The sequence below is a fragment of the Dendrobates tinctorius genome, unplaced genomic scaffold (genome assembly GCF_039654945.1).
Source record: "Dendrobates tinctorius isolate UK_male_01 unplaced genomic scaffold, ASM3965494v1 ptg000103l, whole genome shotgun sequence".
NCBI lineage: Eukaryota > Metazoa > Chordata > Amphibia > Anura > Dendrobatidae > Dendrobates > Dendrobates tinctorius.
In genome coordinates, this window is record NW_027361771.1 from 13,031,916 (window position 1) to 13,312,190 (window position 280,275).

Here is a 280,275-nt window from a genome sequence, read left to right on the forward strand (position 1 = left end):
CCATCCACATCTAGGGAGGTTAGCCACAGTGCCATGGGCTTTAAACTTCTTGATGACACTGCGCACGGTAGACACAGGAACATTCAGGTCTTTGGAGATGGACTTGTAGCCTTGAGATTGCTCATGCTTCCTCACAATTTGGTTTCTCAAGTCCTCAGACAGTTCTTTGGTCTTCTTTCTTTTCTCCATGCTCAATGTGGTACACACAAGGACACAGGACAAAGGTTGAGTCAACTTTAATCCATGTCAACTGGCTGCAAGTGTGATTTAGTTATTGCCAACACCTGTTAAGTGCCACAGGTAAGTTACAGGTGCTGTTAATTACACAAATTAGAGAAGCATCACATGATTTTTCGAACAGTGCCAATACTTTTGTCCACCCTCTTTTTTATGTTTGGTGTGGAATTATATCCAATTTGGCTTTAGGACAATTCTTTTTGTGTTTTTTCATTTAAGACAAATTAAATGAAGATAATAATACCAAAGAATTTGTGTTTGCAATCATTTTCAGGAAGAAACTGAGTATTATCTGACAGAATTGCAGGGGTGTCAATACTTTTGGCCACAACTGTATGTATACTTTAATGAAATATAGGCGGGCACCACAGAATACAACAAACAATATTGATGCTGGGTGCAACTCTGTACCAAAAGAACGGAAAATCAAAAGTAGAAAAGAAGTACAGAAAAACGTGCACTCACAGCATGAGTCAGTATCAAAAAAGGCTTTTATTAGACGTACATATACCAAACAGGCAAATGTGCACAATAAAACATCATTAAAAACAAGTGAAAAGACTTGCAGACTAGTGAATACATTGTCATGATGAAATGTAAATTTATGCTCAAATGAATAAAGGGTAATACGTGAAAGTGATAAATCACTGCTCAGCAGGAGAAGAAAACATGTGCAATGGGCGCACTCACAAAGATGGAAATATATCAGAGCTGAATAGTACTAGCAGCTAATAATAAAAGAATGCTCCTTATTGGACTAAGTAGGGTTAATCCATAATACCCAGATAATAGGTGCACTCACAAAAAATAGCAGTGTATCAAAGCTGAAAAATACTGACAGCTAGTAATAAAGGAGTGCTCCCTATTGGACTAAATAGGGTTAATCCATAATACCCAGATAATAGGCGCACTCACAAATAATAGCAGTGTATCAAAGTTGAAAAATACTGACCGCTAATAGTAAAGGAATGCTCCCCATTCCAGTGTATAGGGTTAATCCATAATGCCCAAGTTTTGCTCTCTTGCTGTTCAGATGGAAAGAAAAAACATGCCATATACGATCACATATAATTACCCAGAGATCACACTGTCCACAACGCCCAACGCGTGTCGCTGCGTCCAGCAGCTTCGTCACGGGAAGTTCCTGTGAGTGCACGTTTTTCTGTACTTCTTTTCTACTTTTGAGTATGCATACTTAATATACCGCACACACTTTACTGGGGTGTTGTGATGTAAACAAAAAGAAACATTTTTGAGTGTTTGGAAATATTTCTTCTTGACCTTGTTTTGGTCTAGTAAGAGAAAACATATTGTTGGTGAAATATGCACAGAACTGATAAAGAAGTGTGAATTGTTAATAATGCTCAAATATTTAAGAATTACAATTTAAGTCTTTATAAAAAAATTCAATAAAAATTCATGGAATCAATGGTGCTCTAATAATAATAATAATAATAATAATAATAATACAAATAATAATAAATCAGGGTGTCAAACAATTTATTTATATTCGTTTGTTCAGCACCTTCTGCCCCATGACATTTTGTGGCAAAAGTGATCTTCTGTCTAATGTGACAGATTCCCTTTACAAAATAACACTACACCGAAAAAGTGAAAGGGGATGTGATGGAATATTGTATTAATTAAATTATTATACTGCTACATGCATAGTTATAGCAATCATAAATCAGAATTCATGTGTAGTACTGTCACATAGGAAACAGAGCAACTTAAGAGAAATGTCCAGTGGTAACACTTCTAGAACATCCAACCCTATGTGTGTTTCATCAATGGCTTTGCCAACATGAGAAAGTGCATCAAACAATTATTTGAATGATAAAGAAGTATTAGGATAGAAGAAAATGATGGAATTAAATAAATGATGGGTGTGAAAAAGAAAGCATAGTAATTTAATAGCTATTTAGCATTTATTATGCATATTACTTACTGAATTTACATAGTGGGATTATAGTGGGTGGAGAAAATAAATGTCCCATATGCATGGTGCCTAATGTAGTATATTATTATTGGAATGAGATTCACAAAGTTTTTGAAGATTCTATTTGAAGTGTTAAACATTATACTGAGTGTATATAAATGGGAATATAGGGCAATAGTTTAGACTGGGTTAATTGTTGACTTAGGCTGTCTAAGGATTTGGGATTGAAATTAAATAAAAAGATTAAAAGAATCATGAAGAGGAGACCAACGCGAACCCAAGAAATAGAGGAACTGGAGTAGCATGGGATTCAAGGTATGAGTATAATTTATTTATTTTTTACTCATTTTGCTACTTTTTATCCCATTCCAATTACAGATTTTGAGTTATACAATATAATGTATCTGCTAATACTTCTTGCAGCCTGGACATATATATATACTGTCTTGATTTTCATGCAAAAAATGAAATAAATCATAGCTTCCTAGTAAAAATGAAATAAATGTACAAATGCAGGTTGCCGAGACAGCATTGCACTAGAATACAAACAAACACAACTTTAAGCTAAGCACACTACAGTAAAGTTTGTGAAAATTGAATATATAATTTCTACATTGCATTGTTGCTATATATATATATATATATATATATATATATATATATATATACCATATATATATATATATATATATATATACACACATATTGTGATGCAGTGACCACTGTGACAGCTAGGGGGCGCTGTCTGGGTCATGCACACAGGCATCTCCATTATTGTGATGGAGATAGGATGAACGGCAGGATGGTAAATGACTTATGTTTCCCAGGGTGGGTGGCCCTGGGATGGACACTGAAATATGTGGTAATCAGCAGAGGCAATGCTGAGTGTTTTTTACTATGTATCAGGGAAGGCTTTCAGGTGGCTTGGTGAGATGGGCGGAACCTGTCACCTACAAACCGACCCAGGGGCATGGGTCTGAACACCCAGGATAAAGCCTGTGTGTGGCTGTGTCAAATAGGACCTGCGATGAGGTCATAGCCATGTTATACGTATCTCACCGGTGGGCGTTGCTACGGACCATATAAGGTGACCTGGATCTGATTCGTCCATGTGGAAGGTCCTGGAAGGCCGACGTGCTGGAAGGTGTGTTGCCTTCCTAAAGCATACATGCGGATGCCGCTGACCCGGTGAGGCCTGTGTATAATGGCCTATGTGTATCAGACAGTCACCTGGAGGGAAAGGACGTCCGGAGTGAGAAGCAACTAAGAGGTAACCCCGGACAGGGGGAATTAACTATGAGACTGTAGAGCCTGATTGCTGGACAAAGCACAGCCTGTGTGAACACAGGGCTAAGGAGCGGAACTCCACTATGAACATTTGTTTGGTCTGATGTAAGACTGTTACCCCTTCTTCGTGCTGCTATGGTTTATGCCGTGCACAATAAACCGTATGGACTATGCTATGTGAAAATCCTGTGTCGGACCTGGTTTATCTGCAGCCAAGTGAGTATCCCCCAATACACTCAGTGAGCGCTACCTTACATATGGTGGAGAATACTAAGGGCACTGCTGTAGGGTTAATAAACTTTTTGAATGTGATTTTGAGAACTTTCAGTATGCAGTTTTTAAATTAGAGTCACTTTTGGGTATTTTCTGTCACATAAGCCCCTCAAAGTCAATTCAAATGTGATATGGCCCTTAAAAAAATGTTTTCCTAAATTTTGATGGAAAAATTAGAAATTGCTGATAAACTTTTAACCTTTCTAACTTCCTAAAAAAATGATGTTTACAAAATGATGCTGATGTAACGTAGACATGTGGTAACTGTTATTTTTCAATTATTTAGTGTTATTAAAATCTGGTTTAAAGATGTAAAAATTAAAACTTTTTACCAAAATGTATGTATTTTCACAAAGAAACACAAAAAATATCAACCTAAATTTACTATTAACATGAGGCACAATATGTCATGTAGAGATGAGCGACTTTACCTTTTTTAGGGTCGAGTCGGGTTTCATTAAACCTGACTTTCTCAAAAGTCGAGTCGAACGAAATCGGCCGACTATAGTGAAAAGTCGGGGGTCCGACTGAAACACGAAACCCAATGCTAGTCAATGGGGAAGCAAAGTCGGCAGGGAGTGGAGGACAGTAAACACACCTACAGTGCCCATTACAAGGCCAACAACATAAATTCTTATTACTTAAGCTTGTCAACCTTAATGTACTTTATAATAATAGTTAAGCATTGAAAACTGGGGGTTATTTGGCTAAAGTTGTGGGGGGGGGGTAGGGCTGTCTCCAGGTTTTCGTGTGCCCCGGGCCAAAGAGTGTCATTGTGCCCCTTTAACACATACCACAATTCATGATGCTCCGATACGGAACAGAAATATGGGTATAGTACAATGAAAAATACTTCACTTCTTACATGACGTGACTGATATCTATTTTAAATTCTACAATAGCTCAAAAAAGGGACAGTATATAACTCCATACAGTATTATGGCCACCACATGGTGCGCCATACAGAATAATGAGCCCCATATATTTCTCCATACAGAATAATTGGTCCCATATAATGTTCCATACAGTATATGATGAGCTCCACATAATGCTACAGTATATGATGGTCTCCATGGATGATGCTCCAGTGTGTTATGGGCCCAAATAATGCTCCATATATAATGGGCCCCATTTCAAATGCTCCATTGTATAATGGGCCCCTTAAGTGCTGCTCCAGTGCCTGATGTCCCCATTTGGAATGCTCCAGCATATGATGGGCCTCATGGATGATGCTCCAGTGTATGATGGGCCCAAATAATGCTCCATATGTAAAGTGGCGCATTTAGAATGAACCCAGGCATGGTATGGGAAAAGAGCTCCATGGAGTAATCTGAAGTGTGGGATGGCGCATCCTTCACTTGGTGTGGGTGAAGGACCCAAGAAAAGGGGTTGCTCCTGACCAGAAGCCTGCACTGACGACTCAGTGCTTGCATTTTTTGAAACTTCAGAAGAGGAGGCGATAGAGCTGGAGGCTGTTTCAGTAATGTAAGGCAAAACCAGTTCCTGATGCTCTGGCTTTAAAAGCGGTTTACCTATTCCCAGAAAAGGGAGCCTTACAGGCCTTCCGGAGCCAGACCATGATGCAGGCTCAACACCTCTTGCCTTAGCTGCTATTGTGCTTTAGGCACTACCAGCAGATGCACCACCATCACCATCAGTACCAGCTGGCCCCCCACGCCCACGTCCGCGGCCTCTTCCACCATACTTACTAATTTTGGTGAAAATGTGCCCAAAATACCAGCTGATATATGGTACTGTATCAGAAGCATACAGCTCTATACAGTCTAGGGATAATTGTAAATCTCCGTGTATATTTCATGAGTCATACACAGACGCTCACAGGCTCAGTATGGATTACACAATAGTATAAAAAGTTGAAAAAGGGTACAGTATCACTAGATACAAGGTATATATAGTATAGTTTAAACATTCTGAATCTCCGTATATATTTCAGGAGGCAGACACAAACGCTCTCAGGCCCAGTATGCATTAGACAAGAATATAAAAAGCAGTAAATGGGTAATGTATCACAAACGTACAGCTGTATATAGTGTTGGTGTAATCTTAAATCTCCAACTATATGTCCGGAGTAACAGACAGACCTTCAGAGGCTTATTATGGATTACACCAGAATCAAAATAGCAAAAAAGGTTACTGTATCAGAAGCGTAGAGCTGTATACAGTGTTGGGCAAATGTGAAATCTCAGTATATCTTTCCAGAGTCACCCTCAGATGCTCACTCAGTCTGGATTTGACTATAATATAAAATAATACAAAATGTTGAAAAAAGGTACTGGATAACAAGATAGCAAGTATACATATTATAGGGTACAATTTAAATCTCTGTATAGATATTCCCGTAGTCACCCTCAGACGCTCACGCAGTATGGATTTGACCGTAATACTAAATGTCGAACAAAGGTACTGTATAACAAGATAGAAGCTGTATATAGTACTAGCTGAAGAGCCCGGTGCTGCCTGGGCATAGTAACTAACTGTGGTTAGTTATAACAAATTATAATTATCCTCCATTCCATAGTCCCGTGCCCATATACACATCATACATATCCACGATCCCATAGGCCCGTGCCCATATACCCATCATACATATCCTCCATCCCATAGTCGAGTGCCCATATACCCATCACACATCCTCCATCCCATAGTCCCATGCCCATATACCCATCATACATATTCTCCATCTCATAGTCCCATGCCCATATACCCATCATACATATTCGACATCCCATAGTCGAGTGCCCATATACCCATCACACATCCTTCATCTCATAGTCCCATGCCCATATACCCATCATACATATCCTCCATCCCATAGTCCCGTGCCCATATACCCATCATACATATCCGCCATCCCATAGTCCCATGCCCATATACCCGTCATACATATCCTCCATCCCATAGTCCAGTGCCCATATACCCATCACACATCCTCCATCCCATAGTCTACCATTATGACATCATAATGAGCGGCAGGGCTTGCAACCTATGATGACATCAGCGTCGCCATGGCAACCATTATGACATCATAATGAGGGGTGGGGCTTGATACACACACACTTTTTCCTCATTATGTAGATAGGACACTCTCGGGGTCCAGACGTGTGACTGTGCCAAATTTTGTGGCTGTAGCTGCGACGGTGTGGATGCCAATCCCGGACATACACAAACACATACACACACACATACATACATACACACACTTGAGCTTTATATATTAGATAGGGTCAAATTTTTATCTCCGTATATATAGAAGGAGGAAACCACACATGCTCACTCAGTATGGATTATACCGTAACAAAAAATTTAGAACAAAGGTACTCTATCTGCAGATCCCTGGTGTATCCAGTCTAGGGGTAATTGTAAATTTCTATCTATATTTCCGGAGTCAGACACAGACACTCACAGGCTCAGTATGGATTACACCAGAATATAAAAAGTAGAAAAAGGGAAATGTATTCGAAGCGTACACCAGTATACATTGTTGGGGTACTTTTAAATCTTCGCATATATTTCAGTCTCAGTAAGCCAGTCCAGACTCTCCGCTACTGGAAACTAGATGGATACAAGTACAGACGGAAAGTTGGGAATTACTGATCACGGGAAAACCTCCCGGTAGATTTCGCAGAGGGAATGCTGACCCTCAATTACTTTGTCTGTGGAGACAGCGAAAACGGTTATTTGTGAAGAAAGGATTGCTGTATCGCAGTAACGTGGATCCCATCACCGTTACTCATCTCCATCAAATTGTGATCACAGAGAGAGATGTAGACATGGTCCTCACTGCCTATCATGATGTGTCTGGTCACTTTGGAGTGCAAAAGACAGAAGCCACAGGCCGTAGGTGATTCTATTGGATTGGCATGAGAGAAGACATTGAAAAATGGTGGCAGGAATGTCACACGTCTGTGACTGGGAAAACTGTGAAAACTGATCATAAAGCACCACTGCATCCGATTGTGAGTTGACGTCCATTACAAATGGTAGCCATTGATCATCTGAAGGTAGAGGCCAGCAGGACAGGCCATAGCTACATCTTAACCATCATCGATCAGTTCACCAAATTTGTAGTGGCCGTCCCTGTGAAGGATTTAAACTGCCCGGACTACACAGCGGTGGAGCAGGGAGAGGTAAGTATTGCAACTTGCAAGTGCTGTGGCCATGAGCAAGCAGGGGGGCCCACTAGTGGGCGACGGTACTGGCACAGGGCCCCTCATAGTACGCCAATGTGTCTGACGGCGAGTGGGCCCCCTCGTATTGTACTATGAGCGGTCCTGTGCCAGTGCTGTTGGCCAATAGTGGGCCCACCCACCTGTTCAGAGCAACGGCACGAATTTGACGAGGAAGGGGAGGACAAAAGCGAGCCAAATTTCAGGCAACCTATGTGTCATCAGGGGAAGGTGGGACAAAATCCTTTGAAACCCATGCATGGTTCATTTTAATAAATGTTAGATCATCAACATTTTGGGTCGACAGACGGGTCCTTTTTTCTGTCAGGATTGATCCAGCAGCACTGAAGACTCTTCAGATAGCACACTAGCAGCAGGGCAAGCGAGCTCCTGTAAGGCATATTGTGCCAATTCAGGCCAGGCGTCCAGTTTAGAGGCCCAATAGTCAAAGGGGAATGACCTGTGAGGGAGAACATCGATATGGGTGGAGAAGTAGTTTGTTACCATAGTTGACAACTGCTGTCTCCTGTCACTTGCAATCGATGCAGTCTTACCAGTCGTGTGAGCGGTACTTGAGAAATCAGTCCACAAAATTGTCATAAAACCCCTGTCTCCAACGCCACTTTGGCTGTGTGCACCACGAACACCTCTTCCATGTTGCCCACTTCGGCTCATGGGAGAACCAGCACCGCTGCTGTGTGCTGGGAATGCTTCAAACAAACGGTTCACCAGAGTTGCTTGTTTGTTAGCCAATATTATCTCTAGGTTCTCCTGTGGCATGATGTTGTGTAATTTGTCTTTATAGAGTGGATCGAGGATGCTGGCTAACCAGTAGTCGTCATCCTTCAGCATTTTGGCAATGCGTGGGTCCCTTTTTAGGATCCGCAAGGCATAATCACACATGTGGGCCAATGTTCCAGGTGTCAATGATGCACTGCCAGTGGTGGGTGGAGGAGCACTTTCTGGCAAATCTACATCCCTCCTGTCACACATAAACCCTGTGCCTGACCTTGCCACGCCAACATTTTCTCTTGCCCCCAGAGAAGCATCCTCCTCCTCAAAATAATCATCCCCCTCATCCTCCTCCTCTTCCTCTTCTTCCTCCACCTCGTCCAGGACAGTTCCCTGACCAGACAATGGCTGACTGTCAGCAAGGCTTCCCTCCTCCTCCTGTTCCTCCTCCGCTGCAGACACCTGATCCTTAATGTGCGTCAAACTTTGCATGAGCAGACGCATAAGTGGGATGCTCATGCTTATGATGGCGTTGTCTGCACTTACCATCTGTGTGCATTCCTCAAAACACTGAAGGACTTTACAGAGGTCTTTCAGCTTTGACCACTGTACATCCAACAACTCCATGTCTGCCCTCAAACTACCTGCTCGTGTATCCCCCCCACAAATGCATTATAGCCTGCCTCTGTTTGCACATCCTCTCAACCATGTGCAGGGTGGAGTTCCACCTTGTTGCAATGTCTATGATTAGGCAGTGCTTGGGGAGGTGGAGCAATCGCTGCAGCTTCTGCATACGACTGGAGTGTACAGGCGAGTGACGGATGTGTGAGCACATTCTTCGCACCTTTTGGAGCAGGGCTGTTAACTCCGGATAATTATTTAGGAAGCACTGCACCACCAGGTTCAAAGTGTGAGCCAGGCAAGGTATGTGTGTGAGTTTTGCAAGGGCTATGGCTGCCACAAAATTCCGGCCGTTATCACTGACTACCTAGCCTGGCTCAAGATGTAGACTGCCCAGCCATGACTCAGTTTGTCGCTGCAAGTAGTCGGCATTACTGCCGCGGTGTGTCTGTTGTCGCCCAAAGACATCATCTTTAAAACAGCCTGCTGCCGCTTACCACTAGCTGTTTGATAGTGGGACACCTCGTGTGCAACACTGGCAGCTACACATGGAGTGCTAGTGCGACTGTGCTCTGTGGACGAGGTTTCGCTTCTGGAGGAGGAGAAGGAGGGTCGAACGCCTACAGCCAACTGTTTCCTATACCGTGGGCTAGGCAGCACTGTTCCACCGCCACTGTCCCCTGTGGAGCCTGCATCCACCACATTAACTCAGTGCGCAGTGATGGACACGTAACGGCCCTGGCCATGCCTACTGGACCATGCATCTGTTGTGAGGTGCACCTTTCCACTCACTGATTGTTTGAGTGCATGGACAATGCGGTCTTTCACATGCAGGTGTAGGGCAGGGATGGCTTTTCGAGAAAAGAAGTGCCAACTGGGTAGGTCATAGCGTGGGACAGTGTAGGCCATGAGCTCTCGGAAAGCTTCGCTTTCAACCAATTGGAAGGGCATCATCTCTAATGAGATCAGTTTGGCAATGTAGGCATTCAAAGGCAGTGTACATGGATGAGAGGATGAGTACTTTCTTGGCCTACTCAGAGTGTCTGCTAGGGTGAGTTGGACTTGAGAGCTGCATAGGGGGGAACTAGCGGTGGACAGGACGGACTGAGAGGGGGTTGGTGATGGTGATGGTGTTGGTGATGGCCTAGATTCAATGTTTCATTGCAAAACCATTGTGATTCCCTGACTGCTTTGGCCTTGCGATGACACCTCAACATTTATTGCTGGTGGTGTGCTTACCGGTGGCGGTGGTCTTACAGTGGGGGAAGCGATGGAGCATTGCTGGCTACCTTCAGTCGGAGCAGGTGCACATGTTGTACCTGAGGTTTTGTAGTCCGTCCACGCTTGCAAGTGCCATGAGGTTAAATGTCTAAGCATGCAACTGGTATTCAAATTTCTGAGATTTTTCCCTCGGCTAAAGGTCCTTCAGCACTTCTTACAGATAACCTTTGCCTCATCAGTAAGATTTTGGACAAAGAAGTGCCACACTGCACTCTTCCTACTATGGTATACATTTTCAGGACTTGCACGCTGTGATAATTTGACCGTGTGGCCAAGCTGTCCTGCACCTCTTTTGGTTTTTGTTCCACGTTTTTGGACAGCTACGGGCCTGCCAGATAATCGCTGCTGCGATGTCGATGCCTGCTGTGGATCCTTCTCCTCATCTGAGCTATTGCCAGCGGCACCCTCTTCCCCAATGGAAGCCAATCCGGGTCAACAACTGGGTCATCCATCACCTCCTCTTCAATTTCATCTGCACCTTCCTCTGTGTCACCGTGTAAGGTGGTATAGTATGCGGGAAGTGGCACCTGAGTTTCATCAGGGTCAAATTCTGGCTCAGTAGACTGCGAGGGCAATGTAGTGATGTGAGTCAATGTAGCAGCAGAATCATCTAGCAGTGGCTGTGCATCAGTACACTCCATGTCAGATTCATCTTGGACTGGGAAATTCAGGATTTGACTGAATAACCCAGGCATGGTATGTGAAAAGAGCTCCATGGAGTAATCTGAAGTGTGGGCTGCCGCATCCTTCACTTTTGGTGGGGTGAAGGACACAAGGAAAGGTGTTTTTCCTTACCAGAACCCTGCACTGATGACTTAGTGCTTGCAGGTTTTGAAAGTTCAGAAGAGGAGGCAATAGAGCTGGTGGCTGTTTCGGCAATGTAAGCCAAAACCTGTTCCTGATGCTCTGGCTTTAAAAGCGTTTTTCCTACTCCCAGAAAAGGGAACCTTACAGGCCTTCTTGTACCAGACGATGATGCAGGCTCAACACTTCCTGCCTTAGCTGCTATTGTGCTTTTGGCATAACCAGCAGATGCACCACCACCACCATCAGTACCAGCTGCCCCCCCTGCCCACATTCGCGGCTTCTTCCACCATACTTCCTCATGTTTGTGAAAATGTAACAAAAATACCAGCAGGTATATGGTACTGTATGAGGAGCGTACAGCTGTATAAGGTGTAGGTAAAAATTTAAATCTCCGTATATATTTACTTAGTCACAGACGCTTTCCCAGTATGTATTTGACCGTAATCCAACCAGCAGATATACTGTACTGTATCAGAAGCGGACAGCTCTATACGGTGTATGTATGGAAAAATGAAAATTTCCGTCTATTTTTTACGGAGTCAACAGCAGATATACGATACTGTTAGAGAAGTGGACAGCTCTATACGTTGTGTGGAAAAATGGAAATGTCCGTCTATGTATTTACGCACTCATTCACACACGTGCTGTCTCTGTATAGATTGGACCGTTATCCAAACAGCAGATATACGATACTGTTTGAGAAGCAGACAGCTCTATCCGGTGTATGTATGGAGAATTTTAAATCTATGTCTGTTTTTTTACGGAGTCACACACACACTGTCTCTGTATAGATTTGACCGTCATCAAACAGCAGATATATACGATACTGTTCGACAAGCGGACAGCTCTGTACGGTGTATGTATGGAAAATGTTAAATCTCCGTCTATTTTTTTACGGAGTCACACACAGATAGCATGTATTTGTCTGTGATACCAGCCGGTACACGGTAGTGTGTGAGGAGCGTACAGCTCTATACGGTGTATGTATGTAAAATTTTAAATCTCTGTCTATTTTTTTTTACGGAGTCACACATACACGCTGTCTCTGTATAGATTTGATCATAATCAAACAGCAGATATACGATACTGTTTGACAAGCGGACAGCTCTATCCGGTGTATTTATGGAAAATTTTAAATCTCCGTCTATTTTTTTACAGAGTCACACACAGATAGCATGTATTTGTCCGTTATACCAGCTGGTACACGGTAGTGTGTGAGGAGCGTACAGCTCTATGCGGTGTATGTATGGAAAATTTTAAATCTCCGCCTATTTTTATACGGATTCACACACGCTGTCTCTGTATAGATTTGACTGTAATCAAACAGCAGATATACGATACTGTTTGACAAGTGGACAGCTCTATATGGTGTATGGAAAAATTGAAATGTCCACATATGTATTTATGGAGTCTCACACACACGCTGTCTCTGTATAGATTTGACCGCAATACAAACAGCAGATATACGATACTGTTTGCGAAGCGGACAGCTCTGTACAGTGTTTGTATGGAAAATTTAAAATCTCTGTCTATTTTTTTACGAAGTCACACACAGATAGCATGTATATGTCCGTGATACCAGCCGGTACATGGGCACATGGTAGTGTGTGAGGAGCGTACACCTCTGCACGGTGTGTGAAAAAATGAATGCTCTGTAACTGTGCAGAAAATCAGAACAAAAGTTTTTTTGCTTTTAAAAAAGCAGTGTGCACACAGCAATGCAGCTATCAGGTAGTCTTATAAGGCAGCCTAATAACCACCAGCGCTGCTGCACACACAAAAATCCTCCCCTGTCACTGCACACTAACTGTACAGTTGAAATCGCTATCAGAAGAAGCACAGTTTTTTTTCTTTGTTGCCTAACGCTCTCCCTATTGAGAATCAGCAGCAGCAACGTCTCCCTATGCTAAGATTGGCAGAAGTAACATGGTGGTTGGCGGTCAGGGCTTTTATAGCCACTGTGATGCCACACAAAGCAAGCCAATCACACGAATGCCCTTCTCTAAGATGGTGGTGGCCGCTGCCGATGTCATCATGTTGCCCACAGTGTGCATCCTTGATGATTGGCTGAGAAAAGGCGCTGGAAGCATCATGGGAAAGGTGACTTTGGCGCGCGGGTCGGCGACCTCATGGCCGACTTCACGCTATGGTCGGGTTTCGATCGGCGAAACCCGACTTTAGCGAAAGTCGGCAACTTATCAATTTGACCGACCCGTTTCGCTCCACTCTAATGTCATGAAAACACAGTCTCAGAATCACTGGGATACATTGAAGTGTTCCAGAGTTATTACCACATAAAGTGACATTGTTCAGAATTTAAAAAATTTGCCTGGTCAAAAAGGTAAAAACAGGCTCTTATGCAAAAGGGTTTATATCTTCCTATATGCTGCACAGTGTTGTGTCTAATTAGAATGGGTATATCGATTAGGCCTAATTCAACAAAGCCTTGCTCATGCCTTAAAAGAGGCAGGGAACATTGTAAGATCTATACCATAGCAATTTCCAAAGCTCATCATTTTGGTAAAGCTTGGAGAAACTGGCATGAAAACACCAAAAGTTGCAAAATTTTTGCAGAACTTTTCAAAGCAATTTATGCCACATGAATCAGAACCAAGGTGTTGTACTAGTATACATTTTGTAATATATACTGTATATAAATATTTATATTTATATACAGTGGGGCAAAAAAGTATTTAGTCAGTCAGCAATAGTGCAAATTCCACCACTTAAAAAGATGAGAGGCGTCTGTAATTTACATCATAGGTAGACCTCAACTATGGGAGACAAACTGAGAAAAAAAAAAATCAAGAAAATCACATTGTCTGTTTTTTTTTCATTTTATTTGCATATTATGGTGGAAAATAAGTATTTGGTCAGAAACAAGCAATCAAGATTTCTGGCTCTCACAGACCTGTAACTTCTTCTTTAAGAGTCTCCTCTTTCCTCCACTCATTACCTGTAGTAATGGCACCTGTTTAAACTTGTTATCAGTATAAAAAGACACCTGTGCACACCCTCAAACAGTCTGACTCCAAACTCCACTATGGTGAAGACCAAAGAGCTGTCAAAGGACACCAGAAACAAAATTGTAGCCCTGCACCAGGCTGGGAAGACTGAATCTGCAATAGCCAACCAGCTTGGAGTGAAGAAATCAACTGTGGGAGCAATAATTAGAAAATGGAAGACATACAAGACCACTGATAATCTCCCTCGATCTGGTGCTCCACGCAAAATCCCACCCCGTGGGGTCAGAATGATCACAAGAACGGTGAGCAAAAATCCCAGAACCACGCGGGGGGACCTAGTGAATGAACTGCAGAGAGCATTTGGATGATCCAGAGGAGTTTTGGGAGAATGTCCTATGGTCTGATGAAACCAAACTGGAACTGTTTGGTAGAAACACAACTTGTCGTGTTTGGAGGAAAAAGAATACTGAGTTGCATCCATCAAACACCATACCTACTGTAAAGCATGGTGGTAGAAACATCATGCTTTGGGGCTGTTTCTCTGCAAAGGGGCCAGGACGACTGATCCGGGTACATGAAAGAATGAATGGGGCCATGTATCGTGAGATTTTGAGTGCAAACCTCCTTCCATCAGCAAGGGCATTGAAAACGAAACGTGGCTGGGTCTTTCAACATGACAATGATCCAAAGCACACCGCCAGGGCAACGAAGGAGTGGCTTCGTAAGAAGCATTTCAAGGTCCTGGAGTGGCCTAGCCAGTCTCCAGATCTCAACCATATAGAAAACCTTTGGAGGGAGTTGAAAGTCCGTGTTGCCAAGCGAAAAGCCAAAAACATCACTGCTCTAGAGGAGATCTGCATGGAGGAATGGGCCAACATACCAACAACAGTGTGTGGCAACCTTGTGAAGACTTACAGAAAACGTTTGACCTCTGTCATTGCCAACAAAGGACATATCACAAAGTATTGAGATGAAATTTTGTTTCTGACCAAATACTTATTTTCCACCATAATATGCAAATAAAATGAAAAAAAAAACAGACAATGTGATTTTCTGGATTTTTTTTTCTCAGTTTGTCTCCCATAGTTGAGGTCTACCTATGATGTAAATTACAGACGCCTCTCATCTTTTTAAGTGGTGGAACTTGCACTATTGCCGACTGACTAAATACTTTTTTGCCCCACTGTATATATATATATATATATATATACACTCACTGGCCACTTTATTAGGTACACCTGTCCAACTGTGTGTTAAGACTTAATTTCTAATCAGCCAATCACATGGCGGCAACTCAGTGCATTTAGGCATGTAGACATGGTCAAGACAATCTCCTGCAGTTCAAACCGAGCATCAGTATGGGGAAGAAAGGTGATTTGAGTGCCTTTGAACGTGGCATGATTGTTGGTGCCAGAAGGGCTGGTCTGAGAATTTCAGAAACTGCTGATCTACTGGGATTTTCACACACAACCATCTCTAGGGTTTACAGAGAATGGTCCGAAAAAGAAAAAAAAACCAGTGAGCGGCAGTTCTGTGGCCGGAAATGCCTTGTTGATGCCAGAGGTCAGAGGAGAATGGGCAGACTGGTTCGAGCTGATAGAAAGGCAACAGTGACTCAAATTGCCACCCGTTACAACCAAGGTAGGCAGAAGAGCATCTCTGAACGCACAGTGCGTCGAACTTTGAGGCAGATGGGCTACAGCAGCAGAAGACCACACTGGGTACCACTCCTCTCAGCTAAGAACAGGAAACTGAGGCTACAATTTGCACAAGCTCATCGAAATTGGACAGGAGAAGATTGGAAAAACGTTGCCTGGTCTGATGAGTCTCGATTTCTGCTGCGACATTCGGATGGTAGGGTCAGAATTTGGCGTAAACAACATGAAAGCATGGATCCATCCTGCCTTGTATCAACGGTTCAGGCTGGTGGTGGTGGTGTCATGGTGTGGGGAATTTTTTCTTGGCACTCTTTGGGCCCCTTGGTACCAATTGAGCATCGTTGCAACGCCACAGCCTACCTGAGTATTGTTGCTGACCATGTCCATCCCTTTATGACCACAATGTACCCAACATCTGATGGCTACTTTCAGCAGGATAATGCGCCATGTCATAAAGCTCGAATCATCTCAGATTGGTTTCTTGAACATGACAATGAGTTCACTGTACTCAAATGGCCTCCTCAGTCACCAGATCTCAATCCAATAGAGCATCTTTGGGATGAGGTGGAACGGGAGATTCGCATCAGGGATGTGCAGCCGACAAATCTGCGCCAACTGTGTGATGCCATCATGTCAATATGGTCCAAAATCTCTGAGGAATGCTTCCAGCACCTTGTTGAATCTCTGCCACGAAGAATTGAGGCAGTTCTGAAGGCAAAAGGGGGTCCAACCCCTTACTAGCATGGTGTACCTAATAAAGTGGCCAGTGAGTGTATATATATATATATATATATATATACACACACACAGTACAGACCAAAAGTTTGGACACACCTTCTCATGCAAACGGTTTTTATTTTCATGACTATGAAAATTGTAGATTCACTCTGAAGGCATCAAAACTATGAATTAACATGTGGAATTATATAATTAACAAGTAAGTGTGAAACAACTGAAAATACTGTATGTCTTATATTCTAGGTTCTTCAATGTAGCCACCTTTTGCTTTGATTACTGCTTTGCACTCTCTTGGCATTCTCTTGATGAGCTTCAAGAGGTAGTCAACGGAAATGGTTTTCACTTCACAGGTGTGCCCTGTCAGGTTTAATAAGTCGGATTTCTTGCCTTATAAATGGGGTTGGAACCATCAGTTGTGTTGTGCAGAAGTCTGGTGGATACACAGCTGATAGTCCTACTGAATAGACTGTTAGAATTTGTATTATGGCAAGAAAAAAGCAGCTAAGTAAAGAAAAATGAGTGGCCATCATTACTTTAAGAAATGAAGGTCAGTCAGTCTGAAAAATTGGAAAAACTTTGAAAGTGTCCCCAAGTGCAGTGGCAAAAACCGTCAAGCGCTACAAAGAAACTGGCTCACATGAGGACTGCCCCAGGAAAGGAAGACCAAGAGTCACGTCTGCTGCAGAGGATAAGTTCATCCGAGTCACCAGCCTCAGAAATCGCAGGTTAAGAGCAGCTCAGATTAGAGACCAGGTCAATGCCACACAGAGTTCTAGCAGCAGACACATCTCTACAACAACTGTTAAGAGGAGACTTTGTGCAGCAGGCCTTCCTGGTAAAATAGCTGCTAGGAAACCACTGCTAAGGAGAGGCAACAAGCAGAAGAGACTTATTTGGGCTAAAGAACACAAGGAATGGACATTAGACCAGTGGAAATCTGTGCTTTGGTCTGATGAGTCCAAATTTGAGATCTTTGGTTCCATCCACCGTGTCTTTGTGCGACGCAGTAAAGGTGAGCGGATGGACTCTACATGCCTGGTTCCCACCATGAATCATGGAGGAGGAGGTGTGATGGTGTGGGGGTGCTTTGCTGGTGACACTGTTGGGGATTTATTCAAAACTAGCTGAAGAGCGCGGCGCTGCCCGGGCATAGTAACTAACTGTGGTTAGTTATAACAAATTCTAATTATCCTCCATCCCATAGTCCTGTGCCCATATACCCATCATACATATCCACGATCCCATAGGCCCGTGCCCATATACCCATCATACATATCCTCCATACCATAGTCCCATGCCCATATACCCATCATACATATTCTCCATCCCATAGTCCCATGCCCATATACCCATCATACATATTCTCCATCCCATAGTCCCATGCCCATATACCCATCATACATATCCTCCATCCCACAGTCCCGTGCCCATATACATATCCGCCATCCCGTAGTACCGTGCCCATATACCCATCACACATCCTCCATCCCATAGTCCCGTGCCCATATACATATCCGCCATCCCGTAGTACCGTGCCCATATACCCATCACATATCCTCCATCCCATAGGCCCGTGCCCATATACCCATCATACATATCCTCCATCCCATAGTCCCATGCCCATATACCCATCATACATATCCTCCATCCCACAGTTCCGTGCCCATATACCGATCATACATATCCGCCATCCCATAGTCCCGTGCCCATATACCCATCATACATATCCGCCATCCCATAGTCGAGTGCCCATATACCCATCATACATATCCGCCATCCCATAGTCCCGTGCCCATATATCCGTCATACATATCCTCCATCCCATAGTCCAGTGCCCATACACCCATCACACATCCTCCATCCCATAGTCCCGTACCCATATACATATCCGCCATCCCATAGTACCGTGCCCATATACCCATCACAAATCCTCCATCCCATAGGCCCGTGCCCATATACCCATCATACATATCCTCCATCCCATAGTCCCATGCCCATATACCCATCATACATATACTCCATCTCATAGTCCCGTGCCCATATATCCATCATACATATCCGCCATCCCATAGTCGAGTGCCCATATACCCATCACACATCCTTCATCTCATAGTCCCATGCCCATATACCTATCATACATATCCTCCATCCCATAGTCCCGTGCCCATATACCCATCATACATATCCTCCATCCCATAGTCCCGTGCCCATATACCCATCACACATCCTCCATCCCATAGTCCCGTGCCCATATACATATCCGCCATCCCATAGTCCCATGCCCATATACCCATCACACATCCTCCATCCCATAGGCCCGTGCCCATATACCCATCATACATATCCTCCATCCCATAGTCCCATGCCCATATACCCATCATACATATCTTCCATCCCATAGTCCTGTGCCCATATACCCATCATACATATCCTCCATCCCATAGTCCCGTGCCCATATACCCGTCATACATATCCGCCATCCCATAGTCCCGTGCCCATATACCCATCCCACATCCTTCATCTCTAGTCCCATGCCCATATACCATCATACATATCCTCCATCCCATAGTCCCTTGCCCATATACCCATCATACATATCCGCCATCCCATAGTCCAGTGCCCATATACCCATCACACATCCTCCATCCCATAGTCAACCATTATGACATCATAATGAGTGGCGGGGCTTGATACGCACACACTGCTTTCCCATTATGCAAATAGGGGCATTATGACATCATAATGAGGGCGGGGCTTGACGCGCACACACTTTTTCCCCAGTATGTAGATAGGGGCAAAATTGTTTGGTGAATTGGAATGCGCGGGGTTAAAATTTCGACTCACAACATAGCTTAGGACGCTCTCAGGGTCCAGACGTGTGACTGTGCCCAATTTTGTGGCTGTAGCTGCGACGGTGCGGATGCCTATCCCGGACATACACACATACACACATACATACACACTTTGAGCTTTATATATTAGATTGAAGGCATACTGAACCAGCATGGCTACCACAGCATCTTGCAGTGGCTTGCTATTCCATCTGGTTTGCGTTTAGTTGGACCATCATTTATCTTTCAACAGGACAATGACCTCAAACACACCTCCAGGCTGTATAAGGGCTATTTGACCAAGAAGGAGAGTGATGGGGTGCTACGCCAGATGACCTGGCCTCCACAGTCACCAGACCTGAGCCCAATCGAGATGGTTTGGGGTGAGCTGTACCGCAGAGTGAAGACAAAAGGGCCAACAAGTGCTAAGCATCTCTGGGAACTCCTTTAAGACTGTTGGAAGACCATTTCCAGTGACTACCTCTTGAAGCTTATCAAGAGAATGCCACGAGTAGTGTTGAGCATTCCGATACCGCAAGTATCGGGTATCGGCCGATACTTGCTGTATCGGAATTCCGATACCGACTTCCGATATTTTTTCAATATCGGAATTCGGCATCGGAATCGGAAGTTCAGTTGATTGACGGCCTGACGTCATCATGATGCGCGGTGTGTGCGCATCATGATGCGCCGTCATTTCGGGCCTTCCGGGGGTCTCTGCCGGCCTGCCGGGGGGCTGTGCCGGCCTGCCGGGGGGCTGTGTGGACTGCCCGGGGTCTGTACCGGTCTGCCGGGGGGCTGTGCCGGCCTGCCGGTGGTCTGTGCACCCTGTGGGGGTCTGTACCGGCCTGCCGGGGGGCTGTGCCGGCCTGCCGGGGGGCTGTGCTGATGTCCGGGGGTCTGTGCAAGCATCGTCCGATGGGACTACAAGTCCCATCGGGCGATGCCTGCTACCATGACAGTGATTGACACATTAGCCAATGATGGGACAGTAGTAGTCCCATCATCCGGCTAATGTGTTAAATGTTAAAAAAAAAAAAAAAAAAAAAAAAAAAAAAATACTACATACATACTACATGCATGCTACATACATACTACATGCTACATACATACTACATATATACTACATACATACTACATACATACTACATACATACTACATATATACTACATACATACTACATACATACTGCATACCACATACATACTACATGCTACATACATACTACATGCTACATACATACTACATGCTACATACATACTACATATATACTACATGCATGCTACATACATACTACATATATACTACATATATACTACATGCATGCTACATACATACTACATGCTACATACATGCTACATACATACTACATATATACTACATATATACTACATGCATGCTACATACATACTACATACCACATACATACCACATACATACTACATACATACTACATACATACTACATGCTACATACATACTACATGCTACATACATACTACATATATACTACATGCATGCTACATACATACTACATGCTACATGCATGCTACATACATACTACATACATACTACATGCTACATACATACCACATATATACTACATACATACAATACATTCATACAATACATACATAGACATACAGTACATATAACATAGAGTAACATACTTACCAATACTTGTCACATTGTTCCCCGAAGCCATTGTCGTCTACGGAATAAATATTAACATAACAAACCACAAAAATACTCACCCACGATCCGAAGCAGTCCACGAGTGTGTCCCACGACGATCTTGGGTAGAGAACTGCAGCATCAGATGATGCTGCCGTTCTCTACGGGCTGCAGGAATCCAATGACGGAAGGTAGGTATCCTTCCGCACTGTATTCCTCCGCCACTTAAAAAAAAAAAAGTCCCTAGTCTCACTTTATGCCATTGCTGCGTGGGAATTTCCCACACAGCAATGGCATAAAGTGAGACTAGGGACTTTTTTTTTTTAAGTGGCGGAGGAATACAGTGCGGAAGGATACCTACCTTCCGTCATTAGATTCCTGCAGCCCGTAGAGAACGGCAGCATCATCTGATGCTGCAGTTCTCTACCCAAGATCGTCGTGGGACACACTCGTGGACTGCTTCGGATCGTGGGTGAGTATTTTTGTGGTTTGTTATGTTAATATTTATTCCGTAGACGACAATGGCTTCGGGGAACAATGTGACAAGTATTGGTAAGTATGTTACTCTATGTTATATGTACTGTATGTCTATGTATGTATTGTATGAATGTATTGTATGTATGTAGTATATATGTGGTATGTATGTAGCATGTAGTATGTATGTAGTATGTATGTAGCATGCATGTAGCATGTAGTATGTATGTAGCATGCATGTAGTATATATGTAGTATGTATGTAGCATGCATGTAGTATATATGTAGTATGTATGTAGCATGTAGTATGTATGTAGCATGTAGTATGTATGTAGTATGTATGTGGTATGTAGTATGTATGTAGCATGCATGTAGTATATATGTAGTATGTATGTAGCATGTAGTATGTATGTAGCATGTAGTATGTATGTAGTATGTATGTAGTATGTATGTGGTATGTATGTGGTATGTAGTATGTATGTAGCATGCATGTAGTATATATGTAGTATGTATGTAGCATGCAGTATATATGTAGTATGTATGTAGTATATATGTGGTATGTATGTAGCATGTAGTATGTATGTAGCATGCATGTAGTATATATGTAGTATGTATGTGGTATGTATGTAGCATGTAGTATGTATGTAGCATGCATGTAGTATATATGTAGTATGTATGTAGCATGTAGTATGTATGTAGCATGCAGTATATATGTAGTATGTATGTAGTATATATGTGGTATGTATGTAGCATGTAGTATGTATGTAGCATGCATGTAGTATATATGTAGTATGTATGTGGTATGTATGTAGCATGTAGTATGTATGTAGCATGCATGTAGTATATATGTAGTATGTATGTAGCATGTAGTATGTATGTAGCATGCAGTATGTATGTAGCATGCATGTAGTATATATGTAGTATGTATGTAGCATGTATGTAGTATGTAGTATGAATGTAGCATGTATGTAGTATGCATGTTGTATGTATGTAGCATGTAATTTTTTTTTTTTTTTACATTTAACACATTAGCCGGATGATGGGACTACTACTGTCCCATCATTGGCTAATGTGTCAATCACTGTCATGGTAGCAGGCATCGCCCGATGGGACTTGTAGTCCCATCGGACGATGCCTGCACAGCCCCCCGGAGCCTGCACAGACCACCGGCAGGCCGGCACAGCCCCCCGGAGCCTGCACAGACCACCGGCAGGCCGGCACAGACCACCGGAGCCTGCACAGACCACCGGCAGGCCGGCACAGCCCCCCGGCAGGCCGGCATAGACCACCGGAGCCTGCACAGACCCCCTGGCAGGCCGGCACAGCCCCCCGAAAGGCCCGTACAGACCCCAGAGAGGCTGTACAAGGGCAGGAAAGGGTTTTTCTTATTCCGATACCGGAAGTCCCATAGACTTGAATGGGACTTCCGGTATCGGAATCGGCGATACCGATACTTTTTTTAAAGATCGGCCGATACCATCCGATACGATACTTTGAAGTATCGGACGGTATCGCTCAACTCTAGCCACGAGTGTGCAAAGCAGTAATCAAAGCAAAAGGTGGCTACTTTGAAGAACCTAGAATATAAGACATATTTTCAGTTGTTTCACCCTTTTTTGTTAATTATATAATTCCACATGTGTTAATTCATAGTTTTTATGCCTTCAGCGTGAATGTACAATTTTCATAGTCATTAAAATAAAGAAAACTCTTTGAATGAGAAGGTGTGTCCAAACTTTTGGTCAGTACTGTGTATATCTATACCGTACATACTCGAATATAAGCTGAGATTTTCAGCCCATTTTTTGGGGCTGAAAGTCCCCTCTCTTGGCTTATATTCGACTCATATACCAGGGGGTCGGAGGGGGAGGGGGGGCGGGGGTGTCAGGTCATACTTACCCATTCTGGCACGGTCTCTGCAGCCCCCAGCTTCTCCGCGATCTCCCTTCCTTCCTTCAGCGGTCACATGGTACCAATCATTAAACTCATGAATATGCGCATATTCATTAGTTTAATGAGCGGTACCACGTGACCGCTGAAGGCAGGAAGGGAGATTGCGGAGAAGCTGGGAGCTGCAGAGACCATGCCAGGACAGGTAAGTATAGCGATATTCACCTGTCCCCCCGGTCCATCGCTGCTTGCTGCTGTCTGGCACGTCATCTATTAGTGACGTTCAGACAGCAGAGGGCACGGTGACGTGGTTAGTGCATGCCACGCCCCCTGCAGTCTGAACGTCACTGACAGATGACGTGCCAGACAGCAGCAAGCAGCGATGGACCGGGGGACAGGAGAATATCTCAGGTGCCAGCAGTGATACCGGCCCCTGACACCCAGCGACTGAGAGGTGAGTATGTTATTTTTTTATTTTTAAATGCAACAGCGCGGCAGCACATGGGGGCATAATCTATGGAGCATCTTATGAGGGCAGCATATAGGGCCATAATCTATGGAGCATCTTATGGGGCAGCATATAGAGGCATAATCTATGGAGCTTCTTATGGGGGCAGCATATAGGGGCATAATCTATGGCACATCTTATGGGGGCAGCATATAGGGGCATAATCTGTGGAGCATCTTATGGGGGCAGTATATAGGGGCATAATCTATGGAGCATCTTATGGGGGCAGCATATAGGGGAATAATCTGTGGAGCATCTTATGGGGGCAGCATATGGTGACATAATCTATGGAGCATCTTATGGGGCATAATCTATGGAGCATCTTATGGGGGCAGCATATAGGGGCATAATCTATGGAACATCTTATGGGGGCAGTATATAGGGGCATAATCTATGGAGCATCTTATGGGGGCAGCATATAGGGGAATAATCTGTGGAGCATCTTATGGGGGCAGCATATGGTGGCATAATCTATGGAGCATCTTATGGGGGCAGCATATAGGGCATAATCTATGGAGCATCTTATGGGGGCAGCATATAGGGGCATAATCTATGGAGCATCTTATGGGGGCAGCATATAGGGGCATAATCTATGGAGCATCTTATGGGGGCAGCATATAGGGGCATAATCTATGGAGCATCTTATGGGGCAGCATATGGGGGCATAATCTATGTAGCATCTTATGGGGGCAGCATATGGGGGCATAATCTATGGAGCATCTTTGGGGGCAGCATATGGGGGCATAATCTATGGAGCATCTTATGGGGACAGCATATGGGGGCATAATCTATGGAGCATCTTATGGGGGCAGCATATGGGGGCATAATCTATGGAGCATCTTATGGGGGCAGCATATGAGGGCATAATCTATGGAGCATCTTATGGAGGCAGCATCTGGGGGCATAATCTATGAAGCATCTTATTGGGGGCATAATCTATGGAACATCTTATGGGGCCATAACCTTTATGGAGCAGCATATGGGGCATATTATTCTATGGAACATCTTATGGGCCATTATTAACCTTTATGGAGCATTATATGGTGTGTATTTTGTATGGATCACCTTATGGGGCCATCATGAACTGTATGGAGCATTATGTGGGGCTCCTGATTCAATATGGATGTTCAAAAACATTTACCCTACTGATGTCTCAATTAATTTTACTTTTATTGGTATCTATTTTTATTTTTAAAATTTACCAGTAGCTGCTGCATTTTCCACCCTGGGCTTATACTCGAGTCAATAAGTTTTCCCAGTTTTTTGTGGCAAAATTAGGGGGGTCGGCTTATACTCGGGTCAGCTTATACTCGAGTATATACGGTATATATATATATATATATATACACACACACATACATACACACGCACACATCCAAAGTGGGCAAAATAAGTATTTCATACACTGACAATTTTGCAAGCTTTCCCACCCACAAAAAAAATGGAGAGGTCAGTAATTTTTATCATAGCCACACTTCAACCTGAGAGGCAGAATCTAAAAATGAAAATCAGAAATTCATATTGTATGATTTTTAAATCATTAGATTGCATTTTATTGCATGAAATTAATTGCACAATCAATCAATCACACTCACAAGAGGACTGTGGCTCGGCTCCATGCAAGATTTCGACTCGTGCGGTAAGGTTGATTCTGAGAAAAGTCAGGAATCAATCCAGAACTACATGGAATAACCTTGTCAATGACCAGAAGATAGCTGAGACTACAGTGCAAAACTTTGCCATTAGTAACATAATACGCCACCATGAATTAAAATCCTGTAGGGCAAGCAAGGTCCCCCTGCTCATGCAACATGTCCAGGCCTGTTTGAAGTTCACTAATGACCATTTAGACAATCCACAGGAGGTATGGAAGAAGGTCAAGTGGTCAGAGGAGACCAAAATAGAACTTTTTGGTATCAACTTCACTCACCGTACCTGTAGGAAGAAGAAGAACACCGTCCCAACCATGAAGCATGGTGGGGGAAACGTCAAACCTTGGGGGTGGTTTTCTGCAAAGGGGACAGAACGATGTATCATATTGAAGGGAGGATGGATGGGGTCATGTATTGTGAGATTTTGGCCAATAACCTCCTCCCCTCAGTAAGAGCGTTGATGATGGGTCGGGGCTGGGTCTCTCAGCATGTCAATGACCCAAAATACACAGCCAAAGCAACTCCGTAAGAAGCATTTCAAAGTCCTAGAGTGGCCTAATCAGTCTCCAGACCTGAATCCAATCGAAAATCTTTGGAGGGAGCTGAAACTCAATGTTGCCCAGCGACAGCCCCTAAATCTGAAAGATCTGGAGAAGATCTGTATGGAGGAGTGGGCCAATATTCCTGCTGCAATGTGTGCCAACTTGGCCAAGAACTACAGGAAATGTTTGACTTCTGTAATTGCAAACAAAAGTTTCTGTACCAAATATTAACCCCTCTCCGACATATGACATACTATCCTGTTCATGTGCCCCGGGCCTTAATGACCATGGACGGGATAGTTCGTCATATGCGATCAGCCACGCACTAAGTGTCAGGAATGGTCACGGACCGCTCCCGGCACTTTAACCCCTGGAACTACGATCAAACATGATCGCAGCATTCCGGGAGCAGGCAGAGGGGCTGTCAGCTGTGACATCCCCTCTGCCTTTGGACTGGAGATCCTGCGGCATGACACGGGGTCCCGATTGCTCCCATGGTAATCCGATGTCGTCATGATGACATCCGGGTTACCAGAGCTCAGAGACTTCCTGTCATGCACAGTGCATGTCAGGAAGTCTCTGAAGTCAGTGTGCACAGAATGCAGTGCTGACAGCTTATATGGCATGCAGATCTGAATGCCATATAAGTGATCATCCTGCACAAAATGATTGTCCCATAGTGGGACACAGTGTAAAAATAAGAATGATATACATTTTTTTAAAATAATTGTAAAAATATTACAAAATAATAATAAAAAAAATCAATATTTATTCCATCATTAAATTAATATTTGAATAAAAAAATCTAAACAATTAAAGTACAGATATTTAGTATCGCCACGTCCGTAATGATCCGACCTATAAAACTGGTTAACCCTTTTAGTGAACACCATTAAAAAAACAAGGCAAATAAACAATGCTTTATCATCATACCACCGAACAAAAAGTGGAATAACACGTGATCAAAAAGATAAACGTGGAACCGCTGAAAACATTGAATGTCCAGCAAAAAACAAGCCGCCACATAGCTCCATCACCGGAAAAATAAAAAAGTTATAGCTCTTAGAATAAAGCAATGCAAAAATAATAATTTTTTATACAAAATAGTTTTTATTGTATAAAAGCGCCTAAACATAAAAAAAGATCTAAATAAAAATGATATAAATGAGGTATCGCTGTCATCGTACTGAACTGAATAATAAAACTGTTTTATCAATTGTACAACACGCAGAATGGTATAAATGCCCCCCCAAAGAAATTCAATAATTGCTGTTTTTTTGTTCATTCTGGCTCCCAAAAATTGGAATAAAAAGCGGTCAAAAAATGTAATGTGCCCAAAAATGTTATCAATAAAAATGTCAACTCGTCCTGCAAAAAACAAGACCTCACATGATTCTGTGGGCCAAAATATAGACAAATTATAGCTCTCAAAATGTGGTGATGCAAAAACTATTGTTTTGCAGTAAAAAACATTTTTTAGTGTGTGACAGCAGCCAAACATAAAAACACGCTATAAATAGTAAATCAAACCCCCCTTTATCACCCGCTTAGTTAGGAAAAAATAATAAAATACAAAAAATGTATTTATTTCCATTTTCCCATTAGGGTTAGGATTAAAGTTAGGATTAGGGTTGGGGCTAAAGTTAGGATTAGAGTTAGGGCTGGGATTAGGGTTAGGGTTATGCTTAGGGCTTGTTAGGCATCGGGTTACTGTCGCTGCACAGCAGGCATCCCGAGCCTTGCACTCGGCAGTCTCCCATTCCTCTCCGGCCATAGGGGAGGCTGCTCAGCAGACTCGTCGATCCCGGTGCTCTGCTCAGAGAAGCTGTGTGGGTTTGGTTGCTGCTGCCACCTCTGGTCAAGCTATAGCAACGCATTCTGGTCAGCAGCGAGCTACTCCAGGGACTAAGTCCTCCTTTCGGTCTACTGAGCATGCCGTGGGACAATCTCTCATTGGAGATCGGAGGTCACATGCTCAGGTCCTTCTTCAGCTCAGAGTGAGTGTTGCATGCATGTATGAATGTTTCTGGTGAATGACTCATTGGAAATCCCTACTCTTGGTACGCATGTGTTGTGTAACCTAGCCTGCTAGTGCCCAGGCTGAGGTCCAGGTAGAGGTAGAGTCAGAGACTGGCATAAACATCCACCGGTGGCTTTGTCTGCACTCCTCTGTGGTCAGCATTCATTAGAGGCATCCGCAGGTGTGACCCCGCACACTCAGTAGGTCTAGATGGACTCAGACCTCATGCCCTTGGGGCTGAGTTCTGTGATCACATACTGAGCGCTGTCTTGCCGAGTGCTGTGAGTTTAACAGCTCCAGCATTTATGCTCAGTGGTAGTGTGGCTCTGTGTCGTAACAGAGTTCGCTTCTGTTCACACCGGGTGATGTTAACCCACGTGTGACCATTTGTATACCACTTTATAATTCCGCCATTACTAAGCAGCTGTTTACCACCCCTGCACGGTGGACCCTGGGCTGTGAACGCACCTTACTATTATTTTATTATTTGGTGCATTCCACCAGCCCTAACAGGTCTGGGATTAGGGTTAGGCTGGGTTCATACTGCATTCAGGCAGTCTGTTTAATGGATTTCGTTACACTGCGGCATAACGCGATGTAGCGCAATCCGTTAACGCTGCCATTAACCCCCATTATCGGGCGCATCGCCAACGTATGCCATAATTGGCATGCGCTAGCAATGTGCCGTCATTCTGTGACAGACTCTCCGACACAGGCTGCAGCGTCCGAGGGTCCGTCACCGCTAGCGCAGATGAAGCATCTGCGCTAGCGGTATAGAATAAGGCAATCACGTTCTGCTATAGCGATAACGCAGTCAGTCAACGCTGTGCATTGAACGGACTGCTTTAACGCAGTATGAACCTGGCCTTAGGGGTGTGTTGGAGTTAGGATTGGAGTTAGAATTGGGGGGTTTCCACTGTTTAGGCACATCGGGGTCTCTCCAAACGAGACATGCATCTGATCCCAATTCCAGCCAATTCTGCGTTGAAAAAGTCAAACTCCTGCTCCTTCCCTTCCAAGCTCTGCCATGCGCACAAACAGTGGTTTACCCCAACATTTGGGGTATCGACATACTCAGGACAAATTGCACAACAAATTTTGGGGTCCAATTTCTGCTGTTACCCTTGGGAAAATAAAAAATGGTTGTGAAAAATTCAGTTTTGTGAAAAAAATAAGATTTTTTTATTTTTACGATTCTACATTATAAACTTCTGTGAAGCACTTGGGGTCAAAGTGCTCACCACACATCTAGATACGTTCCTTAGGGGGTCTAGTTTCCAATATGGTGTCACTTGTGGGGGGTTTCCACTGTTTAGGCACATCAGAGGCTCTCCAAACGCGACATGGCGTCCGATCTCAATTCCAGCCAATTTTGCATTGAAAAGTCAAACGGCGCTCCTTTCCTTCTGAGCTCTGCCATATGCCCAAACAGTGGTTTACCTGCATATATGGGGTCTCAGCATACTCAGGACAAATTGTACACCAACTTTTGGGGTCCAGTTTTTCCCTTTACCTTTGGTACAATAAAACAAATTGGATCTGAAGTAAATGTTTTTGTGAAAAAAAGTTAAATGTTCATTTTTTTTAATCATTCCAAAAATTCCTGTGAAGCACCTGAAGGATTAATAAACTTCTTGAATGTGGTTTTGAGCACCTTCAGGGGTGCAGTTTTTAGAATGGTGTCACTTTTGGGTATTTTCTATCATATAGACCACTCAAAGTGACTTCAGATGTGCTGTGGTCACTAAAAAAAAAATGGTGTTGTAAAAATGAGAAATCGCTGATCAACTTTTAACCCTTATAACGTCCTAAAAAAAAAATTTTGGTTACAAAATTGTGCTGATGTAAAGTAGACATATGGGAAATGTTATTTATTAACTATTTTGTGTGACACATTTCTCTGTTTTAAGGGCATGAAAATGTGAAGTTGGAAAATTGCAAAATTTTCAAAATTTTCACCAAATTTCCATTTTTTTCCACAAATAAATGCAAGTCATATCAAATAAATTGTACCACTATCATGAAGTACAATATGTCACAAGAAAACAGTGTCAGAATCACGGGGATCCATGGATGCGTTCCAGAGTTACTACTCATAAAGGGACAGTGGTCAGAATTGTAAAAATTGGCTTGGTCATTAACATGCAAACCACCCTCGGGGGTAAAGAGGTTCAATTTTATCTTTCTATTTTATGAAATACTTATTTCATGCTATAAAATGCAAATTAATTTTAAAATCATACAATATGATTTTCTGGATTTTTTTTTTTAAGATGCTGTCTCTCACAGTTGAAGTGTACAATAATTACAGACCTCCCCATTCTTTATAGGTGGGAAAACTTGCAAAGTCGGCAGTGTATCAAATACTTATTTTCCTCACTGTATATAATATATATATATATATATATATATATATAATTTTGTCCTTATTGACAACATATTTTAATATCTTGTATGCTTTGTCTTTGCATATAATGGTTGACAATATGGTATGGTAATTTGTAATCTTTTTGCCTTTGCCAATACATTAACTATATTAATTCACTTGGTGATAATGTGTGAATGTTTCTCGCAATTTTGATACATCCAAAAGCAAGGTAAATTTTAGGTGAAGCTATAAGTACAAACATTCATTGTCAAGTTGCAAAACTGATACATTGATCTTGAAAGATTTAATTACTCCTTAAGTCGCATGTCTGATCAGAACAGATAATATGTTTGTATGCTTATTGCTCTTCCGTGGTGCTCTATGCCCTAGCTTCATTACTTTTTTGCTATATCACCACTTTTGCCAGGGTAGTCACCTGATCTACTACTATTAAAGGAACTGCTTTAATAGTAAGCAGATGGCAGAAAAGGTGAAGACTGGATTGGTATGTAGATGCAAAATCTTAATACACCTTTGTATAAGTCTATAATTTGTTCTAAATTGATGCCTTTTATTTTTTAGAAACTATTAGGGACAGTATAAGATATATTTGTATAATATAAAGTAAAAACTGCTTGCAAATAGTCTTTAGTGAATGATTTTCATTAGTATATGGAGAACAAGAGTAAGAATATTGTTGTACTGCTCAAAAGGTAATGCAGACTTTCATTAATGTTTATGTTGCTTTCGTGCAACGCCAACTTCTTCTGGAGCGCGGAATAGGAGTTGTCATCATTCACATGCGTACATTAAAAGTTATTATGTAACTTTTCTAGAATGAAGAACCAAAAACACTAATTTATAATGATGACCTAACTAATCGGTCATTACAAATTTACAAAGGTCAATGCATTTGAAATGTTTCAAACTTTTAATTATTAATTGAATAAGTGATGTAAGAGAAGAGGTTTTGTACTTTAAACCTTTTGGGAAGCAGGGTTAGAAAACTGCCTTACCTACAATCCTTTTAGAAGCCAATGATAGCGAAAAAAAAAAGAGAGGGAGCAATAAGGAGGAGTGTCATTGTCACAGGCAGCTGACTATCCACTATCCAACCTCCGCTGCGCACACACTCCTACAGTATTATCACCAGTCATCCCTAAGCAGCGCAGCACTGTGGTCAGTCTGTCATAGAGAGGTGAATTTCAAGCTGAGCCTGTGAAAGTGAAGTGTCTTGGTGTCCTAACAGGCTCCGGTCCAGGCCTCTCAAGATTCCCACCGGTGTTATTTACACTTCCAAACTGCTCTGAAAAACTACAGACTTCAGAATGTAGCTCCCATTTCCTGTCAGGGAGCAGATAGGACTGATTGTGCCCAATCTTTTTCTGTAGGAGGAGAGGAAGGGGGAGGAGGTCAGAAGGACACTATGTTTATCATAATATATAACTATTAAATTCAGATCAGATTCAGACAGCCCAGGGCACACAGGTTGGGTAGCATCTAGTCTAGAAGCATCACAAAGAAGGTCTTCTTAACTCCAGGTACACATGCCATGTGTCAAAGAAACAGACTCCATTTTACCTTGTGGTCCACACCCAGGCGTGGAGATAAGGTGAGCAGCCTACATGCCCTAATGCCCTAACTCATCAGCTGCTCACAATTAGAGCTGGGTCTAACATGGCTGATTAATCCCTCTTTAACTATATGCATTCCTCACAGTTTATATCACAGAGGACAAGTGCCTCTGTGATACATATCTCCCATCCATTATGCCATTATGTGTCCAGCGGTCACCTTGCAAAATATATATATATATATATATATATATATATATATATATATATAGTAGCTGAAGAGCCCGTCGTTGCCCAAGCATAGTAACTAACAGTGGTTAGTTAAAACAAATTATACTGATTATCCTCTATCCCATAGCCCCGTTCCCATATACCCATATACCCATCATACATATCCTCCATCCCATAGTCCTGTGCCCATATACCCATCATACATATCCGCCATCCAATAGTCCAGTGCCCATATACCTATCATACAGATCCTCCATCCTATAGTCCCATGCCCATATACCCATCATACATATCCTCCATCCCATAGTTCTGTGCCTATATACCCATCATACATATCCTCCATCCCATAGTCCCATGCCATGATGATTATGATGTCGTAATAGGTTGCAACCATTCTGACATCATCATCACAATGGCAACCTATTATGACATAATCACCATGGCAACCTATTATGACATCATCGTCACCATGGCAACCATTATGACATCTTCACCATGGCAACCTTTATGACATCATCATTGCTATGGCAACCTATTATGGCATCATAGTAACCATTGTCACCATGGCATCCTATTATGACATCATCATCGCCATGGCAACCATTATGACATCATCGTCGATACGCATACACATACACACACATACACACACTCGTTTTTATATATATATAGATATGTATTGTGGTACAGTAAAGGGTGTTTTACTGGATGGAAGATATGTTTCTCCCAGCAGATTAATGTTTGGCCAGGTTTTTCCCTAAAGACGGGACCTGCGATGATGTCAGGGTCACGTGATCAGCCCATGTGGTGTCTACCTCACTGGTGGGAGGGGTTAGGCCCTATGTAATGGAGGTTGGTAATTACCACAGTGTGAGTGTGTTTCTGGAAGCTAGAGGAACTTGTGTGGACTCAGCCTGAAACTTGTATACTGGATTCCCGTGCTGCAGGACTATCGCAGCAAGACTCGGAAGAACCCCGGGAATGGCACCTGGCAGATGCTGCAGGACCTGGCAGTCACTTAGTTACACCCGTCCCATGCAAGGGGTGAGTCTGGGACCAGTGGTTCTCCAAGCTGGAGTATGTTTTTGGTTTTCCCTATGTTTGGTTAAGCTGCTGGTTACTGAGTGACTTTAAAACCACTGGAATTGGACTTTATGCCTGTGTGTTGCCTCGTTACTGCCGCTCGGCTATTGCCTACCAGAGCGAACCCCAACAACCTGGGGCAGATATGGTGTGGCCGCGCTTTGAGTTGAACCAGGATTTGTTGTACCGAGTGGAGAAAATACGTGGGGAAATGGTAGAACAATTACTGGTACCTCAGACGTATCGCAGGCTGGTAATGGATTTAGCGCAAGCGCATGTACTTGGGGGGCATTTGGGCCAAAAGAAGACCCTCGACCGAATTCTGCAGCGATTTTACTGGCCAGGGGTTCATGAAGAAGTTAAACGGTACTGTAGCTCCTGTCCAGTATGCCAGGTAACCAGTCCCCAGCCTCACTTTCGGAGCCCTTTGGTGCCTTTGCCAATTATAGAGGTACCCTTCGAGAGAGTGGCCATGGACCTGGTGGGGCCTTTCAATAAGTCGGCAAGGGGACACCAACACATTCTTGTAGTTCTAGATTATGCTACCCGATATCCTGAGGCCATTCCGCTGCGCCACACATCAGCTAAGCTTATAGCAAAGGAACTCATGGGTATGTTTTCACGGGTGGGAATTCCGCAAGATATTTTAACAGACCAGGGAACCCCCTTTATGTCAAAAATTATGAAGGAACTCTGCCGGTTGTTAAATGTTAAACAGTTGCGCACATCGGTCTATCATGCCCAAACAGATGGTTTGGTAGAAAGGTTCAATTTGACGCTGACGAGCATGTTAAAAAAGGCAGTTTCCAAAGATGGGAAGGACTGGGATCTCTTATTGCCATATTTGCTGTTTGCAGTATGGGAGGTGCCTCAGGCATCTACGGGGTTCTCGCCCTTTGAACTATTGTACGGCAGACATCCGCAGGGCTTACTAGATATAGCCAAAGAGGCCTGGGAGAACCAACCTACCCACCACAAAAGTGTGATAGAACATGTTGCAAAAATGCAAGAGAGAATGGAGACAGTCCTACCCTTGGTCCGGGAACATATGGAGGCAGCACAACGCTCACAGAGTCGGGTCTATAACCGGGAGGCTCGGGTAAGAACCTTTAGCCCTGGGGATCCGGTTTTGGTGCTTGTGCCTACCGTAGATAGCAAATTTCTCGCAAAGTGGCAGGGACCCTACAAGATCATGCAGAAGGTGGGGCCAGTAGACTACAAGGTACACCAGCCAGGACGGAGAAAGCCAGAACAGGTTTACCATATTAATTTGCTTAAACCCTGGAAAGAGAGGGCACCTTGTTGGGGATAGTCCGCTGCCTGCGTTTCAGATGGAAAAGGCTCCGTTACCTCGGGGCGAGGCAGGAGAAGCCCAACTCGGGGTCAAAATTGCAGATACTTTTTCTCCTAGACAGGTTCAGGAGGTCCGGGAGTTCATTAGCCGAAATACAGATGTTTGTTCGGACCTCCCTGGACGCACCTCCCTAATCTAACATGACATTGTCACAGAGCCACAGGCCAAGGTCCGACTAAAGCCTTATCGGGTGCCTGAGGCCCGGCGACAAGCCATCTCGGAAGAGGTGAAAGCTATGCTACAGTTAGGGGTCATAGAAGAGTCTCAAAGTGAGTGGGCCAGCCCAATAGTTCTAATACCCAAGCCTGATGGGTCTCTAAGATTCTGTAATGATTTTAGTAAACTCAAGGACATTTCAAAATTTGGCGCCTACCCCATGCCCCGGGTTGACGAGTTGATAGAGCACTTTGGGCAAGCACTGTATTTTACAACTCTAGACCTCACAAAAGGTTATTGGCAGGTACCCCTAACAGAGGCGGCGAAGGAAAAAACGGCTTTTGTAACACCTGAGGGGCTGTTCCAGTATAAGGTATTACCCTTTGGGTTGCATGGCACACCAGCAACGTTCCAGCGGTTAATGGATATTGTGCTCCGTCCCCATCGCCGCTATGCCTCAGCCTATCTAGACGATATTGTGTACAGCACCGACTGGGAAAGCCACTTAGCAAAAGTACAGGCAGTGATAGACTCTCTGCGACAAGCAGGGCTAACTGCCAACCCAAAGAAGTTTTCCATAGGGTTGGAAGAAGCCCGGTGCTTGGGGTATGTCATTGGGAGAGGAGTTCTCAAGCCCCAAGTAAACAAAGTAGAGGCAATTCAGAACTGGCCCCACCCCCTCACAACAAAACAGGTAAAAGCCTTTTTGGGTTTAGTGGGATATTACAGGCGATTCATTCCCAACTTTGCAACCCTGTCTACGCCTTTAACAGATTGTTTAAAAGGGAAAAAATCTGAGATGGTCCACTGGAATGATCAGTTAGAGGAGGCCTTTACAAAATTAAAAGGGGTACTGTGTGGTTCACCAGTCCTGATCACTCCAAATTTCAAAAAAGAGTTTGTGGTGCAGACTGATGCCTCGGAGATAGGCCTCGCTGCTGTGCTGTCTCAGGAAGTTAACAGGGAAGAGCATCCCGTTAGCTTCCTAAGCCGGAAGCTTACCCCGTCTGAAACCCGATACAGTATTGTGGAGAGAGAATGCCTGGCCATCAAGTGGGCACTGGAATCATTGCGCTACTATTTGCTGGGGAGAACATTTCGGTTGGTGACAGATCATTCCCCTCTTATGTGGAAGAGTCAAGCTAAGGAGAGGAATGCCCGAGTCACCAGGTGGTTCCTGTTATGATGAGTCACCGAAGGAGGAAAAAACAAAATACCAGCTAAGTCCAGAAAAACCAGAGAGGTTGGCAGCTATCGGATTGCAGACCCCTGGACCTATCCACAACAACTAGCAGTAGCCGTGGGGGGTTCCTACGGTGCCCTAGACCCCTCGATCACAGCCGGAGAACTACATAGCCTAAAGACAGAAAGGGGAAAAACTAAACTGCCCCAGAGCAGACCCCAAAGCAATAGGCAGCCCCCAACATATAATGACGGTGAAGCAAGATGAAAACACTAACACAGATAGAAAGATAGGTTGAGCAAATGATGGGGCCCAAGCTAACTACATAGGACAGGACAGGAAAGCTGCTGTCTGCCATCCGCAAAAATCCTATCAAAATGAGCCAACCGACTGATAGGAAAAACAGGCCCTGAAGTCGCTAGGCTTCAAAAGACTATATCAGCACTCAGGTATATTCTGAAGACAGAGCAAAAGATCAACAGATCAGAGACAAAAATGGGATTTAGCTCACCCCTGGCCGGGGATGGCAGAACTCCCAAAAAACAAGGCAAAACAAAAACAAAACTGAAGAGTACAAAGCAGAGCAGAAAAACTTAGCTTTGAGATGCAGGAATCAGACTGGTCTCCAAGAATCCAGCAGGAAAATCACCAGCCAGGAAGAAGGGCGTCGGCAGCCTTATATCCAGTCCTCAATTCCAGCCACCCAGTCATCATCTAGCTGCCCAGGTGTTTGGTAATCAGCCTCACTACCTTCCTTCACCAGAGGAGGGAGTTCATCAGACCTCAATGGTGAAGGGAAAAATGAACTCACAACAGGTGCCTGTCCCAACAAAATGTTACATTTTCAGTGGAACATCATGCAGGCAGACTACAGGGGAATGCAGATGCCCTGTCCAGAGTTCACTGTATGTCATGTGTCCACCCCCTTGGGGTTGAACATAGGAGGGAGGTATGTGGTACAGTAAAGGGTGTTTTACTGGATGGAAGATATGTTTCTCCAAACAGATTAATGTTTGGCCGGGTTTTTCCCTAAAGACGGGACCTGCGATGATGTCAGGGTCACGTGATCAGCCCATGTGGTGTCTACCTCATTGGTGGGAGGGGTTAGGCCCTATGTAATGGAGGTTGGTAATTACCACAGTGTGAGTGTGTTTCTGGAAGCTACAGGAACTTGTGTGGACTCAGCCTGAAACTTTTATACTGGATTCCCGTGCTGCAGGACTATCGCAGCAAGACTCGGAAGAACCCCGGGAATGGCACCTGGTGGATGCTGCAGGACCTGAAAGCTGCTTAGTTACGCCCGTCCCGTGCAAGGGGTGAGTCTTGGACCAGTGGTTCTCCAAGCTGGAGTATGTTTTTGGTTTTCCCTATGTTTGGTTAAGCTGCTGGTTACTGAGTGACATTAAAACCACTGGAATTGGACTTTATGCCTGTGTGTTGCCTCGATACTGCCGCCCGGCTATTGCCTACCAGAGCGAATCCCTACAGTATATATAAGTATACTGTATAATGTGTGTGCATACATATCACAAGCACAGTACCGCAGTACAATGGCATGTAAAAGTTTGGACACCCCTGGTCAAAATTACTGTTGTTGTGAACAGCTAAGCAAGTTGAAGATGAAATCATCTCTAAAAGCTTAAAGTTAATAATTACACATTTCCTTTGTATTTTGGGAAAAAAAATATATATTTTCATCTTTTATATTTGAAAAATTACAAAAAGGATAATGAGCAGATGAAAAATTTTAGACATCCTTGGAGATTTATGTGCTCAGATAACTTTGACCAAGGATTGAGACCTTAATTAGCCTTATGGCAAGATCACTATCATTGTTAGGAAAGGCCAGGTGATGCAAATTTCCCAGCATTATAAAAACCCAGCCTCCTCTAACCTTGTGTCAAAAAACAGTAGCCATGAGTTCTTCTAAGCAGCTACCTAGCACACTGAAAATGAAAATGGTGGCAGCCCACAAATCAGGAGAATGCTATAATAAGATAGCAAACCGTTTTTAAGATGCCCTTTCCTCAATTCAAAATGTAATTAAGAAATGGCAGTCAACAGGAACAGTGGTGGCCAAGATTAGGTCTGGAAGACCAAGCAAAATTCTAGTGTGAGCTGCTTGTAGAATTGCTAGAGAGGCAAAACAGACAGAAAAAGACCGTTGAAAGATTTAGCAGACTCTGGAGCTGTTGTACATTGTTCTACTTTTCAGAGACACCTGCACAAATATGGCCTTCATGGAAGAATCATCATAAGTATGCAAAAGAATATTTAAACAAGCCTGATGCATTTTGTAAACAAGTCCTGTGGACCGATGAGGTTAAAATAGAACTCTCTGGCCACAATGATCAAAGGTATGGGTGGAGAAAAAAGGGCACAGAATTTCAGGAAAAGAACATCTTGTTAACTATTAAGCATGGGGGTGGATCAATCATGCTTTGGGGTTGTGTTATAGCCAATGGTATGGGGAACATTTCACGGGTAGAGAGAATAAGGGATTCAATGAAACTTGGATCACAATCAGACACCTCTTACACAGCCAAACCAGATCTCACACTTTGCACTCACGAGGGGCAGTACCCCGAAACACAGTGCCTGCAAGTTGAGATTCTGGTTTGGCTTTTATCCTAAGTCATATTATTATTATTATTATTTATTGTTATAGCGCCATTTATTCCATGGCGCTTTACATGTAAGGAGGGGTATACATATAAACAAGTACAATAATGTTAAACAATAAAAGTCATAACTGGTACAGGAGGAGAGAGGACCCTGCCCGCGAAGGCTCACAATCTACAAGGGATGGGTGAAAATACAGTAGACGAGGGTAGAGCTGGTCATGCAGCGGTTTGGTCGATCGGTGGTTACTGCAAGTTATAGGCTTGTCGGAAGAGGTGGGTCTTCAGGCTCTTTTTGAAGGTTCCGATGGTAGGTGAGAGTCTGATATGTTGTAGTAGAGAGTTCCAGAGTAGGGGTGATGCGCGAGAGAAATCTTGTATGCGATTGTGGGAAGAGGAGATAAGAGGGGAGTAGAGAAGGAGATCTTGTGAGGATCGGAGGTTGCGTGCAGGAAAGTACCGGGAGACGAGGTCGCAGATGTATGGAGGAGCCAGGTTGTGGATGGTTTTGTATGTCATGATTAGGGTTTTGTACTGGAGTCTCTGGGCAATGGGGAGCCAGTGAAGGGATTGACAGAGGGGAGAAGCTGGGGAATAGCGGGGGGACAGGTGGATTAGTCGGGCAGCAGAGTTTAGAATAGATTGGAGGGGTACGAGAGTGTTTGAGGGGAGGCCACAGAGCAGGAGGTTGCAGTAGTCAAGGCGAGAGATTATGAGGGCATGGACTAGGGTTTTTGCAGATTTTTGGTTGAGGAATGAATGGATTCGTGAAATATTTTTGAATTGAAGTCGGCAGGAAGTGGAAAGGGCTTGGATATGCGGTTTGAAGGAGAGATAAGCATCAAGGATTACCCCGAGGCAGCGAGCTTGTGGGACTGGGGAGAGTGGGCAGCCATTTACTGTAATGGATAGGTTGGTTGGGGGGGGTCACGTGAGATGGGGGAAAGATGATGAATTCTGTTTTGTCCATGTTAAGTTTCAGAAATCTAGCAGAGAAGAAGGATGAAATAGTGGACAGACATTGAGGGATTCTGGTTAGTAGGGAGGTGATATCTGGTCCAGAGGTGTAGATCTGTGTGTCATCAGCATAGAGGTGATACTGAAATCCATGAGATTCTATGAGCTGTCCCAGGCCAAAGGTGTAAATGGAGAAGAGCAGGGGTCCTAGGACTGAACCTTGTGGGACTCCGACAGATAGGGGGCGAGGTGAGGAGGTGGTGTGTGAGTGGGAGACGCTGAATGTCCGGTCTGTTAGGTATGATGAGATCCAGGATAGGGCCAAGTCTGTGATGCCAAGGGATGAGAGGGTCTGTAATAATAGGGAATGGTCCACTGTGTCAAAGGCAGCCGACAGGTCCAGGTGGAGGAGGACAGAGTAGTGTCGCTTGCTCTTGGCGGTTAAGAGGTCATTGGTGACCTTAGTAAGGGCAGTTTCAGTGGAATGGTGTGACCGGAAGCCAGATTGTAAGCGGTCGAAGAGGGAGCAAGAAGAGAGATGGGAGGACAGTTCAAGGTAGACGTGTTGTTCCAGTAGCTTGGAGGCATAGGGGAGAAGTGATATAGGGCGATAGCTAGATACAGAGGATGGGTCAAGAGAGGGCTTTTTGAGGATAGGTGTGATGGAGGCATGTTTAAAGCTTGAGGGGAAAACACCAGTTGTTAGTGATAGGTTGAAGAGATGGGTTAGGGTTGGGATGAAGACTGTGGTGAAAAACCTCGATAAAGGTTTGACATTGACTTTTAGGATTGCTACTTCCAATAGGTGGCACTAGAGTTCTAGGCCTCTTCCTCTCTGAAGAGACAATTTGCTTATTTCCCAGAGGAGCATTGCGGCTTTAAGTCTCCTCATCTCGGCATGCTTAGCATGTCAATCTCCGCAAGGAGAAATGATACTTCTTAGATACAAATACAAATTGTAACAAATCAATTATATTGCAATGAATTCAGCATCAATATACATTCTAGGTGCACAGTAATGACATATACATCAAAGAAATGATGGTAAGTCATATTCTGTATTCAGTCCTTTAGGAGCGAGCGTTTCCAGAGTGTGAATCCAGTACGCCTCACGTTTTTTAAAAAGAGAAACCCTGTCACCTCCCCGTCTTAACGGGGGTACAGATTCAATTACCTGGAATTTAAGTTGAGTGATTGAATGTCCCTGTGAGTGAAAATGGTTGGGAATTGGAAGAAGTTAATTTTTTACAGCGGATTGTGGATTTATGTTTTGAGATTCTGTCACATATGGGCTGGGGAGTTTCTCCGATGTCAAGTAGGCTGCACGGACACTTTATCAGATAAATGACAAAAGATGTGTCACAGGTGTAGAAGTCCTTAACCCCCAAGGGTGGTTTGCACGTTAATGACCGGGCCAATTTTTACAATTCTGACCACTGTCCATTTATGAGGTAATAACTCTGAAACGCTTCCATGGATCCCGGTGATTCTGACATTGTTTTCTAGTGACATATTGTACTTCATGTTAGTGGTAAAATTTCATTCAAATAACTTGCGTTTATTTGTGAAAAAAACGGAAATTTGGCAAAAATTTTGAAAATTTCGCAATTTTCCAACTTTGAATTTTTATGCCCTTAAATCACAGAGATACGGTACACAAAAAACTTGATAAGTAACATTTCCCACATGTTTACTTTACATCAGCACAATTTTGGAACCAAGATTTTTTTTTGTTAGGCAGTTATAAGGGTTATAAGCAATTTCTCATTTTTGCAACACCATTTTATTTTTACGGACCACATCACATTTGAAGCCACTTTGAGGGGTCTATATGATAGAAAATACCCAAAAGTGACACCATTCTAAAAACTGCACCCCTTAAGGTGCTCAAAACCACATTCAAGAAGTTTATTAACCCTTTAGGTGCGTCACAGGAATTTTTTGAATATTTAAAAAAAAAAATGAACATTTAACTTTTTTTCACTAAAAAAATACTTCAGGTTCAATTTTTTTTATTTTACCAAGGGTAACAGGAGAAATTGGATTGCAAAAATATTGTGCAATTTGTCCTGAGTACGCTGATACCTGATATGTGGGGGGGGAACCACTATTTCGGCGCATGGCAGACCTCAGCAGGGAAGGAGCGCCGTTTGACTTTTTCAATGCAAAATAGGCTGGAATTCAGATCTGACGCCATGTCGCGTTTGGAGAGCCCCTGATGTACCTAAACAGTGGAAACCCCCCCCAAGTGACCCCATTTTGGAAACTAGACCCCCCAAGGAACTTATCTATATATGTGGTGAGAACTTTTAACCCACAAGGGCTTCACAGAAGTTTATAACGTACAGCGGTACAATTAAAAAATCATATTTTTTCCACAAAAATGATCTTTTCACCCCCAATTTTTATTTTTCCAAGGGTAACAGGACCCTAAAAGTTATTGTGCAATTTGTCCTGAGTACGCTGATACCCCATATGTGGGTGTAAATTACTATTTGGGCGCATGGCAGAGCTCGGAAGGGAAGCAGCGCCATTTGACGTTTTTGGCTGGAATTGAGATCGGACACCATGTTGCGTTTGGAAAGCCCCTGATGTACCAAAACAGTAGAAACCCCCCACAAATGACACCATTTTGGAAACTAGACCCCCCCAAGGAACTTATCTAGATGTGTGGTGAGCACTTTGAACATCCCAGTGCTTCACAGAAGTTTATAACGCCCGGGCGTGAAAATAAAAAAATCGTTTTTTTTCCACAAACATGATCTTTTAGTCACCAATTTTTTCATTTTCCCAAGGGTACAAGGAGAAATTGGACCCCAAAAGTTGTTGTCCAACTTGTCCTGAGTACGCTGACACCCCATATGTGGGAGAAAACTACTGTATGGGCACACGTCGGGGCTCGGAAGGGAAGTAGTGACATTTTGGAATGCAGACTTTGATGGAATGGTCAGCGGGTGTCATGTTGCCTTTGGAGAGCCCTTAATGTACCTAAACAGTGGAAACCCCCCACAAATGACCCCATTTTGGAAACTAGACCCCCTAAGGAACTTATCTAGATGTGTGGTGAGCACTTTGAACCCCCAAGTGCTTCACAGAAGTTTATAATGCCCAGGCATGAAAATAAAAAAATAATTTTTTTCCCACAAAAATGATATTTTTGCCCCCAATTTTTTACTTTCCTAAGGGTAACAGGAGAAATTGGACCCCAAAAGTTCTTTTGCAATTTGTCCTGAGTATGCTGATACCCTATATGTGGGGGTAAAACACTGTTTGGGGCATGGCAGAGCTTGGAAGGGAAGGAGCACCATTTGACTTTTTCAACGCAGAATTGGCTGGAATTGAGATCAGACGCCATGTTCCATTTGGAGAGCCCCTGATGTGCCCAAACAGTGGAAACCCCCCAATTATAACTCCAACCCTAACCCCAACACACCCCTAACCCTAACCCTAGCCCTAACCCTAATGGAAAAATGGAAATAAATACATTTTCTTTTAGTTTTATTATTTTTCCCTAACTAAGGGAGTGATAACGGGGGGTTTGATTTACTATTTATGGCGGTTTTTATGTTTGGCAGCTGTCGCACGCTAAAAGACGCTTTTTATTGTAAAAATAGTTTTTGCATCACCACATATTGAGAGCTATAATTTTTCCGTATTTTGACCAACTGAGTCATGTGAGGTCTTATTCTTTGCGGGACGAGTTGACGTTTTTATTGATACCATTTTCGAGCACATGACATTTTTTGATCGCTTTTTATTCTGATTTTTGGGACGCAGAATGAACAAAAACCAGCGTTTCATGAATTTCTTTCTGATAAAGCGGTTTTATTCTTCGGGTCAGTATGGTTACAGTGATACCTCATTTAGGTCTTTTTTTATGTTTTGTCGGTTTTTTGCAATGAAAACAATTTTATATAAAAAATAATTATTTTTGCATCGCTTTATTCTGCGAGCTATAACTTTTTTATTTTTTTGCAGATTACGCTGTGTGGTGGCTCGTTTTTTGCAGGACAAGATGACGTTTTCAGCGGTACCATGGATATTTATATGCGTCTTTTTGATCGCGCGTTATTGCACTTTTTGTTCGGTGGTATGATAATAAATCATTATTTTTTGCTTCATTTTTTATTATTTTTTAAGGGGTTCGCTAAAGGGGTTAACTAATGGGACAGTTTTATAGGGCGGGTCGCTACGGACGCAGCAATACCAAATGTGTACATTTATTGTTTTTTTTTTATTTTCAAAAAATGAATTTATTGGGGAATTTTTTTTTTTTTTACTAATTTATTTAGCGATTTTTAAAAAATTATTTTTACACTTTTTTTTTTTTTTACTTTATTACATAGTCCCAGGTGGGATATCACTGTCCTGTGACAGATCGCTGATCTGTCACATCACAGATCACTGTGACAGATCAGCAATCTGTCACAGGCAGTTCTGCAGACTTCCTTATGCCTGCGCCACTGATCGCATTAGACGTACTATCCCGTCCTTGGGAATTAAGTCCCAGGGCACATGGATGGGATAGTACGTCTAATGGCAGAAAGGGGTTAATATGAAAGCTCTTACTGAATCGTGGATGTTGAAAGGTGGTGCCTTTGAGAACATTACTGCACTGTGTGCAATGTAAACAGGGAAAAGTCCCTCTTTCAGGTCGAGACAAAAATAGGGATTTTTGTGTACTCACCGTAAAATCGCCCTCTTTCTGAGCTGGGAAAGCCATCCAGTCTGGCCTAAGCTGTTACTAGTGGTTCAGCCGCTCGACCCTTATTCACATTCACGCCACTTGGCAAGTGAAAAGGTTTTAAATACTAGAGTAGGGACTGTCCCACAAGGGTTGCCGTGACGTGGTGGGATGGCTTGTACATTATTTTGATCAAAACTATGTTTACTAAATACCCTTATTATTATTATTATTACCTTTATGTATTATTTGCAGTATATTTTTGTTTTTTGCTTTTTGCATTCCTGACATGGTAGGATACCTGAATCGCCAAGCGAATCAACCTGGCTAGACCCTTCCTATGCCTGTTAGGAAGTATGAACAGGGCATCTGACTTGTGGAAAGGAGCCATCCGTGAGATGTACCGTCTCAGCGCCCTAACCACATCTAGGGTGTGGAGGGCCTTCTCAATGCGATGGACTGCACCGGAACAAAGGGAAGGCAAAACAATTTCCCCGTTAAGATGGCAAGAGAAGAGGACCTTGTCCAGGAAAGACGGGAACATCCTGTGAACTACCTTTTCCTGATGAAAATTCAGAAACGGAGAACGGCAGGAAAGGGCTGCCAATTCCGAAACTCGTCTGATTGACGTAGTTGCCACTAGAGAGACCACCTTCCAAGAGACGACGGTCAGTGACACCTCCTGCAGCAGTTCGAAAAGGAACCTCCTGAAAGGCCCCAAGAACTGGGTTAAGGCCCCATGAGTCAAATGTTCTTCTATAAGGAGACGCCACATGGGAAACTCCCTGAATGAACATCTTGAGCTGAAGCTTGGTGGCAATTTGTGTTGGAAAAGCACTGACAAGGCCGAAATTTTGCTGTTGAGGGAGCTAAGCGCAAGGTCTGATATTAATCCGGATTGAAGGAATTCCAATATGGCCAGAATGGAAAATACCGGAGGTGATCGACCATGAACCTTGCACCACAAAAAAGGAAGGTTGTCTAGGTGCGGTGATAGATGCGCATGGACACAGGCTTCCTGGTACTAATCATGGTGGAAATCACGTCGCGAGGGAAACCAGCCTGAGCTTAAAACCAGGATTCAATGGCCACGACATCAAAGACAGGACCCCGGAGTTCTGGTGGTAAATCGGACCCTGCGAAAGTAGATCCAAATGATATGAAAGTCGCCAGGAGACGTCGGCGACTAGTTGTATTAGTTCTGCATACCATGCTTGGCGCGGCCAGTCTGGCGCGACTAGGATCACTGGCACTACCTCCGCTCTGATCCTCTTGATGACCCTCGGAAACAAGGGAAGAGGGGGGGGGAGATGTACAGGAGCCGGAACTGGAGCTATGGCGGAACTAGAGCGTCCACTCCGATGGCGCAAGGATTGCGCGATCGGAAAATGAACCGAGGAACCTTGTTGTTTAGTCTTGAGGCTATGAGATCCACATCCGGAGTCCTCCAACGATGACAAATCTGCTGAAAGAGTTCCGGATGAAGAGACCACCTCCCCGAGGCAATGCCTTGGTGACCGAGAAAATCTATCTTCTAATTTTCCAAGCCCGGGATGTGGCTTGCTGAGATGGGCGAATGGTTGGTCTCAGCCCTATGGAAGATGAAACTCACTTCGTGCATGGCCAACCTGCCCCGAAAACCTCCCTGACGGTTGATATACGCTACAACCGTGGCGTCGTCGGATTGAGACCTGATGGGGAGACCTGCGAAGAGACGGTGGAAACTCCTTAGAGCTAATCTCATTGTTCTTATCTCCCAAAGTTAATGGGGAGATGTGACTCTCGGGTTGACCAAAGACCTTGTGCCGTGAGGTGACGAGGGACTGCACCCCAACTCAGGAGACTTGCGTCGGAGGTTACTACCAACCATCTTACTGTGGGTAAAGACCTCCCTTGATTCAGGGAGGACCTCGGTGTCTACTCCCTGAGGGCTTGCCTGTCCCGCAGGGACAGAGGAATCCGACTGTCCAAGGAGAATGGGTTCTCGTCTCAAGCTAACAGCAATGCATGTTGTAAGGGACGGAGGTGGAACTGTGCAAATGGAACTGCTTCCATCGCTGCCACCATCCTTCCGAGAACTCTCATGCTGAAATGAATGGTGAGAGAAACTGGTCGAGAAAGAGGCCGCTCTGTTTGTTGTAAGGCTTGGATCTCTCCTGGAGGGTGGTGAATCCGCGGGAAGTGTGAGCCGGTCCTGGGAGAGACTTTTCACAGTCTATCTTCTGCCCTAGGCGGGAAAGAGTATTTACTGTTATCCACAGATTCCTTGCAGACTGGAAGGGACGGACCCTTGATGAGCAGGTCATCCAGATACGGTAACAGTACCAGTCCCCGAGGGTGAAGAATGGGCATGACAGCCGCCATGACCTTGGTAAAGACCCTGGGAGCGGTGGCAAGTCTGAAGGGGAAGGCCACGAACTGGAAGTTTTCCTCGTGAGTTGCAAAACGCAAGAACTACTGGAAGGATGGGCAGATCGGAATGTGAAGGCAAGTGTTCTTGACGTCGATGGATGCTAGGAACTGTCCCTTTTCCATGAAAGCGACAACTGATCAGAGAGTTTCCATTTGGAATCACCGTACCGTGACAAGGTGATTAACAATTGAGATCCAGAGATGGGTCGCATGGACCCGTCCTCTTTTAGAACCACAAAAGAAGGACTGAATAAAATCTCCTGAACCCTTTGTGAAGGGGGACTGGAATGATGACTCCGTCCCTTAGAGGAGCCTGAACAGCCTGAAGGAAGGCTCTTGTCTTTCTCTTGGAGGAAGAGGAAAGGAAAACTCAAGTTGGAGGGGGGAAGAAATTGTATATTATATCTGAAGAATACCAGCTTCCTGACCCATTTGTCGTCATTAGGTAGATCTATGAGATCTGGCTCCCCTAGATCCAGAAGCCCTAGGCCTCGGTTTCCAAGAACGGTTAGATCTGTATGAGATCTGGGAGCCTCTGTCTCTGCGTGGGGATAGACCTGATCCGAAAGAGAAGGTAGAGGAGGACCAACTGGAATTGTTGCGAGAAAATCGAAACACGTCGGCTGTTGGAGCGAAAACGGCCGAACAGCCCTTTGTTGAGGAAGGAATTTACTTGTCTTCTCCCCCGGTAGTATCAGAAATGAGCTGGTCCAGTCTCTCTCCAAAAAAATGACCCGCTTGAAAAGGGGGGTGAAGTCAACAAACTTTTAGATGTGGCATCCGCCCACCAGCCGCGGAGCCCTGGGGCTCTTCTAATGGAGATCGCATAAGCGGCAGTATGAGGCGTACATTTGGCGGCCTGAAAAGAAGCGTCTACTACAAAGTTCGCTGCGTGAATCATCTGTCTGGCGACAGAGATTGTCTCCGGAGGAAGATAGGTGCCCTGGAAGGCAGTAATCAGGACTTCTGCCCAAGGGGCCATGCCTTAGTGACATAAAATGCGGCGAAGGACGGAACAAACGCCGGTCCTGAAGCTTCCAAAAAAATTGAATGGGCAAGGTAGTCAATTTGATGATCGGAGGGGTTTCTGACCGAGGAACCCTCAGAAACAGATAGGAACATTGTGGAAGCAAGACACGGTACAGGAGGGTCCACCGGAGGGATCTGTAATCGATCCTTCATTAGGTCTGGATCAAAAGGGTATTTAGCCAGAGTAAACTTTTGCCCAGTGAACCACTTATGGCTGATCCCTATGATACTGGACGGCTGGTAAATAACAAGCGCACATGCTTATTCCTTAAATGAGTGCTGGAACGGGAATATTTTCCTCATTCAATCTCAGAATCCTGTTGACTGATTCTATAAGAGAATCAAGCGACTCTTGATCAGTTGGGGGATTCTGAGGGGCTGACATGACAGATACAAAACCAGAGTTATGCTCGCTGTGAACCTCAGGAGAGGGCGAGCGAGAGACAGGAGTCGCTGATGCTGAGGCGCGAACGCGACTAGGGGATGCACCATGAGTCCGCTTTGGCAGAGACAGTCCTCCCGGAGGGGGATATAGCCTTGGTCAGAGGCTCCATCGACCGTGACAGGGGTGCAGCCCACTCGGGGGTACCAGATGCAGGAGGCCCGTCAGCAGCGGCTGCGAGGGGCGTTGGAGAGCAGGTCGGGGCACGGTTTGGGCGCAGGTCGGGTCGCGGTCCGTGCATATCGGATTAGCTTGAGCACTGGAGAGTCAACTTGCAGGTAGTAGAAAAACGCAGTGTGCTTCTTAGCGGCCCGTTTAGCCTCCTGTGAGTGAGGCATAGCACTCCAGAAAGGGTTAACAGCAGAGTCTGACTGCAGCTGCAGGGAATGTGTTGGGAAAGGGTTAAACTTTAATCTGAGGGCAGATGCAGCTTACCCATGGTCCTGTGTTATGTCCCCTGGGAGGAAAACGGTGGCCCTGTGGCGTCACCCGGAATTCGGCTGCTCCTGAAAGGGTTAACTGCAGCAGAGGTAACAGACATGGCCCCCGAGATTACAATTGCGCGTCTCCTTTGAAATGAGAGGCGCCAAGAGGAGGGGCGGTGACGATACCGCGGGCGGTGCTATTCAAATTGCGGCCTAGTAGGCCAGAAAAGCCGGGGACTAAATTTTTGGCCTACCCGCGGTAGGCACCGAGGCGGGGAGGGGTGGTGCTATCGAGGGCGGCGCTATTAAAATTGTGGCCTAGCAGGCCAAAAAAGCCGGGTGCTAAATTTCTGGCCTCCCCGCGGTAAGCGCCAGGCGGGGGGGGCCACGACCGGGCGCCAGTGTACTGCCGCTGACGCTAAGTCAGCGCTTCTCCCGGGGACAAGGACCCGACCCCATACCTCCACTCCCATGCTCAGTCAGGTCATCTCTGTCCAGGGTCTTTCAGTCTCATCCTCCAGGCGATGTAGCAGAGCTGGAGGAGGTTTTACAGGGGGCTATTGCTCAATCGATCCACCCTCTGGGTAGGGGGATGGAGAGCTCTGGGGCTGATTCAGGGCATCCGAAAAAGCGCTGTTCAGGTCTGCTCCATGCACTCCTGTGCTACGTCCTGTTGCGCTTGCCCTTGTATCCGTGGAGTACCGACCATAAGGGAACCATCGTCAGAGAAATCAGCCCCATTCATCGCAGGAAAGTGTACGTTAAGGGTTACTCTACATGCTTGCCTGTTGTTGGTTCGGGGGAGAGCGAGCCATAGAAAGGAACCGTCGCCCCCTTCACTCCGTTAATTAAAAAATAAAAATTTACAGAAAATTCAAAAATAAAATAAAAATGGTGGTGTCTGAAACCAGACCCAAGTGCCTCCTATAGACACTAAGTAAGAACTGGAGAATCTCAGTCAGCGAGAGGGTGTATACTGCAGGGGAGGAGCTAATTTTTTTTCTGGTTTGCTTAGTGTCATCCTAGTGCCCAGCAGCATAACACCCACGGTCTCTGTGTCCCCCAATTCGGCGTAGGAGAAAAAGCTGTTTCTGTGGCCTAGCCAAGCCAATGTCAGCTCGTACCAGGGTGTCTTTTAGGTTTGTGGGTCTTTTGAAGCAGGGCAGGAAGGGTTCTTAGAATTCCGGAATGTTAGGATGGGCTGTTGACAATAAATGCCAATTCTTCCGAATGGCTTTGTGAAGGATGGAGAATGGATGGTATGAATGTACAAAAGGAATGCGCTTACTGGGATCTCTTCTACGGGTAAGTGACAATGGATTTTTTGATGATTCCAGGATTGAAGGTGGATAGCCCCTTTTGGAAAATTTTACTGCCATCTCATTGAGACGTTGGGTATGTGTGGTGTTGTCAGAGATAATACGTCTCCTATGGAAACGTTACATTGACAATATTTTCTGCCTTTGGGGGGCTCATTAGAGTCCTTGCATAATTTTTTTGAGGTTCTTAATATTTCATGGCCCGGTATAAAATTTGCCATGTCCCAGGACTCACATTCCATCAATTTTCTGGACACTATTGTTCAGAAAAATTCAGAGGGGTACTTGACCATGGACCTCCACATTAAGCCAACTGATAGAAACAGTATACCACTACCGAAGTTTCCACCCTTCAGTTAAACGCTCCATACCAACATCACAGTTTCAATGGGTTATACGTATTTTCTCTGACAACCCACCTGCGGCTGAACCCCCAGTCCCACCGGCAAATATTTACAGGGAAGCAGCAGCAAGTGCCAGGCAAGGAGGCAGGCAGTCCGCGTGGTGCTCCCGTCCTCCTGTGTGCCCAAGAGAGAGCTCTCTTGTCCTGACAGGAAGCTCGCGTCGGCGCCATGAAGGGAAGAAAGGCCCACCCATGAAGCTTCCGCCCTCACGTCCATCCAAAGCAACAGTCACGCGGCTGAGCGGCGGGAGCCCTGCACCTCCGGCGCCATTACCCTTTCCTGCTCTCTCCTGGCAGCCTCAGCAGGTACGCAGGAGTCCTGATAATGCAGCGGTCATAGCAGCTACACAAACCAGGGGTCCGGTCTGCATCTCTGTGCCTGCGGTGGCTGCCAATGGGGGTTGGAATAGCGCTCACTCATCAGGCTCCACAGAAGAGTCGAGTATCCCATTGCTGGACACAAATAAAAATGCCCCATCAGATGTCTTGCAGAAAAGTACAACCCCTGCACAGAATATTGTAACCTCAGCAGGAGTTACCCAGCACTATATTGCCCCTACACATGTTAGTCAGCATTTCGAGGCTATAACCCCATCAGCTCCCCCTTTGTTTGACAACCAGTCACAGATGCAAATTTTACCCACTGCTGTTACTACTCCCGCAGGTTCAAAACCGCCTCCTGACGGTACCTCTGTGACTCCGGCTTATATTACACACTCGCATGGGGGAAGGCATGACAGGCGTAGGTGTCATAGGTCATACTCATCTTCTTCCTCGTCCCCACATTCACGCCGTAGCCACCACACATCAGACTGGCTTAAGAGGCATTCCACTCACTCAAGTAGGAGATCAAGATCTTGCAAATTCGATAAATCTCGGTCCTCGAGGCGACGCTCACCATCATCATCATCTGAGATGTCAAGCGTGTCTGCGAGTCCTGATCGGGAGGCAAGTTCAAGCATGAACACTCTGCGTGTGGTGGTCCCATCCAGCTGCAAAGTGTCCTCGCCTGACAGGAAAGTCACCATCCAAATCACAGCAAACTGATCGCAAGGACTCCAGTGAGCGTAACCGCGATGAGCCCGTGGCTAGATCGGTACCATAAAAAAGATGCGGCTGGGCAAATACATTTTGGTTTCACGTATGTTTTTTTCATTCCGTTCAAACTGCAGCGTTCGACAACTCTTTCAAAAAATTTGAAATCCGCAGTTGTGCACCCGGAAATTCTCTGAGAAAAGATTGCGAAAGAAGTAGCATTAGGTAAAATGGCTGGGCCTTTCTTAGCTCCTCCTTTTCCAAATTTTAGGGTCTCCCCATTGGGGGTCATCCCCAAAAAAGACCCCAGCAGGTTTCGGCTGATTCACCACCTGTCTTATCCTACAGGGAATTCGGTCAATGATGGTATCCTGCTGGAGGATGCTTCGGTTTCATATGCAGAGCAGTAGCCATGGTAAGGGATGCGGGCCCTGGGGCCTGGCTAGTGAAATCGGATATTGACTCCGCATTTCACTTATTACCGATACATCCTGATTGTTTTCACTTGATAGGTTGTCGAGTAGATGATGATTACTACTATGATATGTGCCTCCCAATGGGTTGTTCTATCTCATGCTACTATTTTGAACTTTTTAGCTCTTTTCTGGATTTGGTAGTGAGGTATGAAACGGGCTGTAGCACTGTTACTCACTACCTGGATGATTTTCTGTTTGTGGGTCCTGAAAATTCTTGTCAGGAACACCGCACTGAACTCGCTCACTGAGCCAGTGCGCGTGTCCTGAGTAAAGCAAACTGTGCTCAACGATACCTGTGGAGCGGGCAGCAGCCGAGTAGATGCGTACTTCGGAGCCGCAGGACCTGAAGCACGTGACTCCTGGGGGCGTGGCCTAAACTCCAGGAAGCTAGGAGCAGCAAGAGAACTCCTAGCAGGGTAACTGCGAGACAAAGTTACCAAGGGGCATAGACAGGGAGAATAGTCAGGACTAGAGTTGAGCGAAACGGGTCGAAAAATTTCAAAAGTCGCCGACTTTTGGCAAAGTCGGGTTTCATGAAACGAAACCCGACCCTAGGATGAGGTCGGCCACGAGGTCGGCGACTTACGCGCCAAAGTCGCGTTTCAAAAGTTTGTTTTGCGCTCTTTTTCAGCCAATCAGGATCCACGGACTGTGGGCAACGTGATGACCTAGGCATGGGTCACCACCATCTTTCAGAAGGGCATGCAAGTGATTGGCTTGCTTTGGTGGGCGTCACAGGGGGTATAAAAGGGCGTGCACGCCGACCGCCATCTTACTTCTGCCGATCTTAGTATAGGGAGAGGTTGCTGCTGATTCTGTAGGGAGAGCGTTAGGCAGGGAAGAAGACAAAAAAACTGCTTCTGCTGCTAGCGATTTGGCCTGCACAACACACAAGTCACTGTGTGTGCAGTGCAAGGGGAGGCTATATAGTGGTGTATCAGTGGTGTTGGTTGTTGGGCTGCCTTTTAAGGCTTCCTGACACGCTGGCAATGCTGTTTACCCACTGCTCCGCAAACTGCTTTTTTAAAAGCAATCCAATCTCCCTTATCCTCTAGTCACTTTTGTCACAGCTGTGCCATCGAGCCTGTCACATAGCGCTCAGATATCAGTGGGCCTCACACAATCCACAAGTGTCCAGTGTCCAAAAGTGTGCGCAGAGATTCAAAATCTCCATTATCCTCTCGTCACTTTTGTCACAGGCAGCTGTGCCATCGAGCCTGTCACATAGCGCTCAGATATCAGTGGGCCTCACACAATCCACAAGTGTCCAGTGTCCAAAAGTGTGCGCAGAGATTCAAAATCTCCATTATCCTCTCGTCACTTTTGTCACAGGCAGCTGTGCCATCGAGCCTGTCACATAGCGCTCAGATATCAGTGGGCCTCACACAATCCACAAGTGTCCAGTGTCCAAAAGTGTGCGCAGAGATTCAAAATCTCCATTATCCTCTCGTCACTTTTGTCACAGGCAGCTGTGCCATCGAGCCTGTCACATAGCGCTCAGATATCAGTGGGCCTCACACAATCCACAAGTGTCCAGTGTCCAAAAGTGTGCGCAGAGATTCAAAATCTCCATTATCCTCTCGTCACTTTTGTCACAGGCAGCTGTGCCATCGAGCCTGTCACATAGCGCTCAGATATCAGTGGGCCTCACACAATCCACAAGTGTCCAGTGTCCAAAAGTGTGCGCAGAGATTCAAAATCTCCATTATCCTCTCGTCACTTTTGTCACAGGCAGCTGTGCCATCGAGCCTGTCACATAGCGCTCAGATATCAGTGGGCCTCACACAATCCACAAGTGTCCAGTGTCCAAAAGTGTGCGCAGAGATTCAAAATCTCCATTATCCTCTCGTCACTTTTGTCACAGGCAGCTGTGCCATCGAGCCTGTCACATAGCGCTCAGATATCAGTGGGCCTCACACAATCCACAAGTGTCCAGTGTCCAAAAGTGTGCGCAGAGATTCAAAATCTCCCTTATCCTCTCGTCACTTTCGTCACAGCTGTGCCATCGAGCCTGTCACATAGCGCTCAGATATCAGTGGGCCTCACACAATCCAAAAGTGTCCACTGTCCACAAGTGTTTGCAGAAATTCTAAATCTCCCCTGTCCTATAGACACCTTGTACCTTTTTTTACATTACTATATAGTTTGTTGGATTTTGTCTACATTTCTACCAAAAATGAGGAAGGCTGGTGGAAGAGGCCGTGGAATTGGGCGGGGGTTGGCAGCTGGTAATGATGGTGTTGGTGGTGGATCTGATGGTAGTGGCAAGAGCAAAATAGGACCGAATGCTGGAGGTGTTGAGCCTGCGTCATCGTCTGGCTACATAAGGCCTCGAACGCTTAGTTTTCTAGGAGTTGGCAAACCGCTTTTAAAGCCAGAGCATCAGGAAAAAGTTTTGTCCTACATTGCTGACTCAGCCTCCAGCTCTATCGCCTCCTCTTCTTCAGTTGTAAAAAGTAAAAGCACTGAGTCGTCATTGGAGGCTCATGTTCATGAACCACACCTTTCCTTGTGTCCTTCACCCCAACCAAGATTGAAGGATGATGCAGGCCATACTACTGATTACTCCATGGAGCTGTTTTCACATACCATGCCTGGATTATCAAGTGAAATGGTGAATTACCCAGGCCAAGATGAATCTGACATGGAGTGCACTGATGCACAGCCGCTGATGGATGATTCTGCTGGTACATTCACTCAGAGCACTACATTGTCCTCGCAGTGTACAGAGCCAGATTCTGACCCTGATGAGACTCAGGTGCCCCTTCCCACACACTATACCACCATACACGGTGACACAGAGGAAGGTGCACATGACATAGAAGAGGAGGTGATGGATGACCCAGTTGTTGACCCAGATTGGCATCCATTGGGGGAAGAGGGTGCTGCTTCCAATAGCTCAGATGAGGAGCATCCACAGCAGACATCGACATCGCAACAGCTGTTATCTGGCAGGCCCGGAGCACTCCAAAGACAGGTTCCAAACATCAAAAGAGTTGCTGGACAGCTTGTCCAGAGGGTCAAAAGATCACAGCGTGCTAGGCCACAAAATGTCTGCCAAAGTAGGAAGAGTGCAGTGTGGCACTTTTTTGAACAAAATCCTCATGATCAGGCCAAGGTTATCTGTAAGAAGTGCGCAAAGACCTTTAGCCAAGGGAAAAATCTGAAAAATTTGAATACCAGTTGCATGCTTAGACATTTAACCAGCATGCACTTGCAAGCGTGGACACAACACCAAACCTCAAGTGCCACATGTGCAACTGATCACAACGAAGGTAGTCAGCAACGCTACATTGTTTCCCCCACTGTAAGCCCACCGGTTAGCACAGCAGCAAATGTTGAGGTGTCGTTGCAAGACCACAGCAGTCAGGGAATCCCACTGTTATATCAACGAAAGACTGATTCTAGGCCATCAGAAAGAACACCAACTCCATCACCATCATCAACCCTCTCTCAGTCCGCCCTGTCCACCGCTACTTCCACCATATGCAGCTCTCAAGTCCAGCTCACCCTCCCAGACACTATGAGTAGGTCAAGAAAGTACTCAGTCTCTCATCCGCGTACACTGGGTTTGAACGCCCACATTGCCAAACTAATCTCGTTTGAGATGATGCCCTTTCGGTTGGTGGAAAGCACAGCTTTCCGCGAACTCATGGCCTATGCAGTACCACGCTATGACCTACCCAGTCGCCACTTCTTCTCTCGCAAAGCCATCCCAGCCCTCCACCATCATGTGAAAGACTGCATTGTCCATGCACTCAAGCAGTCAGTGAGCGGAAAGGTGCACCTCACAACTGATGCATGGTCCAGTCGGCATGGCCAGGGCCGTTACGTGTCCATCACTGCGCACTGGGTTAATGTGGTGGATGCAGGGTCCACAGGGGACAGCGGTGGTGGGACAGTGCTGCCTAGCCCATGGTATAGGAAACAGTTGGCTGTAGGCGTTCGACCCTCCTCCTCCTCCTCCTCCTCCAGAAGCGAAAGCTCGTCCACAGAGCGCAGTCGTACGAGCACTCCATCTGCAGCTGCCACTGTTGCACACGATGTGTCCCCCTATCGAGCAGCTAGTGGAAAGCGTCAGCAGGCTGTGTTGCAGATGATGTGTTTGGGCGACAGACACACCGCCGAGGTGCTGGCCGAGTACTTGAAGCGACAAACTGAGTCATGGCTGGGCAGTGTACATCTTGAGGCAGGCAAGGTAGTTAGTGATAACGGCCGTAATTTTGTGGCAGCCATAGCTCTTTCAAAACTCAGCCACATACCTTGCTTGGCTCACACCTTGAACCTGATGGTGCAGTGCTTCCTCAAAAATTATCCGGAGTTAACAGCCCTGCTCCAGAAGGTGCGAAGACTGTGCGCGCACATCCGCCGGTCGCCTGTACACTCCGTTCGTATGTAGAAGCTGCAGCGATTGCTCCACCTTCCCAACCACCGCCTCATTATCGACATTGCAACAAGGTGGAACTCCACCCTGCACATGGTGGAGCGGCTGTGCGAGCAGAGGCAGGCCATAATGCATTTGTGGGAGGATACACGGCCAGGCACTTTGAGAGCAGACATGGAGTTGACAGGCGTGCAGTGGTCGAAGCTGAAAGACCTTTGTAAAGTCCTTCAGTGTTTTGAGGAATGCACACGGCTGGTAAGCGCAGACGACGCCATCCTAAGCATGAGCATCCCACTTATGCGTCTGCTCATGCAAACTTTGACGCACCTTAAGGAGCAGGCGTCTGCAGCCAATGTTGATGAGGAGGAAGAGGAGGGAATCCTTGATGACATTCAGCCATTGTCTGCTCAGGGACCTCTCCTGGACGAGGTGGAGGAAGAAGAGGAGGAGGAGGAGGATGATGGGGATGATTACTTAGGGGAGGAGGATGCATCTCGTGGGGCAAGTGAAAATGTTGGCGTGGCAAGGTCTGGTACAGGTTTTGTGCGTGACTGGAGGGATGTGGATTTGCCAGAAAGTGCTCCTCCACCCAGCACTCGCAGTGCATCATTGACACCGGGAACATTGGCCCACATGTCAGATTATGCCTTGCGGATCCTAAAAAGGGACCCCCGCATTGCCAAAATGATGAACTGGTTGGCCAGCATCCTGGATCCACGCTATAAAGGCAAATTAGAAAACATCATGCCACAGGAGAACCTTGACCTAATATTGGCTAATAAACAAGCAACTCTGGTAAATCGGTTGCTTGAGGCATTCCCAGAACACAGCAGCGGTGATGGTTCTCACACGAGCCGTACGGGCCGGGGGCAGCTTGGCAGAGGTGTTCGTGGTGCACACAGCAGAAGTGGCGTTGGAGACAGGGGTTTCATGACAATGTTGTGGACTGATTTTTCAAATACCGCTCACACAACTGGTAATACTGCATCGATGGAAAGTGACAGGAGACAGCAGTTGTCAACTATGGTTACAAACTACTTTTCCTCCCATATCGATGTTCTCCCACACAGGTCATTCCCCTTTGACTATTGGGCCGCTAAACTGGACACCTGGCCTGAATTGGCCCAATATGCCTTACAGGAGCTCGCTTGCCCAGCTGCAAGTGTGCTATCGGAAAGAGTCTTCAGTGCAGCTGGATCAATCCTGACAGAAAAAAGGACCCGTCTGTCAACCCAAAATGTGGATGATCTAACCTTCATTAAAATGAACCACGCATGGGTTTCCAAGGATTTTGTCCCACCTTCCCCTGATGACACATAGGGTGACAGAAAAATGGCTTGCTTTGGTCCACCTCTTCCTGGTACTTCACTTATTTCGCCTTTTGCATCAGCTGAATGTCCAACATCAACATATGCCACTTTCTAAAACTCCCTAACTGTGCTGCCTCCCCCCCCATGGCCGGGGTCAACACCTAGCGCACGACACCGTGCGAGTGCCGTTGCCCTGGACAGGTGGGTAGGCCGACTCTTGGGCGCAGGCACTGGCACAGGGTCCCTCATAATGCAATCAAGTGTCTCTGACGGTGGTGGTGCACACCCGCCGTCAGACACACCGCTGTACTATGAGGGGCCCAGTGCCAGTACCGACGCCCACGAGTGGGCCCCCCTTGCTTGGGCAGGGCCCCAGCATTTGCAATCTTTACCTCTCCCTGCTCCTCAGCTGGGTAATCTGGGCCGTCAAATCCATACTGGGCCTAACACCGTCTGAGCCTGCCTCCTGAGACATATATTTTGAATGTGTATGCTATCCATACATGTTATCCAGGGATACGGTACCCTTTCTAACCTTTGTGCAATCACGTGCAATCCATACTGGGCCTAACACCGTCTGAGCCTGCCTCATGCTGTATAGACATATATTTTGAATGTGTACGCTATCCATACATGTTATCCAGGGATACGGTACCCTTTCTAACCTTTGTGCAATCACGTGCAATCCATACTGGGCCTAACACCGTCTGAGCCTGCCTCCTGAGACATATATTTTGAATGTGTACGCTATCCATACATGTTATCCAGGGATACGGTACCCTTTCTAACCTTTGTGCAATCACGTGCAATCCATACTGGGCCTAACACCGTCTGAGCCTGCCTCATGCTGTATAGATATATATTTTGAATGTGTACGCTATCCATACATGTTATCCAGGGATACGGTACCCTTTCTAACCTTTGTGCAATCACGTGCAACCCATACTGGGCCTAACACCGTCTGAGCCTGCCTCCTGAGACATATATTTTGAATATGTACGCTATCCATACATGTTATCCAGGGATATGGTACCCTTTCTAACCTTTGTGCAATCGCGTGCAATCCATACTGGGCGTGAGAACGGCTGGCGAGCTGTTAAGCAAGCTACAGCACCTGTCCAGACAAGTACAGGGATTCCCTAGCGAGGAGACTTATTTGATTGTTTTCAATGTTGGGACAGCAATTTTTGGGGAGCACTATACTCTGGAGAATGATAGATGGGCCCACCATACACTGGAACATTCCAAAGGTGGACATCAGACACTGGAGCAGCATTTACAGGGCCCATTATACACTAGAGCATTAGAAATGGGGCCCATTATGTTTGGAGCATTATTTGGGCCCATAAGACAGTGGAGCTTCATCCATGGGGACCAACATATACTGTAGCATTATGTGGAGCTCATCATATACTGTTTCAAACATTATATGGGACCAATGATTCTGTATGGAGAAATACACTCACTGGCCACTTTATTAGGTACACCATGCTAGTAAGGGGTTGGACCCCCTTTTGCCTTCAGAACTGCCTCAATTCTTCGTGGCAGAGATTCAACAAGGTGCTGGAAGCATTCCTCAGAGATTTTGGACCATATTGACATGATGGCATCACACAGTTGGCGCAGATTTGTCGGCTGCACATCCCTGATGCGAATCTCCCGTTCCACCACATCCCAAAGATGCTCTATTGGATTGAGATCTGGTGACTGAGGAGGCCATTTGAGTACAGTAAACTCATTGTCATGTTCAAGAAACCAATCTGAGATGATTCGAGCTTTATGACATGGCGCATTATCCTGCTGAAAGTAGCCATCAGATGTTGGGTACATTGTGGTCATAAAGGGATGGACATGGTCAGCAACAATACTCAGGTAGGCTGTGGCGTTGCAACGATGCTCAATTGGTACCAAGGGGCCCAAAGAGTGCCCAGAAAAAATTCCCCACACCATGACACCACCACCACCAGCCTGAACCGTTGATACAAGGCAGGATGGATCCATGCTTTCATGTTGTTTACGCCAAATTCTGACCCTACCATCCGAATGTCGCAGCAGAAATCGAGACTCATCAGACCAGGCAACGTTTTTCCAATCTTCTACTGTCCAATTTCGATGAGCTTGTGCAAATTGTAGCCTCAGTTTCCTGTTCTTAGCTGAGAGGAGTGGTACCCAGTGTGGTCTTCTGCTGCTGTAGCCCATCTGCCTCAAAGTTCGACGCACTGTGCGTTCAGAGATGCTCTTCTGCCTACCTTGGTTGTAACGGGTGGCAATTTGAGTCACTGTTGCCTTTCTATCAGCTTGAACCAGTCTGCCCATTCTCCTCTGACCTCTGGCATCAACATGGCATTTCCGGCCACAGAACTGCCGCTCACTGGATTTTTTTTCTTTTTCGGACCACTCTGTAAACCCTAGAGATGGTTGTGCGTGAAAATCCCAGTAGATCAGCAGTTTCTGAAATTCTCAGACCAGCCCTTCTGGCACCAACAATCATGCCACGTTCAAAGGCACTCAAATCACCTTTCTTCCCCATACTGATGCTCGGTTTGAACTGCAGGAGATTGTCTTGACCATGTCTACATGCCTAAATGCACTGAGTTGCCGCCATGTGATTGGCTGATTAGAAATTAAGTCTTAACACACAGTTGGACAGGTGTACCTAATAAAGTGGCCAGTGAGTGTAGATGGGCCTCGTCATGAGATGTAAAAAGTGAGGTATTTTTCATTGTACTATACCGCTATTTATCTGCCGTATCGGAGCATGATGAGTTGTGGTATGTGTTAAAGGGGCGCTCTTTCGCCCAGGGCACATGAAAACCTGCAGCCAGCCCCCCCCCCCACAACTTTAGCCAAATAACCCCCATTTTTCAGTGCGTAACTTGTATTATGAAGTTAATTAAGGTTGACAAGCTTAAGTAAGAAGAATTGATGCTTTTGGCATTCAAATGGGCACTGTAGGTGTGTTTCCTGTCCTCCTCTCACTGCCGACTTTTATTCCCCATTGACTTACATTGGGTTTCGTGTTTCGGGACGACCCCGACTTTTCCCTATAATCGGACGATCTTGCTCGACCCGACTTTTGGAAAAGTCGGGTTTCACGAAACGAAACGCGACCCTAAAAAACCAAAAGTCGCTCAACTCTAGTCAGGACGTAGCCAATGAGTCACACACAGAGATAGCTGCAAGGTACAAGAGGGGCGAGCAGAGAGTAGTCAGGTCACAGGCAATGAGTCATACACAGAGATAATAACGCAGTACAGAATCAACAAGCAAACTCACAACGGGAAACAGAACCGGGTCAGAACCATATAAACAAGCTATAACAACAAACAGGCACAGGCATACAGGAGTCAGCACACTAGGCCAAAGGCAAAAGTATAACTGGCAGGGATTGAAGCTTCCCAGGGGTTTAAGAAGCTCTCCCAGAACCAGAAAGAGGCCACCATCATTAACCCCATGTGTGCAGGTCAAAACCTGCACTGAGCTCCAGACATTAACCCCTGATGTGCAGCTCAAAAACCTGCACTGGGATCATGACAGTACCCCCCTCTCAACGGGGGGCCTCTGGACCCCCAGGCTTCCCCAGGTACTTGGCATGGAAAGCCCAAACGAGGAGATCTGCATGTACAGAGCGAGCAGGGACCCATGAGCGCTCCTCTGGTCCATATCCCTTCCAGTGGACCAGGTACTGCAAAGAGCGGCGCACCCGCCGAGAGTCCACAATATGTCCGACCTCATACTCCAATTGACCCTCCACCAGCACTGGAGGAACAACAGACTCAGAGTCCTCTTTGACAGACCCTGCGGGTTTCAACAGAGATTTATGGAACACATTGGATATTTTTAAAGAGGCTGGGAGACGCAACCTATATGCCACTGGGTTGACTATCTCCATAATCTTGTATGGACCAATGAACTTTGGTCACAACTTAGCTGATGGTTCCTTTAAGTTGACGTTACGTGTGGAGAGCCAGACCTTCTCTCCCACCTGAAACATGTCTCCCGAAGATCTCTTTTTGTCAGCAAAATATTTGTATCTCCCCCGGGCCCGAGACATATTACGCCGGACTTCAGCCCAGAGGTTTTTTTTAACCATTGAACGGACCCCTCTGCCCCTGGATAACCGGAATCCACCCGTGAAAACTCCCCAAAATGCGGATTAAACCCATAGATAAAAAGGAATGGGGACATGTTCGTGGACTGACTCACCCGATTGTTAAAAGCGAACTCCGCCAACGGTAACGCATCACACCCATCCTCCTGTCTGGCGGAGGTCAGACACCTGAGAATTTGTTCCAGAGATTGATTGGTGCGTTCTGTCTGACCATTACTCTCCGGGTGATATGCCGACGAGAAGAAGAGTGAGTTGCCCAATTTCATACAGAACGCCCTCCAAAATTTTGCCACAAACTGCACACCTCTGTCAGACACAACATTCAGGGGTACCTCATGCAATCGGACCACATGCTGCACAAACAACCTTGACAATGTTTCTGCTGAGGGTAGTGCTGCCAAGGAAATGAATGGGCCTGTTTAGAAAACCTATCTACCACCACCCAGATCACGGTATTACCCCTGGAAGGTTGAAGGCCGGTAATATAATCCATGGAAAGGTGAGTCCATGGCCTATCAGGAACCGGTAAAGGTATGAGTTCCCCAGCCGGTCGGTTATGCGAGCTTTTAGAACGGGCACACATGCCACAAGCAGAAACAAAATCCTTGACATCGGACCTTAGTGAAGGCCACCAAAAACCCCTGGCTACTGCCTCTCTAGTGGCCGTGATACCTGGATGAGCACTCAGCCTAGACTCATGAAACTCCTGCAGAAGTCTAGGCCGCAATGAATCTGGAACAAACAGTTTATCCCCTGGCCTGGTTGCCGGAGCTAGGGCCAGAGCCCTTAGAATTTTTGCTCCAACTCAGTTGAGACCCCCGCTACTACCACCCCTGGGGGAAGAATGGAGGACGGCGGCTCAGGGGGAGACACTGGATCAAAACTTCTGGACAAGGCATCAGCTTTAACATGTTTGGACCCCGGTCGAAAAGTAATGGTCACTTTTTTTTCACGATTTCAGTTCTCCAACGGACTTGTCTAGGAGTAAGCCTCTTAGCAGATTCAAGGTATGCCAAATTTTTGTGATCTGTGACAACCGTGATAGGGTGGGACCAAAATGACATCTCTATTCCCCACCTGCTGGAAGCCTGCGGAAAATAGCCCCTGAACTGAGTCCTCAACCCGCCGTTGCAACAGGGCCAGAGCTTGGTGTTCCAAACTAAGCTTCTGCAGTGACTGAGTCAAGCATTTCACCTGCTCAGATAAAGCACACATTGGGTCCATGCTGCAGAAGTGAGGAGAGAAAAAAAAATTGCAGGCCAGTTATAATGTCAGGAACACCGCACTGAACTCGCTCACTGAGCCAGTGCGCGTGTCCTGAGTAAAGCGAACTGTGCTCAACGATACCTGTGGAGCAGGCAGCAGCCAAGTAGATGCGTACTTCGGAGCCGCAGGACCTGACGCACGTGACTCCTGGGGGCGTGGTCTAAACTCCAGGAAGCTAGGAGCAGCAAGAGAACTCCTAGCAGGGTAACTGCGAGACAAAGTTACCAAGGGGCATAGACAGGGAGAATAGTCAGGACGTAGCCAATGAGTCACACACAGAGATAGCTGCAAGGTACAAGAGGGGCGAGCAGAGAGTAGTCAGGTCACAGGCAATGAGTCATACACAGAGATAATAACGCAGTACAGAATCAACAGGCAAACTCACAACGGGAAACAGAACCAGGTCATAACCATATAAACAAGCTATAACAACAAACAGCCACAAGCACACTAGGCCAAAGGCAAAAGTATAACTGGCAGGGATTGAAGCTTCCCAGGGGTTTAAGAAGCTCTCCCAGAACCAGAAAGAGGCCATCATCATTAACCCCATGTGCGCAGGTCAAAACCTGCACTGAGCTCCAACATTAACCCCTGACGTGCAGCTCAAAAACCTGCACTGGGATCATGACAATTCTGAGTTATGCCAAACGTTAATTGATAAATTTAAAACGATAGCGAATAATTTCGGTATACCTTTGTTGGTGGAAAAAATGATTAGTCCTGTTCAAACGTTGTCATTTTTGGGCATAGAAATTGACACGGTTGCAATAGTCTTCAGCCTACCGGCTGAAAAAATTCAAAAGGTGTTAAGTTTAATTGAAGGTCTGAGTTCAGTGCGGAAGGTAACATTGGCACAAATGCAATCGTTATTAGGATTGCTGGTTTTTGCCAGCAGGGTTATGCCAGTCGGCAGAGTTTTTTCCCAGAGGCTGTCTTTGGCATCGAAAGGGGTTTCACAGCCTAGTCATAGACTGCGTGTAACCAGGTCCATGCGTGCGGATCTGGAGGTGTGGAAGATCTTCCTGCGGACATTTAATTGCCACACGTGCTTCATGCCAAAAGAAATTTTGAGTCAGGATTTAAAGTTATTCACAAACACCGACGAATCTTCGGGTTTTCTAGCGGTTTTTGGCAACCAATGGTGCAGGCACAGATGGTCAGCATCTTGGGAAACCCAAGATCTCTGTCAAGATCCGTTTACTGTGAACTGTTCCCTATTTTTACGTCGGTCGAACTCTGGTGTGATAGCTTGGCTAACAAAAAAATTGTCTTTCGGACCAAAACCCCTAAAACCACGTTTTGCATAAATTTCATGTAGTCTACGTCCCTATCAGTTTTGTGCTTTCTCCGGCATTTGGCTCTGGTATGTCTTAAATCCAATATATGGCCCCGGGCTCAACAAGCTATGGAATCAGATAACACCCTGGCTAACATGTTACCACATTTTGATTGGCAGGTCTTCAGGAACAGCTTTCCCAATGCGCAACTGGCGGGTTTGCCTTGCCCTCTTTCTTTCTGGGACACTGTAGCGAACAACTGATGCCACTGGTCCGTTCTTTGGTTGCTCCATCAATTTGGCAGTCTTATGGTAAGGCATGGGAGGTGTGGTGCCTATTGATAGGAGGCAGGCCGGTGCACGTGTCTGCCTAATGCAGATTGGAAGTTACTATTGAATTTATTGGTCAGCTTCAAAAAAAGGGCATATCGGGCACATCAGTGCAACAGCGTTCATCTGGCCTAGCATTTTATTTTCAATTACTGGGATGGGTTGATGTGACAAAAACATTTCTTATTAGACAGGCGATGAAAAGGTCGAAGCGGGCGCAACCAAGCCACGAATGCAGGCGCCCTGTTTCTTTAGTGCTCTTTAGCCGCATCCTGAGCATCTCCAATTTTATATGCAACTCAGAATTTGAGTCAACGCTATTATCTGCTGGATTTGGTTTAGCTTTCTGTGGAGCGCTTCATATTATATTAGTGAGCTCGTCCCCCAGTCAAAGATTAGTCTAGGGGGGTTGTTATTCAAAGACGTAGTGTTAGTAAATGAGGCAATACGCCTTTGCGTTCGTAAATCAGAAACGGATCCAGCTGGTAGGGGTACATGGTTGCTAATATATCCGTCCAATGGTAAAGCTTGTCCTGTTCAATTAATTAACGCCTACTTGGAGTTTAATCGCAGTGGGAGGTTCTTCCTGACACACCTAGATGGCTCCCCTTTGACGAGGTATCAATTTCAAGCATTATTTGGCAAATGTCTAACTGCAGAAGGGGTGTCTGATCTGGATTACAGGACACACTCATGTTGAATAGGCACAGCAACGGAAGCCGCCAAAGCTGGTTTGCCTGACACCGAGGTGCAGAGGATTGGCAGATGGCACTTAGCTTGTCTTTCTAGATATATCCGGCCAGATCTACTAAATTAATCCTGTCACCTTTATCTACAGATACCCGCAGTCCAACAGTGTGGCTGTTGGGTCACTCCTACATATTTTGGGCAGGTCAAATGGCCGAGTGTCGCCCAGGTGGGAGGAACCTGGGATTTCGAGGCCTGAATTTCTCTTGGTGAAGGATTAGAGGATTGCAGTGGCTGCAAGTTTTTTCCGAAGTAGTGAACATTGCAAGAGAAGCCAGGGGTCCGGTGGTGCTGGTACTGCATGCTGGCGGCAACGACCTATGTGCCTACAAAGTGGCGGAATTGATGGCAATGATGAGGTCAGATATAGAACATTTTCACAGTTTCTTTCAAGAGCTGATATTTGTCTAGTCCAAAATGGTTCCCCAGGCAGTTTGGCAAGGAGCCAGAGATGGCATGGCTGTAGAACGCATCAGGAGGATAATCAACATCTGAATATTGAAATTTGTTAGGGAAAGATTTGGTGTGGTGGTAAGGAACAAACAGCTGGAAGGGGATAATAGAGCGTTGCCAAGAGTGGATATAGGGCTTGATATCTTTCTATCGGGGCTGCAAGATGAAATTGAGCAGGCCTTGTTGATGGGTGTGGGTCGGAGTCATGTGTAAGAGCACTTGATCCTTCAGTGGTGGGATTGAAAGAAAGGACACATGGGTACGGCTCGTCGGCTGACTTGCCTGTGAATAGACAACAGGGCATTTGGCGGCGAGCGTGGTTAATGAATTTATGTGCCTTTCTAAGTGGTTATAAAAAATATGTTAGCGGTTAAAAGAAAATGCTTTAATAAAGCTGTGACCGACCTTCACTCATCAATTAAGTGTTCTGGTTTTATTATTATGTCTAATGGTTATGTGTGGGAGGGTTAATGATGAGTTTGGTTGGGGTCTCCGCAGTCTGACAGGCACGGCACTGATTAAGAATGGTGCCTCTGACTGCGGTGCCCCTCCTTCCTGATTGCCATGGCTACATTCGGTGTCCCTACACACACATTAATATGTAAAAGGGGCATTATTAAGCAAGATGGGGGCCAATCAAAATGGAATGGCTTGTTCAGCCCCTTTCTGGGGGGTTAGAAAGGGATTCTATACCTTCCTCTCCCTCTTTTCCCCTGTGGATGGGTCCCAGAGGTGCTTGTCCCACCCTCCCTCCCTGTTTAATGTTTATATTGTAATATTGGCAGTTTGTTTATTTTCTAGATGTAAGTCACAGCGGGAATGAAAGAAAGGACACATGAGTACGGCTCACCAGCTGACTTGCCTGTGAATAGACAACAGGGCATTTGGCAGTGAGTGTGGTTAATTAATTTATGTGCCTTTCTAAGTGGTTATAAAAATATGTTAATGGTTAAAAGAAAATGCTTTAATAAAGCTGTGACCGACCTTCACCCATCAATTAAGTGTTCTGGTTTTATTAGTATGTCTAATGGTTATGTGTGGGAGGGATAATGGTGAGTTTGGTTGGGGTCTCCGCAGTCTCACAAGGAAATGGACAGCATGTGACTTACAGTAAATATGAGTGTCTGAGCAAAGAGTCTGAATACTTATAACCATGTGATATTTCAGTTTTTCTTTTCGAAAAAATTTGCAAAAATTTCTACATTTCTGCTTTTTTCAGTCAAGATGGGGTTAATGATAAAAAAATGAACTTTTTTGAATTTACCAAATGGCTGCAATGAAACAAAGAGTGAAAAAAATTAAAGTGAAAAGATGGTCATGTGACACATTAAACTTATTGAGAATTTCACAAGAAAAACAATAGTGTGCTTGGTTTTAGTGTAACTTTATTCTTTCATGAGTTATTTACAAGTTTGTGGCCACTTCTAAAATGTATTCAAAGTGCTGGCCATTGTGTTGGATTGTTAATGCAACCCTCTTCTCCCACTCTTCACACACTGATAGCAACACCGCAGAAGAAATGCTAGTCTAAGGGGATCACATGACCCTCTTCCCATTGGAAAAAATAGCGCTGGATCCAAAATGGCCGACTTAAAAATGGTCGCCAAGGTCACCACCCATCTTGAAAAGTTTCCCCCCCTCCCATATACTAATGTGCCACAAAAAGGAAGTTGTTATCACTAACCACTCCCATTTTATTTAGGTGCATCCATATAAATGGCCCACTATATATATATATATATATATATATATATATATATATATATATATATAATTGCTCTTTGAAGAAGCTCTTGTTAAGATAGCATTGCAATCGGATAGCAATCACGTGTAAATCGGATGTAAAGTGGATGCTAGGTGTTAAAAATCAGATTTGACAGTTTTTTTCATGGTGATGGGTATGAGCCCTCTTTCTCTTACAGACTTCCCCCTAATGCCAAACATTGCAACATACTGCAGGGAGACGTTCATGTTTGGTGTTTACCACCTGACACTAACTGTCTGGTATGGATGTCGAACGTCTACATTCGGGTTTGCTGATCTCTAGTAGAGAGTCATTTAACTGATAGACATCAGCAACGCTAATTAAAGCAAATCAGAGGCAGCAAAAATCATTCAGTAGTATACCGCAAATAGTGGCTCACCACATGGCCCCCACCCAGAGTGAGCTGTCGGCTGTGAAGATCTTTTCACTGTATGCGAGGGCCATCATACAGTGGGAGGTTATCATACGGTGAATGGGAGGCATTTTTGTTGGTATCATACTCTGTGGGGGCCATGAAATGGTTATCATAGTGGGTGACTACACTAAGAGGCTTCAATAGTGACAAATTATTGTGTAAATTTAGCAATACATGTCATTGTCCCTGTTTTTAAAAGTTGGGAGGTATACCCTTCCGTGACTGCATGTATACAATGTGACACCACTACGATGAATATATATATATATTTTTTTTTTTTTTGGGGGGTGTGGGGCCCAATTATGACTTTTGCAATGGGGCCCAATGATTTCTATGTATGCCACTGTACACTGGCATAGTGAGCGCCTCAATTAATGAATATTACAGCAGCACTCAAGACAACTGGCTCATTAGTACTATTGCATACAATAATGTGGATGTTTAAGAACATGAACACTAAACAGGGCTCAAATCAGGTAGCTGTCAAGGTCCTGTTAGGGTCGGCGTGCAGTCACCGCTGAGCAAGGACTCACCCACACTGCAGAGGGGCCCAGGGTCAGACACAGCCAGATAGTTCAGGCAAACAGGACCTGGAGAAGCTGAAGTCAGTGAGCAGTGAAGGACCTACCGTCATGTGACTGCAAGGGGGCCGGGCTTAGCGTCCTGCTGCCAGAGATAGGCAAAATACTATACAGGAATACTTGAAGTCAAACAAACCGGGTCATACACAGAGATAACAGTAAAGTACCAGGGATGAGACAGAACGGATAGTCGGGGCAGGCAGTGGTCAAAGCCAAACAGACATAGAAGGTACCAAGCAGAATCCAACAAGCAGTATCCAGAGAACAGGCCGAGTCGTACACCAAGTTATCAGGCATACAAGAACACAGCACAAACACACTCAGGGGTCAACACACTCTGCCAAGGGCGAAAGTATAACTGACGGGGATAGGAGCTTCCTGAGGCTATAAGAAGCCTTCCCAGAACCAGGGAGAGGCCACAATAATGAGCCCCAAGTGTGCAGGTAAGCCTGCGCTTGGATCACAACCTTTAACCCCAGAAGTGCCAGTCATCAGCACTGGTTCTAGACATTAACCCCACATGTGCGAGTCAAACCCGCACTGAGATCATGACAGTAGCAAACACCAACTGACAGATGCACTTTAACGAGGACAGTCAGCCTGTATACTAGACCTCATGGTAGAGTAAACAGTACCGGGCCCAGGTCACAGAGCAGCATATTTTCATAATTGGTTGTGGCCTATAGAATGTGGGTTGTCCACCACAGAACAGAACTCCAAAGAGCAAGATTGCAGGATCATGCAATAGTTGACTGCCAGATTTTCCAATAAATCATCTGAACGAGTATGTATGGTGCCCCACACACACAATAGAACCAATAGAAAAATTATTATTAGGCTGGAGTCACACACAAGCTCTAAAAAAAAACAAAAAAAACCGGTCCATTTTTAACAGACCAGAATCTCACAAATGTTTCATAAACAGTGATCCGTATGTCATCTGATTGGAATGCAAAGATGCAATTTTCTCTCATCTAGGCATCCATGTGACATCCGTATGATGAGATTTTCTGGCTGGCTTGCAAAATGGACATATAATGAAGCTGCAGTCACTGTTCTGCTTTTATCTAATGTATTGTAGTCCAGTTACACCCAGAGCTGCAGTCACCGTTCTGCTCTTACCTAATGTATTATACTCCTGTTAAAGCCAGAGCTGCAGTCACTGTTCAGATCTTACCTAATGTATTGTACTCCAGTTACTCCCAGAGCTGCAGTCACTGTTCTGCTTTTATCTAATGTATTGTAGTCCAGTTACACCCAGAGCTGCAGTCACCGTTCTGCTCTTACCTAATGTATGATACTCCTGTTAAAGCCAGAGCTGCAGTCACTGTTCAGATCTTACCTAATGTATTGTACTCCAGTTACACCCAGAGCTGCAGTCACTTTTCTGCTCTTACCTAATGTATTGTACGCAAGTTACACCCAGAGCTGCAGTCACTGTTCTACTGTTACCTAATGTATTGTACTCAAGTTACACCCAGAGCTGCAGTCACTGTTCTGCTGTTACCTAATGTATTGTACTCCAGTTACACCCAGATCTGCAGTCACTGTTCTGCTCTTACCTAATGTATTGTATATGTACAGGACTGTGCCTGTGTAATGAGCGACGCAACAGTGATGCCTTTAACGACTGTAATGTGCCTGTACAATAAGCTATGCGGCCGTGTTGCCGCGACGACTAAGCGACTGTTGCTGATTGGTCGTGGCAGTTAGGCCGTGACCAATCAGCGACGCAGGATTTCGGTTACAGACAGACATGATAAGACAAATATATATATATATATATATATATAGATGTGTGGTTGCTGTAAATCATAACTGTACATTCAACTCCTCGCCAGCACCATAAAAACAAATATAATATTCTACTAATTAAATTATTAAAGAGACTGAGACAGGAAATACTGTACGTGCTGCTTGAACCACGCACAGCATGAATCTTCTTTTCCCATACGCTGATAAGTGGTGCTGATTAGTTGCAGTGGTCATGTGACATTGTGTCAGGAGACCAAAGGGTGACACAGGGCTCAGTAAGGATGACTGGTGCTGGTGCAAGAGGTATATACCATTTTTTTATATTTTGAAGCATCCTGGGGTCATTAATATTGGGTTGTCCTGTATTGGACAACCAATTTAAAAAATGCAAAAAACTACTGAATGAACACTGCTGAAATGCCACAAAAACTAACCCAAGTCTGGATTTGTAAATAGGATCAGTCGGGTGTCTGCAGCAATCAGTGCGCTGACCTATTTCAATGTTTAGGAGTCGGGTAGGAGGTCCTTCTTAGCTATTTCTGTATTCAAAGTTATAAAACGACGGTTGTCAATCACTAGGTTGTATTGCTTTAAGAAATGAGAGATTTTAGTGATTTTTTTGTGTGTTTTTCTGTACAGCATCACTTGCTCTATAACATCCTTCCTGAAGGTCAGACACGTCAATGCAACAAGTTCCTTTAATTTAATAATTTAGGCTCTAAAATTAGTAAATTTAAAATTTATGTGTTCAGTTTCAGAGAAAATTGCCTCTCAATTCATCATGCTGAATTTTTTGCAAGTAAATAAGAAATCCCTTTGTAAGAATACAACACTGAGTCTACATCTGCTTTTTTTGTTTTGTACGCCATGTTTTGGACAAGACCGTCACCCTTCAAAATGTCGTTTAGAACCATCAAACCATTTTGACTGTGGCCCAGAAAAGGTATTAAGCAAAGATGAATGTGAAGCCCGTGGATGCTGTTACGTTAATGTAATTGGTGGTCAAGAATCTGAACAACCCTCATGTTATTTCCCTGTCAACTACCCAAGCTACAAAGCAACCAACCTTGTCAACACAGGGAATGGATGTTCTTCAACCCTTGAACGCTCAAGCAAAACGTTCATGCCCAATGATGTAATGGTCTTACAACTTGAGGTTTTCTATGAGACGGACGTCAGACTGCGATTTACTGTAAGTTTTTATCATAGTGTACAAGTTCAATAAATGTCTTGATTTATCGTTATTGGTACAGTGCCAGTCAAAAGTTTGGACACACCTCTTCATGATATGGTTTTCCTTATTGTTATTGGAATGTACACATTGTAGATTCAGACTGAAGGCAGCAAATCCACAAAGAAACATATTGAAACAAGAAGTAAAGAAAGAACATGTGAAACAAACCAGAATATGTGACCTTGGACTTCTCAAAAGTACCCCCTTTTGCCTTGATGACAGACTTAGGCTATGTTCACACATTGCATTTTTGCAGCATTTTTTTGCAGGCAAAACCTGCTCTCTTGGCAGTAAAGAAAAAAAAGCAGGATTTGCTACATTTTTTGCTTCGTTTTTAATGCTTACACAGTTTAGTCCCCGTTGTTCCTGAGTTTTCAACACCAAATACGCAACGAAACCTGATCTCTGCATTTTTGCTGCTTCTTTTGCACCTTCTCCTTGCTTTAGAAAGCAATGAGAAGGTGCAAAAAAAGCAGCAAAAATGCAGGGTGAAGAAACGCTGCAAAAACGCCAAAAGTGACATGCTGCAAATTTACAAAATACAGCAGTTTTCCAATTCATTGAGAATAGAAAATCATTTCTGAAATCTCATAGCTTTTGCTGATACTGTAAAACACAGATTTTAATTTGCATAAAAGACAGTAAAAATGCAATGTGTGAACAATGCCTTACAGGGCATTCCCACAAGCAGCCTCATCAGTGCAAAAGAGGGAACTTTGAGAAATCCAAGGTTTCCAATGAACTGGTATCCCTTGTCAAAAGGTCATTTGTAGAATCACCGCCATTCAGAAAGTGTTTGCGATCTTCAGGTGTGTTTTGCAGAAGTTGGTACACAGATGCATATAGTGCTGAGCGCGATTCCACAACTGTTATTAGCCAGAATAAGGCAGTAACCACTTAAGTGCAGAGAATAGACAGTACATCATTATTTAAAGACATGAAGTTCAGTCAATCCAGAAGGTTGCTAGAACTTTGAAGGTATCCTCAAGTGCAGTCTTGAAAGTCACTATTTTTCATGATGAAATTATCTTTCATGAACATCATCCCATGACATGCAGACCAAGAATTTCCTTTCTTGCAGGGGATAAATTCATCAGAGCTACCAGCCTCAGAAAACAAGAATGAGAGAATGGAAATGATGTTTAAAGTGGTTATTGGGATATGGGGGGGGGGGGTGATTTGTGGAATCTAACATTTACATCTACTCTGATTTGTTTCACGCATGTTTCTTTACTCCTTGTTTCTATAGGTTATCCTTCACGGTTTTGCCACATTGTGCACATTCCAATAAAAACAAGGAAAACCAGTACATGAACAGATGTGCTCCCATTTTTGATGAGTAACTGTGTTTTGTGGGGAAGAAAGTACATAAACAACCCTCTTCATTGTATTACCAAAACAACTGTAAAACATGCAAAGTGCCACATAAAGTAGTATTGTACAGTTACATTGATTACACTAAGTATAGTGGAGGTTTTCACTTTATGTTGTGAAAGTCAGAACAACTATAAGAGCTTATGTAAGGCAGCGCTCACTGAGTGCAATGGGGAACGCCCGCTTGGCAGCGCTATAACATACAGGAAGACTCAGTTTCCTTAAAAGTTCTCCGGTGTTTATTGCTCCATATCCCCAGCAGCACAAACACAGAGTAGTCAGCCTTTTGGTCCGGCAACATAAAATAATAATGTCCATAAACAAGGTTTTGCTCCCTCAGACCCTGTTCACACACAGGCCAGAGCAATGTCCATTAAACACTCAGTTCCATAGGACAGTACAGTCTCTTACTGACCGAGGTCAGTGCCACTCACGGTTGTCCGACCGTCCACTCTGGAGGTATCTCACAGGCCTCGTTCCTCTGATTCAGGAAAGCCAGCTCTGCTTCCCCAAGCTGTGCAATATCCAGCAAGCAGGGTTGGCCTGGAGCCACACACAGGAGGCCTTCTACCTCCCAGGTTACAGACAACTCTGTAGTGTCCCACCTGGACACATGGAAGTCTGTGCACAATCCAGACTCCCAACACTCTCTCATGTGCTAAACACACCTTCATTATGTAGGCTGTAACCCCACTCCCAGGTGAGGTATGGATCACATGAATGGTCACCTGGTCATGACCTCACGGTAGGTCCTGAAAACACCTGCAGGTCCTGAAGGAAAACAGGGGTACAGCCAGCACCCTCACCCAAAGGTGAGGTAATATGGTAGCCCGACCCTCCCATCTCTCATAGCTACCCGCAACACGGACCCAGGTGAACTAACTGTTATATTAGTGCTCACGTGCACTAATAATAAAACACTCCGGGTAGCATCTCAGGGAGCATCCATCCCTGTGACATACTATATATCGGCCATTCACAACCCTGCCAGTCACTGTTTCTGCATCACCACAGAGGGAACGCCTGTATGCATGACCTGGGGAGCCCACATAGCCCCCCCTAGCTGTCAAAGGGGTCACTGCATTACACTTGTTAGGGCAAAGAAGAGACCAGAAACAGGTATCTTTTTGGGAGCCATCTTAAGGGTAGGTGCGCACGGTCAGTAAACGCTCTGGGGTGGACGGTGCGTACATTCACAGCATCCAAACCACAGCAGCCAGATGTTACAGCATAGTGGATGTGATTCCAAGAAATCCCATGACCAGTATAAGTCCAGAGATGCCTGTGGATCATCCGCGGACACGGACATGAGACACGTCTCTACAGACCGCAGCATGTTTATTTATGTTGCGGAGACCCAAGTATCCACAAGATAAATTTTACCTGTACAATGTATTGGATGCAGTGAATCCGCACGGTTCAGTGAACACTTGTGGAATCACTTATGTTCAATAGCCGGCAGCGCTTTGGACGCAGCGGACATGTGCTGCATGCAAAGCACTGACAATTACTGAACGTGTGCATCTTGATTAGAAGTTACAGGCATTATCACATGTTAATTATCCAATCAAATGTCCAAAAAATTATATGTTTAGCACTTCAAATAGACATAGCATACGCACACTCAGACAAAATAAATTGTCCCGAGTAATGAAGAGAACCATAACTAAAACTTCAAGTAGAATAATCTTTATTAGAATAAGTTAAAATAAATAACAAAATACTATAAACATACAGGGTGTGTGTCATGACATGTGTAGCAACAATGGTCATAAAAATAAGAATGAAGAAAAAATCCCAGGTTCCAGTGCTTAGAGCCAATTAAATTGTAGGTTTTGGTGTCTACTCACATAGCCCACAAACAGAAAAAATTGAAAAATGGTAAATAGTCTAAGGTAATAAAAAAGAATCACATTTAATTAATGAACAAAAATATCACAGGACAAAAGGGGAGGGAGAAAGGGGACACAAATATATGTACTGTGACAAGCTGTGGAAAAGGGGCGCGCAATAGGAACAATTCCAGAAATGTGAGTGTAAATATTCATTATTTCTAAGCATAGAACAAGATATAGAAGGGATGTTACATCGTACAAAACATTCTTGTCAATACAATGTAGTGTCATGCAGATCATCCTATCATAGTAACAATATAATGCAGTTTAATATCATGCAGATTATCCAATGATGATACCAATGCAATACGCTATTAAGATGCAAAGGTATACCAGAAGTTGAAAACAGAAGTTTACATACACTATAAAAAACACATATGCATGTTTTTCTCAATATCTAACATGAAATCAGAATAAACCTTTCCCGGTTTAGGTCAATTAGGGTTACCATAATCTAATATATAAAGCTCAAGCGCATGTATGTATGTGTGTATGTATGTGTGTATGTCCGGGATTGGCATCCGCACCGTCACAGCTACAGCCACAAAATTTGGCACAGTCACACGTCTGGACCCGGAGAGTGTCCTAGGTTATGTTGTGAGGCGAAATTTTAACCCCGCATGTTCCAATTCACCAAACAATTTTGCCCATATCTACATAATGGGGAAAAAGTGTGTGTGTATCAAGCCCCGCCCCTCATTATGATGTCATAATGGTTGCCATGGTGACGCTGATGTCATCATAGGTTGCAAGCCCCGCCGCTCACTATGATGTCATAATGGTTGACTATGGGATGGAGGATGTGTGATGGGTATATGGGCACTGGACTATGGGATGGAGGATATGTATGACGGGTAAATGGGCATGGGACTATGGGATGGCGGATATGTATGATGGGTATATGGGCACGGGACTATGGGATGGAGGATATGTATGATGGGTATATGGGCATAGTACTATGAGATGAAGGATGTGTGATGGGTATTTGGGCACTCGACTATGGGATGGCGAATATGTATTATGGGTATATGGGCATGGGACTATGGGATGGAGGATGTGTGATGGGTATATGGGCATGGGACTATGGGATGGAGGATGTGTGATGGGTATATGGGCACTCGACTATGGGATGGAGGATATGTATGATGGGTATATGGGCACGGGCCTATGGGATTGTGGATATGTATGATGGGTATATGGGCACGGGACTATGGGATGGAGGATGTGTGATGGGTATATGGGCATGGGACTAAGGGATGGAGGATGTGTGATGGGTATATGGGCACTCAACTATGGGATCGTGGATATGTATGATGGGTATATGGGCACGGGACTATGGGATGGAGGATAATTATAATTTGCTATAACTAACCACAGTTAGTTATTATGCTCGGGCAGCGCCGGGCTCTTCAGCTAGTTCTTAATATTTGCCAAATGCCAGAATAATGATCGAGAGAATGTTTTAAGGCATTTTTATTACTTACAACAAAGTCCAAAGTTTACATACATTTCCTTAGTGTTTGGTACCATTGCATTTAAACTGAATTACTTGGGTGTAATGTTTGGGATTTCCTTCCACAAGTTTCTCACAATAGTTGGTTGGAGTCAGGTTTGTAGGTCGCCTTGCTCGCACCTGCCTTTTCAGTTTTGCCCATAAATTTTCAATTGGATTGAGATCAGGGCTTTGTGGTGGCCACTCCAAAACATTAACATTGTTATCCTTAAGCCACTTTGTTACCAATTTGGCAGTATACTTCGGGTCATTGTCCATTTGGAACACCCATTTCCGTCCAACCTTTATCTTTCTGGCTGATGTTTTGAGATGTTGCTTCAGTATTGCCACATAATCTTCTTTTCTCATGATGCCATCTATTTTGTGAAGTGCACCAGTCCCTCCTGCAGCAAAACAACCCCACAACATGATGCTGCCACCCCCGTGTTTCACAGTTGGGATGGTGTTCTGAGGCTACCAAGCTTCTCCCTTTTTCCTCCAAATGTAACGATGGTCATTATGCCCAAAAAGTTACATTTTAGTTTCATCACACCACAGGACATGTCTCCAAAAATTAAAGTCTTTGTTCCTGTGTGCATTTGCAAACATTATTCTGGCTTTTTTATGTTTCTTTTGGAGTAATAGCTTCTTCCTGGCAGAGTGGCCTTTCAGCCCATGTTGATACAGTACTCGTTTCATTGTAGATATTGACACAATCTTTCCAACTTCGGCCATCATCTTCACAAGGTCTTTTGCCTTTATCCTTGGGTTGATATGCACATGTTGGACCAAAGCAAGTTCATCTCTGGTACTCAAAATCCGTCTCCTTCCTGAGCGGTATGATGGCTGACATTCCCATCTTGTTTGTACTTGTGTATTATTATTTGTACAGATGAACTAGGCACCTTCAGGGTATCTTGAGATTGTTCCCAAGAATGAGCCAAACTTGTGCAAGTCCACAGTTCTCTTTCTGATATCTTTGCTGATTTCTTAAGACTATCCCATGATGCTACACAAAGAAGCAGTGTGTTTCAGGTGTGCATTAAAATACATTCACTGGTGTGTCTCTAATTAACTCAGATGTTGCCAAAAAACCTATCAGAAGCTTCCAAACACATGACATCATCATATGGGCAGTCCAGAATTAGTTAAAGGCATAGTAATCTTAGTGTATGTAAACTTTGGACTTTGCAGTAAGTAATAAAAATGCCTTAAAACATTCTCTCTATCATTATTCTGGCATTTGGCAAATATTAATAATTATGGTAATCCTAATTGATCTAAAATGGGAAAGGTTTATTCTGATTTCATGTCAGATGTTGAGAAAAACATGCATATGTGTCTTTTTATAGTGTATGTAAACTTCTAGTTTCAACTGTATATGTGAAATATGTTATTATTAGTGTTGAGCGATACCTTCCGATATCGGGAAATATCCTATCGGATTGGATTGGACCGATACCCCAAAAATATCGGGTATCGCCGATTCCGATACCGGAAACCCATGCAAGTCAATGGGGCACAAATATCGGAATGAAAATAAACCCTTGCTTTCCTTGCACATCCAGTTCGGGAGGGGGGAAGAGTGTGGGCGGTGCGTGGGCAGAGACTGTGCGTGTGTGTGTGTGCGGGCGGGGTCTGTATGGGCTTCTTGGGGGTCTGTGCGGACCTGCCGGGGGTCTGTGCGGGCCTGCTGGGGGTCTTGCGGGCCTGCTGGGGGTCTGTGCGGGCTGCCGGGGGTCTGTGCGGGCCTGCCGGGGTCTGTGCGGGCCTGCCGGGGGTCTGTGCGGGCTGCCAGGGGTCTGTGCGAGCCTGCCGGGGGTCTGTGCGGGCTTCCGGGGGTCTGTGCGGGCCTGCCGGGGGTCTGTGCGGGCTGCCGGGGGTCTGTGCGGGCCTGCCGGGGGTTGTGTGTGTGTGCAGGCATCGTCCGATGGGACTACAAGTCCCATCGGGCGATGCCTGATACAATGACAGTGATTGACACATTAGCCAATGATGGGACAGTAGAAGTCCCATCATCCGGCTAATGTGTTGAATGTAAAAAAAACCAAAACGTACATACTACATACATACTACATATATACAACATTCATACAGCATAAATACATACTACATACATACTTCATATATACTACATTCATACAACATACATCCATACTACATATATACTACATTCATACAACATACATACATACTACATACATACTTCATATATACTACATTCATACAACATACATACATACTACATTCATACAACATACATACATACTGCATACATACTACATATATACTGCATTCATACAACATACATACATACTACATAATACATACATACTACATATATACAACATTCATACAACATACATACTACATACATACTTCATATATACTACATTCATACAACATACATACATACTACATATATACAACATTCATACAACATACATACATACTACATACATACTTCATATATACTGCATTCATACAACATACATACATACTACATATATACTACATTCATACAACATACATACATACTACTACATACATACTACATATATACTACATTCATACAACATACATACATACTACATACATTCTACATATATACTACATTCATACAACATACATACATACATACTACATATATACTACATTCATACAACATACATACATACTACATACAATAATTCATACAATACATACATATAGACATACAGTACATATAACATAGAGTACATAATCACCATCACTTGTCACTTTGATCTAAAAAGCCAGTGTCATCTGTAAAAAATATTAAAATAACAAACAACCAATATACTCCCTGATCCGCAGAAATTCACGAGTGTCCCACGACGATCTCCCGTGGAGAACAGCAGCATCAGCTGATGCGACCGCTCTCTAGGGGCTCCAGGAATACAATGACGGGAGGTAGGTATCCTTCTGCACTGTATTCCTCCGCCACTGTAAAAAAATAGTCCCTAGTCTCACTTTTGGCATTGCTGTGTGAGAAAGTTCCCACGCAGCTTTTGCCATAAAGTGAGACCAGTGAACTATAGTAACCTCTCAGTGATGCACTGCAGGAGATCGTTGTGGGACACTCATGGATTTCTGCGGATCAGGGAGTATATTGGTTGTTTATTATTTTAATATTTTTTACAGTGAGATGACACTGGCTTCGGGGATCAAAGTGACAAGTGATGGTGAGTATGTACTCTATGTTATATGTACTGTATGTCTATATGTATGTATTGTATGAATGTATCGGAATGCTCAACACTAGTTATTATACATCAGTGTCAGTGTGCACTATATGAACTTGTAAGAACCATTATAGGATACCTTAAACACCAAGTACTGTATGGAAGTTCCAGGGGATTGCACGTCCTCCCAAACGCGCATTTCGGTACTACCTTCTTCAAGAGGCATTGCTAAAGTGACTGCAGTGTTTAAAAAGTGGGGCTAATGAATAGATTGTCCCCACGAACTGGAAGGAATGTCCGTAACCAGATGTGACACAATGGACAGGATGTTCTGTAATATTTTTGTTCATGAATAAAATGTGATGCTTTTTTATTACCTTGGACTATTTACCGTTAACTTTTTCTGTGTTTGCATATATCGTATGACGAGTTGTCCTGTTGAGTTCGTGCTTACATTAGCATGTTTCACATTGCCTTGATCTACTTATATTATATATAACACTCTTTCATTTTCTATGAGTTACTTCTACTGACATAGTCAACAATAGGATCACTATTCTTGGAGTCTTGCTGAGAGCTGGAAAATCAGTCCTGAAATCTAGCTACAATAAGAATCATAGAACCATAGAATGATATAGCTGGAAGGGACCTCCAGGGTCATCATGTCCAACCCCCTGCTCAAAGTAGGATTCACTAAACCATCTCAGACAGATGTCTGTCCCGCCTCTGTTTGAAGACTTCCATTGAAGCAGAAGTCACCACCTCTCGTGGCAGCCCGTTCCACTCATTGCTCATCCTCACTGTCAAAAAGATTTTTCTTATCTCTAAGCTGTATCTTTTCCCTTTCAGTTTCATTCTATTGCTTCTCGTGTTTCCATGTACAAGTGAGAATAAGGATGATCCCTCTATACTGTGACATCCCTTTAGATTTTTGTAGACAGCTACTAAGTCTCCTATTAGCCTTTTTTTTGCAAGCTAAACATTCCCAGATCCCTTAATCATTCTTCGTAGGCTATACTTTGCTGTCTGCTCACCATCCTGGTAGCTCTTGTCGGAACTCACTCCAGTTTTTACTTATATATATACTTTTGTTCCTTTTCATTTTTCTTGCACAGATGTAGAATCTTGCATTCCTCCCTGTTAAATATCATTCTGTTTGTTGCTCCCGGCTGTTCAAACTTATCTGGATCCTTCTGAATTCTTTCTATGTCTTCTGTAGTGTTTGGGTACTGTTACACTAAGCGATGCACCAACGATCCCGATAACTATATGGATCGCTGGTGCATCGCTAAGTGGTCGCTAGTGAGCTGCCACACAGGCAGATCTCACCAGCGACATAGCAGCGGTCGGGGGTCGCTACTTACCTGTCAGACACGGCGATCCTGACGCCCTCCCGCCCGCGTCCACACGTCGCTCGTCGACGCCACAGGAAGCCCAGCAGGAAGCGCCTGACGAGAAATGGTCCAGGACATTCTCGCGCGATCAGCGATAACCAGTGGGGGAGCCGGTCGGAGGTAAGTATCACACATAGCGATATCGATAGCAATATCGCTGCTACGTCACAAAACCAGTGACGTTACAGTGATATTGCTAGCGATATCGCTATGTGTAACGGGCCCTTTCGACATCCCTCCTAGCTTTGATTTGTATGCAAATTGATTAGTTTACCTTTAGTTCCCTTATCTAGATCATTTTTAAAAATGTTGCCCAACACTGGGACAGTACAGAGCTTTCTGGTGCCCCAGTTTAAACACTCTTTATTACCACTCTTTGAATACGATCACTGAGCCAGTTAGGAATCCAGCTAACCGTTGCCTTGTCCATTCCATACTTGGTAATTTTTTTCTATAAGAATAGAGTGAGTTATATCTACCGCATTTCCCTGATCTACCCAGTCAATGATTCCATCACTGAAGAAAATTAGATTTATCTAGCATGATTTTTTTTGCTACAAACCCATGCTGGCTCCGGTTAGTTACTGTATTCTTATCTAAGTAGTTAAGTACATGCTGTTTAATAATTTTTTTAAAGATCTTTCCTAGTATGGAAGTAAGGCTCACTGGCTGTAATTTCCCGGCTCCATCTTTTTTCCTTTTTTGAAGATAGGGACAAAGTTTGACTGTCTCCAATCTTCTGGGACTTCTTCTGATTTCCAGAATTTTTCAAAGATTCTGGCTAGTGGTTCTGCAATTTCCCTTGCTAACTCTTTCAGTACCCAAGGATGTAATTCATCTGAACCAGATTTAAAATTAGTTTAAATTAGCTTATATGTTACCTCACATCTCTCTGTTTATAGATAGTGTGGAGTATTTTATTCCTTCGATAGCACAGTGAAGATCAATTGATCAATTGATGTTACATTTACATTCTTAGAGAACACCGATGCAAAATAGGAATTTAAAACTTTGGCCTTCTCAACATCATTTTTTACTACTTCTCGCTTTCCATCCTGTAAAAATCCTACTGCATCTTTGACTTTTGTTTTGCTTGTGACAAACTCCCAAAATCCTTTTTTACTGCTTTGGTCCCTTCCAAGCCTCACTTCATTACTGGCTTTAGATCAACTAATGCTTGCCCTGCGTTCCCAGCTGACAGTATTATATTCTTCTTTAGATATGCCACTCTCTTTCCATTTGATATACATTTCTTCTTTCCTTTTTAGCAAGTATTTATGCTCTGTGTTCATCCATCCTGGTCTCTTTAAATACTTCCAATTTTTCTTTCTTTTTGGGATTGTTTGTGATTGTGTAAGTCTGAGCCCTTGCAGGTCTTCCTCCTTTTGTAATCTAAAATTCGAGGATAACAGGATCGCTGCCTCCTTAATTCCCAGCAGCCACATTTACTTCTTCAACCATTTCCTCCCTGTTGGTAATAATTAGGTCCAAGTTTGCAGATCCACTTGTTCTCTTTTCTACCTTTTGAAAGATAAAGTTGTCAGCGGGAGAAAATAAGAATTTTCTGCATCCAGTACTTTTGCCTGAGAGAGATTTTGAACAAATATTTAGATTGTTGAAATCTCCTAGGAGTAGAAGTAGTCTGGTAGTACCAAATTAAAATCATATCATTTGATTAAAATACCTCTGACAGTGCTGGATAATTTATGGATTGCTGTTATTGGTGGAAAAATAAAAAACATATTGAATAAAAGTTCATATACAGAAATCAAAGGATAATTAAAATATAAAAATATGCAAATGATTTAATAAATTATTATGATTTTAGCGATTTGTCATTTCACGCTATCTCCTCCTTGGAGGCACTTTTGACCTGAGTGAGACAGCTGCATAAAAACACTTGCTGTCACGCTCGGGTGAGGAAAGGCGCCAGCCAATCTGAGCACTGCATTGTGATTATCATCTGAGTTATGAGGCCATGTGACTCTTCCCTAACAATGAAAGCCTATGGAACCTTGTTTTGATGCTGCTAGACTTACATTGTAAATGTGACTTCCGGGTCATGGAGAGCAAAGCTTGACCCAGACAATGTGCAGAGCAATAACAATAATGAGAATCAGAGAAGAACAGCACTGAACACTGGAGAGAGCATTGGTAAGTGAGTAACTCCTTCACTCCCAGGCGATTTTCCGTTTTTTTCACTTTCATATTTTCCTACCCTTTTTCCAAGGGCCATAGCTTTTTTTTTAGTTTTCCATCCCATATGAGGGCTTGTTTTTTATAGGATGAGTTTTACTTTTGAATGACATAATACATTTTATCATGCGATGCACTAGAAAGTGGGATAAAAATTTCAAGTAAGTTGAAAATGCAAAAAAAATGTAATTGCACGATCTTTTTTTGTATTTTTTTTATTTTCCATGTTTACTATACGGTAACACTAACCTGCCAATATGATTCCCCAGGTCAGTATGAATACACAAACACTAAACATGCTTATTTTTTTTATTTTAGTTGTGAAAAAAATATGGAAATTTGTAAAAAAAAAAACATTTTTGTGTATGCGTCTCCATTTTTTGAGACCAATTTGAGAACATTTTCATTTTTCAGGATGTTAGGCTGCGTGACGGCTTATTTTTTGCCCCCCTGAGCTGACCTTTTTATTGATATAATTTTAGGATACATACAATGTTTTGATCTCATCTTATTACATTTTATTGCAATATTGCGACTGCCAAAAAAATCATAATTCTGGAGTTTAGATTTTTTATTCAATTTACTAATCAAGCTAGTTTATTTTAAAATTTAATAGATTGTACTTTTATTGCAGCAATACCAAATATGTGTATTTTGTTTGCTATTTTTAATGGGGCAGAAGAGGTGTGATTTGAACTTTTGCTTTTTTTAAACTTTTTTTCACTTTTTACTGTATTTAAGGACTTTAGCTGAAATTGTCTGATCACTTGTGCTAATGTATATACAGAAAATCAGGATATCATATGAATGCCAGCTAAACACTGGCTTCCACCGGAGAATTTCATGACGGTCTTCAGCAGATCCCCGGCTGTCATGACAATCCATCGGTGCCCCGCGATCACATCACAGGCACAACAATGGGCGTGTGGAATGTTGTGCTCCCTGCTGGCTCATGATAATGCCTGCAGAGGGGAATTTCTGAAAAATTCTGGGCTCAAGTAATAATCACCACTACAAAATTTTTTATTTCTTATGTACACAAACATGCATTTTTAATCCTATATATTTTTTCAGCTTTTTTAATCAAAGGTTAAATTGCTGTAATTAGAAATGGATCCAATGGCATTTACACTCTAACTGTTGGTATTTATATGTTTATTTATATTCTCTATTATTTTTTATTCAAGATAAAAGATCCAACTCAAAAACGTTATGAAGTTCCAATTGAAACACCACATACTAATGGTCCACCAACTAATAAGCAATATGATGTAAAAATCATTGAAGAACCCTTTGGCATAATCATCAATCGGAAAAGTAATGGAGAAAACGTGTGAGTTCTATTGATTATTGGCTGCTTATTACACAGGTCAACGAAAAAAATTTTTTTTTCTGGTGTCCAAAATATTTTAATGAATTTGGGGTATTTTTGGGGTGCTGATTCTGAATATGTCATCAGTTTTGCCAGATTGGCTCAAGTTTTTGAGATTTTTGGTATCTTATTTATAGCACTTGTTGGTAAATGCGACGCATCATCTCATTAATTTCTTTGGATTAGTACTTGAACTGAGCAGTTCTCAATATAGTTTTGTGTTAATTAGTGTTCTAAAAGTTTGTTCATAGCTTGATTTTTGCACTAACTTTATGTTGTTGTCTGTTTTCCAGTGAAAAGCATGAACTCATCATGAAGAAGTTGTCTTAACGATCCAGACTCATTCTGTTACATTTGTGGTGAATATACACTGCCAAAACATAGAAGAAACATAACACACTTCGTAAAAAAAGTGTATTTTGCCTATTTTGGGGTTATGCTTGGGGACCAAGACAAGTTTTGGGCACCACACATAGTGTGCAAAGCATGTATCGAATTATTACGAAAATGGAGCAAAGGACAAAGAAAAAGCTTCAAATTTGGTGTTCCAATGGTGTGGAGAGAGCCAAAAAATCATCATGATGACTGTTATTTCTGTGCAGTGCAAGTGCAAGGATTCAATAAGCATAAGAAACGAAAATGGGAGTAACATGGAATCTGCAAGAAGGCCTGTCCCTCATTGTGAAGATGTGCCTGTACCTGTGTTTACCATAAATAACAGTCATCATGATGATTTTTTGGCTCTCTCCACACCATTGGAACACCAAATTTGAAGCTTTTTCTTTGTCCTTTGCTCCATTTTCGTAATAATTCGATACATGCTTTGCACACTATGTGTGGTGCCCAAAACTTGTCTTGGTCCCCAAGCATAACCCCAAAATAGGCAAAATACACTTTTTTTACGAAGTCTGTTATGTTTCTTCTATGTTTTGGCAGTGTATATTCACCACAAATGTAACAGAATGAGTCTGGATCGTTAAGACAACTTCTTCATGATGAGTTCATGCTTTTCACTGGAAAACAGACAACAACATAAAGTTAGTGCAAAAATCAAGCTATGAACAAACTTTTAGAACACTAATTAACACAAAACTATATTGAGAACTGCTCAGTTCAAGTACTAATCCAAAGAAATTAATGAGATGATGCGTCGCATTTACCAACAAGTGCTATAAATAAGATACCAAAAATCTCAAAAACTTGAGCCAATCTGGCAAAACTGATGACATATTCAGAATCAGCACCCCAAAAATACCCTAAATTCGATGAAATATCTTTGGCACCAAAAATGCTGTTGACCAGTGTTATTATTATGCTTTGCTTATATAGCCCTTGTCATGTCCCATGATTTTGAATCATACAGACAGTACTGCATTTAACCATATTGTTGTTTCATTGCTGTATATAGATCTGTCCCTTTTAGAGGTTTTCTCCTCTCCCCTTGCATGTGACTCTTATTTCTTTAACCCCTCCCTTCTTCTCCATTTATGAGTCTTCTCCATCTTGGAGACACATGTTTATACAGCTCTGTACAAGGAAAGTCTCTTTTTACCTACTGTAACATGCATTATGCAAGGATGCAGCCGAGAATAAACCTACTGGACTCTTCAAACTTGCTCTTTTCAGTCGAGTTTAAACTATCTGCGGACATCACTAAACGTGAGTAACGGTCAACAGACTCCATGGGTTGGCAGTCTGAGCGCCCACACACTTACAGTTTGGCCATGAGGCAGAATAGCCCTATCTTATTCCGCAGTGCTTTACATACATTATCATCACTGCTCCCATTAGGACTCACAATATAAATTCCCCATCAGTATGTCTTTGGAATTAAATGACTTTAAAAACCAACAACAAAAAAATCACATCACAATACACTGTCGTAGAAATGCTTATAGTACATGTGTCTGTGTGTGTACTCCCAGTGGGTGTGATGTATGCTGCAATCAAGCCAGGGTTTTGCTAGAATGTTCATATGAAATGTCGCATCATGAGGATGGTTACTTAAAGCTCCACTCCAGCATTTTGTGTTCCATCACAACTATGTCTCCCTTGGGAACAATTTATACCAACAGTGTTTGGGCAGTACAATGGGAAGCAAAATTTCCCCACAATATGCTAACATATTTATGGCTAAACAAGACAAGGAGTTTTCTTTCTCTACTAAACCTTTATCATAATTTTGCTACATTGTTGATCTGCTAATATTCTGGACATGCTCAAAAGATGATCTGCTTACCTTCCATGATAACTTCAAAAAGTTCCATCCAACCATCAAGCTCAACTTCTCAAACTCAAAAATACATTTTCTGGACACAACCATATACATCCAAGGCAATACTATGCAAAAATCAAGGAATCTCCTGGTCTGAAGTGTCCTCTCACCACTATCAGTGACGGCACATTCCCATGTAACAATAAAAATGCAAAACTTGTACCCACAAATTACCAACTAGCACAGTCCGTAAGCCCAACACAAATTAGAACTATAAGTTCATGGATTCATTTTCATGTACATCCTCCAATGTGGTGTACGTGATATAATCTACAAGGTGCCCTGGAAGTACCTATATTGGGGAAACCATGCAAAAACTACAAGGAAGGATGAATCTACACCGACACACAGTAAAGAATTAATGAGACACACCTGTGGGAAAACATTTCTCTGTAGTTGGAAACTGTATGACAGTTATAAACGTCTTAATACTAAAAGGTCATTTTAATGGTAGCAGAGAGAGAAATTTGGGAATTCAAACTGATAAGGATGTCCAATTCTTTGACAATAAGACTCAATTTAATATCTGGATTTATGACTCACTACATTTTGTGCCTCCACCAGATGTACTCCAAATAACTAAGGGAGCATTCTCACCATTTGAAAAACCTTAATTTGATTTCCTTGGCTTATCTTTAGGAGGCATGACCCCTTCCACTTCATGAACAAATATTCTGTTGTAAAATCTCTTACATATTTTGCTCTTGCCTTGTAAATCCATTTGTAATCCTGCCTGAAGAAGGAGCCTCTGGGCTCTGAAAGCTTGTAAATATATTTTTTTCTTGTTAGTCAATAAAGCTTCTGAGAGCACTTTTGTCATTTTTGGGCATAAAAGTATATACATTGATTTTTCTGGCTAAAACAGTACCACAATATAATTTTTTTTGTACATGTTGAAGAAATGACAAATTGCTGATCAACTTTTAACCCTTATAACTTTCTAACATAAAAAAAAATTTTTTGCTGATGTAAATTAGACATGTGGGCAAATGTTAATTATATGTTGTGTGACATGACTCTCTGGTATAATAGCATCATAATTAAAAGTTTGAAAATTCCAAGATTCTATTTTAAAATTTCCGTTTGGGACATTACAGCAGTGTGCAGCTCCATGCTGGTACTATCAGCCAGTCTCCTGATAATAGCTGTTTCTTTGCATAGAACAGGAGGCGTAGATACACACACAATTTTTGGACTGTTTGTTACAGTGGGGAACTTCACACTGCTGTGTGAAGTCTTGTCCCAGAGTGGAGGGGGATCAGTGAGGAGCAGCTCCTGTCACATGGAATTACAAGTGTTATAAAGATAATAGAAATACACTGACCATATAATATTTATAGTTTGTGAGGGCAGGGACAGTATAAAATATTTTTAACTCAACGGAGTACAACTTTAATGAGATTTCTAAAATGTTATGGAGATGATGCTTATTTTTTCCTTACAAATTTAAACCATCAATGTATTTTTTCAACTCTACAGCATGTCCATTTTTTCAGCATTTTTTTTTAGCTTTGTTACCCATTCAAATGAATAAGAAAACTATGAAAGTACACATAAAAATTGCATGCAAAAATGTGTCAAAACTGCATAAAAATGCATGTATGTTATGCATTGCTTTTCCTGCCAAGTGTCTGGTGCAGAATATCTGCTGCAAATATTCAATGTGTGCACAAACACTTGTGGTTCTTAAATTATATGAACAACAAAACAAATAGTTTTTCAGTGCTTTATATATATGGTAAAGCAGAGCTTATAAATATGGATTGGCTTTTATATCAGCAGCTAAGCATAAGCCTATTTTCAATTTTTATTGCTATGGCTTTTCCATATAAGCCTGAGGATACATATGCATTTTCCAGTCAATCTACAGTAGGAATGCAGAGGAATATTTTACCATACAGCACTGGGTGATATTTTTCTGTCAAAAATTAGAATGTCAATTTTAGGCACATTTCCTACTGAAATACATACCTGACAACAAACTCTGTAATTTAAAACTACAAGACAGACATCTTTTATAATATTGAATATCAAATGTCCATTGAAGGTATTTTACCAGCCTCAAATCAATCATTTACATACATCAACCCCAAATCATAAGAGGGGATAAAGAGGCATAGGCAACAAAATTTTAATAAAACAAAATATTTAATAATAATGTTAAAAATTATTTCAACATTTCAAGGAAGTTTCTCAAACAGGTCAGAAGGACATTGAGAAACAAAAACAGGGACCAGTGTTAATAAAAACAGCAGCATTTAGAAAAATATATTATAATGGCTAGAACCATATCCTGATTTCAACCAACAGCAAAATCCCAATCTCATGCATAGTGCTCATCTATTGCAGCAAGGTATCCATCATCCTGAAAAATAGGCATACACCACTACATAATATGCCAAAATAAAGTGCTTCAGTGCCAAATATAGCTGCTACTTAGTAAGCTCATCATTACCTATAAGAAGGTCTTTCCTGGTCACCCGGTGCGCACTGTCCAACCCCAACAAGGCCGTTTCGCCAGACCGGCTTCTTCACAATAGGGGCATTGTGTGTTCCATGCAGCACGCACCTTTATATGCAGTATAAACAGCTGATCGTGATATCGGCATAATCAGCGCAGTATTGCGCATGCGCCATTTTCCGGACTTCTCCATATGTAATAAAGTGACTTCTGGATCCATGCGCCTGGAATGCAGGCATGGAACGCACTGCCCACCATAATGGCACACGACCGGAAGTCCCGGGGCTATCTCAAAGTGCGCATGTGCTGCTAAGCCAGCCGAGAAACACTGATAGCAGCTGCAAAACCAAATAAAACTAAAGTGAAAGTGCGATAATGGGAGAATGAAAAATATTAATTAATTATAAAGAAAAAACAAATAGAATGTGAATAGAATATTATGTGCAAACTGTGAAATATGAATAAGGTGAATAAAATCTAGATTTTTCTTACTCAAGTGGGAATGAGGTGAGCCAGCACAATTTGTGCCTTGTGAACATGGCCCACAAAACATTTATTGATATTTCTTTATGGCAAAAAAAATGAGGCTAGGTTCACATCTACTTTGGAGGCTCCATTGCAGGTCTAATCATTCTTACTAGATCAAATAGTGCATCATGGTGAAATGACAGACACCATGTGGAAATGTAATATATTCCATTAAAAGTTGAAAGGGTCTGTCTGGTTCTTATGGTCGACACCATATCAATCCTAATGATGAGCAGAACAAACAAAATTCAAAATGCTGATGTGAACCGAGCCTTTTCTGTGTTATAACAGATCTTTTCATTTTTGTTCCTTTAGATTAAACACTTCTCTGGCTCCATTGCTGTTTGCAGACCAATTTATTCAGATGTCCACCTCTCTTTCTTCAAACTTTCTGTATGGACTAGGTGAACATCTCACTTCCATTAACCTTGACCTGAACTGGACAAGATTAACATTTTGGAATAGAGACTTAATACCTCGGGTAAGAAAGGTGGAATCTGACAATCTATTATCTATTATCTATCTATCTATCTATCCCAAATCAATCTATCTATCTATCTATCTATCTATCTATCTATCTATCTCCTTCCATCATCTATCATAAGTACGTTTATAGGAATTCACTCTCTCAGGTAGACTCTAGAGTTCACATGTGGGAAGAACGGCCCCCACCAAGTGTCCGGTCAGGAACCATGGGGGCCGTCATCTAGGTTCCGGGGGAAACTGTTCCCGGGGGACAGAGTTCAGGGATGGACCGCTGAGATGGACAGATGGGCTGGGGGAGGAGGGAGTATAAAAGGGGTGGGGAGCGCTAGTCAGGATGGGTCAGCAGACCGGGAGAGAAGCAGCAGGAGATCGTGGGAGCGACTGAGAGCAAAAGCGACTCACCATTGCCAGGAGAGACGCTCACCTAGGACATCAGAGGGACGGCACCCAGACGACCATCCGAGACCTACTGCCCAGCTTCAGCCCACGGCAGCCGCCGCCTCACCTCAGCTCGCGGCCGCTGCGGCCTACCTGCGGTCGCTCGCGGCCGTTGCCACCTCGCTGCAGCCGCTCTGCCCTCACCCATGGTCACAGCAAGTTCAGTGCCATCGGCGGCCACCACTGTCCTGCTCTGGTCCACGGCAGGGGCCGAGCCTCTGCTTGCCACGGATTCTCCGTCACAGCTGCTAGCTGCACAGGTGGCCTGCCACTCGCCACCCCGCACCGCTACCACTTACCCCAGTGCGGGGGCCGTGGCCCACTCATCCAAGGACTCCTCTGGGGCCGGAGGTGCCCCAGTGTCACAGGAGCGTCGGAACGCTCGAAGACTAAGTCGACTCTTCAGCAGCTGGGCCCAGCGGCTGCTCCACCGAAGAACCACCGTCCAGGATGCCGAGGGACGTCAAGACGGCTAAGTTGACTATATAATTAAGGACCCGTAGTCGGCCATACCGCGGCCCTATAGTGACCAGCTTTCGCCGGATGTAGTCGTGTTCTACTCTGTGTTTGCTTGTATTGAGCCCCTGCGAGGGCAACCCTTGTTACCCCTTTGTTTGGTCAGGCTGTGACTGAGGATAGTTACCTCTAGGCCTATAAACATTATTATAAAAAGCACCAAACCGTCTCGTGACTCGTCACTGCATCCTGCATACCTGCAAGCACCACATTCACATGCATTGGATTCTTGTCTCAAAACAGAGCCAGGTTTATTGAACTTCATAAACTTGCGCAGTGCTTTAACCCCTTCACACCACTGCTAATTTCCATTTTTGTGAAAAAACTTGGCACTCAAATGGCAAAATGAATTAGATCCTTTGTTTTATTTGCATCCAAATTGTATATTGTGTTAAACATTTTCGATCCAAACAACGGATCTTCATCAGAACTTCTCTGAATTAATTATGATATAAGGAGAGGTAATGCGCTGGTGTGACAACCTATGTCACTTATTTCGTTATGGCGCTGATTCCTCTGGCTACTAGAATCCTGCGGTGTGACCACTGAAGTGGAGAAAAACGTCAGTGAAACCGCGGAGTGCCCGCTGAAGTGAAGGCGTCTGGGTTTGGATCGAAAACGTTTAACACAATATACAATTTGGATGCAAATAAAACAAAGGATCTAATTCATATTGCCATTTGAGTGCCAAGTTTTTTTCACAATATTACGTGGGCTGGAGACCCTACTTGTGCACCTACTACCATTCATTTGAAGAGTGCCTTGTTGTTTCTATTTACGTGAATTTCCATTTTTATGTTTCTGCTTCTTCCCAGAGCCATACTCTAATTGTGAAAAAACGCAATTTTAACATTGTTCTTTTGGAATTGTTTTAACGGTGTACATTTTGTGGTAAAAATGACCTTGCAGTATGATTCTTCTCATCAATACAATTACAACGATACCCAAAATATCCAGTTTTGTTATTATTTTAGTGGTGAAAAAAAATAAGAAGTTTGAAAAAAAATTTATTTGGGTTGTGTTGCCATATTCCAAGACCTGTAACCTTTTTATCTTTCGGCCGATGGAGCTTTGCGACGACGTTTTTATTAAGACAATTTTAGGATAGATGTGACTTTTTGAAAAAACATTTGGTGTTCTTGAATTTTTTCGTTTACAATTTTTACCAATAGGGCTAATTGTTTTTATATTTTGACATAGCTGAATTTTCTGAACGCAGTAATATATGTGTATTTTTTAAATTTTTTAAATATCTTTAATTTCAATGGAGTAGAAAGGGAGTGATTTAAACTTTTATTTTTTTCAGATTTTTTTAAAACATATTTTATTACTTTTCACTGTTTTTGTTTGCCCCCTTAGGGGACTTGAAGATGTGATAATCTGACCGCTTGTGCTATGTACAGCGATGCCTCTGAATCGCTGCGTATAGCAGAAATCGCAGTCTCCTGTGAACCATGGCCACAGGCAGCTGACCTCCAGCTGTCATGACAAACCATCAAGACCCACGATCACGTGACAGGCACGCTGATGAGCAGAAAGAATGACGTGCACACATATCGGCATATGTTAAATGCCACTGTCAGAAATTGACAGCGACATATACCAGGTTAAAAATCGCCAGCTGTGCACGGCTACACCCACATTTATTAGTGCCATGTATACAGAAAATATGCCCTCCAGCATGGAACCTTGGTGACTCACTCCTTTACATGTGAGGTGCACTCCTCATGAGCCCCACAGACTACCTCGCATCCTCTCCATAAGCACTGCTGTGCTTTTACTTTCCATGCTTGTCTACCATATTACCCTTTTACCCTTGATGCATGCGGGTTGTATCATGTCTTATATGTTCAGCACTTTTTTTTTTCCTTGTCATGTTGTCACCATGTTAGTATACTCTCGACATGGTATTACATGGGTATTATTGGCACTATTTAGTGCACATATTTTTTGTATACATGGCACTTCTTGCCACACTATGAGGCTGTGTTGGTTCTTTAAGGAGCGCTCAATTACTGCAGACAGCATGTGCGGTATATTATATTCTTGGGTCTACTGCAATGTAATTAATTTTGCTTGACTATTGTAGTTATATATACAATTTTTTGTATATCCAGGTTATCACATGGTTTCTCTGGTTTAGACCCTCTTCCTATTGCGGGTATATATATATGAACTTCTAGCACATGTTGTTTTCTTGCAGGTGGCTGCATATTTTGCATATTATCTATTGTATATAGGAGCAGGGCACATGCAGTTTGTTCCTTACCACTGTTTTTAGATGTTTTTATGCTGTGTTGTCAATAAAGCTTTTTCTATCCACAAATTACAATTGTGGTGTGCATTCATCATAGTGGTCTTCTTTTTCCTTGTTCTGGTTGTTACTATGTTTGACCATTGAATTGCACCCACGTAATTACTCTGTATGATTAGCAGTGCGCCAATATTTTCACATTGTTTCTTACAGTTCGGTCACAGACATTGACTTCAGTTTCCTCCCATTCGTTCCTCATTTGTTTTGTTGTGCATTTCCTGTTTTGGAGACATATTGCTTTAAGTTTCTGGTCTTGATGCTTTGATGTCTTCCTTGGTCTACCAGTATGTTTGCCTTTAACAACCTTCCCATGTTGTTTGTGTTTGGTCCAAATGTTAAACACAGCTGACGGTGAACAACCAACATCTTTTGCAACATTGCATGATGATTTACCCTTTTAAAGAGTTTGATAATCCTCTGCTTTGCTTCAATTGACATCTCTCGTGTTGGAGCCATGATTCATGTCAGTCCACTTGGTGCAACAGCTCTCCAAGGTGTGATCACTCCTTTTTAGATGCAGACTAACGAGCAGATCTAATTTGATGCAGATGTTAGTTTTGGGAATGAAAATTTACAGGGTGTTTCCATAATTTTTTCCCTCAGAATTGAGTGACTCCTTAATTTTTCCCCTATGCTTGGTGTAAAAAAGTAACCATTACTGACTACCACATTTTTTGTTCTTGATTTCTTTTAGTGTTCCTTAAAGCCAGAAAGTTGTCATTTGAAATGACTTTAGTTTTGTGCCATGTCTGTGATCTGCTTTTTTTTCTAAAAAAGTAAACAACTGAATTAACATTCTCCAAGTCTGGTGATTACATAATTTTTGCCATGGTTTGTATATTCAATGAACACAGACTTTCCCATTACAGACATAGGAGATGACAGTTGGTGTTCAAAAGATTCTATGGAGATGGGAAGAACTAGAGGCAGAGACAGACATTCTGCTACAAGATCTCCTGAAGCAACAGTTGCATTTCTCCATAGAACTTTATGAGCACTAACTGTCATCTCCTATCTCACAAATGGGGTAATATAAATTCTCTGAAGACAGATTTTAGCCATGAACTTAGAATTTTGAGAAGAAAAGATCAGTTGAGAAGGAGAGCAAAGTAGATTTCTCTAATAAGATATTTAACAATTTCTTATTTCAATGTATACTATTCATTTATGAAAAAAATAAAACAGTTACTCTTTAAGTTAGAACTGCTCCATCTCACGTAAGAGTAATGGCTACCGCTGATAATAATGCCACATGACCGCGGGCGGCACAACTGGAACATCTTTGACATGGAGGAGAGTATTTTTTTGTTAAATTATTTTATATTGGATACTTTGGCATTCAATGAGTTGTGTAAAAATTGTGGCAAAGCAAAGTACAGTGCCTTGATAGAACATTTTATTTTAGCATTTTCTTGTTTGACAGTGTCTGTTTGATTTTAATACTTCTAGAAAGATGCAAACCTGTATGGCACTCATCCTTTCTATATTGCATTTGAAAAAGATGGTTCTGCTCATGGAGTATTTCTGCTTAACAGCAATGCTATGGGTAAGAATGTAATATAAGATAAAAAAAAGTTAATAATTAATAATCTGTGATGATGGAAAGTTCTAATGATGTAAAGTAATACATACAGTATATTCCTTCTGTAATATTTTACATACTAATGACAAACAGTACATTACATTGTACACAAAATATATTTTTTTTAATATGTATCTAGATATCATACTACAACCCGCTCCTGCTTTAACCTGGAGAACTACAGGAGGGATTTTAGATTTTTATGTCTTTCTGGGTCCGGACCCAAAAACAGTTGTCAAGCAATACCAGGATGTCATTGGTAAGGAAAATGTATCCAATTTGTGCGTGATCTGTTTTATTCATGTATTTTTTGCTTGAAATATTTGGTAACAAGTTGCCTGAAGGCAATTTGATTTCAGAAAAAATAAAAAGAGGTTTTTTTTTTGTTGATACAGTAGATGTGTGGTTCAAAAATACAATATCCAAGCTACAGATAAGGATCTTTATTCACTACAGAAACTGTATTAACATTTTAATTGAACTGAGAAATATTAACTAATAGGTTTGACGCTGTGTGTTTTAGGTTATTGTCATGCTGTAATACCAAGCCATGACCCATCTTCAATAATCTTACTGAGGGAAGGAGGTTATTGGACAAAATTTCATGATACATGACCCCGTCCATCCTCTCTTCAATACGGTGCAGTCGTCCTGTCCCCTTTGCAAAAAAGCACTCTCAAACTATGAGATGTTTCCCCCACCATGCTTTACAAATGAGATGGTGTTCTTGGGGTTGTACTCATCCTTCTTTGTCCTCAAAACATGAGGAGTTGAGCTCATACCAAAAAGTTCTATTTTGGTCTCATCTGACCACATGACTTTCTCCCATGGCTCTTCTCGATCATCCAGATGGTCATTTGCGAACAGCACACGGGCCTGGACATGTTCTGGCGTGACCAGAGGGACCTTGCAAGCCCTACAGGATTTTAATCCATGACTGCGTAGTGTGTTACTAATGGTAATGTTTGAGACTGTGGTCCCAGCTTTCGTCAGGTCATTAACCAGGTCATCCCATGTAGTTCTGGGCTGATTCTTGATGTTTTTTTAGAATCATCCTTACCCTATGAGGTGAGACGGTGCATGGAGCCCCAAACCAAGGAAGAATGTCAGTCATCTTGTGTGTCTTCCATTTTCTAATAATTGCACCAACAGTTGTTGCCTTCTCACCAAGCTGCTTGCCTATTGACCTGTAGCCCATCCCAGCCTCGTGCAGGTGCAGGTCAACAATTTGTCCCTGGTGTCCTTAGACAGCTCTTTGGTCTTGCACATTGTAGAGAGGTTGGAGTGTGATTGATTGAGTGTGTGGACAGAGGTCTTTTATAGAGCAAACAATACGCTATAAGGGTAATAGGGCACTTCAAAAAATATTAGAAAAAAACTACAGAGAAAAGAAGAACTGAGCCTTACTGTCCTCTCCATTCTTTGTAGGTGGGAAAACTTGCAAAATTGGCAGTGTATCAAATACGTATTGCATTTTGGTGCAGTCGCCGCACCATCAAAAAGACGCATGCGGCGGCATCCGCATTCATCGGCACGGCCTGCGTACCTAATGCTAAAGATAGGGTACACAGACCGCATGCCGACAGAGGTGGGGCTGACCAGAGGAGGTGCGGCCTTGGGCGGAGCTTCACGGAGGAAGCCCGCAGCCCTCTGCAGCTCCTCCATACCTAGTGTGAAACTAACCTTATTTCCTCCACCGTATGTACATGGGATCGAGGGAGAGTGAGTAGCTCTTGCTCCTCCTTTCTTCTCCTCCTCCCCTCTACATAGAATCTTAACAACAGCAATTGTCATATCTTATCTTCGTAAAACTCTGTCTTCACTGAATACAGATTTTACCTATGAAGTTTGAGAGTGAATTATCTTTCCTGGCAAAAAAAGAAGCAAATACCTCTGATACGTATTATATTGGAAAGTTGCTTATTTTCATCTATAACTACTTTACGACCTTGGACGTATCCATACATCCAGGTTGGCAAGGACTTACGAACTTTGGATATTTGGCTACGTCCTAGCTTTAATGCGGTATTGTGACCACAGTTGCGATGATCACATTAAGGTGCCTACTGAATCTTGCAGCAGGGCACCGGAAGATGTTCTCATGAGGGTAGCACTGTCCCCACAACTGCTATCGCTATGATTTACTTTTCAATTCTGAACAGCCAATCACAGCGATTTCAATTCCAGGTAGTGAAATTGCCTGAAACACCAATGTCCAGCCTATAATCGATGATGTAACCGTCCTGATCATAGACTGGTGTTAGGTAACACCACTTCATGATTAAGGGTGCGCAGCCACCTGAAATGCGTCAATGTCGCATATCATGTAACTGTCAACGCTGATGTTGTTTTACCCTCTGCTGAGCACTTTTTGTGAATAAAGAAAGAAGTTTGTTCCCAAGTTCGCTGAGCAGGATTTCTCGTTTTGATTGTTCCACGACTTGACACAGCGTTCCCCATGCTCTGAACACCAAAAGATGTCTACTACAGTGAGCTCGACTTTTTCTATTTCAACACCAGCGTCACCAGACCCAGCACTGATTGGGACGATCGGCGCCATCATCTGATTACACCAATCAGAATGTGCAGAAACGCAATGGGAACTTCAAGTGATCGCTCTGTACTTCCTCATTCTAGCTTCAAGATGTGTGCAGAGCGGTTACTTAGATGTTCTGCTACCAGATCTGCTGGCATTTGTGGTGCCACAGACACATTTTTGCCTGTGCTATCACTGCTGCTGGTGTTCTTGTAAGAAGAAGGAAGAGAATAGACATGCTTGATTTCTCATCCGTTTCTGATCCTAGCTTTTTCTTAAACCATCCCAATCCCACTGTTTTCCCTTTTCCCTTTCTCCCCTAAACCCTTCCCCAACCCTCCTTCTGAAGATGAGCATTGAACAGTAATTGATCGCTCGATTTTTGGCAGTTTTTTTGTTTGTGGGTCCTGTGCTGCACCCAAATCACTGATCTGCACCCGTACTCTGTTTTCCAGGACTCTTTGTTTCCCTGTCTAATTTTTTCTCTCCTTCTCATTTATCATGACTAGAGATGAGCGACTTTGCCTTTTTTCGGGTTTCATGAAACCCGACTTTCTCAAAAGTCGGGTCGAACCAAATCGGCCGATTATCGTGGAAAGTCGAAGGCCGACTGAAACACGAAACCCAATGCAAGTCAATGGGGAACCAAGGTCGGCAGGGAGTGGAGGACAGGAAACACACCTACAGTGCCCATTTTAATGCCAAAAACATCAATTCTTATTACTTAAGTTTGTCAACCTTAATTTAGTTTATAATAATAGTTAGGCATTGGAAACTGGGTGTTATTTGGCTAAAGTTGTGGGGGGGGTAGGGCTGGCTCCCGATTTTTGTGGGCCCAGGGCCAAAGAGTGTCAATGGGCTTCTTTAACACATGCCACAATTCATGATCCTCTGATACGGCAGAGATATAGCAGTATAGTACAATGAAAAATACTTCACTTCTTACATCTCATGACTGATATCCATTTTAAATTCTCCAATAGCTCCAAAAACGGACAGTATATTACTCCGTACAGTATTATGGCCACCGCATAGTGCGCTATACAGAGTAATGAGGCCCATATATTTCTCCATACAGAGTCATTGGTCCCATATAATGTTTGAAACAGTATATGATGAGCTTCACATAATGCTACAGTATATGTTGGTCCCCATGAATGAAGCTCCACTGTGTTATGGGCCCAAATAATGCTCCATATATAATGGGCCTCATTTCTAATGCTCCAGTGCATAAAGGGCCCTGTAAATGCTGCTCCAGTGTCTGATGTCCACCTTTGGAATGCTCCAGAATATGGTGGGCCTCATATATCATTCTCCAGAGTATAGTGCTCCCCAAAAATAGCTGTCCCAATATTGAAAACAATTAAATAAGTCTCCTCGCTAGGGAATCCCTGTACTAGTCTGGACTCCTCCTCGTCCCCATCTTCCATCTCACTGCACTTGGACTGTTTAGACAGAGGGCGTACAGACGTGATGTCATCGCGCTCTCTGACCAGAATGTCACTGTCAGGAAACGCAGAAGACGTCACGGCGCTGGAGCAGGGAGAGGTAAGTATTTCAACTTTGCAAGTGCTGTGATCCTGAGCAAGCAGGGGGGCCCACTCGTTGGCGTCGGCACTGGCACAGGGCCCCTCATAGTACGCCGGTGTGTCTGACGGCGGGTGTGCACCCCCACCGTCAGAGTCACTTGATTCTACTATGAGGGACCTTGTGCCAGTGCTGTTGCCAAAGAGTATGCCCACCCACCTGTTCAGGGCAATGGCACTCACACGGGTGCGTGCGCCAGGTGGTGACCCCGGCCCTGTGGGGGGAGGCAGCCCAGTTAGGTGGAAAAATTGGCATATGTTGATGTTGGACATTCAGCAGCTGCAAATGGAGTAATTGGAGAAGTCTGCGGAAGAGGAGGACAAAAGCAAGTCATTTTTCTGGCAGCCTACGTGTCAGCAGGGGAGGGTGGGACAGAATCCTTTGAAACCCATGCATGGTTCATTTTAATGAAGGTTAGATCATCAACATTTTGGGTCAACAGACGGGTCCTTTTTTCTGTCAGGATTGATCCAGCAGCACGGAAGACTCGTTCAGATAACACTCTAGCAGCAGGGCAAGCGAGCTCCTGTAAGGCATATTGTGCCAATTCAGGCCAGGTGTGAAGTTTACTGGCCCAATAGTCAAAGGGGAATGACCGGTGAGGGAGAACATTGATATGGGACGAGAAGTAGTTTGTTACCATAGTTGACAACTGCTGTCTCCTGTCACTTTTGATCGATGCAGTATTACCAGTTGTGTGAGCGGTACTTGAAAAATCTGTCCACAACATGGTCATGAAACCCCTGTGTCCAACGCCACTTCATCTGTGGGCACCACGAACATCTCTTCCATGTTGCCCCCTACGGCTCGTTGGAAAAACATCACTGCCACTGTGTGCTGGGAATGCCTCAAACAAACGGTTTACCAGAGTTGCTTGTTTGTTAGCCATTATTAGCTCTAGGTTTTCCTGTGGCATGATGTTTTGGAATTTGCCTTTATAGCGTGGATCCAGGATGCTGGCCAACCAGTAGTCGTCATCGTTCATCATTTTGGCAATGCGGGGGTCCCTTTTTAGGATCTGCAAGGCATAATCAGACACGTGGGCCAATGTTCCAGGTGTCAATGATGCACTGCGATTGCTGGGTGAAGGAGCACTTTCTGGCAAATCCACATGCCTCCAGTCACGCACAAACCCTGTACCTGACCTTGACACGCCAACATTTTTTCTTGCCCCCTGAGAAGCATCCTCCTCCCCAAAATAATCATCCCCATCATCATCCTCCTCTTCCTCTTCTTCCTCCACCTCGTCCACGACACTTCCCTGACCAGACAACGGCTGACTGTCATCAAGGCTTCCCTCCTCCTCTTCCTCCTCAGCTGCAGACGCCTGCTCCTTAATGTGCATCAAAGTTTGCATGAGCAGACGCATAAGTGGGATGCTCATGCTTATGATGGCGTCGTCTGCGCTTACCAGCCATGTGCATTCCTCAAAACACTGAATGACTTTACAGAGGTCTTTCAGCTTCGACCACCGCACACCAGACAACTCCATGTCTGCCTGCAAACTGCCTGCCCGTGTATCCTCCCACAAATGAATTACAGCCTGCCTCTGTTCGCACAGCCTCTGAACCATGTGCAGGGTGGAGTTCCACTTTGTTGCAACGTTGATAATTAGGCGGTGCTTGGGAAGGTGGAGCGATCGCTGCAGCTTCTGCATACGACTGGAGTGTACGGACGCCCGCGGATGTGCGAGCGCAGTCTTCGCACCTTATGGAGCAGGCGTTGTAACTCCGGATAATTATTGAGGAAGCACTGCACCACCAGGTTCAAGGTGTGAGCCAGGCAAGGTATGTGTCTGAGTTTTGAAAGGGCTATGGCTGCCACAAAATTCCGTCCGTTATCACTAACTACCTTGCCTGCCTCAAGATGTAGCCTGCCCAGCCATGACTCAGTTTTTCGCTGCAAGTAGTCGGCCAGTACCTCTGCGGTGTGTCTGTTGTCGCCCAAACACATCATCTTCAACACAGCCTGCTGACGCTTACCACTAGCTGTTCGATAGTGGGACACCTCGTGTGCAACACTGACAGCTGTGGATGGAGGGCTCGTGCGACTGCGCTCTGTGGATGAGCTTTCTCTTCTGGAGGAGGAGGAGGAGGAGGGTCGAACGCCTACAGTCAACTGTTTCCTATACCGTGGGCTAGGCAGCACTGTCCCACCGCCGCTGTCACCTGTGGACCCTGCATCCACCACATTAACCCAGTGCGCAGTGATAGACACGTAATGGCCCTGGCCATGCCTACTGGCCCTGCGTCTGTTGTGAGGTGCACCTTTCCACTCACTGATTGCTTGAGTGCATGGACAATGCGGTCTTTCACATGCACATGGAGGGCTGGGATGGCTTTTCACGAAAAGAAGTGCCGACTGGGTAGGTCATAGCGTGGTACTGCGTAGGCCATGAGCTCGCGGAAAGCTTTGCTTTCAACCAACCGGTAGGGCATCATCTCTAACAAGATTAGTTTGGCAATGTGGGCGTTTAAAGCCAGTGTACGCGGATGAGAGGATGAGTACTTCCTTGTCCTACTCAGAGTCTCTGGTAGGGTGAGCTGGACTTCAGAGCTGCATATGGTGGAACTAGCGGTGGACATGGCGGACTGAGAGAGGGTTGATGATGGTGTTGGTGGTGTTGCTGATGGCCTAGATTCAGTCTTTCGTAGCAATAACATTGTGATTCCATCACTGCTTTGCCCTTGCGACGACACCTCGACATTTGCTGGTGGTGGTGTGCTAACCGGTGGGCTTACAGTGGGGGAAGCGATGTAGCGTTGCTGACTACCTTCATTCAGAGCAGGAGCACATGTGGTACGTGAGGTTGGGTAGCCCGTCCACGCTTGCAAGTGCATGGTGGTAAAATGTCTAAGCATGCAACTGGTATTCAAATTTCTCAGATTTTTCCCTCCGCTAAAGGTCTTTGCGCACTTCTTACAGATAACCTTTGCCTGATCATTAGGATTTTGTTCAAAAAAGTGCCACACTGCACTCTTCCTACTATGACCATCTGGCCAAGCTGTCCTGCAACTCTTTTGGTTTTTGTAACATGTTTTTGGACTGCTACGGTCCTGCCAGATAACAGCTGTTGCGATGTCGTTTCCTGCTGCGGATCCTCCTCCTCCTCTTCTGAGCTATTGGCAGCGGGCACCCTCTTCCCCCAATGGATGCCAATCTGGGTCAACAACTGGGTCATCCATCACCTCTTCTTCAATTTCATGTGCACCTTCCTCTGTGTCACCATGTAAGGTGGTATAGTATGCGGGAAGGGGCACCTGAGTTTCATCAGGGTCTGATTCTGCCTCAGTACACTGTGAGGAGAATTTAGTGCTCTGAATGAATGTACCAGCAGAAAAATCTAGCAGTGGCTGTGCATCAGTGCACTCCATGTCAGATTCATCTTGGACTGGGGAATTCACGATTTGACTTGATAACCCAGGCATGGTTTGTGAAAAGAGCTCCATGGAGTAATCGGTAGTGTGGCCTGCCACATCCTTCACTTTTGGTTGGGGTGAAGGACACAAGGAAAGGTATTGTTCCTTACCAGGAGCCTCCAATGACGACTCAGTGCTTTTATTTTTTTTGAAACTTCAGAAGAGGAGGCGAGAGAGCTGGAGGCTGTGTCAGCAATGTAAGCCAAAACTTGTTCCTGAAGCTCCGGCTTTAAAAGTGGTTTACCTAATCCCAGAAAAGAAAGCCTTCGAGGCCTTGAGGAGCTAGATGATGATGTAGGCTCAACACCTCCTGCCTTAGGTGCTATTGTGCTTTTGCCGCTACCAACAGATGCAGCACACCACCATCGGGACCAGCTGGCAACCCCCGCCCACTTCCATGGCGTCTTCCACCATACTTGCTCATTTTTGTGAAAATGTACCCAAAATACCACCAGCTATATGGTACTGTAAAAGAAGGTAGAAGATGTACCTACTATTGGTGAGAATTTGAATCTCACTAGAGATTTGAGGATGCAAAACTATTGTCTCTGGCCCAGTAGAGATTACACCTCAATGTAACAGGCTGAAATTGGATGGTGAATGACAAGGTGGAGGGTGTCTATAGGATTGGTGAGAATTTGAATCTCACTATAGATTTGAGAACGCTGAACTATTGTCTCTGGCCCAGGAGAGATTACACCTCAATGTAACAGGCTGAAATTGGATGGTGTATGACAAGGTGGAAGGTGTCTATAGGATTGGTGAGAATTTGGATGTCACTAGAGATTTGAGGATGCTGACAATGATGCTCTCAGTCCAAGTATGGACGCAGGCAGCCTAATAAGCAGGACTGCTGCACCTGTGCGCACACAAAAGGGTGGAAAAATGAACGCTTGGTAACTGTGCAGAAAAAAGGAAGAAAAGTATTTTTGCTTTTAAAAAAGCAGTTTGCACAGCAGTGTGCAAACAGCAATACAGCTATTAGGGAGCCTTATAAGGCAGCCTAATAACCAACAGAGCTGATGCACAAAAATAGAGCCTCACCTGTCACTGCACACAAAGTGTTGTGCTGTAAGTGGAAATTGCTAACTGCAGAAGCAGTTTTTTGGTTCTTCTTCCCTGCCTAACGCTCTCCCTACAGAATCAGCAGCAGCAGCAGCTCTCCCTATGCTAAGATCGGCATAAGTAAGATGGCGGTCAGCGTTCACGCCCTTTTATAGCCCCTGTGACGCCACACAAAGCCAGCCAATCACTTGCATGCCCTTCTCAAAGATGGTGGTGACCGATGCCCATGTCATCGCGTTGCCCGCAGTGTGCGTCCTCCATCATTGGCTGAAAAAGGGCGCTGGAAGCATCTCTGAAACGCGACTTTGGCGCTCTGGTCGCCGACCTCGTGGTCGACCTCACGCTATGGTCGGGTTTCGTTTCATGAAACCCGACTTCAGCGAAAGTCGGCGACTTTTGAATATGACCGACCCGTTTTGCTCAACTCTAATCATGACCTCTGTGTGTGCGTCCAGCAACTGCTGAGTTGCTGATCAGTAACGCAGACAACTGCATTCACTTTTGGAAAGGCCTTTTACATCAGTATTTGTAAGACAAAATTTAGAGTGGAACAATCTGAGGAAAAATACAACAGTAGGAACGTGTGCACAATATCTGAATTTTTCACCCACTCTTGATTTTGACTTACAAATACTGATGTAAAATACTGACCCAATATGGAAAGTGTGAACCTGACCTAACAGCGCAAACTTAGGAGAGGGGTAAATACTGGTGCCGAAAAATGTGGTGCTAAATTATTATAAACAGAGTTGTAAAATATTGAATGTCATGAAGGAATAAGTAGGACGACACTCATCATAAGATCTTTTGTTTTATTAGTCTAAAGGTCAAAGAGCATCGGTGTGTTGCAAGCACAAACAGGCAAAGGTTCTTTTGCACTATCTTTTGTGCTTCAGATCAGGCAAGATAAAGTCAGATAGGAAAAATTAGTTTGAAAATGTCATTGCTTGCTACACACGGATCCTGTTTGAACTTGTAGCGTGGCACGGAGCGGGTAGCCGAGGGCAAGGTACTCGTCTCCCTTTACATACCGTCATGCTACATGAAAGGGTCGGTCCTATCCTATATGCTAAAATGGGAGGAGGAATTGGGGGGATAGTTTAAGAGAAATAGGTAGAGTATTATCTTGTATTGGTCACCTAGAACAGTTAAAAAAGATGCATCTTAGGTGGTATAGGTGTCCAAGACAACTAGTACATTATGGGCCAAACCAGACTTCGGCTTGCTGGAGAGGTTGCTGAGATTTGGGATTGTTGAGCCACATGTGGTGGTCCTGTCCAGTGGCAATCGGTTTTTGGAATACTATAAATATGTTGTTAAGAGAGGTGACTGGGATTCAGGTTAACTTGACACCATCAATGGGACTGTTGCATATAGAGACAACTGATTTTCCTTTAGATATCAGGGGTATAGTGTCACATATTCAGTTAGGCTCACCTTTGCAGCTAAATGGAAGGGGATGTCTCTCCCAACATGAGGGAAGTGGTGTAAAAAATCAATAAACATTGTCAATATGAAAAGACTCTGGCGCACTTGTCAGTTACCAAGAAAAAGGTTGATCGAATATGGGAACCGTGGTTATTTAGTCAGAGGTCTGCCCCTTTGCATTGAAGATATATGTCTTTTCATATGCTTTTTCATGTGTCAATATGTTTTCTGTTTTATACATTATGTCAATCTATTTGTACGTGCATTTACGCTTATGTTTCCCTTGTTTAAACCCCTTAGTGACAAAGCCAAACACTTCAACAAATCCCAGTGATTTTGAGATTGTTTTTTCGTGACACATTATACTTTATGATAATGGTAAATTTAGTTCAATATATTTTGTTTTTATTTATAAAAAATATCAGAAATTTGGGAAAAGTGTTAAAAAGTTAGCAATTTTCAAACTTTGAATGATTATCCCTTTAATCCAGATAGTCATACCACACAAAAACATTCATAAATAATATTTTCCACATGCCTGCTTTACATCAGCATCATCTGTAAAATGTTCTTTTATTTTGTTAGCATTTTAGGAGGTTTAAAAATGGAGCAGTAATTTTTCATTTTATCAAGGAAATTTACAAAATTTATTTTTTTAGTGACCTATCCAGGTTTGAAGTGCCTTTGGGGGTCCTATATATTGGAAAACCCCCAAAAGTGACACCATTTTAAAAACAGCACCCTCTGACATATTGAAAACTGCAGTCAGGTAGTTTATTAACTCTTCAGGTGATTTTCAGGAATTAATGCAAAGTGGCATGACAGAAATGAAAATGTGTATTTTTACCACCTAAATGCCACTGACTTCTGAACAGGTTACAACAGCCGTCAGACTCTAAGGCCACTATTTGGGCTTGAATTGCCATGGCAAACATCAGGACCACACAATCAAGATCTCAGGGTGCCGATGAGGATAAAGAGGAAGCCCCCACACTCTGTTAACCATTTATATGATGTTGTCACTATTGACAGCAGCATCTAAGGGTTTAAAAAGATTTGGACAGTGCAAACACTGATCGTGGCTGATGCAGCAAGTTGTCAGCTAAAGTGTACAGCTGACAGCTACTGGATTGTCACCTGTATGGGGATGCTATTCTCTTATATCTCACGTCAGTTAAAAGACATATTGGCGGTCATTAAGGGGTTAAACCCCTACATTGTAGGTGTTGTTGCTTATATGTTTTCTTTTTTGAAAATATGCAATTAAAATTTATTGAAGTAAAAAAAAAAGGTCGGTCCTGGCTGCGTGTGTGGACTTGTGTCATGAGGGCATCACGCCGATGCAGGCTGCCTGTAGCCGATGGTGTGTGTTGGCCATATTTCTACATTTCAATAAAGGACACCATTGTTCACACAGAGTGTTTACTGAACTACAATTTGACAAAGGATTTAAACAAGTTATAGCAGGCACAAAGTGCTATGGTCATTTCCTTTACGGAATGAAGCATTCTTCCTCACACCGTATCCTTTCCCTGTAGTTCTACTCCAGGGCTATGCAGATACACTGTTTCATACACTACATCATCACAAACCAGCTTATTGCCACAGTCCTGATCAGCGAGTCTCTCTACTCAATCAGCGGTTCTACATCCTATTTCTTCCACTAATGGTGCCCTGGATCTACCACTTGGGACCCCCATTGGCCCCTTGAACTCAGCCCGTTACCTTTGGTGCCACAAGCTGAGGAGGTTTGTGACTAGGCATCTTATCCACGGATGTCTTTTCCATAAGGTCACTGTGACTAGTCAGTCACCTCTTCTTTAGGATCTCATTATTCCTGTAGCTTTTCATGAAATTACCCCACTAAAAATAACTTTCATTTAATTTACTTAAAATGGTCAGAATAATAATAATAAAAGAAAAATGACAAAAATAATACACCAAAGGGTATGAATCCCATGTGGAGAAAGTCTATCTTACCCTCTGGATACCCTAAATTTGTAAACCTTTCTGGCTGCGGATTTTGGCATCCTAGGTTGAACGCAATATGCAACCTACTGCTGGATAGCTTAACTAACAGACACACCAATAATACAAAACACCTTTGTACATGAATGGACTAATGTGAAACAGCCTGCATGAGAGTAGATAAATTGGCCACAATTATTCCTGATACCAAAAAACAAATTGATAAAACAATCTAAAAGACTAGCCTACACCAGTGCCAGCTATATAAATATATAATTTTAAGTGTATAGCCCAAAACATCACTTGAACAAAGCCACAGATGTACAATTATCTTAGTGAAGTGGGTGTCAGATTATCATATATTACAGCAACAATGTTTCAATAGACAATAGATTGCCCAATTCATTTCAATAAAATGCCTGACTATCCCTCAAATGTCCCAATAGAAGGACCCTGCCTTGTCGCTGAGGTTGGCCCCCTAATCTAGGTAAAAAAATGGCGACCCCCCCCCTTCACTGATGGCTGGCCCTATATAAATCTAATATGATTCTATACTAGGATTGTCCACAATGGACCAGATATATCAAAATTAGATGTTACTCAAGGCAGAAGGGTATTCAAGACCAAATCCAGACCCTTATATAGCCAGTAAAAATGGTACATATAAGGCAGAATAGCTAAGATATCACAGACCTTAGATATCCATGGTTTTGACCACCAGGCTCGGACTGGCCAATAGGGGAACAGGGGAATCCCTCGGTGGGCCCCTGTGCAGATCTGGGCCCAAATATTTCTCTATGGGCAGTACTTGGCATAATTCACTTGATTCACTTTGTACAGAAAAAAGCAGCATCTCATCATTCATTAACCAAACTAACCAGTTTATAATTATATAGAGTTATAGGTAAATTTGTGAACCAGGGTTGTGTAATATTTGTGTGCAGATGAAAAGTGGGCCCCCAAAGTCAATTTTACTGGTGGGCCCTTGGCACCTCAGTCCGACACTGATGACCACCGATATAGCAACAGTTAGTTTGTTAGTTAGTTGCTAGTGGTTGTAACCATGGATAACTAAGGTCCTGCAATGCCTGCACATGAGGAAAGAGACATAGCGAATCAGAAAAAACTATTCTACATTTCTAATTGGAGGTATATTCTAATATTATTATTAACACACCTATAATATAATAATCTTTATTTTTATATAGCGCTAACATATTCCGCAGCGCTTTACAGTTTTTGCACACACATTATCATCACTGTCCCCGATGGGGCTCACAATCTAAATTCCCTATTAGTATGTCTTTAGAATGTGGGAGGAAACCGGAGTACCCGGAGGAAACCCACGCAAACACGGGGAGAACATACAAACTCCTTGCAGATGTTGTCCTTGGTGGGATTCGAACCCAGGACCCCAGCGCTGCAGCCTTGCAGTGCCGCCCGGTGGCCCGTGGCCCGTGCCACCTACTAATATTGGGATAGGATCTTCGAGATGGGAATACCCCTTTAACTCTATCTTACCCTTATGTCCCTACCTATGGTACAGTCTACTATCTATCTCTGCTACCTATATTATAATGCTGTATCCTATACTATACTAGGTGTATAGTATAGGATACAGCATCATAATATAGGTAGCAGAGATAGATAGTGCACATTACTAACATTACTACATAACCACATGACAATATCTTACAAAGATTTACACATAATACACCTTACACAATACACATGAAGTGATTGGTGTCATCAGGGGTAGGGACGTTACAGCACAGTCCACCGTCCTTACAGAGACTAATAGAACATAAGCTCTTAAGGTGAACGCCGCCCTATTTTTTTTGCTAAAAACTTTCATTAAATATCTAAAGGCTATAAGCCTTTTTTATCATAGGAGTTAAAATGTGGAGTCACCTCAGGAGCTGGTCACTGCTAAAGACTTCAAAAGGCTCAGACGATTTGAAAAAAAAAAAATCAGTGAAACATGTATGTAAATGTATTGTGTTCTAATGTTTGTTGATTCAGTGTTCAGTTTGGTTGCCATTATGGCTCAGGAGAGAAATTTTTCATTTTAGGACAGAATGACTCATACCTTATAACCTTATTCCTTCCTGTGGATAGGAGAAAAAATCTAATAATTCTCATTTCCATCATTCATCTTTTTCATTCGTTAGTTAAACTTGATAGATACATATCTTTTTTTCACTGTATTATTTTCTATGTAATAGATAAAATAATTATGGATTTCATTTTGCATTACAGGGTATCCCTTTATGCCTCCGTTTTGGGGTCTTGGATTCCACCTCTGCCGCTGGGGTTACACTAGCTCTAAAATAACTAGACAAGCTGTGAAAAAAATGAAAGATGCTAAAATACCTCTGGTAACAAATTATAATATTCCATTCTTTAATAATAACGGCATAATATACACATTAGTTTCTACTAAGGTATTGTTGCCCTTTATCCAGCTGTCCACTTTCCTTTCCTCCAGTGTGATGCATATGCATTAGAAGTAGGCCGGAGTCAGATGCAACGTTTAAAAAAATCGGTCCGATTTTGTCATGCGATAATCGCACAACTGTTTTCCGTATGTTGATCCATATGTAATCCTTTTAAAATGCGATGATGCGATTTTCTCGCATCTAAGCATCCGTGTGACATCCATATGGCATCCGTATGATGAGATTTTCTCGCCGGCTTGCAAAAGGGACGTATAATGGATCCCAATGACAGGTTCAAACACAAACGAAAGAATAGATTTATACACATAGAATACATATATATATATTTATATATGTCATTGAGACACATATATGTATATATATATTTATAGTTCATAGACTTCTACATATTATAATAGCCGCTAAATCAATTTTACAATCATTACAGAACCTGACATGAAATGACACATGGTTTACATACAGTAAACCATTTCATTTCATTTATTTTTTATATGTGTTTGCCTAATAATTAGATCATTGTATGTGTGTAAAATTTGGGACATGTAGGTGTTAAATTAACGGATAAATTAGTTGTAAAAAATTGCGTGGGCTCCCGCGGTATTTTCTCTGCCAGAGAGGGAAAGCCAGTGAGTGAGGGCAGATGTTAATAGCCTAATAGCAATTGTTTTTGGCCCCTCCCTGGCTAAAAAAAATCTGCCTCTAGCCACCCCAGAAAAGAGAAAAGGCGCATCATAAGATGCGACTTTTTGGCACTAAGCCTTTCTATTCTCATTGCCTTTAGCGGTGGCTCATGGGTTAATAAAAGAGGTTAATGTCACCTTGCTATTGAAAGGTGACATTAAGCTGTTTTAATAATGGAGAGGTGTCAATAAGACACCTGTTCATTATTAATCCTATAGTAGTAAAGGATTAAAAAAATACACACAGACTTTAATTACAAATTATTTTAATGAAATAATTACACAAAGTTTTTTGACCAAATTTACTATTCTGCTAATCCAACTGAATCCCTTGTTCTCCTATAAAAAAACAAAAACAAAAAACAACAATATCCATACCTCTCCGCCGTTCAGTCAGGTCCCCCGCTACAATCCATCAAAAGGGGTTAACTAGTTTACAACAGGGACTGGTGCTAATGCTACCAGCCCCACTGTAAACTACTGCAGAATGAATGAAATCATATCTGCGCAGGCGCCCTGGCTGATTGGAGATGGACTGATTAGCGTGGGAAAGTTTCTAATATTTTTCCCATGTTCCTGAGTTCACCTCAGGTCAGCCGGGGACTCCGCGCAGCCTCAGTGACATCAGAGAGATCTTACTGTGTGTTTAAACTCAGTAAAATCTATGAAGTAAAATATATAGATACAATATCTATGACATATACTGTATATATGTATTCTACAGTATGTGTATATATCCATTCTTTCTATTCTTTATAAAACATGTCAGTGTGATTTTGCTGTATCATGCACTGAATTGCCAGCTTTTCTAAAGGACACCGGTGCTTATTTCTCGCAAGTCACACGCATGGTCCATGTGTAATCCATTTTTTTCTTGCACCCATAGTCTTGGCCGAGATATGCGAACAATTGCAGCATGCTGCGATTTCTCTTGCACGTTTTAAAAAAAGGATGATGGGAGCTGCCCCATAGATTAACATTGGTCCGAGTGCTATACGATTTTTTATCGCCTAGAACTCGTCTGTATTCTATGGTAGTGTGACTCCGGCCGTAAAATAATGTTTTAACTGATGCTATAGTTTTCTATAACAGCTGATGCTCCAAATGTCCTTAAACGACAGCCAATTAAAATGACGGCTGTAAAGGGGCCTAATTCCTTCATCATTGTTTTAAAACGGGAATCGGGAATAAGGCCTGTTTTTTTGTATCAGTTAAAATCTGCCAAAATGGCGGAAAGCGGATCCGTTGCTAACTGATGTGAACGGATGCCACCGGGCCGTTTTTTTGACGAATCCGATGAATGAAGAGTTTTAAAGGAACCGCAGCCGGGGAGAGAGAGAGAGAGAGAGAGAGAGAGAGAATTTTTTCTGTCCGCCAGAAATGATTTCAGGGTTAAATTTCCAGCTGACTTCATTCCTCCGGGCATGCGCACTATAAAATGCGGATCCTGCAGGAAAAAAAACGTTGCATGGTCCGTCCAGGCATGTCGGCGGAAGCAAAGAGATTGACGGATCTGCAAAAAAACGGATCCAACGGATGGCCATCCGTCAAGATCCGCCGGTAATGCAAATCAATGGGGAAAAAAACGGATCCGCCAAAATAAATGGCGGATCCATTTTTTTTGTAAAACGGCGGATTTTGACTGATGGTCAAAAACGGAAGTGTGAAACAGGCCTAAAAGAATAGCGGCGCCCCACAGCCAAAACTCCTGAAAGTGACAGCTGTACATGACAGCGACACCATGCGGTATCAACCCTAGCCAGTTTTGAAGCCAGGGTCGGCGTGTCCATAACAACCTGATTTATAAAACTCACACCAACAGATCAGAATGGACGGCACACAGCTGAGCAAACTCCAGGAATAATTTCTTTGACTAGGCACTGTTTCAGGGATTTCGGGTGCCACACCAGAAGAATGCAGAAAATCACTAATTCCAGGAAATAAAGTGGCTTCAGGCACTCACCATCCCATAATGATCCTTTATTCGGTAAAATACAACAACAGCATGGAGGCAAAAAAGTGGAGAAGCACTAGACGACAGCTGTTTCAAAATTAGCAAACACAGTTAAAAACAACAATTAAAAACCCAATATATGGAAATCATAGAAACACAGACATATCATTCTCATCATTAAATCCCATAGAACCTTGTGCTTTAGTACAAAGGATCCATCGGGCTTCTGTCCTGAGTTACAATCTATGCAAATCTCCTCCCTGTGGAGGTAATTTAACCCTTAGAATTCCTGCTAACTGTAATGCTTCTGGATTGCCAGCATGATTATACCTCATGTGGTTAAATAATCTGGGGACACCTTTACCCGACACAATAGAATTAAAGTGTTCTCTAAAACGAACAAAAACAGGACAGATGTTTTGCCTATATAGACGGTGTTACATCTGAGGTTTTTAATTGTTGTTTTTAACTGTTTGTTAATTTTGTTGTTCCAGACTTGTGAGGGATTGTGGAGTTACTCAGCTGGTGGGTTAACAACCAGCAAATGAGATATAGACTGACACCTGTATTTAGTGTGCATCATTTCCCTCACAGTGCAGACCTGTAGAAGCGCTTGTGTGCCACTTTTTGGCCTCCATGCTGTTGTTGTATTTTACCGAATAAAGGATCATTATGGGATGGTGAGTGCCTGAAGCCACTATTTCCTTGACTTGATTTATAAAATTGAAATGTTATTAATTCCATACAGTGATTACAGTAAAAAAAAATAATAAAAAAACACACCAAAAATGTCGCTTTTTCATCATACTAACACACAAAAAAATTGAATAAAAAGTGATCAAAAGTTATATCTAAAAAAATGGTATAAATAAAAACGCCAAATTGTTCTGCAAAAAAAACAAGCCCTTATATGGCTTATTGGGGGAAAAAATAAAAAGTTACAGCTAAAAAGTTACAGCTCTGATAACATGGCAATGAAATAACTATTTTTTTTTTAAAAAGCATTTTTACTTCATAATAGCAGCAAAACATAAAAAAATAAATCTTGCATCCCTGTAATCACACTGATCTTAAGAATAAATCTGCCTTATCACTTATACAGCATGGTGAACCGCGCAAAAATAAAAATAAGAACTATTGTACTGCTGTTTAGTTGTTCATTCTGCCTCCCAAAATTCAGAACAAGGCTGGGATTTCTGTGTAAATCACCAAAACCGTGACTCAGATAAAACCCCGCACGGAACCACTCACTTATAAGGCATATGGAGTCCATCTCGTCTCTGCTCCGAAGGTGTCCAATCATTTTAGTCATCTTTTTAGCTCATAAATGTGGACAACCACAGTTCTGTGAATTTCAAAAAAGATGAATACCACCGAAACAGACACCAAATGGACAACAAAACAAAGTGTCTGCATCTGCCTCATTATGGTGGTTGGTTCTATCGCGAGTCTGAATCGCATTTTTGTGGGATTTACACGGAAACTTTGATGTAAGTGCTCAGTGTAGAACACAAGAATGTGATTACAGCCTTATACTGGAAGTGATCAAACAATCTTATGTACCCCAAAACTAAGTTTTTAAATGGATTAATAAAGACTATAATTTTAAGGAGCTGGAACGCTTTCCTCTTCAATTCCAGTATATTTACAGTACTTGCTTGTATCTGTTGTTTCAGTGTCCTCTCCCCTTGGGGGTCAGCTGCAACAGCTAGATGCCGTCCTGGAGTGGTACCTGGCAGTTACAGTGGGGGAAATAAATATTTGATCCCTTGTTGATTTTGTAAGTTTGCCCACTGTCAAAGACATGAACAGTCTATCATTTTAAGGATAGGTTAATTTAACATTGAGAGATAGAATATCAAAAATAAAATATAGAAAATCACGTTGCATAAATTATATAAACTTATTTACATTTTGCAGTGAGAAATGAGTATTTGATCCCCTACCAACCATTAAGAGTTCTGACTCCTGCAGACCAGTTAGACCCTCCTAATCAACTCGTTACCTGCATTAAAGACAGCTTGTCTTACATAGTCACCTTTATAAAAGACTCCTGTCCACACACTCAATTAATCAGTCAGACTCTAACCTCTACAACATGGGCAAGACAAAAGAGCTTTATAAGGATGTCAGGGACAAGATCATAGACCTGCACTAATCTGGAATGGGCTACAAAACCATAAGTAAAATGCTGGGTGAGAAGGCGACAACTGTTTGTGCAATAGTAAGAAAATGCAAGAAATACAAAATGACTGTCAATCAACATCGATCTTGGGCACAATGCAAAATCTCACCTCTTTGGGTATCTTTGATCATGAGAAGGTGAAAGATCAGCTTAAAACTACATGGGGGAACTTGTTATTGATGCTCAAGGCAGCTTGGACCACAGTCACCAAGAAAACCATTGGTAACACATTACGCCGTAAAAATTTTAAATCCTGCAGTGCCTGCAAGGTCCCCCTGCTCAAGAAGGCACATGTGCAGGCCCATCTGAAGTTTGCCAATGAACACCTGGGTGATTCTGTGAGTTATTGGGAGAAGGTGCTGTGGTCAGAAGAGATAAAAATTGAGGTCTTTTGCATTAACTCAACTCGCCGTCTTTTGAGGAAGAGAAATGCTGCCTATGACCCAAAGAACACCATCCCCACTGTCAAGCATGGAGGTAGAAACATTATATTTTGGGGGTATTTCTATGCTAAGGGCACAGGACTACTTCACCAAATCAATGGGAGAACAGCTGGAGCTAAGTACCGTAAAATCCTGAGTGACAACCTCCTTCCCTCCGCCAGGACATTAAAAATGGGTCGTGGCTGGGTCTTCCAGCAAGACAATGACCCAAAACTTACAGCCTAGGCAACAAAGGAGTGGCTCAAAAAGAAGCACATTATGGTCATGGAGCGGCTTAGCCAGTCTCCAGACCTTAATCCCATAGAAAACTTACGGAGAGAGTTGAATCTCCAAGTTGCCAAGCAACAACCTCAAAATCTTAAAGATTTAGAGGTGATCTGCAAAGAGGAGTGGACCAGAATTCTTCCTGACATGTGGGCAAGCCTCATCATCATCAACTACAAAAAACATCTGATTTTCAAAACAATTAGGCCTAGAAAAAGTGGTACTTCCAAAAGCACTATCATCAAAAAGACTTACGGAAACATGTAGCCATAAAATATTACCATTTTATTCAGTCAATACAAAAAACACACAGACATAAGCAAATGTGATAAAAGGAGATGAGTATCCAATATAACACCCCAGAGTGCGTATGCACTATAATGATGATACACTCATTGCTTGACACCAGTGTACATCACCTGTAAACAGTTCTGCATCAAAATGATGCAAAAAATCCTAAGTAATAAAGCCAGAAAAACTACAATAAATAGCCTATATAATAGATGTACACAACAGAAGTGGATAAGCGAGCCTGAAAAGTGGTAGCACACGCAAAGACACACTGCTGCCCATCAGTGCCTATATAAACCAAAAAATGCAAATCAGCAAGATATATCCCTAATATAATGCAAAGACAGTTCCATTATAAAACAGTAAGGGTTATTGGTGATGCAACCTAATGGCACCAGTATCCAGCCCAAATAATATAATACAAGATGTTACCACAAAATCAAGGTGGCCAGGGCTAGCAGAGTAAATAGAGATATACAAGCATTAAAAAAACTCCATCTATCACTGATGTGGGAAAAATAACTAGGAGATAGTGTGTCCTAGAGCTGTGCTGAAATTAAACCTGCGCATACTTGAGCAGGATGTGTCCCCAATTAGAATGATGTAGAGTAGCATAAGACTACAAATTATACAGGCTAGGAAAACACCGGCTAAATGTAAATAAAGTTGAGATGTACAGGGTGGGCTGTATGTCAGCATAGGAGGCAAGTGCCAGGGAAAGTACAATACATATAGAGCATACAACCTGTAGGTGTGAAGGTCCCCAACGCGCGTTTCACGTTGGCTTTGCATTATATTAGGGATATATCTTGCTGATTTGCATTTTTGGTTTATATTGGCACTGATGGGCAGCAGTGTGTCTTTGCGTGTGCTACCATTTATTGTAGTTTTTCTGGCTTTATAACTTAGGATTTTTTGCATCATTTTGATACAGAACTGTTTACAGGTGATGTACATGGTGTCAAGCAATGAGTGTATCATCATTATAGTGCAGACGCACTCTGGGGTGTTATATTGGATACTCATCTCCTTTTATCACATTTGTTTATGTCTGTGTGTTTTTTGTATTGACTGAATAAAATGGTAATATTTTATGGCTACATGCTTCCGTAAGTCTTTTTTGATGATACAAAAAACATCTGACTGCTGTGCTTGCCAACAAGGGTTTTGCCACCAAGTTTTTAGTCTTGTTCGCCAGAGGAATCAAATACTTATTTCTCACTGTAAAATGCAAACAAATTTATATAATTCATAATATTAGTGTGCGCTTGGAACACTCATAAAGAAGAGGGAAATCTAAATTAGGTGGTTAATAAGAAAAAAAAAAACCTCCTATAAGTGCTCTTTATGTAGCTGGATAATAGCGAGAAAATAGCAATTAGAAATAGATGATTGTAAGACCTCAGAAGAAGTGCTTAAGGGAAAAATAAATAAATAAATAAATAAAATATATATATATATATATATAGATGCTGCTGGCAATCTTAGTTCCAACCTGAACAATCATTAAAAACTAAAAAGGCATGAGTGAGGGTAAAAACCTAAAATCACTGAACAGGTTATATACTGCAGGGTACTTCTTCCTGATAGCAGCTTAAAAAAAAAAAAAGTCAAAGTCAAATTGCAGCCTGTGAACGGCTGTGCAGAGTAGCCGCAATAGTAAATGCACAAGTCAGAGAGCGGTACCTGTAAAGATAATGCGAATCGAAGTCCTCACTCCAGTAAGCGGTGCAGGTTAAAATAGCGCTTTTTGCTCCAGCGCTTGGAAAAAGAGGGGGGTGGTTTGTACACAGGGGTATAGACGAGTTACAGGGGCTTCCCCGGCCGGTGGCAGCCTCCTGTCAGTGTACCTCCAGCTGTGGAGCAGACGTGAGCGGCCTCTCGCGCTCCCGGCGTCTGTGAGCTGCTCCAGGTGTACAGGACCTTTGTGATGTGAGTTAGCACATAACCACGTCGGTTTCACTTGCTGGTGGTTGCAGCGGGGATCAATGGACTTTCAACGGGAAACACCATTATTCTTCAGTGGAGATGAGACCCGGACTCTTCCTGTGGCTATGGAGGTGAGCGCTGTCACCTGCGAGGAAAAGGAAAGAAGATGCCGCCGGGAGAAGCAGTTGTGCTTCTATTGTGGGGAATCTGGACACTGGAAGAAGGACTGCCCCTCCTGTCCGTCATCCTCCAAGATGGCGGGAAACGACTAGGTCTGGGTAGTAGTCGAGGAGGCTACCCAGACCTTCAGGTACAATTTTCCTCACATGCAAAAATGGTGCTGCAGGTGGAACTGGAACTTGGTAATGGTCCGGTTCAGACTACTGCTTTTGTTGACTGTGGTTCTGCTGTGAACCTGATTGATACCAAAGTTATGACTCTTAATAAGATAGGGACAGTCAGGCTTCAGGATCCTGTTAAACTTGTGGCAATTGACTCGTCTCCTCTTACCCAGGACGGTATCTGTTGCAGGTCTGAACTTTTTTCTCTAAAAGTGGGTTCCACTCATGTGGAAAAACTAAGTTTTCTTGTGCTAGATAACTTGCCTGCAGGACTGGTACTGGGGATGCCTTGGTGTCAATGCCATAATCCTACCATTGATTGGGTTACAGGGGAGATCACTCAATGGGGATGTAAGGATAAATGTGGTAACCTGGGACATCTTCTTAACGCTGTTAAATCCGTATCTGTGTCGTCTGTTGGTCTGGAAGGTATTCCGGAGTACCTGAAGGATTTCAAAGACGTTTTTTCCAAAAGTGAGTCTGAGTCGCTGCCACCACATAGACCCTACGATTTCGCCATTGATTTAGTACCCGGAGCCAAGTTACCTAAGGCTCGATTGTTCAATTTGTCTGGGCCTGAGTGCCAAACCATGAAGGAGTACATAGCTGAGAGTCTCCGCAAAGGGCATATCAGGCCTTCTGTGTCACCTGTGGCAGCAGGATTCTTCTTTGTGAAGAAGAAAGATGGTGGTTTGCGGCCATGCCTCGACTTTTGGGAACTGAACAAGATAACGGTTAGGAACACTTACCCGCTTCCCCTCATCCCAGACTTATGTAACCAGTTAGCTGGGGCCCAATGGTTCTCCAAGTTAGATCTGCAGGGGGCCTACAATCTGATAAGAGTTCGGGAAGTGGATGAGTGGAAAACTGCGTCCTCACATCAGAAGGACTCTTTGAAAACCTGGTAATGCCATTTGGGTTAACTAATGCACCCGCTATTTTCCAGAATTTCATCAATGTTGTGTTTTCTGACCTGATAGGCCGTTTTGTTATTATTTATTTGGATGACATATTGGTGTATTCCCCGGACAGCCAATCTCACTTGCAACATCTACAGACAGTTCTCCAGTGACTCAGGGAGAACCAATTGTTCGCTAAATTGGAAAAATGTTTGTTTTTTGTACAGGAACTGTCTTTTTTGGGGTTGATTGTGTCCTGTGAGGGGTTTCATATGGATCCTAAGAAGGTGCTGGCGATCGCTGACTGGGTTCAGCCTCGAGATCTCAAGGGGCTCCAGCGCTTCTTACGATTTGCGAACTATTATCGAACATTCATTAAAGGTTTCTCACAAGTGGTTAAACCACTCACAGATCTTACCCAGAAGGGCGCTGATGTAAAAAATTGGTCTGTACTCGCTAAGGAGTCCTTCTCAGCGATTAAGAAATGTTTCATATCTGCCCCGGTGTTGGTACGACCAGACCCGTCCAAACCATTCATTGTGGAGGTGGATGCTTCTGAAGTGGGGGTGGGGGCTGTGCTGTCCCAGGGTCCGGCCACCCTTACCAATCTCAAACCCTGTGCCTTCTTCTCCAAGAAGTTCTCCTCAGCTGAGAAAAACTATGATGTAGGCAATAGAGAACTTCTTGCGGTCAAGCTGGCATTTGAGGAATGGAGGCCCTTTTTGGAAGGGGCGGCTCACCCTATCACGGTTGTCACGGATCACAAAAATTTGGCATACCTTGAATCTGCTAAGAGGCTTACTCCTAGACAAGCCCGTTGGTCACTTTTTTTTCACGATTTCAGTTCTCCATTACTTTTCGACCGGGGTCCAAAAATGTTAAAGCGGATGCCCTGTCCAGAAGTTTAGACCCAGTGTCTCCCCCTGAGCCGCTATCCTCCATTCTTACCCCAGGGGTGGTAGTGGCGGGGGTCTCATCTGAGTGGGAACAAGAAATTCTAAGGGCTCAGGCCCTAGCTCCGGCAACCAGGCCAGGGGATAAACTGTTTGTTCCAGATTCATTGTGGCCTAGACTTCTGCAGGAGTTTCATGAGTCTAGGCTGAGTGCTCATCCATGTATCACGGCCACTAGAGAGGCAGTAGCCAGGGGTATTTGGTGGCCTTCATTAAGGTCCGATGTCAAGGAATTTGTTTCTGCTTGTGGCGTGTGTGCCCGTTCCAAAAGCTCACATAACCGGCCGGCTGGGGAACTCATACCTTTACTGGTTCCTGATAGGCCATGGACTCATCTTTCCATGGTTTTTATTACCGGCCTTCCACCTTCCAGGGGCAATACCGTGATCTGGGTGGTGGTGGATAGGTTTACTAAACAGGCCCATTTCATTCCCTTGGCAGCATTACCCTCAGCAGAAACATTATCAAGGTTGTTTGCGCAGTATGTGGTCCGATTGCATGGGGTACCCCAGAATGTTGTGTCTGACAGAGGTGTGCAGTTTGTGGCCAAATTTTGGAGGGCGTTCTGTATGAAATTGGGCATCTCACTCTCCTTCTCGTCGGCATATCACCTGGAGAGTAATTGTCTGACAGAACGCACCAATCAATCCCTGGAACAAATTCTCAGGTGTCTGACCTCCGCCAGACAGGAGGATTGGTGTGATGCGTTACCGTTGGCGGAATTCGCTTTTAACAACCGGGTGAGTCAGTCCACCAACATGTCCCCATTCCTGATTAACTATGGGTTTAATCCGCATTTTGGGGAGTTTTCACGGGTGGATTCCGGTTGTCCAGGGGTAGAGGGGTCCGTTCAACCGTTAAAAAACCTCTGGGCTGAAGTCTAGTGTAATATCTCTCGGGCCCAGGGGAGGTATAAATATTTTGCTGACAAAAAGAGAGCCTCGGGAGACATAGAATCATAGAATCATAGAATCGTAGAGTTGGAAGGGACCTCCTGGGCCATCTGGTCCAACCCCCTGCTCAAAGCAGGATTCGCTAAATCATCCCAGTCAGATGTCTGTCCAGCCTCTGTTTGAAGACTTCCATTGAAGGAGAACTCACCACTTCTCGTGGCAGCCTGTTCCACTCATTGATCACTCTAACTGTCAAAAAGTTTTTTCTAATATCTAATCTGTGTCTCCTCCCATTCAGTTTCATCCCATTGCTTCTAGTCTTTCCTTGTGCAAATGAGAATAAAGTTGATCCTTCTACAATGTGACAGCCCTTTAGATATTTGTAGACAGCAATTAAGTCTCCTCTCAGTCTTCTCTTTTGCAAACTAAACATTCCCAAATCCTGCAACCTTTCCTCATAAGACAGGGTTTGCAGACCGGTCACCATTCTGGTCGCTCTTTTCTGAACTTGCTCCAGTTTGTTGATGTCTTTTTTAAAATGTGGTGCCCAAAACTGGACACAATATTCCAGATGAGGTCTGACCAAAGAGGAGTAGAGGGAAATAATGACTTCACGTGATCTAGACTGTATGCTTCTGTTAATACATCCTAGAGCTGCATTTGCCTTTTTTGCTGCTGCATCACACTGTTGACTCATATTCAGTCTGTGATCTATTAGTATACCCAAGTCTTTTTCACATGTGCTGTCACTTAGCCCTATTCCTCCCATTCTATATATGCTTTTTTCATTTTTATTGCCCAGATGTAGTACTTTGCATTTCTCCCTGTTAAAAACCATTCTGTTAGTTACTGCCCACTTCTCCAGTTTATTTAAATCTTTTTGAATCCTCTCTCTCTCTTCTCTAGTATTAGCTATCCCTCCTAGCTTTGTGTCATCAGCAAATTTAATCAGTTTACCCTCAATTCCTTCATCTAAATCGTTGATAAAGATGTTGAACAATACAGGGCCCAGGACAGAGCCCTGTGGTACCCCACTTGAGACATTCTTCCAACTGGATGTGCAGCCATTTACGACCACTCTTTGGGTCCGATCACTAAGCCAGCTATGAATCCACCTAACAGTTGCCTTGTCTATTCCATACTTAGTCATTTTTTCAATAAGGATTGTATGAGAGACTTTGTCAAATGCTTTGCTGAAGTCAAGATATACTATATCTACAGCATTTCCTTGATCCACCCAATCAGTGATACCGTCATAGAAGGAAATTAAGTTAGTCTGACATGACTTATTAGTTACAAACCCATGCTGACTCTGTTTGATCACTTCATTCTTATCCAGGTATTGACTTACATGTTGTTTAATAATTTGTTCAAAGATCTTTCCTGGTATAGAAGTCAGACTCACCGGCCTATAGTTGCCTGGGTCCACCTTCTTCCCCTTTTTGAAGATAGGAACAACATTTGCTCTTCTCCAGTCTTCTGGCACTTCTCCTGTTCTCCAAGAATTTTCAAAGATTATGGAGAGTGGTTCAGAAATTTCTTCTGCTATCTCCTTCAGTACTCTGGGGTGTAATTCATCTGGACCTGGAGACTTGAATTCATTTAGGTTAGCTAAGTGTTTCCTCACTATCTTTCTGTTTATAGATATCCTGGATTCTTCTATTCCCTTAATAGGACAGTGAATAACAGTTGGTGTTACATTTCCTTTCTGAGAGAAAACAGATGCAAAATAGGAATTTAAAAGTTCAGCCTTCTCAACATCCTGTCTTACCATTTCATCATTTTCATCCTGTAAAAATCCTATAGCATCTTTGACTTTTCTTTTACTTTTGACATATCCCCAAAATCCTTTATTATTGCTTTTGACATCTCTTGCAAGCCTCAATTCATTTTCAGCTTTAGCTAATCTGATTTGTGCCCTGCAGATTCTGCAGACAGCATTATATTCTTCTTTAGATATGCCTCCCTCTTTCCATTTTATAAACATTTTTTTCTTCCTTTTTAGCATGTGCTTAAGTTCTGTGTTCACCCATCCTGGTTTCCTTAAATGCTTCCTATTCTTCCCTCTTTTCGGAATTGTTAACAACTGTGCTTTGAGAATTTCATTTTTCAAGATTTCCCATCCTTCCTGGACATTTTTGTCTTTAAGGATATCCAGCCATTGGATCCCTCCAATTATCTTTCTGAATCCCTTAAAATCTGCCTTTCTGAAATCTAACCTTGACGTCTGAGTCTTCACAGGTCTTCCGCCTCTAGTTATCCAAAATTCTAAAATAGCATGGTCGCTACCTCCTAGGGTTCCAGCCACTTTTACCTCCTCAACCATTTCCTCCCTGTTTATAAGGATTAGATCCAAGGTAGCAGTTCCCCTTGTTTTCTCCCCTACCTTTTGGAAGATAAAGTTGTCAGCAAGAGAGGATAAGAATTTCCTTGACCTGTTAGTTTTGCCTGAGAGAGATTCCCAACAAATGTCTGGATAGTTGAAATCTCCCATGACAACTATGTCATATTTTTTGGAGAACTTGGCCATTTGATGCATAAAGAGTTCATCCATATCTTCAGCTTGCACAGGCGGCCTGTAGTAAATGCCTACAATGGTGTCCTTTCCATTGTTCTGTCCTTGTATTCTTACCCAAACAGTTTCCACAGAACTCCCAGTCTCTGAAGCTTCAATCTCTGTGCAGATATATGCGTTTCTAACATACAATGCAACACCCCCTCCTCGTTTATCAAGTCTGTTTCATGTTTCAGGTGGGAAAGAAAGTTTGGCTTTCCACACGTAACATCAACTTAAAGGTACCATCAGCTAAATTGGGACCAAAGTTCATTAGTCCGTACGAGATTATGGAGATAGTCAACCCAGTGGCATATAGGTTGCGTCTCCCCGCCTCCGTAAAACTATCCAATGTATTCCATAATTCTCTGTTGAAATCCGTAGGGTCTGTCAAAGAGGACTCCAAGCCTGTTGTTCCTCCAGTGCTGGTGGAGGGTCAATTGGAGTATGAGGTCGGACATATTGTGGACTCTCAGCCGGTGCGCCGCTCTTTGCGGTACCTGGTCCACTGGAAGGGATATGGACCAGAGGAGCGCTCATGGGTCCCTGCTCGCTCTGTACATGCAGATCGCCTCGCTCGGGCTTTCCATGCCAAGTACTCGGGGAAGCCTGGGGGTCCAGAGGCCCCTCGTTGAGAGGGGGGTACTGTCATGATCCCAGTGCAGGTTTTTGAGCTGCACGTCAGGGGTTAATGTCTGGAGCTCAGTGCAGGTTTTGACCTGCACACCTGGGGTTAATGATTGTGGCCTCTTTCTGGTTCTGGGAGAGCTTCTTAAACCCCTGGGAAGCTCCAATCCCTGCCAGTTATACTTTTGCCTTTGGCCGAGTGTGCTGACCTCTGTGTGCCTGTGCCTGTTCGTTGTTATAGCTTGTTTATATGGTTCTGACCCGGTTCTGTTTCCCGTTGTGAGTTTGCCTGTTGATTCTGCACTGCGCTATCCTCTCTGTGTATGACTCATTGCCTGTGATCTGACTACTCTCTGCTCACCCCTCTTGTACCTTGCAGCTATCTCTGTGTATGACTAATTGGCTACGTCCTGACTATCCTCCCTGTCTATGCCCCTTGGTAACTTTATCTCGCAGTTACCCTGCTTGGAGTTCTCTTGCAGCTCCTAGCTCTCTGGAGTTTAGGCCATGCCCCTAGCAGTCACATGCTTCAGGTCCTGCGGTTCTGAAGTACGCATCTACTCGGCTGCTGCCCGCTCCACAGGGATCTTTGAGCACAGTTCGCTTTTCTCAGGACACGCGCACTGGCTCAGTGAACAAGTTCAGTGCGGTGTTTCTGACAAGCGGCTGTGGCTGACACTGTGCACACTATTACAGAGAAATGAATATTCACTGCCAGTGCAGTGAATATTCATTTCTCTTTAGCAGCTGACACAGGCTTTAGCCGCAGCAGCCGGCTCCTGCCTCCTGTGACCCACTGCTCCTACACTGACGCTCCCCCTCCATCTTCTGGCACAATGACTCGAGTATAAGAAAAGGGGGCCATTTTCTGCACAAAAAAATTTGCTGAAAACTCCACTTATACTCAAGTATATACGAAATTTGATCCCAAAAATGTAACTTATACCTATATTTTTCTCACTTCACTTCATCAACTTAGGCTACTTAGTGCTGATGCATCAAACACAAATCGGATTACAAAAATATTTTAAACACAGTTGTAATATAGCAAAATAGGTAAAAACCCAAGGAGGACAAGGAAGACTTTTGCAAGCCACTGTATATTAGGTGGGTATTACTTTTGTATCTGGCACTGTATGTTAGGTGGATATTGCAACAAACTATGGTTCACCTGACAGCTCACTTTCCCAGCTGAGCGTTCCTATGTTTTCTATGAAAGCAGCTGCCAGACACCTGCGGTAGCAACATCTCCCCGCTGAACAAAAGGGTCGATTGTTGAAATATCCCCTGACATCTGCTGGGGGAAAGTCGGGAGTCCAAATAAACATGAGATGGTCGGCTTATTCTTCTACAATTGGCTTGTTTAACTGACTTCTATCGAATTTGTCTATGGGCAACAGGAATAGAGTTGGATTCAGCAATAAGGATTGCATTGTGTTTGTACCAAAGTAGTACAGCTAAAATTCAGTTCAGATCGGCGAGCGTCCCCATGTTGGCTGAACATGTTCGCCGAACATATCTGAATCCCACTGACTTCAAAGGGAGGCAAAACCAAATGCATAGGCAACACCTTCAGGGGGGCCAAAAAGCTGCCAAAGTAACTAAAATTAAAGACAGACACTAGGAAAAGTGGCATCAATTGACCATCAATTGCGCTATAGCTAAATGATTTAAAAAAAATTGATGTGGGTTGCCTTGTAATTTTCATAACCAGCCAGACAAAACGGACAGCTGCGGTCTGCAACCCTCAGCGTTAGCAAGACTGGTTATTAAGAATAGAGCAGGCCTTACACTGTTTTTTGAATAATTTAAATAAATAATTTAAATAAACGGGATGGAATCTCCACTATTTTTGACAACCAGCCAAGCTAAAGTGAGCCAAGCTAAAGTGGAATGGGTAATGACGTAAGTATGGTTTAATTTAGATTAATTAAAGAGTCTGTGTCATTCTTCAAAATAAAGGACTTTATTCTGGCTGTGTCTTAATTTTCAATTTAAATATAGGATGTGTAATGAATGGGCATCTTATAGATGCCTCTCCATTACTAAGCCGTGGGCTTGATATCAATACAAAGGTGACATCAACCCCATAAATATCAACCCCACTTGCCACCATCACAGGGCAAATGGGAAGAGCCAGGCAAAATGCCAGAATTGGGTCATTTAATAGATGCATCTTTTCGTGGTCAGCTGCTGGCTGCTATTTTTAGGCTGAGTGGTCCAATATCCATGGCCCCTTACCAGCCTGAAAATACCAGACCCAGCTGTCTGCTGTTGCTTGGCTAGTTGGGTGACCCCAAGCCATTTTTTTAAATTATTTATTTAAATAATTAAAAAATACGGCATTGGGACCCCTTTATTCTTTATAATCAGCCTTGCTGAAGCTGAGAGCTGAGGTTTGTAACCTGCAGCTGTAAGTTTTGCCTGGCTGGTTATCAAAAATACAAGGGGACTCAATTTCCTTTTTGGGGGGGAATCCTCTGTTTTAATAATCAGGAAAAGATAAGTATACATCTGTGAGCTGATATTAATAGGCTGGGAAGCTTTATGAATTTTGTCTCTTTCCCAGAATGTTAACCTTAGACCCCAGCTGTCGGATTTCCCTCAGCTGTTTATAAAGATTATGGGGGACCCTATCTCAGTATTTTCTTTTATTTTCTTAGTTATTTACTAGTACAGTAAAATACACTCCCTAGATAACTTTAGTTTACAGCCTTCAGGCATTCCAGCAGCTGGAAACTTCAGAAACCTTAAAATGTCTCTAAAGTTTCATATGAGGTTTCTGGGCCTCGCAGCTGCTGGGAGATCCAGTGGATGTGGACTCTGTTAACCTGAAAGGCTTAGTGATCGGACCCAAAGAGTGGTCGTAAATGGCTGCACATCCAGTTGGAAGAATGTCTCAAGTGGGGTACCACAGGGCTCTGTCCTGGGCCCTGTATTGTTCAACATCTTTATCAACGATTTAGATGAAGGAATTGAGGGTAAACTGATTAAATTTGCTGATGACACAAAGCTAGGAGGGATAGCTAATACTAGAGAAGAGAGAGAGAGGATTCAAAAAGATATAAATAAACTGGAGAAGTGGGCAGCAACTAACAGAATGGTTTTTAACAGGGAAAAATGCAAAGTACTACATCTGGGCAATAAAAATGAAAAAAGCATATACAGAATGGGAGGAATAGGCCTAAGCAACAGCACATGTGAAAAAGATTTGGGTATACTAATAGATCACAGACTGAATATGAGTCAACAGTGTGATGCAGCAGCAAAAAAGGCAAATTCTAGGATGTATTAACTGAAGCATACAGTCTAGATCACGTGAAGTCATTATTTCCCTCTACTCCTCTTTGGTCAGACCTCATCTGGAATATTGTGTCCAGTTTTGGGCACCACATTTTAAAAAAGACATCAACAAACTGGAGCAAGTTCAGAAAAGAGCAACCAGAATGGTGACCGGTCTGCAAACCCTGTCTTATGAGGAAAGGTTGCAGGATTTGGGATTGTTTAGCTTGCAAAAGAGAAGACTGAGAGGAGACTTAATAGCTGTCTACAAATATCTAAAGGGCTGTCACATTGTAGAAGGATCAACTTTATTCTCATTTGCACAAGGAAAGACTAGAAGCAATGGGATGAAACTGAATGGGAGGAGACACAGATTAGATATTAGAAAAACTTTTTGACAGTTAGAGTGATCAATGAGTGGAAAAAGCTGCCTCAAGAAGTGGTGAGTTCTCCTTCAATGGAAGTCTTCAAATAGAGGCTGGACAGACATCTGACTGGGATGATTTAGCGAATCCTGCTTTGAGCAGGGGGTTGGACCAGATGGCCCAGGAGGTCCCTTCCAACTCTACGATTCTATGATTCTAAGTCACCAGGTCTCAAAATAGCTCCAGTGCCAGACTGTTCAATGCCAGTGTCGAGTGCTGGACTCGAGGCCATTCATCAGTCCAGCACTGGCACTTGCAAAGCAAGAGAAACGGCTGCTATGAACTCAGATGATCTTACTGTTCTTGTCAACTATTAAAAACGTAATTGAAAAAAATGTGTAATTTTCATAATCAGCAGAGGAAAAGCCGACAGCTGGGGGCTGGTATTAATATTCTGGGAAAGAGAAAATATACACAAAGATTCTCAGACTATTAACATCAACTCACAGCTGCATGCTTGCCTTTCCTGGTTACTCAAATAGGGACCCCCAAAAAATGACATAGGGTCCCCAATGCCATAACCAGCAAAGGTTAGGCAGACAGCTGCGTGCTGATATTAATAGCCTAGGAAGGGACCATGTAAATTGGCCCCTCCCAGACTAAAAGCATAATCTCTCAGCCACCCCAGAAATGGCACATCCATAAGCCTTGCTCTTCCCACTTGCCCTGATGCGGTGGCAAGTGGCGTGATAGTTGGAGGGTCGATGTCACCATTGTATTGTGATGTGACATCAAGCCTTGAGGTTTGTAATGGATAGGCATCTATAAGATGCCCCCATTACTAACTCCATAGTCATATTGTATAAAAAATACACATCCAGAATAAAGTCATTTAATTGAAAGAATGACACAGATTCCTTTAATGAATCTAAACTAAATCATACTCGCGTCATCGCCCAGTCCACTGACTCCTGTAACAGAATAAAAATAATGAACAACAATGTTCCTCACCTGTCCACAAAGAAGATAATAATCCATTTGTCCCGCAATGTGTCTAGCTCTGCTACATCCAGATGGCAGGCTGTATTGTTGCATGATGTGACTATACAGCCTGCCATCCAGAAGAGACACTGAGCAGCATGTGCTAGCGCTCTTCAGTGTCTCATGGTGAACTCCTATTACCTGATTGATGTCACTGCGGGCGAGTTCTTATAGCAATCATAGGAATGCAGATGTTAAAATTTAAAGAGTTTAAAGCATTCTAAACATTGTATTAACCATACAGCATGTACAGTGCCGGCAAAAAAAAATCTTTACAAGTTCAATGAAACCACAAAATCTTAATATTCATGTGGATTCAAGTGTTTTATTGTGGATATTTTATTACAATTAGTATTTTGTCATGTCACCCTTACATTTTATCACCATCTGCAGTCGTTTAGGCATGGATTCAGCAAGGCTGGCTAAGTATGTGGAGTCCATGTTTACCCACAGTGTCTTCAGCACCTCCTTTAGATTGTTGATGTTGCTGGGTCGTGTCTCTTGAACCTTGTTTTTCATTAAATTCCAGGCATTTTCTATGGGGTTAAGGTCAGGGGAATTACCTGGCCACTCTAAAATGTTAATTTTATGGTCACTGAGAAACTTTCTCACGGCCTTGGCTTTGTGGACAGGGGCTCCATCATGCATAAAGTAATCACACTGATGTATGACCCAAAAAGTAAGCATGTGTTCTTCCAAAACAGTAATATAATTGCTTGCTTTCATAGTTACATTCTTGGGAAGGAAGTACAAACCTGCCCTGCCCATGCTTCCACTGAATGCACTCCACACCATCACACTGTCAGGGTGTTTAACAGTCTTAACTGTATATTTTGGGTCATAACGAGACACGGTACTCGGACGACGCACAACCTTTGAGCCTCCCCTGACCAGCCTGAAAGTGCTCTCATCACTAAACATCACTTTCTTCCACTCTTCAGATGTCCAATCTTGATATTTCTTACAAAAGGCAAGCCTTTTCTTCTTCATTGCTGCTGTGAGCAGGGGCTTCTTTGCGGCACGGCAACTTGGTAGACCCAGGTCCTTCTGCAGAAGGTGACGAATTGTCCTAGTTGCGATATTCTGGAGGAGCATAGGGTACTTGTTTTTTAGTTCAACAGCAGTTATAGAAAGATGTGACATCACTTCACACTTCAGAAGCTTATCAGTCCTTGGTGAAGTCTTCTTAGGTGCACCAGAGCCTGACTTCCTCTGTGGTACCATCCCAGGAGGCAATGATGCCGCCGACCGCTTCAGTTGATAAATTGCTTCTCTTGACACTCCCAGATCTCTAGCTACAGCAATCACCGAATCCCCCTTCTCGAGCAGAGCCAAGGCAAAGGATTTCTCTTCCATTTTAAGCTTCTTTCGACCCATTGTGGGAGATAATAAAAAACTGAGGGAGATAATAAAAGACTGCCTAATAGCAAAACTGGCTAAGCTGCACATAACGACCAATCAGAGTGCAGCTTTCGCTTTACCAGAGAAGTGAAAACTGAGCGTTGATTGGCTGATATTTGCAACAAAGCCAGCTTTAATATTAGACAGTTTTTTATTATCTCCCCCATTGTGTACACTTTTAAAAAGTGAAATTATGATGTGGATTTTATATGTAAAGTTTTTTTGCTGCGCAAGTCTAAAGATTTTTTTTGCCGACACTGTAAATTCCATCTGTAATCACTACAGTTCTGGAGCCAATATTCAGATATGTGTTTCATAATTCCTAGGATGTGCAGTGGAATGACATTGACTATATGGATGCATATCTAGATTTTACTTTTGACCCAAAGCGTTTTGGAGATTTACCAGAAATGGTGAATGAATTGCATCAAGATGGCATGAAATACATCGTAATTGTGGTAAGAATTGAAAGCTTTAAATGTAAACCTATGTGATCTTTTTTCATTGTTCATTTACTTCCTAAATACAAATTAAATCGACTTTCTAAATAGTCTTCATTAAAAATGTCCTACAATATTTGCAGCTAAAGTGTGCTTGTAAGTCTTTCACCTTGCTATTCTCTAAACATTGCCACAAACCCATGAGGCCTCTGTTCTGCCCCTTTCATATGTCCTAATTTCTCGGATGTGTTCTATCTGTGGAAAAAAGAGGATTTCCAGCACTCTGTTTTCAGTCTTACTGAAACTTGCAGCTTTATTATTAGAACCTGAACATTAAAATAGCATTATTCAACAATAGTTCAACCAACACGTTTTAAGCATAGGGTTTTAATCATGGCTGTATTAAATATGATAAACCAGCCTTATGTATACACAATAGTTTACACCCTCTGGATGGATAAGTTGTTAAATCAGACATCATGTATGGGGAAAGATGAGGGCTCGGCTTGCGAGCCAGCATCAAAAGCAGGAATACGACATATGACATGAGTTTACATCATATGTCGTTAAGGGTTAAAGGCTATAGCGGTGGTTGCTACACATTGAATGAAGCTATATACACACAACAGGAGGGTTTGATGAATATATCACAACCAAGAGTATATATCACTCCTGTCCCTAAACGCCCCAACGCACTTTTCGTCAAGACTTCCTCAGGAGCAAGACGCCTCCTGAGGAAGTCTTGACGAAACGTGCGTTGGGGTGTTTAGGGACAGGGTCACTCTCCATTTTGTCTATCCTTGTAAGTATACATTGCTGACATGGCGGTACACATGGGTGTCTTTTAGCAAACTAGCTACATTTATGGGAGGCTCTGAAACAGTTACAAGTATTGTACTGATGCACTTTGATTTAGTAATTATAACCTGTTTCTATCCTGTCATATGTTTTAAGACTAGAACCTGCATTTCCTTGGGCACTTTTACTTTGCTATGTGCTATTTGAAATCATTATAATTTAATACTATGTGGCTATATCAGGTGTGGCATTTATTGTAGTGACTATTATATGGAGATGAATTTGTGGCACTTTGCAGTTCTGATGATGTATTTTAATGGTACTTTACATTAATAAATATTACTTTTGTGATATATACTCTTGGTTGTGATATATTCATCAAACCCTCCTGTTGTGTGTATATATTTGATTTGAGTTTTTTGGGGTCATTTGTGTTAATTACATTGAATGAAGCTGTGCATTGCAGCTCTGTTCATTTTGTTTATATCTGGCTTCCACTGGAAACGTTAACATCTGATCGGTCGGGGTGCCAAGTGTTAGACCCCTATTGAGTATGTATTAATCATCTACACTTTGGATAGATCATCAGTATATCATGACTAGACAACCACTTTAAAGTATAAGTGTAATTTCAGGAGAACTTGCAGCAGGATGTCTGCATCTATTTTCTCTTTTCTCCTTACTCTTACACTGAATAGAATTACTGTATATGAGAAGTAATTTTCATCCTATCCCTTGGTAATGCGAAAATCTTCCTTCACTGAAAACAGAATTTACCTGTGAATTATAGCACCACTCCAGTGTTTTTTTTATTCCACCACTGGAGTGGTGCTTTAAATGTAATTCCCCTGCCTCCTGTCTCATACTCACCTGCTGTCGCCTTCATTTTTTTTCAACGTCACTCCCACCAGCCTCCAGTGAAAAGTGACCTGCTGGCAAATCCAGTGTTTCATGGAGCGGTGCGGAGGTTACTTTCAGTACAAGTCTATGAGAGCCTTGTTCTGGCTCTCATAAACTTACATTGAAAGCTTGTGATGTAGCTTCTGACTTCCGGACAGTGAGGAACTGCGCTCACAAGATGGCGCTACGGGACTGGAGTGGTGACAAAAAATGTGGAAGACGCCGGAGGGTGAGTAGGGGTCTTACATTTAAAGCGCCATTCCAGAGCCAAAAATAACCAAAACACTGGAGTGGTGCTTTAAAAACGATGATCAGCCCAGAGGAAACAGAAGCAGAATTCTCTGATAAACTTGCAATAAAGATTTACTACAAAGTTTATCAGAGAAATTGAATTATTTTAACATACTTATTTTTTTAGCATTTATTTTATATTTTTTATTTTCTTATTTTAACTTTTACTATTGATTTATAAAAAAAAAGATTTAAATGATAGTTACTTTTTAATTGTAGACTCTTATAATAATAATAATCTTTATTTTTTATATAGCGCTAACATATTCCGCAGCGCTTTACAGTTTGCACACATTTTCATCACTGTCCCCGATGGGGGCTCACAATCTAAATTCCCTATCAGTATGTCTTTGAAGTGTGGGAGGAAACCGGAGTACCCAGAGGAAACCCACGCAAACACGGGGAGAACATACAAACTCCTTGCAGATGTTGTCCTTGGTGGGATTCGAACCCAGGACCCCAGCGCTGCAAGGCTGCAGCGCTAACCACTGAGCGACTCTTGAGTCTAAACTGAGTTGCGAGTGTAAGGGATCTACTTGTACTTCATCCTATGACCTCCTCAAAGACGTTTTTTAAAAACATATTTATATGGGCATTAGGATATCAATTAAAAATAATTCCAGATCCTTTGTATCTTTACTTTTATTATATAATTCTCTTTGCTTATGCCTTTTTTATACCTGTTTATTAGGAACCAGCTATTGGCCTTACTAGCCCTAAAAGAACATATCTACCTTATGAAGATGGACTTAAAAGAGGGGTTTATGTTACCAATGAAACTGGCCAGCCACTTGTGGGCAAGGTACAAAACCTTTTATGCCTTAAAACCGGCTTTATATGGTATCTGCAGCCTCTGATTCATTTCCTCAGTGGCTGCACTTGTTTTTTTCTGGAAGCCCCAAAGAGAATGAATGGAGCTGAGGTCAGACATCCCACCTGCGGCTCCATTTTAAAATGGGGATAAGTGTCCTATCAGGGATAAAACTTCTTCATTCTTCTGATCGGTGCAGTTTCTAATGGACGGACATAAGAGATCACCTATCCTGTAGAGCCCATGGATCAGTGATAGCTTGTTTTAACCAAAGAACCCCTTTAATGTAAACTACCGTAATTGAATATATAAGTTATGGTGGCGCACAGTTGATATGCAGGAGCCGTCTGTGTTTTACAGTCTACGCTCCACTTTATCGGCATAACGGCTTACAGATATTTGCATATATGTAGGGTGAGCCCCTACGGTCCTTTCCCCCTGTAGGATCCAGACACCCCAATCTGACCCTGCCTATGCATATATACTAAAGGAGCAAAATTATTAATTAAACTAAGAAATATTGGTAACTTGTATGTTATAACAGCTACTGTACTGTATATTGATATTTTCCTTATAAAAATCGTAAATAATAATAAAACAAATTTCACAATTCCCCTGCATTTACAGTTTGTTCTGACACCTTCCAGGCCCCTATTGGTCTTGCAGGTCTCCACTTCATGCTGCAAAGATGATGCCCTAATATATGGATATATGAAATCTCCAGCCCATCACAGGCTGAAATGGGTCAATGAAGTGGCCAGTGATTGGCTGAGGGGTCTTTGCCTGTAGACCGGGACGTAGGGATCTAAGAAGCTTAGAAATGGGAGTTGATGATGATCGGTGATGTGTGTATCACTTTCATTTTTTTTCCAGCTCCAAAGTGGACGGCCCGTTTTAATGCTAAGCACAGTTAACCTAAACATTATCTTGAACTCACATTATGCTTTATGCATTTATAATTATACAATTTTAAATAAGAAATACAATTATGTATTTGTTATAATGTATGGTAACAATTTACATAGTTATTCATGTATTCTATTTAGGTTTGGCCTGGTCTAACAGTGTTTGTTGACTTCACAAACCCAGAAGCACATAAATGGTGGTACGAAATGCTGAAGGATTTTCACGATAAAGTGCCTTTTGATGGCATGTGGATTGTAAGTAATAAATTAATAATCATTTCCTCATACTTTTTTGTTAGTATTAAACATTATTTAGAGCTAAACCTAAAAGGGATCTGTCACTACTGTAGATTTCATCATACAGACTGTGTACACTTTTTAATAGATTTTTTTATTAAAGTTTTCCATCCTAATATTAAAATTTTCAGCTCAGCTTATTTTTATTAAATTATTTACCATCTATGCTCATATGAATTTTTAAAGTTAATATATCAGCTTCAAAAGGTCTAAGATAGAGATGAATGAATTTGATCTGGTCAGGGCTTATTTGGCAAGCTGTAGCGCTTATCGAATAAGCTGCAGAGGGAAACCAGCTACAATGAGGGCTCTGGATGATCAGCTGATCGGCGCTGCAGCTGCATGTTTCGCGGCTGTGTGAGTCATAACACATGCATGGAGAGCCTGTTTGTTGGGCTCTCCATGCATTCGTTAAGCACTACGTACTGTTAATTCAGAGCTCCCAGGGTCGTCTACCCCACCTGTGGCACGCACACAGAGAGGAGTTAATGACAAGCTTAGGAAGATGACAGTCCATTGAGGTACAAGGCCAGTTGACTCGAGGGTCACAACCTGACTTCTCCGAGCATCTCCGTGGAGTCAGGCAATGGGCAGACTCCAATTTTGCTTTCTCCAAATGTATCATGTTTCAGAGATGGTCAATGGAGCAGATCTGTATTCTTCCAACCGGGGCTGAGGTCCCCTAGGTTGTTTCCTGTAGAATAATATATCCATGTACCTTGTGATTGAGCCATGATGTATTGGCTGCTGTCCTGACTCTGGTCCTTTGGATGTTTTGATGTCTTGGCTGAATCTCTTTCTGCCGCTCAGTCTCTCTGTCTCTCTCTATAGAGGTATGTAACCTCTTTTTATACTTAACAAGTGTCATTCATTTAGTATTGACATAAAGGGTAAGAATGGAGATAAGATCAAATAGCATTACTTGATCATTTAATCTATTTGCATAGTTTTTCCTCCTCTGATTTCAAAGTCACCAACTATTTGGCCTACAAAGTGCATAATTAGCATATCAGTAAACATCACTAGTCATCAAGGATAAGAGCACAATATGTTATATGAAATGTCAATACCTTAGGGTTTCACAAGCCAAGGAGTGTTTTCTTGACCAACACATAAATTCAAAAGTCAACATACAGATAAAAGTCTATTCTTGGTTTGATAAAAATAGTCATAGTATAGATAATTAAGATACAATGCTGTGTCTCCACAGTGAGGAATTGGTTTTATTTGTTTTTTATGCTATAGCTCGTGAGGTATAAGTGACTAGACGGCCTTATTCTTTGGGTCGGTCTAATTACAGAGATACCACATTTATACTGTATTGTTTTTTTTTCTGTCACACACTTTATTGCAAAAACAAGCTTTTGCATTGTCATATTTTGAGAGGTATAATTTATCTATATTTCTGCCAACAGAGTCATGTGAGGGCTTGTTTTATGCGGGACAAGTTGATGTTTTTATTGGTACCATTTTCGGTCACATATCGTTTTTTGATCACTTTCTGTTCCACTTTTTTTTTTAAATTCTTTTATTAAACCATAAACAGGGTATACAGCATACATACTTGTACAGGGTGTTAAATATATATGTTTCACATGACATTAAATGAAAAGCAAAATGTGCATACCAGTTGCATACAGAATAAAACATAATGTCAATTAAATCACACTGGTCTTTATGTTATTACTCAAGTGATGAAACCTATCTAACTTCTGAACCGTACCTATGTCTACAAAAACAACAACTATTTCGCAGTCTAATTCTACACAATTAGCTATTTATTATGTGACATCTCCCACTCCACAATGTAAGGTGAGAGTTCCACCTCTCCCAAATCTTCTCAAATTTACCCAGACATCCTCTGTTTTGATACAGCGTGTGCTCATATGGGATAATCGAGTTCACTAAATTGATCCAGATCCCAAGAGAGGGAGATGAGCTTCCCATCCACCCTAGTGCCAGTACCTTTCGTGCCATAAACAATGTCTCCCGTAAGAAAATCCCAGCATATTGACCCCATGTCTCTTCATCCCATACCCCAAACAAACAGACCAGTGGCTAAAGGGGAGCAGGAACTTGTACCAGGGATGTTAATAATGATGTCACCTCCTTCCAATATTGTGCAATGATAGGACACAGCCAGATCATGTAGATAAAGTCTGCATCTACTGAATGGCATCTCAAACATTCCGATGATTGTTATCGGCCCATCTTAAAGAGTCGGAGTCAAATGCGATTGGTTAATAATATATAATTGTATCATCCTGTTGTTAACAGACGGAGATACCCTGATTGGAGACTCCAAAATTTCCTCCCACTCCTTTCTCTGTACACCAGGGATGAGCCTTTCCCATTTCCCTTAAACCAAATCTGTGGTGGATTATGTGAGGAGATGAGACCCTGGGGACCCTGTGATTTAAGGATTCACATCAAGGGTAAAGACGAAATAGCATTGTTTACACCTACACATCTCATGTGTGAATGAAAGGCTGACCTTAATTGTAAATAACGGAAGAATTGGGATCTCAGGACATTGCATTTAACCTGTTATTGTTCAAAAGATATCAGAGTTCCATGATCATGGAGATTCCCTATCGTAAAAACATTGTATTGAGTCCAGAATTCGGCGGATGGGTGTTCAAGTAATGCCGGAAGGTAACCATTACTCCATAGGGGCATTTCAGCTATAATATCCCCAAATCCAATCACCCTTTTAATCTGTTTCCATACTGATCGTGCCAGGCGAAGTAGGGGTAACAAACGAGGGACATTTATTTTTCCCAATTCCAAAAAACCTAGCGGGCAATTGGCTCGTGCGGCATGAAGCAGATGATCTTCAGAATTAGGAAGGTGATTACCGGGCATCCACTTACTTATAGCTCTGGTCTGTCCAGCCAGATAATACAGAAAAAAATCCGGTAGCGCTGCCCCCCCTTTTTAGGTCTTTGCAGAGTGGATAGTTTGAGTTTAGATCTGGATTTCCCCCATATAAAAGACGTAATCTGGGAGTTCAGGTTCACAAGGAAGGATCAGGGGACCACCACAGCACTGTGTTGAAGAGAATAGCTGAGCTTAGGGAGTAATATCATTTTAATTAAGTTAATATGTCTGGCTACAGACAGCGGGAGTTTACTCCAAATTGTGAATTTGACTTTGACCATATCTTGCAATGGATGTATGTTAAGTTGCAAATTAAGCGTACTGCCTTGAGAAATATGGACACCTAGATATTTAAAACTGGGTACAATGGGGAATAAGGAGAGAGTCTCAAGTCATGGCATTGGGGCATGGGAGAGAGGCATCAGAGCAGATTTCTCCCAATTTATATACAATCCAGAATATTTACTGAATTTATTTATAGTGGTGATCACTCTTGTCAGTGTTTCCTCCGCTCTATCCATAAATATCACCATATCGTCAGCAAATAGGCCTATGGTGTCTGTCCGATCCGCTATTTCTATACCCACAATATTAGGGGAGGATCTTATGCGAACTGCCAATGCCTCAATCGCAAAAGCAAAAAGGGCCGGGGAAAGGGGACACCCCTGATGGGTTCCCCTGTGTAGTGAAAAGGGCTCAGATATGGAACTATTTACAATGACCCAGGCTTTAGGTTTCATATATAATATATTAACCAATTTTAGGAATCTGTCACCAAATCCATATCTCTGTAAACATGCATGGAGGAAAGGCCACTCAAGAGAATCAAAAGCCTTGGCCACATCCAACGATGCCAATGCTCATTCATTGTCAGGCACCAGGGAGCTATATTGGACCACCGACTGGACTCGCCTAATATTGATGGAAGTACTCTTACCAGGCATAAAGCCGGTTTGGTCAGGGTGTATGAGGTCTAATATAACTGAGTTCAACCTGGTGGCCAAGATTTTTGTAAAAATCTTATAGTCCACATTTACTAATGATATGGGCTGATATGATCCACAATCTAAAGGGTCTTTCCCCTCCTTTTTAAGCACTATTATATTAGCCTCATAGAAGGACTCCGGCATGGATCCCCCCTCCCAAATCCCTCGAAACACCGTCAACAAAAGTGGCGCCAATATCTCCCGGTATTTCCTGTACAGTTTGATAGGAAACCCATCCGGTCCAGGGGCCTTCCCAGAGGCCATATCCTTCATGGCATCCTCTATCTCCTCCAAAGTAAATTCAGCTTTCGTAAAGGCCTGCTGGGAAGAACTTAATGTGGGAAACGTTATATCTGACAGGTAGTCTAGACACCCCCGGCTATCAACATCAGACTTAGAGTTGTACAATGAACTATAATAATCATAAATACAGCTCAGTATTTCTTCAGTTGAAGAAACCAAGGTACCATCCGAGTTGCGAATCTGTACTATTGTATTAGTTGTATTATGTTGATGCACCAAGTAAACTAAAAATTTACTTGCCTGATTCCCCAGCTCGAAATAAGTTTGGAGAGCAAAAAATAATTTACGTTTGGATTTAGTGTCAATGTGTTGAGCATATAACCTTTGAGCAGTCAACCACTCCACCCTATTGCTATTAGTCTGGTCAGATATGTAGGCGGCCTCCGAATCTTTCAAACGCCGCTCCATCTCATCATTCTCCCCCGATGTCACTCGTTTAATGTAAGAAATCGTAGAGGATAAACAACCCCTCATATATGCCTTAAGGGTATCCCAAAATAAGTTAATATTCCGGGGTTTGGGGTGGGATGAGATGAAGCAATGTAACTGATCAATCGTTCTATCGGGCGATTTCACCAAATTCAGCCAGAAAGGGTTCAATTTCCACATTATCCTATTATTTAATGGTCCGTATTTAAGTTTAAGAATGATCGGACTATGATCTGAAATCCCCCTACTACCATATTCAATATTATCCACCCTCATTGCCAGACTGCTGGATCCAAAGATATAATCTATACGAGACAAGGAGCGCTTAGTGGATGAATGGCAAGTATTCTCCCTTGTCTCGGGGTGGCGCATTCTCCATAGATCCAGCCATCCTCTAACTTCCATGAATTGTGACAGTTGGGATGCAGCCGGCGGTGGGGTCCCACTCTGTATACCATCACACAGTCTCAGATTATTCATGACCAAATTAAAATCCCCCATGCAGATGACATCTGCATCTGGATAATTCAGGGCAAAACTCAATGCCTTCTGGAGAAATGACATATTAGCTGGGGGGGGTTATAATTACACAGAATAACATACTTCCTAGAGTTGATCAGTTCATGTACAAACACGAAACGCCCCTTAGGTTCTTTCCAGGCCTCCCTGGCTTCCCACCTAACATCCTTATGTATTAATAGTGAAACCCCCCCTTGAATAGCTGGTATGAAATGCATGAATAAACCATTGCACCCATGGTTTTTGCACACACCGAACTGTGTCTCTGGTGAGGTGTGTCTCAACCAAAGCCACAATGTGAGGATGATCTTGCCTAATTTGTGAGAACACCTTAATTTTCTTCCGGGGTTTTTTATGCCCCTCACATTCCAGGCCATACATATTAATTCAGAACCCATTTCTGCCTATCTGGATATGTTGCATACTGGTGTCCGAGCAGAATTTAGAGATATCACATAGATAACAGAACTGCCATTGGCTGTGACTTTTACCTAAATAACAATAAAAACTAAAACTTTTGAAAAAGAGGAAACTAAATAAGAACCTAATAATATAGGCGCAAAGTCAGACGCCCCTATCAAAAAGCAAACAAGGGGATACCATCACTGAACACAGTGTCTGGTATTGTTGGTAACAGGATACTCGCCAAGAAAGCTCCAATTAGGCCTTTAGTTGAAAGCATCCAAATTAACATCCGGCATATTAGGATTCCTTTGCAGGGGATCCCTTATGGGACCGCAGCCATTCAGTCGCCTCCACTGGATCTGTGAAAAACATGGAGGTGCCCCCGTGGACAACCTGGAGCCGGGCCGGATATATAATTGAATACATAATGTTTCATTCCCTGAGCCGTTTCTTGATTTCGATGAATTGTGCCCGTTGCTTCTGAAGTTCCATGGAAAAGTCCGGGAAGATGGAGATCACAGCATTATCGAACTTGATGGGACTTTTTTGCTGTGCAAGACGCAGAATGGTATCCCTGTCTTTACAGTTGAGGAGAAGTGCCAAGAAAGGTCTAGGCGGGGCTCCCTGAGGAAGGGGTTTTGTAGGGACCCTATGAGCCCTTTCAACAGTGAATACTGAAGAGAATTCATCTCCCAGAGAGGCCTTAAGCCAGCCCTCCAGAAACTGCTCAGGATGTTGACCTTCCGGTGGTGCGTTCCGGCAGACTGATGACATGGATATTATTCCGACGCATTCTGTTCTCCAGATCGTCCGCCTTCTGCTTCCAGGCATTCATAGTGCCCGCCACATTTGTTAACTTGGCCTCCATAGGTGTAATGGTGTCCTCTACCTGGGACACTCTCGCCTCACTTCCATGATGCATCCCCTCATGGCCTGCATATCTTGACGGAGTCTTCCCACCTCGGTGTAAACGTCTTCTATATTCTCAGTCAAGGATGTCCTAGTTAGGGAGATAGCCTGCATCAACTGTTCAGACGCCTGTTTGAGGGTCAGTTCTTCGTGCTCAGTCTCCTCCTCACCCCCAGAGGGACAGTTTTTACGCTGAACTTGAGAGGGATTATTTCTAAGAGACCGTGCACTTTCAGAGGGATCAGGTCTGGCAAACTCTTAATTTTTCTGCTGTTCCTGACCCCTTAGATCGATTCATGGTCAATGGCAATATGACTCAGTAAGATAGCTAGAGGTATATGCTCCGGAGATTCCCCACTTCAGATGGTGAACACAGCAGGGCTATTAGTAGATGATTATAGCCCAGGATGCACAAAGGGGCCACGTGAAATTGTGAGGACGTTGACCGGTACCGAGTGAATAGGGTTCTTTGTGGCCGGGGGGGAAGGGGGAGAACGGGGGTGCCCACAGAGACAGCAGCAGTGGGGGGAGTTCAGAGGCTCCCACAGTGATGGCGCCAGCAGGTATAGTGAGTTTATCAATGGAGGGGGAGAACGCAGGGCCCAATCTTCCAGGGCACTCACCGCACGTCCCCTCTAGTCTTCAGTATGTATATTCACTGCCCAGGTAGTGCTGCAGCGGTATGGGCCGACACTGCAGCTCTCACTGACAGAGCGCGGGTCTAAGATGGCCGCCGCCTCTTGCAGGCCCAGCCGCCCGTCCCGGCCTCCCTGGTCGCTAGCTCACCAGAGCCGTTTCATGTCCTCCTGCGGGGGTCCAGGGGGATCCCGACATCCAGGGGGTCCAGGCAGCTCCAGGTATGCCGCAGTAATAAGGTCCAGATTCCAGGATAAGGCAGGATTCTTAGGAGCGCTCCCAACATGCGTCCTCTCTCTTCAGCTACATAGCCACGCTCCCTTTCTGTTCCAATTTTTGGGAGGCAGAATGAACAAAAAACAGCAATTCAGGAACATTTTTTGCCATTCACTGTGTGGTAAAAGCAGATTTATTCTTCAGATCAATGCGATTACAGTGATACAACTACAACATGTATGCTTTGTTTATGTTTTGCTTTTTTTACACAATAAAAATTATTTTAAAAAAAAAATTGTTTTTGCATCACTTTATTCTGAGAGCTATAACTTTTATTTTTGCACTGATGGAGCTATATGATGGCTTATTTTTTGTGGGTCAAAATGATGTTTTCAACAATACCATGTTTATGTATATTCGTCTTTTTGATCTCGTTTTATTCCACTTTTTGCATATGACTTTTTGATCATGTTCTATTCCACTTTTGTTCAACTGTATTATGAAAAAGAATAGTTTTTTTTACACTTTTTTTACGGTGTTCACTGAAGTGGTTGACTAGTGTGACATTTTTATAGATCATGTTATTCCTGATGTGCCAATATCAAATATGTGTCCTGTATTTGTTTTTTACATAAATATATGTATTTATTGTTTACAATATTTTTTTCATATTTTTTGTTCTATATTTTGTGATATTTTTAAATATATTTTTACAATTTTTTTTAAACTTTATTTTATTTTTTTAGCTTGTCCCTCCATGGGACATCAACTTTCCCTTCCCGATCGCTGATCTAATACTATGTAATGCTTTTGCATTGCCAAAGTCATGAGGCATGGCTCGCTAATTAAAGGGACGGCACTGACTTTTAGGATTGCTACTTCCAATAGCTGGCGCTAGAGTTCTAGTTCTCTTTTTCTCTGAAGAGGCAGCTTGCATATTTTATTTCCCAGAAGAGCATTTCAAGACTTAAAAGTCTCTTCACATTGCCATGTTAGGCTTGGCTTGTCAGTCTTCACAAGGAGAAATGTTACCCCTTGGATCCTGGCCAGCCAAACCAGATCTCACACTTTGCACTGATGAGGTTTCTGTATTGGTTTTTATTGTAAGTCATATGGCAAGACTCCTTAATGGGTCAATATTGACTTTTAGGATTGCTACTTCCAATAGGTGGCACTAGAGTTCTAGTCCTCTTCCTCTCTGAAGAGGTGATTTGCATTTTGAAAATAGTAAGCACAGGGCTTTATTGAAATGTATAATTGGACAGGCATCAACATGTGCAGCTGATGTCTCTCTTCCTACCTTATCACAAATGCGAGACACTCCATAATATTGCAAGCGTGCCTATAAAAACTACCTGTCATCTATCCTTACATATCTGTTAAGTGAATAATTGTATTCTGTATGATATAACGATTCTAGACCAGTTTGACACCCGTCAAAATAAACAGGTTCTTCCATACAAGGGTTCTTCTCAATTTTTCTGTAAAACTAAGTTAACTAACCAGTTTAAGTGCGCTCTTTAAGTTTCATCATATACAGTAAATTACAGTGTATATACTCGCGTATAAGCCGTGATTTTTCAGCCCATTTTTTGGGGCTGAAAGTCCCCTTCTCGGCTTATACATGAGTTATATATGTCAGGGGGTCGGCTGGGGAGGGGGAGCAGGGGTGTAGATCATACTCAACCCCCCAGCACGTCTCTGCAGCCCCCCTGCTTGTCACACAGTCTCAAGGGCCTGCCTTCAGCGGTCACGTGGTACCGCTCATTAAATACATGAATATGCGCATATTCATGTCTTTAATGAGTGGTATCACGTGAGCATTGAAGGCAGGCACCGGAGACCTAGGAGAACGGGGCTGCAGAGACCGCGCTGGGGGGTGAGTATATGCGATATTCACCTGTCCCCGTTCCCACACTGTTCGCTGCTGCCTGCCCCGTCCTCTGTCAGTGAGGTTCAGGTCAGAGTGCACGGTGACGTTGTCTGAGCATCACTGACAGACGACGTGGCAGACAGCGTTGAGCAGCATGGGAAAGGAGACAGGTGAATATCGCCAGTAGCTACACCGGCACCTGGCCCCCAGCGACGGAGAGGTGAGTATGTAATTTTTTTTTTATTCGCAGCAGCAGCGTCCCTGTAAACCAAGAATTGGAGAAGCAGGAAGCTTATCTGCATATTTCCGGTGCATTCCTGGAAGAGGAGAAGAGTCGCCTTAAGCTGATCGATCGCTGGGACTTGCCGGGTCTCGCTGTTTGAGGACATCGCAAAACCGGGCGCCATTATTTCCACACATCATAGCCTGCATCGGCAATATGGAAGAGAAGAAAATCCACATGGTCACCTGCAACACATGCTACATGTTTACGGATATTCCGGCCCAAAAACTCAACTTTACCTGTCAGAAGTGCAAACTTGTTGCCCTCTTAGAGGAAAAGGTGCAGGGACTGGAAGAAAGAATAGCAACAATGAAGTTAATTAAAGAACATGAGGACTTCTTGGATGAAGCAGAAGCAACCATTCAGGATTTGGAAAGTGAGAAAAGCTTCAGAGCACATACAGAGGCAAAGTGGAGCCATGTGACGAAAAGAAGCAAACAGATCAAGTGGTCATCACTAGAGTTGAGCGACTTTTGGTTTTTTAGGGTCGCGTTTCGTTTCGTGAAACCCGACTTTTCCAAAAGTCGGGTCGAGCAAGATCGTCCGTTTATAGGGAAAAGTCGGGGTCGTCCCGAAACACGAAACCCAATGTAAGTCAATGGGGAATAAAAGTCGGCAGTGAGAGGAGGACAGGAAACACACCTACAGTGCCCATTTGAATGCCAAAAGCATCAATTCTTCTTACTTAAGCTTGTCAACCTTAATTAACTTCATAATACAAGTTACGCACTGAAAAATGGGGGTTATTTGGCTAAAGTTGTGGGGGGGGAGGGCTGGCTGCAGGTTTTCATGTGCCCTGGCGAAAGAGCGCCCCTTTAACACATACCACAACTCATCATGCTCCGATAAGGCAGAGAAATAGCGGTATAGTACAATGAAAAATACCTCACTTTTTACATCTCATGACGAGGCCCATTTATTTCTCCATACAGAATCATTGGTCCCATATAATGTTTGAAACAGTATATGATGAGCTCCACATAATGCTACAGTATATGTTGGTCCCCATGGATGAAGCTCCACTGTCTTATGGGCCCAAATAATGCTCCAAACATAATGGGCCCCATTTCTAATGCTCTAGTGTATAATGGGCCCTGTAAATGCTGCTCCAGTGTCTGATGTCCACCTTTGGAATGTTCCAGTGTATGGTGGGCCCCATCTATCATTCTCCAGAGTATAGTGCTCCCCAAAAATTGCTGTCCCAACATTGAAAACAATCAAATAAGTCTCCTCGCTAGGGAATCCCTGTACTTGTCTGGATTCCTCGTCGTCCCCATCTTCCATCTCACTGCACAGTATTTCAACTTTGCAAGTGCTGTGATCCTGGGCAAGCAGGGGGGGCCCACTCGTTGGCGACGGCACTGGCACAGGGCCCCTGATAGTATGGTGGTGTGTCTGATGGCGGGTGGGCCGAACCTGCACTTTCATCAGCAGCTTCCTCTTTGTCACCGTGTAAGATGGAACTGTATATGGGAAGGGTAACCTGAGTTTCATCAGGGTCAGATTCAGGTCATGTAGTGTGCGAGGGGAATGTAGTGGTCTGGGTCAATGTACCAGCAGATTCATCGAGCAGTGGCTGGGCATCAGTGCACTTGTGTCGCCCCCAGGAGTACGGTCGCCACAGTGGCATTACCTTCTTCCTAGGGAGTGTGATGTCATGCTTGGGAGCAACGAAGGATCTCTCTAGCAGGTTAACTGATTGGGCGGCGTTATTTCCACGAGTCATGACCCTCCAAACAGCGTTCATGAAGGCAAAGTGTTTGTTTTACGTGGGCAGTATGGTTGCAAAGCTGAACCTTAAAGGAATGTCCAGAAGGGCACCACCAGGAGTGGAGCCTACTGCGTAATCTGACTCAACACGGGCAACCTCAACCATGCCAGCTACAGAACAGATGCACACATTGCAAGCTTAATTCCGTTAACGAACGAGACTCCGTCATACCCCGCGGTCCGAGTCCGGCTTACTAGAGGGACACGTGAGGCTCTGGCACATGAGATTGGCCAATAACTGGTGTGTCATGCCCTTACATGTCCGTGGCTGCATGTGCGCTACACTGAAAAGGCCAGCGTTTGTCGCTTACAGGTGCAGATAACCCGCTGAACAACGTTAGTGATGGGGATCACTGATTACAATTATTACCCGCGAACAATGATTTCCCAGTAAGTGCAGGTCAACCGCAGTTCCGGAATTAGGCCTAACCGTCATTCCTGAAAAAATGAAAAACTTACGTGTGCAAACCACAGGTGCTGTAGCTTGCTTAACAGCTCGCCAGCCGTTCTCACGCCCAGTATGGATTACACGTGATTGCACAAAGGTTAGAAAGGGTACCGTTTCCCCGGATAACATGTATGGATAGCGTACACATTCAAAATATATGTGTATACAGCAGGAGGCAGGCTCAGACGGTGTTGGGCCCAGTATGGATTGCACGTGATTGCACAAAGGTTAGAAAGGGTACCGTATCCCCAGATAACATGTATGGATAGCGTACACATTCAAAATATATGTCTCAGGAGGCAGGCTCAGACGGTGTTAGGCCCAGTATGGATTGCGCGTGATTGCACAAAGGTTAGAAAGGGTACCGTATCCCCAGATAACATGTATGGATAGCGTACACATTCAAAATATATGTCTCAGGAGGCAGGCTCAGACGGTGTTAGGCCCAGTATGGATTGCACGTGATTGCACAAAGGTTTGAAAGGGTACCGTTTCCCCGGATAACATGTATGGATAGCGTACACATTCAAAATATATGTCTCAGGAGGCAGGCTCAGACGGTGTTAGGCCCAGTATGGATTGCACGTGATTGCACAAAGGTTTGAAAGGGTACCGTTTCCCCGGATAACATGTATGGATAGCATACACATTCAAAATATATGTCTCAGGAGGCAGGCTCAGACGGTGTTAGGCCCAGTATGGATTGCACGTGATTGCACAAAGGTTTGAAAGGGTACCGTTTCCCCGGATAACATGTATGGATAGCGTACACATTCAAAATATATGTCTCAGGAGGCAGGCTCAGACGGTGTTAGGCCCAGTATGGATTGCACGTGATTGCACAAAGGTTTGAAAGGGTACCGTTTCCCCAGATAACATGTATGGATAGCGTACACATTCAAAATATATGTCTCAGGAGGCAGGCTCAGACGGTGTTAGGCCCAGTATGGATTGCACGTGATTGCACAAAGGTTAGAAAGGGTACCGTATCCCCAGATAACATGTATGGATAGCGTACACATTCAAAATATATGTCTATACAGCAGGAGACAGGCTCAGACGGTGTTAGGCCCAGTATGGATTGCGCGTGATTGCACAAAGGTTAGAAAGGGTACCGTATCCCCAGATAACATGTATGGATAGCGTACACATTCAAAATATATGTCTCAGGAGGCAGGCTCAGACGGTGTTAGGCCCAGTATGGATTGCACGTGATTGCACAAAGGTTTGAAAGGGTACCGTTTCCCCGGATAACATGTATGGATAGCGTACACATTCAAAATATATGTCTCAGGAGGCAGGCTCAGACGGTGTTAGGCCCAGTATGGATTGCACGTGATTGCACAAAGGTTTGAAAGGGTACCGTTTCCCCGGATAACATGTATGGATAGCATACACATTCAAAATATATGTCTCAGGAGGCAGGCTCAGACGGTGTTAGGCCCAGTATGGATTGCACGTGATTGCACAAAGGTTTGAAAGGGTACCGTTTCCCCGGATAACATGTATGGATAGCGTACACATTCAAAATATATGTCTCAGGAGGCAGGCTCAGACGGTGTTAGGCCCAGTATGGATTGCACGTGATTGCACAAAGGTTTGAAAGGGTACCGTTTCCCCAGATAACATGTATGGATAGCGTACACATTCAAAATATATGTCTCAGGAGGCAGGCTCAGACGGTGTTAGGCCCAGTATGGATTGCACGTGATTGCACAAAGGTTAGAAAGGGTACCGTATCCCCAGATAACATGTATGGATAGCGTACACATTCAAAATATATGTCTATACAGCAGGAGACAGGCTCAGACGGTGTTAGGCCCAGTATGGATTGCACGTGATTGCACAAAGGTTAGAAAGGGTACCGTATCCCCAGATAACATGTATGGATAGCGTACACATTCAAAATATATGTCTCAGGAGGCAGGCTCAGACGGTGTTAGGCCCAGTATGGATTGCACGTGATTGCACAAAGGTTAGAAAGGGTACCGTATCCCCAGATAACATGTATGGATAGCGTACACATTCAAAATATATGTCTATACAGCAGGAGGCAGGCTCAGACGGTGTTAGGCCCAGTATGGATTGCACGTGATTGCACAAAGGTTAGAAAGGGTACCGTATCCCCAGATAACATGTATGGATAGCGTACACATTCAAAATATATGTCTCAGGAGGCAGGCTCAGACGGTGTCAGGCACAGTATGGATTTGACGGCCCAGATTACACAGCGGAGGAGCAGGGAGAGGTAAAGATTGCAAATGCTGGGGCCCTGCCCAAGCAAGGGGGGCCCACTCGTGGGCGTCGGTACTGGCACTGGGCCCCTCATAGTACAGCGGTGTGTCTGACGGCGGGTGTGCACCACCACCGTCAGAGACACTTGATTGCACTATGAGGGACCCTGTGCCAGTGCCCGCGCCCATGAGCCGGCCTACCCACCTGTCCAGGGCAACGGCACTCGCACGGTGTCGTGCGCTAGGTGGTGACCCCGGCCATGGGGGGGGAGGCAGCACAGTTAGGGAGTTTTAGAAAGTGGCATATGTTGATGTTGGACATTCAGCTGATGCAAAAGGCGAAATAGGTGAAGTCCCAGGAAGAGGTGGACCAAAGCAAGCCATTTTTCTGTCACCCTATGTGTCATCAGGGGAAGGTGGGACAAAATCCTTGGAAACCCATGCATGGTTCATTTTAATGAAGGTTAGATCATCCACATTTTGGGTTGACAGACGGGTCCTTTTTTCTGTCAGGATTGATCCAGCTGCACTGAAGACTCTTTCCGATAGCACACTTGCAGCTGGGCAAGCGAGCTCCTGTAAGGCATATTGGGCCAATTCAGGCCAGGTGTCCAGTTTAGCGGCCCAATAGTCAAAGGGGAATGACCTGTGTGGGAGAACATCGATATGGGAGGAAAAGTAGTTTGTAACCATAGTTGACAACTGCTGTCTCCTGTCACTTTCCATCGATGCAGTATTACCAGTTGTGTGAGCGGTATTTGAAAAATCAGTCCACAACATTGTCATGAAACCCCTGTCTCCAACGCCACTTCTGCTGTGTGCACCACGAACACCTCTGCCAAGCTGCCCCCGGCCCGTACGGCTCGTGTGAGAACCATCACCGCTGCTGTGTGCTGGGAATGCCTCAAGCAACCGATTTACCAGAGTTGCTTGTTTATTAGCCAATATTAGGTCAAGGTTCTCCTGTGGCATGATGTTTTGTAATTTGCCTTTATAGCGTGGATCCAGGATGCTGGCCAACCAGTAGTCGTCATCGTTCATCATTTTGGCAATGCGGGGGTCCCTTTTTAGGATCTGCAAGGCATAATCTGACATGTGGGCCAATGTACCCGGTGTCAATGATACACTGCGAGTGCTGGGTGGAGGAGCACTTTCTGGCAAATCCACATCCCTCCAGTCACGCACAAACCCTGTACCAGACCTTGCCACGCCAACATTTTCACTTGCCCCACGAGATGCATCCTCCTCCCCTAAGTAATCATCCCCATCATCATCCTCCTCCTCCTCTTCTTCCTCCACCTCGTCCAGGAGAGGTCCCTGAGCAGACAATGGCTGAATGTCATCAAGGATTCCCTCCTCCTCTTCCTCCTCATCAACATTGGCTGCAGACGCCTGCTCCTTAAGGTGCGTCAAAGTTTGCATGAGCAGACGCATAAGTGGGATGCTCATGCTTAGGATGGCGTCGTCTGCGCTTACCAGCCGTGTGCATTCCTCAAAAAACTGAAGGACTTTACAGAGGTCTTTCAGCTTCGACCACTGCACACCTGTCAACTCCATGTCTGCTCTCAAAGTGCCTGGCCGTGTATCCTCCCACAAATGCATTATGGCCTGCCTCTGCTCGCACAGCCGCTCCACCATGTGCAGGGTGGAGTTCCACCTTGTTGCAATGTCGATAATGAGGCGGTGGTTGGGAAGGTGGAGCAATCGCTGCAGCTTCTGCATACGAACGGAGTGTACAGGCGACCGGTGGATGTGTGCGCACAGTCTTCGCACCTTCTGGAGCAGGGCTGTTAACTCCGGATAATTTTTGAGGAAGCACTGCACCACCAGGTTCAAGGTGTGAGCCAAGCAAGGTATGTGGCTGAGTTTTGAAAGGGCTATGGCTGCCACAAAATTACGGCCGTTATCACTAACTACCTTGCCTGCCTCAAGATGTACACTGCCCAGCCATGACTCAGTTTGTCGCTTCAAGTACTCGGCCAGCACCTCGGCGGTGTGTCTGTTGCCCAAACACATCATCTGCAACACAGCCTGCTGACGCTTTCCACTAGCTGCTCGATAGGGGGACACATCGTGTGCAACAGTGGCAGCTGCAGATGGAGTGCTCGTACGACTGCCCTCTGTGGACGAGCTTTCGCTTCTGGAGGAGGAGGAGGAGGAGGAGGGTCGAACGCCTACAGCCAACTGTTTCCTATACCGTGGGCTAGGCAGCACTGTCCCACCACCGCTGTCCCCTGTGGACCCTGCATCCACCACATTAACCCAGTGCGCAGTGATGGACACGTAACGGCCCTGGCCATGCCGACTGGACCATGCATCAGTTGTGAGGTGCACCTTTCCGCTCACTGACTGCTTGAGTGCATGGACAATGCGGTCTTTCACATGATGGTGGAGGGCTGGGATGGCTTTGCGAGAGAAGAAGTGGCGACTGGGTAGGTCATAGCGTGGTACTGCATAGGCCATGAGTTCGCGGAAAGCTGTGCTTTCCACCAACCGAAAGGGCATCATCTCAAACGAGATTAGTTTGGCAATGTGGGCGTTCAAACCCAGTGTACGCGGATGAGAGACTGAGTACTTTCTTGACCTTCTCATAGTGTCTGGGAGGGTGAGCTGGACTTGAGAGCTGCATATGGTGGAAGTAGCGGTGGACAGGGCGGACTGAGAGAGGGTTGATGATGGTGATGGAGTTGGTGTTCTTTCTGATGGCCTAGAATCAGTCTTTCGTTGATATAACAGTGGGATTCCCTGACTGCTGTGGCCTTGCAACGACACCTCAACATTTGCTGCTGTGCTAACCGGTGGGCTTACAGTGGGGGAAACAATGTAGCGTTGCTGACTACCTTCGTTGTGATCAGTTGCACATGTGGCACTTGAGGTTTGGTGTTGTGTCCACGCTTGCAAGTGCATGCTGGTTAAATGTCTAAGCATGCAACTGGTATTCAAATTTTTCAGATTTTTCCCTCGGCTAAAGGTCTTTGCGCACTTCTTACAGATAACCTTGGCCTGATCATGAGGATTTTGTTCAAAAAAGTGCCACACTGCACTCTTCCTACTTTGGCAGACATTTTGCGGCCTAGCACGCTGTGATCTTTTGACCCTCTGGACAAGCTGTCCAGCAACTCTTTTGATGTTTGGAACCTGTCTTTGGAGTGCTCCGGGCCTGCCAGATAACAGCTGTTGCGATGTCGATGTCTGCTGTGGATGCTCCTCATCTGAGCTATTGGAAGCAGCACCCTCTTCCCCCAATGGATGCCAATCTGGGTCAACAACTGGGTCATCCATCACCTCCTCTTCTATGTCATGTGCACCTTCCTCTGTGTCACCGTGTATGGTGGTATAGTGTGCGGGAAGGGGCACCTGAGTCTCATCAGGGTCAGAATCTGGCTCTGTACACTGCGAGGACAATGTAGTGCTCTGAGTGAATGTACCAGCAGAATCATCCATCAGCGGCTGTGCATCAGTGCACTCCATGTCAGATCCATCTTGGCCTGGGTAATTCACCATTTCACTTGATAATCCAGGCATGGTATGTGAAAACAGCTCCATGGAGTAATCAGTAGTATGGCCTGCGTCATCCTTCAATCTTGGTTGGGGTGAAGGACACAAGGAAAGGTGTGGTTCATGAACATGAGCCTCCAATGACGACTCAGTGCTTTTACTTTTTACAACTGAAGAAGAGGAGGCAATAGAGCTGGAGGCTGAGTCAGCAATGTAAGACAAAACTTTTTCCTGATGCTCTGGCTTTAAAAGCGGTTTGCCAACTCCTAGAAAACTAAGCGTTCGAGGCCTTATGTAGCCAGACGATGACGCAGGCTCAACACCTCCTGCATTCGGTCCTATTTTGCTCTTGCCACTACCATCAGATCCACCACCAACACCATCATTACCAGCTGCCAACCCCCGCCCAATTCCACGGCCTCTTCCACCAGCCTTCCTCATTTTTGGTTGAAATGTAGACAAAATCCAACAAACTATATAGTAATGTAAAACAAGGTACAAGGTGTCTATAGGACAGGGGAGATTTTGAATTTCTGGAGACACTTGTGGACACTGGACACTTTTGGATTGTGTGAGGCCCAATGAATATCTGAGCGCTATGTGACAGGCTCGATGGCACAGCTGTGACCAAAGTGACTACAGGATAAGGGAGATTTTGAATCTCTGCACACACTTTTGGACACTGGACACTTGTGGATTGTGTGAGGCCCAATGAATATCTGAGCGCTATGTGACAGGCTCGATGGCACAGCTGTGACCAAAGTGATGAGAGGATAAGGGAGATTTTGAATCTCTGCACACACTTTTGGACACTGGACACTTTTGGATTGTGTGAGGCCCAATGAATATCTGAGCGCTATGTGACAGGCTCGATGGCACAGCTGTGACCAAAGTGACGAGAGGATAAGGGAGATTTTGAATCTCTGCACACACTTTTGGACACTGGACACTTTTGGATTGTGTGAGGCCCAATGAATATCTGAGCGCTATGTGACAGGCTCGATGGCACAGCTGTGACCAAAGTGACTACAGGATAAGGGAGATTTTGAATCTCTGCACACACTTTTGGACACTGGACGCTTGTGGATTGTGTGAGGCCCAATGAATATCTGAGCGCTATGTGACAGGCTCGATGGCACAGCTGTGACCAAAGTGACTACAGGATAAGGGATATTTTGAATCTCTGCACACACTTTTGGACACTGGACACTTTTGGATTGTGTGAGGCCCAATGAATATCTGAGCGCTATGTGACAGGCTCGATGGCACAGCTGTGACCAAAGTGACTAGAGGATAAGGACGATTTTGAATCTCTGCACACACTTTTGGACACTGGACACTTGTGGATTGTGTGAGGCCCAATGAATATCTGAGCGCTATGTGACAGGCTCGATGGCACAGCTGTGACCAAAGTGATGAGAGGATAAGGGAGATTATGAATCTCTGCACACACTTTTGGACACTGGACACTTGTGGATTGTGTGAGGCCCAATGAATATCTGAGCGCTATGTGACAGGCTCGATGGCACAGCTGTGACCAAAGTGACTACAGGATAAGGGAGATTTTGAATCTCTGCACACACTTTTGGACACTGGACGATTGTGTGAGGCCCAATGAATATCTGAGCGCTATGTGACAGACTCGATGGCACAGCTGTGACCAAAGTGACTACAGGATAAGGGAGATTTTGAATCTCTGCACACACTTTTGGACACTGGACACTTTTGGATTGTGTGAGGCCCAATGAATATCTGAGCGCTATGTGACAGGCTCGATGGCACAGCTGTGACCAAAGTGACTACAGGATAAGGGAGATTTTGAATCTCTGCACACACTTTTGGACACTGGACACTTGTGGATTGTGTGAGGCCCAATGAATATCTGAGCGCTATGTGACAGGCTCGATGGCACAGCTGTGACCAAAGTGACTACAGGATAAGGGAGATTTTGAATCTCTGCACACACTTTTGGACACTGGACACTTGTGGATTGTGTGAGGCCCAATGAATATCTGAGCGCTATGTGACAGGCTCGATGGCACAGCTGTGACAAAAGTGACTAGAAGATAAGGGAGATTGGATTGCTTTTAAAAAAGCAGTTTGCGGAGCAGTGGGTAAACAGCAATGCCAGCCTGTCAGGAAGCCTTAGAAGGCAGCCCAACAACCAACACCACTGATACACCACTATATAGCCTCCCCTTGCACTGCACACACAGTGACTGGTGTGTTGTGCAGGCCAAATCGCTAGCAGCAGAAGCAGTTTTTTTGTCTTCTTCCCTGCCTATCGCTCTCCCTACAGAATCAGCAGCAACCTCTCCCTATACTGAGATCGGCAGAAGTAAGATGGCGGTCGGCGTGCACGCCCTTTTATACCCCCTGTGACGCCCACCAAAGCAAGCCAATCACTTGCATGCCCTTCTGAAAGATGGTGGTGACCCCTGCCTATGTCATCACGTTGCCCACAGTGTCCGTGGATCCTGATCGGCTGAAAAAGAGCGCAAAACAAACTTTTGAAACGCGACTTTGGCGCGTAAGTCGCCGACCTCGTGGCCGACCTTATCCTAGGGTCGGGTTTCGTTTCATGAAACCCGACTTTGACAAAAGTTGGCGACTTTTGAAATTTTTCGACCCGTTTCGCTCAACTCTAGTCATCACCACCCACACAGCTTAGCAACCAATATGAAGCCCTCATGCTGGAGAACGAAAATGGCACAGCTCAGGATGATACCGTATCTACAAGAGAAGACACACTATCAACAAAAGTTACTCTGTCAACAAAAGCGGAAACAAATGACACTCAAAAACACTCACGAGCAACAAGCAGTGCATCCGGAAAGAAAAGAAGAGTGGTAGTTGTGAGGAACTGAAATACTTTCCCAGCACAGATGACTATTTACCTCAATTTATGTTGTATTTACATGCAATGACCTTATCTGGTGGGGGAATATGTGCCTTTCTTTCTCTCAGCAGGGGGGCCACTTGGGTTCACACCACTCCAGACTGGCCGGAGACTTCACTGGCTGTGAATTCAATGTACATTGGTTAGGGGGTTGGGAGTAGAGTTGAGAGACTTGATGGGGGAGTGCAGTTGTGTCTGGGGATCTGAAGCGAAAGGAGCAGAGTTAAGGCCACTCCTGGAACCCATGAATGGACTATCGAACTTGGAACTAAGTTTTCTCGGGCTTCGGTCGTGAGCTCTATATTCCCCTAGGAATTATCCCATGGACTATTTTTACTGACTTGTTGCTGATCCCGTGGACTGGGGGCATTACATTGGGGTCATCTACCTGGACTTACTGAAATGCTTGTATGGATACAAATAAAACTTGTTGCATCGTTAACCTGCCTAGGTGATTACTAACACCCACAACTCTAGATCTTCACAGTAGTTGTGGGCGACTCACTACTAAGAGGCACGGAGGCAACTATCTGCAGGCCGGACATAACCGCACGAGAAGTATGCTGGCGCCCAGAAGCAAAAATCAAGGATGTGGCCAACAGGATACCAACTATCCTCAAATCCAAGGACAACTACCCTTTCCTACTGATACATAAGAAAGTAGTCCAATGAACATAGTGGATAAGAGGATGAAAAAATATATTGTAATGGACACAGTCACAATCTCACATATCCACCATAAAGAGGACAAAAGAAGACCAACTGCAATATACACTCACAGACAAAAGGCAAATACAGTCAAAAGGTCAAACGCTGAATAAAAACAATTTTATTAGTATATATAAAAATATGTATACACATATATACAGACAAACATGCATGGAAAAGGGCTGAATGATGGAAAAAGGCTATAGCAACCACATACACAAAACCCAGGTAGGTATGTCACAGGGGAGTAGCAATGAACAACAGGGTATTGTGAATATATAAATCACTCATGGTAATATGCCAACAGGTAATGCATCCCAGGTACCCATATTAGCAAATATACCATCCCCAGAAAAGGGTCACACATCCTAGAAAGGGTGAATACCACCAATAATAAACAAAATAAATAGGAATACAGGTACCTTATAGGCAAGAGGCAACCCTCCCGGACCGACCTACCAACCCCAACGCGCGTTTCGGCGTGCCTTCATCAGGGGGAATAAGGCTCAAGGTGCTGGGTCTGAATTTAAATATAATCCATACCGGAACCATCATTGCGGCCGCGCGGCCCCCCGGTGACGTCACGTCCGCCGGATCGCGCTCACACGGGCAGCCGAAGGCCGGGAACACATGGGGCCCCACGTGACCCGGAAGTCGGCGCACCGCCAGAGCGAGAGCCGGCCGACACAACGGGAGCAGGGCGCACGCGCTCCGCAAGGAATGAGACAGGACGCGCCATGGCACATGTGGGCAAGGAAATGGGCGGCTAGTTCTAGTAATAGTCAAAGTATGTCGCAAAGACAAAGCCAAACAAAGAATTATATAAAATTCACATCACATAACAAATAATAAGAAAAAGAAAAAAAAAAAAAAAAAGGAAAAAATTGGCATTGTGGAAGTGACATCATAAACTGAGCCAATAACATAAATCCATAGAATGCAAACCCATGCCCAAACAAACATAATTGCCATATAATAACAGATGAAAAGAACACAATTAATGCAAAAATATCAACATTAAAAAGTGTATGCTTGTATAAAGTATCAACAATGAATTGAAAATACGCATATAATTGTACAACGAACGATCACATATGGATGCATAGGAAACAGATACAATTATAATGGCCATGTCAATAAATATAACACACATATTATCCCATATCTTGAGAGTACAAATACCGCATGCCAGATATAACATCAATCTGCCTAAGCAAGAATACGGACCCCAGTAGAAATTATTTATGTGTATATATATGCATATCCCCACAAGCAAAAACATTCAAAATGACGGAAAACTACAGCACCAACGAATATACAAAATATATATGACAACGATTGCGGAATAACTTCAAGAAGAAATGTGCGTCCATGTCAGTAGCCGGATACAGATAGCCGTCAGCAATAACTTAACACACTAAAAGAAGAAAAAACAAAAACATGATTAAAATCAATTAAAAATAATGTATGCGGAAGCATAACCAAGCACAATAGACTAATGGTCAGAGAAATGATGAAAAGCTGAGATTCTCGTTTAATCCGTATGGCTGAACTGTATTTAGGGTCCAAATCCATCTACACTCCAATTGACCTAAACGTTTGGACAGATCACCCCCCCTAATATTGATCTCCAACACATCAATGCCGCGAACTCTCAAAAGAGAGCTGTTGCATTGATGGAATAACTTAAAATGTTTGGGGATGGTTTTGAGGGTGGTTGTCTCATCATGTCCGTCGGCAGCTTGGATGCCCAACACGTGTTCTCTAATTCGGACCTTAAGCTGTCTTGTCGTCATCCCCACGTAAATTAAACCACAAGGACAAGTGGCGAAATATACCACATACCTTGTGGTACACGTGATTCGTTTCCTTATGTTATAGATTTTAGTACCAGCCGAATTAGAGAAATCATTACACCTGTCAACATTAGGGCATGCCACACAACGGCCACAAGGAGAACAACCACCCGCAATCAGGCCAGCACCCAAAAACGTCTGTGGTTGTAGACCCACATGGTGGCTTTTAGTTAAGAGGTCACGTAAATTCCTGGCACGTCTAAACGTAATTAATGGTCGTTTAGGTAGAAACTTATTAATTACAGGATCTACCTGTAGAATAGGCCATGCCTTGGTTAATGCTGACCTAATGCGATCCGAGTAGGGATGGAACGTGGTAATGAACCTACAATGATTCATATTATCAGGTTCCCTGGCCCGTTTGTTATATAGTAGAGAATTCCGTTTGGAGTGCTTGGCCCTATGATAGGCCTTCTTAACAATCCGCCTACTGTATCCGCGTTCTAGAAATCGTAATTTCAATTCCTCTGCCCGCCCCTCAAAGTCTACATCCGATGAGCACAACCGTCTCAAACGGAGAAATTGTCCCACCGGTATAGAAGTAACCATATGTCGCGGGTGACAGGAAGATGCGTGTAGTAATGTATTGGTGGAGGTGGGTTTACGAAAGATGTCAGTGATTACATTGCCACGGTTGTCCTTAGAAATCGTGACATCCAGGAAATTGATTCTATTACTATCCCACTCACATGTCAAGGAAATATTTAAGTCACTGCTATTGAGGCACTTAACAAATTGGGCAAGGTCGATGGCCGTGCCCTGCCAAATAAACAGGATGTCATCGATGTACCGCGTCCAGAAGGGGACGCGATCAATCGACGGCACCCTGCCCGAGAGGAAGAGGTCCCTCTCCCACAGCCCCAGGAACAGATTAGCATAGGCCGGCACAAAGGCCGCGCCCATGGCTGTCCCCTGGAGCTGCAGGAAGAAGGACCCCTTAAACACAAAAAAATTGTGTGTGAGGGTGAATTCCAGCAGTTCCAGCAGGAGTCCCTTCAAAGGAGTTGATAAATTAGAGGTTTGCAGAAAAAATCGCACTGCAGCTATACCATCTTTATGTTTAATATTAGTGTACAGGGACTCCACATCTGCTGAAACTAACAGGGATTCACCCTCAAGGCAAAGGCCATCGACCCTGCACAAAAGTTCACCTGTATCTCTCAAATAAGAGGGGAGTGCTGTAACGAGAGGCTGAAGGTGGAAGTCAATCCAACGGTTAACATGCTCTAAATAATTGCGTCTCCCTGATACGATGGGCCGACCAGGCGGTGACTTCAGGTCCTTATGAATCTTTGGTAGTAAATAAAAAGTGGCAACAGTCGGCTCACTAACCAGTAGTGCCGAAGCCAGCTCCTTGGTGATAACGTCGTCCCGTGTAGCCTTTTTAATAATATTCTCTAGTTGATTGTAGTAACTACTCGAGGGGTTATATGTCAGCTTCTTATAGCATATGTTGTTATTCAGCTGACGATAGGCTTCCCTCTCATATAACTTAGTAGGCCACAGGACGACATTACCACCCTTGTCAGCCGGCTTCAGCACTACATCCGGGAGATTTTGAAAGTGTCTCAATCTGACACGTTCTTCCCTAGTCAGATTGTCTTGATTAGAAAACCTAGGGATCTGATTAAGTTCCCGAGTCACCACCTGGACAAAAAGATCAATGCTCGAACACGAGGCCAAGGGAGGAGATCTCGTGGATCGCGGACGTATCGACGGAGGGATCTTACCTCCCTCGTGGACGTGTTCCACCGCCAGCTCCTCTAAGGCTCTTAGAGCCTTCTGTTCCTCCTCTGTAGGGAAAAGTACATTGGTGTCGTTATTAAAGAAATGCCTCCTTAGCAGTAACGTCCTAGCAAAAAGGTTAAGGTCCTTGACAGTGGTAAATACATCAAATTCAGGAGTGGGTGAGAAAGAGAAGCCCCTGCCCAGAAGAGACAAATCAGAGGGAGAAAGTGCATAATGACTTAAATTAATTACCCTATTATCTCTCTTGTCGAAATTAGCTTGTTGAACATGTTGTCTCTTATAAGGATGGTATGAGTGGTCCCTTAATCGTATTGTGCCCGAGGAGGTTGACACATCCGATTGACCGCTTACCGTCGAAAGTGAAGTGTTAGAGGGTATACGTGATAGACGGATTTTTCTCCATAAGTAGACCTTGCCATTCTGATAGTCCTTAGTATCCCTACTATATTTAGAGAATTGATTCTCCTGAATCTTTTTAACAAGGCCATCGATGGATTTCTCCAGATCAAGATCAAATTGTTGTAATTTCTCCTTGAGGCAGTCTGTTCTCAAGCCCACTTGTAACTCATCGATGAGTTTATCCAGCTCACCAATACTGGAATTATTATAATTAACCAAAAGCTGCATGAGTGTAAAAGAGCAGCTATTGCAAGCATCTTCCCATTTTTTAATGAATACATCATCTTCAACAGGGAAGGTAGGTGTTACACGAACCCTCAAGCCTCTAGGAATCATCCTACTAGAGATGTACTTCTCCAAGAATATTTTATTCCACCATATCTTCGATCGTTTTATTACTGAATTCTTAACCATCATCAGCTTATCATCACACTCAGAACTTTGGCGCGTAAGTCGCCGACCTCGTGGCCGACCTCATCCTAGGGTCGGGTTTCGTTTCATGAAACCCGACTTTGACAAAAGTCGGCGACTTTTGAAATTTTTCGACCCGTTTCGCTCAACTCTAGTCATCACCACCCACACAGCTTAGCAACCAATATGAAGCCCTCATGCTGGAGAACGAAAATGGCACAGCTCAGGATGATACCGTATCTACAAGAGAAGACACACTATCAACAAAAGTTACTCTGTCAACAAAAGCGGAAACAAATGACACTCAAAAACACTCACGAGCAACAAGCAGTGTGTCCGGAAAGAAAAGAAGAGTGGTAGTTGTGAGGAACTGAAATACTTTCCCAGCACAGATGACTATTTACCTCAATTTATGTTGTATTTACATGCAATGACCTTATCTGGTGGGGGAATATGTGCCTTTCTTTCTCTCAGCAGGGGGGCCACTTGGGTTCACACCACTCCAGACTGGCCGGAGACTTCACTGGCTGTGAATTCAATGTACATTGGTTAGGGGGTTGGGAGTAGAGTTGAGAGACTTGATGGGGGAGTGCAGTTGTGTCTGGGGATCTGAAGCGAAAGGAGCAGAGTTAAGGCCGCTCCTGGAACCCATGAATGGACTATCGAACTTGGAACTAAGTTTTCTCGGGCTTCGGTCGTGAGCTCTATATTCCCCTAGGAATTATCCCATGGACTATTTTTACTGACTTGTTGCTGATCCCGTGGACTGGGGGCATTACATTGGGGTCATCTACCTGGACTTACTGAAATGCTTGTATGGATACAAATAAAACTTGTTGCATCGTTAACCTGCCTAGGTGATTACTAACACCCACAACTCTAGATCTTCACAGTAGTTGTGGGCGACTCACTACTAAGAGGCACGGAGGCAACTATCTGCAGGCCGGACATAACCGCACGAGAAGTATGCTGGCGCCCAGAAGCAAAAATCAAGGATGTGGCCAACAGGATACCAACTATCCTCAAATCCAAGGACAACTACCCTTTCCTACTGATACATGTAGGCACAAACGACACGGCAAGAATTGACCTACCAACTATCTGCGAAGACTTTGAAATTCTGGGGAAGAAAATAAAGGAACGGAACGTACAGGTTGTTTTCTCATCAATCCTCCCAGTCTATGGCTTTGGCATCAGAAGATGGAATAGGATACTAGAGGTGAACAACTGGCTACGACGGTGGTGCAGGAAGCTAGGATTTGGATTCTTGGACCATGGCGTGAATTACCTCTACGATGGACTTCTCACAAGAGATGGGATACACCTCACAAAACCTGGGAAACACACATTCGCCAGAAGACTTGCCACACTCATCTGGAGGGCTTTAAACTAGAAGAAGAGGGGATGGGAGGAAAAACAGCAGACAAGAACATGCAGCAGAAGGACAAACTAATCAATGATACTAGATGTGGTAAAGAGGACCCAAGACAGGGTACTCAGAAGGAAGCTAAGAAAAATGAAGCAAAACTTCTTTCCTGCATGCTGACCAACGCAAGAAGCTTGACCAATAAGATTGAAAATCTGGAGTTGGTAATGTATGAGGAAAAATACGACATAGTAGGAATAACTGAGACATGGTTAGACGACAGCTATGACTGGGTGGCTAACTTGCAAGGATATGATTTGTTTAGGAGGGATCGTAAAAAAAGGAAAGGGGGTGGAGTCTGTCTATATATAAAGTCCACTTTAAAGCCCACACTAAGAGAAGATATACAAGAGGGAAATGAAGAGGTGGAGTCTATGGGTGGAGATACAAAGAGAGAAAAGTAATAAAATCCTCAAAGGGGTTTGTTATAAGCCACCAAATATAACAGAAACCACTGAAAATGTATTATTGAAACAAATAGACAAAGCAGCAAATCACAATGAGGTGATTATTATGGGGGACTTCAACTACCCCGACATAGACTGGGAAACTGAAACCTGCGTATCTCTGAAAGGAAACCAATTTCTGTCAGTGACCAAGGATAATTATCTGTCACAACTTGTGCAGGGCCCAACTAGAGGGACAGCCCTTCTGGACTTAATTTTAAGCAACAGGCCAGATAGAATAGCAGAAGTACGAGTCGATGGGCACCTAGGGAACAGTGACCACAATATAATACAATTCCACTTGTCCTTCAGTAAGGTGCCCTGGAAGGGGGTTACAAAAACGCTGAATTTCAGGAAAGCAAAGTTTGATCAGCTTAGAGAGGACCTTCGCCGAATTGATTGGGACAATGTCCTCAAAAATAGGAGCACAGAAAATAAATGGGAAATATTTAAATCAGTTTTACACACCCACTGCGAGCTAGCCATACCGTACAGAAATAAAAGGGCTAGGAACAGGAGAACACCAATGTGGCTAAATAAGGATGTAAAAAGGAAAATAAATAACAAGAACAAGGCATTTAAGAAGCTAAAACAAGAAGGCAATGAAGAAGCATTAAAAAGTTATAGAGAAAAAAATAAAATGTGTAAAAAACAAATACATTTAGCAAAAGTGGAAACTGAGAGACTCATTGCTAAGGAAAGTAAAACAAACCCCAAACTATTCTTTAATTATATAAACAGTAAAAACATTAAAATTGATGGTGTCGGCCCTTTAAAGAACAATGAGGGTGAAATCATAGAGAGCGATGTGGGAAAAGCAAATGTTTTAAATACTTTTTTCTCAACAGTGTTCACACAGGAAAAGGGGAAATGCAGAGTGATAATGTAAACTCCCCATTAAGTATTACCTGCCTAACCCAGGAAGAAGTGCAGAACCGCCTTAGTAAGATTAAAATTGACGAATCACCAGGCCCTGATGGCATTCACCCTCGGGTGTTAAGGGAATTAAGTAATGTGATAGACAGGCCTCTATTCCTTATATTTAAAGACTCTATAGAAACAGGGTCTGTTCCTTTTGATTGGCGGCAAGCAAATGTGGTACCAATATTCAAAAAGGGGTGTAAAAGGGAACCTGGAAACTATAGGCCTCTAAGCTTAACATCTGTTGTGAGTAAAATTTTTGAAGGGTTTCTAAGGGATACCATTATGGAATATCTCAATGTTAATAAAGGTTTAACTCCATATCAACATGTATTTATGAAGGATCGCTCCTGTCAAACTAACCTGATCAGCTTCTATGAGGATGTAAGCTCTCAAATGGACCAAGGAAAATCATTGGATGTCATTTATCTCGACTTCTCTAAAGCATTTGACACTGTCCCACATAAAAGATTGGTAAGAAAGATGAGAAAGCTTGGGCTAGGGGAAAATGTGTGTAGATGGGTAGGTAGCTGGCTTAGTGATAGAAAACAAAGAGTGGTTATTAATGGGGCATACTCAGATTGTGCCAGGGTTACTAGTGGGGTACCACAGGGTTCAGCATTGGGCCCCCTACTATTTAATATATTTATTAATGATCTAGTGGATGGCTTACACAGTAAAATATCAGTATTTGCAGATGATACAAAACTACGTAAGGTAGTTAACACAAAGAAGGACAGTTTGCAACTACAGACAGATTTGAGTAAATTGGAGAATTGGGCTGAAAAATGGCAAATGAGGTTTAACACAGATAAGTGAAAGGTTATGCACATGGGAAGGAGAAACAGATGCTATAATTACTTACTAAATGGGAAACTGCTGGGGAAATCAGACATGGAAAAAGACTTCGGCATCTTAGTCAATAAGAAGCTAAATTGGAGTGCCCAGTGTCAGGCAGCTGCCACCAAAGCAAATAGGGTCATGGGATGCATTAGAAGAGGTCTGGGGACACGAGATGAAAACATAATTCTCCCTCTGTACAAATCACTCATCAGACCACACTTGGAGTATTGTGTGCAATTTTGGACGCCGGTGCTCAAGAAAGACATTACTGAACTTGTAAGGGTTCAAAGGCGGGTTATTAGAATGATAAATGGAGTTGGTTCACTACAATACCAAGAAAGGTTATCAAAATTAGGTCTATTTACTCTAGAAAAGAGAAGACTTAGGGGAGACTTAATATATACTGTATGTACAAGTATATCAGAGGGCAATACAGAGATCTCTCCAAAGAACTGTTTGTACCAAGGACTGTGACAAGAACAAGGGGGCATTCTCTTCGTTTGGAAGAAAGACAATTTCTGCACCAGCATAGAAGAGGGTTCTTCATGGTAAGAACAGTGAGGCTCTGGAATTCTCTTCCTGAGGAAGTGATGATGACCAACTCACTGAATGAATTTAAGAAAGGAATGGATGCTTTTCTTGTGAGTAACAGTATAGAAGGTTATGAATAACAGAATATTATAGGTAGATGGTTGACCCAGCTTAGGGGAAGGAATTTTTTTTCCTATGGAGAAAATTGGCTTCTACTCTGGGTTTTTTGCCTTCCCCAGGATCAACAATGCAGAACAGCTGCACTAAAAATAGGCTGAACTAGATGGACATAAGGTCTTCCTTCAGCCTTCAAAACTATGTTACTATGTTACTATGTATATGGGGATTATTCTATGGAGCATCTTATGGGGGCATATTCTATGGAGCATCTTATGGGGGGCATATTCTACGGAACATCTTATGGGGGCATTATCTATGGAGCATCTTATGGGGGCATAATCTATGGAGTATCTAATGGGGGCATAATCTATGGAGCATCTTATGGGGCAGCATATGGGGCCTATTCTATGGAGCATCTTATGGGGCATATTCTATGGAGCATTTAATGGGGCCATAATATTTAAGGAGCAGCATATGGGGTATATTATTCTATGGAGCATCTTATAGGGCCATTATTAACCTTTATGGACATTATATAGGGTGTTTTTGTATGGAGCATCTTATGGGGCCATCATGAACTGTATGGAGCATTATATAGGGCTCCTGATTCAATATGGATATTCAAAAACATTTAACCTACTGATGTCTCAATTAATTTTACTTTTACTGGTATCTATTTTTATTTTTTAAATTTACCAGTAGCTGCTGCATTTTCCACCGTGGGTTTATACGCGAGTCAATAAGTTTTCCCAGTTTTTCGTGGCAAAATTAGGGGGTCGGCTTATTCACGGGTCGGCTCATACACAAGTATATATGGTAAATGCAAGTCCAAAGCTTTTGTAACATGACATCTAATTGACACTCTGTATAGCCACTATCACAATGTTTATGCCAAAAGTTTGATTTTCTTTCCTAAATCTTTCATAACAATTTAACATTGTATCTGAGTAGTATATATATGTATAGAATATTTTAGGCACTACAAAATTAAATTTAATGGGTAGGGTGGCTCAGGCTTTTTCCCATATAATTAGCATTTAACCCCTTAGCGACCGCCAATACACCTTTTAACGGCGGTAATTAAGGGTGCTAAAACCACAGCGCCGCTAATTCACGGCGTTGTGGATAAAGTGAATAGCGCCCCCCAGTGTCAGATTTTCTCCGGGGTCTCGGCTGCCGGGGGTAGCTGAGACCCCAGAGAACATGAATCGGTCGGTTTTTACTGACCCCGCTTTTGCGATCGCCGTTATTAACCCTATAACGGCGACCACAAAAAAAGCCACGATTGTGCATTAAATTTCTCTTTCCTCTGATGTGATCGCACATCAGAGGAGAGAGAAAGAGGGTCCCCGATCCCCCGGTACCTCTCTGTGGTCCTCTGTCCCCTCCCGATGGTCCTGCATCCCGCCGTCATCCTCCAGTGGGTGCCGCCATCTTGGATCCGGGGAAAATGGCGGGCGCATGCGCAGTGTGCCCGCCGGGAATCTGCCGGCTACGGCTGGCAGATTCCATTCATTCATTTTGATCACGATAATAAACTATCATCGTGATCAAAATAAACAAAATAGTACATAATCCTTCCGTTTATCACCCCCTTAGTTAGGCCAACATAACGAAATAAAGAAAATAATTTTTTTTCAGTTTTCCATTAGGGTTAGGGCTGGGGCTAGGGTTAGGGTTGGGCTAGGGTTAGGGCTAGGGTTGGGCTAGGGTTAGGGTTTGTCTAGGGTTAGGGTTGTGCTAGGGTTAGGGTTAGGGCTAGGGTTAGGTTTAGGGTTGGACTAGGGTTAGGGCTAGGGCTAGGGTTAGGGCTAGGGTTAGGGTTAGGGCTAGGGTTAGGGCTCGGGTTAGGGCTAGGGTTAGAATTAGGGTTAGGGCGAACTAGGAATAGGGTTAGAATTAGGATTAGGGATTACGGTTGGGATTAAGGTTAGGGCTGGGATTAGGGTTAGGGGTGTGTTGGGGTTAGGGTTGGAGCAATAATTGAGGGGTTTCCACTATTTACCAACTTTGGGGGTCTAAAAATTGGGTCTAAAAAAATCACTTTTGTGGAAATAAAAAAGACTTTTTATTTTCACGGCTCTGCGTTTATAAACTTCTGTGAAGCGCTTGGGGCTTCAAAGTGCTCACCTCACATTTAGATAAGTTCCTTAATGGGTCTAGTTTCCAAAATGGGGTCACTTGTGGGGGATTTCCACTGTTTAGGCCCATCAAGGGCTCTGCAAACGCAACATGATGCCCGCAGACCATTCCATCAAAGTCTGCATTCCAAAATGGCACTCCTTCCCTTCCAAGCTCTCCCATACGCCCAAACAGTGGTTCCGCCCCACATAAGGGGTATCAGCGTACTCAGGACAAATCGCACAATAACTGTGGGGGTATGATTTCTCCTGTTACCCTTGTAAAAATAAAAATTTGGGGTTGAAAAGATCATTTTTGTGGAAAAAAATGGATTTCTTTTTTTCACGGCTCTACGTTATGCACTTGAAGGTTCAAAGTGCTCACCACACATCTAGATAAGTTCCTTAATGGGTCTAGTTTCCAAAATGGAGTCACTTGTTGGAGGTTTCCATTGTTTATTTAGGCACATTAAGGGCTCTCCGAACGCAACATGGCATCCGATCTCAATTCCAGCCAATTCTGCGTTGACAAAGTCAAACGGCGCTCCATCCCTTGCGAGCTCTGCCATGTGCTGAAAAAGTGGTTTACGCCCACATATGGGGTATCGGCGAATTCAGGAGAAATTGTACAACAAATTTTGTGGTTGATTTTCTCTTTTAACACTTGTGAAAATAAAAAAAATTGGTTCTGAAATAAATTTTTTGCAAAAAAAGTTAAATGTTAATTTTTTCTTCAACATTGCTTTAGTTCCTGTGAAGCACTTAATAAACTTCTTGAATGTGGTTTTGAGCACCTTGAGGGGTCTAGTTTTTAGAAAGGTGTCACTTTTGGGTATTTTCTGCCATATAGACCCCTCAAAATGACTTTAAATATGATGTGGTCCCTAAAAAAAATGGTTTTGTAAATCTTGTTGTAAAAATGAGAAATCGCTGGTCAAATTTTAACCCTTATAACTTTCCTAAAAAAAAAAATGTTGCTCCAAAATTGTGGTGATGTAAAGTAGACATGTGGGAAATGTTATTTATTAAGAAATTTTTGTGACATATCTCTCTGATTTAAGGGCATAAAAATTTAAAGTTTTAAAATTGCAAAATTTTCAAAATTTTCGCCATATTTCCATTTTTTTCATGAATAAACACAAGACTTATCAAAGAAATTTTACACTAACATGAAGTACAATATGTCACGAAAAAACAGTCTCAGAATCAGGGGGATCCATTAAAGCGTTCCAGAGTTATAACCTCATAAAAGGACAGTGGTCAGAATTGTAAAAATTGGCCTGGTCATTAAGCTGCAAACTGGCTCTCTCGCTAAGGGGTTAATGAGCTGTAGGGTTACAGGTTTTCTTAGTAACACTGCATCATTGTGGAGCCAGTTATAGCATGCAGATGGACTGGAGAAAAGCTCAGAGGCTTGCCCAGTGGAATTGTCAGGTTTCCACCACTCACGGTGTCCTGGACGCAGAGAGTGACAGCTCAGCAGCCCTATAGAATCAGGGTCATGCTGATCTGTAAGTATTGTGAGTGACAGCTCAGCCATCCAATCTGAGACAGGGGTATGCTGAGCTATCAGTGTTGTGAGTGACAGCTCAGCCGTCCAATCTGAGGCAGAAGCTTGTTGAGCTGTCAGTATTGTGAGTGACAATCCAGCCACCAATCAAGGGGTATACTGGGTTTCTTCCAAGTGTCTCTCATTCTAGGTGATTACCTGGCTATTTAGCTGGCTATCAGTTTTACTGCCAGTTATAGTTTTAGCTCTCTGGTGTGTGTGTGCCTTGTTTTCCAGTGCTCTGTTTCTGATCTTTTACTGCCTGTCCTTGGACCTTGCATTTGAACATTCATTTTCCAAGCTCCTGTCTTGATCCATTACCTTCCTTGAATTCTGACCCTGGACTGTGAACTCACTACCCCTTTGTCTTACCACTCTGTTTAGGACTAGCCTTCTTGGTTTCTGACCACATACCTCTTTGACTACCCTGTCTCACAGCTTTTTCATGAGTAGTGGCTAAGCATCACATTTGTGACTCAGCATCATAGAATCAGTACCATATATATTTCTTAACATTTTGCTCCTTGTTGTCACTGACTTTTCATAAAATATTCTGAACCCTTTACTTTTTTACTTTTAGTTATATAACAGTTTTATGCTAAAAGTAACATTTTTTTGTCATCAATCTACGCACAATAGAATCAAAATAACAAATAGCCCAGCTGACAAAGCTAAATCAGGTCTGAAGTATTGTGCAAATTGTATTAACACGTTACCAACATATAACATACATATACATCACGAACTGCCAGCATCTTTCCTGGCGTATGATGGTGGATTTCATCAGCCCATCATCTATATAATCGTCTAATTCTGTCTGTCTGTCTGTAACGGAAATCCCTCGTCGCTGATTGGTTGCGGCTTAATGTGCGTATGGTATCCAGGGTCCAGAGGAGAGGAGACTCCTCCGAACCATGGGTACCATAAATCTGTAAAAAATAGAATTAAAATAAAAAATAGTGATATACTCACCTTCGGACGGCACCCGGACTTTTTCCATCCTCTCACCACGTGCCTGGCATCTTCCGGTCCCAGTAAGGCTTTGCGCCAAAGACCGTTGATGATGTCACGCTCTCGCGAGAGTGACATCATCTTGGGTCTTTCGCGCTAAGCCTTACTAGGACCGGAAGATGCTGGGGCAGGAGTGCGCATGAGAATCACGCATGCGCATAGCAAATGTGTCTTCAGGAAAATGGCGCCGGACAGCCCGGTATGGGCATGCGTGTACTCCTGCACCAGTGCCACACTCCTCCCCCAGCCTTCGGCAGAACGGGACAGCGCTGGACCAGAGGATAGATGGGTGAGTATAAATGTTTTTTTTTGTATGTGTGCAGTTTCCTAGGGGTGAGGGGGACCATACATATCAGGAAAGGGGGGTGAGGGGACCATGCATACCAGGAAAGGGGGGGGTGAGGGTAACCATGCATATTAGGAAAGGGGGGTGAGGGGACTACGCATTCCAGGAAAGGGGGGTGATAGGACCACGCATACCAGGAAAGGGGGGTGACGGGACCATGCATACCAGGAAAGGGGGGTGAGGGGGACCATGCATAACAGGAAAGGGGGGTGACGGGACCATGCTTAACAGGAAAGAGGGGTGAGAGGACCATGCATACCAGGAAAGGGGGGTGAGGGGGCCATGCATACCAGGAAAGGGGGGTGAGGGGGACCATGCATAACAGGAAAGGGGGGTGAGGGGGACCATGCATAACAGGAAAGGGGGATGAGGGTAACCATGCATACCAGGAATGAGGGGGTGAGGGGACCACACATACCAGGAAAGGGTGGGTGGTGAGGGTAACCAAGCATACCAGGAAAGGGGGGTGATGGGACCACGCATACCAGGAAAGGGGGGTGATGGGACCATGCATACCAGGAAAGGGGGGTGAAGGTAACCATGCATACCAGGAAAGGGGGGGTGAGGGGACCACGCATATCAGGAAAGGGCGTGATGGGACCACGCATACCAGGAAAGGGGGGTGACGGGATCATGCATACCAGGAAAGGGGGGTGAGGGGGACCATGCATAACAGGAAAGAGGGGTGACAGGACCATGCTTACCAGGAAAGAGGGGTGAGAGGACCATGCATACCAGGAAAGGGGGGTGAGGGGGCCATGCATACCAGCAAAGGGGGGTGATGGGACCATGCATATCAGGAAAGGGGGGTGAGGAGGACCATGCATAACAGGAAAGGGGGGTGACGGGACCATGCATACCAGGAAAGTGGGGTGAGAGGACCATGCATACCAGGAAAGGGGGTGACGGGACCATGCATACCAGGAAAGGGGGGTGAGGGTAACTATGCATACCAGGAAAGGGGGGTGAGGGGGACCATGCATAACAGGAAAAGGGGGTGAGAGTAACCATGCATACCAGGAAAGGGGTGAGGGGGACCATGCATACTAGGAAAGGGGGGTGAGGGTAACCATGCATACCAGGAAAGGGGGGGTGAGGGGGACCATGCATAACTGGAAAGGGGGGTGAGAGTAACCATGCATACCAGGAATGGAGGGTGAGGGTAATCATGCATAACAGGAAAGGGGGGTGAGGGTAACCATACATACCAGCAAAGGGGGGTGAGGGGACCATGCATACCAGGAAAGGGGGTGAGGGTGACCATACATACCAGAAAAGGGTGGTGAGGTTAACCATGCATATCAGGAAAGGGGGGTGAGGGTGACCATGAATACCAGGAAAGGGAGGTTAGGGCGCCCATACATACCAGCAAATGGGGTGACAGGACAATGCATACCAGGAAAGGGGGTGACGGGAGCATGCTTACCAGAAAAGGGGGGTGAGGGGGACCATGCATACCAGGAAAGAGGGCTGAGGGGACCATGCATACCAGGATTGGGGGGTGTGAGGAAATATGCATTCCAGGATTGGAGGGTGAGGGGGACCATACATATCAGGATTGGGGGGTGAAGGGACCATGCATACCAGGATAAGGGGGTGAGGGGACCATGCATACCAGGATAGGGGGGTGAGGGGTACCATGCATATCTGGATTGGGGGGTGAGGGGTATGATTGTGGGGTGCCAACGGGTTGCCATGACAGTCGGTGGTCTGAAGAAGACTTCCGTGCTTGTTGTGACGATTCTACTGTGAAAGCCTGCCTGTAGCTTGCATTCATAGATTGTGATTTTCACTATTCATAGCAGTATATATTTTAGAGGTTAATATAAAAAAGCACTACCTTGGACCCCCTTCACATGTACATGTGGTGTCTGTTTTTGTCACGGTGTGAGGGGTTGACACACTCAGCTGCTTCCAAGGTGGACACGGGAACGCTTCTTTAGGTAAATCACTTGCTGGTTTATTGTGGAAGGGCATAAGCCATAACAGTATTCAGCAAAGTAAACATGGCCTTTCTGGCATAACAGCAGAAATGGAAGCAGATAGTCCCAGTCTCGACTGACCTTCTCAATGACCTTGAGCATGGCCTTCAAGGTATTATTGAAGCGCTCCACCAGGGCATCAGTCTGACTAAGGTAAACTGAAGTTCGCGACTGGGCTATCTGGAGGACTTTGCATAGCTCCCTCAAATCTTTGCTCATAAAGGGGGTTCCCTGGTCCATCAAAATCTCCTTTGGCAGGTCTGTTCTAGCACAGATATGGACAAGCTCCTGAGCTATACTCTTAGCCGAAGAGTTTCTTAGTGGCACCGCTTCAGGGTACCGGGTTGAGAAGTACATGTCCACTAGGATGTACTGATTGCCCCATGCAGATTAACTAGGCGACCAACTAGGTTCATGGCAATCCTCTCAAAAGGACCTCTATTATAGGCAACGGGACTAAGGGGCTTCGGAAGTGAGAAGTTGGAGCGGTTATCTGACAGCCGTGTATTGACAGGACCTGTGTAATGTCACAATCATGTGATCAGTCAAATGGTCTGTGCTGACTGCAGGTGGAGATAAGTTGGATATCTTCCCACCTCCTCTATAGATGTCCACTTAAAAACCAGCCCATGTATGCAACTTTAATTTAAACCTCACAACACTGGAGGAAAATACTCTGGTTTCACATCACTGACGCCATTATGCGCAGTGACACATATCTCCCCTCATATACCTTGTCAGTGACCCTGTCACAACGGATACCATATGAACCCATTATAACCTATGGTGATATTGACATGTCCGTAATTTCACACAGACTGTTTGAACCACACAGAGACATCCGTTTTTTTCAGGTAACATGGATGACAAGGACAAAAATAAGTCTATGGATCCATAAGAAACACATACAGCACATGAATGATATCCGTTTGCCATCCGTGTGCTGTACTTGTTTACCACTGGAAAGAATAGGAGAAGCTACTTGTATGTAATTTCATTCTTTCTGTATCCATACCGAAAAAATGCGGATGGTACACTGATGACACACTAATGGCACACTGATGGCACACTGATGACGCACTGATCCAAAACACTAATAACACTGGTACTGTTTTTTTGGTACTGGTTTTATATGGACATGTAAAGGGGGCCTCATGTACATGTGTTAAACTTTGAAATCCCATACATATATGAAACCTTTTTCTCCCTCTTTCTCTCTCTTTATATATACTGTAGTATATTTCATATATGCATGAGGTTTTAGATTTCAACATATGTAAATAAGGTTGTTTTTTTATATTAGCTGCTATAATTTTAGCATTGGAGACAGTGGGGATATAATTGCCTTTCATTATATTTAATAGGGGGCTGCAATGTTTATAGTGTGCTATATTGGTTGTTCACTATCCACAATACATAACAGTCTGGAAGTTTGAAGACAAAAAAACTGAAGGCCCAAACATTTTCTGCATTGACAACCTCCATTTAAATTACTTTAAAAAGAAAAAACTGCCTCAGTCCTATAGGTAACTAGAAATGAGCAAACATGTTCAGAAAACATTTGCCAATCTCAAATTCAGCACGAATGTAGCACATTCAGATTCGTGTTCGGTTTCATGAGCATTTTTACTCACAGTCTGCAGAATTCTGTCACTGTTCGGTAAATCATTGCATTTCCACTAATGCTTTTCCTATTACTTTAGCTAAGAGAGTGGTGCTGTTTGAAGAGCAAGGGGGGGACATGTTTGATGAGGGAAGGGATCTTTAATAACTTATTGATTGTACATTCCGGCAGCCAATCAGGGAGCAGAAACCATCTACAACGTCATGACACAAAGTCTTCTGTGATTGGCTGCCAAAGTCAGATGTCCTTGGCCATATAAAAAGTGGACATCTTGCTTTGCTGGTGCCATTTTCTCCATGTCACAGTGCAGAGAAGCCACTTCTGATAGTGCTGCAAGAGAATCTGTCAGTTAGATAGATTGTATCCTGTCCTGTTTGAAATTGATCTTCCAGCATCTATCTACACTGTGTAAAAATTGTGAGGCCCAATTTGCTAATCCAAATCATTTGTGATAAAACTGTTGCAGCAAGGAATCAGGAGGACACATTTGCTCATCAAAATCGTTAGGTATAAGGAGTGCTGTTCAGGCGCACTATCTGAGAACATAAATTGTGATTGTTCATTTAGTGACAGGTGTCTGACAGGTGGTGTGGGCCTAAGGCTGTTAAACAGCGGGTTAAAAGAGGGGAAGGGTACATACAACATGAGTGGGAAAAAGCGAGGTTATGATGGAAGGGGGAATAGGATTGGTGTTCGACGTGTACGTGGGTTATGTGTTAATTTTAATGAAAGTTCAAATGAACAAATACTGACTCATCCTATCCAAAGACCACTGACAACATCTGTTACTGGATGGGCTTCTCGACTCCCTTTTTATGGCAGTCACATAGCAGTATGCCTTGTAGATGAGGTTCAGAAAGAGCATGTGCTCCAGTGGATGGCAAGTGCTGCATCAAGTGGCCTCTCCTCTTCTTCCTTCACCTCAATATCACACACAGTACAATCCTCAGAGGTGGCACCCCATGTCTTTTGTTTCCCCATGCTTCACAAATTTTCAAACGCCCAACTGACTGTAGGGAACCACAGATGGGCCATTGTGCAGATCTGTTCACACATTCTCTTCCATAGGCATTAGAGGTCTGCTCCAAAGATTCACAGAATCCAGAGGAGGAAAGAATCTACACCGATGTAAAATTAAATTTCATGTTGGATCCGGGGTTGTACAAAGTAGGGTATGAGCAGAATCAAGACCCTCATTACCAGACATTAACCACTGGGGGTGGAGGTGATCCTGAAGAGATACCACAGATGCCCGCAGACTGTACTTTGGCTTCAGGGCAGGAAAAGGAGGAGAGTGGCTCTCAGGGTGAACAGTTTGAGAACAGAGCAGATGACGATGAGGTTGTAGATCCCACTTGGTGGGAACCAAGAGGTACGCAGCTCAGTAGCTCAGCAGAGGAGACGGAGGAGGAGGAAGACGAGGAAGTTATGTTGCAGCTTCCCATAAAGACACAAAGTGATGTAACCATGACAAGCACTGCATACTCAGCCCCAACTCTGGCTGTGGCCAGCACTGGTTAGTTGCAAGTGTGCAGTTTGCTAGGGCAGAAAAGGTTGCTTAGCTTGGTCCTTTTTGAGACTCCAAAGGATGACCCAACTCACTTTATCTGCCAAATTATGGAAAAAAACCTCAGTAGAGGCAAAAATTACAATGATATGACAACTACATGCATGAACTGACACATGCGCGATAAACATGCCTTAGTGTGGGAATCTCACTGCACTAAAATGCAGACTAGCAGGCCTCGCCAACTACTGGCCGTTCCATCAATGACATCTGCTGCTTCTTCCTCCTCCCTCACCATGCCAAGTGTTCTTACACAGGTCTCGGGCCACAGAAACTCCAGATGTTTACTCCCTACAGTAGGGGTGAGTGAGAGCCCGTCAGTTGTTATGAAAGTGGACATGACTGCTGTTTTTGTGTCACCTAGCACAGCACATCTTTCTCAATCCACATAACATCTCCTCCTGCACTTCACTCACAAACCAGCAGTTTGTCCTGTTCTCCATACTCCACCCTTTCTCAGCACAGCAGCCAGCCCTTGGTCCAGCAGTTTTGGTCATGTAAAAGAATATTTCCTCCTACATATGCCAAAGCTAAGAGCTTCAACTCCACCATCTCCAATCTGTTGACCATGGAAATGCTGCCTTTCCGCTTGGTGGATAGAGACGGTTTCAGAAAGTTGATGGCTGTCACAATCCCCCAGTGCCAGTTGGCCAGTCGTCATTGCTTCTCAAAGAAAGCTGTGTGTGCGCTATAACAGCATGTCACAGACAACATAATCCATTCCCTGAAAAAATCTATGTCTGCCAGGGAGCATTTCACCACTGACAAATGGACAATCAAACATGGGCAGGGGCATTACATCTCGTTGACTGGACACTGGGTGACTGGTGTCTGTGGGGGCAGGCGGTCAAAAGGCTGCTCCACAAGTCTTTGAATCCCCAAGGTTTGTGGGACAAACCTCTGTGACCAACACTTACTCCACTGCTTCTGTCTCCTCCACCTCCTCTAGGACCTCCACCTGTGCTCTCAACCTCTCCCTTAACCAGACACACATTCCAACAGTGCAGATGTAATCCTCCCCACCTGCTTCATGCACAGCCGTGGCTCACCGTAATCAGGCAGTGTTCAAATTAATATGCCTTTGGTTCACCGTCACACAGCTCAACAGTTGTGAACAGGTAACCAGGCCGAGTTAGAGCAATTCTCCACTGAACCTGGAGTTAAGGAAGGCCGTGTGCATTAACGGTGCAAACCTGGTTGCGGCTCTACGGCGGGTAACCTCATACACAAGCCTTGCATGGCTCACATCCCCAAACTGGTGGTACAGCACTTTCTCCACCACTATTTCAGCTTGGATGTGCTGCTGCAGAAAGCACGGTCGCTGTGTGCTCACTTCCAATGATCGCAACCGCAAGTCATCAACTTTCATCTCTACAGAGGTATTTTGGCCTAAAGGTTAACCATTTGATTTGCTATGAAATTCCATTCTGCACTTGTTGCAGCAACTGTGGCAGCAGCGACGAACCCTGGTGCAGTATGTCCTTTTGCATAGCCTCAGCCAAAGCAGTATGGACGTTGTGTAAATCACACTTGCAGCGTGGGCACAGAGGAAGGACCTCTGCATGCTTTTGCACAGTTTTGAAATGGCTACTAAGATGGTTAGCGCTGATGATGTTGTCATCAGCATCACTATTTCGGTCATCTACATGCAGGAGCACCCTTTGAATAGTCTGGGTGAAGAGGTGGTGGTCCCAAAGGATGAGGTTGAAGCAGAGGAGGATGTGAAAAAGATAAGAATATCTTAAATTGTGGGTGCCTTGGCAGTGAGGCTTCCATCAATCAAGGGGGGCTCATAATACCAGACAAACTGTTAGTGAATGTGCAGGAGCAGGAGCTGTTGTCTGTGGTTGGTAGGAGGGGACTCAGGAAACAATCTTTAGTGTTACCCCACCACCAACGCATCATGGACTTGGACCTCATGGAAGTGTCCGACACATAAGCGCCTTCTTGCTGTACTATCATCACCATTTTTGGATCAATGTCAGATCTGGATCCTCATATACAGTGGGGCAAAAAAGTATTTAGTCAGTCAGCAATAGTGCAAGTTCCACCACTTAAAAAGATGAGAGGCGTCTGTAATTTACATCATAGGTAGACCTCAACTATGGGAGACAAACTGAGAAAAAAAAATCCAGAAAATCACATTGTCTGTTTTTTTTTCATTTTATTTGCATATTATGGTGGAAAATAAGTATTTGGTCAGAAACAAGATTTCTGGCTCTCACAGACCTGTAACTTCTTCTTTAAGAGTCTCCTCTTTCCTCCACTCATTACCTGTAGTAATGGCACCTGTTTAAACTTGTTATCAGTATAAAAAGACACCTGTGCACACCCTCAAACAGTCTGACTCCAAACTCCACTATGGTGAAGACCAAAGAGCTGTCAAAGGACACCAGAAACAAAATTGTAGCCCTGCACCAGGCTGGGAAGACTGAATCTGCAATAGCCAACCAGCTTGGAGTGAAGAAATCAACTGTGGGAGCAATAATTAGAAAATGGAAGACATACAAGACCACTGATAATCTCCCTCGATCTGGTGCTCCACGCAAAATCCCACCCCGTGGGGTCAGAATGATCACAAGAATGGTGAGCAAAAATCCCAGAACCATGCGGGGGGACCTAGTGAATGAACTGCAGAGAGCTGGGACCAATGTAACAAGGCCTACCATAAGTAACACACTACGCCACCATGGACTCAGATCCTGCAGTGCCAGACGTGTCCCACTGCTTAAGCCTGTACATGTCCGGGCCCGTCTGAAGTTCGCTAGAGAGCATTTGGATGATCCAGAGGAGTTTTGGGAGAATGTCCTATGGTCTGATGAAACCAAACTGGAACTGTTTGGTAGAAACACAACTTGTCGTGTTTGGAGGAAAAAGAATACTGAGTTGCATCCATCAAACATCATACCTACTGTAAAGCATGGTGGTGGAAACATCATGCTTTGGGGCTGTTTCTCTGCAAAGGGGCCAGGACGACTGATCCGGGTACATGAAAGAATGAATGGGGCCATGTATCGTGAGATTTTGAGTGCAAACCTCCTTCCATCAGCAAGGGCATTGATGATGAAACGTGGCTGGGTCTTTCAACATGACAATGATCCAAAGCACACCACCAGGGCAACGAAGGAGTGGCTTCGTAAGAAGCATTTCAAGGTCCTGGAGTGGCCTAGCCAGTCTCCAGATCTCAACCCTATAGAAAACCTTTGGAGGGAGTTGAAAGTCCGGGTTGCCAAGCGAAAAGCCAAAAACATCACTGCTCTAGAGGAGATCTGCATGGAGGAATGGGCCAACATACCAACAACAGTGTGTGGCAACCTTGTGAAGACTTACAGAAAACGTTTGACCTCTGTCATTGCCAACAAAGGATATATCACAAAGTATTGAGATGAAATTTTGTTTCTGACCAAATACTTATTTTCCACCATAATATGCAAATAAAATGAAAAAAAAAACAGACAATGTGATTTTCTGGATTTTTTTTTCTCAGTTTGTTTCCCATAGTTGAGGTCTACCTATGATGTAAATTACAGACGCCTCTCATCTTTTTAAGTGGTGGAACTTGCACTATTGCTGACTGACTAAATACTTTTTTGCCCCACTGTATAACCTTTTATCCTTTCACGCCATCGGGGGTTAATGTAAGTTTTTGCCCCCAGTGGCCGCTAGTGTTACTACAACCTTAGTTAGTCTGCTGTTGGGTTTCCCCCCCAGGTGGCCGGTGGTGTTAATGCATTGAGATTAATTATCTATGCAGGTGGAAACCACTCCCACCTTCCTATATAAGCTCACCAGGTGCACCAGCTAACTGTTGGTTATATTGTTCCTCTTTGGAGACCAACCAAACTGCAGTTCAGGAGCTGACAGAGTTCTGTGGTGCTTCAGTTGTATGCTATTCTCAAGTGGCTGACTCTGCTGTCCTGGAGCATTGCAGGAGAGCAAGCTAAGTCTTGTCTTTCAGTTAATTTAGCCCCGAGGTGTCTGTATTACCTTTTCCTTGGGTTTTGGCGCAGTTTACTTTATTCCCTGTCTCACCTCCTGGGGAGGGGGTGGGGGTTTAGCTCAGGGCTGAACAGGAGATAGGGACAGTATGGGGACTTGGGCCTCACTGCCATTAAGTGTACCCCCGAGTTAAGGAAAGTCAGAGCCCTCCTTAGCCTGAGGAGCAGTTCAGGAGCCCTGGTTCCTCTTCCCTTGTCTTCCCACTACTGCTCTGAGACAATGCCATATTCTTTGGGTTTGAAATAGTGCTGACTACTGGGTTGCCACCCTTTTTGATTCACTAGTAAATTTAGCCAGATGCTTCCACTTCTGGATAGGGAAGCGATCATGCTGGAATATCGAAACATGCTTGTAGACAATTTTAAAATTAGCTTTCCCCAAGACAGCATTGAGACACACAGGGTTCATCACAGTTCTAGATGTGCAACCCCGGCAACATCAAGGTGTCATCATAAAAACATTAGCAGAAGCAGCAGCAGTGAAAGTGGCATAAGCAATTTCTGTGAGTCGTTTCACACATTTTTTAGACAAGCTCATGCACAAGCAGAGTGCAAATCTGACATGTTGTGAATGACTGGAAAAGATGGTGCAGGAGTATCTGGAGCTCAATATCCATGCCATCAGGGGATATTTGGACCCTTTTGCATTTTGGTGTTCAAAAATGGAAAAGTGGCCTGAGCTAGCCTGTCACACCTTGGAGGTTTTGTCATGCACGACAGCCAGTGTTCTCTCAGAATGTGTCCTCAGCACTGCTGGTGGTGTCTTTACAGATAAGCGGATCCAGCTGTCCCCTGAAAGTGTAGACTGCATAACTTTTATCAAAGTGAACAAGTCTTAGATCTCCAATGACTTTTGCACCCCAGTTGCAGACTGAGCAGACTAGGCCATGGTGTAGTTTTTAGTGTGATCTTGCATTATTGCAGTCTTTGCCACCTTTGTCATGGCTTCTGTGCCTGCTGTTGCTACTGCTGCTGATGTTCCAACCAATTTTTTGTGGAGACTCGAAGATGGGTTTCTATCTGGTGCATTACCTGTAGTGGAAGGTGTGTCAGAGGCCTATTTACTGTTTCTACTTTGTGGAAATTGAAGCCACTTTAGTGGTGGGTGGCAATAATTTTTTAAATGTGGAGACTCCAAGTTGGGTCTCCGTCTGGAGGGTTGCCTCTAGTGGAAGGTGTGTCAAAGTCCTATTATACTGTTTCTACTCTGTGGAAATTGATGCTGTCAGGAACACCGCACTGCACTTGCTCACTGAGCCAGTGCGCGTGTCCTGAGTACAAAGACTGTGCACAAAGATACCTGCGGAGCGGGGTCTCAGTGGTGACAATGCATGCTCCAAGCTCACAGAACCTGAAGCATGTGACTGCTGGGGGCGTGGCCTCAGCACCACAGAGCCAGGAGCTGCAGGGAAACTCCTAGAAAGGTAATTACTGGACAATGTAACCAAGGGGCATACACAGAGACAGAAACCAGATCAAGCCAGGTCAAAGCACGAGATAGCAATACAGTACCAAAGGGTTAGACAGAATGGATAGTCAGGACGTAGCAATAGAGCAGAAAACCAGAACGGGCAATAGACGGTACAATAGGGACAAACTGTAACGGAGTAACGATAGCCAAGCCAGGAGGTCAGAACCGGAAAAGACAATAGTGCCAAAACGAGAAATGGAGTACAGAGTGAGGGAACGGACTGGGTCATACACGGGAAGCAAACAAGCAACGCAGATACACGCACACCAGGGGTCAGACACACCAGAACAACAGTATAGCTGACAGAGAACCCTGGTAAATAGTGAGTATAAATACCCCTCCCAGATCCAGAAAGAGGCCACGAACACTTAACCCTGTGAGTGCAGGGCAAGAACCCTGTTCAAACCATGACAGTACCCCCCTCTTAACGGGGGGCCACTGGAACCCCAGGCTTGTCTGGGTATATGGCGCAGAAAGCCAGCACCAGACGATCGGCATGCACCGATCTGGCCGGAACCCATGACCAATCCTCCAGAGAGTACCCCTTCCAGTGTATCAGATACTGGAGTCTCCGACACACCCACTGGGAGTCGACAATGTGCCCTACTTCCTACTCCAGCTGCCCCTCTACCAGCACTGGTGGAGCATTTGATGAGGGATCCTCTCTCACCGTCCCCACAGGCTTTAACAGGGACCTGTGGAAGACATCAGAAATTTTAAAGGAGGTGGGCAGCTGCAGTCGGTAGGCTACTGGGTTAACAACCTCCACAACTTTGTATGGGCCAATAAACTTGGGGCCCAGCTTTATAGATGGTATCTTAAGCTTGATATTGCGGGTGGATAGCCACACCTTCTCCCCTACTGCAAATGCTGGACCTGACCCCCTCCTCCTGTCAGCAAACCGTTTATAGTTTTCCTGGGCCTTGGAAATATTCCTCTGAACCTCCCTCCAAAGAATTCTAAGACGTTGTGTCACACCCTCAGCTCCAGGACAACCTGAATCCATGCGGGAAAACTCTCCAAAATGTGGGTTAAACCCATAGTTGATCTGAAAGGGAGACTTCCCAGTAGATTGACTCACACGGCCGTTGAATGCAAACTCTGCCATGGGCAATACCTCACACCAGTCCTCCTGCCTGGAAGAGGCCAAGCATCTCAGAATCTGCTCCAACGATTGGTTCGTGCGCTCCGTCTGTCCATTAGACTCTGGGTGGTAGGCAGAGGAGAAGGACAACGAAATCCCCAGCTTTTTGCAAAAAGCCCACCAGAACCTGGCTACAAACTGTACCCTTCTGTCTGACACCACATTCATAGGCACTCCATGCAACCGAATTATATGCTGCATAAATAAACGGGCCAGGGTTTCAGCAGATGGTAATGCGGGGAGAGGTACAAAGTGGGCTTGTTTTGAAAACCTATCCACCACCACCCATATCACCGAGTTGTCCCTGGAAGGAGGAAGATTTGTGATAAAATCCATGGACAAATGTGTCCATGATCTATCCGGAATTTGCAAAGGCACCAACTCCCCGGCCGGCCGGACCTGAGAACTTTTAGAACAAGCGCACACCCCACTTGCAGTCACAAACTTTTTAATATCTGTTACCATAGAGGGTCACCAGAAACCCCCCGCAATTGCCCCCCAGGTAGCTGCAATCCCAGGGTGAGCACTCAACATAGAATCGTGAAATTCCTGCATAAGTCCGAGACGTAACCATTCCGGTACAAACAATTTCCCCGGGGGTTTACCACCCGGAGCCCGAGCCTGGGCCTCCAAAATCTCTCTCTGTAACTCAGATGAGATTTCGGCCACCACTACTCCTGGCTGAAGAATGGAGAAGGGAGGTTCTGGAGGGGACACCGAATCAAAGCTTCGGGATAAGGCATCAGCCTTGATGTTTTTACATCCTGGGCAGAATGTGATGGTAAACTGAAATCGAGAAAAAAAAAGTGCCCACCGAGCCTGTCTGGGGGTTAATCTCTTGGCAGACTCGACATAGGCCAAATTTTTGTGATCAGTGATGACTGTAATGGGATGAATAGCCCCCTCCAGGAAATGCCTCCATTCTTCAAAAGCCAACTTTACCGCCAACAACTCTCTATTGCCGACATCGTAATTTCTCTCGGCAGAGGAAAATTTTTAGAGAAGAAGGCGCAAGGCCTCAGATTAGTAAGGGTAGGAGGGCTCTGAGACAAAACTGCCCCCACCCCTACTTCCGAGGCGTCAACCTCTACGATAAAAAGTTTTGACGGGTCGGGTTGTGCCAATACAGGGGCTGAAGAAAAGCACTTTTTCAATGTCATGAAAGAATTTTTTGCAGCTACAGACCAATTTTTTACATCAGCTCCCTTGAGAGTGAGGTCCGTTTGAGGCTTTACCACCTGCGAGAAGCCCTTAATAAATTTCCTATAAAAGTTAGCAAAGCCTAAAAATCGCTGCAACCCTTTCAAGTTATGAGGCTGCACCCAATCAGTAACAGTCTGGACCTTCTTAGGATCCATGCGGAACCCCTCCCATGACACAATCAACCCCAGAAAGGATACTTCTTGCATGAAAAATGAGCATTTTTCCAACTTGGCATACAAATGATTCTCCCTCAGTCTCAGGAGAACCATCCGCAAATGGTGCAAGTGAGATTGACTGTCCACCGAGTACACCAGAATGTCATCCAAATAGATGACCACAAAACGACCAATTAAATCAGAGAAAATTACATTAATAAAATTCTGAAAAACAGCAGGAGCATTGGTGTGACCAAAGGGCATAACCAAATTTTCGAACAGCCCTTCAGTCGTCAGGAATGCTGTTTTCCATTCGTCCCCGTCCCGGACTCTTATAAGGTTATATGCCCCACGTAAATCCAGTTTAGAGAACCACTTGGCCCCGGTGAGTTGGTTACATAGATCAGGAATTAGGGGGAGAGAGTATGTATTTTTCACAGTAATTTTGTTTAATTCCCGAAAGTCGAGGTATGGCCGCAAACCACCATCTTTTTTCTTAACAAAAAAGAAGCCCGCCGCCACAGGTGAAACAGAAGGCCTAATATGCCCTTTGCGGAGACTCTCGGTAATGTACTCCTTCATGGCTAGACGTTCGGGCCCGGACAAATTGAACAGGCGAGCCTTGGGTAACTTGGCTCCAGGGACTAGATTAATGGCAAAATTAAAGGGTCTATGTGGTGGTAGCGCCTCAGCCTCACTTTCAGAAAATACGTCTTCAAAATCTTTCAGGTACTCCGGAATACCTTCCAGATCGACAGACGACACTGACACAGATTTTACTGGGGTAACAAGAGTTGTCAAGTTACAACATAGACCATTAGCCATACAACCCCACTGAATCATCTCCCCATGATCCAGTCAATAGTAGGATTGTGACGTTGAAGCCAAGGCATACCCAGTACCAGTCCAGCCGGCAGATTATTTAGAACAAAACACCTTAATTTTTCCACGTGAGTGGAACCCACTTTCAGCGAAAAATATCAGTCATGAAACAAATTCCCTCCTGGGTGATAGGAGAAGAATCAATTGCCACAATTTTAACAGGATCTTTTAACCTGACTGTCCCTATCTTAAGAAAAGTCACAACTTTGGCATCGATCAGATTAATAGAAGAACCACAGTCAACAAAGGCGGTAGTCACAACCGGACCGTCTGTAACTTCTAGTTTCACCGGAAGCAGAATTTTAGTAAGTGAGGAAAAGGGTACCTGGGAGTCTGGGCAACCTCCTCGATTGTTACCCAGACTCAGTCGTTTTCCTGACGGCTTCACTGAAGAAGGGCAAGAAGGACAGTTCCTTCTCCAATGTCCAGCGGATCCACAGTAAAAGCACAATTGGTTGTTTCTACGGCGTCTCCTCTCTTTTTCCACCAATGAGTTGGCACCAACCTCCTTTGGCTCAGGACTAGATGCAGAGTCTCTCAGATTGGAGAATAAAGGGGTCTCCTGCAGCATGACCCCTCTTTCCCACAGCCTACGGTCCATGTGGACAGCCTGGATCATAGCGTCCTCCAAAGAATCCGGTGGAGGATGAAGGGCTAGGGCATCTTTCAAACGTTCGGACAGGCCTCTACAGAACAAACCCCGGAGGGCAGCATCATCCCAGGAGACCTCCGCTGCCCAGCGTCTGAACCCAGAGTAGAACCATTCACCAGAGTGCCTCCCCTGTGTCACACTCATCAACATATCCTCTGCCAGACGCACTCTATCAGGCTCATCATAAATGTGCCCCAGAGCCTCAAAGAACAAATTCACAGACATACGTTCAGGAGCAGAGGAAGAGAGAGAGAAAGCCCATGCCTGTGGAGCCCCCCAAAGTAGGGAAATGATGACCCCCACCCTCTGGAACTCATCCCCGGAGGAGCGGGGCCTCAGAGAAAAAAAAAGCTTGCTTCCTTCTCTGAACGACCTGAACTCCTTTTTATCCCCTGAGAAAAGGTCTGGCAATTTGACCGGAGATTCGGGGGATGCCAATGACACATCTCTATCCCCAGCACTAGGAGCCCCTGCAGCGACAGCCCCCTGCACAGTATCCGCGAACTGTTGCTGGGTATGGGCAATCGTGCGTTGTTCCACATTAAGTTTGTGGAACATTTGGGTCAGGTGCTTGACCTGATCAGCCAAAGCTTTTATGGGATCCATGAGGATAAGACACTTTTTTCTTTTTTCTCTTCCTTCAGAGGAAGAAAAAAAAAACTGAAATGGTCAGCTATAAAGTCAGGAACACTGCACTGCACTTGCTCACTGAGCCAGTGCAAGTGTCCTGAGTACAAAGACTGTGCACAAAGATACCTGCGGAGCGGGGTCTCAGTTGTGACAATGCATGCTCCAAACTCACAGGACCTGAAGCATGTGGCTGCTGGGGGCGTGGCCTCAGCGCCACAGAGCCAGGAGCTGCAGGGAAACTCCTAGAAAGGTAACTACTGGACAATGTAACCAAGGGGCATACACAGAGACAGAAACCAGATAAAGCCGGGTCAAAGCACGAGATAGCAATACAGTACCAAAGGGTTAGACAGAATGGATAGTCAGGACGTAGCAATAGATCAGAAAACCAGAACGGGCAATAGACGGTACAATAGGGACAAACTGTAACGGAGTAACGTTAGCCAAGCCAGGAGGTCAGAACCGGAAAAGACAATAGTACGAAAACGAGAAACGGAGTACAGAGTGAGGGAACGGACTGGGTCATACACGGGAAGCAAACAAGCAACGCAGAATACACGCACACCAAGGGTCAGACACACCAGAACAACAGTATAGCTGACAGAGAACCCTGGTAAAGAGTGAGTATAAATACCCCTCCCAGATTCAGAAAGAGGCCACGAACACTTAACCCTGTGAGTGCAGGGCAAGAACCCTGTTCAAACCATGACAGATGCCACTTTAGTGTTGAGTGACAAATATTTTTTGGAAATGTGGAGACTAGAGATGAGCGACTTTGCCTTTTTTAGGGTCGAGTCGGGTTTCTTGAAACCCGACTTTCTCAAAAGTCGAGTCGAACGAAATCGGCCTACTATCGGGAAAAGTCGAAGGTCCGACTGAAAAACGAAACCCAATGCAAGTCAATTGGGAAGCAAAGTTGGCAGGGAGTGGAGGACAATAAACACACCTACATGCCGGACCGCTTTTTTAAAGTGCGCAAAATCTCTCTCTCTCTGGACGCTGCACATGTCATCTCGTTGCCCACAGTGTATGCCCTTGCTCAGTGGCTGAAAAAAGTCACGTGCAAGCATTCTGGGAAATCTGACTTTGGCGCTTGTTTTGCCGACTGCATGGCCGACTTCACGCTGTGGTCGGATTTCGGTCGGTGAAACCAACTTTGCCATAAGTCGGCGACTTATGAATCTGGCCGACCTGTTTCGCTCAACTCTAGTGGAGACTGCAATTTGGATCTTCATCTGGTGGTTTGCCTGTAGTATGAGGTGTGTCAGAGGCATATTATAATATTTCTACTCTGTGGAAATTGATGCAGCTGTAGTGGTGTGTGACAATAGTTTTTTGAAATGTGGAGACTCAAAGTTGGGTCTCCATCTGGTGAGTTGCCTGTGTAAGTAGGGCTCCCACACAGGCAGGCCTGCACTTACTTTCAGTCAACTACTTGTGTTACTTTCCATACATTTTTCTATGAATAGTACTGTATGAAACTGATGTTTGTGCCCTCTGACTGTGGCTGGGAAAAAAAAATAGAAGGTGTTGCATGAGGTGTGAGGTCTTCCAGGTAAGAAGGCTTACATCGCTTCATTAACCACTAGGTCTTCACTGAAACTTCAATTCAAAGCTGAAATTAATGCCACTTTTCATGGTGTCTCTCCCTAATTTTAGCTGTTTGGGAAGCTTTTTGTTACCCCTTAAGGTATATTGGATTGGTTTGGCCTCCCATTGAATTTAATGGGGTTCATTACCTATATATAGGTAACCAGCTTGAGCAACCAGTTAAATAAGGAAAAAAATGAAATATATATAAGAACTATCTACAGTAAGTAGTGCATTGTACTTTCAAGAATCCTCTAATACTATTTAATTATGAAGTTAAAGAAGAGTCACGAGAAATAAACACATTTTACTTCTACAGCCCCCAAGCTTATTTTCACCTTCTTGAACAGGCCAAATTTTACAATTCTGACCAGGGTCAAGTAATGACTCTGGAATGCTTCAACGCCGTGCCCACATCTTTCCCAGCAGATGATGGCTGACTTAACCAGCCATCATGTGCCTATAAAAGCTGTGGGTAGAGCGCAGCAGAACATTTAATAAGCGCTTGCAGTGGAACGAGTCATTCCTTGCTCCCATCGATGCACCCGTGACATGATTGCGGAGAGCTGATGGGTTGCCATGACAGCCAGGTGTCTGCTGAAGACCTCAATGCTTGTCATGACGTGTCTCCTACGAAAGCCAACCTGTGGTTGCTGTTCATAGAAGATCATGATTTTCACTATACATAGCAGTGCTGATGTACAAGTGATCAGATGAGTGCAGTTTCAAGTTCCCTAAGTGAACTATTAAATATCGTAAAATATGTTTTTAAAAATATGACAAAAATACAAAGGTTTAAATCACCCTCCTTTTGTCCTGTTAAATATAAAACAAATAAAAAATACACATAGTACTAAAGAAATTAATCCGATCGGTAAATGGAGTAATGAGAAAAAAAAATCAAAATTCAGTAATTACTGTTTTTAGCCACCATAACATTGCAATAAAATGCAATAAGAGGCAATCAAAACATTGCATCTAGTCCAAAATGATATCATTAAGAGTGTTAGCTCAAGTTGCAAAAATAAGCCTTCACACAGCCCCATATCTGAAAAATTTAAAACGTTATGAGTCTCTGAAAATGGTGCCACAAGCAAAAAATTTTATTTTTTGTTTAGAAATTTTCTAATTTATTGTTCACAACTTATAAAAAAAACTATATACTATATATACTTGCAATTTCAATGCACTTGGAGTATTTTTTTCTGCTTTCCAGTGCATCACATGATAAAATTATTGGTGTCATTTTAAAAGTACAACTTGTCTCACAAAAAACAAGCCCTCATTCAGTTTTGCGGACAGAAAAATATAAACGTTATGACTCTTAGAGGAAGGGGTGGAAAAAGCGAAAAAAGAAAAAAACTGACATATCCCATAAACATATGTTTTCAAATTTTTTACATTGTTCTTTGTTGGCGAACCCCTTATAGATATACAGTAACAACATCAGACCTGCTTGATGATCTTGTTATAACCTATGAGACTGGCATGTCTGTATTTGAACATTTTTTCACATTTTTTCCTAAAGATGATCTCAATTTCCTACTATTTACTATTATAAATGTCTGCAAGTTGTCAGGAGATTGTAGTTGGACAGGTCATACATAGCATATTTTTGTTCTATTTGTAGTGCATGTTGTCGTGTGGTCGGTACTACACCTCTGTATGCCTACAAATTCATATAAAAACAGGCATGCAGAGCTTTTTAATTTTTTTTTCTATCCAGAAGTAAGAGTGTCTGTTTAGTACCACCTTCAAGAGAATGGTTAACCTTTCATATAACATTGAAACTTGATAGTATTGACAGCCAAACCAGAACATTCATTCACAAACATAAATATTTTGGCGCTATTGCCCATTTTATAAATATAGTAAGGTTCTGGTTGGATGTTTGAGATGCCATATCTACCAGATGCCTGTTGACAGTACAAATCTTATACAAATATCCAGATATCAGGGAGCTCTTACGGAGGAAGGACCTATTCTGCATACCATTCCTGGTAAGCATTGCCCAAATTACGCCATACCTGTAGGATGGCAAGAAAGTGAATGATTACCTTCCCATGGAAAAATGTATTATCGTATATACCCGTGTATAAGCCGAGTTTTTCAGCACATTTTTTTGTGCTGAAAAGGCCCCCCTCGGCTTATACACGAGTCTTTGTCCCAGAAAGTCGGCGGGGGAGGAGGGAGCGGTGAGTCACAGAGGCTAAAGCCTGTGCTGCTGCTGTAATAGCGCACAGTGCCAGCCGCAGCCGCCGACTTCCAGCACACATCATACTCACCTACCTGCGCGTCCTGGGTGCTGGCACTGCATCTCGTTCTGTGGAGCGCATATTCATTGCCTTAATGAGCGGGGTCACATGATCGCTCAGCAGGAAGAGCTACAGGCGCCGACAGCCAGAACGAGATACAGTGCCAGCACCCAGGGCGCACAGGTCGGTGAGAATTGTTTGTTTTTTTCAATAGGAAACATGCAAACAGGGATAGGGGATAAGGAGTCAAGCACACAGGGACGGGACAGGGGAGGCATGCATACAATGACAGGGACAGGGGAGGCTTATACTCGAGTCGGCTTATACTTGATTATATACAGTAATAGTTGAAAAAACATTCTAAAGACATTAATTATGCTCCTCACAGGATTCAAAGTCTTAATACAAATTTTTTGTCACAGGATATGAATGAACCAGCTAACAACGTACATGGTTCTGTGGATGACTGTCCAAACGACACATTTGAAAATCCTCCATATGTCCCAGGTAAGTTTCACTCTCTAAAGTTCGGGAATACATTAATTTGAATATAAACTGCAGAATTAGCGAAATAATGTAAAACTTTATAAAATGTATTTATTTATTATGCTTTGCTTATATAGCACTTGTAACAACCCTGCTGGCTTCACTGCATGGCCTCCCATCCCCCACACACCAACTTGCTTTCGGCTTCAAGCCATGCTGTGAATTCTGTCTGTTGCCAGCTCTGTGTCTCTGCTCTTCATGTTTCCTGACTGTGTGTATAGGGGGGCGGCACCTGAACTCTCTGGTTCTTATGCAGTCAGGGTGCACTTGTGTAATATGTCCCTGACCAATCACCTAGAGCCCTTGACTATTTAGTTTCGCCACACCCACTGACCTTGGCCTGAGCAATGTCTATACTCAGTTAGCAACTTGCTGCTGAGCTAGCCAGGCCCTGTTCTGTGTATCTCCTTCTCTGGAGGATTACTCCTAGTCTTGCCTTGTACCTTGTCTGCCTGCCAGGAGGCTGAATATCCTGGCCCTTGAGTCTTGGTTCCAGTACCTTGTCTGTACTCTGTCCTACCTTAGTCTCCCTTTCTCCTTGTCCGTGGCTTCCTTCCTTGCTGTATCTTTCCTTGTGTCCTCCCTGTCTGTGAATCTGCACCCTTGCAGCTCTATCTGTGAATCTGCACCCTTGCAGCTCTCTCTGTGAATCTGCACCCTTGCAGCTCTATCTGTGAATCTGCACCCTTGCAGCTCTATCTGTGAATCTGCACCCTTGCAGCTCTATCTGTGCATCTGTGCTGATTTTGCATGCTGGTACAACTGGAAGTATAGTAAGTGGCTTTAGCGAGGAGGAAATGGTGGAGAGTGTACAGCTTTGGACTTCATAGTATCACCAAATATATAATTATCCCAATTGTCTTCAGTGATAATATTTTAGTAGCTAATATAAAAAAGCACCACCTTAGGCCTCCTACACATACATGTTTACAGTACATATGGCATCCGTTTTTCACGGATACCACGCGTACCCATTATAACCTATGGTGGTCTTCCCATGTCCGTGTTTTCACAAAGACCGTGTGTCCATGTGAGCCACAAGAAGACATCTCCATTTTTTTCCAGCAAAATGGATGACAAAGGCCAATACAAGACTATGGGTCCGTAAAAAACACGTATCGCACATGGATGACATTCGTGTACCATCCGTGTGCTGTGCGTGTTTAAAATTGCAAAGTATAGGAGAAGCTTTGTAATTTCAACCTTTATTTATCCACACCGGAGAAACATTGATGGCACACTTTATCCTAAACACTGATGACATTGGTACAGTGTTTTCAGGTACCGGTTTCACACAGATGTGTGAAGGGGGCTTTATCTACATGAGTTAAACTCTGAAACCCCATATATATGTGAAACAGATAGATAGATAGATAGATAGATAGATAGATAGATAGATAGATAGATAGATAGATAGATTTCAAATACAGTAGTGACCAAAAGTTTTGCATTTTTTTAAAGTGTGATTACTTTTGTCTGGTTGTTGTGATGCCATTTTCGTGGTGATGAATTGAAAGTGAATGAAGTTGTCATCATGCAAGACCTTAATTATAACCAAAATCCTTTACAATACAGGTATGGTCATTTAATTAAAGAAAACTGACTGAGAAAAGCTTTGCATCTACTATTTATTGTTCCCAATATAGAGAGCAATTCATTACTTACAATGCCATAACTTAGTGTTTTGTAGCATAACCTCGTTGCTTTAATTACTGCACCACACCAACAGGACATTGAAGCCACTAGAATATTCGGGACATCCTGAGGGATCTTGCTCCATTCAATTTGCAAATCTGCAAACAATTCATCTTTATTGCTATGGGGACAGGCCCCAACTCGTCGCCCTATCTGATCCCAAAGGTGCTCTATAGGGTTTAAATCAGGTGTTTGGCTTGGTCACTGGAACAGGCGAACATTTTTCTTTGCTAATCAATTTGGATGTGTGCCCTTCATGACCCAGCCTATTTTGACCTTAATGACCTGGCCATTTTTTGCAATTCTGACCAGTGTCCCTTTATGAGGTAATAACTCTGGAACGTTTCAACGGATCCTAGCAATTCTGAGAATGTTTTCTCGTGACATATTGGGCTTCATGTTAGTGGTAAATTTAGGTCAATAATTTTTGCGTTTATTTGTGAAAAAATGGAAATTTGGTGAAAATTTTGAAAATTTTGCAATTTTCAAATTTTTAATTTTTATTCTGTTACCCCAGAGAGTTATGTGACACAAAATAGTTAATAAATAACATTTCCCACATGTCTACTTTACATCAGCACAATTTTGGAAACAACATTTTTTTTTGTTAGGAAGTTATAAGGGTTAAAAGTTGACCAGTGATTTCTCATTTTTATAACAAAATTTACAAAACCATTTTTTTTAGGGACCACATCACATTTGAAGTCACTTTGAGGGGTCTATATGGCAGAAAATACCCCAAAGTGACACCATTCTAAAAACTGCACCCCTCAAGCTACTCAAAACTACATTCTAGAAGATTATTAACCCTTCAGGTGCTTCCCAGGAACTAAAGCAACGTGGAAGGAAAAAATGGACGTTTTAATTTTTCCAACAAAAATTTTCTTTTAGCATCAATTTTTTCATTTTCACATGGGTAACAGGATAAAATGGATCATAAAATTTGTTGGGCAATTTCTCCTGAGTACATCGATACCTCATATGTGGTCATAAACCACTTGTCACGGTCCAATTCTTGGATCCATGTCAGAGTCTGGGTTCCCTCATGAAAACCTTTATTTTCAGGCTTCTGGGGGCTTGATATGGGTTTTTGCCCCCGGTGGCCACAAGTATCATTACATCTGATACTTTCTTTAGTTTGCCTTTTGCCCCCGGTGGTCACTGGGGTTATAGCAGCTTTTGGCCCCTGATCATTTGACCATTCCCTTTTCCTATATAGGGTCACATGGTCTATGAGCAGGTGTTGGTAATAGCAGCATTTTCCTTTTGGATGCAAGCCACAGTGATGTGAGCAGCGGGCTCTGAGGTGAAGAGCCACTGCTGAAACTGGTGTGAGCTCTGACTGCCCGGTGTCTGCAGCAGAGTTAGACAGTGAAGGTGGCAGCTGGCTCTTAGGTGTTGAGCCACTGCGAAAAGTTTATCCGGTGATTCACTCTGCTGCCTGATGACTGCAGCAGAGCAAGATAAGCGTTTTTGTGTTTTTCCCTTTTTCCTTTGGGTGTTGTGCAGTACACTTTATTCCCTGTCTCACCTCCTGGGGAGGGGGTTGGGGGTTTAGCTCAGGGCTAAACAGGAGACAGGGACAGGTCGGGGACTTGGGCCTCACTACCTTCAAGTGTACCCCCTAGTTAAGGAAAGTCAGGGTACCCCCTTAGTGTTAGGGGCAGTTCAGGGGCCCAGGTTCCATGTCTCCTGCTTTGTCCCAACTGCCCCGTGACACCACTGTTTGGGAGCACGGCAGGGCTCAGAAGGGAAGGAGCGCCATTTGACTTTTTGAATGGAAAATATGCTGGACTATTTAGCGGTTGCCATGTCGCGTTTGGAGAGCCCATGTGTGCCTAAACATTGGAGCTCCCCCACAAATGACCCCATTTTGGAAGCTAGACCCTCCAAGGAACTTATCTAGATGCATAATGAGCAATTTGAACCCCCAGGTGCTTCACAAATTGATCCGTAAAAAAAAAGTACTTTTTTCACAAAAATGTTCTTTTAGCCTCAGTTTTTTCATCTACACATGGGCAACAGGATAAAATAGATCCTAAAATCTGTTGGTCAATTTCTCCTGAGTACACCGATACCTCATATGTGGTCATAAACCACTGTTTGGGCGCACGGCAGGGCCCGGAAGGGAAGGAGCGCCACTTGACTTTTTGAATGGAAAATTAGCTCCAATCGTTAGCGGACACCATGTCGTGTTTGGAAAGCCCCTGTGTGCCTAAACACTGGAGCTCCCCCACAAGTGACCCCATTTTGGAAACTAGACCCCCTAAGGAGCTTATCTAGATGTCTGGTGAGCACTCTGAACCCCCAAGTGCTTCACAGAAGTTTATAACGCAGAACCGTGAAAATAAAAAATACTTTTTTCCCTCAAAAAATGATTTTTAGCCCACTATTTTTTATTTTCACAAGGGTAATAAGATGAATTGGACCCCAAAAGTTGTTGTCCAGTTTGTCCCGAGTACGTTGGTACTCCATAAGTGGGGGAGGACCACTGTTTGGGCACACGTTGGGGCTTGGAAGGGAAGTAGTGACGTTTTGAAATGTCGACTTGATGGAATTGTCTGTGGGCGTCATGTTACGCTTGCAAAGCCCTTGATGTACCTAACCAGTGGAAACCCCCCACAATTTACTGCAATTTAGAAAATAGACCACCCAAGGAACTAATCTAGATGCGTGGTGAGCACGTTGAACCCCCAAGTGCTTCACAGAAGTTTATAGCGCAGAGCCGTGAAAATAAAAAATAATTTTTTATCCACAAAAATTATTTTTTTAGCCCCCAATTTTTAATTTTCCCCAAGGGTAACAGGAGAAATTAGACCCCCAAAGTTCTTGTGCAATTTTTCCTGAGTACATTGATACCCCATATGTGACGGTAAACCACTGTTTGGGCACACGTCGGGGCTCGGAATGGAGGCAGCACTGTTCGACTTTTTGAACGCAAAATTGGCTGGAGTAAATGGTGGCGCCATGTCGTGTTTGGAGACCCCCTGAAGTGCCTAAACAGTGGAAACACCTCAATTCTATCTCCAACCCTAACCCCAACACACCCCTAATCCCAACCCTAATCATAACCCCAATACACCCCTAACCCTAATACCAACTATAACCCTAATCACAAACCTAACCCTTGCCCTATTTCTAACCCTAACCCTATTTCTAACCCTAATTGAAAACTAAAAATATTTTATTTGTCCCTATGGGGGGTGATAAGGGGGGGCGGTGATTTACTTTTTTATTTTATTTTGATCACTGTGAGAGTTTATCACAGTGATCAAAATAAAAAATAATGAATCTGCCGCAGGGAAATGCCGGCAGGCGCATTGCGCATGCGCCCGCCATTTTCCATGATGGCGGCGCCCATGGACCGGGACACCGGGACTGCCAGGGGGGTTAGTGAGTATCGTGGGGGGATCGGAAGGTGGGGGGGAGCGGAGGGAAGGGGGAGGGGGTAGATTGTGGCAGCGGCGGCCAATCGCCGCCGTCAGTCGGTGGCGGCGCCCGATCGGTGCCGTCAGTCGGCGCGGGGGGTTAACTTAGTGTCTCCAGCCATGTCCAATGCTATTTCAGCATCAGCCATGGCTGGATTGTAATATTTCATCAGTTTTCATTGATGAAATATTACTATCGCTCTGATTGGCTGTTTCACTTTTAACAGCCAATCAGAGCGATTGTTGCCATGTGGGGGTGACGCCACGCCCCCTGTGGTGAAGAACAAAGCCCCCTGTATCTGCGGGTTGGGTGACCTTTCAGTGACCCCGGTCACCCGACCCGCAGGGGGGCTTTAAAGTCATTAGTCGGGAAGGGGTTAAGGGTACCGTTACTCTTAGCGATGCACCCGCGATCCCGACAACGATATGGATCGCTGGTGCATCGCCAAGTGGTCGCTAGTGAGCTGCCAAACAGGCAGATCTCACCAGCGACATAGCAGCAGTCGGGGTCGCTACTTACCTGTCAGACGCGGCGATCCTGACGTCCTCCACCCGCGTCCACGCGTCGCTGGTCCAGGATGTTCTCGCGCGATCAGCGATAACCAGCGGGGGAGCCGGTCGAAGGTAAGTATCACATGTAGCGATATCGATAGCAATATCGCTGCTGCGTCACAAAATCAGTGACGTTACAGCGATAATGCTAGTGAAATCGCTATGTGTAACGGGCCCTTAGGATCATTGTCTTCTTGGAGTTTCCAGCCCCTGCCTACATTGGCTTTACCATGTGGCAGCTTTCCATTCTCCAGTATATCCATTTATATTTCCATCAATTCTATGCAAAGAGCCAATGGCAGATGCAAAAAAGCAGCCCAAAACAATGATATTGCCACCCCCATGTTTCACTGTAGGTGGTTTTTACTTTACATCATTATGTTTTCTAATTGGGTGGTAAACATAGTGCTTGTCAGCACTACCAAGCAGGTTAAACTTTGATTCATCTGACCACAACACCTTAGGCCAGGGGTAGGAAACCTCTGGCCCGCCGGCCATTTAAGGCCCTCAATGACTTATTATCCAGCCCCTGGGTAGATTCCTGGTGACCACAGTACTTGGGCTGGCAGCTGTATTTTGATGGCAGCTGTCCCATTAATTATGTCCTGCTCTGTGAGCATGTGTATGCAGTGTTCACAACTGAACACTGAGGCACGTGCAATAAAAGGTTACATCCTGACACCAGTGCTAGCATCAAGACGTAATTTATAGGTGGAATTAGCTCTTAGCTGTCGCATCAGTTTGGTGACTCACTTTGATACCATATTCTTCACTCATTTTATGCAAAATCTGTGCAACACTTTTATGGACATCAGATACTGACTTTTTATTAATAACTAGCTGAAGAGCCAGGCATTGCCTGGGCATAGTAACCAACTGTGGTTAGTTATAACAAATTATAATGATTATATTGCACATAGAAACCGTGCATCTAATCCTATCCTGTGTGATACTGACTGCTGAGCCATGTATCTATTCCTATCCTGTGTGATACTGACTGCTGAGCTGTGTATCTAATCCTATCCTGTGTGATGCTGACTGCTGAGCTGTGTATCTAATCCTATCCTGTGTGATACTGACTGCTGAGCTGTGTATCTAATCCTATCCTGTGTGATACTGTCTGCTCAGCTGTGTATCTAACCCTATCCTGCGTGATACTGACTGCTGAGCCGTGTGTCTAATCCTCTCCTGTATGATACTGTCTGCTGAGCTATGTATCTAATCCTATCCTGTGATACTGACTGCTGGGCTGTGTATCTAATCCTATCCTGTGTGATACTGACTGCTGAGCTGTGTATCTAATCCTATCCTGTGTGATACTGACTGCTGAGCTGTGTATCTAATCCTATCCTGTGTGATACTGTGTGCTGAGCTGTGTATCTAATCCTATCCTGTGTGATACTGTCTGCTGAGCCATGTATCTATTCCTATCCTGTGTGATACTGACTGATGAGCTGTGCATCTAATCCTATCCTGTGTGATACTGACTGCTGAGCCGTGTATCTAATCCTATCCTGCGTGATACTGCCTGCTGAGCCGTGTATCTAATCCTATCCTGCGTGATACTGCCTGCTGAGCCGTGTATCTAATCCTATCCTGCGTGATACTGCCTGCTGAGTCATGTGTCTAATCCTCTCCTGTGTGATACTGACTGCTGAGCTGTGTATCTAATCCTATGCTGTGTGATACTGCCTGCTGAGCCATGTGTCTAAAGGGGGTTTTACACATAGCGATATCGCTAGCACGTCACCGATTTTGTGACGTTATAGCGATATCGCTATGTGTGATACTTACCTCCGACCGGCTCCCCCGCTGTCCATCGCTGATCGCGCGAGAATGTCCGGCTCCATTTCTCCTCGGGCGCTTCCTGCTGGGCTTCCAGCTGGCGCCGACGAGCGACGCATGGAGGCGGGCGGGAGGACGTCAGGATCGCTGTGTGTGAAAGGTGAGTATCATGCGCTGCATCGATGCTGCATCGCTGTGAGGTCTTTCTGTGTGACAGCTCACTAGCGATCATTTAGCGATGCACCAGCGATCCTGACCGGGTCGAATCGCTGGTTGGATCACTGGTGCATCGCTAAATGTAAAGGGGGCTTAATCCTCTCCTGTGTGATACTGACTGCTGAACTGTGTATCTAATCCTATCCTGTGTGATACTGGGCTCCCCCTGCAGTCTGTGTCAGAGGGTGGTCTGTGTTGGCACGGTAATAAATTGTTTTATTTCCAGCTTTACAGAAGGCCGATAACACCATAGAAATGATCACAATAATACTCCTCAGTTACCACAACTGTCTACAAAGAAAACTGTTGCTGATAGCAACCAATCACAGCTCATTTTTCATCTTTTAAACAGCTCTGGGACAGCGTGGCGAGTTTTGAGTGGTGACTTTTGTGTTTCAACTTTTATGTGGCGAGGTTGGTGTATGTGTGGTGAAATGTGTGCTGAGGGTGGTATATGTGTTGAAGCATGTGGTAGTGTGTGGCGCATTTTGTGTGTGTGTTCATATCCCCGTGTGTGGTGAGTATCCCTTGTCAGGGTCTCACCTTAGCAACTGTACGGTATATACTCTTTGGCGCCATCGCTCTCATTCTTTAAGTCCCCCTTGTTCACATCTGGCAGCTGTCAATTTGCCTCCAACACTTTTCCTTTCACTTTTTCCCCATTATGTAGATAGGGGCAAAATTGTTTGGTGAATTGGAACGCGCGGGGTTAAAATTTCGCCTTACAACATAGCCTATGACGCTCTTGGGGTCCAGACGTGTGACTGTGCAAAATTTTGTGGCTGTAGCTGCGACGGTGCGGATGCCAATCGCGGACATACATGCACACCCACATTGAGCTTTATGTATTAGATGTGATGAACTTTGGAGGAAGTTTTTGGTGGCCGTTCACTTCTAGGTTTGTCAGTGATTCCATAACCTTCTTTTTCTTTCTTTTTTATGCGTGACACTTTACTCTGAGAACAGGTGAATTCCATTGCTACCTCTTTTAGGCTTTTCCATGACTTCACTCTCAGAATAAAAAGCTTCCTGACATCTGGTGATAATTTTGGCTTCTTCTTTGCCTTGTTTTAAACTAAAAGCACACAAAGAAAAAAAAATTGACTACCCAAAAATTCGACTAGCCATGACAAAATATGCAAATGTTGAAAACTAACATATAAAGGGATAAAACAGTGTCAAACACAATTTTCATCCTTATAACTGACAACAATTGGCTTCCAATATACTAAAATCACCAGGAAACTGGCATCACAACAAGCAGACAGAAGTAATCACACTTTTAAGCCAAAATGCAAAACTTTTGGTCGCTACTGTATGATTGAGGTTTAGATTTCAACACATGAAGGTTGTGTTTTTTTACATTAGTCGCTAAAATGTTGGCATTGGAGACAGTGGGGATAACTTTCATTCATTGTACTTAATAAGGGGCTACAATGTTTATAGTGGGCTTTATTGGTTGTTCATGCTCCACGATACAGAACAGCCTAGAAGTCTGATGACATAAAAACTGAAAACCGCCATAAGTTACGTTGAGTGAAGAAAAACAGCCTCTGTCCTATAGATAACCAGCTTGAGCAACCAGTTAAATAGGGAAAAAAACTAATACATACGAACTATGTAGTGGCATCGTCTATTCAAGAATCTAGTATTATTTCAGTTATGCAATCAAAAACAAGTCTCCCTAAGAAAAAACAACAACTTGTTTTATAGTTTTTATAAAGATTCCTCTTTTTGATCAAGATTACTCACTCCTCACGCTTCATCATTGTATCAATAAAATACATTTGAACATTTTTGTGTTCCTTTTGCTTTGAAAAAAAAATCACACACACAAAAAGAAAGAAAATGTATTTTAAATTTTATCCATTCTCTTTTTTCCCCCCATCCCTTAGAATGATTGTCAACTATGATCTTGTGTTTAGGGCAATTAACTAGTTTATGAGGTCAGAAGTTGAAGATAGCAGCCCTAGATGTATATGGCTCCTTGTGAGGATGTTAGTTAATAATAAATGACTCTCTGTAAGACCCCATACCTCTGGGAAGCACATGTCTGCTCCCTTGACCTATTTCCCCTACATAGGGAAATTAACATTAGCTTGCAACATGTGATTCATAAACTTATCTCTCATTTTTTATACCAATAAAATAGGTGTGAGAACTGGTTGGAAATAGTTGACAAGTATCTTACTCTACTTTTTCTCTCTCCACTTTAATTACAGGGGTAGTAGGAGGTGTACTAAGGGATACTACAATCTGTGCTTCCAGTAACCAATATCTCTCATCACACTACAACCTTCATAACATGTATGGGTTCCACGAAGCCATAGCATCTCATAAGTAAGTTATCGAGATATGGAAAGAAAATCTACCATTTAACAGAAACTAAACCCATGGTAATACCATGAAAAAAACAAAGACAGGAACAAAATAATTTAATACCCTTCAGTAAATAAATAAGTAGCATAGTGCATGACAATAATAAAAAGTACTTAGTTATCTTGTTTTGTGATAGAAAAAAAAATGCGAAAGCCATCCTACCACTCCATGGTGACCGTAATTGGGACAGTCCTAACTCTAATATTAAAAACCTTACTGCTTTATATGCACATGATGCAGACAGAAAAAAATCCCAGTTCATACGTTTTGGTTTTTAATGGTAATACCATGCAGCATTTCCAATCTGATTAGACCACAGATTCATTTTTTGCTTCTCTCTGAGCTCTGGTGTATTGAAACAGTATTGCAACCCTGTCTGCCTGTTAGCTGGAAGCTGAAGGACTGAGAGAAACCTGCAGATGTGTCAGGTATAATCACACAGAGTTCTGTATTGAGATCAGAGAGTGGCCATTACACATCACACTGGTATCTGTCACGGTCACTTGTGTCTGGACGCAGCGAGTACCGCAAGGCGAACCCATATGACACACGTGACCCTGGATACACCGCTTCCAGTTGGGCGAATTTAAATAATAAGACGTGCAGCTGGATACACCGCCTCCAACTGGCGAATTTAGGTATTACACATATTTATACAATAGTCTGGAAACCCCGCCTCCAGTAAGGCGAATTTAAATAATAAAGGGGAACCTGAGTAACATTAACAATGGTGGGCCCTGCGATAGGGAATAGGGACGTGGAGACCTCCTGCACTCCCCTGAGCCAGAGTCCCTGCACTCCTAATGTTCCCTATGCCGGTTCTGCACCGGGCGATGCACAGGAACCTTAAAACCCTGACTCGCCCTGACCCTAAACCCTCACTAGGGAATTGGTCGGTGCGGAAACTAATCCCACCACTGCACTAAACACACACAAGGGAAAGTGACAATACAGGAGGAACACCACTTAGCTTTGCTCTGTTGCATACGCTCCTAGCAACAGAGCCCACCACCTGCGTGCATCTTCTCCTCCACCCGGATCCATCACCATAACCGGATCCATCACCATAGTGCAGCCTTGGAGCAGAGTCCACCACCAGTTGCAGCTGCCCAGTAAACAGAGTCCCAAAGATGAGTCCAGCTTCTGCCAAAAAGTCCAGCATGCTTGAGTCCAGTTTTCAGCAACCAAGTCCAGCATGCTGAGTGCAACTCTCACCATCGTCGCCACTCCAACAAGCCATGCAAGCACCTCCTGCTGACACCATAAACTGTGACTCCACCACGCCATGCCAGCCCTCCATGCAGACTCCATAGCTGACTCAACCCCTCTGGCTGGGCGGCCCAGGACTCTCATTCAGCTCCTTCTTTCCCCCAGGCTTCCTTGAGAATGACTAACTCACAATATCACCAACAGTGATTGAACACACCTGACTCTCTTTTATAGAGCCTCACACCTGATTTATAATTACGTGCACATTAAACCAAAGAAACTAAAGTGCACTACCGCTCACCACCACCGGGGCAACTTAGAATGAACGACACCACGTGTAATAATTCTAATGGCCACCAGGGGCAATCAACCCACTTTGGCACCAAGCCAAAGGAAAAAAAGTTCACTTTGTCCATTTACTTGTCAGATCCACCTTGGATCATGACAGTATCTACCCTTACATATAAAATCAGCTCTGGAGACAGAGTTTTCTTTCAGGCAGCATCCTACCCATAGCCTAGAAGAGGTAATTTATGTAAAGTGATAAAAGATGATTTCTCAACAACACAGCATCTCATATGAGGCATAAAGTTATGCACTGGACAGCAAATAAAATGACAGGTCTGAGAGAACAGATGATGCTGATGGTTTTAGCACTTTTATGATATGTCTAAATGAATATTGATAGAGGTTGCATTTAGCTTTTGGATATAAATACATACTAATACTAATATATACTAATGGAGAGAGGAAGTAAAAATTGACAATTTTTCTTTGCTTAAAAATAGGAAATACTGTAACTTCTTGTTGCATCTAGTTTGATAATAGGTTTGACTTACAGTGTCTACATAAGAAATATGCAACTTTCAAATTGTCTTATATGGATAGTGCATTAAGCATTACTGTATTACTTTTTCTGGGTAATGTTCTGATACGTCTTGGAGAATGTAAAATGTAATGAAGTTATTTTTTCAATTTAAATTATCTGATTTTTTTTTAAATGGTAAGTCTGAACCAGGATGTAGATAAACTCCTGTGGTTTGTACAACCTTTTTCAGAGATAATTACGGTAAGTGTAATGTGAACAGTCTCTATATTACAAATTGTAAGACATACAGCAGACAATGAGTTAAATAGCAGGTAGCAGGAGATTCAGATTTCAGAAATCAAAGTAGAATGCGGATATGGTTGCAGCTTTATATGGATAGTCACTAAATACCAGTTTGTAATGCTTACAGCAAAGAATTGGATAACCAGCAGGTCTGAGGAGCAGTAGATGCAAGTTGTAGAAGTTACAGGAATTTGAAAAGATTATTGTATCTGAAGAGATTGGATACTTCAGAGCTTTTCATTTAAAACAATCTCTAAAGGTGTATTTTCAGTGATGTCGGTGTCCCACCCATAGATCTTATCAGCTCATTTACATAATAAGAAAAATGTGAATTTCTCTTGAATAAGTCATTGAATTGCAAATATCAGGGTATCATTTGATTCAAGTTTCTATGACCTGTATGCCCATATAAACAGCTTAATAGGGTTAATCCTACTGACAAATGCCCTTCAATGAATTCTGAAAATATCATTCCTGCACAGTCTTCAATCAAACTGGCTTAAAAAACGCCAATTTTAATGAATTGGGTCTCAACAAATCAATGTTTGAGGAGTATGAACTACAGAAGTAGGCGGCGATGAGCAGCAAAATCTAAATGTGTTTAATTAATTGAGAATTTTTCATCTATTATGGCAGTGCTTTGATAAAGATTAGAGGAAAACGTCCCTTTGTGATTTCTCGATCTACCTTTGCCAGTCATGGTCGATATGCAGGTCATTGGACAGGAGATGTCGAGAGCACCTGGGAACAGTTGTATTATTCTATACCAGGTATGATGTTTTTAATATTATTCTTGATATTTCCAATAAGGGGTTGTCTAGGCATACTCTCTCTCTGGAATTGACATTAGACATGAAGAGACCCAACTGTATACTCTAATAATTCTAATGTGGGTTTTTTGTCCGTTGCTTCGCAGCTATATTACTGTTTAATATGTATGGGGTTCCTTTAGTTGGAACTGATCTTTGTGGATTTGTGGGAGATGTGACAGAAGAACTTTGTGTGCGCTGGAGTCAAGTCGGAGCTTTTTATCCATTTATGAGGAATCACAACACAATGGATGCAGTGGTAAGAAAATAAGTTGACATATAGTTCTGTGCAAAGGCAGATTTGGAATAAATGACACAGTGCAAGAATACTTTCGAAAATAGAAGTGATAATACTTTGTTTTTCCAATTAACAAAATGCAAAGTGAAAGAACAAAAGAGAAATCTAAATCAAATCCATATTTGGTGTGACAGATCTTTGCCTTCAAAACCCCAATTTTTCCAGTTAAACTTGCACACAGTTTAAAAAAAAAATTGGCAGACAGATTGTTACTAGGGACCAGTCTTTGTTGGTGTAGTGTGCCTAACCAATTTTTTAAATGCTAAGGAAGCCTTTGCAGGTTTTTTTTGTAAATTTTTCTAATTTACTGAGATAATGACTTTTGGGTTTTCACTGGCTATAAGCCATAATCATCAACATTAACAGAAATAAAAACTTGAAATAGATGAGTCTGTTTGTAATGACTCTATATGAGTTTCACTTTTTGTATTGAAGAACTGAAATAAATTAACTTTTTGATGATATTCTAATTTTGTGAGAAACACCTGTATATCCGCCAGATAGTGGCTACAGTTAGGATAGTTGCTAGGCATCCGTCTTTCTGGAAAACATTTCTTTGCAGTGGCAATTTTCTTTGTTTTTTTTTTTTAGACACTAAAATTATTGGCATACAAATGCATGCCAGCCAAAATGAGGACAAAAGAGCACACTTTTGGCCTCCATCTGGAAAACGGGGTTCTATGAGGACATTACAATGTATGTTGGGAAAGGATTATAAATGCTGTAGGCTAAGTGCACAGATGAAGAGGGTAATTAAAGTTAGTTATCTGCTGGAGAGCAGACACAAAGTTTGTATACACGAGAGTGGAAGGCAACAAATTTATAGCCTGCGGAAATAACTCTTCCTGTGTTCAAAAGAACTAGAAGCCATCTCTTTGCAGCTGGATTCCAGTTACGTATATTGTTTTTTTGTGACCATTATAGGTTTTATAGTTATAGGAGACATATGTATTTTCTGTATCATTATGAAACCCTGTAATGTATAACTTGGGTGAGATCCTCCCTTTTAATTTGCCATGTGGGCAACGATTTTGGTCTGCTGTGTTTAAGGAGGTACATTTGCTTCATGCTTATCCTTGAGTAGGAAGATGTTTGATAAAGAAGCTGTAAACCAGTCTGCAGGTTATGCCATTTTTTGACAATTTTAAGGTATTGCTGTTGCTGCTAAAATGTCTATGGTAACCCAGATACAATGTGGAATATATATACTGGGCCTGATGTTTTGAATGACTAAGCTTAACATCAATAGACTGTTTAAAATCGTTTATCCCATAAAGTTGGAAGATTGGGATTTCTGGCTCCAGCGGTTATACCGTATGTGATATGAGAACATTGTAATATAATAAGAGTGTGTTATACTCGCTAATACTTTATTACATGTTCCTACATGAGTGAGATTGTCTGGAAAAACGCTGGATGGAGTCAATTTGTGACTATCAGTGTGCAATACAGTGGTAGTTTTATATGTTTGTTTGTCTTTTTGTCGAGTGCACCTTTAATAGGAATTTTTTCCTTTAAGGGATTGAAATAAAGTATATTAGTTTTAAATATTTTTTTTGTTGATATTTCACCAGCCCACTGCTTATCTACATTCTATTGGTTGGTAGATCATTGCTGTAAAAATTGTTAATAAGGCTATGGCAGGATTCTTGACCACAGGTATTGATACTAATGCATGGATTTCAGAGGCAAGAGATGTGTTTTCTGATAAACAATTTGTACAAAAGAAATACACTCCATCCAATAGTGTGGCAATTAAAGAGCTAGATAAAGTTTACAGGAACCAGATCACCTCCTGGTGGTTCAAAGTTTGGACAACTACATCCGATCTGGGATTGTGCCTCGCCACCTCAGAATTACCCTCACTCCTGGCTTCAGATATAAAAATGCGTCTCTATTAGCGAAATGGGAAAAAGAGGCAACTGAGAGCTCCATTAAATTTATGCGTCTTCTTTTAGAAAAAGAAAAAATAAATTTAAATTCTTTGACAGAATCCCTTAAGGAGCAGATAGAAATCACAAAAAAGTATAGTAAGGAATCTGATTTTGCAGAAAGGGAAACAAATTTACAAAGTAGTTTTGAAAAATTTCAGTTTCATCTGAAAGAGAGAAAGCATAGGCTCTACAATAGAGATCTACAGGAGTTCAAAGACAATAAGGCCTATACGGTTCAGGTGGTTAGAAATAACAGACCGGTTGAGACAGACATTTCATCGTCTGAAGCTGAATTCTCAGATACGGACAACAGACCAAGACATTTTAGAGGGAGAGGAAGGTGAAGAGGTGGACGAGGTGGTGGTAACTTTAGGGGTTCTAATAAGAGATCACCACAGAAAGATTTTTTACACCTGAGTTACCCGTTAAGAAACCGGCTAAATCCTCACAGTCAACAAGAGGGCCACAGGTACTGTAATTAACCAGTCCTCTCGACCCCTTACCGAGACTGAAATGTGTGTGTTAAGCAAGGGCCTATCTTTTCTACCGACATCAGATCTAGATATCTTTGAGACTGCAAAGGACCTACATTTGTTTGCCCGAAAGTTGAAGTGGAAGAAACACTTTGCTAGACAGGACCAGAGAGCCTCAGCTGATCTGGGGATCTCTGAAGACCTGCTACAGGATGTAAGGTTTCTTTTCCACTTGGGAGATATGGACCCCAACACTAGGGGGAGGGTCCTTTTGCTAGCCTCAAGAAGAAAAGCAAGAATATGCCCCCGCCCGCTGGGGATGTGAATTCGATTGATGTCTTTATTGGTCTTGTTACAAAAGATCTGGTTGATGCAGGAGAAAGTTTGAACTCTAAGACACGTAACCTTAAAAAAGATGAGATGATGGGTCTTATAAGTTTAGAAAAAGATCAGAGTATTACCATCAAAAACTCCGACAAAGGAGGAAACGTAGTTGTGATGGATACAACACAATATAAGAACAAGTGTTTATCAATATTGGAGGATCAAACAAATTACGAAATTCTTCCAACAGATCCATTAAATGCTCTGATGGAGTCCCTCAAATTATTAATCAATGAAGGTTTTACACTTGGGGTAATTGACAAAAAAGAAAAAGAATTCTTGTTGCCCTCACACCCAGTGATGGCTACCTTCTACTGTCTACCAAAAATACATAAAGGCTTGGATCCTTTGAAGGGTAGACCTATAGTTGCTGGAATTGACAATCTGACTCAGAATTTGGGCATTTATATTGATGAAATTCAAAGACCATTTGTAACAAACCGGAATTCTTATGTACGGGATACGGGGGACCTTCTACAAAAGCTGGATGGGTTATGCCTGGAACAAGACATGATCCTTGGCAGCATTGATGTGGAGGCCCTGTATTCCTCAATACCCCATGAAAAAGGGCTAATGGCGGTGGAATATTATCTGAAGACTCGCAGAATTTTTTTTGCTAAACACAGTTTCTTTGTGGTCAAAGCTTTAGAATTCTGCCTGACCAATAATGTATTCCGATTTGGTAACAAGTATTTCCACCAGCTCAGGGGCACTGCGATGGGTTGCCCTTGTGCACCTACGTATGCAAATCTGCTCCTGGGCTGGTGGGAAGAAAAAGTTGTCTTTAATGATGATCTCTCTCTCCATGGTAGAGTAGCCCTGTGGCTGCGCTACATCGATGATATATTCGTTATCTGGAAGGGTACAGAGAGTGAATTCATTTCATTCGTGGATGAACTCAATGTTAATACCCTAGGTTTACGGTTTACATATGAGGTACATAAGTCCCAAATTACGTTCTTGGACATTTGTGTCCAAAGGGGCCCTAATGGAGAGATTGAGACCAGCAATTATACGAAGCCGACGGCTATGAACTCCCTTCTAAGATGGGAAAGTAGTCATCCTTATTCCCAAAAGAAAGGAATACCGAAGGCAAAGTAACTAAGGCTGCGTCGCAATTGCTCTAATACCTCAAACTTTAAATCACAGGCGGATGACTTGAGAGGAAGGTTTCAAGAGAGGGGGTAGCCTGATTCCATCTTAAAAGGAGCATATCAACAATGTATAGAAAAAGATCGGAGTGAACTATTGAGGAAGGTTGAGAAAACTGAGGAAACAGAAATTACCCGGCTTATTACTAAATTTTCCAATGGGTCAGGAAATTTAACGGAAATTCTAGAGCGTCATTGGCCAATACTTCGAATGGATGCTGACATTGAGGGAGCTATAGGCCCCAGACCCCAGATAACCTACAAAAAGAATAGATCCCTGAAGGATAGACTAGTACATAGTCACTTCAAGGAGGCAAGAATAGGTACATGATTGGGTAAGGATATTAAAGGATGCTATAAATGTGGGAATTGTGTAGCCTGCCAATCTGTGATACAAGGTAAATCTTTCGTTGGTAACAATACAGGGGTTACCTATACTGTAAAGCACTTTATAAACTGTCGCATGGAGGGTGCAATCTACAAGGCGACGTGCTCATGTGACATCGAGTACGTCGGGAAATCAAGGAGAGAATTTAGAAAAAGGATCCGTGAACACATTGGGGATATAATAAATAAGAGAGATACAGCGATAGCCAATCATATTAACCAAATACATGAAGGTGACTACAAGCATATCAAATTTATGGGGATAGACAAGGTTCTTTCCCCGATCCGAGGTGGGGATCGGGATAGACTTATCCTACAGCGGGAATGCAAATGGATTTTTTGGCTTAAAACCCTGCAACCTACAGGTCTAAATGATCAACTCTCTTTTGCTCCATTTTTATGAGTGTTTTTGTTTCCCCGTCCCCCAATTAGAGGCAATACCTCTGGATCATGTCTCCACTGGGCTTCATGTAAATTCAGATCCCTGTATAGGGGTAAAGGGTTTTGGAGTTCCTCGGGAGTGTGGTTCAAGTTTTTTTGTCTTCTTTATGGGGACTTTTTTAGGTCCATTTTGTCTTCTTAGCTACAAGAAATATGCAAAGTATTTTTACGGGATTGGGTCCTGTACATAGTCTGATTGATCGCTTTTAGAATTCTCAGTAAGCTATATAGCTAATTTAATATGAGAGTGTGAGACATATGGTAATAGTAGAATTTTGTCCTACTCCTTTCTTGAATGGGGGTGCTGACTGTTACTCAATACCTCCTATATGGAGAATTCTTTTTAGAAATTAAGGTTTATTGTTATAGGCTAGATCCAGGGATTTTTTCGTAATGACCTTCAAGTAGGTCAAGACTACATCTTTGGATAAATTCATAGTGAATTGGGTATCTACGTGATTTTTTATACCACTATAACTATCATGTATGTGCCTGCGAATATGTGAGATAAGTAAGATTTTTGTCTCCATTTGGGACTTATGCTTCTGCTGTATGCGCAGGACCTGACAGGATGCTGCCTGCGCGTTTATGGCGATAAGCATTTATTCCACCTCTGTTTGAGACTTATATTCTTGTGGTAAGTGCAGATTGGACGGCGCTTGCACATATATGGATATCTGCGATTGCGCACTGGAGTGCATGATTGTGGGTCTCCCCCCGGGAAGTATATGATGCTATAATACTCATTGCACATGCGCGGGCTTCCTAAGCGGTGCCTGCGCAGTGTACGGGCCTCCTAAGCGGCGCCTGCGCAGTACACGTCCTGTGGCATGATCTGGAGGAACACTACATTGCGATATCTTATGCGTGAGTGTGTGAATGCACGATGGTGGGTTCCCCTGGGAAGCATATGACGTCACAATATTCATTGCGCGTGCACGGGTATTCCAAGCGACGCCTGCGCATTGCACATTCTGTGACGCGATCTGGCACTTTATAAAAAGACAGATGGACAAGCAGCTCATTTGATGGCAATTTCTATAGGAAACAGACATTCCTTTACATCTTATCAACTCCCCTGATGATCTGGCTAACAGTGAAACGCGTCGGGAGACGGGAGATGCACTGTATGGAGGAACCCTGTAATGCATAACTTGGGTGAGATCCTCCCTTTTAATTTGCCATGTGGGCAACAATTTTGGTCTGCTGTGTTTAAGGAGGTACATTTGCTTCATGCTTAACCTTGAGTAGGAAGATGTTTGATAAAGAAGCTGTACCTACACCAGCAAGCTAGAAAAATACTTAAAATAAAACTAATCTACTTTATTCAAAATTAGATTTAAAAAGGACTTAGTCCATTCATAAAATATGCACATGTACAAAAAGACAAACACTTACAAGAAAAAACCGCTCAGTCAGATGCGGTAAGACCAAACTTTCAAACACCTTTCCAGTATACCCTTAGTGTCATTATCCAACTATACATAGACACCCCCTCAGAGTATCCGCTTAGTGTAAATTTCTTTTGAAAAAGCACACTCTCATGGTGCTAAAAAATGTCTTTTACAGATCCATTGTTCTAAATTTATGTGCCACTACTGTGTAACATACATCATCATCACTAACAATGATCCTAGACAAATTTCATAGTAACAGCCTAATTTCAATAATCACCTAAAAATAGAGAATGGCATAGTATACAGTCTGTAATTATGAAACCAGGGTGTGAACCTAAACATTCCTCTTTAGATCATGCAGTTCACCACCTTTACAGATTTTTTATGTCATCTTGTATATCATGGAAAGATCTCACCCAAATCTTTACATTCATGGGTTCCTCCATGTGACGCTCCCTTCTCCCTACGCGTTTCACCAACCAGATCATCAGGGGAGTACTGAGTACAGCGTTATGCCTACATGAGAAAAATGCCATCACTGGGCTGTTCATTTACCCGCTTTTTATAACATGCACTCTTTAGTGTGTTCCCGCCTCATAAAGATGGGCGGGTGTATGCCCGTGACCACTTCCTGTTTCTATGTTACTATAGTGACAAGCCCGTTACTCATATATTCCTTCACATCACTTACTAACTTACTCACATCGCATATTAATAGTATGCGATTACATCGACCTCCATATAAAACACATGATCGTGCGCGCTCTTTTCTCCTTCATTCAATTTATCGGGTTGCATAGGAACGCACTGACGTCACCTTTCTTTAACGCATGCGCATTCTTCTATGTCACGTCCAACCCTCTTTCTTACGTCAAGGGGCCTATTCCCTTCCATCATTATATCAGCATCAGGGGAATTGCCGCGCCTGCGCACTCCAAACCATGGCCGCTTCTTTGCAGGCTTTAACTTCTAAGTGCACGCAGTCCCATACCGCGCCTGCGCACTCCACAAACAGCCGCTTCTTTGCAAACTATAATTTCTAAATGCACAAAAGTCCCTCCTATCACAGGATTATCTTATGGGAGCACTTATAAATTTATATCCCCTTAACATACACATCTTTTAACAGTTCTTTCTCATCTGTCAAATGAATGGGATTAGTATTATTTTACAGGACGATGATGTTTTTTTAAAAAATTTTTTAGCCGATCAATATCAATCTATACACACATATAGTTATGATTAATATCTACCGCCATCAGATGATAAATGGCATATAAATACTTCACATTGTAGTCACTAGTTGTAACTGAAATGTTCACTATCCAATCCTCAAGTATACATGTGGGCATAAATCTTACCCTTGTACAAGAATAGGTTTCACAGTCATTTTGGGCATATTTCAATATTTACTATCCAGTTATGGGACTTTTAGGATACTAAAAATATTCAACTCCATTAAGTATTCCTTAAAAAAATCCTCTCAACTATCCCAAGCGATCACTTAAGGCAAAGTACAGTACTTGACTCAGACTCGATACATTCTCTTTATCTTCTTCTATTTTATTCTAAGGTTTTAACTCCGCATTTAGACAAAAAAAAAAAGGGTGAATAACCCATTAGAGAAGTATAACTCCTTTGGATTCCCTCCTGAGTAACCACACTACCCTTTAACCCCTATACAGGGATCTGGTTTTACGTGGGGCACAATGGAGCTTGTCCTCCGGGGCTCACATCTCATTGCATATGGGTCAGTAAATTACAAAAAAGCCGTAAAAGATAGTTGGTCGTTCAGGCCTGTTGGTTGGAGTGTTCTCAGCCAGAAAATCCATCTACATTCCCTTTGGAGGATCGCTTTGTCCCAATCTCCCCCTCTATGGGGGTAAGGAACTTTCTCGATCCCAACAAATTGAATTTTGCTATGATCACCCTGATGTATCCTATTGATGTGGTTCGCTATAGCTGTATCTCTTCGGTTCACCACATCACCAACATGTTCGCGTATTCTCTTCCTGAATTCCCTTCTTGTTTTCCCTATGTATTCAATCCCACATATGCACGTTGCCTTATAAATCACTCCAGTAGTACGACAATTTATAAACTGTCTGATGGTGTAAACTTTCCTGTTGTTCATACTCCTAAAGGTTTTCCCTTGTGTTACTGACTGACATGCTATACAGTTACCGCACCTGTAGCAGCCTTTTACCTCTCCTTCTAGCCAGGTACGTGCTTGAGTCTCTCTAAAGTGACTGTGCATAAGTCTATCTTTTAGAGATTTGTTCTTCTTGTATGTCACTTGTGGTTTAGAACCTAAAATTTTCTCTATGTCCATATCCATTTTGAGAATTGGCCAATGTCTTTCTAAAATTTCTTTAAATTTTACTGATCCATTCGAAAACCTAGTAATGAAACGTGTGACCTCTTTATCTTCTTTTCTTTCTACTTTCCTTAATAGTTCTTTTCGATCTCTTTTTATAGATTCCTCATAGGCGGCCCTTAAAACATGATCTGGATATCCTCTCTCCTGAAACCTTTCCCTCATATCATCAGCTTGTTCTTTGAATTTCTGAGGGTTCGAGCAATTACGGCGTAACCTCAAATATTGTCCTTTGGGTATCCCTCTTTTTTGTGGAAGGGGATGACTACTCTCCAATCTTAAAAGTGAGTTAGTGTGACGGACTCAGCTCCTGCTGAGCCCATTTTTTGAGTGGACCCTCTGGGTCGTGGCACCCACCCACCGAGGGCGAGCTGACCTTGTGAGAATCCACCCCCTATACAGGGAGTGTCAGGGGCAAGACCAAGGGGGTGAGCCACCACGACTGCTGGGACCAGACGGCCGGCTCAGGGGACACTAGACGAGTGTCTGACGACAAGGACGAGCAGGAAGCAAGACGAGACTAGACGTAGGTGTAAGGTATCTTCATTAGAATAACACAAGATCACATACAGAGAAAACAAGCAAAACGTGCAAGGTGCGCGCGTGGGCACGCCAAGGTCCATAACATGGTACGTGCCAGATGGCACGCCTAGGCACAGGTAATGGCATGATGGCATCGGACTCCGGACTGCTGGCAAACCGACAGGGTCCAGGGATCAGGCTGCGGACGTCAGCTCCGGACATCAGGCCGTAGTCATCTGGTTCCGGACCTCTGGCAACGGTCGGCAGGTTCCGGGCATCCGGCAGGCAAACCAGGGTTCAGGCAAGGAGGCACGACAGATATCCAAGCAGGGTGCGTGTTTAGGGAACACGCCAAGGTCCAAGGCTAGGTGCGTGTGTAGGGGACACGCCAGGGTCCAAGGCTAGGTGCGTGTGTAGGGGACACACCAGGGTTCAAGACTAGGTGCGTGTGTAGGGGACACACCAGGGTTCAAAGCGAGGTGCGTGTGTAGGGGACACGCCAAGGTTCGCAAACGAGACAGGGTGCGTGTGTAGCCACGCCAAAGCATAGAATAAGACAGTGCGTGTAGAGACACGCCAAGGTACAAGACAGAGTGCGTGTAGACACGCCAAGGTACAAGACAGAGTGCGTGTAGAGACACGCCAAGGCACAAGACAGAGTGCGTGTAGAGACACGCCAAGGCACAAGACAGAGTGCGTGTAGAGACACGCCAAGGTACAAGACAGAGTGCGTGTAGAGACACGCCAGGGTTCAGAGCAGGGTGCGTGCTAGGAGCCACGCCAGGGCACAAGGAAGGGCTGCGTGCTAGGAGCCACGCAGGGACGCACACCTCACTGGCCAATGCACACGGCTGTAACGCCAGCACGAGGCACGACTAAGGCACAGGAGGGGGCAAAGGAACCTTCGTGCTAGGAGCCACGCCAGGTTCAGGGCAGGGTGCGTGCTAGTAGCCACGCCAGGGTTCAAGGCAGGGTGCGTGCTAGGAGCCACGCCAGGGCACAAGGAAGGGCTGCATGCTAGGAGCCACGCAGGGGGCACGCCACACTGGCCAGTACACACGGCTGTACACAAACACGTGGCACTTACCACGGCACAGGAGACGGCCAAGGGGAACCCACGCCGGGGTTCAATGCAAGGACAAGGCAGGGAACAAGGCAAGGAATACAGGCAGAAACAGAGCCAGGTCAGAGAGAGGACAGAGTCTAGCAGCGGAGCGTAGGCAGAAGCCCAGAGCCGGGCCAAGGGAAGACCTTGGGACTAGACAAAGAAACGAGCACTAAGGAGAGGAGAAATGGTGCGTGTGCCAGGGAGCACTACAGAGCACCATAGGAGAGAGCGAGGCAGAGCAAGCAAAGACTGAGACCATAGAGAGGAACACAAAGCAGGGAATAGCAAGGCAGAGAACACAGGGAGGACTACAAGTCAAAGCATAGCAAAAGCAAGACATGGCAAAACAGGCGAGGCAGAGAACAAAGGAAGGACTACAAGTCAAAGCATAGCTAAGGCGAGACATAGCAAAACAGACTAAGACAAAGAACAGCAGGACTACAAGGCAAAGCAAGGCAAAGACAAACATGGCACGAGAGACAACACAAGACATGGCACAAGACAAGAGGCGGAATACGAGCACGGAGCGTGTGCAGAGACGCACTACAGAGCAAAGTGCAAGGGCACAGAATAGAGGGAGCAACCCCACAGACCCAGAGCCTTGCAGGGAAGCAACACAATAATCAGGCCCTGAGCATAGGAAGAGGCGGCCTGATATAGGGCATAGCACCTCCTCCTCCAGGTCAGGACCAGGGGAGAACTTCCGGGATTCTAGACATGACGAGATGATAGCAGAACCAGACAGTGCAGGATCTTAGGAAACGTCACATGATCAGGGTTTCAGACATGACGAGATGATCACCGAACCAACCGGTGCAGGATCCTAGGAAGAACACATGATCCGGGATTCTAGACATGACGAGATGATTGCAGAACCAGACAGTGCAGGATCTTAAGAAACATCACATGATCAAGGACTCCAGACATGACGAGAAGATCACAGAAGGCAGAGCAGAAACGCAGGGATCCTGCAGCTCAGACATGAGGTGAGTCTGCACACAGCTCTAGCGAACATGCAGGACAGCAGACAAAACATGCGCATGCACATCGCTCCAGGAGTTCTTGAGACAAAACAGACATGGCAGACGTGACAGTACCCCCCTCTTTAAGCCCCCTCTCACCGGGGCTGGAAAGAAGAAAAAAAAAAAATTTTCTTCGGCAGAAACCAGAGTTTAGTACAAACCACTCCAACAATGTTGATCCGACATCTGAAACGGACACCTGCATCGGTCAAGACACAGGAGCCGCTAACGAGACATGAAGATCCAGTGGGGAGGACTGCGGTTAGACAAGCAAGTCTTCTTACTCTGGCTGCCATCATTTCCAAATGAGTCCAGAGGTCAAGGGCCAGGTCTGATTTACATCAGAAGAGTGGCCGGGGTACCGCCATATTCAGGAGAGTCCAGGAGACAGAGCAGATCAGATTCTATAACAGATGGGTCATCAGACGGGTAGCCGAGGTACCAGCGGAGTCCATGGCCTGATTAACTGTGACGGACTCAGCTCCTGCTGAGCCCATTTTTTGAGTGGACCCTCTGGGTCGTGGCACCCACCCACCGAGGGCGAGCTGACCTTGTGAGAATCCACCCCCTATACAGGGAGTGTCAGGGGCAAGACCAAGGGGGTGAGCCACCACGACTGCTGGGACCAGACGGCCGGCTCAGGGGACACTAGACGAGTGTCTGACGACAAGGACGAGCAGGAAGCAAGACGAGACTAGACGTAGGTGTAAGGTATCTTCATTAGAATAACACAAGATCACATACAGAGAAAACAAGCAAAACGTGCAAGGTGCGCGCGTGGGCACGCCAAGGTCCATAACATGGTACGTGCCAGATGGCACGCCTAGGCACAGGTAATGGCATGATGGCATCGGACTCCGGACTGCTGGCAAACCGACAGGGTCCAGGGATCAGGCTGCGGACGTCAGCTCCGGACATCAGGCCGTAGTCATCTGGTTCCGGACCTCTGGCAACGGTCGGCAGGTTCCGGGCATCCGGCAGGCAAACCAGGGTTCAGGCAAGGAGGCACGACAGATATCCAAGCAGGGTGCGTGTTTAGGGAACACGCCAAGGTCCAAGGCTAGGTGCGTGTGTAGGGGACACGCCAGGGTCCAAGGCTAGGTGCGTGTGTAGGGGACACACCAGGGTTCAAGACTAGGTGCGTGTGTAGGGGACACACCAGGGTTCAAAGCGAGGTGCGTGTGTAGGGGACACGCCAAGGTTCGCAAACGAGACAGGGTGCGTGTGTAGCCACGCCAAAGCATAGAATAAGACAGTGCGTGTAGAGACACGCCAAGGTACAAGACAGAGTGCGTGTAGACACGCCAAGGTACAAGACAGAGTGCGTGTAGAGACACGCCAAGGCACAAGACAGAGTGCGTGTAGAGACACGCCAAGGCACAAGACAGAGTGCGTGTAGAGACACGCCAAGGTACAAGACAGAGTGCGTGTAGAGACACGCCAGGGTTCAGAGCAGGGTGCGTGCTAGGAGCCACGCCAGGGCACAAGGAAGGGCTGCGTGCTAGGAGCCACGCAGGGACGCACACCTCACTGGCCAATGCACACGGCTGTAACGCCAGCACGAGGCACGACTAAGGCACAGGAGGGGGCAAAGGAACCTTCGTGCTAGGAGCCACGCCAGGTTCAGGGCAGGGTGCGTGCTAGTAGCCACGCCAGGGTTCAAGGCAGGGTGCGTGCTAGGAGCCACGCCAGGGCACAAGGAAGGGCTGCATGCTAGGAGCCACGCAGGGGGCACGCCACACTGGCCAGTACACACGGCTGTACACAAACACGTGGCACTTACCACGGCACAGGAGACGGCCAAGGGGAACCCACGCCGGGGTTCAATGCAAGGACAAGGCAGGGAACAAGGCAAGGAATACAGGCAGAAACAGAGCCAGGTCAGAGAGAGGACAGAGTCTAGCAGCGGAGCGTAGGCAGAAGCCCAGAGCCGGGCCAAGGGAAGACCTTGGGACTAGACAAAGAAACGAGCACTAAGGAGAGGAGAAATGGTGCGTGTGCCAGGGAGCACTACAGAGCACCATAGGAGAGAGCGAGGCAGAGCAAGCAAAGACTGAGACCATAGAGAGGAACACAAAGCAGGGAATAGCAAGGCAGAGAACACAGGGAGGACTACAAGTCAAAGCATAGCAAAAGCAAGACATGGCAAAACAGGCGAGGCAGAGAACAAAGGAAGGACTACAAGTCAAAGCATAGCTAAGGCGAGACATAGCAAAACAGACTAAGACAAAGAACAGCAGGACTACAAGGCAAAGCAAGGCAAAGACAAACATGGCACGAGAGACAACACAAGACATGGCACAAGACAAGAGGCGGAATACGAGCACGGAGCGTGTGCAGAGACGCACTACAGAGCAAAGTGCAAGGGCACAGAATAGAGGGAGCAACCCCACAGACCCAGAGCCTTGCAGGGAAGCAACACAATAATCAGGCCCTGAGCATAGGAAGAGGCGGCCTGATATAGGGCATAGCACCTCCTCCTCCAGGTCAGGACCAGGGGAGAACTTCCGGGATTCTAGACATGACGAGATGATAGCAGAACCAGACAGTGCAGGATCTTAGGAAACGTCACATGATCAGGGTTTCAGACATGACGAGATGATCACCGAACCAACCGGTGCAGGATCCTAGGAAGAACACATGATCCGGGATTCTAGACATGACGAGATGATTGCAGAACCAGACAGTGCAGGATCTTAAGAAACATCACATGATCAAGGACTCCAGACATGACGAGAAGATCACAGAAGGCAGAGCAGAAACGCAGGGATCCTGCAGCTCAGACATGAGGTGAGTCTGCACACAGCTCTAGCGAACATGCAGGACAGCAGACAAAACATGCGCATGCACATCGCTCCAGGAGTTCTTGAGACAAACAGACATGGCAGACGTGACAGTTAGTAGCTGTTGGTTTCCTATAATTGCTCGTTTCTAAGGTTCCATCAATTCCCTTTTTGACAAGCACATCTAAAAATCTCATTTCTGATGCATGCACCTCATACGTAAATCTCAGGCCTAAATCATTGCAATTGAGGTCATTTACAAAGGAAATAAACTCAGATTCTGTACTTTTCCAAATCACGAAAATATCATTAATATAGCGTAGCCATAGGGCTACGCTATCATGTCGAGAATTCGTGTCATTGAACACAATTTTTTCCTCCCACCAGCCCAGGAGCAAATTTGCATAAGTGGGCGCACAAGGGCAACCCATTGCAGTGCCCCTGAGCTGGTGGAAGTACTTATTCCCAAAGAGAAAGACATTATTCGTAAGGCAGAATTTCAATGCCTTTAAAACGAAATCATTATGTTTCACAAAGAAACGTCCTCGGGACTTAAGATAGTATTCCACGGCCATCAGGCCTTTTTCATGGGGTATCGAGGAGTACAAAGCCTCCACATCTATACTCCCAAAAATCATGTCTTTCTCAAGGTATATGCCATCTAATTTGCATAGAAGATCGCCTGTATCTCTAATATACGAGCTCAAATTCATCACAAATGGTCTTAGAATCCGATCTATATACATTCCCAAATTCTGAGTCACACTATTGATACCTGCCACTATAGGTCGACCTTTTAGAGGGGTCATACCCTTATGGATTTTCGGGAGACAATAAAACGTCGCCATAGTAGGATGCAAGGGAATCAAGAAATCTTTTTCTTTTTTATCAATAACTTCAGAATCCAGGCCTTCATTGACTAATGTCTTAAGAGCGTCAGATAGACTCACTACAGGGTTTGATGATAGCTTCTCATAACTCAACTTATCCTCTAATATAGAAAGGCACATATTCTTATAATTAGATGTATCCATGATAACAATGTTCCCTCCTTTGTCGGAGCTTTTAATAGTAACACTGCTGTCATTTTCAAGTCTCTTTAGACTTTCCATCTCTTCTTTCCCTAAGTTATATGACCTTGAATTTAAAAGATCTCCTGATTTCATCAGATCATTTGTAACAAGATTAACAAAAATATCAATTGGGTTGACATCACCTGTGGGAGGGGGCATACCCGTGGCCAATTCTCAAAATGGATATGGACATAGAGAAAATTTTAGGTTCTAAACCACAAGTGACATACAAGAAGAACAAATCTCTAAAAGATAGACTTATGCACAGTCACTTTAGAGAGACTCAAGCACGTACCTGGCTAGAAGGAGAGGTAAAAGGCTGCTACAGGTGCGGTAACTGTATAGCATGTCAGTCATTAACACAAGGGAAAACCTTTAGGAGTACGAACAACAGGAAAGTTTACTCCATCAGACAGTTTATAAATTGTCGTACTACTGGAGTGATTTATAAGGCAACGTGCATATGTGGGATTGAATACATAGGGAAAACAAGAAGGGAATTCAGGAAGAGAATACGCGAACATGTTGGTGATGTGGTGAACCGAAGAGATACAGCTATAGCGAACCACATCAATAGGATACATCAGGGTGATCATAGCAAAATTCAATTTGTTGGGATCGAGAAAGTTCCTTACCCCCATAGAGGGGGAGATTGGGACAAAGCGATCCTCCAAAGGGAATGTAGATGGATTTTCTGGCTGAGAACACTCCAACCAACAGGCCTGAACGACCAACTATCTTTTACGGCTTTTTTGTAATTTACTGACCCATATGCAATGAGATGTGAGCCCCGGAGGACAAGCTCCATTGTGCCCCACGTAAAACCAGATCCCTGTATAGGGGTTAAAGGGTAGTGTGGTTACTCAGGAGGGAATCCAAAGGAGTTATACTTCTCTAATGGGTTATTCACCCTTTTTTTTTTTGTCTAAATGCGGAGTTAAAACCTTAGAATAAAATAGAAGAAGATAAAGAGAATGTATCGAGTCTGAGTCAAGTACTGTACTTTGCCTTAAGTGATCGCTTGGGATAGTTGAGAGGATTTTTTTAAGGAATACTTAATGGAGTTGAATATTTTTAGTATCCTAAAAGTCCCATAACTGGATAGTAAATATTGAAATATGCCCAAAATGACTGTGAAACCTATTCTTGTACAAGGGTAAGATTTATGCCCACATGTATACTTGAGGATTGGATAGTGAGCATTTCAGTTACAACTAGTGACTACAATGTGAAGTATTTATATGCCATTTATCATCTGATGGCGGTAGATATTAATCATAACTATATGTGTGTATAGATTGATATTGATCGGCTAAAAAATTTTTTTTAAAAAAACATCATCGTCCTGTAAAATAATACTAATCCCATTCATTTGACAGATGAGAAAGAACTGTTAAAAGATGTGTATGTTAAGGGGATATAAATTTATAAGTGCTCCCATAAGATAATCCTGTGATAGGAGGGACTTTTGTGCATTTAGAAATTATAGTTTGCAAAGAAGCGGCTGTTTGTGGAGTGCGCAGGCGCGGTATGGGACTGCGTGCACTTAGAAGTTAAAGCCTGCAAAGAAGCGGCCATGGTTTGGAGTGCGCAGGCGCGGCAATTCCCCTGATGCTGATATAATGATGGAAGGGAATAGGCGCCTTGACGTAAGAAAGAGGGTTGGACGTGACATAGAAGAATGCGCATGCGTTAAAGAAAGGTGACGTCAGTGCGTTCCTATGCAACCCGATAAATTGAATGAAGGAGAAAAGAGCGCGCACGATCATGTGTTTTATATGGAGGTCGATGTAATCGCATACTATTAATATGCGATGTGAGTAAGTTAGTAAGTGATGTGAAGGAATATATGAGTAACGGGCTTGTCACTATAGTAACATAGAAACAGGAAGTGGTCACGGGCATACACCCGCCCATCTTTATGAGGCGGGAACACACTAAAGAGTGCATGTTATAAAAAGCGGGTAAATGAACAGCCCAGTGATGGCATTTTTCTCATGTAGGCATAACGCTGTACTCAGTACTCCCCTGATGATCTGGTTGGTGAAACGCGTAGGGAGAAGGGAGCGTCACATGGAGGAACCCATGAATGTAAAGATTTGGGTGAGATCTTTCCATGATATACAAGATGACATAAAAAATCTGTAAAGGTGGTGAACTGCATGATCTAAAGAGGAATGTTTAGGTTCACACCCTGGTTTCATAATTACAGACTGTATACTATGCCATTCTCTATTTTTAGGTGATTATTGAAATTAGGCTGTTACTATGAAATTTGTCTAGGATCATTGTTAGTGATGATGATGTATGTTACACAGTAGTGGCACATAAATTTAGAACAATGGATCTGTAAAAGACATTTTTTAGCACCATGAGAGTGTGCTTTTTCAAAAGAAATTTACACTAAGCGGATACTCTGAGGGGGTGTCTATGTATAGTTGGATAACGACACTAAGGGTATACCGGAAAGGTGTTTGAAAGTTTGGTCTTACCGCATCTGACTGAGCGGTTTTTTCTTGTAAGTGTTTGTCTTTTTGTACATGTGCATATTTTATGAATGGACTAAGTCCTTTTTAAATCTAATTTTGAATAAAGTAGATTAGTTTTATTTTAAGTATTTTTCTAGCTTGCTGGTGTAGATATAGTCTTCTAGCTAGTGGATCACTCGCTGTAACCGTAAAGAAGCTGTACCACAGTCTGCAGGTTATGCCATTTTTTGAAAATGTTATGGTATTGCTGTTGCTGCTAAAATGTCTATGGTAACCCTGATACAATGTGGAATATATATACTGGGCCTGATGTTTTGAATGACTAAGCTTAACATCAATAGACTGTTTAAAATCGTATATCCCATAAAGTTGGAAGATTGGGATTTCTGGCTCCAGCGGCTATATGTGATATGAGAACATTGTAGTATTATTAAGTGTGTTATACTCTCAAATACTTTATACATGTTCCTACATGTGTGAGATTGTCTGAAAAAACGCTGGTTGGAGCCAATTTGTGACTATCAGTGTTGATATTTCACCAGCCCGCTGCTTATCATCATTATAAAATGGGGAAAGTAAAGCATTTACTTACAGTTAGACAAAGTTAGATAAGTCATGTCTACTATTCATAGAAAGCTAGTATCATGATGGGAAATATGGCTTTAATATCTCCCACCTGAGACCTCCAAGTGGGCAGATATCCTGAAGATAGGATCTCTTAATTTTTGTTACCTAGCCGCATCCCATTGACCGGCCCCCATCTGAGCTCACCTAGGGGAGGTATGTGGGTGTGACTTTCAACTAATAAAAGCAGATTCTGAGTTATAATCATTGTTCAGTTCAGGGTAATACAGGTCACTGTTAGATTGTTCCATATCTCAACAGTTGCGCTCCCCTCTGCTAAGATCTGCACCATTTCTGTGACATCAAGTCTAGTGTTTTATTTTGTTAGCCCCTTCTATTTTATGTGATTGCATATACTGCACTCTTTTGTCCTCTTTTGTAATATCTTTTGTATATTTTTATCAACACTGCCTACTTTCAGATTAAATAAATTAAACCGCATCCCTGAAACTTTTTATGTGGTTTCAGGTGTGATTTTCACATTGCCCACACCAGTTACTTGTCATAGGTGAGTTTGATGAGCATCACATGCTCGAAATAAATTTGTTTACTCACAATTTTGGAAAGGGACAACAATTTTGTCCTGACCATTTTTGGGGTTTTGTGTGACAGTATGTCCAATTTGCCTTTTTTTCCCTATGTTTTTGTGTTGTTCCAATACACACAAAGGAAATAAACATGTTTTTAACAAAACATATGTAATTGCAATAATTTCCTGTGAGAAGTACTTTCCAATTTCAAGGGTGCCAACATTACCGGCAATGACTGTATATAACTACAAAAACGTCCATAAACATATAAAGTATATACAGGGACCTTCAGGTCAAAAGAACATTGATTCCCATGACAATAAGAAAATGGGGTGCTTTAGAAATACATATAGCCTAGAAAATGGATACAAAGTATCCAAACACACCACTGAAGAGAGACATATTAAAAAAATTGTAATTTTATTCAGAACAATATTTTTTAGTACACAAAATAAAATATCATGAATCAAAGGTAATATGAAACATGTAATGGAGAGATAAACAAGAGGAAAAAATACTCAAGCAGGATAAGAGTGGTGGAGTGGAATAGTAGCAGGCTATGGGGTAAGTACATAATAAATATACCAAACGGTCCTATCCTGAAGACAAAAAGTGCCAGGCTAAAAGGTAAAGTGCATATAGTGCTAAATATTAAAGCCATACAGGACTACCATATAGATAATGAGTTCAAGACCTACCCATATTGCAGTATAACGCCCGTCCACAGTACCACAGATGCCGCCCTTACATGTTTCATATTACCTTTGATTCATGATATTTTATTATGTGTCCTAAAAATATTGTTCTGAATAAAATTACAATTTTTTAATATACCTCTCTTCAGTGGTGTGTTTGGATACTTTGTATCCATTTTCTAGGCTGAATGACTGTTTATATTCCATGCCTTGGAATCGGATGTGTATATATTAAACTTCACTGGGAAGCAGAAAATAACCAGTCCAGTAGCGAAAGCAACCATGGCCTCATCATCAATTGTCAGTCAATTGCATAATTGTCTTGACGATTGAAGGCAGTGGAGAGCTGGTTCATGAGAAAAAGGAGACATCGGTGGCATCTCTGCAACATCCCCTGGCTGGTCAGCCCTGGCAGCTCCTTGACAACTTGGTGGCTATGGTGGGGTCTCTGCGAGATCCCCTGGATGTTCCATATCTGTGCACATTAGTATCATACTATGCATAACGTTAGTTTTATTTGTGCATTTTCAGTCACAGGAGCCATATGTATATAGCAAAGAATCCCAAAAAGCCATCAGGAGAGCTGTGCTAAGGCGTTATAGGCTGCTTCCCTATCTTTACACGTTATTCCACAAGGCTCATACTTTAGGAGATACTGTGGCGAGAGCTCTTTTTATGGAGTAAGTACATTTACATTTCTGGGATTTTGTATATTTTCTAATTATACATATTGAAAAGTAGCATACATTAATGGTTGGCATTTCTTCACTAGGTTTCCCACTGATAGAAATACCTGGACAATTGATCGCCAGTTTCTTTGGGGAGAAGCATTATATATCACTCCTGTGTTGGAAGAAGGGAAAACTGACGTAAAGGGATATTTTCCTGCTGGGGTGTGGTATAATCTGGTTACGGTATGTATTTTAGTTTTTCAACAATTTTGTAAAGTTTAATGTCAGATAAAATGATGTGTCATAAATATAAATGTTTGAATAGGAAAGTCCATTTTAATACTAAGTTTGTAAAGAAAAAAAATGAGTAGTTCCTCTCCAACATCTAAAATTAAATGTGGATGACTTGGTTTGACATTGCAAGCTGGCAAAATGAGTCTGGGACCACCACCACTGAATCAAAAGGCCATTATTTGGACATGCTATAAAAATCTTTGTTGGGTTAATTTCTGGAACAATAATTATATTGCAGAATTTGTCTTAAATGGTGATGATTAACCATTTTCTTCATAAGGTAATATTTACAGTCATTATATTAGGACTAAGGCTACATTAGGTTTAAAAATCTACACCTAGCCTTATTCTTAGGTAAGATTTTAGTGAGAAAACTATAAAAAATTCTGATATTCTTCTAATGCTGACTAAATGTCCCAAGATACCTCAAATTACTTGTAGAGATGACCGGATCAATGATAGGAGGATTGAGTTAGACTCGGTTTCACGCAAATCGTAACAGGCTGGGTGGTGGGACCACCGTGCCAGGGCCCAAGGGAAGCCTGGAGAGGCGTAACTAGGAGCCTCACCTAATCTGACCTTGGTTACACAACGGCTTATGAAACCGAGATCCGTGGTGGACCAAGTGCTACATCAGGACTGACCTTGGGTAGATGGCATCTGACCCCCTAGAGATGGGTAGCAGGGATGGCCCAAAGGAAGGTACAGTATATGCAGGCAGGCGCTGTAAGAACATGGGAAAAGCAGATGCAGACAGGACCGGCGGATGTACAGATGTGCACTGGCAGGTGCAACTGGACCAGCTAATGTACAGATGAGCCCTGGCAGCTGCGGGCTGGACCAGCTGAAGTTGAAATTAGCACTGGGAAGTGCAGGCGGGCCAGCTGACAGACAGGCAGATGGGTACAGGTGATAGACAGGCATGCGAGCACAGGTGATAGCCAGGCGGGCATGGCTGATACACAGGCTGGTGGGCACAGCTGATAGACAGGTAGGTGTCACGTCCGCCATGTCTGTTTTGCCTCATGAACCCCTGGAGCGGTGTGCATGCGCACCTTGTGTCTGCTATCTTGCTTGTTCCCTAGAGCAGTGTGCACACTCACCTCATGTCTGCTGAGCTGCAAGATGCCTGCATTTCTGCTTTGCCTTCTGTGATCTTCTCGTCATGTCTAGAATCCCTGATCATGTGATGTTTCCTAGGATCCTGCACTGTCTGGTTCTGCAATCATCTCGTCATGTCTCAAACCTTGATCATGTGACGTTTCCTAAGATCCTGCACTGTCTGGTTCTGCAATCATCTCGTCATGTCTAGAATCCCTGATCATGTGTCCTTCCTAGGATCCTGCACTGTCTGGTTTGGTGATCATCTTGTCATGTCTGAAACCCTGATCATGTGACTGCGCTCTGTGATCCTGGAGCATCTGAACTAGGAAGTTCTCCCCTGGTCCTGACCCGGAAGAGGAGGTGCTGTGCCCTATATCAGACCACCCCTTCCTTTGCTCAGGGCCTGATTATTGTGTTGCTTCCCTGCATGGCTCTTGGTCTGTGGGGTTGCTCCCTCTATTCTGTGCCCTTGCACCTTGCTCTGTAGTGCGTCTCTGCACACGCTCCGTGCTCGTATTCCATCTCTTGTCCTGTGCCATGTCTTGTGTTATCTCTCGTGCCATGTTTGTCTTTGCCTTGCTTTGCCTTGTAGTCCTTCCACTGTTCTTTGCTTTAGTCTGTTTTGCTATGTCTCGCCTTAGCTATTCTTTGACTTGTAGTCCTTCCTCTGTTCTCTCCCTTGCCTGTTTTGCCATGTCTGGTCTTTGCTATTCTGAGCCTTGTAGTACTTCTCATGTTCTTGTCTCAGCCTGGTTTTCCACACTCTGTCCTCTGGTGCTCTCTTGCACATTTCCAAGTCTAGTACCAAGGTACTCCCTTGGCCCGGCTCTGGGTTTCGGCCTACGCTCCGCTGCTAGACTCTGTCCTCGCTCTTACCTGGCTCTGTTTCTGCCTATGTTCCGCTCCGTGTTCCGTACCTTGTTTCTTGCCTTGTTCCTTGCCTTGTCCTTGCCTTGAACCCCGGCGTGGGTTCCCCTTGGCCGTCTCCTGTGCCGTGGTAAGTGCCTCGTGTTTGTGTACAGCCGTGTGCACTGGCCAGTGTGGTATGCCTCCTGCGTGGCTCCTAGCACGCAGCCCTTCCTTGAACCCTGGCGTGGCTCCTAGCACGCACCCTGCCTTGAACCCTGGCGTGGCTCCTAGCATGCACCCTGCCTTGAACCCTGGCGTGGCTCCTAGCACGCACCCTGCCCTGAATCTGGCGTGGCTCCTAGCACGCACCCTGCCCTGAATCTGGCGTGGCTCCTAGCACGAAGGTTCCTTTGCCCCCTCCTGTGCCTTAGTCGTGCCTCGTGCTGGCATTACAGCCGTGTGCATTGGGCAGTGAGGTGTGCGTCCCGCGTGGCTCCTAGCACGCGTCCTGCCCTGAATCCTGGTGTGGCTCTTAGCACGCACCCTGCCTTGAATCCTGACCCTGGCGTGTCTCTTTGCACACGCAGGACTCTGTCTTCTACCTTATGCCTTGGCGTGTCTCTATACACGCACTCTGTCTTGAACCTTGTGCCTAGGCGTGTCTCTAAACACGCACTCTGTCTTCTACCTTGTGCTTTGGCGTGTCTCTACACACGTACTCTGTCTTGTACCTTGTGCTTTGGCGTGTCTCTACACACGCACTCTGTCTTGTACCTTGTGCTCTGGCGTGTCCCCTACACACGCACCTCGCTTTGAACCCTGGCGTGTCCCTTACACACGCACCTTGCTTTGCACCTCTCTTTGAACCCTGGCGTGTCCCCTACACACGCACCTTGCCTTGCACCTAGCCATGGACCTTGGCGTGTTCCCTAACACGCACCATGCCTGGATATCTGTCGTGCCTCCTTGCCTGAACTCTGGTTTGCCTGCCGGATGCCCGGAACCTGCCGATCGCTGCCAGAGATCATAAGCTGGATGACTGCGGCCTGATGTACGGAGCTGATGTCCGCAGCCTGATGCCTTGATCATGTCGATCGTCGCCAGCGGTCTGGAGTCCGATGCCATTGTGCCTTTACCTGTACCTAGGCGTGCCACCTGGCACGTACTATGCTATGGACCTTGGCGTGCCCACGCGCGCACCTTGCACGTTTTGCTTGTTTTCACGTTTGCACTGAATGTGATCCTGAAGATCTTAATGAAGATACCTTGCACTTACCTCTTGTCTTGTCTTGCTTCCTGCTTGTCTCTGGTCGGCAGACACTCCCATAGTGTCCCCCTGAGCCGGCCGTCTGGTCCCAGCAGTCGTGGTGGCTCACCCCCTTGGTCTTGCCTCTGACACTCCCTGTATAGGGGGTGGATTCTCACAAGGTCACATTGCCCTCGGTGGGTGGGTGCCACGACCCAGAGGGTCCACTCAAAAAATGGGCTCAGCAGGAGCTGAGTCCGTCACAGTAGGTATACAGAAATATGAGCACTGGGACCTGAGAACTAACAAGAGTGATTAGGAACAAACTTACAGTGTTGAACAGGCACCTCCCTTCAGGCTGAGGCGCCTTAAATTATTAGTGTGTCCCAGCCATTGGCTGGGGACACTTTAGGATGGCATGCACTGTCCCTTTAAGCAAGGTGCCTGGGGATCTGTGGGCACCCCAGCTTCATCAGCCAAAGCAGGAAATGACAGAAGGGGGCCACGGCAGTGAGTAAGTTGGTGTCTCTTCCAGGGAAGAGGGGCAGCAGGCAGAGGTGCCGGTGCTACACGAATTCAACCACTTTGAGATTTGATTTGCGGTTCACAAAAAAGTTAAAAACTTGCCATTTCCCACACTGCTAAAGCATCAGAGAGGGGGCTCATGTCTTTGTGTCGCTGTGTGGGCTGTCCCATAATGCCCTGCAGCTATGACATTTTGCGGATTATACGGTGGTGGTCAGTACCTGGATCATCACAGATCAGCAGTTCCCATCAGAGGACAGTTTTCCATTTCCAGAGTCACAGGGTAAGTCTATCTCTCTCCTAAGCTCATATGGTTAACTGGGGTCTCTCTCTCTTTTTCACCTGTAAAATGTAAGCTCTTGTAGTCAGCAGGGTCTTATCTATCTCATCTGTAAAGTGTAAGCTTTTATGCTCAGCAGGGTCCTCTCTCTCTGCTGTAGAGTTCAGTGAGGTCCACTCTCATATAGAGTGTAACTGTTATGATCAGCAGGGTTCCCTCTCTCTCTCCATTTCTACTATTGAGTTTAAGCTCTTATGGCATGCAGGGTTCTCTCTCCCCTCCACCATATGTATATTCTAAGCAATTATAAGGTTTTAGAGATGTGTGAATCGATTTTAAAAATATAAAAAAATTAAAAAAAATAAGAGTTTAAATCACCCCCCTCTTTCGCTTTCGCCCTATTCAAAATAAAACGATGAAAAAATCAAACATACGCATTTGGTATCGCCGCATTCAGAATCGCCCAATCTATCAATAAAAAAGGATTAACTTGATCGCTAAATGGCATAGCGAGAAAAAGTCAAAATGCCAGAATTACGTTTTTTCAAACTTTTTAACAAACTTTGTGGAATTGCACTTTTTTTGCAATTTCACCGCACCTGGAATTTTTTTCCAGTTTTTGCTTACACAATATAGTAAAACCAATGGTGTTGTTCAAAAGTACAACTCATCCCGCAAAAAACAAGCTCTCACATGGCCATATTGATGGAAAAATAAAAAAGTTGTGGCTCTGGGAAGAAGGGGAGCGAAAAACAGAGATGCAAAAACGAAAAAGGGCAAGGTCTCAATGGGGTTAAGAAGAGTGCTCATGATGGGAGTGATTCTTTATAGCTTCATTCAGATGTCCATGTTTTTTCTTATATGGAAAAACATTGACTATTATTAATTATTGTATTGAATTTTATTTTCATCACTGTCAGTTTTTACCATAAGTGTTTCATTGTGATTTTCACGACCTATAGACTTGTATGGGAAATTTTGATCTGAGATTTGGGTCAAAAACGGACATGTCTCCATGATATTTTGTGGATCACTTGGTGTGAATAGCCCCATAGACTGTAATTGGCACGTGTCCTTTAAAAGCGCTTTTAATCTCACTGACATCGGTGTGAAGTCTTAGGATGAAAAATCCCAGAATCAGGCATAGGAATCCTTCCATAATTGCTGCTTCCAAAAGGTTCAGGTGACACAGGGAAGATTAGTAAGGTCATTCTGGGAGTCCAGGATGTTGCCCCTTTTTAACAGCAGCTTCCTTGAAATTTAGTCACAGTAGGCCAATAATTATTTTAGCTTTTTTTTTCCACACAAATTACCAGGGTGGATATTGAAGGCTGTGTGAGTTTCTTTTTATGTGTTAACATAGGAATAGAATGGTAGAGGGACACATAACCCCCTTTTGTAGTTTGTAAAACTAGGTCATTTATGGGGGTTCTGCTGCTCTGTCACCCAAGGGGTTCTACCAATGTGATATGGCACCCTTAAACCATTTCAGCAAAATATTCACTGCAATATGGTGCTCCTTCCCTTCTGAGCTTTCCGCTGTGCCTAACAAGTATTTCCCAATTCCATGTAGGGTATTGGTGTATTCAGGAGAAATTGCATAATAAACTGAGGTCCATTTTTTCCCTATTAGCCTTTAAATTTAAAAACTTGGGGCTAAAACAACATTTTAGTGGTAAAAATGTAATTATTGTTTCTTCATCACCCAATGGTATAAAATGATGTGAGGCACATGTGGTATCAATATGCTGACTGCACCCATAGATTAATTCATTGAGGGGTGTAGTTTGTAAAGTGGGTCACTTACTGAGGATTCTGCTGTTCTGGCACCTCAGGGGTTCTGCCAATGTGACATGACATCCTCAAACCATTCTACCAAAATCTGCACTCCTATATCGTACTCCTTCCTTTGTGAGCTTAGCACTGCGCCTCAAAAGTAGTTCTAAACCACATATGGGGTATTGGCTTACTCATGATAAATTGCGTTTAAAAATTGCAATGTTCGTTTTATTCTCTTGCGCCTTCATTAAGAACTTTGTGCTAAAGCTTTGTGCTTAGTGGAAAAATGCTAATTTTCAATTTACTTCACACAATTCACAGAATTGTATAACACTGGGCTAAATTTAAAAATGCTCTCTATTCACCTAGATGAATTTCTTGAAGTGTAGTTTCCAAAATGAGGTAAGTTTTAGGAGATTTCCACTGTTTAGACACCTCAGGGGCTCTGCAGACAAGACAAGGCATCCGCTATCTAATCATGTCAATTTTGAACTCCAAAAGTAAAATGGTGCTTCTTCCCTTCTGAACCCTGCCGTGCCTCAAAACAGTAGTTTTTAACCACATGTGGGGTATCGGTGCACTCAGAAGAAATTGCACAACAAATTTTGAGGTCTATTTTATCCTGTTACCATTGTGAAAATAAAAAATTTGAGGCAGAGCCAACATTTTTGTGGAAAAAATATATTGTTTCATTTTCGCAGCTCAACGTTATAAAATTCTGTGAAGCACTTTTGAGTTCAAGGTACACACCACACCTCTAAATAAATTCCTTGAGGGGAGTAGTTTAAAAAATGGGTTCACTTGATGTTGCCATTGTTTAGGCAAGTGCGATTTGGTGTCCGCTATTTATTCCAGAGAATTTTTCACTCCAAAAATCAAATGGTGCTTCTTCCCTTCCGAGTCCTGCCATATGCCCAAACATTAGTTTTTACATGTGGTTTCGAGCACTTTGAGAGGTGCAGCTGCAGCCAATACTTCCTCTTCATGTTCTATTTGTCCTAAGGCGGAGACAGTGACGCTAGTGCTGATTGGGCGCCGGCATCACATTTTATAACATTGCACGAGAGCCACGGGAAGAGCGAGTGCCGACACCGCGGGAACATCGAGCTATGTATAGGCTTTATTACTTTATTGTAGCCAAGCGAGGGTTATTACAAGAAGTTGTCCAAGTAGAATCATAGAATCGTAGAGTTGGAAGGGACCTCCTGGGCCATCTGGTCCAACCCCCTGCTCAAAGCAGGATTCGCTAAATCATCCCAGTTAGATGTCTGTCCAGCCTCTGTTTGAAGACTTCCATTGAAGGAGAACTCACCACTTCTCGTGGCAGCCTGTTCCACTCATTGATCACTCTAACTGTCAAAAAGTTTTTTCTAATATCTAATCTGTGTCTCCTCCCATTCAGCTTCATCCCATTGCTTCTAGTCTTTCCTTGTGCAAATGAGAATAAAGTTGATCCTTCTACAATGTGACAGCCCTTTAGATATTTGTAGACAGCTATTAAGTCTCCTCTCAGTCTTCTCTTTTGCAAACTAAACATTCCCAAATCCTGCAACCTTTCCTCATAAGACAGGGTTTGCAGACCGGTCACCATTCTGGTCGCTCTTTTCTGAACTTGCTCCAGTTTGTTGATGTCTTTTTTAAAATGTGGTGCCCAAAATTGGACACAATATTCCAGATGAGGTCTGACCAAAGAGGAGTAGAGGGAAATAATTACTTCACGTGATCTAGACTGTATGCTTCTGTTAATACATCCTAGAATTGCATTTGCCTTTTTTGCTGCTGCATCACACTGTTGACTCATATTCAGTCTGTGATCTATTAGTATAGCCAAGTCTTTTTCACATGTGCTGTCACTTAGCCCTATTCCTCCCATTCTATATATGCTTTTTTCATTTTTATTGCCCAGATGTAGTACTTTGCATTTCTCCCTGTTAAAAACCATTCTGTTAGTTGCTGCCCACTTCTCCAGTTAATTTAAATCTTTTTGAATCCTCTCTCTCTCTTCTCTAGTATTAGCTATCCCTCCTAGCTTTGTGTCATCAGCAAATTTAATCAGTTTACCCTCAATTCCTTCATCTAAATCGTTGATAAAGATGTTGAACAATACAGGGCCCAGGACAGAGCCCTGTGGTACCCCACTTGAGACATTCTTCCAACTGGATGTGCAGCCATTTACGACCACTCTTTGGGTCCGATCACTAAGCCAGTTATGAATCCACCTAAAGTAGTGGACAACTTCTTTAAGTACCGTAATTATCTCATTATCATAGGCATGATTACATAGAAGGTAAAACCTACACTCCTCAACACTGAAATTGCAACACCAAGAAGGAAAAGTTGTGGATTTATGGAACTCATAGGATTGATATACACTGCTCAAAATAACAAAGGGAACACTTAAACAACAGAATATAACTCCAAGTAAATCAAACTTCTGTGAAATCAAACTGTCCACTTAGGAAGGAACACTGATTGACAATCAATTTCACATGCTGTTGTGCAAATGGAATAGACAACAGATGGAAATTATTGGCAATTATCAAGACACACTCAATAAAGGAGTGGTTCTGCAGGTGGGGACCACAGACCACATCTCAGTACCAATGCTTTCTGGTGGATGTTTTGGTTACTTTTGAATGTTGGTTGTGCTTTTACACTCGTGGTAGCATGAGACGGACTCTACAACCCACAGAAGTTCAGGTAGTGCAGCTCATCCAGGATGGCACATCAATGCGAGCTGTGGCAAGAAGGTATGCTGTGTCTGTCAGCGTAGTGTCTGGAGGCGCTACCAGAAGACAGGCCAGTACACCAGGAGACATGCCGTAGGAAGGCAACAACCCAGCAGCAGGACCGCTACCTCTGCCTTTGAGCAAGGAGGTAATCTAATAGATAAAACAAGGGAGACACAAAGCGCAATAGGGTCTTATCCGATGGTAAGTTAGCACTTTTTAAGGAGGAAGCTGCTCACCTGGTATTACGTGGTTAAAGCACATGTAGGAAAGGCTGCCGCAGATCCACAGGTCAGTCAACGGCCCGACAATACAATACACTGCAGAGAAGATGTGGATTTCAGTCCGCGCTGCCCAAATAATAGATTTCCAAGACGTAGTAACAGTTAAGAAGTGATTTGGGCAGCGCGGACTGGAATACACATCTTCTCTGCAGTGTTTTGTTTGGGCAAGGAGGAACAGGAGGAGCACTGCCAGAGCCCTGCAAATTGGCCTCCAGCAGGCCACAAATGTGCATGTGTCTGCACAAACGGTTAGAAACCGACTCCATGAGGATGGGCCCAAAGTCCACAGATGGGGGTTGTGCTCACAGCCCAACACCGTGCAGGATGCTTGGCACTTGCCACAGAACACCAGGATTGGCAGATTTGCCACTGGCGCCCTGTGCTCTTCACAGATGAAAGCAGGTTCACACTGAGCTCATGTGACAGACGTGACAGAGTCTGGAGATGCTGTGGAGAGCGATCTGCTGCCTGAAACATCCTTCAGCATGACCGGTTTGGCAGTGGGTCAGTAATGGTGTTTGGTGGCATTTCTTTGGAGGGCCACACAGCCCTCCATGTGCTCACGAGAGGTAGCCTGACTGCCATTAGGTACAGAGATGAGATCCTCAGACCCCTTGTGAGACCATATGCTGGTGTGGTTGGCCCTGGGTTCCTCCTAATGCTAGACCTCATGTGGCTGGAGTGTGTCAACAGTTCCTGCAAGATGAAGGCATTGAAGCTATGGACTGTCCCGCCCATTCCCCAGACCTGAATCCGATTGAGCACATCTGGGACATCATGTCTCGCTCCATCCACCAATATCACATTGCACCACAGACTGTCCAGGAGTTGGCAGATGCTTTAGTCCAGGTCTGGGAGGAGATCCCTCAGGAGACCATCCGCCACCTCATCAGGTACATGCCCAGGCATTGTACAGTAGGGAAGTCATAAAGGCACGTGGAGGCCACACACAATACTGAGCATCTTTTCCTTGTCATGATGCATTTCCACTGAAGTTGGATCAGCCTGTAATTTGATTTTTGATTTTGAGTATCATTCCAAATCCAGACCTCCATGGGATATTAATTTTGATTTACATTGATAATTCTTATGTTTTATTGTTCTGAACACATTCCACTATGCAATGAATAAAAATTTGCCACCGGAATATTTCATTCAGAGATATCTAGGATGTGGTATTTTAGTTTTCCCTTTATTTTTTTGAGCAGTTTATATGTTACTGATATGAAAATGATGAAATTTTAAAACAACTTAATTCCAAAACTTTTCCTTCCTGCTGTTGCAATTTCAGTGTTGAAACTGAGAACTTACTGTATAATCACACCATTTACAGAATATGATGGTTGTATCTCACCTCCATTTTCTTGCTGCATAATGATTTCTGCACAAGTTACAAATCAGATGTAAAACTCGCTCCTATAGAAGTCAATGAGCATCTCCAGTCTACAGGTTCCCATGGTGTATGTGGCTGCTGTAAAGCCTATCTCTATGCGGTGTTAGGATGGTCCCACATTACGTTTTTGCTGAAACTTTGACATTGAAAATTTATGCTGCACAAAAATTGCAGCGCCTTACAGTTCCAGTCACAAGCATGGGACTTGGGTCACATTTATACATTCAGTATTTGGTCAGTATTTTACCTCTGTATCTGTAAGCCAAAATCAGGAGTAGAACAATCAGAGGAAAAGTATAATAGAAACCCGTCACCACGTCTAGATTTATCACCCACTCCTGGTTTTGTTTGAAATCTGCAACAAATCAATTTCTCTTGTGCGTACACTAAGTTTTATGTGAAGATTTATCCCATAGAATTATATTAGATGCAGAAAATCCATAGGTAGAAAATGTATGTATTTTTGGAGCGTTTATGCTGTAGAAATGCAGTAAACTGCATGTAATACACACATGACTGTATCAATAAAGCTTTGTCAAAGCTGAATACCAGGAAATATAAAAAACCAAGCAGCTTTATTTAAAACACAACATAGCAACAAGAGACAAAAAAAAAAATCATGGCATCAAAGACGCGATAAAAGCACATGTAAAAAAACGTAAGCAGCCTAAGAGGGGTGGCCTAATAACCAAGATAATGAGCAGTTAACTTTAGAAATAAAAATCTCTGTATTCTTGAGAATTGAGAGTATTATCAAAAAGAGGTAAATGGCAAAGTTGTTTGTTTTTACAAGCACATAATTTTATCCATTTAGTGAGACGAGACAACTTCTTTAACAGAAGCTCAGGCAATATGCCAGACTCCATAACAATGCATGGAAAAAATACATTTTTTATGAGCTGCTTTTACTAATTTAAAAATTATTTTTAAATAATATGTTTTAGATGTTTTTGAACAGAAGTCTGAAGATTATTGAATTGATTTGCAGGACCCTTGTTCAGCAGCCACATTGGTAGCCAGTGGCTGCCGGATGGGACCCTTATGAACCACTTACTATCTTCCAACATACCCAACACTGTTTCTGAATAGTGAATTTACGTGCCCAACTCCACCAAAGTCAAATAATTGTAAATCTTTTTCTACTGTTATTTTTCACTTCTGATCCTTCTTTCTTTTACAGGCTGCTGTGATTGAAAGTAAAGGAGAATGGTTTACTCTATCAGCACCTTTGGACACCATAAATACACATATTAGAGGTGGTTATATTATACCTTCACAGGTAAGATGAAGGCTCACACAAGCGCACAATCCTGGGATCTCCTAATGATAATACATATCTCTCATTATGTCCCTACAATCTGTTCCACATTCTGGGTTACCCTATCACATATCTGTGTGACAGGGTGCTAGGCATAGATATCACGTGTCACCTATTTCTTACAGCATTATCAGACACTCCATTTGACTGTATAAAAATATAATTTTGAAATCCATAAATTGCTTGCCCCTTGCTCAATGTAGACTTAGACTGCTGCCCCCTTTTTCTGTTCAGTTACTGCAAAAACCCCAGTTCTAGCTATACCTAAAGAGGGGTATAAAAGCCTAAACAAGTGTTCACCAATCTAGAAGATAGGTGATACCAGTTGAGGCCCCATCTCACATAATGATCGCTGAAACGTCACAGATTTTGTGATGCAACAACGACCTCACCAGCGATCTCGCTACGTGTGGCACATAGTGGCGACCGGCCCCTTCGCTGGATATCGCTGATCGTGCTCGAATGTCCTAGGCCATTTTTTGATCGATGGCGTCCCGCTGGCCAGCATGCATCACTGTGTTTGATGCCGACGAGCGACCTCGTTGGCGACGCAGAACTCTGGGACGCAGGCGTGAGTCGTCAGAATAGCTGCTGTGTGACAAGTTACCAACGACTGCCGAGGTCGTTATACGGATCGCCGTATCATTGCTGCATCATTGAAGAGATCTGCCTGTTTGACAGCTTACTAGCGACCATGTAGCGACGCACCAGCGATCCTTACCAGGTCGTACCATTGTCGGGATCGCTGAAGCGTCGCTATGTGAAACGGGACCTTTAGATCTCACCAATAGGACACCCACTGATTCCCAGACTGGTGGACAACATCCCCCAATCCCATCTAGTTCTGTCTTAGCTGCATGAACATGGTCAAGGGAAGTGGAGTGAAGTGGCAGATCACAACACTGACAAAGATAGTCATTAGTATTTTTATTTGGTCTTTTTACTAACCAGTGATTTCCATAGTGTAAAACGGCATATGTGAAAGCTATGGGAAATTCAGCCATAACCACAGCCCAGTTTGGTGCCATCTAGTAGACATTAATGAGAATACTTCTATGAGTCAAATATTTTGTTCACTTATTTTCTTTTAATTCCTGCTTTTAAAAACTGAAAATAAAAGTTAAGTTCAACCAAAATCTGGTTGTGTGCCTTGAAACGGCTGATCCACGAACAATTAGATATTTATGCATAGTCACCGGTCCCATATTGTAACTGCCTAGTAGAGGCTTTCATACTACCACAGCTATATATGACTAAAGTACTTAAGCATTTAATAAAAATTAGCTTTCTTCTTGTTATATACATTATCATATTTGATCCACAGGAGCCAGGAATGACTACTGAAGAAACCCGCAAGAATAGTCTATTCCTATTTGTAGCACTTACAGCAAATGGAGTGGCTGAAGGAGATCTATACTGGGATGATGGAGACAGCTTAGACACACATAAGAAGAGAGATTATAGCATAATTCTCTTCATGGCACAAAATGTAAGATATATATTTACAATGGTTCAATGGATTAATTCACTTTATCGCGTTTCAGCTGATTTTTATTATTCTCACACTCGTTTCTAAACCACAGAATAGTCTTAAAAATAAAGTGATACAAATAAAACCTGAAGCCGAGAAACTGAATCTGAAGGACGTAGCAGTGTTTGGTGTACCAGTTGTTCCTACAAAAGTTCTGGTTAATGGTGCTGCCAATGAGAATTTTAAGTACATCCCAAAGACAAAGGTATTTATTGTACTGCAAGAGCATGTTATTGTAAATTGCTAAAGTAGCAAGTTGCCCCAACCAAACAAATATCCTCAAGTATTATCCATTCAAACATTGATTAAAGCCTTTCATTTTCCCTTCATTAATTCTGTATATAGTACACACTCAGCCGCAGATTGTTGTTCCCACAAAAATCCATCAGAGCTTGTCGAATTATGCTGATCCTTATCTCAGCTCTCCTAAACAATCGTTTTAACTAATTTATGACAAAATAAGAATCAAGTACAACTTTAGTCTGGTCATATATCATCTCAGAAAATTGTTCAGTAGATCAGAGAAAAGGGCGTCTTATGACATCTGCATTGGATTTCACTGTGAGTGTCATTCTGCAGCTGACAATGCATTTTTATACATAGAAGCAGACGTAGCCAAACAACATTTTTACTAATACCCTATTGCTTTATAGCAAAAAATACATGCATTTAAGGAAAAAGCAGTTGTAGGTAGGGTGACCGACAGGGGGGTGGTCCGTTACTGGCCGCAGACAGACTCGAGACAGAGACAGGATTGTGTCCAATAGGTCTTCTTTATTGATCGTAATCTTCCACGACCCACAGCTCCACACAGCAGCTGTACAATACGCTCCTCAGCTCTACACAACAGCTGCTCGACAGGCCCCGCAGCTTCACACAACAGCTGCTCGATTAGCGGCTTCACACAGCAGCTGCTCGATTATCTCTGCTGCTTCACACAGCAGCTGCTCGACTATCTCCGCAGCTCCACACAGCAGCTGCTCGACTATCTCCGCAGCTTCACACAGCAGCTGCTCGACTCCGCACACAGGCCCGGGTACCTTCACTCTCTTCCTTTAGTTACTTAACGTCCCTTGCGGTTCTTCCACTGTGGCTGCCCTAAGCCCACCACCACAGCGGTTTACCAGTCCGAGTCCGTTCTTGTTATGGTACGCCAGTCTGTCTCTGTCTGTGGCCTCTCCTGTCTGGGCCACCTCCGTGACCTATTTTAGCTGTCAGTCATCTCCGGAGCCTTGCCTTAGTCCTCTCTGCTCAGGGTAGTTCCTGTCTCCTGGGCTCCCGTCGCTGACTGACCTTTCCAGAATCTTCCATCTGCCTTTTATCACCTTCTGCTCTGGTAACCACGCCCCCATGACTCAATGGTTTTCTTAGCCAATGGCTGATGTTCAGTCCTAACTTACAACTCTCCACTGCCCTCTAATGGTCAAACTTCAAATCTACACCCTTCCTTCCTATCTCCAGCTGTTTCCCCTCTTTCACCACAATAGTCCACCCACAATACTCCCCACCACTGCCTTCCCACTGCAGACAGGTCTGTCCGTCCGTCCACCTTCCCTACACAGTGTCCCCGAAAGTGTCCATATCTGTTAAGACTCCATGCACATGGCAGAGATGTAAGAACTCTGAATACCATTGTATTGAGCTTAGTGCGGTGCCATAGTGAAGATATTTCCCCATAAAAGCATGTCTATTGGGAGGACAAAAACTCTAAATGACGATAGTCACTACTCATGGACTAGCTGTGAGTCAGAGTGGTGAAGAGATTCAAGGTCAAAAGACAGGAAGGTATGTCAAAGACAGAGGGATAAGACAAACGGATAGTCAGGGGCAAAGGTAAAGGTCTGGTGACTAAAGTCAGAATATGTCAAAGCAAAAGGGGTAATACAAACAGGTAGTCAAATGGCAAATCCAAGGTCCAGCAACAAAACATCAGGATATCAAAATACAGAGCTCAGAGTAAGCACCCCACTGAGCTGCAGCTATAAATGGCAATGGTAAACCAGTTATGTTAAATAGCCTGGCAATTATCTGGAAAGGAAAACACCTGAAGGAAACCCAAACACAACGCTGATGGCCTGACACGTCCCTGCTATCCATAGGATGACTGAGCTGTCACTTACAGCACTGAAAGGCCAACATGACCCTGCTATTCATAGGGTGGCTGAGCGGTCACTCACAACACTGACAGCCTGACATGTCCCTACCATACATAGGACGACTGAGCTGTCACTCACAACACAGACAGCCTGACATGCCCCTGCTATCTATAGGGCAACTGAGCTGTTACTCACAGCACTAAAAGACCAACTTGACCCTGCTATTCATAGGGAGGCTATGCTGTCACTCACATCACAGACAGCCTGACACACCCCTGCTATCCATAAGATGGCTGAGCTGTCAGTCACAGCACTGACAGCCTGACATGTCCCTGCTATCCATAGGGTGATTGAGCTGTCACTTACAGCACTGAAAGGCCAACATGACCCTGTTATTCATAGGGTGACTGAGTGGTCACTCGCAACACTGACAGCCTGACATGTCCCTACTATACATAGGGCGACTGAGCTGTCACTCACAACGCAGACAGCCTGACATGCCCCTGCTATCTATAGGGCAACTGAGCTGTTACTCACAGCACTAAAAGACCAACTTGACCCTGCTATTCATAGGGAGGCTATGCTGTCACTCACATCACAGCCTGACACACCCCTGCTATCCATAAGATGGCTGAGCTGTCAATCACAGCACTGACGGCCTGACATGTCCCTGCTATCCATAGGGTGACTGAGCTGTCACTAACAGCACAGACAGTCTGACATGCCCCTGATATCCATAGGGAGGCTGAGCTGTCACTCACAAGACAGACAGCCTGATACGCCCCTGCTATCCATAAGGTGGCTGAACTGTCAATCACAGCGTCCCTATTACAGAGCAAGTGGAGGAATCGCCACACTCTGCAATATGGTATTGGACGCAACTTTTTTTTCAGATTAATTCAGAATTGGCAAAAAACACCAAATGACCCAATATTAAATCAAAGGGTTAGAAAAGGCTAGTGATGCCATAGTACAACTTTATACAACTTGTAGGTTAGGCAGACCCATAAAACGCTGGTGCACATATATGTCTACATTTGGTGAACCTAGTCTTGCATGTTAGCTCAGTAATGGACAATCAAAACATGTGATATCTGTAAAGTGTTATCCCAATACAATCTTAATAATAAGTAAGTATTCATGTAATAAATTTTCCATTCTTCCTTGTCTTTGTTCAGCTTCTGAAGATTGGGAACCTTTCTTTACCGGTTGGAAAACAGTTTGAAATCAAATGGTCTTAATCTTGAAGTTGTACCTGAAGATATAAAAAAATTCTGACTTGTGATGGATATACTTATTACAAGCCTTTTATTTTTATTCAGGTTCATATTGCTAATCTTTATTGCTTCCCATGTTTTGTATTTTACAGCCTAAAAATTCAGAATTTCCTAAATACAGTAAAAGATTCACCAAATTCATAAAGATGTGTTCACCTCTTAAATAACTTTGTCAGTTTGTACTGCACCCATTTCGAAGTAAGACTGGCTTATAAAATACCATTCTTAAAGGGGTTGTCTGAGCATCTAATTTATAGGACAGGTCATCAATATCAAATTGAAGGAGGTTCAGACTCAGCACTCCCAGCAATCAGCTGTTATGGCTCCAGTGGGAGTCGGATGCAAAAAGTGAATGGAGCTGAAAAGCACAGCTCCGTCCAACATGTAGCTGCCATTGCCCTGAACTGTTCCTATGCTCTTGAACAGGAGCTCATATGCAGTTATTGGCAACTGCCTCTACACATTGCACCAATCTGTACCATTCAGCTTTAACTATTTACATCTACCAGAGCTGGAAACAGATGATCGGTGGAGGTGTCGAGTGTTGGAAGTCGCTGATCAGATATTCATGGTCTATCCAGAGGATGTCACCAATATTTGATGCCTGAATAATTCCTGTAATAAATTGTGATGTGTAATAAACATGTAACAAGGCTGGAACTTACTTTGATTAAGATAGAAAATAGATTCAGTAGCATATTTTTAAAAGCCAGGTTGTATAGATTTTTCATTAATTTCTAAAGCACAATCTTATGCCCCTTTCTCCGTAAGAAATATTTTAGGCAAGGGCTACACAACAACATGTGTTAAAACATATTATACTGTATATTAAAAGCGTTGTCTAGCGAAAAAGTTATCACCTAGCCACATGTTTGGTGATAACTTGTTGATCGTTGTGGGTCCTGTAGCCAGGACCTGCACAAATCAACAGAACGGGGAACGTTTATTTCAGATGAAATGGAGTGACACTACGCCTGCTAGACCTGCTGCTTCAATCATTCCCTATGGGGTTCATAGTCTTTTTCCAGCAGTCCAATAGAGAATGAATGGAGTGATGTTCTAGCGTCCATTCTGTCGCTCAATTTTGTAAAATTTCCCCATCTGGGATTGGTACAAGTCCCAGTGGTTGGAAACCCACCAATAAACCAGGTATCACTTATTCTAAGAATAGGTGATTAAAGTCGTTGTTCAGTGAAAACAAGTAAAGACGGTGGTGTTACTCCCTGAGACATCACACCTACAGCTACAGAAGACTTGTGACCCAAAATCCAACAGGGTTAGAATTTTTACTACTGTCGTATCATGGTCAGAGTTGGGGTTCAAAAGTTTGAAAATGTTTCTTCTTACATAACCACTACAGATACAATAGTTGTAACTGGAATTCCCCTATAAACCCATACTCCAGATAGAATGGGATAAAAAGCAGGTGTCGCTGTTCCATAATATATTTTGTGACTTTGGCTAAAATAAACTTTTGTGAATCACATTTTTGGGGATTTATCTTGGATAATTCAAATGTAATACTGCCATGTCCATAATTTCTGAAATAAAAATGGGCATATTTTTTGCAACTATTTCTTTGAGTCTTATTTATATTAACATTTTTGGCATTTCATTTTACAGTTATTGAAGTTTTTCACTTTCACCTTTTATATATAATTTCTTCACATTAATAATAAAGCATGAGATGTATATGAATAGGAAGATACTTTGGAATGAAATAATGAAATACAATTAGTCTAAATTTCTCCTCGAAGTGGGGAACATGGGAGATAATGAAAAATTATTTCCATTCACTGAGCTATGAGCTGAAACCGTTGAGCAAAAGTGGGAAGTGGTGGGGATATTCAGAGAATTCTACATCGCCCTCTCTTCAATGAAGATCAGATTATCGACCCAAAGCTGGAGTTTTATGTCTCTCCTGAACATGGACTATTGAAACCTTGGCAAGATATTGGCAGATGTAAATCAATCCTCCAGCCTAGATTAAACATTTGCTTATACATAACTGATGACGGGCCCCCTTCTGTACTGCTGTTCACCGGGCCCCATACAGCAGTAAGGGCTGTCATGTCCTGATGGCGGCCCTGACTAATGTACTGGCATGTTGCTTTTGATCTCAGCTGCTGCTGTTCCTATGTGGTGGCTCATTCTCAGTGTTCAAAATGGCTTCCCTACCCTACCAATAACCTTCACTATAGCAAATGAATAGGCATCCATGGTGTCGCAGATCGCCACTAGAAGCCGTAATTTATTTCCAGATATAAAACACACAATGGCTATTCACTGCATTTTGGCTAGACAAGCTGAATGAAGGCTATTCTAGCCAAAACACATTGTATGCCTATTGTATGTATTATATTTGAAGATAAATTACTGGTTATGCTGTTGATCTGACACACCATGGATGCCTATAAATTTGCTATATTGATTGGTCCTGGAACTGTGTACAGAGAGTTGTCATAAAGGTAGCAACATTGGCAGCTGTTGATTGGACTTAACTTAAAGAGCTTGTCTGATGAAATCAAGTTATCAACTAGATAGGTGATATCTTGTCGTTCAGTAGGGGTCCGACCACTCAGACCAGCACAATTCAGCAGAACTAGAACTTTTATCCCTGTTAGAATGGAGTGGCAGTGAGCATGTGCAACCTACACTCCATTCATTCCCATTGGCTCTGCCGATAATTTGTTTTCACTGGAGATCCCCTTTAAGTGATTTAATAAGTTATGCTCTGTTGGCACAATGTCAGAAGTTGAAAGTCCTATTGGATATTAATACTATTTGTGACACTTATTAATGCTATGCTGAGAAAATGCTGTTCACCTTTTTCCTCCTCTTCCCTCATTCAAGAAATGAACTTCCACTATTATTTGATGGACAGTGATGATGATATCAGCAATGGTTTCAGCCCTCCTGTCAATGACAGTGTTGGGGGGTGCTAGTGGAGGGCATTTTTCAGACTGCACACTCCACAGGCTAGCTGTGCGACTGCAGTGCCTTGTTGAAACAAATAATATGGCCCCAGCACTTGGGAAATGCAAAATCAAGGAACAAATGCAAGGCACCAGGTATGGTGTCTATACTTTAGTTACATGTGAACAAATTTTGTATTTTTGCTCATGGGTGACTTTAAGGTTATAATTGGACTGATCACTTACTCATACCGCATTAGAAGCATTTATGACTGCAGGGTAACATACAGCTTTGCTCTTATATAGATATTTGGCTGGGATTTAGAAGGGTCTTTTGTAGTACATTAGAAGCTATGCTTTTTCATGAAGTAGTCCTTGTCTTCCTTCTTTTTGTCTGCTGGGCGTGACCCTAGTCTTCCTTACCCTAGTCTGCTGGAAGTGTCCTGAGTCTTCCTTTCCCTAGTCTGCTGGAAGTGTCCTGAGTTTTCCTTCCTCTAGCTTGATGGAAGTGTCCTAGTCTTCTTTTCCTTTGTCTGCGGGAAGTGTCACTAGTCTTCTTTCTCATAGTCTGCTGGAAGTGTCCCTAGTCTACCTTTCCCTTAATCTGCTGTTAGTGTCCTTTGTTTTCCTTCCCCTTGCTCCTTGTTTTACTTCCCTAGTCTGCAGGAAGCATTCCTAGTCTTCTTTCCCCTAATCTACTGGAAGTTCCATAGGCTTCCCTCCCATAGTCTGCTGGAAGTTACCCTATTCTTCATTCCCCTAGTCAGCCGGATGTGCCTTAGTCTTCCTTCCCCTAATTCCTGGAAGTGCCCAACGCTCCCTTCCCATAGTCTGGTGGAAGTGACCCTGGTCTTCATTCCTCTAGTCTGCTGGATGTGCTTTATTCTTCTTTCTCCTAGTCTACTGAAAGTTCCCTAGGCTTCATTCCCCTAGTCTGCTGGAAGTGACCGTAGTCTTCATTCCTCTAGTCTGCTGGAAGTGCCCTAGTTTTCCTTCCCCTAGTTTGCTTGACGTGCCCAAGTGTTCCTTCCCTTAGTTTGCTGGAAGTGCCCAAGTGTTTCTTTCCCTAATTTACTGGATGTGCCCTAGTCTTCTTTTCACTAGTCTGCTGGAAGTACCAAAGTCTTGCTTTCCATAATCTGCTGGAAGTGGCCCTAGTCTTCCTTACCCTAGTCTTCTGGAAGAGAGTTTCGCTTTACTTCCCCTAGTCTGCTGAATGTGACCTTAGTCTTTCAACACAAATTATTACAAAATTAGACTTTATGAAAGTTGTGGGAGTCTGTTTTTTTTTTAAATGAAGCCCTGAATTCGATGAAAATTAATGGTTTGAACTATGAGGCTCCAAAAAATAGTAAGAGACTGACATCCAGCAAGGGTTGGAACAGAGTTCTTACCATTCCTACAATCCTGTGCATTCCTTTATGTATAAGTGTGTTTGACAAACTATGCAAGTGGCTGAGCAGGCTTGTTCCATTGCACACTACTTTCTGCTGCATCTGTTGTTGAGGTTTGGCTAGGAAAGGTGGAGGACCTCATTCATTCTTAACTAACACTCCATAGTTCTATGTATGAATGAGAACTGACCAGATGCAATTAGGTTTCTACAATTAGGGCCTAATGTATTCCTATTAGAGCCATGTACATGCTCCCTGCTTGCTAATGGTCATGTAGCACTTTGATGGTATATCTTTTACTAGGCACTTGCACCTTATTATTATAGACCTACATTTTTCACATGACCTATTAGTTCCAGTCCTGATTTATTATTGCACTGTTGCACTTTATTCTATTCATACTGGCATGTTACTATTGAATTTACTTGATATTTTGAACATTATATGGCTGTGCGTTTTGACACTTGTTACTACTCTTATGTAAGTCCATACTTCTATATCTTTTGGTGCAGACCACTTGGAATTCATTCTGTTCAGTTCTAGTCCCTTAAATGTACTTATTTATCTATTTCTGGTTTTAATATTTGTGTACTAAAAAAAATTCACTTGTTTTTTATCTGGGGTCCACACTTCCTTTTTCTTGGGTTACAAACCAAGAGTGATAGGGGTTTATTTTACAACAGAAAACTCCATGCAGGGAGAAAACCGAGGAATATTATTCTCTAATACAGCGAATGACTATTGGGGATAACTTAAAGCACAAGAATAAGTAAGGCAAACAGTACAATTAAATACTTCTTATCCCTCAGGTGTCAGTCACGGTTAAACTCCTGACTGTGACTGGAGCCGCTTAGGATGTGTCGCAGTGGAGGGCTGACACAGTCCTGAGGAAGCTGTTATAATAATATGTCCTGACGATGGCGGTGTCCTCTCGTGGTCCTGACCATGGTGGCAACTCCTCGGGATCTTGATGCAGGTCTTGGGTCCAGAAGATGAAGCGATGAAGAGGGAAACGTCTTTTTCCTCAGCGGTGTGTGTCCCAACACTATGAAAACTTGCAACACTGCCCAAACACAGTTTACAACAGGCAGCCCGGTTCGCTGTGTCGACTCGACACACGCCTAAGTCCACTTCACATATCTTGTCTCACGATCAGTGCTGTCAGCGGGGGTGGCTGTGGCAGAGTTGTCAGCTGTGTCAGCGGTCTCAGCAAGGGCAGAGATGTCAGCGGGGACAGCGGTGTTTCAGCGGTACTCAGTCGGTAGTCTCCTGTTAAAGCGCTCTGCCATCCCAGGCTCTGCTATACTCTGCCCAGTCACCTCTCAGCTGATTTTACCTCACAGGTCACTCGCACGCTCGACATTCCCACCCAAACTGTTTGAATCCTCGTGCGCAAACCTTCTCTCAACTTAGCTATGCCCTCTTCGCTCTAGTACAGGGAGCGGTGTCGCACTTTAAGCTTTTCTCCCTGCAACTTAGGTGACAGCCCCAATGGTCCCGGACCCATCACGGAGGAAACATGCCTAACTAGTTCCTTCCCCTTACATTCTCCCTCTCTTTGTGCTCGCCATTCCACGGGTGAGAGTTCTTGAAGTATGCTTTGGCATTCTTCTATGTTTCGTACAACTTGTTGTCAAACAAAACATTCCTGATCAAATCGGTGAGGGTTTTTTCTGCTGTTGAGCATTCAGAACGTCGTAAACTGGGAATATCAGGTGGTTCTACTTGAGTAATAGAATCAGGATGAATGGACATAGGTGGTGGCGTGCTCAGCCCTGGAAAAACAGCCCTTGTTGGAATTTCCGAAGTCCCAGGGGTCTCAGGTTTCTGTTCTTCTAGTTCTGGTTCTGCCAGTAGTGGTTCAGGGCATTCTTCATCTTCATCTTCACTAGTGAATGATAGACGATTCTCAGGAGCATCATGCTCTTATTTCTCTATTCGCGTAGGGACTCTAGACATGCAGGGGCGTAACATGTTTCAGTGGTCCACGATACAGTGTATCCTCCCACCGATGATCTAACTTGTCTCGAGGATGTTTTTCTCTAACTAGTACCCGGTCTCCGACCTATAGAGCTGTCCCATGTAGAGAAGCCATCTCTGGGTGTTCCAACTCTCGAAACCAGGTCTGCACCAGATGATGTAGAGTCTACAATCGATGACGGTGTTCTTGGACCCAGGTGGACACCCCCATCTGTGGGTAGTCCTCCAGGTCCAGCTCCAGTTCAGTGATCTCTTTTCCTGGCCTGCCAAAAAGTAGAGTATAGGGCATGTATCCTGTGGTGCGATGTACCCGATTATTGCACACCCACACTAGTTCTGCTACAAATTCTGGCCAAGGGGCCTTCCGATCTTCTTCTTAGGTCCTCAACATTTGAATAAGGGTTTGATTGAACCATTCACATGCTCCATTTCCCTGAGGGTGGTAAGGGGTTGTACGAGATTTCTCAATTCTATACAAATGGTGTAGCTCCTCCATGACTCACCCTAAGAAGCAGGCTCCTTGGTCTGAGTGTATTCTTGTCGGGCAGCCATATACTTGAATGAAATTTTTACAGATAGTGTAAGCTGCGGTTTCTGACGTTTGGTCCTGAGTAGGGGTCACAACACTGAACTTAGTGAAGTGGTCCACCATGACTATTGTCAGATAGTCAATCATCAGCAATTCTAAGGGGGCAGTGGAACTTACGATAGTTTGTGTGAGAGCTCTCTGTTTTGGAGGTTTGGACAGTTCACAGTTCCTACAGAGTTAACATGCTTCTTCTACCTTCGTTTTAAGCAGTGGATGGTACACGAGTCTCTGGAACCACTGAAAGGTTTTTTCTTGACCGAAGTGGGCCCCTTTTTCATGTGCCTCTGTGGCCACTTGATATAACAGCTTCTCAGGAATCACTACTTGCCAAGTGACAGTCAGGGCCCGGTGTAGCCGGACTTTTGTATACAGCAATCCTTCTCTCAGGTGGAGCCTCTCCCATTGCCGTAGGATTTGTTTTGTACCAGGAGACTGGTTTTCTCTCTCCCGGCTAGGCAGTTGTTTGAGGGCCACCCACTGCCGAAGTCGAGCGAGCTCTCCATCCTCCTGCTGAATTCGTATCCACTCATCACGGGGCTGTCCCAGCACACCTTTCTGAGATTCTGCTCAATTTTGTTCCCCCGTAGCTGCCAACGTCCTGGCAGATCCTCAGAACTCCGGCACTTCATCGGCCTCCAGCTCTTCATCTCGGTTAGGGCAGGGCTGCTAATATTGAACCCTGAATAACGTATCTGCATGGGTGTTTTCAGCCCCCCGTTTGTAGGTTATTTTATACCGGTATTTGGCCATTCTAGCAACCCAGCGTTGCTCCAGAGCCCCTAACTTCACATTCTTCAAGTGGGCCAGAGGGTTGTCTGTGCGCACCAGTACCTCAGACCCGGATAGGTATTCCTCAAATTTTTCTATCATGGCCCATGCCAGTGCCATCAATTCTAGTTTGGACGAGCTATAGTTGTCTGGATTCCGTTCAGAGTCATGGAGGGAACCACTCACATAGGCAATCACCCTCTCTTTTCAACCTTGGATCTGCGACAGTACGGCTCCGATCCCATGTAAGCTCCCATCTGTATGGAGAACGAAGGGTTGAGAAAAATCAGCATAGGCCAGGACCGGGGCTTCTGTCAGAGCCATTTTCAAGGCTTGGAACGCTTTCTCCTGGCGTTCTTTCCACTGAATCTTCCAATTTTTTTATCCTGCCGGTACTCCTTTCAACAGTTCTAATAATGGATTCACAAACTGTCGATAATACCCAGTCAGCCCTAAGAAGGCTCAAACATCCTTTACAGTTCTCGGGGTAGGCCAGTCTTGCACTGCAGCAATCTTCTCACGGGATGGTCGTACACCTTCTGCAGAGATCACATGCCCCAGGTACACAATCTGGGTGCGGAACAGGTGACAATTAGATGGTTTCACTCACAGCCCATGTTTCTGGAATCGGCTGAGTACTTGCTCAAGGCGCTGTAAGTGCTCTTCAAACGTGGGGGCAAACACAATTATATCATCCAGGTAGATGAGAGTGGCTTCAAAGTTTAGCTCTCCCAAACATTGTTCCATGAGTCGCTGAAAAGTACCAGGAGCATTACCCAATCCAAATGACATTCTGTTGAACTCGTACAGGCCCATACTGTAGGTAGTATAAAGGCCATTTTCACTCAGTCGTGTCTGACATCGGAACTTGCCAGTACCCGCTAGCCAGGTTTAGAGTGGAGAAAGTGGAGAAGTATCTTGCATTCCCCAGAGCGGACAAGGATTCTTCAATACGAGGTAGGGGATATGAATCTTGCACCTTGCAGGTATCTCTGGGAAGAAGGGGAGCGTAAAACAAAAACGCAAAACCGAAAAAGCTCCGGGAGTTAAGGGGTTAACAGTCTGACCTATTCCATCATTACATTACACCCTGTACTGATGACAGCACTGATTACCATTATCATTGCACAATGCTGCCTCGATTACCAATATTTCACAATCCAGCTTTCTTATAAGAAAGCACTTTTGAAGTCTGTTAGAAAAAATGATGAGTTATAGATAAATCTAAGAATGTAAGTGATATGATAACACTTGTCAATAGTCTTGAATATCCTTAAATCTTTATTTAGTCATCCATTAATAAAATGTTGTTTGCTTATTACATTTTATATCAAGATAATCAGAGAATCATAAGATCACTGCAAACTTTGCCGTAGACACTATAAACACAATCTGATATATGGTTCATGAAAAACATTATGAAGGATTTCTTTTTGTTTCCGTTAGAGTTGTTGTCTGTAGACAAATAAATTGAAAAAAAAAATCTGAAAACAATATTTATACAGCAAAGTATTGGATTTGAGAACTGGATCTGCTTGTAATATATGCCAAATGTTACTTACCATATATCTCTATGTACCAAATTGTAGAATGTTATACTATTTGTTCGTCGGTAATCGTGGGGGTAGAAAATGTTTAAGCAATCTGCCTTGGTACATATGTATTTCAGGTAATAGGTTTATTAAAAATCCTTTTTGAGGGTCCCCACTTGGGACTATGAGAGTCCCTGTCCTAGTTGAATTATTAGGCTGGAGTCACACTTAACGTATAAAAATACGGACCGTATTGTACGGTCGTAATACGCAGAAATGTTCCCTGAACAGTGATCTGTATGTCATCCGTTGTCAGGGTGTGGCCGCGTATTTTGCGCATGTTAGCATCCGTATGTAATCCGTATGGCATCCGTATGCCGAGATTTTCTCGCAGGCTTGCAAAATGGTCATATAATGGAGCCCAATGACAGGTTAAAACCCAAACGAAAGAGTAGATATATACACATAGAATATATACTGTATATATATATATATATATATATATATATATATATATAGAGAGAGAGAGAGAGAGAGAGAGAGAGAGAGAGAGAGAGAGAAAAAATTGAAAAAAACAGCACAAAATGGAAAAAAGATTCGGGTGCAGGCCCTCCAGGTACATACCAAAACTCCAAACAGTCCATCAAAAAAGAAAGCAGCACGCCATAGTAGTTTTCAATAAAGTGCTTTTTTAATAGCCCATATGGCTATGTGCCCATGCAGCAACGTTTCGGTTCAGTGGGTCTGAGCTCTGAACCTTTAACAAGCATTACAATGGTGATAGGTGAATGCCTTTTAAAACATATAATTTACAATGGTAATTTTCAATAATAAGACAGTATTCACTGTGTAAAATACAATCACAAGGACTGTGTGTCATCATTAGAAAGGGCAAATATAGGGCAATGTGCGAAAAATAAAAATCATGATGAAAATATTTACAATCAGCATAAGTCCTGTTATTGGACAGTGATTAGTAATCAGCGGCAGCTGTAAACATAGAAAATAGATGTGACCCCATTAGAATAAACAAAAAACACGCTGTGTACCGGCATTACCAGAGGCTCAGAGCGCAGGACTGAAACTAGTAAATGGAGACACCAGTTTCCTGTCGCTCATGCTCAGTAGCTCCGTTTGCACACCGACTCCATCTTGGATAAGGGAAGGCACCAATGCGCATGTGCCCATAACATAACGACTCCTTACAATAATAGGCTTGCAATGCTACATCACAATGCTATATACAAAAATTCCTAAAGAAATATAAAGTGCTTTTATTAAATCGCTTAAAGCGAAACAAGGGGAATATGAATGGTTGGATATATCCAGAATATAGGAACACCTCCCATTAGCTGGGATAGGTAACCCATATCCAAACGGAGATGAGCGTGGTGCATCCTGCTAAGAGCACAACACACAAATTCTCACAGAAATGCATACATATTCCAAGCCAACACAAGTTCAAACCCCAATGTTATAATGTTAGTTCATGTCAGGGAGGCTGCGCAGATATGAGTTAATTCATTCTGGCAGTGGTTTACATGGGGCTGGTCGCATTAGCACCGGTCCCATTCTAAACCACTTCACCCCTTCTGATGGATTGCAGTCGGGGACCTGACTGACCAGCGGAGAGGTAAGGATATTGTTGCTTTTTTGTTTTAGTTTTTTTACAGATCGATGGTTTATTTTTGGATTAGCAGAGCAATAAATCTTGTCAAAAACTAGGTGTCTTTATTTCGTTAAAATCATTTTTAATTAATGTCTGTGTGTGTTTTTTAACCGTTTAATATTTTAGGGTTAATAATGGATAAGTGTCTAATTGACACCTCTCCATTATTAATCGGCTTAATGTCACCTTCCAATTGCAAGGTGACATTAACCCATTAATATTAACCCATTACCCACCACTACAGGGCAATGGGAATAGGGAGGATAAGTACCAGAAAAGGTGCATCTTATAGATGCGCCTTTTCTGGGGTGTCTGGGGTGTCTGGGGGCAGATTTTTGTAGTCGGGGGGGGGGGCAAAAACAATGTTCCCTCTCAAGGCTATTAAAATCTGCCCTCACTCACCTGCTTTACCTCTCTGGTTGCGATTTTGCTGCGGGAGCCCACACATTTTCTTCCAATGAATTAACCCCTTAATTTAACACCTAGATGTACCAAATTTTACACACGAACCATAATCTAATTATTAGTCAGGGACATGTAAAAAAATACATGTAATGAAATAGTTTACTGTATGTAAACCATGTGTCATTTCATGTCGGGTTTTGTATTGATTTTACAGAAGCCGGCAATTGATTTAGCGGCTATTCTGCTATGTAGAACTCTATGAAATACAAATATATATATATGTGTGTGTCTCAATGACATGTATGTATATATATATATATATATATATATACTGTATATGTATTCTATGTGTATATATCTATTCTTTTATTTCTTTATTAAACCTGTCAATGTGATTTTACTGTATCACGCACTGAATTGCCAACTTTTGTTAAAGGACACCGGCTGCGTATTTCTCGCAAGTCACATGTGTGGTCCGTGTGTAATCCATATTTTTTGCACACCCTTTGACTTGCATTGGCGTATTTCGGGCGTAGTACGCTGACAATCACAGCATGCTGCGATTGTCTCGGCCCGTAAAATACGGCCGAGAAATATACGACTGTTGGGAGCAAACCCATAGAGAAACATTGGTCCTTGTGCAATGCGTGGATTTAGCGCCTCTTACTCGTCCGTATTTCTCTCTAGTGTGACGCCGTCCTCACCAATACATTTGAATTGGCTGAAATAAAAGTTCAGAAGCCACTTTCTGCTCTAAATGATTAAGTACATTTTCATATTTGTTTTATGTTCTGCTAATGAATTTACTATTATTTTTGCCATAAGTCAGTCTAGATAATGTATTTATTACCTGAAAGATTAATCTACCTCATCTGTTTTAAATTAATAAAGTGGCTGAGTTGGCTGTACCCCTACATAGAAGTCACTTGTGTTACTGAATTCCTATCTTTTTACTACAGTGGGTATGGTAAGTATTCAGGCCACTTTAAATTTTTCACTCTTTGTTTCACTGCATCCATTTGGTAAATTCAAAAAAGTTAATTTTTTTCTCATTAATGTACACTCTGCACGCCATCTTGACTGAAAAAAACAGAAATGTAGAAATTTTTGCAAACTTATTAAAAATGAAAAACTGAAATATCACATGGTCATAAGTATTCAGACCCTTTGCTCAGTCCCTCATATTTAAGTCACAAGCTGTCCATTTACTTGTGTTTCTCCTTGAGATGGTTCTACTCCTTCATTGGAGGCCAGCTGTGTTTAATTAAACTGATAGGAATTGATTTGTAAAGGCACACATCTGTCTATATAAGACCTCACAGTGTATGTCAGACCAAATGAGAATCATGAGGTCAAAGGAGCTGGCCAAGGAGCTCAGAGACAGAATTGTGGCAAGGCACAGATCTGGCCAAGGTTACAAAAGAATTTCTGCAGTACTCAAGGTTCCTAAGAGCACAGTGGCCTCCAAAAGCCTTACATGGAAGAAGTTTGGGACCACCAGAAGTCATCCTAGACCTGGCCATCCAGCCAAACTGAGCAATCATGGGAGAAGAGTCTTGGTGAGAGAAGTAAAGTAGAACCCCAAGATCACTGTGGCAGACCTACACAGATGCAATAGGGAGATGGGGGAAAGTTCCACAAAGTCAACTATCACTGCAGCCCTCCACCAGTCGGGCCTTTATGGCAGAGTGGCCCGAAGGAAGGCTCTTCTCAGTGTCGCACATATGATAGCATAGAGTTTTCTAAAAAAACACATGAAGGACTCCCTGACTATGAGAAATAAGATTCTCTGGTTTGATGAGAGGAAGATAGAACTTTTTGGTGATAATTCTAAGTAGTATTTGTGGAGAAAACCAGGCACTGCTTATAGCTACGGCATTACAATGACTGGCAGGCAATCCCCATATGCTTATTGACTGTGTATAAGGTGCCAAACATGTGGGGCAGAGATTTGAGTTTCAAATCCGAGCACCAGTCAATGCTCGTTGAATGCCGAGCAAATTTGAGCACCCAGATAATCAAGTGATATCCAATTATCACTGAGCATGTACGCTCATGATGTAGTGGGCATAAAATTAATTACCGGTAATTACTGCAAGAGGGACTATATCCAAGGTCCCCTTTGTAAATATTACTGGTTTGTACTCATCTCCCGTGCTGGCAGTTCCCACAGTGTCAGCACTCGCAGTTCCCGGGGCTCTTATGCGGTGTTGTTACACATGACACCGGTGCCCAATCAGCACGGGCGTCACTGTTCCCACCTTTGAACGTTTTGAGCAGCAAGAGGAGCTGGTGATCAGCTGCAGCCCGGACTTCCTCTTCATGTTCAAAATGTCCGAAGGTGGAGACAGTGATGCTAGCACTGATTGGGCGCTGGCATTGCGTGTCACAACACAGCACGAGAGAGTGAGTGCCAACACAGTGGGAGCGGCACTGGCACAGGAGGCGAATTTAGGCTTTATTAACTTATCAGGACCAAACATTTTGATCAAGAAGGGGTCATCCTAGTTATGGACAATCCCTTTAAATAAATATTACTATGGGGACCTTGGTAATTAATCTTTCTTGGGAAGGTTATAGTAAATGACACTGCATGTCAGGACTTAACATTGGATTGTGACTGTGCTATAACAACTAATAATAACAATTTTATTCTATAATGCCAACATATTCGGCAGCACTTTATATTTTAGAGGGGACTTGTACAGACAACAAAAGACATTACAGAATATCAATAATCACATAAATCAACAGATACTAAGAGGAATGAGGGCCCTGCTTGCAACTTACAATCTATGAGGAAATAGGGAACATACAAAAGGTGGATGGTAACAATTGCTCTCATTGTTCGGACCAGCCATAATGTAAGAAATCGGGTGTTCATGTAATGCTGCATGAACCGATTATTCAGCCAGAATGTGTAAAACTACAGACACAGAAGGCTATTAAATGCGTAAAGCATGGGAGAACATGATGCGAGGGTCCTGATTCTAAAGAAAATTTTGAATGGTCAACACAGGGATAGTTAAATAAAAGTGTTGAGGCGATAGGCCAGTCTGAAGAAATGTGTTTTTAGGGCACACTTAAAACTGTGAGTATTGAGGATTAATCAAATTATCCTGGGTAGTACATTCCAAAGAATTGGCGCAGCACATGAGAAGTATTGGAGACAGGAGTGGGAGGTTCTGATTATTGAAGATGTTAACCTTAGGTTATTAGCAGAACAGAGGGCACGGGTAGGATGGTAGACTGAGACGAGGGAGGACATGTAAGGTGGTGCTAAACCATGGAGCACTATGTGGCTAAGAGTGATAAGTTTATATTGAATTCTGGAGTGGACGGGTAACCAGTGCAATGACTGGCACAAGGTAGAGGCATCGGTGTAACGGTTGGTGAGGAATATTATCTATAATAAACCAATGTTTGGGGCATTTCCCCAACTCATGATATACTGTATACCTGGATAAATGACTAGAATATAGTGTCTAATTTTATGGCAAATGTAAGCACACCATTTTAAAAACTTAAACTAATGAAAATTATATTTTATTCACATACTATTCCGATCTTTCCTTATGTTTATTAGTTACTCCTCCATAAATGGAAAGGTTATGTTTCTCTCATGCTATACCATGGTATGTGTGACATTGGTTACTATTTTTGATTGGACAAAATGTATCTTTCTTTCAAGCTGTAAACATGATGCAATCACGTGACTGGCTAAGGAAGGCACAGGGGGCCAAAAAAGCTGTCCTACGCGTTATGGAATGCACTGATTCCTTTGTTTCGTGACCATGACATCACGCAAGGTCCTGCAGCATCTCTGCACCTTGCCGGCTTGATTCTGAACACGGCGCTTGGACTGAACACAAGCGGGTGCTGGTATCTTACATCACGGGCGTTTGTCACCAGGCGGGGACAGCGTCCTATTTGTATCTTCTGCAGCACTTCATCTGGAGAGTTTAACTGTGAACGGAGGTATTGAGCTTTTTTTTTTATATAAAGCAGGATCACCCAGCTTTTCTCACAGGACCTTCTTTAAAAGGCAATCACCTTTCCTTTTAGCTCTGAAAAGAGGACTATCCAGCTTCTCCCATAGTACCTTCCTTTAAAGGCTACCACTCATCCATTCAGTCTCAGAACTCACATTAAAGTAACCCTTTATTGGCAGGATCACCCAGCTTTTCCTACAGGACCTTCCTTAAAAGGTAACCACCTTTCTTTTTAGCTCTGAAAAGAGGATCATCCACCTTTCCCTATATGACTTTCCTCTAAAGGCTACTACTTATCTATTCAGTTTCAGAACTCATGTCAAGGTAACCCTTTATTGGCACTTATTTTTATTATTAAGCTTTTTATTACTAAGCCTTTTCTTATTATATAGCTGATAGTATTTATTTGTTTATTATTTTACTTGAGGGTACATTCGTAGCTCAAGTTCTAAACTATACATTTTTTAATCTTAAAATATATAATACAAACTGCATTAGAACTTGCAAATGCAAATTAAAGATAAACTAACATAAGGCTATTTTGGGTGAGATTATCTTATTCATATTCTCATTCTCAATCTTAAACCCATGTCAACAGCAGGTAACCACATGTGAAGATCAAGGTTGACACACAAACCTTGTAAGTGACGGGAGATAATGAGCATATACAGAGTCCATCCATCCCTCAGGTCTTTGTTATCTCTTCTGTTTATGGTACTCAGTAAATCAATTGTAACCCTATTGGAATATGAAATAGAAGGCAGGCCTGTACACTGGAGATCGCTTCTAGAATGACGTAAACAAGAACTATGGAGTCATGAGCACGTACAAGGCCAGGCAAGAAAAATGTATATCTGCTTTTGTAATGAGAGGCAGATAGAAAAATGTAACATCATCTGTTAATGATTTTATTTCACTGAAACTTGTGCTACTGTTAATCAGTAATTCCGCAAGCTTTTCTTTAACTAGGGTAGCATTTAGAATGTATTAGGAATGGGTAAATGTTCATCTAACAGAATAATTTAACCCCATGCCTAAGCAGTCAATTTTTGTTTTTATATTGACCTTTTTATTGACCTTTTTCGCTTTCCTTCATCCAAAAGTCATAACTTTTTAATTTTTCCTTGTACATGTTACATAATGCGGACTCACTAGGAGAGGTGGATCCGCTAAGCCCAAGGTGCAGGAGAGTGCACGGGCCACTAGCGTCAGTGAAGCAGGCGGGTGTAGCACATGGCAAACACCTAGTGGAGTTACTGGAGGCCACAGTTGGACACAGACACAAACTGAAAGACTTAAAATGTGTGAAAGTCTCAAAGGGGTCATGAAAGCAGCAAGCAGACAGATGTCCTGTAGGGTGCAGGCAGACACGTAGAGGCAAACTAAAAGTCTTATAGAGGTACTTGAAACTGAAAACAGACAGGAAACTTCTGAAAGTCACAGGCGGGTACACAGAAGCAAATTGAAGGTCTTAAAGGAGTCATGTAAGACGCAAGTGGATAGATGTGCTGAAAGAAGCAGGCGGACATGTAGAAGCAAACAGAAAGTCTTAAAGGGGTCCTGGAAGCCGCAAGCAGACAGGAGTCATCCAGAATTCGACCACCTGCAGGTCAATGGGAGGTTGGTTGTCTACAGCCTGATTATGCACTCCTTCCATTGACCTGCATGTGGCCGTAATCAGTTCTACCTGCCCATAAATTGTAGGCTCAAAAACCCAGGAGAGACATGTTTGTTCATTTAACTGTAGGTTAATAGCCCGAGAGTGGCATGTACAGTAGAACAGGGACCCATCAGAGGGAGGTCATCTTGCTGTGGTTGATGGACATACATGAATTGGCCAATTTATGAGCTAAGAACCTTGATTTTTGTAAGTACATTACTTATGAGTTTTTCAGTGTTTTCACATGGCCTAAACTTATACATAGTGCTGCTGTGCCTTCTTTTTCTACATAATGCAGTCTTCATAATGCTAGAATTCACAGTATAAAAAATGTTTTTTTAATACAGTAATGCAAAATATTAAAATACAGACATGAATAGAGTACAATACATTAGGTAAGATCTGAACAGTGACTGCAGCTCTGGCTGTAACAGGAGTATAATACATTAGGTAAGAGCAGAACGGTGACTGCAGCTCTGGGTGTAACTGGACTACAATACATTAGATTAAAGCAGAACAGTGATTGCAGCTCTGGGAGTAACTGGAGTACATTACATTAGGTAACAGCAGAACAGTGACTGCAGCTCTGGGAGTAATTGGATTACTGTCATGATCCAGGACGGGGTTTCACTTTGGCCAGTCCTGGTCTGATTGGGGGTTAATTATTCCACCTCTCCCTGGCAGAGGGCAGCTATTTAGTGCTCACTGGACCTAGGTCTGGTGTCAGTTATACTCCTGCCCTCGGCTGAGTTAGTTGACCTTGTGTGTATGTGTGCCTTGTGCCTGATATCTTGCTTGCTTGTTCGGTTTTGATTCGGTTCTGTCCCTGTTACGAGTTCTGCCTGTCCCTCTTGTACTGCGCTACCTCTCGTGTATGACTCTTTGCTTGTGATCCGACTTCTCTCTGCTCGTCCCCTTGGTACCGCTTCGCCCTCTTGTGTATGACTTTTGGCTTTGTCTGATCTCCCGTCTGTTTACCCCTTCTGTACCTCCCTGTCCGTACTGTGAACGACCTCCATTTTGCCTGACTCTGAGTTTGCTGTCTTCTGTGAAAGCAGGACGCTAAGCCCCGCCCCCTTGCAGTCACATGACCGTAGGTCCCGTGCCGGCTTGCTAAACTGCATCACTAAGGTCATGTGCACCTATACTTTCTGGCTATTCTGGTCTCCAGGGGTCCCTACAGTGCGGGTGAGTCCCTGCTCAGCGGAGGCTGTACGCCGGCGCTGTCAGGATCCTGATATTGTAACTGACCGATACCATTTTTTTTCTCTGCTTCCATTCACCTGTGTGTGTTATGGATCCTATGCACGCTCTTTCTGAGCAGGTTAAACATCTAACCCAGATGTCTCAGAAACTCCTTGGAGAACAACGAGTCCTGGCTCAGTCTCAGTAGCTGATCGCTGACACTGTGCAGGGGTTTTTTTCATCGGGGGCTCAGGATATTACATTAGTTTCCCCTGAGTCTCCAGTGAAGTTACCATATACCTTTTCTGGAAATAAAAAAGAGTTCAGAGTTTTCAAGGAGGGCTGTAAGTTTTTTTTTCCTTAAGACCACACTCTTCTGGGGATGAAAGTCAGAGAGTGGGGGTCATTATGTCTCTGTTAAGGGGAGCCCCCCAAGCTTGGGCTTTCTCCCTTCAGACCACGGCCCCTGAGCGTATGACGGTAGATGCATTTTTTAAGGCCCTGGGGCATATTTATGATGAGCCTGATCGCATGCGTATGGCTGAGGACATGGTGATGAATGTGTGCCAGGGAAAGCACTCAGCCGAGTGGTTTTGTACAGAATTCAGACGCTGGGCAGCGGAGGTCTGCTGGAATGATGCCGCCCTTCGGAGTTTGTTCCGTAGAGGCCTGTCTGAACATCTGAAAGACGCCTTGGCTCTCCACCCTCCGCCTGATTCCCTGGAGGAGGCTATGACACAGGCCGTCCGAATAGATCGCCAGCTACGGGCGAGGGGAGTGTTGCAAAGTGAAAGACCATTATTCTCCCAAGGAAGGGGACCCAGTCCTATTTTGGAGATCGCGGAGATGGGAACCATCGACCTCAAGGAAAATGAAAGGAGACCATGGCGCATGGGAAAAGACTGTTTTCACTGTGGCGATTCTGGCCATTGGAGAAAGGATTGCCCCTCCCGTCCACTAACCAAGCGACTGAGCCCGGGTGATTGTCGTGGAGGTCACCCAGGCTCTCAGGTACCTTGCTCTGCCTTCTCTAAAATGTTGTTGCAGGTGGAACTTTGTTGTGGGAGTGTCTCCACCTCCACTTCTGCCTTCGTGGATTGCGGATCAACATTTAACTTTATTGACTCTGATTTGGTATCCAGGTGTAAGTTAGGGACAGTTAGGTTGGAGACTTGTGGCCATTGACAAAACACCACTGGTAAAAAATGACATTATGTTTCGCACTGAAGAGTTTCTCCTTAAAGTGAGTTCCTTGCACCAGGAACGTATTTCATGTTTTGTGATGGACAACCTGCCAGCGGGACTGGTGTTGGGGTTCCCCCGGTTACAATTGCATAATCCTGTAATTAATTTGGAATGTCGGGACCTTGTTAAATGGGGTCCTTAGTGTTCTGAGAAATGTCTTGATACTGTGTCTGTCGTCCGTGGGTCTGGAAGGTATTCCGGAGTGCCTGATAGACTATAAGGACGTTTTCTCCGAAAAAGAGGCTGAGGTTTTACCACCACACTGCCCATTTGATTGTGCCATTGACCTGGTTCCAGGTGCTAAATTGCCCAAGGCCCGCTTGTATAACCTTTCGGGTCCAGAACGGGCTGCGATGAAGGAGTATATTTCTGAGAGCCTCCATAAGGGGCACATTCGTCCTTCTGTTTCTCCTGTGGCGGCGGGGTTCTTTTTTGTAAAGAAAAAAGAAGGTGGTTTACGCCCATGCCTCGATTTTCGTGAGCTAAATGAGATAACTGTGAGGAATACGTATCCCCTTCCACTTATTCCTGATTTATACAACCAGTTGTCCGGAGCTAAGTGGTTTTCAAAATTAGATCTACGGGGAGCGTATAACCTTTTCCTAGTCTGAGACGGAGATGAATGGAAAACCGCTTTTCTCACTACTGAAGGGTTGTTTGAAAATCTGGTCATGCCTTTCGGCTTGACGAATGCTCCAGCGGTCTTCCAAAACTTCATAAATCACGTGTTCTCTGATTTTATTGGACTTTTTTGGTGGTATATTTCGATGACATATTGATCTATTCTCCTGATAAACAGACTCACATTGGTAATGTTCGGGCAGTTCTCCAAAAGCTCCGGGAGAACTGTCTCTTTGCTAAACTGGAAAAATGTTTGTTTTTTGTTCAGGAACTGTCGTTTCTGGGGTTCATCGTGTCTGCTGAAGGGTATCTGTCATGGAATGCCTAGGTTACTTTAGGCAAAAACCCCGGGACCCCTGTGATGTCCCTCAGACTAGGGGAACCCTGTCTGTCCCTCTACCCAGGGTTTACACTGAAGGTGTGCCTGCCTGAGCCTCCACCCTGTCCCTGTCTCCTGTCCAGCCCTAAGCTGAACCCACCTCCCTCCACCCAGTGAGGGGACCAGACACCAGACCCCACAAATACGTATGGACAGGGGTAAAAGAAAACACCACACAGTAAATACACAAGGGAATACAATAATGTGCAAGGGCAACCAAATATATATATATATATATATATATATAACAGATTGGAGAAAGAACCACTGAGGGATATACTGCACCAGATATCAGACGCTCCAACACCACCACTGCTGACCGGTATTGCTAGCACTAGGCTAAAGCTATAGTCGGCGACGCCCATAGTCAGGACGAACTATTTAAAGACCTAGGGCGTGGCCCAGCCCTCAGCCAGCATGACAACCTGGTTAACCCTATCCCGACTGGAACAGAATACCCAACAGGGTATTACCGCTGTCTGCCGGACACCCTGGTGTGAACAGTGTCCAACATGACAGTACCCCGCCTTCTACGAGGGACCTCCGGAACCTCACCATGTCGAGGACCTGGCTTGTCCGGATGGCGACGATGGAACATAGTAACCAGTCGATCAGCATGAATGTCAGAGGCCGGCACCCATGTCCTCTCCTCAGGACCATAGCCACGCCAGTGGACCAGGTACTGTAGAGTGCGACGCACAACCCTAGAGCCCACCACTTTGGACACCTCAAATTCCAACGCGCCATCCACCAAGACGGGAGGTGGTGGCCCGGGGGAACCATCCACCAAACCCACGACCTTCTTTAGCAATGCTTTGTGAAATACATTATGAATCTTATACACAGCCGGCAACTCCAAACGAAATGCCACAGGGTTGATCACTGCGGAGATTCTAAATGGGCCAATGAACCTGGGACCCAACTTAAGTGACGGTATCTTGAGCTTAATGTTCCTAGTAGATAACCACACCCAATCACCCACACACAGGTCCGGACCTGGCACACGTCTGCAGTCAGCCACCCGTTTGTACCTGGAACCCACCTTCAACAAGCGCTGCTTGACTCTCCTCCAAACAGACGACAATTGAGCTCCCAACTGGTCCTCCTCAGGGACGCCAACTGAGCACCCCTGACGCAAGGTGCAAAATTGAGGATGTTGACCATACACACAAAAAAAAGGAGATTCTCCAGACGATTCCTGGCAATGGTTGTTTATTGCGAATTCTGCCAGAGGAAGAAACGCTGACCACTCTTCCTGATTGTCGGAAATAAAGCAGCGCAAGTATTGCTCCAGGTTTTGGTTCATCCGCTCAGTCTGTCCATTCGACTGAGGGTGGAAAGCCGATGAATGAGATAATTTGATTCCAAGGCGAGAACAAAAAGCTCTCCAAAACTTTGCCACAAACTGCGTACCTCGATCAGACACAATGTCAGACGGGACACCATGAAGTCTGACCACCTCGCGAATAAATATCTGAGCAAGAGTCTTAGCATTGGGCAAAGACGGTAAAGCAACGAAATGTGACATTTTGGAGAACCTATCAACAATTACCAAAATGACCGAGTTCCCTGCCGAGGCGGGCAAGTCAGTAATAAAATCCATGGAAATCTCAGTCCATGGCTTACTGGGCACCCCGAGAGGCTGCAAGCTACCAGCGGGACGGGAACGAGGAGTCTTGGCCCGTGCGCACGTGTTACAGGCAGCCACATATGAGGCCACATCCTGCCGGATTTTAGGCCACCAAAAACGACGCGATACCAGTTCCAGAGTGCTCTTAACCCCTGGATGACCTGCCAGTACCGTGTCGTGATGTTCGCCCAACACTCTAGAGCGTAGATGTAGCGGCACAAAAGATTTATTAGCAGGCAACCCCGGCGGTACCACCTCCTGAGCCTCCGCAATCTCTGCCTCAATCTCTGTCGTGATGGCAGATACCACCACACCCTTTTGGAGAATAGGCACCGGCTCTTCACATAACTCTCCACCAGGAAAACACCTGGATAAAGCGTCTGCCTTAACATTCTTCGACCCAGGGCGATAGGTAACAATGAAGTTGAACCGGGTGAAGAATAATGCCCAGCGAGCCTGTCTGGAGGACAGGCGCTTAGCAGATTCTAAATAAAGCAAATTCTTATGGTCGGTTATCACAGTAATCTGATGAACAGCCCCCTCCAAGAAGTGTCGCCACTCCTCAAATGCCAATTTGATGGCCAATAGTTCCCTGTTGCCAATATCATAATTACGCTCCGCAGGCGACAGCTTCTTGGAGAAGAAGGCACACGGATGCAACTTGGCCCAAGAAGGGCCCTGAGACAGTACAGCCCCCACTCCAACCTCCGACGCATCCACCTCCACGACAAACGGTAAGGAGACATCGGGCTGCACCAGAATGGGCGCTGAGGCAAAACTATTCTTGAGGAATTCAAACGCCTGTACCGCAGGCTCAGACCAGTCAGAAAAGTCGGTACCCTTCTTAGTCATGTCAGTCAGTGGTTTGGCAATCATAGAGAAGTTCTTAATAAATTTCCTATAGTAATTGGAGAAGCCAAGAAATCGCTGAAGCGCCTTAAGATTATCAGGCCGATCCCAATGTAGTACCGCCTGCACCTTTGCGGTGTCCATCTTAAAACCTGAGGCGGAGATTATATAACCCAAGAACGGTAGCTCCTGTATGAAAAACACACATTTTTCAAGCTTGACATAGAGCCTGTTCTCTCTGAGCAACTGCAGAACCTGTCTAACATGCTCTATATGTGTATCATGGTCGCGAGAGAAAATGAGGATGTCGTCAAGATAAATTATAACGAACCTCCCCAACAACTGAGAGAAGACATCATTAATGAAGTGTTGAAAGACCGCCGGTGCCATAGTCAACCCAAACGGCATTACCAAACTCTCAAAGTGACCCTCAGGGGTATTGAACGCTGTCTTCCACTCATCCCCCTGATGGACTCTTATAAGATTGTACGCCCCCCTGAGGTCCAGTTTGGAGAACCACCTGGCACCAACCACTTGGTTGAATAAATCGGGTATAAGTGGCATAGGGTAAGGATCACGGACCGTAATCTGGTTGAGTTCTCTGAAATCCAGACACGGGCGTAAACCGCCATCCTTCTTTTTAACAAAGAAGAAGCCAGCAGCCAGAGGAGAAGAGGAAGGTCTAATATGACCCTTGCTCAGGCTATCCGCAATGTATTCCTTGAGAGCTAGCCTCTCGGGACCTGAGATATTAAACATTCGAGCTTTAGGTAACTTGGCCCCTGGTTTCAACCTAATAGCACAGTCATAGGGGCGATGCGGTGGTAGTTCCGAACAACCCTTCTCAGAAAATACATCCGCATAATCCAGCAACGGCTCCGGGATACTGGGGGTCAAAGCGGAAATACATGTAGCCAGGCACCTCTCCTGACACTCCCTGCTCCACTGAATTATGTCCTGGGTCTTCCAATCAATAACAGGATTATGCATTGACAACCATGGAAAGCCCAGAACCATCTGAGCCGGTAAGTTACTAAGCACCTTACAAGTTACCCGCTCTGAGTGTAATACTCCGATGTGGAGTCGTATATCCAACACACACTCTGTGATCTCCCCTTGAGACAACGGGGAAGCATTGATGGTAACCACCCGGATGGGGTTCGGCAATTTCTCCACCGGAAATCCCGCTGTATGCGCGAACCTCTCATCAATGAGATTGGCAGCTGAGCCACTATCAATAAATACTGTAATAGAGAGCATTTGCCCCCCAAGTACCACCCTAGCAGGGAGCATACACTGGGAAACCATGACGGAGGATACACAAAGGCTCAGACTAGACTCCTCCAAACCCTCTGAGCCTATCAGTTTTCCGCCGGCGCGCCCTTCTTAGGTACCAGGGGGCAAGCGTTAATAAAATGTCCTCCTTTGCCACAAAAAAAACAGAGCCCCTGCCTTCTGTGCCAAGGACGTTTAGGCTTGTTACTCGGTGACTGTGCTATACCAGCGATCTGCATGGGTTCCACGGATTCACCCGCGGCAACCTCACTGACCACTCCCCCACCTCCCGGAGGCAACGAAACCAGCGCCCCCTGACGGAGACGTCGGTCTATGCGTACTACAAGTGCCATCGCAGCCTCCAGAGAGGCGGGAGTCTCGTACATTAGGAGAGTCTGTTTAACCCTTCCAGAAACCCCATGCAAAAATTGACTTCTAAGCGCAGGGTCATTCCACTCTGTGTCCACCGCCCAGCGCCGGAATTCCGTGCAGTAATCCTCAGCTGGTCGATCACCCTGTAGCAGTGAGCGTATCTTAGACTCTGCTAAGTTTAATCTATCTGGATCGTCATAGATCAAACCCAGAGCAGAGAAAAAAAAATCTACAGATTCAAATGCCGGTGAGTCTGAAGGGAGTGAAAAGGCCCAGGCCTGTGGGTCACCACTCAGCAAAGAAATCACCAAGCCCACGCGTTGAGCCTCATTACCTGAGGAATGTGGACGCATACGGAAATACAATTTGCATGATTCCCGAAACACCGTGAACTTACCACGATCACCAGCAAATCGTTCAGGAAGGGGAAACTTGGGCTCAGCTGCCCTGGCTGCAGCCTCAGCAGGTACTGCAGGAGCTGACAGGCCTTGTTGCTGGACCGCCCCCCTGAGTTCAGTGACCTGTATGGATAGAGCCTCCAGCTGCTTGGTTAGGGAAAGTATAGGATCCATAGTAAGTAACCCCTATATTCCTTTTTTTTTTTTTTTTTCACTTTATTATTTGGGCCGACTATAATGTCATGGAATGCCTAGGTTACTTTAGGCAAAAACCCCGGGACCCCTGTGATGTCCCTCAGACTAGGGGAACCCTGTCTGTCCCTCTACCCAGGGTTTACACTGAAGGTGTGCCTGCCTGAGCCTCCACCCTGTCCCTGTCTCCTGTCCAGCCCTAAGCTGAACCCACCTCCCTCCACCCAGTGAGGGGACCAGACACCAGACCCCACAAATACGTATGGACAGGGGTAAAAGAAAACACCACACAGTAAATACACAAGGGAATACAATAATGTGCAAGGGCAACCAAATATATATATATAACAGATTGGAGAAAGAACCACTGAGGGATATACTGCACCAGATATCAGACGCTCCAACACCACCACTGCTGACCGGTATTGCTAGCACTAGGCTAAAGCTATAGTCGGCGACGCCCATAGTCAGGACGAACTATTTAAAGACCTAGGGCGTGGCCCAGCCCTCAGCCAGCATGACAACCTGGTTAACCCTATCCCGACTGGAACAGAATACCCAACAGGGTATTACCGCTGTCTGCCGGACACCCTGGTGTGAACAGTGTCCAACATGACAGTATCGCATGGATCCTAATAAGGTGCAGGCCATTGTCGAGTGGGTTCAACCTTGTGATTTGAAGGCTCTGCAGCGTTTCCTAGGATTTGCCAATTACTATCGCAAATTCATAAAGGGTTTCTCACAGGTGGTTAAACCCCTCACAGACATGACTCAAAAGGGGGCCAATATCAAGAATTGGTCAACCGCAGCGGTAGCGGCATTTCAGTTTTTGAAAACATGTTTCATGTCGGCCCCGGTTCTTGTTCAACTGGACCCGTCTGAACCATTTATTGTTGAGGTAGATGCCTCAGAGGTGGGGGCGGAGGTGGTATTGTCCCAAGGACCCACCACTTTGACCAATTTAAGACCTTGCGCCTTTTTCTCAAAGAGAAACTATGATGTGGGAAATCGAGAACTTCTGGCCGTTAAGTTGGCCTTTGAAGAATGGAGGCATTTTTTGGAGGGGGCTGTCCATCCGATAACCGTAATTATGGACTACAAAAACCTAGCTTATATTGAGTCAGCTAAGAGGTTGACTCCTAGACAGGCTAGATGGTCACTTTTTTTTCCCGATTCAACTTCTCGATCACTTTTCAGCCAGGATCTAAAAATGTCAGAGCAGATGCCTTGTCACGCAGTCTAGATCCGGTGTCCCCCCCAGAACCTCCATCCTCCATTCTTCAGCCTGGGGTGGTGGTGGCAGGTATTTCGAATATGTTGGAATGAGAGATTCGGGAAGCCCAGTCTCTTGCACCGCCGGCTAAGCCGGTGGACAATCTTTTTGTGCCAGCTCAGCTTCGCCTTAAGGTCCTCCGGGAGTTCCATGACTCAGTTCTGGGTGGACATCCAGGGATCTCGGCTACCCGGAAGACCATTGCTAGAGTATTCTGGTGGTCTGCTTTAGCCTCTGATGTTGGGGAATATGTGTCTGCGTGTCATGTTTGTGCCCGTGTAAAAACCCCCCATAACCGGCCGGCCGGGGAATTGGTACCACTGCCAATTCCTGAGAGACCATGGATGCATTTGTCCATGGATTTCATCACCAACCTTCCCCCCTCCAAGGGTAATACCGTCGTCTGGGTTGTGGTGGACAGGTTTAGTAAACAGGCACATTTTATACCTTTGGCAGCTGTACCTAATGCGGAAACATTGTCCAGATTGTTTGCTGATCATGTGATGCGGTTGCATGGGGTACCCTTGAATGTGGTGTCTGATAGAGGAGTGCAATTTGTTTCCAGATTTTGGAGGGCTTTTTGTAAAAGGTTGGGTATTGGTCTGTCCTTTTCATCCGCTTATCATCCAGAGACTAGTGTTGAGCATTCCGATACCGCAAGTATCGGGTATCGGCCGATACTTGCTGTATCGGAATTCCGATACCGACTTCCGATATTTTTTCAATATCGGAAGTCGGCATCGGAAGTTCAAAGTTGATTGACAGCCTGACGTCATCATGATGCGCGGTGTGTGCGCATCATGATGCGCCGTCATTTCGGGCCTTCCGGGGGTCTCTGCCGGCCTGCCGGGGGGCTGTGTGGACTGCCCGGGGTCTGTACCGGCCTGCCGGGGGGCTGTGCCGGCCTGCCGGTGGTCTGTGCACCCTGTGGGGGTCTGTACCGGCCTGCCGGGGGGCTGTGCCGGCCTGCCGGTGGTCTGTGCACCCTGTGGGGGTCTGTACCGGCCTGCCGGGGGGCTGTGCCGGCCTGCCGGGGGGCTGTGCTGATGTCCGGGGGTCTGTGCAAGCATCGTCCGATGGGACTACAAGTCCCATCTGGCGATGCCTGCTACCATGACAGTGATTGACACATTAGCCAATGATGGGACAGTAGTAGTCCCATCATCCGGCTAATGTGTTAAATGTTAAAAAAAAAAAAAAAAATACTACATACATACTAAATTCCCACGCAGCAATGGCATAAAGTGAGACTAGGGACTTTTTTTTTTTTAAGTGGCGGAGGAATACAGTGCGGAAGGATACCTACCTTCCGTCATTGGATTCCTGCAGCCCGTAGAGAACGGCAGCAACAGCTGATGCTGCAGTTCTCTACCCAAGATCGTCGTGGGACACACTCGTGGACTGCTTCGGATCGTGGGTGAGTATTTTTGTGGTTTGTTATGTTAATATTTATTCCGTAAAAGACAATGGCTTCGGGGAACAATGTGACAAGTATTGGTAAGTATGTTACTCTATGTTATATGTACTGTATGTCTATGTATGTATTGTATGAATGTATTGTATGTAGTATGTATGTAGTATATATGTGGTATGTATGTAGCATGTAGTATGTATGTAGTATGTATGTAGCATGCATGTAGCATGCAGTATGTATGTAGCATGCATGTAGTATATATGCAGTATGCATGTAGTATGTATGTAGTATATATGTGGTATGTATGTAGCATGTAGTATGTATGTAGTATGTATGTAGCATGCATGTAGCATGCAGTATGTATGTAGCATGCATGTAGTATATATGCAGTATGCATGTAGTATGTATGTAGTATATATGTGGTATGTATGTAGCATGTAGTATGTATGTAGTATGTATGTAGCATGCATGTAGCATGCAGTATGTATGTAGCATGCATGTAGTATATATGCAGTATGCATGTAGTATGTATGTAGTATATATGTGGTATGTATGTAGCATGTAGTATGTATGTAGTATGTATGTAGCATGCATGTAGCATGCAGTATGTATGTAGCATGCATGTAGTATATTTGTAGTATATATGTAGCATGTAGTATGTATGTAGTATGTATGTGGTATGTATGTAGCATGTAGTATGTATGTAGCATGCAGTATGTATGTAGTATATATGTAGTATGTATGTAGCATGTAGTATATATGTAGTATGCATGTTGCATGCATGTAGTATATATGTAGTATGTATGTTGCATGTAGTATATATGTAGTATGTATGTTGCATGTAGTATATATGTAGTATGAATGTAGCATGTACAGTGGGGAAAAAAAGTATTTAGTCAGTCAGCAATAGTGCAAGTTCCACCACTTAAAAAGATGAGAGGCGTCTGTAATTTACATCATAGGTAGACCTCAACTATGGGAGACAAACTGAGAAAAAAAAATCCAGAAAATCACATTGTCTGTTTTTTTTTTCATTTTATTTGCATATTATGGTGGAAAATAAGTATTTGGTCAGAAACAAAATTTCATCTCAATACTTTGTGATATATCCTTTGTTGGCAATGACAGAGGTCAAACGGTTTCTGTAAGTCTTCACAAGGTTGCCACACACTGTTGTTGGTATGTTGGCCCATTCCTCCATGCAGATCTCCTCTAGAGCAGTGATGTTTTTGGCTTTTCGCTTGGCAACACGGACTTTCAACTCCCTCCAAAGGTTTTCTATAGGGTTGAGATCTGGAGACTGGCTAGGCCACTCCAGGACCTTAAAATGCTTCTTACAAAGCCACTCCTTCGTTGCCCTGGCGGTGTGCTTTGGATCATTGTCATGTTGAAAGACCCAGCCACGTTTCATCTTCAATGCCCTTGCTGATGGAAGGAGGTTTGCACTCAAAATCTCACGATACATGGCCCCATTCATTCTTTCATGTACCCGGATCAGTCGTCCTAGCCCCTTTGCAGAGAAACAGCCCCAAAGCATGATGTTTCCACCACCATGCTTTACAGTAGGTATGGTGTTTGATGGATGCAACTCAGTATTCTTTTTCCTCCAAACACGACAAGTTGTGTTTCTACCAAACAGTTCCAGTTTGGTTTCATCAGACCATAGGACATTCTCCCAAAACTCCTCTGGATCATCCAAATGCTCTCTAGCAAACTTCAGACGGGCCCGGACATGTACAGGCTTAAGCAGTGGGACACGTCTGGCACTGCAGGATCTGAGTCCATGGTGGCGTAGTGTGTTACTTATGGTAGGCCTTGTTACATTGGTCCCAGCTCTCTGCAGTTCATTCACTAGGTCCCCCCGCGTGGTTCTGGGATTTTTGCTCACCGTTCTTGTGATCATTCTGACCCCACGGGGTGGGATTTTGCGTGGAGCACCAGATCGAGGGAGATTATCAGTGGTCTTGTATGTCTTCCATTTTCTAATTATTGCTCCCACAGTTGATTTCTTCACTCCAAGCTGGTTGGCTATTGCAGATTCAGTCTTCCCAGCCTGGTGCAGGGCTACAATTTTGTTTCTGGTGTCCTTTGACAGCTCTTTGGTCTTCACCATAGTGGAGTTTGGAGTCAGACTGTTTGAGGGTGTGCACAGGTGTCTTTTTATACTGATAACAAGTTTAAACAGGTGCCATTACTACAGGTAATGAGTGGAGGAAAGAGGAGACTCTTAAAGAAGAAGTTACAGGTCTGTGAGAGCCAGAAATCTTGATTGCTTGTTTCTGACCAAATACTTATTTTCCACCATAATATGCAAATAAAATGAAAAAAAAACAGACAATGTGATTTTCAGGATTTTTTTTTCTCAGTTTGTCTCCCATAGTTGAGGTCTACCTATGATGTAAATTACAGACGCCTCTCATCTTTTTAAGTGGTGGAACTTGCACTATTGCTGACTGACTAAATACTTTTTTTCCCCACTGTATGTAGTATGTAGTATGAATGTAGCATGTATGTAGTATGCATGTTGTATGTATGTAGCATGTATGTAGCATGTAATTTTTTTTTTTTTTTTTTTTTTTTTTTTTTTACATTCAACACATTAGCCGGATGATGGGACTACTACTGTCCCATCATTGGCTAATGTGTCAATCACTGTCATGGTAGCAGGCATCGCCCGATGGGACTTGTAGTCCCATCGGACGATGCCTGCACAGACCCCCGAAGCCTGCACAGCCCCCCGGAGCCTGCACAGCCCCCCGGCAGGCCGGCACAGCCCCCCGGCAGGCCGGCACAGCCCACCGGAGCCTGCACAGCCCCCCGGCAGGCCGGCACAGACCACCGGAGCCTGCACAGACCCCCTGGCAGGCCGGCACAGCCCCCCGAAAGGCCCGTACAGACCCCAGAGAGGCTGTACAAGGGAAAAACAGGATATTTCTTATTCCGATACCGGAAGTCCCATAGACTTGAATGGGACTTCCGGTATCGGAATCGGCGATACCGATACTTTTTTTTAAGATCGGCCGATCCATTCCGATCCGATACTTTGAAGTATCGGACGGTATCGCTCAACTCTACCAGAGACTAATGGGCAGACCGAGCAGACCTATCAGTCTCTGGAGCAAATTCTGCGTTGCTTGACTCCAGACCGACAAGATGATTGGTGTTCTGTGTTACCGGTGACTGAGTTTGCATTTAACAACCGTGTTAACCAGTCTACGGGTACATCTCCTTTTTTTTGCAATTATGGGTTTCATCCTCATTTTGGAGAATTTTCCCGTTTGAATTCTGGGTGTCCTTGGGCGGATGAGATGATCCAGCGGTTGGGGGAAGTATGGCGAGAGGTCCAGAGTAATATTACGAAGGCCCAGGACAAGTTTAAATTTTTTGCGGACAAAAAACGATCCGCGGGACCAGTGTTTCAGATTGGGGATAAGGTATGGTTGCCCACCAAGAATATAAGACTCAAGGTCCCCTCTGCGAAGCTTGGACCCAAGTTTATCGGTCCTTATGAAATTACAGAGGCAGTTAACCCGGTGGCTTTTCAGTTGCGTCTCCCGCCATCTCTGCGGATCCCAAATGTTTTTCATAAGACCCTTTTGAAACCTGTGAGGTCCACTGGGGAGGGATCATCAGCTTCCCCAACACCGGTTTTGGTAGACGGGCAGTCGGAGTACGAGGTGGAACGAATTGTCGACTCCAGGTTGGTCCGTCGTGCCCTTCACTATCTGGTACATTGGAAAGGCTACGGTCCTGAAGAACGCTCGTGGGTTCCGGCTCAATCGGTTCATGCAGATCGGTTGGTCCTGGCCTTTCACGCCATGTACCCTGAAAGACCTGGGGGTCCAGTGGCCCCCCCATTGAGAGGAGGGTACTGTCATGATCCAGGATGGGGTTTCGCTTTGGCCCGTCCTGGTCTGATTGGGGGTTAATTATTCCGCCTCTCCCTGGCAGAGGGCAGCTATTTAGTGCTCACTGGACCTAGGTCCGGTGTCAGTTATACTCCTGCCCTCGGCTGAGTTAGTGGACCTTGTGCGTACGTGTGCCTTGTGCCTGATATCTTGCTTGCTTGTTCGGTTTTGATTCGGTTCTGTCCCTGTTACGAGTTCTGCCTGTCCCTCTTGTACTGTGCTACCTCTCGTGTATGACTCTCTGCTTGTGACCCAGCTTCTCTCTCCTCGTCCCCTTGGTACCGTGTCGCCCTCTTGTGTATGACCTTTGGCTTTGTCTGACCTCCCGTTTGTTTACCCCTTCTGTACCTCGCTGTCTGTACTGTGAACGACCTCCGTTTTGCCTGACTCTGAGTTTGCTGTCTTCTGTGAAAGCAGGACGCTAAGTCCCGCCCCCTTTGCAGTCACATGACCGTAGGTCCCTTGCCGGCTTGCTAAACTGCATCACTAAGGTCCTGTGCACCTATACTTTCTGGCTATTCTGGTCCCCAGGGGTCCCTACAGTGTGGGTGAGTCCCTGCTCAGCGGAGGCTGTAGCCGGTGCTGTCAGGATCCTGATAATTACAATACATTAGGTAACAGCAGAACAGTGACTGCAGATCTGGGTGTAACTGGAGTACAATACATTAGGTAACAGCAGAACAGTGACGGCATCTCTGGGTGTAACTGGAGTACACTACATTAGGTAACAGCCGAACAGAGACTGCAGCTCTGGGTGTAACAGGAGTACATTAGGTAACAGCAGAACAGTGACTGCAGATCTGGGTGTAACTGGAATACACTATATTAGGTACGATCTGAACAGTGACTGCAGCTCTGGCTGTAACAGGACTATAATACATTAGGTAAGAGCAGAACGGTGACTGCAGCTCTGGGTGTAACTGGACTACAATACATTAGGTAAAAGCAGAACAGTGACTGCAGCTCTGGGAGTAACTGGAGTACAATACATTAGGTAACAGCAGAACAGAGACTGCAGATCTAGGTGTAACTGGAGTACACTACATTAGGTAACAGCAGAACAGTGACTGCAGCTCTTGGTGTAACAGGAGTACATTAGTTAACAGGAGAACAGTGACTACAGATCTGGGTGTAACAGGAGTACATTAGGTAACAGGAGAACAGTGACTGCAGTTCTGGGTGTAACTTGAGTACGATACATTTGGTAAGATCCGAACAGTGACTGCAGCTCTGTCTGTAACAGGAGTATAATACATTAGGTAAGAGCAGAATGGTGACTGCAGCTCTGGGTGTAACTGGACTACAATACATTAGGTAAAAGCAGAACAGTGACTGCAGCTCTGGGAGTAACTGGAGTACAATACATTAGATAACAGCAGAACAGTCACAGCAGCTCTGGGTGTAACTGGAGTACAATACATTAGATAACAGCAGAACAGTTACAGCAGCTCCGGGTGTAACAGGAGTATAATACACTAGATGGTTGCCCGATTCTATCGCATCAGGTATTTTAGAGTCTCTGTTAAAATAAAAAATAGTTATACACTCACCTTCCGACGGCCCCCGGACTCTGTCCCTCCTCTCACCACGCGCCCGGCATCTTCCGGTTCCAGTAATGCTTAGCGAGAAGGGCTGAAGATGACGTCACTCTCGCGAGAGCGCGACGTCATCAGCGGTGTTTCGCACAAAGCATTACTGGAACCGGAAGATGCCGGGAGCGTGGAGAGGAGAGAAAGAGTCCGGGGGCCGTCGGAAGGTGAGTATATAACTATTTTTTATTTTAACAGAGACTCTAGAATACCTGATGCGATAGAATCGGGCCACCATCTAGTAGATCTATATCTATCTATAGATCTATCTATAGATCTATCTATCTATAAATCTATCTATCTGTGTGTGTAATGGAGTATGCATAATAAGAGGTTGGACAAAGAAATGACATCACAATTCTTTTTCTTTTTAAATAATATATCTTTATTTAGCTTACAAAAATGCATACAAATCCGCATGAAAAAATGCATCAAATTCACATAAAAAACGCATCAAAAGTGCATCAAATCCGTGCGGATTTTTAGCTGCGTTTTCTGCCAAGAGATGCAGATTCTGTGCAGAAAATTCTGCAGGCAAATCTGCAACGTGTGCACATACCCTTAAGTTTTTTTCTGTTTCTCTAATTTTATAAATGTAAGTGCCCAAAGTAATGCCTTAATTCAGCCCATAAACAAATTAAAGCATGCACAAATTGCAATGTATTTTTTGACACGTGGATATGTGTTAGTGTCGGGAGGGCTAAATTAACCCTTCACGGGTGAGCCAGTGATGTCCAAATTATTCCAGTGTTGCTAGCAACTCAAATGACCACACGGAGACGGGGGTCTCTGTACGGGAGGATCGAGGCAGATCACTGAGCCCCTTTACTGAATCTCACATTACATAGCATTCTGCTTAATTATGCAAAGTGTACAGCTACCAATAGAATCGTAATACATTTAAGCCAATAGTATTGCAAGAAAATCGGAATATGTCCCTAGCTGCGTGACGTAGAATATAGAACAATAGCACATTCTTTTAGAGTCTCATCTCATATCTCATATCTTGTACAAGCTGGAACAGTCTGGTTTCATAACAGCCGTGAACTTTCATCTAGTTAAGTTACAAAATTTAACTCGTAAACAACAAAATGGCGTCGCAAGCACAAAAATGGATCCCGGAGAACAAGATGTCCCGTACATCTGAATACTGTACTTCACAATTCCCCTCTAGATAAATTTTGTTAACACATATGCAGCAAAGGAGGTGCTATCCCAAGCTAACAGCTTGAGGGGTACTGGTCTTCACATGACTGATGCCGTGTTATCAGTCATGGCTGTCACGGCGCACCCATCCCCCTGTATACTGTAATTCACGAATAACAACTTTTGATGACGGTGGTGGAGATCTTTTGTAAGTAGCCATGTGCTTGGCTTCAACATCTTCATCAAGTAGCCTTTTAAGATCGGTGCAGAGAAGAGCAGGGGCAACGACACCTTTGGTATCATCATTAGCTGGTTTAGTGTAGAATTTCCTAATACATACAGAAATACACCAAACAACAAGTTTTAGTATCACATATGCAACAAGGATACAGGCAGCAATGTGTAACAAGCTTTGTAAGATCCCAGCTATCCAGCCCCCAATTCCCTTAAATCAATTGGCTGGATTGAGAAAGGAAAGTGTGTCTGACCACCAACTGTCCTTATTACGATCATTGTGTTTATCGTATTGATCTCTGAATCTTTGAATATCTTCTAACTTTAACTTTTAACTTTTAATAATATGAAAAATGCGGAAAACCAAAACATTATGCCCCTTTATTTGCTATTGGCTAGTTGGGTGATGAGGAGAACTTGATAGGGACCGTCATACAAGGGTTTTAGTCCGTGCTTCCTGACATGCCTTTTCACGACTACCAAATCACCAGGCTTCAGGTTATAACAGGTGTCGGTTTCTGATGAATCTGGAAAAGAAGAGGAAACTAGAACATAGGTGTTAGCAAGATTTTTACTAAGCTGAATAACATATTGAACAGCAAGGTCAGTTTCTTCTGATAACTGCTGAGGCTGGAAGTTTGCAACTGGGGGCCTAGCACCAAACAATATCTCATATGGGGACAGGCCATATTTTGCAATAGTAGTACGGATGTGGTATAGTACAATGGGTAGGAGCTCTGGCCATAGAGCCGTAGTCTCCTGCATCATTTAGGTAAATTGTCCCTTCAGTGTGCCGTTCAGCCTCTCAACTTTCCCACTGGATTGTGGGTGGTATGGAGTATGGAGGGCTACAGTGGATCCAAGTATTGTCAGAACTTTTTGGTACACATGAGAAGAAAAGGCCGAACCTTGATCACTTTCAACAACTTCTGGAACCCCATATCTGCATATAACTTCCATCACCAGTTTCTTCGCTGTGGTCTTCGCAGTCATGTTGGTAACAGGGAATGCTTCCGGCCAACTGGAGAACATGTCAACAACAACCAAACAGTATTCATACCTTCCAGACTTAGGCAACGTGATATGGTTCACCTGGAACCTTTGGAAAGGATAGTCGGGCTTAGCAAGATGCTTCGGGGGTACACGTTGAAGTTGACCGGGATTACAAGTCTGAAAGATATTACAGGCATGGTTGAGAGCTGACAAAACTGTGGAAATTCCCGGGGCCCAGTAGAATTTTTGCACCAGTGTGAGGGCCTGATTCTTTCCTCGATGTGTAGGTCCATGTGCCCATGTGGCAATAGCAGGGTACATCCGCTTAGGGAGACACACAAGTTGGTCCTTTTTCCAGGGACCATTATCCATACGTGCCCCATCAGTCTTCCATTGCTTCACCTCTTCCTTTGGAGACATTCTCTGCATCGTCATTAAGCGGTTTCACGGGGTCCGACAGAAAACTTCAGTCTGTTGTAGATCATCAGGTTCTTGTCTGGTCAGTGCTTCTTCTAACTGTTTACGCTGAGAGCGTGTGGTCACTATAGTTGGTATGGTTGGTTCCACGGGTAAGAGAGCGGCGGCTTTTGCTTGCATATCCGCAAATGCGTTGCCAACAGTCTGTGGACTGTTCCTAGGACCGTGCACCTTAACTTTGATAATGGCCACCTGAGTAGGTAATTTGATCGAGTCCATGAGGGTTTTAACAGCTTCAGCATTTTTCACTGGGGTTCCGGCAGTAGAAATAAACCCTCGATTGGCCCATAGAGCCCCAAAATCATGAGCAATACCAAATGCATACCGTGAATCCGTGTATATATTAGCCCGTCTGTTCTTGGCCAAAGTACATGCAGTAGACAGAGCCTGGAGTTCTGCTTCTTGTGCTGACTGTGAGGGCGGGAGCGCAGCTGCGTGCACTACAGTGTCCTCTGTGGTAACAGCGTATCCCGTGTGGAATCTACCAAACTCATCAGCATATCTTGAACCATCCGTGTATAACACCAGATCAGGATTTGGGAGTGAATTCTCACTGGCATTTGGTGGAGTAGCTGTTTCTTCAGTCAAAAGTTGGGAACAATCATATTGGAGGTAATCCTCATCACTGCCATCTTTCCTTATAGTTCATTATACCATCTTTCAAGGCGTTGTAAAGGGGTTGCATTATGCGAGATGCATCCGGTATCCACTGACAAAAATAAGTGCACAGGAAAACGCTGGAGTTCAGTTTCATCTTTTGGTAAAGGAAGGGAGCTAACAGCTATTTTTCTTTCTTCTACGCGGTGTCTGGCACCCTGAAGGAGACAATGACCCAAGAATATCACTTGACCAAGGCAGAACTGAAGTCTCGAGGCCGAAACCCGACAGTTTAGTGCTGCCAGACACTTAAGGAGGCTAACAATGGCAACAATGGCAAAAGACACCTGCTCATATTTTTTTGCAAACTGGTTGGGACTGTTTTGGGCCCCTTGTGGCATAACTGTCAATATTAACTGTCGTCCCTGCTAAGTGAATGCAAATAGAAACTGGCAGTCTGGGTGTAACGGAATGCTAAAGAAGGCATTGGTAAGATCAATAACTGTAAACCAAGCAGCATCCTGGGGTATTTGGGACAAAAGAGTAAGAGGATTAGGCACCAGGTTTGAGAAACACTTTTACTGGTTCTACAAGCATTTTCCCTATAAACTTTGGCCCTTTTGACCAGAGTTTAGATAGTATCTCTGGGAAGGATGGAGTGAGTCATTGATCCTCAGGCAATATTGGGGGTGGATCTGAGCCTATCAGGGCCATCATAACTGTAGGAAGGGCATGCAAAATACAGATTTCCTCACTGTCTTCATCTACATAGGGATTATATAACGTAAGAGCCATCTGACCATCATCTTGGAATTGTATTCCGGAGCGGAACTGTGATAATAAATCTGCCCCTAATAAATTTACTGGACATATGGGAGAGATTACGAACTGAACAGTAACCTTGGGAAAAGGACCCACAGAAATAGGGTTTATAAAAGTATATTAATTGGGTCTGCCATCTACCCCGATTAAAACAGCAGGCGTATAACAATTTCTCTGAAAGTGTCCGAGTCTGGCACAGCACCAGCATTAGCAGGGAGGGGCTGAGGAGCAAGGTTCCCAGTAGCTGAAGTCTGAGGTGGGGCCAGAGGTTGCTGTGTGGGCTGAAGGGCACACTGATACTGATAAGGGACCATGTACTCGCAGCACGCTGGGCACAATGGTGGGGGCTGGAACAGCTGCTGGCTGCTAGCTTGCTGTTTTTTTTCTCTCTCTGCTGAACAGAGCGAGTTAAAGTCTTCTGAAAACTTTTTTTTTTCTGGATCGGGTGAATGGAGATTGAGGCTGGTGGTGGATGATAATAGGTGCCATCAGCAAAGGTGGGGGCTGTGACTCTCGGTCTCCTTGTACAATTGTCATCTAGCAGGGAGACCTCTTCTTTCAAATCATCACTTTTAACTATTCGTCTGCCTAACACATTAGTATCAATCTTAGTTCCTTCTTAATCAATCACTTCCTCACACCACAGTCACTTTCTTGAACCACAATACATCCCGTCCCTGTCATAATAATAGACAATTTTTTCCTTCTTCAACATAGCAGTAACAGAAACAATCAGAATTCACTTACTCTGTTCTTCCTAACACCTTCGTCACACAATTCATGTGCCAAGCCACAAAATTCTTCTTTTCCTTCCACGGATTCTCTCATTTAGAGCTAAATATCCTTCAGTTGTGCACAATACTGGAGCGGCCGTCTCAGTTTGTTCCACCGGGTCAACCCCCTCTGGGAAGCCCAAAATTTGCGGTACTCAGTGAAAGGAGGAGGGCGTCTCAGACTATCCCTCCGGACACCTCTGGTTATATATATATATATATATATATATACCTGAGTTACGTATCCTACCCAGTCTTTGATCACATGACCACGCCTGATTACTAACAATGATCAGGAATTCAGGATATTTTGACTATAAAGAGAGTCACAATCACTGGTCAATCCGGGGTGTCCGTCCCTTATGAGGTACGGTTCGAGCACTGGGCCCCCAACGGGACACCACCTCTATATGATTCCACCCATGAATCAACCCACCACGGGGACAAACCTCAGATCCTATTTGCAGCAACAAGCACAGGAAAACCACACCAACGGTCAGTCTGAACAGTATAACTGCCAACTTACCGTGGTTGTCTTGGGGGGTGATCAGTCCCAATTTTCCAGCACCCGTGTCCGCTCCGAGGGTCCTTTGTCTTGTTGTCCTCCGGGGGCAGAGGCGTCCCTGTTTGGGGGCCCCACGTTGCACGTCAAGCTGTCGGGGGAGCTATTTAGGGAGGGCTAAATTAACCCTTCACGGTTGAGCCAGTGATGTCCAAATTATTCCAGTGTTGCTAGCAACTCAAATGACCACACGGAGACGGGGGTCTCTGTACGGGAGGATCGAGGCAGATCACTGAGCCCCTTTACTGAATCTCACATTACATAGCATTCTGCTTAATTATGCAAAGTATACAGCTACCAATAGAATCGTAATACATTTAAGCCAATAGTATTGCAAGAAAATCGGAATATGTCCCTAGCTGCGTAACGTAGAATATATAACAATAGCACATTCTTTTAGGGTCTCATCTCATATCTCATATCTTGTACAAGCTGGAACAGCCTGGTTTCATAACAGCCATGAACTTTCATCTAGTTAAGTTACAAAATTTAACTCGTAAACAACAAAATGGCGTCACAAGCACAAAAATGGATCCCGGAGAACAAGATGTCCTGTACATCTGAATACTGTACTTCACATTAGATGTTATGTAACCTTCTTATTTTGGTTCTTAATCTCTTCAGGTAACTTCTACCCTCTATCCCTTCTCTACATCATGTTGTTTCATACACTAAAGAAGATAAACTGTAAGGTGACCTCCTTCTCTGGCCTCCCTTCTCACAGCTCACAATTCTTAAGGCACCAAAACACGCTAGACAAAAATTAGCAAAATGGACTGACCAACTCTTCCCCAACACCTGATGTCAGGCGGAAAATGAATGCATGCCTGTTGAATTTAAACAACCAATCCTTTTGTTTGGAGGGGAGACAAGTTGCTGCCAGAGAATTCTGGCAGTGGCTCTCTCATTGAGAATAGAACAGAGGAAAGCTTAACTAAGCTATTTTTGTGTATGGGCAAGTCAGGAGAGATAGATGTCACCCAAATGACTAATGTGCATGACCAACTTTAAGGTCTTCATACATGCTAGATTAAATGCAGTTGAATCCAGTCTTTTCTACTGCACCAGAGAACCATCTAATGTATATGGGGGCATCTCAACTCTAAATTCAAAGTTCCAAACTTTTTATTCCCGCGTTAGATAAGCATTTGCCAGAGGTTTCTGACAGCTGCTTATATGACTTTCTCTAGTGAAAGCACATAAAATCTCTGCCGAATTGAATATTCATTTGGTATATATATTGTGTGGTCAGAAAAGATAGCTGTTGAATGAATGATTGTTCATTCCACAGCTATTCCTGGTTTATGGGCAGACAGAAGGCCATTTGTGGAATGCTTGTTTAATTGACAGCCTAGGAAACGCCTCTTACTGGGTACTCCAAAGGTATACTGATAGAGAGCTTAGATTGTGAGCCCCAATGGGCTCGATGTAATTTACAACTCTAGTGTCACTTAAATGGTCCTTCTCAAGTTATTAAACCTTTTAGCTAGTTAGACAGCATGAACATAAGCACGTTTGCATTGACTTGGGTTTTCCATCTGCTGTCATTCTCCTGCTGTAAGAGCTTCCATCTTAGAGTAAAGCTTGTTTCCATTGAGCTCAGCCACCAGAGCCTGGCCAAGTTTGTGTAGCAGTTACATTCTAAGAAGAGGAGTTAAAGGTTTGTTCCTATATCCAAGATCATATCCCAATATGTAGTAGGTGTTATAATAATATTAGCAAATACCTCCAATTACAAAAGAAGTATAGTTCTCCTGATAACCTAAGTCACTTACCTTATGTGCAGGTCATTGCAGTAGCTTAGGTATCCATGGTTCCGACCACTCACATAGTGACAGTTAGTTAGTTGCTAGTGGTTGCAACCATGGATGCTTAAGCTACTGCAATGGCCTGCACGTGAGGTAAGTGACATAGGTTATCAGGAGAATCAAACTACATTTCTTATTGGAGGTATTTTTTTAAATATTATTATTACATCTACTACTTATTGGGGTGGGGTCTTTGAGATGGGAATATCCCTTTAACTCCTAACATCCCAGCCACCTCTCTCTAGTAAATTGATTTCTAGCTGCGCACTTCCCTCCTTTTTCATCTCAGCTCCTGACGAGCTGCTGTTACAAATCTTGCAAAATCGCTAGTTCCACCATCGGCTGCTTTCAGAGCAGTTCTTCTAATCAAGGCTCTAACTTTCCTGGGCCATGTACTTGTTCTCTATTTGTCCATATAGTGATGGCAGTATTACATTCCAGAACAAACTACTTCTAGTTGAATGTGATACAGTAGAACTATAAAGCTCAGCACTAGTGCTGTTAATGCTACAGCTCAGCTACTGATGAGAACTGTCACTCATGGAGAAGTGCCTGCTGTGCAGAAACCAAAAAAAACCCAAAAAAAACTGCAAAACGGTGAGCTGCTCAAGTGACGACCTGAGAATAGACCTTTCACCTTTATTTCATAACATCCTACTTTGTATAAAACCCAATATGAATACAATGAGGTTGTATAAGCAAAATCCTATCTGTATTACTGCAGTAACGCC

The 280,275-nt window shown here is 43.8% G+C and overlaps 1 protein-coding gene and 1 long non-coding RNA gene across 2 annotated transcripts; one reads left to right on the forward strand and one right to left on the reverse strand.

Annotated features, from left to right (window-relative positions):
* Positions 1 to 710: 710 nt before the first annotated feature.
* Positions 711 to 73,754, reverse strand: LOC141099961 (uncharacterized). The gene is made up of 3 exons (XR_012234567.1): positions 73,504 to 73,754; positions 3,236 to 3,406; positions 711 to 1,529 (listed from the first exon to the last, which is right to left on the reverse strand). It is a non-coding gene; the product is annotated as an uncharacterized lncRNA (long non-coding RNA).
* On the forward strand, positions 31,121 to 240,472 carry LOC141099955 (lysosomal alpha-glucosidase-like). Its single transcript, XM_073588086.1, has 20 exons — positions 31,121 to 31,189; positions 71,214 to 71,653; positions 84,437 to 84,582; positions 90,201 to 90,366; positions 95,089 to 95,185; positions 95,361 to 95,480; positions 109,484 to 109,602; positions 130,112 to 130,243; positions 132,906 to 133,016; positions 134,072 to 134,185; positions 188,527 to 188,611; positions 198,549 to 198,666; positions 201,662 to 201,795; positions 201,942 to 202,093; positions 222,054 to 222,202; positions 222,295 to 222,436; positions 233,857 to 233,955; positions 235,319 to 235,483; positions 235,578 to 235,730; positions 238,800 to 240,472. The coding sequence occupies exons 2-20, from the start codon at positions 71,243 to 71,245 to the stop codon at positions 238,860 to 238,862; spliced, it is 2,676 nt and encodes an 891-aa protein (XP_073444187.1). The 5' UTR covers positions 31,121 to 31,189; positions 71,214 to 71,242; the 3' UTR covers positions 238,863 to 240,472.
* Positions 240,473 to 280,275: the final 39,803 nt, after the last annotated feature.

Excerpts from the sequence above, each read along its gene's own strand:
- LOC141099955 (XM_073588086.1), top strand. The coding sequence starts at position 71,243 with ATGCTGAATTTTTTGCAAGTAAATAAGAAATCCCTTTGTAAGAATACA. Across the intron at positions 90,367-95,088 it reads ATAGAGACTTAATACCTCGG|AAAGATGCAAACCTGTATGG; the intron begins GTAAGAAAGGTG and ends TAATACTTCTAG. Across the intron at positions 95,481-109,483 it reads GCAATACCAGGATGTCATTG|GGTATCCCTTTATGCCTCCG; the intron begins GTAAGGAAAATG and ends TTTGCATTACAG.